Source organism: Phyllostomus discolor, chromosome 4, assembly GCF_004126475.2.
Source record: "Phyllostomus discolor isolate MPI-MPIP mPhyDis1 chromosome 4, mPhyDis1.pri.v3, whole genome shotgun sequence".
In the NCBI taxonomy this organism is placed as follows: Eukaryota; Metazoa; Chordata; class Mammalia; order Chiroptera; family Phyllostomidae; genus Phyllostomus; species Phyllostomus discolor.
Genome location: NC_040906.2, coordinates 116,226,913 through 116,491,744, shown reverse-complemented (window position 1 = coordinate 116,491,744; position 264,832 = coordinate 116,226,913). Strand labels below are relative to the sequence as shown.

The window sequence follows — 264,832 nt, the reverse complement described above, 5'->3', positions numbered from 1 at the left end:
AGGGCGAAGGAGAGCAGCACCTAAACCTCCCAGCCCCTGGGACTTAACCAGGTGGCTCTCAGGTCAGGCCCCTGGGACCAACCAGCTGCCCCCACCCCTTGCCCCTAGAAGAGGGGCACCATGCTGGAGGCTGGGCAGCCAGGCTCAGCCATCTAGGCACAGAGAGTATGGGCCAGACCTGGAGGGTTGTGGCTTGGATGATGCAGGGATAAGAAGGGAGGGTTGAATAGTGGAAAGATCACCTAAGACTGAATCCTGCCTGCTCCCCCACCCCACCTAGTTAAATTGGGGACAGAAGGGAGAGCAGTGGCCCAGCCCAGGGAATTTCTGCCAGACTTTGGAGTAAGAAGAGCTTGTTGACCCTCACAGCGAAGCTGCAAAACCCCCCACTCCCATGCAGGGTCACAGCTAGGATGAGGCAAAGGAGGTGGCCAGGGCACAGAATTTAAGAAGGTGTTTACTCTCAAGTGCACCTTCACTATCAGGGTCGGCCCTAATAGTGAGTGCCTCCTTAAATCCTGCACCCTGTCACCTCCCTCCCTTCATCTTAGTCCCAGCCCCCTGCCCTCTGTCTGGCCTGCCTATCATGAGGACCAAAGCCACAGGGGTACTTTCCGAAGAAGTGGGATAAATGAGCAGAGGGCTCACTTTTTCACACGGGACCCCTCAAAGGAGAGAAGTAGCCCCTAACTCTAGTAGTAGCTACTGTAGTAGCTAGAGGGAAGGGGAGTGAAGGATGAGGAGGGACACAGCTCTCACCTGCGCCCCTGCGTGTCTGTCTGCGCCAGTGTCCGTGTGTACACTTATGCATCCAAATGGTGGATCTGCCGACTTGTAATCTGTGTCCTTGGGCAGGTTAACCTACCTCTCTGAGTCTCAGTATCCTTGAAAACCTGTGACAATAAGACCTATACCACAGTGTTGTCATGAGGATTCAATAAGATAATATGTGGAGAGAGTGTAATATAAGCACCTGGCCTGCACACAGTAAAAGCTAAATAAATAGCGATTGCTATTTCCACTGTTAATGATACCATTGTGTGTGGCCCCAGCTCACCCTGAAGCCTTATTTCCCACTGCCTCCCTGCACATGCATCCCCCTCCAGCCTGAGAGGTCTTCTGACAGCCCCAAAAACACACATTGCTTATTTCTTTATCCTGGTCGAGGCCCCAACAGCCATGAAGGTGCAAACCCTTAAAACAAGACTTCCTGGACCACTTGGGCTTAGTAGTCTCCTCAAAGCTACAGCATTTGTCTCTACCTCTAATGCCAGCCTTGAGTTGCTCTTCAATGCATTTAACTTTGAGTGTGTGTGTGTGTGTGTGTGAGAGAGAGAGAGAGAGCGCACGCTCAAGAGAGCAGGGGGGGGGGGGGGGAGAGAGAGAGATCTCCGAGCACACTTACAAAGTACAGGCTGCGTTTTTCAGTGGCCTGCATCGCCCCCCACCCCAGCCTCAGGAGTAATGTAGTCCTCTTCGTGAAAAAATGATGACACTAATGGTAGATTCTGCCTTGGATGGCACCCCTACAGTGTCGCTAACATTATCGCATTAATCCCCACAGTAACCCTGTGACGTAGATTATAATTGTAAAACTACAGCTTGGAGACTGTAAGTAACTTGCCCAAGGTTATGCAGCAAATGAAAAACAGAGCTGGGATTTAAACTGGCTGGCTGGCTGGCTCCAGATCCTGCACTCTGGTTTGAGTAAAAGAATAAGCCAAAATCCAGAATTTCCTTTCTGTGCTCAAAGAAGGAAATGGCAATAAAGCAGGGTGATACCAAAACTCAAGTTAAATGCTTTCAGGGTTTCGAATCAGAGTCCATTAGAGGCTGAGTCCCATCACACCCTGTTCAGAGAGCGGCCAGAGCGCCTGTCCCTGCAGAAAGAGGCGCCTGGGTGAGTTTCCCTTACTCGAGTTTTAGAGTGACTTTTAGTGAATGAGGCTGAAAAAAGTACTCATCCCCGGGGCAAATCAGAAAAAGTACTTACCTTGATCGCTCAATCTCCAGAATGTTCTTGTTGATCCTAGCTCCATTTTAACTGTCTGTAGGAGAAACTTATTTTCTCTCCCTTTGTTGATCAACAGTTTAGCAACTTTTTGGTAATGAAATGGACAACTTTGGTCAGTCAGCAAATAGTACATGGAGTAACCACCAGAAAACCCCTCGCTGACTGATTTTCACATATACCACCAATAATCCTCAGCTGTTATAATGAAATCTGGCCATTGGGGATGTATTCCCTTCTGCCCTTCCTTTTGTCATTCTGTGGCTGAATTGACTTTGAATATCTACACTACGTTCCTCTCCCTGTGACTCAGTTTTCTTACCTGGAAAATGGGGATAATAGCACTACTGACTCCACAGGGCTATTGCAAGGACCTAATGAGGAGATGTGTGCAAAGCATGGTGTTGGCATGGAGTGAGTGCATAATAAATGTTTGTGGCTATTAGTGTTGACATTTCCAGCCAGGGAGAGGTGCCCAGGCGCCTGACCCCGTTGGCTGCAGGGAAGCTGCTCTTCCCGGCAGCCCTTCCCGCCTGCCTACTTGGAGGCGGGCGCCCTAGAATCTCCTGCGCACTCTTGCCCCTGCAGTCACACCTCACACTCCACCAAGACTTAGAATCATCGAACTTCATGGCTGAAAAGGTAGTGGGAGTTCATCCAGTTCAACTTTATTTGTTCTTATCGGGAAGACAAAAGCTTCTGCAACACGTATGGTTCGTCCCACATCATATGCTGTTTGCTTCTAAAGTCCCTGCAAAGTCTTATAATACAAAAACTGGGCCCTACACACCTAGACCAACAAAACCAAGTTTGCACAAAACACTTTTGCACTTTACTTCTTTTTGTGAATTGATATCAGACTGTGTCATGCACTAAACAAGGAAATCAATTTCATAATATGATGCCACACCTTATTTGGACCAAAAAAAAAAGTGTTGTCACTACCTGCTCAGTTCATTCACCTCTAGGTCACGTGTCTCGGCGTTAAACAACTTTTGGCTCTTTCCACATACTATTCAGTTCCCAAGGGTGAAGTCTTGACACCACTGAGGAAATTTTTTTCTTTAAAAAATCTTTTTTAATTACAGTTGCCATTCAGTATTATATTGTTTCATGTGTACAGCAGAGCAGTTAGATATTTATATAGTTTACAAAGTCCGGTACCTACCTGACACCATACTAGTTATTCCATTACTATTGACCATGTTCCCAGGCTGCACTTTAAATCCCCATGACTGTTCTGTAACTGCCAGTTTGTGCTTCTTAGCCCCTTCGCCTTTCTCACCCATCCCCCGCCCCACCCCATCTGCCAACCATCAGTTTGTCCTCTGTGTCTATGAGTTTGTTTCTGTTTTGTTTGTTTATTTTGTTTTTTAGATTCCACACATAAGTGAAATCATATGGTACTTGTCTTTCTGTGTCTGACTCATTTCATTTAGCACAGTACCCTCTAGGTTCATCCACACTGTCACTAACTGTGACATCTCATTCCATTGGATACATGTATCATATCTTCTTTCTCCAATTACCTATCCATGGACAATTAAGTTGCTTCTATATCTTGGCTACTATAAATAATGAACATAGGGAAGCATATATCTTTTCAAATTAGTGTTTTGGATTTCTTTGAATAAATACTCAGACATGGGATTGCTAGGTCATAAGATAGTTTATTTTTAATTGTTCAAGGAACCTCAATGCTGTTTTCCATAGTGGTTTCACCAATCTGCATTCCCACCAACAATGCACGAAGGTTCCCTTTTCTCCACGTCCTTGACAACACTTGTGTTTGTTGATTTATTGATGATAGCCATTGACAGGTGTGAGATGAAATCTCATTGTGGTTTTGATTTGTGATTCTCTGATGATTAGTGACATTGAGCATTTTTTCATATGTCTATTGGTCATCTGTATGCCTTGAGGAAAAACTTTAATGTAATAAAAGCTCTAAAGGCAGCTCATTTGTTGATTCACACTTTCTTATATTCCAAACCCTGTGCTGGGGAATGAAATACCACAGTAAACCAGATGGCCACAATTCCTGTCTCATGGAATGTACAAGTTAGCTCCTGAGCAGAACTTACATGATACAGGGAATTAATCATAATAAAAGCTTCTTATAATGGGTTAAGTGACTCCTGGGACAAAATGGCAGCCTGAACACCTACATCCACTTTTGCTCTTTCCTGAGACTCCTCTAAAGCAAAGTTAAAGGCTATCTAAGTTTTTCTCTCATTTTGATTTCTCAAGCTATACACCCACAGAGGCAGGACGAATGGGAGAGGAGATAACATCAACACACTATTGGGAGCTAGAAAGCAGGGGAAGAGCACGAAAGAACATGGAGCAGGAGATGGGGAAAGCCATAACCATCCAGTCCACACCCCCGAATCCCAGATAGGCTCAGGAAGCAGTGACACTAGTTACCTCTGCAAGTGGGGGTGAGGGAGACTGAGTAAATAAAGACTAGTAGAAAGTGGTCATAAAAAGCAGTCAAATCCTTGGATTCTTCCCCTACCCCACACTAGATGAAAGACTAGAGGCTTATTCCTTGGTGAGTGGAAAACAGGGTCTCTGACACGGGAACCCCAGGACACTGAAGGTAGGAGTATCTTATTAAAAATGTTAATGTGGAGGATGCTGAGACCTGGGTCCTCTCACCTACTGAAATCCCAGAATGCTGGTTTTTGTCTTACAGGCTTGAAACTGGAGGATGCATGTCTGTGGAATCTGACTGACCTGAAAGGAAGACCCAAAGATACTAACACCAGAGACTTCACAATGAAATACACCAACCAGACCGCCCTCCTGTGAGGCTCATAGATGACAAACCACACATGCTCACACACACACACACGCATACACACACACTCGGAGCTCCCCACCAGCTTTGCAGATCTCCACAGTTAATAATAAGCAACAACTAAGGATTATGAGGTATCTTAAGAAAGCTGCTAACACAAAAGACATGGACCAAAACAAAAGAAGAAGTGACTTGGAGGAAGCCAAGACTGTGTAGCAAGAAGAAAGCTTAAAAATAACAATACAAAAATACAATAACAATATCTCAGGATATTATTATATCCTGAGAATGATAAGGAAAAATATCATAAAAACAAATCACAAACAGAATAGTATTTTCTAAAAAGAGAACAAGAGAGAGGTTTTGAAAATCAAACATGTTCTAGCAGAAATTTTTAAAAAACCAATAGAAGCTTGGAAGATAAAGCTGAGGAGGTGTCCATAAAGTAGAACGAAGTTAACAAAAAGATGGAAAAACATGAATGACTATACCATAAAATTAGAAAATTAGTTTAGGCAATAATATTCAAATAATAGGAAAACATCCAAATAATAGGAGAAACAGAGAAACTAAAGGAAAGACATCATCAATGATATAATCTAAGAAAACTTCCCAGAACTGAAGAACTCATAGCCCAGTGTAATGGATAATCACTTTTTAAGTAACGTCTTTAAATTTCAATTTCCAGTTATTCATTACTAATACATAGAAATATAATTGATTTTTGTATATCTATCTTATACCTTGCAACCCTACTAAATCCATTTATTAGTTCTAGTATATTCCATCAGATTTTCTACATGGATGATCATGTAGTCATCAAATAATGACAATTTTACTTCTTCCTTTCCCATTTAATATCTTGTATTTATTTTTCTTGCCTCATTACACTGGTTAGAACCTCTAGTACAATGCTGAATAGAAACAGTAAGAATAGACATCATTGTCTTAGTCCTGATTTTAAAGGAAAAACATTCAATCTTTCGCCATCATATGCTTTATATAACGGTTCATTATCAGGTTGTGGAAGCTCCTTTCTATTCCTGGTTTGCTGAAATTCTTTTTTCTAAAATGGATATTGGATTTTGTCAAATGCTTTTTTGTTCATCTCTAAAGATGATTTTTCCTTTTAATTTGGTAATATGATGAACTACGTTCATCAATTTTTTAATGTTACCAGCTTTGCATTCCTAGGCTAAATCCCTCTTGATCATGCTGTATTATCATATAGATAGAAATGGAGATAGACATACAACTAAATTCAACTTATGAAAACTTCATTTAGGATTTTTGCATCAATGCTCATGAGAGATATTGGTCTATAGTTTTCTTGTAATATCCTGGTCTGGTTTTGGTATCAGGCCTCATAGAATGTGTTGAGAAGTATTCTCTCCCCTACAACTTTCTAGAAAAGTTTGTGTAGAAATGGTATTATTTCCTCCATAAATGTTTGGTAAATTTTATCAGTAAAGTTATCTAGGCCTGGAGTTTTCTTTGTGGAAACTCTTTTAACTACAAATCCAACTGTTTAAAAATAGATATAGGTCTACTCAGATTACCTATCTCTCCTTGAGTAATCTTCTGTAGTTTGCATCTTTAAAAAAATTGTTTACTTCATCTAAGTTATGAAAATTATTGCAGCAAAAAATGTTCATAATGTTCTCTTATTCTCCATTTAATATCTATATAATCTACAGTGAAGTCACCACCTTCGTTCTTGATATTGGTGATTTGTGTCCTCACTTTTCTTCCTGCTCAGTCTGGCTAGAGGTATATCAATTTTACTGATTTTGAAAAAACAGCTTTTGGTTTTATTGATCTCCTCTAATGTTTTTCTGTTTTCTATTTTATTAATTTCTATGACATTTATTAGTTCCTTTCTTCTGCTTACTTTGTGTTTAATTTGCTATGGTTAAAGGCTTTTAAATTCATTAAAATTTAGTCTATAAGACAAAAGTAATACAGGAACAATTTTTCATTTATTTTCTGCTCTAGAATAACCTTTCTACTTCAAAAGCTCTCAGTAGGTATGAAAACACATCCAATAATTCATTCATCAAATATTTATTGAGCACCTACTATGCATTAGGCACTATTATAGGCACTGGAAATAGAAGAGTGGATAAACAAAGTTAATGTCTTCACTTTGCTTACCTCTAGTTGCAGAACACAGGCAATAAATAAATAGACAGATACATATATAATATGTCAGGTGGTAATAAATGCTATGAAGAAAAACAAAGCAAAGTGGGGAGATAGAAACTGAGCAGGCTGGGCGGGACTATTCCTATTTTAGCTGGGGTCAGCAAAGGGGTCCCTCTAAACAGAGACCTGGAGGAAACAAGGAAGGAAGGCCATGCACATCTGGAGAAGGGTGCTCCAGACTGAGGGAGAAGCATACAGTGTTCATGAAGCTGGAACATGATTGTCATTTGGAGGAAAGGTAAGAATGTTTAAATGTCTGGGGAGAGAGGTTGCTAGGGGTCAGAACATGTAAAATATGATAGGCTGTTGTAGAAACTCCACATTTAATTGAATATGTGAACATGGTAGGGAGAATTCTAAGATGGCTTCCAAGAATCCCTGCCTCCCTCCTCCGCCTTTCCTTACACACTCTGTATACAGTCGTACCTCCTTATCCGTGATTTTGCTTTCCGTGGTTTCAGTCACCTGCAGTTCACTATGATCCAAAGATATTAAATGGAAAATTCCAGAAATAAAAAATTCATAAGTTTTAAAGTGCATGCTGTTCTGAGTAGTGTGATGAAATCTTGCACCATCCAGCTCCATCCCACCAGGGATGTGAATCATCCCTTTGTCCAGAGTGTCTATCCTGTATACACTACCCTCCCTTTAGTCATGTAGTAGCTGTCTCAGTTATCAGAGAGAGAGATCCATATTCACATAATTTATAGAGTTCAGTACTATCTGCAATTTCAGGCATCCTCTGGGGGTCTTAGAATGTATCCCCCTCAAATTAGGTGTGACTCTTATAGTCCCAGGAGTGTGAATATGACAGCTTTCACTGTGATTAGGTTATGTTACATGGCCCAGTTGGCTGTGGAAATGAGAGATTATCCCAATGGGCTTGGCCTAATCACATGCACCCTTTAAAAGTAGAGAGTTTTCTCAGCAACAAAAAACAACTAATTCAAAAGAATTGAAGAGATATTTCTTCAAAGAAGATACACAATGGCCAACAACCACATGAAAAGGTGCTCAACATCGCTAAGCATTAGGCAGATGCAAAGCATTAGGCAGACGCTAAGCATTAGGCAGATCAAACCATGATGAGATGCCACTTCACATCCATTAGAATGACTGCTACTAAAAACAACAACAGAAAATAGCAAGTGTTGACAAGAATGGAGAGAAATTGGAACCCTTGTGCACTCTTGTTGAATATGTAAAATGGTACAGTCACTTTACAGTATGTAGGTTCCTCAAAAACATAAATGAGAATTATCATATGATCCAACAATTTTACCTCTGGACATTTACCTGAAAGAATTGAAAGCAGGGTCTTGAAGAGACATTTGTACACCTGTATTTATAGGAGCATTATTCACAGCAGCTAAGACATGGAAGCAGCCCTGACCAGTGTGGCTCATTTGGCTGGAGCGTCGTTCCATAAACTGAAAGGTCACAGGTTCAATTCCCAGTCAGGGCACATGCCCAGGTTGTGGGGCATATGCCAATGTTCTCTGTTGGGGCACACACAGGAGGCAGCTGATCTCTCTCTCTCTCTCTCTCTCTCCTCCTCCTCCCCCTCCCCCACCACCACCCCTTCCTTTCTCTCTAGAATCTAAAATAAAAATAAAATAAAATAATATAAAACAAAACAAAACAAAATAAGGAAGCAACCCAAGTGTCCATTTCCAATGAATGGATAAGCAAACCGTGGTATAGTCATACAACGGAATATCATTCAGGTTTAAAATGGAAGGAAATTCTGCAATGTTACAATGTGGATGAACCTTGAGAATGTTACACTAAATGAAATAAACCAATACAAAAAGACAAATCCAGTCACTGCATGACTCCACGTATATAAAGTACTTAGAGTAGTCAAAATCATAGACGCAAAGTGTCATGGTGGGTGCCAGGGTCTGGGAGGGGGAGAGAATGGGAGTTAGTGTTTAATGGGTGCTGAGCTCCAGTTTTACAGGGTGAAAGAGTTCCGGAGGTGAATGGTTGTACAACGTTATGAGTGTATTTAATACAGCTGAACTGTACACTTAAAATGGTTAGGATGGTAAATTTTATGTTCTGTGCATTTTACCACAATAAAACAATACTAAAAACAGAAAAAGCAAAGGGTTTTCTTTGGCTGGTCAAAGACGGGGAAGTTGGAGGTTTGGAGCCTGAGGAGGAGTCGCTGTGCAGCTGCAGACTCCAACACGGAGGGCCCGTGGCCCGCAATGCAGGTAGCCTTCTGCGAGCAGCCCTGGCCCACGGCCAGCAAGGAAACAGAATCTCAGTGCTACGGTCACAAAGAGCTGAATTCTGCCAACAATAAGAATGAGCTTGGAAGTGGATTTTTCCTTCAGAGCCTCCAGATAAAAACCCGATCCAGCCAACACCTTGATCTCAGACTTCTGACAGTCTGAGCGGAGGAGCTGGCCGTGCCATGCCACACTTCTGACCCACAGAACTGTGGGCTAATAAAGACCTATTTTTTGAGGTGCTAAGTTCGTGGTAATTTACTATATAGCAATGGACAACTAATATACCCAGCATGATGAGAAGTCACAGACTTATATAGGCTCTTTTATGAGCTTTACTTTAATGTCACCCTGATTAGATAGTAAGCTGCTGGAAGGCATAAACCCACAGTTTGTGTGTCCTCATGCAAGACTATGGACACCCAGGAACTGCTCCTCAAACAGGTAAGATGTTTTGATCAGGGGCAAGCTGTCTAGGGAAACTTTCTAGCCTCTCGTACTGCCCACTTTGAAGGACTGCTGATGCTCACGTCCTTTAAGAAAAAGCTGCACTCCGCACAGGCGTGCCTCGCCTTCAGGCCTGCCCTCTTCTGGGAGGAATGGCTCCTCTTCAAATGCAACATGCGGATAGGATTCACCTTTCATCCAAACCGCTCCCCAGGCTTTTCCTTCCCCTGCCAATAACACCAGCTTGCCCAAGTAAGCAAGCTCTGAACCCTAGACACACACTCAACTCCTCCCTCTCTCATCCTCCCCATAGTCGGAGTCCTAAAAGATGGATTTTCCAAAATGCCTCCCCATAACATCCAGCCTTTCCGTTCCCACCACTATCAGGCTAGCTGAGGCCTCTGTAGCTCTGACCCGCATGACGGCAAGTGCTCACAAAAAGCTTCACCATCTCTCCCCTTCCCTGCCCCAGATCCTCTTTGGTCACCGCCACCTGGCTAATCCCCAAGACAGCAACTGGCACATGCAAACGCTTCCTCTAAACCTCAGAGGCTCTCCATTGGTCACTCAGGTGAGCTGGGTGCCCCAGACCAGTAGGTAAGCATCTTGAGAGCAAGGGCCATGTGTCGAACATCTTTGTGGCATTGTTGGTGTCCCATGTCTGTATGAAGCTATTAATGATAATGGTCATGACCATGAGAATTTGGAGGCCTCCTCTCCTTTTAGGTCAGAGAAGACCAGCCTGGGTTGTCATTCTCCCACGCTCCAAAGACTTAATGAGAAGCAGGGGAAAGCTGTGCAGCGTATCTGCTCTTCCCCATAAACCTACTGCCTCAACCCCTCCCCATACTGGGAATCCTGGTCAGCATGCCCCCACCCCAGTTACTGCTTTATCAATATCACCTGTCAGAACTTTTGTTCACGATAAAGGGGTTCCCTTCCCATGGGTATTTGCAATTTAATAAACAGACAGCCTTAAAGAAGCAAAAGTTCATGGAGGGGTTTCAAGTATCAACTGGTGGGTGGAGTGAGATGTTTGGACGGGGATATAAAGCTTTGCTCCCATATCCAAAAACGGGGGCCCCTGTGGCAGGACAGATGCTAATAAAAGAAAGGCATCAAACACACATACCCTCCCCCCACAGCTGGGGACAGAACGAGAATCCACAAAGTGGGCAAGGTTCAGAGTGGACTGCTGGAAGGAATCCCCAGTGAGGTGATGGAGAGGAAATTTGTTAGGTGTGAAATATGGAGATCTGGACAGAATAAAAGAAAAGCTTCTCCCCATTCTCCCCATCTGAAGCCCTTCTCCTGCACCCCTAAAGGTCAGGCTGATTTAGGGCAATCACCTAGTCTAGAAGCACAGAGGAATCTCCTATGGCCTTGGCCATTTTTATGCCCTCATCCCCAGCTCCAAAGAGAGTGGGCCCCTTTTGCATAAGTCCAGCCCACTCCCAGGAGTAGATGAGGAAGAAGGCATCTTCTGGATCCAGCAGCCTTTCCCTTTTCTGTCTGTCCTGTTCTCCCTACTGAAGCCCAGAGGAGGGAACCCCTTTGCAACCCTTTCTTCCTGTAATCGTAGCCCACAGCTTCCAGGGCCCAGAGAGGGGAAGCCCCCACATGTGTGTGCGTGCGCCCAAGTGTGTGCACCCACACAGGGGTGTAGGGGATGGGTGGGGGGGGGGTGGTAATGGAACAGGAGGAAGGGAGGAAGATTGCGCAGCTGGGTGGGGGGACTGGCCCTCTGGCATCCTGGGGGAGTCTTCCTCCTTAATTGCTTGAGTTCTACAGCTGTCATCGCTAATGAGAAATTAAAAAGCACTCTGACCCTTGCCCCCACCCCTGCCCCCCTGGCTCACAAGTGCTCCCTCAGCACGTTGCTCTTGGAGAAGCACCCAGCGGAGGATGCTGTGAACACACAGAGTGCCTGGGCTGACTGCTCCCAGCCCCTTAAAGGGGTAGGCAGGGGGCTGTAGCGGGGAGGGGAGGGGAGGGGAGAGGGGGCCCCAGCTTCTCTGCTCCTGCTCTGGTTTTCTGGACAGCCCTAATTATTTTATATATCCTGCTTCGTAGTCCCCACAGCTCTTCTGGGACTTGTCAGAACTCAGGCCAAGATGTAGAGTCTGGGAAACAGGGTCTCTGGAACTGTAGATTGAAGATAAACACTCAGCTGCCTTGTCCAGAGGGCAGTCATGTACAATCGCGAGGGACAAAGAAGGGACGGGTCAACCCCACAGCTAGAAGGACCTCCGTTGGCACAAGGAAGAACTGCCCAGCTGTGTTCTACACCGCACCCAGAGAGGCAGTCTCCTCTCTAGGATGAGGAGCCTCAGCTCAGCGCCGCCCACGGGAGTCTGTGTGACCCGGGCCCTGCCTGCCTCCTCTCCTCACCCCCACCCAGAGCTCAAGGCCTGACACTGACTTAATTGCTCTCAGACCCGGCTTCCCAGCACCTGCAGATTGGAGCCCATCAGCGAAACTCCTCTCCTCCCCTCCCTTCCCCTCTTCCCCCAAGGACCACTGAATTTTCACAAGCAAAATACTGTGTTCTAATGCTTTCCCTTCCCATTTGCCACATGCACCTCCCCCCACAGTTCTACACAGTACAGTTAAATGATAGCATCACGTACCCAGATTATGGATGGTTTCTCCCAAGGAAACCTGGCTCTTTCACTTTAAATAATGCCGCCTTGGAATCTTTGTTCACATACTCAAGAGAATATTATTCCTGAATACATTTGCTATTGTTCTTTCAAACTTGTTTAGATACTATGGAGATTAATGATAAGTGATTTCATTTCAAATCACAGCTCCTCAGCATCTGCAGGGGGATTGGTTCCAGGACCTCAGCCCACAGATGCTCAAGTCCCTTATGTGAAACAGTGTAGTGTCTGCCCGGGACCTGCATACAGCTCCCCCTCTCCTTTAAATCAGGCTACATTACTTATAACACTCAATACTCTGTAAAATGTTGTGTAAATAGCTGTTACACTATATTGTCTAGGGAACAGTGGCAAAAAAAGTCTGCACGTGTTCAGGACAGGCACAACCACCAGAGGCCTAATACGCAGTGCATGTCAACAGCAATGCAACTCTCGTTGAATGTTTTCCATCTGCAGGTGGGTGAATCCAGGGCGGGAACCCACAGGCCCAGAGGAGCAACTGTATTCCTAACTCCACCGTAGCTGCTGCCTTCACAGATTTTGTCAAATGACAGACACCTATCACAGAACAACCATCCTTTGGAACTCTGTGACGTTTTGAAAGTTTTTAATGTTAAAATAAGGTTTTCCAGCTCAACATGGATGGGTATCTGTGCAGGAAGACAACAAACCGTTGCCACGCATGACTGTTTCCCAAACCAGGTTAGTGTTATGTTCTGGCAAATCTTACATAAATCCATTTTCACGTAAGTCAGAATCATTTCACATCTGGAGATACACAAAGCAGGTGTCTGCCAGGCGGCAGTGCAAACGCGGAGAGAGGAGGGGAGCCGGTCCCGCGAGGGCGCCGCCCACTGCCCCGCCGGCCGAACACCTGCTTACACCCGTCAGGCAGCGCCCGCTCTCCAAGGCTGCGGGAAAACCTTGACTCACGCCGGGTTACGTAAGTCGGCCTGGCGGAAGTGTACACCTATAAAGAGGTGGAAGGTACAAGGAGAAATGTAAATAGCCAGGAGTAATGGGTGTGAGTTTAATTTGGGGCAACTGATACCGTGAGACCGATTTAAAAATAATTTAAGCATACTCAAAATCAAGCTTGGGCAGGATGCCTTCCATGAACCCAGGCCTGTGGAGGGGCTGTCAGATAATTAAGAGATGTTATGAGATGATCCCTACCTCAACGAAGCTCATAATCAAGCTGTGTGCAGGAGCTCTGGATTCCGCTAAAGCTGGCTTCCATCCGCCTCGCACTTGGCTAGGCCGGGGGTTCAGGCCACTGTTCACTTAATACCCCCCTCCCCCGCATTAGTCTCTAGCCAAGTTCTCTCCTCATACTGTCCCCCAGCTTGTCCCCACAGAGGAGTAATCCTCTTCATGTTTGGAACATTCTTTTGCATGTCACTGATATTCTTAGCTATGACAATGTCAAAAGCACCCACCACCCTCCTCCCTTGGCTTCCTTCATTGCCTCCCCAGTATCTTTGGGGGGCTCCAGTGTTCCTGACTTCTCTCTGTCCCCAGCCTCCTCCCCAAACACAGTGCAGGGGGGGCTCAGAATAGAGGGAGGGGAGGGAGGGATAGACAGGCCTCCACCATCTGTATCTTCTCAGCAATCAGTCCTCCCCCAACGCCTCTCAGGCTGGGGGGGGGGGGTGCGGAGGACGGGGGTGATTGCTGAGTCAGGATATTCCTCACATTCCCTCCCTTCTCCCCTGCTGGCCCAAATGCCACAAACCCTGCCTCTGAGTGACCAGCCTCAGCTAAGTGGTGGCTCTCCCCACCCTGACCCCAGCCCAAGACCAGCCCTCCTCCCTCACACCCTGAGAGGAGGCCGTACAGGAAGGAGGCCATGCAGCCCACTCTCCCGTGGGGCACTGCTGGGAGGAGGGTGGGGGGCCACAGTGCCTCCTGCCTCCCCTCCCTCCCCCGGGCTCCATCTCCCCCAACCACTCCCAGAATCTGCTGGCACTGATCAGGAAAGGAGGGCAAAGGAGGTAGGAAACCAGGAGCAGGCAGCCCCCCCCAAACACACAGAGCCAAATGGGTACCACACAGGGGCAGGGTCACCCCTTTGGTGCAGTGTTGTCAGGGAGCCCCCAGTGTGCAGAGGCAAGCCTAGAGAGAGGCCTCAAGAAAGATCTCCTCTCCCAGGAAGCCCCCAGGCTTGCCCTGTCCTCAGGAAGCACCTAGTCTGACGAGGGAGACCCAAAAAAACTGGTGAGCAAGGTAAGGAGGCTCTTCCCTCTCACAAATATATACTGGCATAAAAATAAACAAAGACTCAGAAGTTCAAGGGCAAAGCAATGTGACTGAGCCTGGAAGGGATAAGAAGCCCAATAATAATCAGCCGGTTAAACTGGTCTAACTAAACAGGAAAGGAAGGCTTCCTGGAAGAGGAGCGCTTGGGGAACAGAGAAACTTTCTGGAGGCTCAGGAGAGAAAAAAAGCTTTCCTAGGGCAGTGGGGCTGGGAATGAGGACTGGACAGGCAGCAGGAGTCCCAGGCTCTATTCCAGGGTTAATAGTGGCCGAGGTCCTGCCCCTCTCAGGTACAATGTGGAGTGTGGGGAGTTTGGCCATAGGACTCCTAGGGCACCTCCAGCAGGGTGTGTGACGGGCCCCCATGCTTGGCTTAATGCTCTGCTGTCAAACAAAGGACCTGCATGTTCATTTTGCGCTGGGCCCACAGAGCATATAGCAGCCTTGTCTCCCAGCTTGGAAAGGCTACCTTCTTCCCTGTGTCTTCTCTTCTGAACAAGCCCTAGTGGGAAGGAAAATAGGAGGGCGGCCTAAAGGGGCTTTGCTCCCGCTGCCCAGGTGCTCCCCTCTCCTAGAGGCTGTGGAGGCAAGAGATGGACCCTCCCTGAAGCTGTGGCCTGAGCCCTGGCTCCTGACGCATGTACGTCCCCAGCCTGACCCTTGGCAGCCAGCAGCAGCCCTCTCAGTCCACACATGGCCTCATCTCTTGGAGAGCCCAGCAGGATTGTTTCACAACTGTGTGCACTGTGCACTGGATGGGGCCTGTTCTTGGAAAGCTGGGGACGGGACAGCTCAGTCCTGGGTGTGGGAAGGGCCTGGGCCCCTGAGGTCTGCTGTGAACAATAAACAACCGAGGGCCTGCTCGGGGAGGTGGGGTGTGGGGACGCAGTTCAGCCAGTGCTCTGAGGGGAAACAAGGGTCTCCCAAAGAGCATCCACACAGCCTCCCTCACTCAAGGGGTAACCCCCCATTTGATGGGGCACAGGGACCTGTCCCCACCAGAGGGGAGTGGGATTCAAGGGTTTGAGGCATGAGGGGTGTGGTGTGGTGTGTCAGGGGAAGACTCTACAGCCCTTTAGGCTGAAAGGGGACTCTGAGGACAGGGCCACCCCAGCGCCTGTCCCAGTGCCTGGTTCCCATGAGCACACCATATGAGTTTAGGAGGTAAAAACTCAGGGGCAGTAGTATCCTAGAGATTCCCTTCCCTGGTGACTTATTCTTGCACAGCTGGCATCTGGCCACCTGACCTGGGACAAAGAGACCAGAGAGAAGCCCAGACCTAGTTTGCAGGGCACAGACTCTGCCTGGAGCGCACTAAGAAACAGAGCACAGGAGCTGGGGGCATGGGAGGGGTGGGGGCAGGCATCTCAGAGAAGGCGTCCTGGAGAAGGGGCTTGAAACCTCCTTGTAACAAAGGGGAAGGAGTGAAGGTTTGCACAGTGTGAGGCTGAGGGTGTCCTGGCAGAGAGAACAGCCTCTACAAAGGCCTAGGAGCATCTAGGAAATGAAGACCTCTTCCCCTGTTGTGGGTGAGATGGAGGATGAAGAGAAAGAAGGAGGAGCTGATACCTCTCCAGCTGGTCCAGGGGAAAAAGCCCCTGAAGGGAAGTCTGGGCCAATCCACCTTTGATGTACCAACTCAGGTAGCTGAAGCCTGGATGCTCCTGCCAGGGTAGGGGGTGGGGAATGCTGGAGGAGGGGACTCAGCATGGTGACGGCCAAGACTCAAGTGCTGGATACCTACCTGTCTTAGTGAATGAGTCGGTTGAATATTGATTGATCGTGTGATAGGGGTTATGAATGGGGGGTAGCGCTTTTATGAGAGTGGTACCCACAGTCTTGGGGCTCAGCCCCCTTCTGGGGGCTCTCTGGGGACCGTGGGGACCCCGCAGGTTTCACCCATGGAGCAGTGCCCCTCCGAGCTGCCTCCTCGGCTTTCCTGGCTCCTCCGCCTCCAGCCACTTGTGCTCTCAGAGACCTTGGCCTCCAGAACAATACAAAATTAATGAGAAGCACTTTTATGTGCACATTACACTCATGTACATATAATAGCAACGGCAATAATAGCTAACATTTAGTGATTGTTTACTATTTGCCAGTCGCTATGCTGATTACGTGGCATGTCTAATCTTGTAAACCTCAGAACACCCCTTCTAAGTAAACACTATTAGATGCAGGAAAAAAATGTGTCCAAGAGAAATGTTTTTAACTTTATCTTGGTTCCCTGACACACATTTTTCACATTTGAACCTCTCTGAAATCAGAGTGTGCCTTGTAATCACTAACAAGAAGGCACTGTGTCATAGTTTAATTAGCAGTGTTCTTTCTTCTCGGCGGTTCATAATTGAATTGTGTGTCTCGCTTTTGATGAAACAGTGTTGATCATATCCATGGTCTATATAACTGACCAGCTGCCCCCTTCAATCAACAGGGAATGTTATACAGCACCTGTTTCTCTGTTTTCAAGCCTGTTTTGAGGGGGTTGGAGGCTACATCTCGGCTGTCAGCCTAGGAGCTGCCTGAGGACAGGCTGTCTTCTGTTCCCAGTGCTCCCAGCAGCCTCCAGCCCAGCACCTTCACCTGGGGAGCCAGGTAGACCTAGAACGGGTGGACACAGAACACTCTGGGCCTCCCCACAAGCCCTTTTCAGGCAGCATAGGAAGAAGAGCCCTGGGAAGTTGCTGTCAGCGGCCCTGGGAGGAATGGAGGTAAAAGGGAAGGAGCGGGGTTGCTCCACACTCCACCAGGAAGCTCTGGGCCAGGGGAAGCAACGCAGGCCGCGCTAGGCCATCCGGACCAGGAGCCAACTGCAAACACTGGCGCCAGCCTCCTCCAACTCTCACTACGCTTACCTGCCAAAGTGTGCTCCCCCTGGCCTTTCCCTCTGCCCTCGTGCTGGCCCCAGGAGGGGAAGCCAGAAGCAGTGAGAGAGTGATCTGCGCCCAGTGAGAGCCAAGGAAACTGAGGCTGGAGGGCCCTGGGCCTGGCTCCTGGCCCCTCACGACTTTGCTCCGAAGAGGTGCTGAGCCGGATCCCCAGGCCTGCCCTTTAGGCACCCCTCAGCGGGGGATCTCCAGGGTGGCAAGGGGCAAGGGGAAGGGAGAAGTGTCTCTTGCCAGGGACTCTCCCACTTGGTCAGAACATTGCCACCACCTCCTCCTCTTTTCCCTCTTTTCCCAGGACTTCTCCCCTTAAAGGCCTGTCTTCTCCCTCTTCCACTTCCCAGAGTTCCATCCTGGGGTCCTAGTGGCCCCCAGATGCACACTGACCATTCAGTCAGGTGCCCAGGCCCAGCCTGTTTAGTGGGGGAAGGGCAGAGAAAATACCACTTGTCCCCTCCCACCAGACCTTGGGGTGGAGGCCTTTGAATCTACAGCAGGGGCTGGGTCTTTAATGAGGACCGGGGACTAACCGGTTAGAGAAGGGAGCGTTCATCCCAGCTTGGGGTGGGGGAGTGGAGCCCAGGATCTCATGCTGGGTTTCCCAAACCCACTGTCCCAGCCCCACCTCCCCTTTCCCCTGGCCCTGGGGGCCCACTGATTGACCCTGCTGGGGTGCAGGTGGGAGGCCAAAATAATGGCTGCCCCTGCTGTCCGTGGTCCACCAGGACTCTCAGCCAGGGCCTGCCACAGCCACACATGCTCAGAATCCCCACTCAAGCTGTGGGCCTTAGAGACAAAGCCCATCCCTCCCGTCCATCTTATACCACGTACGCCTGCAGGCAGGTTCCACAGGCATCCTCCCTGCTCGCTGTGCCCCCGTGTAGGCCTTGGATGCAGTCAATGGCTTCTGGCAAAAAGGGGTGGGAGGGTGAGGTGTGCAGGCACAGGGGCTGAACTGCTGCCTGAGGTGACATTGAGCTCAGCCCCACGTGCAAACGGAGGTGATGAAAGAGGAGCGTATCAGGTGTTTAGGACAGGGACTGAAGACTCAAGTCCCAATACTGAGGCTGGAACTGGGGAATTGGGGCTGGGATCCCTGGGATCTGAGGGGATAATGACCCTCCATTTCTCAGAGAGAAACTGGCCCCCAGAAGTAGAGAAAGGTCAAGGCCTACTTACCGGGGCTGGATCCCAGGGACAGAATCTTAAGCTCAAAGGTTCTCAGAGAAGAGATGAGCCTGGGAGATCCGTGCACACCACTCTTCATGTTACAGCCCGGGAGACTCATACCCAGAGAGGGGGTCCAACTAACCCAAAATAATGCAAAGAACTCTACAGGTATTAACTCACACAGTTCCTCTTATGAAGAAACTGAGGCCCAGGGAGGCCAGGTTACTTGCTGCAAGTCATAGTCAGGAGTCTGGCTCTAGCACTCGGAAACATCCGGTTCACAGTCTCTCTTAAGACGGCATCTTGGCTGTAAGGCCTGAGCCCTGAAGCTGAAGCTGACCATCTCTGGGGAGGCAGGAGGCAGGAACTGGGGGCTGACCCAGCAGTGGTGGCGGCCTCCCCCTGACTTAGGCACAGAGCTGGTCCCCCTGCTGGGGGACCATCCCAATCCCCAGCTGGAGGACCCAAGGCAGTTGGGGTGACTCGGTATCCCCATGTCCAGTCTGCTCACTGCTACCAGAGTGCCAGTCCCACCCCACCCTTTGAATAGAGGAGGACCACAGTGTGGACAGAGCTGGCCTCAGTGGTCAGCTGAGCCTGCGCTCTGCTGGGCCCTGGCTCCTCCGCCCCGTTCCAGCCCACTTCCAGTGATGCAAGGGGATACCAGGTAGCAGGAAGAAGGTGACTCTGTGAACTTAGGCGTGGTGCCAAGTGCTATAAAGGACGTGGCTTCTCACCAGAATACCTGCGGCACTCTGGCACAGTGCCTCTCGTTCAAAGACACTCAGCGACTGCTCCATGAATGACTGGGAAATACAGAGATCACTGAGGCTTGGACCTGCCCTCCAAGAGGTGACAGCCTGATGGGAGAGTCAGTTATGTACTACTAATTATAACATGAGGCAGACCAAGGACCGTAGGAACTCAATGGAGGGAGAAAATGGAGGAGGCGGCGTAACTTTGTAATAATAATAATAGGATGGCGACGACGATGCCTTGTATATTATTTGATGTATTTGGCATGCTTCCCGGTGATTTTTATGCGTTAATACATTTATGACGCATACTATCACCAGATATAGGTACTATCACTATACCCACTTTACAGATGAGGAAACTGAGGCTCACACTCACACAGAGTAATTTGCCCTAAGTTACACAGCTATAATAAATGAGAGCCACAATCTAAGCTTAATTATGACTGAAAGGGGTCGGTGGGCTTTTTACATTTGTACATATGATATTCATTCAATAATTATTTATTGGACTGCTGCTCCATGCCAGACAGTCAGATCAAATGACCATAGAACCAAGACCCACAGGTGACTCAGCAACATAATCTTAACATAAGGCAGGAAGTGATTTGGGTCATAAAAGATGCCCAGACAGAGGATGAGGGAATGCAAGTCAAGGGTGATGGAGGCTTCACGGGGTAGGTGGTCTATGAGCTGAACTTTGAAGCATGGGTGGAATTTGGAAGCCCTGGAGATGGCAGAGGGCATTCCAGGCAGAGGGAACAGCTCAAGCAAAGGCATAGAGGCAAGAATGGGAGGAGCCTATACAAGAAAGCACAAGAGGTGCAATCTGGCTAGGTGGGAAGTTTGCAGACTGGCACCCTGCGGACCACATCCGGTCCTCAGACGTGTTCTGTCTGGCCCACCTGCACTAGCCTGCACAGAGTCCTCGAAAAAGGTGTAATCCACCTCCAGGGCCATAGGGTAAACAGTGAGAATGGGGGTGGAGGAGCATGGGCTTTGGAGTCTAAAATTCCAGAAATGCAACAACCATTGAAAACCCTCGTACCACGCCTGCCCCCTCAGTCCAGTCCACTTCCCGCATCCCCCTTACCTGTCTGGCCCCTGTAAGCATCTGAGGTTGAGGACCTGGAAGAGAGCCCAGGGCACCAAAAGGAGCAGCTGGGTGCCAATCCATGGAGAGATGCCTTGAGGTCTGGACACAAAGGGCCTTGAACATCAGGCTAAAGAATATGGGCTTTATGTTGGCAATAGCTCTGTAATTACAGCCTTTCCATTGCCAGCAGTCAGGTGAGGAGGGCATGCCTATGCACACGCATGTGAGTGTACACACACGCACGTATACACACTCTGGGGCTGAGGACAGTCAACATCAGTGTCAACGGAACAGGGTGGCAGGGGTGGCGGTGCTCCAGAAAAAAATTGTACAAGCATCGTCCTGGCCTCCGTTTCTGGTTACACATTCCTGCTGCCCCCGTGGCCAGCCCCACATTTGCCCCAGCTGTGCCCACACAAGCCCTCCCTGAGCAAGCCTTTCTCTTCTTTATGTGAAAGGGGTCTAAGAGGTGCCGCCCCCCCCCAAGAGGCTCCCAACCCCCTGTGCAGAGCTAGCTGACCAGAGTGAGAAATCTGGACAGGATTTGGGACTGGAATTTCCCTCTGCATGGGCGGGGCCGGTCAGGTGAGCCAGGTTACAGGGCTGGGGGATGAGTGGAAAAATTTGGTCTGTCCCATCCCCTTCCCCCAGTGACTCAGGCCCCTGGTGGCGGTGAGCCTGGGGAGGGGACGAGACAGGAACCACAGAAAAATGTTCCCTTGTCTCTCTGGCTATGCCACGGCCCAGTTCTCCTCCCCCATTCCACACACACCCCGCCTTGCTGCTCACCACAGCCACTGTCTGTACCTGCAACGCCAGCACATCCCAGGGTGACCAGCCCCCCTCCAGGAAACCAGGGGAGACAGGCGTCCCGGATGAAGGCCGTGATGGGTGTGGGGGCAGGGTGGTCAGGTTTGGCAATAAAAATGCAGGACACCCACTGTCCCAAGCAATATTTGAAATATACTAAAAAAATTATTTGTTATGTATTCTCTCCTTCTTTGTGCAGAAGGGAGCCCCAGAGCCGAGGACTCTGAAATTCAAACTTATCTGGGAATCCTGAATTTTATCTGGCAATTCCAGGCACCCCCACCCCGCACCGCCACCACTCAGACCCACCCGTGGTCCAAGGCTTTCCCTGTCCCTGCCCCTCGCCTTGTGTCCCTGCTAGACCTCACTCTGCTCCCTTCGGCCTCAATGCAGGCCTCTCTCAGAACTTCCGTCTCCAGGCTCCTGGTTCTTTCTCCAAAAGAGAGAGTCCTGGGACCTCAGCCCCCTGCCAGACAGTCTGGGTCTGAGGACACCATACCCCACGGCTTTCAGCTTCTAGCTAGAAGGATGGCTGGAAGGAAGGCGTTCTGCCAGAATTTCCTCCTCCACCAGGATCTTTCCCTCTCTTCTCCCCTTTGTGAGGGACCCCACATCCCTCCCCAAACACCCTTTGCCAGTGACCTTGTAACACCCACCCCACACACACGCCACTGAAGTATTTAAGCCCAACCCAGGGGCTGTGTCCAGGGAACAGGAACCAGGCAGGGATTAGATGCCATCAGCCATCTCTGCCTACCCAGAGAGAGCACCTCTCCGGGCAGACACTGCTAGGCCCCAGGACCACAGTGGTGTGGTCCTCACACGCCCCTGCCTGCTGGGAGGCAGAGGCCATTCCCCTAGCAGTGAGGGAGGGCAGACAGAGAAGAGCAAAGGACCAGGCTGCCTCCAGGACTGGTCAGGGCAGGCCTCTTGCGGTTCTATGAGACAGACGGAGAAGCCAGCCGCTGTGTCTAGGCTGTGACTGTGGGGTCTCCTCCTTCCCCTCCTCTCCCTGGGATTTACATTGGGCCTCTGTCTGCCCTGGTATGGTCAGGACAGTTGGCTCTGACAGTAAGCCCCCCGAGGGCAGGACCACCTGCCGGCTCCTGTGTCAGATGCTCTCCAGAGATGGAGGTGTTTGACTCAGGACTGATTGACAATTATCTTTCTGGCATCAGGCGCCTCAGGTCTCGGGGTAAGGGGAGGGTAATGCTAAAGGCCCATCTTGTCCCAGAAACTTACCCTCTCCTTCCTGGACATTTCCACACCCACCTGCGGTACAGGGAGGGCCTGGCCGGGACCCATTGTCCACATGCAGAGGCCAAGTCCCAGTGACTCAACTAAAGTCACGCAGCCCATGGAGAGAGGGTGGGGCCGGAGAAGAGCCCAGGGTCCCAGAGCACACGCCAGGGCTCCTGCAGCCCGCCTTCCCCTGTCTACCCGCCCCTGAGACCTTGTCTGTGGATGCTGGCCCAAAGAGCAGACTTTGGCCCTCTCACTCCTCCAAGCAGAGGGAGAAGAGAAGCATTTCTCTGGCCTGAGGGACTCTTCTTCCCTCCAGCCCAGGTCCTGATCCTCAGAGGGGGCTGGGGCAGGGCAACACCATATCCGGACCCCTGGATGCCAGTTCTGAGTTTGGTTCAGGTGGCCCGCCCCCACGTACTCCGTTTGGGATCCTGACTGCTGACCCCCATGGGTCCTGCCCAGGTCGTTGGCTCCATATCCATGCACAGCTCCCCACACCTTGGGGTTGCCTTGAACAATCAGATGCTGGCCAAAGTCAGATACATCAGGCATCTGTCACTCTCCAGGCTGGAGTGTCCAGTGCACAATCGAAGCACTGGGCCGTGAACCCAGCACAACCGACCTGGCCGCTAGCCAAACCGGGCCCTACCCACCCAACAGCCTCTGTCTGCTCTCTTTGTTGACAGAGAAGTTATGTTGTTGGAAACAGAGGCCGAACCTGCTGGAAGGGCCCCCTTCTCTCACCCCACCTCCCAGGCACCTCCATCAGCAGCTCTGGGCACCTGAGCAGGGAGAAATAGGGTTGGACAGAGGAAAGCCCCTGAGCAGACCCACAGTGTCAGAGCTGGGAGGGGGTGGGGAGACCCCTGGGCATTCCCTCAACACACAGACAGGGAAACTGAGGCTGAGGGATATGGAAAAGAAAAGCAGGCATCCCGAACTCTGGCTCGTGTTGTTGCCTCAGTCACTGTGTCACCTTGGGTGAGTGCATTTCCCACTCTGTGCTCTGGGATCCCGCCCCCGCGCCCCCCCCCCTTGCTGTACCAAAGTTCTGGTTAAACCATCTTGCCTGAGGAGCTCAGGCCGACCACATTCAGCCTCCTGTGGACTCCTCTCCTGACTACTCCTCTGGCCCCTACCCCAGCCAGGTCCTGGGGACTTAGGGCAGATGGGCGAAGGAAGGGGAGGAGGTGGGTGTCACCCCAGGGAGGGGCAGCAGGGAAGGGAAACTGAGTGTGTCCCTGACTTGCCCCAGCCTGTCCCCTGCATCCGGGGAAGGGTGAGAGTGACTGTCAGTTGGGGGAGGGGGCAAGAGGGACAGGCTGGGGAGGGGCAGGGAACCCCCATCCGGACTTGTTGGGGCAGCCGGGTGCAGCTGTTTCCGGCTGATGAAAGGGCCGTGATTGATATGGCAGCAGTGACTGACACTAACCCCCCAATCTGAGCCCTTCCCACCCTCCCCAAGCTGGACAGGCCCACAGGCCCACTTTAAGGACAGGCAGAAACCAGGAAGAAGAGAAAAGTGGGGCTCCTACTGCCACTGGGAACAGTACCCCAAGGACACACAGGCGGAGGCTTGTCTAATCTTCCCTGCCGGAGCTCAGCAGGGAGGGAAGACAGGGCTGGGCCAGGACACAGGCTCATGAAGTTCAGGGAGGTGGACTCAGACGGGGCCCAGGAGGGCAGGGCTGGGGAAGAGGGCCAAGGGGCTTGCTTCCTCCTCTCCCCATCCCAGAGTGCATACACACACTTTTGAACATTCACATACATACACACAGAGATTGATTCTATCTATCCTCCGGGGCGGCAGGTAGGAGACCAGGGATTCCTATGGCACATTCATTCTACAAACTGTCTAGCCATCTGCCTTTGCCAGGCCCACAGAATAATACCTAACATCTGTGAGCATGTCCCGGGTGCCAGGCACCCTTCTAAGCCCTTGAAGCACATGACCTTGTTGACTCCTCACCACGGCCCTATGAGGTAGGTGCTATCATCACCCTCATTTTATAAATAAGGATATAGAGGCCCGGGTGGTCAAGGAACTTGCCGGTGGTCACACAGTGGTCAGAGGCAGGATGAAGATGTAAACTCAGTCTCCGGGGCTGGAGGTCCTAACCACGAGGACACACTGCCAGCGGGGGAAGTCATGGTAGGGTGGGGGAGACAGGGCCCACTGTGACCAACTTGTAAACAAATAAAGACCATATACGTGGGAACAGTCTCAGATGGAGATGTACAGGCACGATGAGCCCGCAGACGAAGGGCACTGTGTATGGGGGGCAGAGGGGCAAAGGGGGACCAGGAAAGGCTTCCAGGACAATAAACATTGGAATTGGAATTGAAGGGGGTTTTCTACTTTAATTATTTTCTAACATGTTCTATTATAGTAAAATGTACATAACATAAAATGTGCTGATTTAGCCCTGGCCAGATAGCTCCATTGGTTGGAGCGTCATCCCGACACACCGAGGTCCTGGGCTCCATCCCCGGCCAGGACACGGACGAGAGGCAGCCACTGAGTGAACACATAAACAAGGGCAACGGCAAATCGGCGTTTCTGTGTGTGTCTCTCTCACCCCCTCCTCTCCCTCTTTCTAAAAACAAATAAAATAAAATTTACCATTTTAATCATTTTAAGTGTACAGTACAGTGGCAGTTTTTAATTATTTTATTTTATTTTTTAAATTTAATCTTGACTATATTTTTCCCATTACCATTCAGTCCCCTTATACCCGCCTCCCCGCAGCAATCACCCCACTGCTGTCCATGCCCATGAGTCCTTTTTCCTGTTTGCTCAACCCCTCCGCCCCCTCCCCTTCCCTCTGCCACTAGCTGTCATCTGCTCTCCATCTATGAGTCGCTCTCTGTTCTGCTTGTTACATCAGTTTGTTGACACCCAATTAATCTTTTTTCTTTTGTGCATGGTGTCATACTAAAGAAATCATTGCTTAATCCAAGGTCTTGAAGATTTTCCCCTATATTTTCTTCTAAAAGTTTTAAAGTTTTAGCTCTTAAAGTTAGGTCACTGACCCATGTTTGAGGTGCGTTTTATTCACAGTGTGAGGTGAGGTAAGACACATCATCTGCACACAGAGGCCATTGTACCTGTCCCATTCCAACTTGATGTCTTCGATTTCTTTTTCTTGCCTAATTGCCCTAGCTAGAACTTCCATTACTGTGTTGAATAAAAGTGAAAAAAAGCAGGCATCCTGTCTTGTTTCTGAATGTAGGGGAAAAGCTTCTTTCACCATTGAATACAATGTTAGCTGTAGGCTTTTCAATTATGGCTTTGGTCATATTGAGAAAGTCCCCTTCTACTCCTAGTTAATTGAGTGTTTTTACCATACAATTTTTGTATTGTATCTTATCAAATTCTTTTCCCACATCAGTTGAGATGATCATGTGTCTTTCTTTCCTTCATTCTATAAGCATGGTGTATTACATTGAGTGATTTTCATATATTGAAACATCCTTTCATCCCAAGGATAAATCCCAGTCAGTTATGATGTATAATCCCTTTAATGTGCTGCTGAATTTGGCTTGCTAGAATTTTTTGTTGGGGATTTTTGCACCTGTGTGCATAAGGTCTATTGGCCCATAGTTTTCTTGTAATAGCTTTTGTTTGTTTGTTTTTTCTTTTTTTCAAGATTTTATTTATTTGTTTTTTAGAGACAGGGAAGGGAAGGAGAGAGAGGGAGAAACATCAATGTGTGGTTGCCTCTCATGTGCCCCCTACTGGGGACCTGGTTTGCAACCCAGGCATGTGCCCTGACTGGGAATCAAACCAGCGACCCTTTGGTTTGCAGGCCCGCACACAATCCACTGGACTACACTAGCCAGGGTCATATTTTTTGGTTTGGTATCAGGATAATGCTGGCCTCATAGAATGAGTTGGAAATGTTCTCTTCTCTTCAATGTTTAAAAAAAATTGAGGAAGATTAGTGCTAATTCTTTTTTAGATGTTTAGATGATTCACCAGTGAAGCCACCAGATCCAAGTCCTGAATTTTTCTCTGTTGGAAGGGCTGTGGTTATTAATTCAACCTTTTTAATCTTTATAGACCTATTCAGATTTTCTGTTTCTCTTCAAATCAGTTTTAGAAGTTTGCATGTTTCTAGGAATTTGTCCATTGCACCTAGGTGATCCAATTTGTGGTATATAATTATTCATAACATTCTGTTATAATTGTTCTTATTTCTGTAACACCCACTTTCATTTCTGATTTTAATAATTTAAATCTTTTTTCTTAGTCAATCTAAAGTTTTGTCAATTTTGTTGATCTTTACAAAGAATTGTTTATTTTCTGTACTGCTTTTCTATTCTCTTCATTTGTCTCTAATATTTATTAGTTCCTTTTTCTGTTAGCTTTGGGGTTCTTTTGTTCTCTTTTCCTAGTCCCTTAAGGTTACCCTTAGATTACTGACTTTTTAATATTAGCATTGACAACTAGAAATCTCCCTCTGAGCACTGCTTTCCCTGCATCCCATAGTTTTGGTCTGTTGTGTTTTCAATTTCATTTACCTCAGTGTGTTTTCTAGTTTTCCTTGAGATTTATTATCTGAGCCAATAGTTGTTTAAGAATGGTTGTTTGAGTCCACATATTTGTGAATATTGTAGTTTTCCTTCTGTTATTGACTTCTAGTTTCATCGCATTATGATCAGAAAAGATTTCAATATTTTAAAGTGTATTATGACTTGTTTTGTGGCTAACATATGGTCCATCCTAGAGAATGTTCCATTATGATCATAACATGCACTTGAGAAGAATGCGTATTCTGCTATTACTGGTTGGAGTTTTCTGTATATGTCTGTTAGGTAAAATTGATTCATTGTGCTGTTCAAGTCCCCTATTTCTTTATTCATTTCCTAATTGTTATGTCCATTATGGAAGTCTCCAACTATTGCTGTAGAATTGTCTATTTCTCCCTTCACTGTGTCAGTTTTTGCTTCATACATTGTGGGGCTGTTTTTCAGTGTGTATAGTTTTATAACTGTTATGCCTTCTTGCTGAATTAAATCATCCATGAATAGATAATGTCTTTCTTTGTTTCTTATAATGTTTTTCACTTACAGTATATTTTGAGGGACAATAACACAGCCCCCCACCCCCCAGGTCTCTGTTAGCTGCTGTCTGTATGGGATCCTCTTTCCATCCTTTCACTCTCAGTCCCTTTGGGCCTTTATAACTAAACTGAGCCTCTTTTTTTTAAGATTTTATTTATTTATTTATTTTTAGAGAGGGAAGGGAGGGAGAAAGAGAGAGAGAGAGAGAGAAATATCAATGTGCGGTTGCTGGGGGCCGTGGCCTGCAACCCAGGCATGTGCCCTGACTGGGAATTGAACCTGCGATGCTTTGGTTCGCAGCCCACACTCAATCCACTGAGCTACACCAGCCAGGCACTAAACTGAGCCTCTTGTCAACAGTGTTTACCAAGGTTTTAAATCCAATCTCTGCCTTTTAATGGAACAGTTTGATCCATTTACATTCACTGTGATTACTGATAGAGAATGATTTATTTCTGTTCCGGCTGGTGTGGCTCAATGGACTGAGCATGGGCCTGGGAACCAAAGGGTTGTTGGTTCAACTCCCAGTCAGGGGGCCCTTGAGAGGCAACCACACATTGATGTTCCTCTCCCTCTTTCTTCCTGTCTTCCCCTCTGTAAAAATAAATAAATAAAAATCTTTAAAGACAAAAGAATGATTTACTTCTGCATTTAGCTGTTTTCTGAATGTCTTAAATGATTTTGTTCCCAAATTCCTTCATCAATGCTCTTTTTTTGTATTGGGTTGATTTGTGGTAGTATACCATTTTGATACTCTAAGTTCGTCTTCTTTTGTATATTTTTTATTATTTTCTTCGTGGTTGCCTAGAGATTGCAGTTAACATCTTAAACCTGTAACAACCTAGTTTCAACAGCAGCTCAGCTTTAATACATGGGCACCGCTTTCTCACGTCTCCATCTCTCCCTCTTCGCATTGTTGTCAGACAGTATCTTTGAACAGGTCGTGTCGTTATTTATAGTTATTGTCTTAGGCATTTGTCTTTTAAATCAAATAATGGCCTTACAGGTAGAAAGGGTTTAAAGAGAGAGACGCCTGGTACGACGGGTCCTCAGGGGACGGGCGCTGAGCTGGGGGCGGGGAAGGAGAGAACCAGAGGAGCCTTCCAGGACAGTAAACATTTGCATTGGAATTGAATTTTGAAGAACAAAAAATTACTGTGTAAAACTGCTTATTCACAGGAAAATGTGTCCGCATGTTTTATTTAGGGCAAAAAGTAGGTTATCAAATTCCATGCATGATCTCACTCTTGTGAGTGTGTATATACATACACATGTTTAAAGATGCATATTTGTACATGCATAAAAACATTCGTGATTGTACTCACAGCTCTCTGACTGCAGTTATCCCCAATTGTTAGAACTGTGGGAAGAAGAGTCATCTCCTTTTTTTCTAGTGCATTCTATGTTGTTTGAATTATTTACAATGAGCATGCATCACTTTTATACCACAAAAAGCGACATCTTTTTTTTCTTCCGATGTGAATGAGTCGGCATTCACTGTGGGAACAAAGTGGGGAGGATGTGCCAGGCTGAGGGAACAACACAGGCCGAGGCAAAGCAGCATGGAAACCTTGCTCTGTTATAGGAACTGCCAGCCACATGGCGTGGCTGGAGGGCTGGGGCCATCGGGAGTGGCTGGAAAAGACCTCACAACCAAGGGTCTCTCATTTTGTTATTAAAAAAAAAAAGTTTAACATCAGCTCTTGGCATAAGGGGAGGAGAGTGACAGGTTTTGAATTTACATATTAAACAAATTAATTAATGGGCGTGGGGAAGAGCCCAGAGGCTGGGAGGAGGGTATTGCAACAGCCGAAGGAAGAGAAGATAGGGCTGGAGCTGAGTAAAGGCTCAGAGGGTAGAGAATAAAAATGGAAGTACGAGAAAAGTAGAGCCAAATCAGACAACAATTACCCATGAATGAGAAGTGGATGTGTCTGTCTCACCAGGATCTCCGGTGCTGTAGGCCAGCCTGGCACACACACGGTAGGAAGCCAGGTCTAGAGATGATTATGATCCTAATTAAGATGAGGGTGATTCATGAGGAGGAAAATCCCACTAAAAGAGCCCAGTAGTCCCTGTACGACTTTCAAAGTCTTCAGACTTCCTTCCGTCTCCTAGCACATCACATTGTCTGCTCCCTCTCCACAGGGGAATACACTGAGGCCCAGGGGGCGACACAACCAGAGTAAGACCCACGGAGCGTCATTCAGACCTAGGCGCACAGGCAGGCACCATCAGCAGCAGAGCACGGGCAACAACCATGCGTTTGCTTCAGTTGCGTGGTCTCGAACAATTCATGTACCCTCTCTGAGCCTCAGTTTCCTCTTCTGTGAAATGGGAAAAGTAGGATACCTACCTTCATGTGGCTGCTGAAAGGATTAAATTACTTAACACATGTGAAGGCCTCAGAGCCTGACACATAGTAAGTGCTTAGTAAATATATGGTCTTATTATCTTTTATAATTATTATCAGTATCTACACAGTACCCCAGAAAGAATGAATGGGGGGAAGCCAGGCTTCTGGCTTTTAACAGCCCCCTTTCTATTTCTCAGCCCCTGAATCCCGTGAAAAAGACCCAGAGGCTGGAATCTGCATCCTTAGTCAGATTCTCTATGGCTCTGGGGACTTTTGCAGCACCTGCCCTTTCTATTCATTTCTCTGTCTCATGGCACTAACTTATGGGTTCATTTATTCATTCAACAAATGTACCAAATCTGGATCTGGGCCTGTGCTGGGGCTGCAAAAAAATGTATGACTTGGGCCTGCCTTCAAGGAGCTCACCGTCTGGTTGACTCAGCTCGCTCGGTCCCTTACTCATGCACCCACTCACTTATCTGTTCATCACTTACTAGGAGCCTCCTCTGAGCTGTGTACACGCTCTCTGTTTATGTCTCCTCCTGCCTCTGGATGTGAGGCAATTATTCAAAGAGTCATTTCCCAGGGGTTGTTATGTTTGCCATCTTTTTCTCATGCTTTCCCCTCTGTGGACCCACTCTGTGCCCACACACAAAATCACACAGTAAAACCAACACAGATATCCAGGGAGAATAAATTCTTCACCTATATCTCCTGTGACCGAAAATCTCCCACGTTCCTGGAATCTTCCACTTACTTATTCACTCATTCAGCCATTCAGCAGACTGCTTACCGAGCACTGCACCTGGGCCAGGCCCTGCGCTAGGCAGCGTGGGGGTAACAGACATGGACGACCACGGAGCATTCCTCCAAGGAGTCTCCACCGAGGTGGTCAGTGGCTCACTCTCCCCATGAGTATGTACTGGGTGTCTACAGTGCACCAGGCACCAGTCAAGGCTTTGGGAATGTCTGGGTAAGCAAAGGAGGGATAAAAGGAGACAAAAAGAGACTTTGCTTTGGGCGATGGACGCACGATGCAGTGTGAACATGAAGTTTTGTTGAGTTGTACACATGAAACCTGTATGGTTTTGTGAACCAACGTCACCCCCAATAAATTTAATAATGAAAAAAGAAAAGAAAGACAAAGTCCTTGCCCTCATGGAGCTTGCTGTGTAGGCAGAGGCAGACGATGGGCAAGCAAACACATAAAGACAGACAACTAGTTAGGGTCACGGCTCTGAAGACAATAAAGTAGCTCGACATGACGGTAACGTCGGTCCGACGACACGAGCCGTTTGAATCTGAGCAGGGCACTTCCCTTCGGTTTCCTCACAAACGACCATTACACCTACCTCTGCTGTGAGGAAGAAATGAGTTAATATATGTGAAGCCTAGCACACAGTCAGTACCATATGTTATTTTTTAATTACTGGTAGATGCATAAAAAGGTCATCAAAATACTAGGCAGTGCAGGCTAAAGCGACACAGACGCAAGGAAACCTGGGAGCACCGGGGAGGAGCCCCGGGGGGACAAGCACAGCCCAGCCCGGGAAGGAGGTCAGCACACTGGGCACAGATGCCCCTCCTCCCCTCCCCTGGCCCTGAGCCCACGGGCTGCCCCCAGGGATGTTGCCTCCCTAGGCACTGCAGCAGGAGAGATGGGCAGAAGGGACACGCATGCCTCGCCTCTCTCCAGGACAAGCGGGGAGGGAAGGTTTGCAGGTGGCCCCTGAGACACTTACCAGGCACCGGGCAGGCAAGGCGGTGGCTGCTTTCACTGCCCATCTCCTTCCGGGGTCCCTGGCTCTCCAAAGGCCCCGTGCCCCATCTGGTGATAGAGGTGCTAGGAGTGAGGGTGCCCAGACACTCGACCTATGTGAGATGAAATGGAAGGGCAACTCCCAGTAAGGGGTTTCTTCCTAGGTCCTAGGGTCCCTTCCCACAGCCCTGTGGTGGCAGTATCTCTGTGCCCATCTCTCAGACGAGCACACAGAGGCTGAGGGAGGACACAGACCCTTCCCAGCCACACAGAGTGGCAGCGGGCGGTTAGAATGGGGCCTGGCTGCAGTGCGGCTGCTCTTTTCCCCTCCCCCCACCTTCTGCTTCTCCTCAACAGGGGGCAGGGGTTGTGCAGGAAAGACCATGGGGTTGGGGGACTCAGGAGGACTGAGGGAGCAAGAGACAGATGCTGCTGTGCAGAACGACCTGGACTGAGGTGAGGGCTCCAGGACTGCTGGGGGAGGGGCAGTGGGGGCAGGTTGTACAACTAGGAAGAGATGGAAGCACAGGGAGGAAGCCCCACCTGCCCCCCCACCCCAGTCACAACAGACATTCTGGCAAACAGGATGAGGATGGGGCAAGGTCTCCCTCTCTACTCCAACCCCCCAGCATCAGCCGGCCGGGCAGCGCCATTTCAAGCCCTGTGCCCACAAGGACCAGGATGTGGGCACCAGCGATGGACAAGCCCTGACGTGGACAGCTCTGCGACCCCCGTGCCCAGCCTCCATAGCCACAAGCCAAATACTCCTTGTGGTTTGGGCCCCAGCCAAGCGCCCACGCCCCAACTCACGGGACCGCAACTTCCCTGTTGCATCAGGTTACTGAGCGCGTGCACACACCCCAGAGCTTGTTACACAACTGTGGTGCGCGCACAGGGCACCCACACACCCCGGGTGGCCCAACAGTTCCACAGAAGAGACCACAGCCCTGCTCAAAGGGCATCGGCCCCTCTACAGCCTCTTGGCATCTGGAGGTGGGGAGCGGTGGGGAGGGTGCCTGGCCAGGAGCAAGAGTTCTGCAGGTTCTACCAGCGGCTCTTCGTGAAACCTCAATAAGTCATGTCCCTTCTCAGAGCCTGTTCCCCCACCTTTAGAGGAAGTCCTCCTTCGACCCTCGTGACCTGGATACCCACTTACCACCCTCTGAACACTACCAATATCCTCCTTTCCCCTAGGTGAACACAGAGGGTTGGATGCAATGACCTCCAACAGGGCTCTTTTCTGATGGGGCTTCTCCCAGTAGCAGTGTATGTGCCCTGAGGGGAGCCCCACGGTCACCTCCTCCTGCTCAGAAAGAGGGAGGACAGTAGCCAGAGCTTTTGGAGGTGAGTCTAAGAAGTGTTTAGAGAGGTAATTGTCTCTTTTGCAATTTTGGGTTTTTTTCCATTTCTGTACAAATGTGTTACATTATACTTTGCAACAAAAGGTAGAGGCAGGAGGATGGGCTTGATGCACTCACTTCCCCTGGAGCGTTCGCCTTCTGCCCCTAACATGCCTTAACCCAGTGTCACCCTGAGTGTGCCATGGTGAAAGGACTCAAACAAGAGTAGGAAACCTGAGCTAAGCAAAGCCTGACAGCTTTGCTTGTCCTCAGGACTTCTCTGAGCTTCCAGCGTGCTGATGCGGGCCATGACCGCCTGCAAGGAGGAATGAGACCAGGAAATGCATTTGATCTCTGCTCTTTATAGGGAAGCATCTCCAGAGACATTTCTAGGTACTGGGGGAGCTCAGAGCCCAACGAGGAGGAAAGCCAGGTGTACGCCCAGCCGTGAAGGGCCTCGTCAGAGGAGGGACGGCCCAGGCCGGGGAGGGCATGGAGGGCACCTGCCTGAGAAGGCTGCCTCCAACCGCATGAGTCAAACCCCAACCCTTCCGCCCAGAACTGGCCTGAGCTGTGACTCCCAGCGATGACAGTTACAAAGGCAGGTAGTAACGTGAGAGGGCCCTGGGGTGGCCCGGAGCCGCCCTGAGGTTACTTAGATCTGCAGTGACCCCTGCTGGTTCTGCCCAAAATCATCCTTCTCCTCATGCTCACCATCCTGGTCTACCTCGCCCCCCTCACCCTCCTTCTCCTCCCCAGTCCCCAACCTTCCAGTATCTTCCCCACTCACCTTGATCCAGCCTTATCAGAATGCACCCCAAGCACACCCCACCACCAGGTATCTGACCACCAGGTTTCCCCATCCCCGGGGATGGAATCTGGCTGGCCATTGACAGGGCCCATGAGTGAATTCTGGGGTCTGAACTGGAGCCACGTTGATGGCAGGAGGGAGGGGCTCCTGGACTGCCTGCTGCCCCATCAAGGACATGGAATGCCCCCAAGTTCACTAGAATAATAGCAAACATTCACTGAGCACTTACTGTCTTCTAGGAACACAGCTAAACCCTTTAAATCTCATAAGAATTCTAAAAGATTGGCACTATTCCTATATTAATCCAGTTTTCAGATAAGAAACTGAGACTCAGAAGTGAAAATGTCAGTAAATCCAAAGCTCGGCTTCAAATCCAGGTCTCCAGCTGCACAGCTCACCCGCTGATCCGCTCCGGTGCCTCACTACCCTTGCACCTGCCTACCACTGAGACCACCTGAGTGTTCAAGGGTAGTTTCGTCCGTCCAGTACCCCTACTCTGGGGAAGTGGGCCTCGGTGGACCTTGCCCCATGCCCTACAGGTATGGCCCTCTGAGCCAAACCTGACCAGTTGTAGCCTTTCCCCTGGCAAGCGGGGCTACAGATTTGGTGTTCACGCCCAGGGCCCATCCCCTCTTCTGACAGGTCTGTTTGAATTTCTTTGGGCCATACTCAGACCCTCAGTAAGAGGAGGGGTGGAGATGCCTCTGCACCCCACCTCCCATCTCCAGGGAGGAACATGTGATTCAGGCCTGGCCAGTCAAACACTGAAACGTGCTGTCTGTAGTGATTGGTTCGGGAAGGACAGATGACCCAAACCAGGCCAAGAGAGCCAGTCTCAGGTTTTACTGCAGCCACTGGGAAGGAGGCTTTCTGCTCTGGGCTTGCTAACTGGGCATGCGCCTGTCAGGAGCTGCCAAAGCTGCTGCCTGAGGGGACCATGGCTGAGAAGAAAGCCGACACAGGAGAGCAGAGACCAGTCCCAATGACAGTATTCATGCCGTGCCAAGCACAGGTCCGCCCCTGGACTTCTCAGTGGCCGTAGCCAATAAATTACTTTTTTGTTATTCTTGTCTTAGGCAAGTAGAATAGAGTTCCTTCCTTTGAAACAGAGATCTATTAAAGTCTGCCCCCCCCATTATTAATCATTGTTAACAGCTGTGTCTCCTCCTTGTCGTTTTATCCTATGCTTATTTAGGCATACTGGACATTTTTGAAGTAAAAATTGACACCACTGGCTACTCCTTCCTTAGAGATATACCCTTTCGCTGATTTTTGTGAAACCGCAGCCTCCTCGTTTTCCCCCGGCCCCTCTGCAGGCCTGTCCAGCTCGGGTTCCTTTGCTGGCTCCTCTTTGTTTGCAAGTAACAGAAACCACCTCTGACATTTAAAAGCATCATCATCATCATCATCATCATTATCATCATCATCATCATAATTTATTGGAAATATATTGAGGAAATACCTCAGGGAGTCAACTGGGAGGCTGAAGTACATTGCTTGAAATGGAACAGACATTACTTTGTTGGACTTCAGAGGACTCTTCCATGACAGTGCTGAGGCGCTCAGGCTGCCCAGTGTCTGAGCTCAGGCCACCTGGTCACCCCTGTGCTGTCCCATAGACATGAGAAGGCGGAGCCCACTGGAAGGGGTCTCTAGGGGTGCCTCCAAACTCCGGAGCAGGAGTGGATCATCTGAGTCATCACCCCACAAGGTGGCGGAGAGATGATGCCCTGGAGGGGACCAGAGACCAAGAGGCCACAAAATAAGGGTGGATGTCTCCCCAGGGTTCTCAGGTTTGTGCCCTAGGTGTTTTCTCTTCTTACTCTACCTGCTCCCTGGGCCTTCTCATTCCCTCCCATGATGACGCCGCGATTGCCACGAACATGCCTGTAATTCCCAGTGCAGACCTATCTCCTGAGCCCAGACTCCTGCATATCCATGTGCCTCTCTGCACCGACAGCTCACAGGCCCTTCAGTTCAATGGGTCCAAGAGTGACCTCGTTCTGATCACCAAACTCTCTCCTTCTTCTGGGTCCCTTAGCTCAGCAAATGCTACCACCAGCTGATCTCACCAGAAGCAAGGAATCATTAAGTCATTCTCATTGCCCTGTCTGCCCAAGGGCCTTCACCCATGCCAGCCCTCTCTCTGGTGCTCTCATGTCCACCACCCCATCTCTCACCCAGCTAATTCCTTATGGCATAGACTTCCATCCATCTCCTCCTCTTTAGTAATAAAACTGCTGGGCTGTAGCTGAGCCCATGGCTGCCCAGAATAAAGACAAACCACCCAAACTCCCTCGTATCTAAGTGTAAAACCAAGCTCTAGACATGGTATGTAAAGGAAGAGGCATGACCTCCTTTCTCCTCTTTTCTCCTTCCCACTGAGCGGACTGTAGGTGTAATGGCTGGAGCTGGAACGGCCATTTTGGACTATGAGATGGAAGCTGTGTATTTGAAAATGGTCCAGCAACATCACTAGATAGAAGGAGCCTGCATCCCTGACGGCTGTGGAAATGTCCTGCCAGCTCTGGATGAACTAGCCCTGGGCTTCATTTATGTGAGAGATAAAAATAAACTTTTATCTGGTTCACATGACCACCCCTGGGGCAGGGGGTGCATGTTGTCACTCACAGCTGAACCTACCCCTGATTACTGCTCTCATCCTGAGGCTCAGCTTAAATGTCGCTTCTTCAGGGAAGCCTTCCCCAATCACACAGACTCAGGTGGGTGAGACGCTATAAATTCTCATAGCATAGCATCCTGTGTTTCTCTCTAATGCTTTTCAAATTTGTATCAAAATAATATTTTCATGTAACAATCAGCTTATTGCCCTTCTCTATACTTAAACACAGTTTCCAAGTGGGCAGGAACTGAATCTGTCTTTTTACCACTGAACCTTCAGCAACTAATACAGTACTTGGACACAGGGTGGGGCAAAAGTAGGTCTGTAGTTGTGAGTATGTGAAACACAGAGTTTATTCTTGTATTATTATTTATTAATTAGGGTATTATTGTCCATATTCACTGTAAATGTCTTTTGCCCACCCCGTGTTGGTGAAATGAATGAATGGCCTCAATATTTTAAATGAGATGAGTATTCCCCATTCACAAGTCCTTGCAGTTGCTTTCTAAACAGGGGGACCAACCAGACCCACCTCCTCAGATTCGCCAGCTTCTCTAATGGAGTCTAAATCCCCTACATGGAAATTTGCCTTCCCCTCCTGGATAAATAGGCCTCCGGGATACCTTTTGGAGGGGAAGATAGGGCTTGGTGGAGTGTGGAGGGTAATCTGAGATGCTGCCCCCTGGGTGTTCAGAGGGCCAGAGGAGAGAGTGAGATGGGAGGGTAGTAAGAGCTAAGGGTCTGTCTCTAACCCTAGCACCCGCTTCAGGTGGGAACCACAGTCAGGGCAGGGCAGGGTCGGTGAGAACCAGCTGCCGGCAGACCCTCTTCTGTGGGTGAGCGAGCACCTTTGGCGGCTGTCTCTGATCTGTGACACTGCTGCTCCTCTTTACAGAGCAGAATCAAAGAGGTGGCTGCCCAGACACACAGGAGTCTTCCAGACTGTTGTCGTCCCCCCCCCCCCCCCCCCGCCCCCGCCCCAGCCAGTCCCAGAGCCAGACTGATCACCTGGAGGCCCAACAAACGGGAGGAGCTCCAAGCTGGCGTAGCTCCACTCCTGATGGGGCCTGAAAGGGCCTTCTGGGAGCAGCAGGCCCAGTGCAGTGCTTGCACAGGGCAGGTGAGGCCAGAGAGCAAGGGTTTGCCCACAACCGCACACGTGCCCAAGACCCCAAGGCTCCTGGCTCCCATTTCTGTGCTGCCTACCTGGCCGGGGGAGGGGACCAGGGTGGAAGCAGCAGTCTGCGGGTTTGGAGTGGGGACTCCCGACTTCAGAAGAGGAAATCCTATTCCCCCCACCCTGAAGTGAAGAAGAGCATGAGCTCTGGAGCCAGGTGGACTGCGCACAGATCCCAGGCCCACTTCTGATCAACGGGATAATGACCTCCAGCAAAATACAGATAATAGTAATTATACTAATCTTAGTGGTATTGGTGAGTTAAATTAGGTGACACATATAAAGTGCTTAGAAAGGGCCTGATACATAGTAAGCACCCAGTAAAAACCTGCTATCACTATTGTATCACTTATTGTGTCTATTGTGTCATCTATTGTGTCACTATTGTATCATATTATTCATCAAAAGGTCTCTGTGTCCTGCCAAAGTCTTTCCCAACCCAGCAAAAGGCTATCCCCTGAGGAGCAATCTGCAGTGGCAAGTGGGACGCAGCTCAGCCACACCCTCTTCCCTGGGTGGGGTGGGGGGAGCCTGGGTCCCACCCCACTGCTCTCAGTGACCCCACCCTCCAACCCCTATGTGGGACTCAGTGGCCCCTCAGCCTCTGCAGTCGCCAGCCTGTCTGCCCGGCTCTCACGCCTGATGCAGAGATAAACACATCCCACAATAGTATCGTTTCCCACTTCCCGAATCTCTCAAGTGTGATCTTAAAGAGTGGGATTAGTCTGGTACTTGGGCAGCTTAGGGGTTTGGAAGGATTGAGAGAGGCTGTTCCCAGAGCCATCCAGTCCTGTCCTTTAAGGCAGTGGAGGTGGCCAGGCTTTCAGGGAAGGGTGAGGGGAGCACCTGTGGCCTTAGCATCTGGAATATTCCGCCACTCTCTCCTCCACCACTGCTACTACCACCACCACCACCACACACACACACACACACACACATGGCCTAATGTGGAAGATAGGGCTGCCCAAGTGAGTGGAGAAATGGGACATCCCATCCTGACAGTCAGTTCTCTCCCTGCCACTAGCGCCTGCTGGTTCCTGAATCCCCTCAGGTAGCTGGACTGACTGGCCAAGTGTCTCTGGGAAAGGGAGAGTCAGCGCACGGCAGAGAGTGCCTACAGCACAAGGAGCCACTGGGCAGGCAGAGGGGACGGGAGTCCGGGGAAATGGAGTGTCAGGACCTGCTGACTTCATCATTTTTGGTAGGGTCAGCCTGTGGAGAGGGGCCCTCTTCCTCACCCAGCCAAGGCGGGCCCCCTGCTCTCCCCACTCCCCCTACTCCCAGTACAGCCACTCTCATGACCTCACTGCCATGGCCAAGCCAAGCAGGTGGCCAGGAGCCAGGGCCCCGCCAAAATCCACATTCCCCAGAAATTAGCACAAGCCAGGCAACCTCCACCCTCCCAAACCCACGCCTTCGAAGACAGACTGTCCTGCTAAGAGTTTACTTCAGCCAGGCAGGCTCAGCTCCCCTCTCAACAAGGGTGAACTTGGGGTTACCCTCTACTACTGATCACATCTGCTGGCCAGACATACCCCAGCTCTGCTCCTCTCCTGCTCAGTTCTGCTCAGCCATCCTGCCTCAGGAAATCTCCCGAGTCACCTTGCCCGCCTCTGACCTCTCCGTGTTTCACACAGTAATGATGATCGTGGTGGGGGTGGTGAAGGGGAAGCGGGGAAGGGGAAGCGGGGAAGTGACGGAGGTGGTTACGTGGTCACAGAAGTGCTGGTTGTGATATCAGTTCTAGCAGTTTCAGTGGAGGTGATGGTGGTGATAGTGATGGTGATTACAGTGGTGGAAGTGATGGGTGGTGACAAAGGGGCAGGCGCTGATGCAGAGGGGTGCTGGAGCTGGAGACGGTGACGACAATGGAGGTAGTGATGGTGGTAGTAGAGCGGCAGTGAGACAACTAGGTGCACCTTCCTTCCCTTGCTAAGGCTCAGGGACGCGAACAGACCCTCAGGCACGCGTGTTCCGGAGGACCACCAGGACAGAGGTGAGTACGTGATGTCCAGGGCGTCCAGGCACAGAAGGGCGCCGGAGCAACAGGCGATGACTCCTCGCCCAGCTCCCAGTGAGGTGTAACATGTTCCCCCACCCCAGGCCTCTGGAGACTTTCCCTCTGAGTCGAAGAACAGACCATCTGACCTAGAAACTGCTGAGGCTTCCCTTGGGCAAAGGTGGGAAGAGGCCAGGCTCAAAGACGGAAGATCCAATATTGGAATCCCAAACAGCTGGAACAAGGTTGGGTCTGAAGCCCACTGTGGAACAGGAATCATGATTCTTACTGGCAGGGTCATTGTACGGACTGAGATAAGTATCTTTGAAATTGCCTGGCACAGAGGAGCAACATGATAACTAACAGATCTTTTTCCAAGCCTTTCTTATCAAGCCCTGGCGTGCCCACCCACCCCTTTTGCCATACGCCTTCCTGTATTAGTTTTCTAGGGCTGCCGTAACAAACACAAACTGTATGGCTTAAAACAACAGAAATGTATTCTCTTGTAGTTCTGGAGGCCAGAAGTCTGAAATCAAGGTGTTGGCTGAGTCAAGTTCCCTCCAAAGCCCTGAGGGAGAATCCTTCCTAGTGTCTTCCAGCTTCCAGGGTCCCCAGCAGTTCTCTGGCCTGGAACTCCAATCTCTGCCTCCACCCTCACCACGTCTCCCTGGGTGTGTGTGTGTGTGTGTGTGTGTGTGTGTGTGTGTGTTGTTCTGTTTCTTATAAAGGCATTCTCACTGGATTTACAGCCTACCCTAATGCAGCATAATTTCATCTCAATCTTTACCTGAATTACATCTACAAAGACCCTTTTTTCAAATAAGATCACACTTCTGAGGTTTCTGGTGGATACAAACTGGTGGCGGGGGGGGGGGGGGGGCATTTAACCCGCTATACAACCCACAACCCCTGAGTGGGCCAAACCTGTTTCTCTAAGCCCACCACCACCTGGCACAGTCATGCAGGCCCTGTCTCTGGTCCCGGACACTCCAGGTCCAACTGTGTCCCTGTATCGTCCCGGACCCTCTGGCCCTGTGCCTGGGAGCCCTGGAGCTGTGCATGCACGCCTGTGTTCATATGTGCAGGCTCCCCTTTCACTTGGCGGTAAGAAAGGGGGATTCTAGGCTTGAACTGGAGCCCACAGGGGCCTCTCTGCTCGGAAACGCTTCTTCCTCTCCCCCTGGCAGCTGTTTGGCTTGGCAGGGGCCCAGCTGGCAGGCTCAGCAGCCAAGGAGCCCTGGGGGGCAGGGGGAGGGAATGGTGAGGGGCAGGCAGCTCCCTACTCAGGCCCAGGCCCTGGGATCTGAGCCAATGGCGGGCCTCCCTGCTGGCCAGCTCCAGCCCCCTCACTCTTGGTTCTCCTCCTCCCTGCAGTCCTGTCCTCTCCATTTCACAAAGGGGAATTCTGGAGACCCTCCACCACCCACCCCAGCCAAGGAGAAGACGTGCAGGAGGGGAGCAGCAATTGGCAAAGTAAGGAACACATAATGAGAGAGCAGTCAGTGCACTGAGGCTTTGCTCAGGGGGGCTCTGGGTGTTCTTTGAGGGCACCCTGGGACAGCCTGGACTCCTTCCCATCTGTGGATACCCGTTCCCTGCTCCTTCCACATTCCTGAAATCCCCTATCCTTAATGCCCCCTCTAGGGCACTTATCTTCTTCCGGGGCCCCTCTGAACCCCAAGCTGTTGTCCTTTTTTTTTGCTATCATCTCTTCACATGAGCAGGACTGAAAATTATTAGCCCACAGCTCCCAGCGAGTCTAGTGACTTTTTACCATTGATGGGAAGTAGTCAAGGAACACTCAGGGAGGGGCACCGTGCAATGAGCCTGGGTTTCAGGGGCTAATACACCTGGGTATGTGTCACGACCCTGCCACTTAACACATGTAACCCCAGACAGACGATTTAGCCTCTTTGAGCCTTGATTTCCTCTCATAAAAATGGGGGTACTCATAGCTAACTCCCAGGTTGCAAAGGTAAAATGGCACAGCTGCTGAAACATCGTAGGTGTTCTCTAAATGATAATAACTTACTACAGGCCAGGCACTGTGTGAAGTATTTTGCATAGATCATCTCACTTAGCCCTAATAATAACTACACGAAATAGAAACTGACTGATGGCGAAGGCTGCTGAGTGGTTGGCCTGGGGTCCCAGCGTGGGTAAGTGGCTGAGCTGGGACTCAGTTCCGAGTGGTGGGTCCAGACCACGCTTGCTCAGCCACCGCACTCTGAGCCTCCACCGCTGGCAGTGCGCCGTGCCAGAGAGCAGTACTGGTAATATTGCTAAGAGAGAACTGTGTTTTATGTTAATTTTAGAAGGGAAATATGTGCAGAACATGGTTCTTTCACCTATTTGGGTTTCATTTTGAGACTTTTTTTTTAACCCACTTATTTTACATGATGCGCTAACTTCAGAGAAGAGATGTGAGCGTGCGGCCAGCGCTAGAGCCCTGGTGTCAGTGTGGCTTGTGCTGACCATTGTGCCATAGTCGTTTTGGAGATAAAAAACAAGCACCAGGGCTTGTTCTTCCTGCCAGTCTTGACCCAGAGATGTCACCATTCCTAGTTATTTGTCACACATAATTGGTGTTGATTCAGAACTTTTCCTGAAATGGGGCAGAACTGCTTGATTGTCTCTTCCATGTAACCTAGGCATAGAAATATAAATAAAGGGATAGTTGCATGTTTCCAAAAAAGGCCAGAGAGAGCAGCTGGGCCACAGGGGTTTTCCCAGGAGCCCCTGCAGGTGCAGCTCGGAGGTCCCCCTCACCCTGCACACATGCATTCGCATGCAGTTTTTGAGCAAGGCTCTGCCCAGCTGCCTTGGCAATTCTGAAATCCTAGATGTAGGGGCCAACCCAGCCCTGCCTCCCAACTGTGGCAGGAGTCCACTGGAGCAGAGGCTCTCCCGTGCCCTGGCACATCTGGAAGCTGTTAGCCTCCATCCCTCTCCCACCTCCCCCCTCTCTGCTCCAGCTGTTCTCGGGTGGCTAATTCTGGGAAGTACCCCTCAGCTGTGCTTGCAGAGGATGGGGTGGGGGAGGGGTCCCCACCACCCTGTTGGTGGGGTGGGAGGGAACTGAGCAAGCTGCAGAGTTAATGTGAGTTACCCAGAAGAGCCGGTCTCCTCCTCCTCTGGCTCTGCAGAGAGCCCGTGGGGTTACTAGGGGTTGAGTAGTGAATAGAGAAGAGGAAGAGAGGAAGCTGGGGTGAGTGTGGACGGAGAACAAGGAGCAGAGATTGAGAGACTGTTTCTGCTGGAAGACATCATCAAAAGGTCATCTAGTACTGTCAATCTCCCTGTCGCCTGGGGGTCACAATGACCAGTGAGGTACTGGAGACAGAGCAGCCTTTACAGTTGAGCAGAGCTGGTCACAATCCTGGCTCCATCACTGCTGGACCATGTGACCTTGAGCAAGGTCTTACCCTCTCTGGGGCTGAGCAGCCTCATCTGTGCAATGGGAGGATGGCACCTCCCCAGCAGGAGGACCTTATGGTCTGGTTCATGCCCCAAAACATTCACTCCCTCCTCTTAAAGAGCTGCAGAAAGCTGCACAGGGCACCTTCCCCTCGCTCCTCTCCCTGCCCCACTTTCTGGGGTCTCACTCTCCAGTGCCTGTGCTCAGCACACCCACCCCATGCCTGGACCTGCTCTGAAAACCATGCCCTACGCGGATGGAACCCAAATCTCCCTTCTCTCTGCCCAGCTCTGCCGTCCTCACTTTCTAAACTTGCTGAAGACCGCCTGTTGAGGAAGACTGCCCAAATCTCCCTTCACCCCATAACGCCTGTGACCTAGAGGAGATCACTGAACATCTCCTAGACTCAGTTACCCTGGGGGTTAAATGTTTTATGCTGTGAAGATGGTTTCTTCTATGTTATTGAATGTCATCTTCCCATTAATTCTAGAAGATGAGGTTTCTTAGCCACTGTTCTACAGACGTGGAAGGAAGGGTTAACATTTATTAAAGACTCACTGCACACCAAGCCATGTGCTGGGCCCGAAAGAAACTCCAAGGAAATCCTGGATTCTCTACTTAGAAAACATGGCCTTTAGAAAGCCAAAAGCTGGTTAATATCTCCTACGGGTACTATTGCAAAGGGACCGTTTCCCCAGGCAACCAGACCTCTGGCCCCCATCATCCCAGCTGAGACACGCAGAGAACAGCTGCTCAGTCCCAAGCCCAGTAGCTGTTCTGTCACCTGTGGTTGGATGGCCCCTACACCCTTCCACAAGTCTTTCCTCTTCCCATTGCCCAACAAGCTCCAGCCCTCCTGGAACAATGAAATTGCATCCTCCAGGCTCCAGCTCCATTCTTAGCCTTTCCATCCCCCCACTCACTGGCCCCTAACCCATAACCCCCTTGATTCCTGGCCCCCAGGAGCCAGTCCAAGCTAGTTCCTTGTTACTTTTTTACTACCTTTCAAGTACTTCTTTTGTGCCAGACACTGTGCTAAGTGCTCTGTGTCTACTGTCTCATTTGACCTCCCACAGCACCTCCCCAAATGAATATTATTATAACAATCTTGCAAATGAGGAAGCCGAGCCTCAGAAACAGGGCCACCCTGTGCACTGCACCGTCGCCATCTAAGGGATCAGCACCCTCTGTTCCTGGCAGCAGCCCCGCTCGGTATTAGAGAGCAGGGTCAAGGCAAAGGATTACTGACCTGTACAGTCAATGACCCAAGGGTAAATGCCACCTGGGTGCCCACCAGATGTCTCAAACTCAACATGTCCAAAAGCAAACCTCTGATCTTCCCCTCTGCATGTACTTCACTCACAGCTTCCTCAGCACAGCTAAAAACAACTCCATCCTTCCGATGGCTCGGGCCAAACATCTTGGAGCCGCCATTGGCATCTCTCCCCTACATCTCACCTTCAGTCATCAGGAAGTCTTGTGGCTCTACCTTCAAAACACAGTCAGAACCCACCATTCCCAGTCACTCCCACTGCTTGCACCAAGCTGCCATCCTCCCTCTCCGGAATTACTTCAGTGGCCTCTTACAGGTCTCCTTCCTTCTGCCTTTGGAACCTACAGTCTACTCTCCACACAATAACCAGAGCTAGAGTCGACCCTTTTTGAGACAACTCCATCTGTCCTCTGCTCAACCCCCTCCAGCGTTAGTTCCCACTCAGAGTAAAAGCCGGGCCCTCACAATGGCCTCCAGGGCCCACACCACCTGACCTCAGCCCCTTCTCTGTCCTCCCTCCACTCTCCCTGTTCCGTTTGCTCCAGCCCCACTGGCCTCAAACACTCAAGACACATTCCTGACTCAGGGCCTTTGCTCCAGCTGTTTTCTTTGCCTTGAATGCTCTGCCCTCACAGCTCACTCCTTCACCTCCTTCATGTTATGATCCTAAATTACACCTCTCAATTAGGCCTATTCTGACCAAATTATATTTTTCTGTAACCACCCTTCCCTTGACATTCCCAATCTTCTCCCATTTTCTTACTCAGTTTCCAAAGCCCTTATCAGTCTCTAATACACCCTATAATTTACTTATTTTTATGTATTCGTCTTTATTGTCTCTCTCCCCCACTAGAATGCCAGCTCCACGTAGGCAGGCAAATCTATCAGTTCTGTTCACTGCTATGTCCCAAGTACCTAGAACTATGATTAGCACATAGTAGGTGCTTAGCAAATATTTCTTGAGTAAATGAAGTGACTGAGATGGTATAGATCCTTAAAATGCTTTGGTGACAGCATATGTTGGGGGATTCAGGTGAGCACCTTGGGGAGGTGCTGTGGGAGAGGTGCTGTAAATCCATTCTTTTGCTAAACATTTTTAGAGAGCTGTCACGTGTCAGGCCTTGCGCTGAGACTAAGAAAGTGATCAGGGCCTGACATGGTCCCTGCTCTGTAGGCTCTTTATCCAGAAAACAGCGCAAGTACCACCTCCGCCATCTTTAGCAGGGGGTGGGGCTGAGGGGTTATGCAAAAAATAATCACTATGTATGTAAACTACATGAGTCCCCTTGAACAGACCCAGCTTTACTCTGACCTTAAAACAGGGGTGTGGATTGAACGTACCTCATATCCACATCTCCTGGGACCCCCACTAGCACTACCACCATTTCATACCCCTAAACTCTTCCTTCCTTCTTACCTTCCTTCCTTCTTCCACTTCTCCCTCCCTCCCTTTTTCCCTCTCTTTCCTTTCTTCCAGAATACTTACTGAGAACCTGCTCCATTCATAACACAGCAAGGTGCAGGTTGTAGGGCACCAGTGTGGTTTCAGGGTCTCAGGAGATTTAAAACTGCACCCACAGCAATTTCGATAACAAGGTCGAGCTGTTCGGTAAGGAACAAGACAAGCCAAGACACAGCCTTCAAGAGCAGATAGTCTCAATCAAAGATACAGGGAGTTCTCAAGCCAAAAGTAGATCTGAGCAAAAAAAATGTGGGTGGGTGGTTGCAGTTTGGATATTTAAGGTAAAAAGAAGGAAGGAAAATGATGGCAGGTGGAAGCAACAGCTTGAACAAAGACTTAGAGAAGAGAATCAGCCTGCGTAAAGGGCATCATTCTGATTGGAACAGAAAGGCAATTTGAAGGCCGATGAGATTCAAGCAGCACCCAGCCCAAGCGATGAGTGAGAAGGTCAACAGGTCAATTGTGCAGCTGGGCTTACCACAGAGACAGCAGCAGCAGAGAAGTATCAGCTCTGAAGTCATGCAGATCTGGGTTCAAATCCCAACCAAGCCCCTTGGGCAAGTCACTTTCTTTCTGCCTTGGATTTCTTGCCTCTACAATAGAGATAATAATTCCCAGTTCAGACAGTATTTGTGAAAATTAAATAAGATGATGTATATGAAAACCTCTGGCACAGTGCCTTGTGGATGCTTTTTAAAAAAACATTTATTGAATCTGAGAAAATGAAGACAGTGGGTGTGAACTTCTCATTCAAGAGATTTAGTCACAGAGAGAGGGAAACACATTGCACAATGGCCAGAGTGCAGAGCAGGGTCAAGGGAGGCTTTTTTTTTTTAAGTTGAGGAAGACCTGTGGGTGTTAGAAAGCTGAGGAGGATGGGAGCTGCCAAAAGATGAGCCGGCTGATGATGAAAATGCCCTAAAACTGATTGTAGTGATGAAAGTTGCACAACTCTGAGAATAAGCTAAAACCATGGAATCGTCACTTTAAGTGGGTGAGTTGTATGATATGTGAATTATAGCTCAATAAAGCTGTTTTTTTAAAAAACCAGGCTGGATACAGCCCCAAACTCCTTTGGGAACCAGGAGGGAGGGACTTGGGTGAGGGCCAGACCTGAAGAACAGTGGAGGATACAGCATCCCTTCAAGACTGAATGGCAGGCTGGTGGAGTCACTCATCAGTACCATGTGCTTTACTGAGTGCCTACTAAGTGCCAGGTACTGTGTCAGGCACTGGGAGGCTGAGATGCCCTGGAGCTGCTCTCAGGGCCTGGAGGAGTCCACATGAGCAGAGCTACGGGAAGGCACACAAAGCATGGTAGGATCAGGAAGAACAAACAGAAGTAGAGATGGGACGGATGCCCTGCCCCATCTCACCATCTTCAATGGGTGAGGTTGATCTCTCAGCCTGGGATAGACTCCCAGGTGGGCACAGAACTGCAGCAGACAGATGCTTGGACTGTGACTGGGACAGCGGGGACCAGCAAGGTGGGGAGCTCCACAGCCTAACTGGGACAGTTGTTGAAAGTGCCCAATCCTGGAAGAAGTCAGGAAGAGTTCTGAAACCATCATTTCCCCCAAAGCACTTCCATGAAACCTCCACAAGGGGACCCCTGAAAGCATTTATGACCTTCCAGACACATCCCACACTCACAAGCAATGTCAGATGTTCAGCATGTGCCCAGGCACAAGGCTGTCCCATGACCACCACCTTGAACTAATCACCGTCTTTTTCTTCATCCCCCAAAAGCCACACCCACACCTGCTGGGTCCTCTCCCTATACTGCCCGCCCTTCTCTAAACCCACCGAGGCAAACTGAGGTGCTGTGTTGGAGGGAAGGTCCTAAAAGGGGTTCTAACCCCTGTGGCTCTGCCACCAACCTCCCCTCTGAGCTCTGTCTCCTCACTTGTGTGGTAGAACACGTGAAGCTTCAGAGCATGGTCTCCAGGCCAGACTCTTAGGTTTTGAGTCCCAGAGGCCACTTATGAGCTTTGTGACCTTGGGATTGTTATATGTCCTCTTTGTGTCTGTTTCTTTATCTTAAATGAGGTAGTGATAGTACCCACCTCAAAGGCTGTGTGAGGATTAAAGAGGCAAACTACTATAAAGCACTTGGAATGCTGCCTGCACCCGAGTAAGGGCTCAGTCGGTGTTAACTATTTGTATCATCCTGACGACGAGGGAGGAGTGCCCAGTGGTCTCTGAGGTCACTTTCTGCTCTGGCCTTGGAATTCTCCCTGTACTACCATGTTTGTCTGTATTTATTTCTTTTTCTTTTTTAACTTACTGATTTCAGAGAGAGAGGAAAGGAGAGACAGAGACAGAGAAACATCTATTTGTTGTTCAATTTATTTATGCATTCATTGGTTGATTCTTGTACATGCCCTGACCATGGATTTAACCTGCAACCTTGGTGTATCTAACCAAGGATGATGCTCTAACCAACTGTTACCCACCCAGGGCTGCATTTCTTTTCTCCCCCGCCTTCCTTCCTCCCACCCCTTTTCTTTTGGTGCACAGGATGGTGCCCAAAGGGCTGCATTTCTTACTATGTCACCATTATTTGAGTAACCCAGGCATTTCAAGTCTGGATGACTTCTTGACCTTGGGCCTCCTTGACTAGCTCTTTTGCACAACATCCATTGGGAAGACTTGAGCCCCATGCATGTGACATGGGCAGTACAGAGTCCTTCCCAGCATTTCCAAGGGCTGGGACAGGGGATTCTCCCATGTCTTTCCTCACGAAGACCTCTGCCATGTGGTGGTCTGCTCCCAAGCTTCACCAGCCCACATCTGTGTGGCAGACTTTCCTGGAGATTCGAGTGTGTATCAGGAAACTATAGCACAGAGCAGGAAGCAACTTCAACATCAAGGTGAAACAATGGGAGGCTGGGTAAATAAACCTTGGTACTCACACACAGTGAAAGCCTGTGCAGCTGTAAAAAAAAAATCATGCGAAATCTTTTGCTGCTCATGGAATGATCACTAAGTAAATACAAACCTAGGTGCAGGATACTATGAATGACATATTTGTGAAAGAAAAAGGGAGCTGGGGAAAGGGAAAATATGTTTCTATATACTTGCTGTATACAGACAGGACAACTCTGGGAAGCCACCTAAGAAACTGGTGGCAACCTTACTGGCTAGGGGCAAGGGTGAAGGGAAACTTTTAATTGCGTACATTTTCATACACTTAAAATTTCAAAGTATGCAAATATATTACCTAGTAACAAAAAAAGGGACACTTTCCTAAAAATCAAGATGAGATTTAATCAGGCCTAGAAATCTTTCGAGGGCCCTACCTGCACCCCCTCTGCCCGGCTGCCTCAGAAAGGCCAGTTTCCTCAACATCTTATATTATGCAAAACTCTGTCTCTTGACCTCATCTTCACCCATTCAGGCTGTGCCTTTCTCACCCAAAGGTTCCATCGCTGTGTTTTCCCCACAAGAGAACCACTTCCCCAAGATGAAACACACCACGTTCCTAGAAAGCAGAAAGGGTGGCAGCAGGTTCTGCACTACATGGCCCTTTTGCTTTTCTCACGTCTGTTTCCCATCTGAACTTCGAGTTCCTTGAGGACAGAAACCTGTCTCACTCCCTCTTTATCGCCAGCAGAGTAGGGGCTTGTGTGCATACCACATCAAGTCTCCAAGGCACCCTTAGCACACCAAGGACAGGAACCCCAATTTATTCACATCTGTCCCTCAATGTCTGGCACAGAATGGTTCCCACCAAGGACCCCCAGTAAACGTCTGTCAAACTGAATTGGTTTGGTGAGGTAAATGTGTGGCCACAGAAAAGCAGAGGATGGGTCTGATCTGGGGGAGAAAGGCAGTTGCTATGTAATAATAACAGCTTCCATTTACTGAGCATTTTACTAAGTGCCATGTCCTCCTCTAAGTGCTTTTCGCACATTAAAATCACTTCATCTTTACAGCAACCCTACCAACCCCACCCAGAACCCTAACAGAGATAAGGAAACTGAGGCACAGAGAAGGTTAAGGAGTTTGTCCAACATCACAGTCAAAAAATGATCTAAATCTAAGATCTGAATCCAGTCTGAACCCAGAATATATGTTCCCAACTATTTAAATTGTTTCACACAGCCACAGTAGACAGCATATGCTGACCAGTGAAAGGCTGGCCTGGCCACCACACAAATGAGCTGGAGGTGCCCAGCACAGCCAGAGTCTAGAGCTGAAAAGTGGGTGAAGACCTTATGGAGTCTCCCTCTCCAGAGATGTTTGAAGGGAAGGGCAGACCACTCCCAGTCTAGGCCAGACTGGAGGCAGGGGGCTGGACAAGATCACTTTCCAAGGCCTTCACTGTCTTCCGATTCTCTCCTGAGTTGAGATGCCTGAGGGCAGAAGCCCACGTTTGGGAGACCCTCGCTGGGTACAGCTTGAAGCAGCCACCAATGCCATAGATTAAGGCAGGGAGCAACACAGGTCCTGAAGAAAGACAGATTCTAGTCTGACCCCAAGTCCCTGCCTAGCAGTCAGAGGCCCCAATGAGGCTGCCAGGAAGCAGGCTGGGGGCAGGAGAAGGCTGGCCTTTCAACTCCCAAACCACCAACCCCAGCCCAGAGAGGCTCAACCCCCTTCCCCGCGGCCCATCCTCCCATGCGTGTGTACATAGAAGTCCCAGCCCAAGGAGACGTACCCTTCTCCCCCTTGGGGTACAACAACCCTCAGCTTTGATGTGTCCCAATGAGTGCACTCCCCAGGAAGTCCATCCACACATTCATTCTTCATTTCACATGTTTTCGTTGAGCTAGCTAGTCTGCAAGCCCCACGTGAGGCACCATGGATGCAGACCCACTTAGCAGTTACTCATCTAGCCATGGCCAGTGTGGCTCAGTTGGTTGGAGTGTCATCACATACACCAAAGGTTGCAGGTTCGATCCCTGGTCAGGTCACATATGGGAAGCAGCCAATCCAATGTTTCCCTTTGACATTGATATTTCGCTCACTCTCTCTCCCTCCTTCTCTCTCTAAAATCAATAAACATATTTTTAAAATTAAAAAAAGAGAGAGAAGTTACCCCTCTAGTGGAGAAAGTGGAACCCGAACTAGGAAGCACAGTAAAGGTTCTCGTCAGCTAGAAAGAAAGGGAACACGTGGAATATGCGAGCCCAGTGGATGCAGGAGTCCTCAAAGACTTCTGAAAGGAAGTAATGTTTAAGATGAACCTTAAAAGACGAGTAAAAGAGGTCAGGGACAGCAGGGGTGGGGAGAGCTTTCCAGGCAGCAGCTGAGCCCGTCTAATTTGTATGACAGCCAGGCCCGCGTCTCTCTGGACAATGGTGGGCCAGCTGGGGAGGGTAGGTCATCTAGGGTGACTGTCTTGTGGAGCCCAAGATTTGCGGCCACAGACAAGACTGAGAGGAGAGGGGAACATAAGGCTGGGAGCCACACAGGTCCCTATAGGGCCCTGGGCTTTCATTAGAAGAAAGAGAACCACGGAGGGGTAGTAAGCAAGGGACATGTCCTACTTTCTGGCTTAGAAAGACCATTCTGGCCGGGAAAGGAAGGATCCAAAGAGGGGAACCCTGGGCCTTGTCGGTCAGCCTCACGGTCTGTGAGCCCCTTCTGCCCTTCGTACCAACCAGGCCTCCATCTACATGTGTTTGAACCACGCTTCACCCACAGGTACGTTAAGGGAAAGGAAAGGAAGAGGGGCCCACGGTTGGCTGGTCTGGATACTGTCCTAGGCCCCAGCTGTGTATGATGCTGGCTCCAGCTGGTCACCACTGGAATCGGCTGTAACCCCCGCAGAGGCTTAGACATGAGCAAGAGAGAGTTTTTCATGGGAGAGGTGGGACTGGAAAAATAAGGTTAGAGATTTAAGATGACAACAAACACTTACTGAGTATTTAGCATATGCTAGGCACTGCCTCAAGGCTTTGTACGTATTAGTCCTATGAACTAGGTTCTATTACTGTCCCCATTTTACAAAACAAAGCAAGTGGCCCTGGCTGGCGTAGCTCAGTGGATTGAGCGGGGGCTGTGAACCAAAGTGTCGCAGGTTTGATTCCCAGCCAGGGTACATGCTTGGGTTGCAGGCCATAACCCCCAGCAACCGCACACTGATGTTTCTTTCTCTCTCTCTCTCTCTGTCTCCCTCTCTTCCCTCTCTAAAAGTGAATAAATTTTTAAAAATCGTAAAAAAAAAAAAACAAAGCAAGTAAAGCACAGAGAGATCCCACAGTGTCTACCATGGGAATTCAAACTCAGTCTGGCTCCTTTTGTTTATTCAATAAATACTTACTGAGCACGTACTTTATGCCAGGCACTGTCTAGGCACTTGGGACATCATGGTGAATAAATAATGGATCTCAATAGCACATGTTGTCAACAACTATGCTGTGCTACCTCCCAAGTTGGGACGCACAGAAGCAAAGGTCAGTCCTGTGCTTGGAGAGGATGCTCGGTGCCCCAAGACACTATTGGCCTAGTTGCCAAAGAAAAAGAACAGCTGAGAAACTGGTGGGCTCTGGGGCTCATGACCCCCTCTCAGATAGGCTACTGAATAGAGAGCCAAGGACTCGGTCGCTGAGGCACATCACCACTGAAAAGAGTACCCCTCCCAGAGTCTCTTTAGTCTGTACCCAATCTCTTAGAAGCCCCTGGGGAAGGAGAGGGGGTGAGAAGGGCAAAGGGCATTCTGCCAGGCAGACATTGCAGAGGAAACAGGTGAGACTCAGTTTCTCCCTCCCCCAATCTGCTCCTGACCCTGCAGCTCAGGGGCCTCTCTCAGTTCTAGGGACCACAGCAAGAATGCAGGGGGAAATGTCAGGACACTGGGGCAACTGGGCTGCTCTCCTGCCTGGGTGGTCAGCAGCTACTTCTGCAATAATGACTCAGCCGCAGGCTGCTAAAGCCAGAGCAAGGGAGAGAGCTTTGGTGTTGTAACCTTCCACCAGCTGCTCCATGCAGGCTGCCTGAAGGCCAGGCCAGTCTCAAGGGTGTGGACAGAGAAAGCTCATGTGTTGAAGGTATCTTTGGGGCTTTCTTGAATTCACAGACAAAGGGCAAGAAAGACACTGTCTGACTTGTCTTATTGCTGCAGGTGCTACAGAGGCCCTGCCCATGACCTTTTCCCAATAAGTCCTCTCTTCTCTCCCTTTCCGCAAGAGCCTTCTTGAAATGCTCTCTCCTTCAGGAAGCATTCCTGAACTCACAGAAGTTAATCCTTCTCTTTGTCTCTGACCCATGTGCCAAGGCAGAGACTGACTCAGGGCTTCTCCAGCAATTTCTTCAAACTGTCGTCTTAAGTCAGGGAGTGCAACCTTCTACCCATGTGTAGACCCAGGGCTCCTGACACAATGGTCAAATTCCTTTGACATCTGATCTTTTAGCTTCAAATATATGTGAGCTTTGCATTCTACTCCAGGATATAGCCATATCTTACCACATTTTTAACACATCTTAAGTTCCTTATAAGGTGAATCATAATTTTTCTCCTAAAATCTAAGAAGTTGATACTCCATGAAGATGCCCCATGTTTAAATTAACCTGTGACTTTGTAAACCACTTGGGCTTCAGCATGAACATCACGTATACCCCAACTGGAGGACTGATAAAGCAATACACTTCAGCTGGACGAACACAAGAGCTTCTTGCTAGTACAGAACCCCTAGGCCCTGTGGTCCTTAAGGGCAGCCAGGCAGGTGCGCATTTGGAGTCCCCTCTGCAGTTGCTTCTGTTAACAAGGTACTGTTTAAATACTATCTCGTTCTGTGGATGCCATGATGTGACTAGTTAGGAAGCAATTATTTAATACAGTGGTTCTCAAAATTGGCTGTAAATTAGAATCACCTGAAGGTCTCCTAAAGCGCTTCATGCTCAGGCCACAACCAACCCCCATTAAACCAGCATCTCTGCCCTGGCTGGTGTGGCTTAGTGGATTAGCACCTGACTGCAAAGCAAAGGGTTGCTAGTTCAATTCCCAGTCTGGGTACATGCCTAGGTTGTGGGCCAGGTCCCCAGTTAGGGGATGTAAGATCCAACTGCACATTGATGTTTCTCTGCCTTTCTTTCTCCCTTCCTTCTCCTCTCTCTAAAAATTAATAAATAAAGTCATTTTAAAAATAAAATAAACCAGCATCTCTGAGAACAAAATCAAGTCACTGGTAGTTTTTAAGGTTCCCCAAAGATTCCAATGTGAGCGGAGTTTGAGAACCAGTAATCTAGGCCAACCCCTTTATAATGCAGATGGGGATGCTGAGACCCCAGGAGGAAAAGCAATGGGCCAAGCCCTGGCTGGGTAGCTCAGTTGGTTAGAGTATCCTCCCAATACACCAAGGTTACAGGTTTGATCTCTGGTCATAGCACATACAAGAATCAACAAATGAATGCACAAACAAGTAGACAAACAAATCAATGTTTCTCTCCTCTCTTTCAGACCAATTTTGAAAAAAAGAAAAAAGAAAGAAAAGCAATGAGCCAAGGTCACAAGCATGGCAGTGGCTGAACCCAAGTCTTGCAGGGTTCAAGGCAGGCCTCCTGATATATCCCTGCACCCATTCTCCATGTTGCTATGGGAACTGAGCTAGCCGGCCAGCTGCTACTGCCAGGTGAACCTTGGAGTTCTTGACTCCAGGCTGGCTCAGAAGAGCTCCAAGACAGGCTGACAGAGCCCCTCACCCCAGTGTGCCTCAGTCAAGAAGCTCCTGAAACTGGACACCTTAGGGTAGAGCCTTCTGGAAATTCTCCAGGCCTACATAACACCCTGGAATAAACAGGAGTGAAGGGAGGGACTGGGGGACAGGTGGGGCTTGTGGCAGGAACACTAAGGGGAGATGTGCTGTAGTCACAGGCAAAAAAGCTGGGGGTGGGGATGGGTGATGACTTAGCCAACCCCATCCTATGGAGCCCTAGTGCTCACACTCCCTCCACTCCCCATCCTCCCCAGTGGTCATTTGACCACTGACCCCTCCCCTCCCACTCATTGCCCTCACCCCTGAGGGGGAGCTGACAGAATTGCCCTAGGCGGTCAACTGTCTTCCTTCTGGGATCCGGCTGGTCTTGATAGGTCCATCCAGGGGCCTCCGCTGCAGGGCCCTGTGTGCAGGCCATCCTGTCCATGGACCACACACACACTAAACAGAGCTTCTGCAGACAGAAGAGGAGGTATCACTGGGGTTCTGAGTCATTGGATGCAGGCTTCAGGGCAAGGACTGGGAGAAAGCGGGGGAGCCAGGGTTCATAGCAGTTTGTGGTCCTTTGGGGGTGTCACATGGGAAGAAAAAGAGGCTGACAGGGGAGTAGGTTTTTCTGTCCTCTTCCTCTCCTATCTTCTACTCCAGGGCTTCTCAATGTTTGCAGCATAAAAAGCACCTGGGGAGGTTTTTTAAATGCTGGTGCCTGGGCTCTGGCTCTTAGGGAGTTCAATTTAAGTGTTAGATTGAACTCTGAGGAGAGGCAAGGGCATTATTTGCCTTTAAAGCTCCTTGCTGGTGATTCTAACATGCAGCCAGGAGCAGAGTCCCTACCTGATGGGACCATGCAGACAGGAAGATGGATTCTGTCCCTGAGCAGAGGGTCAGGGGAACAGCCTGCCCTTCCTGGGACAGCAGGGCAGGTAAATTACCCTCAGACTCCTTTTTCAAGGTCATCATTAACACAATGCAGTAAAAAGGTCATGGTTAGATCATAAGCAGATGCTTGTCCTTGTTCTCCCCTTTCCTTGTCTTGGGCAAATTATTTGGCTCCTCAATTTCTTTCTCCATAAAATGGACAGAATAGTTGCCACTGGGGAGGTACCTGTGATAATTAAGTAATTCAGTCCACACAGTCCTGGGCATATAGTAAGCAATCAATAAAAGGTAGCCTTTTATTATAAAAAATGAAAGCCAACTTGCACACCCATGTTCACAGCAGCTTTATTGGTAATAGCTAAAACATGGAAGCAATCCCGTGACAAATGAATGAATAAGCAAAATGTGGTATATATACACAATAGAATATCTTTCAGCCTTAAAAAGGAAGAAAATTCTAATATACGCCACAACATGGATAAACCTTGAGGACATTGTGCTCAGTGAGATAAATACTGTATAATACCACTTACATGAGTGACTTGCCGTAATCATACCGTAGAGACAGAAAGTAGAACGGTGGTCGCCAGGACCCGGGAGGAGAAGGGATGGAGAGTTAGTGTTTAATGGGTACAGACTTCAGTTTTTCAATGTGAAAAGAGTTTTGGAGGTAGATGGTGGTGATGGTTGCACAATGTTATGAATGTATTTAATAGCAATGAACTACACATTTTTAAATGGTGAAGATGGTTAAGCTTATGCATATTTTACCACAATAAGAAAAAGGGGAGAAAGGTAAAATCAGAGCCAGAATTGGCGATACAACTGACCACAGACAGGCTCGAGCAAGGCTGTGCCCAGGGAAGGCCACTTGCCTGCAGTCCTCCCCGGTGAGACAGACACAGCAGGACATACGCAAGGAATGGACCCAGGACTGACACTGCTAATAAACAGGAAATAATAGATGGGTTTAAATATTTAAACAGTATACAGGCTTCAGGGTGTGGACATTACCAGTGAGGGCTGAGGGGGAGAGGGGAGGAGGGGGCAGGAGACATAAGGAGAATGTAAACCTTAGTAGAAAATGGGGGTCGAAGCCGCCTACGTGTTTCAAGCACACCCAGTAGAAGAGGGACAGCTGTGGGAGAGGGAAACCCCTGTCTAGGCCCCAGGGAGGGTGCCAGAGGCCTGTGCCATGTGTTCCTTCCTTCCACGGGAGATCCTTGTTTACCCTGCAGGCTGGAAGAGAATGTTATCAAATTATGACTCGTTATTCTAAATTACTGTCTCCAGTGGGGAAGGCAGGCAGGCAGGGAGCCTGGAAAGGGGAAACAAGTCATTTTCCAGGACATTGTTTGTTTGTTCATTCTCCAGCTCCCTCTGTCCCCAAGCCCTTTCCCTCCCTTTCTGCCTTCCCTGTTCTGGCCTCTCCCTCCCTCCTTCCTGGGCTCTGCTCCCTCCCCTCACAAGCTCCCAGGGCAGATTCCAGTGTTGGGGGAGCAGAGCAGGCGTTTCTTAGTCTCAGCAGGTCCTCAAGGAATACCCTGTCACCCAAGACTACCTGACCCCCAAAAAGAATTTTTCCAGCCCCTCTGGCCTCCCCACCAAAGAAAGCAAATACTACAATCCCTCTATTTCTAGCTGCCAGGTTGCTTGATTGACTAGGACTCTCTGATTTGCTACATCATTTTGGGCACGTCACTTGTCCTCTCTGGAACTGAGAGGTCATTCCAGAGAGAAACACCCCTCTGCCTGCCCTCTACTGCCTCCCAGGACAAGTGTGAGAACAAGGGGCGATTCCACCAGTCAGAGATCCTCAGATGTGGAAGCCTGGAGGCCAGAGGCAGATGACATGCACAGGCCTTCGGGAACAGAGCAGCCGAGCTGTGGAACAGACCAGTAGTATCCTGGGCCTCCACCGAGATCTCAAGGCCAACCTGCCCTGGAAGCCATGAGCGGGATGTCCAGCGAAGGGCCATCCCATCCATTCCCCTGCCTCCACTCCAACCTCATGCTGTTTCTCGGAGAGGACGGTGGCAGTGTTATGCATCCCTCTGAAAGGTCAGATGGGCTAGAAGGGGAAAGGAAAGGAAGCATTCTCCTTCTGCCTCTGCTCCAGTGCCTTCCAATGACCCAAAGGAATGAGCAGAGAAGCTGGCTCCACTTCCTCCCTGGGTTCTCACATTCCAAGGCTGGCAGCTTGTGGAGATAAATACAACTGAAAAGTTCTCAGGGGTCGGAAGGAAACTGTGAGCAAAGGGGAAGGTGCCATTTTTGCAAACATCGAGTTATGACAGAACACTCTCTCTCTCCCTCCCTGTCTCCCTCTCACATACACAGACACATACAAGCTGTGTACAAAGTATATACAGGTCATGAGTACCCATGTCAGATAAAATCTAGGTTACATTCTTTTATTATTAATATCCTTACCTTTAATAAATCCACCCAGAAATAGATGCAAGTTTTACAGAAATTGCCACAAGTTAGGAAGGACAGTCCTGAGGGAGCGTTGTGACTGCCCTTTCCTGACCTCTGCAGTCTTCTCACCACCCCTAACCTCCGACCCCCAGCCTACCCGCCTCTGCCTAGAGACAGTTTTCCTGAAGTGTCTGCAATGGCTTCACTTGCAGAAGTGAACCAGCAGGCCCAGAACGAAGGAAAAGAGGAGGAAGCTTAGCCTCCCTGGCTCCCAGCCTTTCCCTTCCGCCCATCCTTGCCCCAAGGATGAAGGTACAAAGGAAGTAGTTTAGCTCTAGAGTGACGGAACCATACAGTTAGAGACGAGTTCAGAGAGTCCCAGCCCAAACTTTCACTCTTCAGATGAGGTCACTGGAGTCCAGAGCAGTCCAGGCCATGCCCAGGTCATACAGCGAGCATAGACAGACTTCACAAGGAGACCCAGGTCTCCTGATCCTACTCATCAGCAGTGACTCCCCAGGCTTTCTTCAGCTGTCTCCTTCTTCCCTCTTCCATTACCACTGTCTTAGGCATTTCACGCTGCTCTGACAAAACAGCAGACAAAAACAACAGACATTAATTTCTCACAGTTCTGGAGGCTGAGGAGTCCAAGACCAAGGAGCCAACAAATTTGGTTCTTGCCGAGGAACCACTTCCTGGTTTACAGATGGCCCTATTTTTACTGTGTCCTTACAAGGGAGAGAGGGAGTTCTGGTGTCTCTTCCTCTTCTCATCAGGGCACTGATCTCATCCTTGGGGCTCTACCCTCAGGATTCACCTAAGCCTAATCACCTCCCAAAGGCCCCGCCTCCTAATACCATCACACTGGGGGTTAAGCTCCAACAGATGAATTGCAAAATTATAGGGGCAGGAGGCACAAACATTCAGCCCCTGACAACTACTCTGTAGCTTTTGAACCCCACCTGGCCTCTCCAGGACTCTAAGGAAAACCATCCCAAGGCAGCCCCCTTCTCACCTGGATGTCATCCCTGACCTGGGACCCAAGTGATCTCCTGGCCCTCTGATAACACCCGCAGCAATCCAGGTAGAGCTGGGAGTTTAAGGGAGCAGCCAAGGGTCACCTCTGGATTCATATCAGGCCTCTTGGCAGAGCTCCTTCCATATCCAACTGCCAGATCACAGCCCACCCTCAGCGCATCACGCTGGGTGACTCCCCAGATATCATTTTCTATAAGAAGAGAAACTGAGACTCAGCATGGAGAATGTGCTGGCCCAGGCTGAGCCAGCTGGTCAGTGGCAACTCTAGAACCCCCACATCTTCCACTCTGTGCTGGACACCATGACGCACTGTTCAGACCCCATTTCAGGCGCAAAGAACTTCTTTTTCCAGCTGCTGAGAGTACTGCAGGCAGAAAGCCCTGCACTGCCAACCCCTGTGAAGACTGTCTGGCCAAACAGGGGGTGAACCCACATCCAATGGCTGATTGTGATGGGAATATAAAAACCCGGCCCTCTTGTCCGCACTTGAGACAACCCTGAAGAATCACCCCAACTTTAGAACTCTCTGTAGGAGGTGGGAACATTCCACTGAGACCCCAGTGCAGATTGACCCCTCCCTCCGCCTGGTCCTCCTTTCTTCCCTTCCCTTCCCCTTAGCAGACGTTGATCCTAAGATCACTCCCTAAAACACTCGCTGCATGCTCACCTCTGTTTCAGAGTCTACTTCTCAGGAAACCTAACTACTTATTCAGAGGTGAGGGTGTTTCCCATTGCTCTGAGAGACCTTGCACCTTACTTAGGAAAATAGTCTTACCCAAGGAAAACAAAAAATAAAAAGCTCCATGGGGAACACGAAAGAGGAAAAGGACGTAACTCCTGATCTTGGCAGAAGTTGGAAGAAAAAGCATATCTACTAGCTGACAATCACAATAATAAATGAAGGCTCCACAAGAGTAAGATGGCAATTGTCATGGATGCTTATAAAGACCTGCTTTGGGGTCAGTCTGCCAGGGAGTGAATTACTGAGTTTGAGTGCTTTGGCACCAGATGTCCACATGAAGGTAAGTGTGAGGTCGGTTGACAACAAGCCCATCAGACCTGAGGTGACACATTGTCTCTCTCTCGTGGCCACATTAACAGATGTATGTTGTTGGAATGGGGGTGCCAAGAGCCAATTATATACTAATACTGGTCACACAACATCTGGGACACTAGGCCTAGCTTAGAGTGTCACATTACTGACCAACCTCAGCCACACACCGGGGCAGGAACTTATAAGAGAAAAATAGGCCCTGGCCAGTGTGGCTCAGTTGGTGGGAGTATTGTCCTGCAAACCAAATGCTGGTGGGTTTGATTCCCAGCCAGGGCACATATCCAGGTTGCAGGTTCAATCCCTAGTCAAGGTGCTTGTGAGAAGGCAATCAATCAATGTTTCTCTCTTATATCAATGTCTCTCTCTCTCTCTCTCCCTTCCTCACTCTCTAAAGGCAATTAAAAAAATAATGTCCTCGGGTGAGGATAAAAAATATATATTTTTGAAGAAAGAAAAATAGAAGTCAAGGATGACTGGACCAAAACAGACTTGTGAGCAATGTTGTCTTCCAATAATTTAAGTGGCATAGTGTTGATAAGGGTTAGAGGGCAGAGCAAGGACGAGCAGATGTAGGTCATAGAGGGGCAGATTTGGGCTATTCAGAAATGAAGCCAGTCACCTTGCATAGCAGTGTGTTCCCCATCTTTGGGGCAATGCCCCTCAAAGCATATTATGAATTATAGCACAGGCTGCTAAGGGTCTAACATCCATTCTTGCCTTCACCTTAGTGTGTAATAAATAGCACCTCTGATTTTAGCTGTGCATATGGCTGCCCAGAATTAAGACATTTCCCACAAGCCCTTACAGCTAGCTATAGCTATATAACTAAGCCCTGGCAATACAAGAAACATAAGCTAAAGTGTGTACGACTTCCAGAAGGCATCTTCAACAGATGGCAGGTTAGGCCATTCTTCCTTTCCTTCTCCTTCCTGCTCCCTAGGCTATCTCAGCAGAGTGGCTAGAGCTCACGCAGTCATCGAGGACTAAGAGGTGGCAGAGCACCATGCCAGAAGGAGCCTGGGTCTCTGACTGCTTCTAGAGTCCTTTGCCTTCTTATTTATGCCACTGCTTTTGGTGGTTTTCTGTCATGCATAGCTGACCCGACTCCTAACACTGGGGTGACCATTTATTAGTTTTTCTGTCTAGCACTTTCCCTTTTTCTTAAAACAGTACTTCCTTTCTTTGGGGAAACTCCTTCTGCCTTTCCTGTAGCTTCTCCATATAGCTTCCCTGCGGCCTGCCAATCTTAGTATCTCCATCCCTGTCTAAAAGCTAGGAACTGTTGTTAGCCTCATGGGGCGACAGCACCGAGTGAATAAAGCCAAATGCAGAGGGAAACAGAAAAGTGATGAAGAGAAGGAGCCTGGTGTTGTCTGAGAGTCTGGCTCCAGCTGCCCCAAGACCCACAGAGCCCTGCCCATCCTGGGTGGAACTAAGAGCTCGCAAACATCCTTCTACAAATTGGATGACCATCCCTTACCACTCAGAGAGTCCTGGCAAATGCAGAATAGCATGTAATCCTACTCTACATAGCCAGAGGCAGGAGCAGAGTAGCACCAGAGTAGCAGGAAAGAAAGAGAGAATATGCAGAAAGGTCAGATGGAGGAAGACCCGACAAAGGTGAAGTGGGCCAGGCCCTGAAAGAAGGGAGGGCTCCGGTCAGGGAAGGAGGGAGGGACCCCCTGAAGAGGAACACGGCGGGGGGGTACAGGAGGGAAGGAAAATAAACACGGGGTAGGTTTTGAGAGTCTGTGTGGGAAAAGAAGGGAGAAAAGGTGGGAAAGTAGGGGATGCCACATCATGGAAGGCCCCACTGCCAGGCTGTGGAGTTAGGACTTTAGTCCTCCTGGTCTGCAGCAGCTCTGACTTCAGCCTTCCAGGAGTTTCTTTAAAATAAAAAATTCAGAGGCCAGCTGTGGGGGACAGGGCTGGGGGAAGAGAGATGCCATGAGTAGGAAAGTGACTGGGTGTTTAGGAACATTAGACAGAGACAGTAGCTTATAGATGGTGAAACTGAAGGCGATGGGAAAGGTGCGGTATTGGAAGATGGTGGGAATTGAAATGGTAAGGAAGAGGAGGAAATCGTGAGGTTACTTTGAAATCTGTGAAATTTATGAAAACTTTGAAAATTAGATGGAGGGGCAGCCAACGGTGACACTGGGAATGACAGAGATGGACAATATTGATGATATTCATGAGGTAGGTAGTGGCCTTACTTAGACACGGTGCACATTTAAGCTCCTTCAGAAGAATCAAACAGAAACTTCTATAGACAGTCAGAGGCTGTAGCTCAGAGAAGCATTGCCATGAAGTTTGCACTTAAAAGCTTCAAGATGAGAGCTGAGGAGTAAAAGTGGGTGAGATCTCTTAAGGGAGAGCAGAGTGGGGAGGGAGAAGTTAAAGACTGAATTCTCATCATTCTGGGTACAAGGATGGGAGTGTTTGGAGAATCAGAATTCTAGAACCAAAAGAACTCCTTACAGATGGAGAAACTGAGGTCCAGAAAGCATTTGCGACTTCAGGTTGCCAGCTGGGTAGAGCAGAGCTGGTTTCCGGTCTGCAGGTCTTTCCTTTCCCTTCGTATGTGTCCCCACATGCATACTGGGGACAGCATCTGCCTAAGGTGCCATTTTGTACCCCTTAGCAAAAATGTGCCAATAGTTCCAAAGCACTGCAAAAGGTTAAAAGCTTCTCCTTATGCAAGAGTTGGAATTGGGGCACCAGGAGAAAAAAACCTGATGAGTTTCTCAGCCTGACAGGGACATGAAGGCCCTTTTAGAGAGGGCATCCAGCCCTCTGCTGAAGTACTTGGCCGCAGCCAGGGCTTGGTGAGTTTGGGAGGAAACTGAGTTGAGCATTTCTTACTGGCTCCAACCGCTGCTGAAGCTGGGGCAAGGCTAGTGCCAGCCAAGCGCTGGGGGTCCCGACCAGGGTGCACTCACTTGGAGAGGATGCCGGCCTGGCTGGGGAGTGCGCACAAAGGGCACAGCAGGCTTTCTCTGCCTCAGCAACTCTGTTTGGGGCCTCTATCCTCTGGCCTCAGTTTCCTGCAAGGTTTTGGGGTTCTGAAGACCCCTAAAGCAGCCTCTTACCAATATCACTTCTTTTTTTGTACTTTCCCAACCTTATCCATATTGATCCAGTATAGAAATAAATAATTTCTGCTTTACAATTAACCTATTTTATGGTATGTTTAGATTTTATGTACTTCTTCTGTGTGTGTCTTATTTTACTATTTAAAAAAAATTTTTTTAAACAGTGCGGGGGTGGGGGTGGTTGGAGGGAAAGCAAATCAATCCCAAGGTCATCATCCAGTTTACAAAATGTTTCTTTGTCAGACAAGAGCTTTCACCCCTGAGAGTTTCTGCCCCCCACCCCAACCCAGGCACCGGCATGTAATCATCTGTTTATAAAAGGCACATAGTACCAGCTCAATTGATACTTGTGGGTGAAATGGATCAATGAACAAATGAGGGTATATGATGAATAACTTGGACAGATAAGAGCCCTAGGGAGGAAAAGAAGCAGCCCTGAAAAATCGATGGAAAACACTAAATTAACAAGGACTCTAGACATACCACCGTTGTTTCCAGGTCTACTGCAACGTACAGGGCCAGGGGTTCTCAGTCCAAGTTCTCCTGACCCACCCCCATTCATACCTATTTGGAGGCAGCAGTCCAAACAAGCAGGAACCACCCTTCTCTAAAGGTCATGGGAACCCAAGGAGATCAGCCAGGCAAGCCCAAAACAAGCAGTCCTGGTCGTCCCTGCGACACCACATTCTCCCCGAAATGAGGTACTGTCTCTGCCTCATCTGCACAAAGCCGGTTGGGGAAGAGGGGCAGAGGCTGCAAATGAAACCAGACCCTTCTTGGGAGGCTCACAGCCTCAGCTCCTGGCCCAGTCAGGGCAGTCCTCATGTTGTTATGGTTGCTTCGGCCAGCTGGGAATCAGCAGGGAGTTTGTAAGGAAACCACATTAATTAGGAGAAAGCAAACCTGACAGTCACTCACTCACTCAGCCAGTCCTTTCTCCTGGTTTCTCTTGCAGCTCCCTCCCATCATGAATCTCTACCAGATCAGCTCTCTCCACCTTCCTGAGCCTATTCATTGCCTCTGCTCGTTCATGGTGAACATCTGTGTGGCTCTTGGCTCTGATCCAATCTTCCTGGGCGAGGTGGGAGGAAAGCTGGAAGAGCACATTCATCCACAGCTGGGACCAAATCTTCCTCAGCTCCGAAGCCATAGACAGGCTGACCTGCCCATGGCCTCCTAACTTTTTTTTTTTAATCTTCAACCAAGGACTTGTCTGAATCCACAACCGAGGCATGTGCCCTAACCATGAATTAAACCCGTGACCTTTCAGTTTACAGGACAACACTCCAACCAACTGAGCCACACTGGCCAGGGCACCTTCTAACTCTTGCCTTTGCTCTGGCCTGAGCAGGCTGTCCTGTTGGTCAAAAGCAGGTCCCCAGACCAGATCATTTCTGCTGGGAGTTTAAGATTTTCTTGGCAAAATGAACATTTCTGGGTTTGTCTCTTATGAATGTTATACTAAACATCTTCATTTGGACGGTTTACTTGGGACTTGAGTTATTTCCTGATGCAAGAATAGGGGCCAAGACAAGGAGTAGAGGAAAGAAAGATTTTCTCGGGAAATGTGTGGAAGCAAGGGGGCTGGGCCCCTCTTGGGAGTGGATAGAATTTTTTTGTCAGGGTCAGAAGTGGTTCATCAGCCTCCCCTTCCGCATACATGTGCACACTGTGTCACTGCTGCTCTTCACGTTCCAGGGTCTCTATTGGAACTGGAAATAGCTCTTCCCATGCAAGAGAGTGACTGCCAACAGCCCCAGAAACTCTGGCTCTGGAAAAGGCCCTTCTAATGGGTGGCAGCTACCATTTACAGCCCCCAGAAAAGAGCCCTCGCTCCCTTTTGTTTCACAGAAGTTATATTAAATAAAAGAAAAAATCCACAATATACCCAACTGGGGAGGGGGGTATATAAGACTCATTGATGAAATAGAAGATGCTCTTTTTAGAATACAGAGATAGGTTTTAGAAAATACATTCACATTAAAAGCTATCTAAATGCCTAGCAATTGGGAATTGGTTGACTAACTTATGGAACTTCCAGACAATGAAATAGTATATAGCCATTAAAAATGGTGCTAAAGGGCCAATGCAACCCCATAGAAATCCCAGAAACAGATTGACACCAGATAAAATACAATAAATGGAAATATAATATTGTTAATAAATGGTGCTGTGTCAGTCAGATATCTCTAAGGGAAAAAAAAATCAATCTTAATTCCAATTTCAGGCCACATAATAAAACAATTCCAGATGAGTTTAAATCTAATACGAAAGGTGAAACAATAAACTTTTAAGAGTAAAATATAGAAGAACATCTTCATGACCTTGAGGGGAGAAAAATTTAAATAAGAAACCAAAAATGCCAACCATAGAGGAAAGAAACCCTATAAACTGCCCTGTATTAAAGCTTAAAATATTGCTTATCAAAAATATACTATAGACAAATGAAAAGGCTACCCACAAAGAGGAAGACAACATCTTTAGCACATACACTCAAAAAAGGACAAGTATCCAGAATATATAAAGAACTTCTACAAACCAAAAACAAAACGACAGGCAACCCAATATAAAATGGGCCAAACTTGAACATTTTACAAAAGAAGATATCTAAATGTCTCATAAAGTGATTCATCTCCATCAGCCATCAGAGAAATATAACTTAAATACACATGAGAGCCTACATACTCACCAGTTTGGCCAAGATGAAAAGTGCAAAAAAATCATAATACGAAAAACAACAAAATATTGATAAGCTTGGAGAGCAACTGGAACTCTCATACACAGATGGTACCAGAGTAAACTGGTACAATTACTATGGAAAAGAGTTTGGCAGTACCTACTAAATCTGAGTATTTACATGACCCAACAGTTCCATTCCTAGATATATTCCTAAGAGAAGTTTGTTCCTGTGCTCACCAAAATCATATAGAAGAGTGTTCATCATACCAGTATTTATAAATCCCAACTGGAAAGTGTCCAAATCCTATCAACAACAGAAAGTATAAAGAAGTTGTAGTAAAATCACAGTGGAATATTATATGGCAATCAGAATGAATGAATAATAACTCTATATAACAACATGGGTGAATCTCATAAACATGATGATGAGCAGCTGAAAGCAGACACAAAGGAGTACACACTATATAAGCTTCTATTGATATAAAGTTCAAATGCAGAAAAAATAATTTATGGTGCTAAAAGTCAGATAATGATTTTTAGTATCTGAAAGGGGACACTAGCGAGTTTTCCGGAATGCTAGTAATGTTCTATTTGTTGGTGAGGGCAGTGTTTCCCTCTGTGAAAATTCATGAAACTGTATACCAATAATTTGTGTACTTTCTTATATAGGTTATTCTTTAATTTAAACTAAAATTTAAGGCTAGTCTTCTGAAAAAAATCTAGTCTCACAGAATTGTTTTTTCATGTAGGAGCAAATAATAAATGGATTCAGAAAAATAAAATATGTATTACAAAATAAAGAATATGCATAGTATTACTTCACTTGGAAAACATAAACAGTGCTTATCTCTGAATTATGGATGGTATTTTTTTTACTTTATTTCATTTTTCTACAATGATGTGTTACTTGTCACTGTAAAAAGTACAAGCTTTTTTTTTTTCAAAAATAAAGATTTTATTTACTTCTTTTTAGACAAAGGGGAAGGGTGGGAGAAAAAGAGGAAAACATCAATGTGTGGTTGCTTCTCGCACGCCCCCTACTGGGGACCTGTCCCGCAACCCAGGCATGTGCCCTGACTAGGAATCAAACCAGCGACCCTTTGGTTCACAGGCAGACCAGTGCTCAATCCACTGAGCCACACCAGCCAGGGCCCAGTTGTTTTTCTTAAATAAAATTTGATTATGATAAGTTAGCAAAAACAATGAGAGGGCTTGCACTCCAATACTTTAGTTCACTGTGTGCACAACAAGCTTTGGGTCCAGCTGTTACTACCCTGATCCCTTGGATTGCCAGAAGTTGGAGACTTGTAAAGAAACAGGGAATGTATAAGCAAGAAGAACTCAAGACCATTTGTACAGAAGGAAAGTGGAAGTACCTGGAAAGCCAAAGCTTTCCTGATTCTGGCCAGTATAACCAGACCTATATCCAACCAAAACTCTGTCCCACCTAACCATGTGTTAGTCTCACCCATCTAGATTGATCTTCCTTTCAATTTCCCCTTTCCCAGGATCTGTCCTTACTAAATGCAGTGTTTTAAGGTACTCCAGTGCCACATTTCTCCTGCTCAATTGTCCATGGTAATGCACTCAAGCTCCCCATGCAGCAGCTGCTCTGCATCCTCCTGGTCCACCAGGGTGGCAGTCAACTGAGAGATAGGCTCCTTCTCCACTCTGATCAAAGAGCATGCGGTGCCATTTAATGAGCCTCATTTTCCCTGCTGTGAACCAGAGTAGGATAACTAGAAAATCCCCCTACAGGTTTATTGTGGAAGCTGGGAAAGAATCTCCTAACCAAGTGGAAGAATTGAGCAGTGAATGGCTTTTCTGTCTTATGCAGCTCCAGGGGAACATCCTATTATGTTCTGCAAATCCAAAATAGGGAAAATTGAGCACTTGTGTTTTGTTTTGATACTATATACTTCCTTAGTAGGCAAGTACATCAAACTTGTGAGACAGTACAAAGGCCCTATCAATTAGCTTATGTTTATCGTGCACTTACATTTACCTCATTTAACTTTCACAACAACCCTATAAAATAGGTTCTACATTTATTTAACAAGTATATATTGCACTCATTACATGTTAGGCTCTGTGCTATGTGTTGGAGATACGAGAGTCAACAAAAACCAATGTCCTTGCCTTCATGGAGCACACAGTCTGGTGAGAAACATATATTATACAAGCAAATGTAAAACTGTATTTGTGGCAAGTACAAAGATGGAGAACTATCTAGTGCTGAAAAACAGTAACGGGGGTTTTTAAGGAAGACCCCGTTGCGGAAGTGAAGATTGAGCCGAGCTCTGAGAAATAAGTAGGACGTTAGCAGGTAGGCAAAGAGCAAACGGAGGAAATAGCGATGCAAAAGCCCTGGCCAAAGATAAGTGCTAAGTAAATAAAAATGAAAGACGGGGTGGGAGCAGATATTAATTCTATTCTAGGTTTGCCTGATGCTCCAGACCTAGAATTCCCAACCATTTCAACCTCTCCTGTACAAGCCTAGCTTTAGCCGCAAGAAGCTGCAAGCCTACATCTAACTTGCAGAGAAGGAAAAGCTTTAAAGACTTAGGGTAGTGCGTGTGATTTTACCGAGAAAAACTGCCAGGAAACGAAAGCACCCTACGGACCTCAGCGACTGGCAAACGGGAGCTAGGAGACCTCCCCCTAGATCCTCGGAATGAAGCACAGCCTTGACACTAAGGCCACTTGGTTTAGACCAAAGCTGGAGAGGTGTGGGAAAAGTTAGCGACGAGGTGTCAGAGATAGCGAAAAGCCCACAACCCCCACAGTTCTCGTCCACTATTGCAGCTGCGCGTGCGCCGTTCCGGAAGCGGAAGTGCCGAAGAGGTCATAGGCCTTCATCATGGCGGCCCTCGGGGTGTTGGTGTCCGGTTGTAAGCGGCTGTTCCGAGGGTTCCTGGCAGGGCCGCCTGCGACCCACTGGGCTCGGCCTCCAGATCGCGGGTACAGGGAAGGTGAGTCTTGGGTTCTGGCGACCTCCCGAAGCTACAGAAAAGCGAAGGGGGTTGCTTCCTCTAGTCCCCGTGCCCCTTCCCTCCCTTTTCTTCGCGCGGTTCTGAAACGTCTAAAATGAGCTCCCGAAGTGCTCGAAAGCTCCTTCCGAACCCTAATATTATTATCATGATTTCTCACTTCTCTGACTGTCCTTTTGGGCAGGGCAGGCGGGGAGGACGGAGAGAAAGATTTGCTTAGTTAGCGAGGGCAGAAGAGAAACCTGTCCGAGGGTTCAGAAAAGTTTTCGGCAAGGATCCGCATGTTAATTCTCCCTCCGTATCCTCCGGAAGCCCATCTCATTTATTAAAGAATCCCTGGATCATAAGGGAAGGACATCTGGAGGCCCTCCCCAGCGTCTCCTTTTCCAGTTTCTCATCTGGCAGTGTTGTTATGTGATGGCGACTTTCTCCACCTGGGTCGCCAGTCTCCCCGAGAGGTAGAAGCTAAGGTGGAAAGGCCATTGAACAGCTGAAACAGAAGCAAATGCTGGATGGCATTTTTGCTTTAAATTAATCTTAAGTCTGTAAAGACAGCCTCATTCTAGCATTGAACCGAGAGCCTGTTAGTAAAAAGGCCAAGTGCTGAACTTCAGGCTGTCAAGGGATTCTGGAGAAAGAAAATACAGCCCTTTTCCTGAGAAGTTAGGTTCTGATGAGATGATGTGTGTACATAGGCTGCAATAAAGTACAGGGAGATTCAGTTACAGGAAACAGCAAACCCAACTGGAAGTTTTCATAAGGAGGATGGGATCTGATGGAGAGTGAAAGGGGTCTTTCAGGACACAGCCTTCCTTTGTGTCCTGTTGGAAGCAGGAGAGGATGAGTGATGTACAGAAGTGATGTGGGGGGTTATTTTAAGATTCTGACTCAGTATTGACCAGTGTATTCTTTAACCAAAGCTGAGATATATCCAGAGGAAAAGAGTGATCATTGTTTTCAGAGAGAGAAGAAAAGTCCAAAAAGAAGAGCCTGCCCTGGCTGGCGTAGCTCAGTGGATTGAGCGCGGGCTGGGAACCAAAGTGTCACAGGTTCGATTCCCAGTCAGGCCACATACCTGGGTTGCAGGTCACAGCCTGCAGCAACTGCACATTGATGTTTCTCTCTCTCGCTTTCTCCCTCCCTTCCCTCTCTAAAAATAAATAAATAAAATCTTTTTTAAAAAGGCAGATCCATTAAAAAAAAAAAAAAGAAGAGCCTACCAAAGAAGCCATTGGATATGTTTCAGAAGAGGTCTCTTTTTTTCAGGTTTCAAATAGAAATTTCAGTAGAATGGGAAATCAAAGAGATAGTTCATGAAGAAATGGAAATAGCAGGTATTGCAAAGAATTTAGCTATGAAGGGAAGATGGAACATTTGCTAGAAAGAACAACAAAATCCAGATGCTGCCTGGTTAATATTAGGTAAACTAATCCATTAATAAAGACACCAAAGAGAGCATATTGTTAATAAAAAGGGATTAGAAAAGGTGTTTCATCAATTCCCATGCTACAAAATTAACATATGCCCATAACATTTTTGAGGGTCTCCACCAAATGTCAAACACTGATAACCGCAATTTACATATCCTTTATAAAATTTGAAGTTGAAAACAGTGCTTTGCTATGTTCCCAGAGGACAGGAAAGAGGAGTAGTTTTGTTTTGTTCTTTTACGAAGGAACATTTTTAGGTTTGAATTTTTTTTCTATTGGGTTTGTGAAATAATGGACTGTTTAATCAGATGGGTCTTTGAAATCCTCCTCTCTATAAATTGTTGGGTTGGTTGCTCTTCTTTGCTTCTTACTGTCAGGCCTAAAAGCTAAATAATTAAATTGATATAATCTTAAACAAAGGAGAACCAGCTGTCTCCAAAGCCTTTAAATGAAAAACTTTCCTTGATATTCCACCCCTTATGTGTAAAATAGTTCACATATACCTACTTTTGACTGGTCCCAACGGGTATATTTGACACCCAAATAGTAGAGTACATACAGCATTTAAAGTTACCGGGAGAACGCTGGATGTTTTGCTGAAAATATCCAAACATTCTGCTTTTTAAAGTATCAAATAGTACTTAATTTTTGTCAGAGTTCATGAGCACTTGGCATCAGCACTCCTGCCTGTAAAGACTCAGTGTAAGCCCATGCTGGCAGCTCAGCTGGAGCACTGTCTGATATGCCAAGGTTGCAGGTTTGATCTCTGGTCAGGGCACATACAAGAATCAGCCAATGAATGCATAAATAAGTGGAACAACAAATCGATGTTTCTGTCTCTCTCTTCCGCCACCTCCTCTCTCGAAAATCTTTTTTTTTTTTTTTCTTTAAGACCCTTATTCTAAAGCAGTGGTTCTCAGCTGGGGGCTGTTTTGTTCTCCAGGGCACATATGGCAATGACTAGAGACATTTTTGGTTGTCACAACTGATACAGCAGGTACTTCTGGCATCTTGTGGGTGGAGTCCAGGGATGCTGCTACAATCTTACAGTGCTCTGGACAGCCCCACACAACAAAGAACCGCCTGGACTAAACTGGGAGTCACCACTGCTGTTGAGAGAGCCTGGTCTGAAGTTTAACAGTAGCAACACACAAAGCCAAAAGTATACTCTTATGAAAGAAGCAACAGTGAAGGAAGACAGAAATGGAAATTGTGGTTTATTAAGTGCCTGCTTCAAGCACTGTGCTGTGTTTTCCACATATATTTAATCAGTCTTTTCAACAATCCTTAAAGATGGATGTTACTGACATTTGTGCAAATGAGGAACTCAGGTACAGAGGGCTTTAGTAGCTGCCCTACATCACACAGCTAGTGAGTGGTGGAGTTGGAAGCAGAGCCAGCGCTCTTCCCTCACCACCAGTCATGTCACCTTGGTACTCCATGGCAGGGCATCCCTGTGGTTCCCTCCCCTCCCTGAAAGCCCCCATCGGTTAACCTGCTGAAGACCATTCGTATTTTTATGGTTGGCACTGCCAGACTTAGCAAAAATTGTGTTAGATGTCATTCCTGCCTTATCATCAGAGCTCTTATGAAAGAAATGTATTTAAAACAAGAAAAATAAACACACATAATCATATGAATTTATGGGGATGATCTATTAGGTCAGAATGTGTTGAAATGAGTCAAGGCTGAAGGGAATTTTCTTTATCTTTTCCAGTTAGCTGTAGCATTTCAGACAAGGATGTGCAGCCCAGCCCTATAGCTAAAAGCTTTGAGAGAGAAGTGAGCGAGTTGGGGGCTTTAAAGAATAGAGAGTAACCTGCTAGTGGAAAGAGGCTTTTGTGCAGCAGTGAGACTCCTCATTCTGAAGCACAGTGCAGAGGGACATTCCCTCAGGGCTCCAAGGGTAAAGACATAGGGAGGTGATGAGAGAATCAGAAAACTTCAGTGGTAGAATTAAAGATGAACAAAAGGGCCCTGGCTTGTATGACTCAGTGGATTGAGCACCGGCCTGTGAGCTGAAAGGTTGTAGGTTCAACTCTTGGTCAGGACACATGCCTGGGTTGTGGGCCACGTCCCAGTTGGGGGTGTGTACGAGGCAACCCATCAGTGTTTCTCTCCCTCTCTCCCTCCCTTTCCCTCTCTCTAAAAATAAATAAATAAAATCTTAAGAAAGAAACAAGATGAACAGAAGGGAAGTGGTACTTGAGCAAGGAAGGAATTTGAGAAAGGTAGTTAATGACCAGAAGTGCAGGCACACATCCCAAACATGCACTTTACTCCGTGACCCTGTGTAAGCCTGTCTGTGCCTCCTCTTAGCCATCCTGCCATTCAGTTGCTCCATTCCTTCATACTCTGCTTGGGACTTGGTTTCCATGGATATTTTCCAAGAAGGACCTTGGTCTCTGGGCACTTCGTGCCCTCCACTCCTCATCATTCATCTTTCCTCACTTCCTCCTTTACGAAACAGTTGGGTCTTTATGCTGCTGCAGTTCACTGTGTCTGTGTTTATGTGGCCATCAGCGTCTCTCTGTGTTCACTGCAGTCTCACCGCAATGCTGTTTGCTCTAGACTGTTATAATTCAGTTATCTTGGACTCCGTCCTAGGCGAGTATTTACTGAAGCACTCAAAGGACCTCTTTACGAGGCCTGGACTTTATTATGGTGAAGTTCCCATACTTGGTTAGTTCCCTTTCCCCCCCTAGGCAAAGGCTCTGTCTTCCTATCCTGTTATAACTCTCCACAATAGGTGGAGCTGAGCTGTACACTCCACGCGTGCTTAGCAAAGGTGTTACTTTCTATGAAACAGATTATTTGATTTGTATGAGGAGTGGCCATCTTTGAAGGTTTTGGTCCTTAATTGTAGTTTAGAAAATTGCTTTTTTTTCTTTCCTGAGTTTACTCGATAATAGCCATTTCTTAGAATACAAGGGTCATTTCATCTTTTTTTAAAACAAGTTTTTTTTTTTATTGTTCAAGTACAGTCATCTCCATTTTCACCCCACCACACCCCCCTGCCCGCCCTCCACCATTAAACCTACCCCCTTTGGCATTGTCCATGGGTCCTTTATACATGTTCCTTGATGGCCCTTCCCCTTTTAGCCCCTATTATCTTTCTCCCCCCTCCTCTCTGGTTACTGTCAGTTTGTTCTTTATTTCAGTGTTTAAACGAGTTTTCTGTTAGTGCTCAAATCTCTTAGTCCAGTTCTCCTTCGCCACCCCCACTTCTCTTAAACAGAGTAGAGACCAGGGACAAAATGGATCTGAGGTTTTGTTTGGTTTTGACGTGTTTTTGTATGCGCACTGAAAATCAATACGATTTTGATTCCTATCTCCTGTTTTGAGAGGCTTAAAATCTATCAGAGCCTCTTCGGGCTCCAGCCAAGCCTTCTGCCCCAGCACTGAGACACCGCCCTGATAAATCTCAATCTCATGTGAGTTCTCAGGTCATTTCTTCTGGTTTGACAAATTGTCTCTATTAGATAAGCCTGTGCCTAATGTTTTACCCACTGGCTTATAGTAATATGATTCACTGGCTCGGAGTGGCTGTGTGGGGAGCTTGTGAACAGTGGAGCCTGCCATGGTCTTTGATCTCTTTTCCAGGGGCCAGTGGGATGACTTCAGGGTTTGATTCTTTGCCGGGAGTGATGTGTGTTTTGTTAGACTTGTTTACCTCATGGTTGGGGCCCGAGTGCCTCCTGGAGAAGGGAACCACATGTTTGTTCGCTTTGTATCTCGGGGCATTGTTGTAGTGCTGACTCGAGTGGAACCGGAATGTCTCTCTGGTTCTTAAAATCTCTTTTCCCACCTATTGTTGCTCAGATTTGGTCACCCTCGCTCCAACTTGGTTTTTGCAAATTTGCAGTTTCTGGGGTGCCTAAAAGCCCTATTGTGCCCTCCTGGAGCAGTACCCTCCCTCCTATGCATCCCCACGTTTCTAAGTTGACACATTGCAGTGACAGTCCCTCTGCCACTGTGCTGGCCTCCAGACTGAGCACCAGGTGGAGTCTCACTTCTCATTTAGGCTGGTCTCTGTTCTGAACAAGTAGATCCGTGTGTGGGGTGACACATTTTCTTTTACAGGGAGAAACCTAATTTGTCTTTGAGTTGATTGGTAACTACAGTGTTTGGGAGAGAGCCTCAGGACCTTTCTGGTCACTGTTACAACTTTGTGTGCAGAGTAGGACTCTGAGGGGCTCTCAGGTTGGGTATGTAGATGGAATGAGTCTTCGTGAACAGCCTCACTCAGAAAACAAAAGGGCAACAATCGCAGGCAGTCTGTCCAGTCAGGTGTTGGGCAGGGAGCGCAGTGATCGCAGAGGCTGCCGAGGGGCTCTGGTTGGGTTAGAATTGCCTCAGTTTTTTTCCTTAGATACACTCTTTCTCTGTCTATTGTTTTTTGGTTTTATTTTTGTTTTTGTTTTTTACTGCAAAAGTAGTATGCATTTATTTTAGAAACTTTAGAAAATGCCAATAGGTATAAAGAAGAAGCTAAAATTACCTACCGCCCCCACTGAGAAAAAAACAGTATTACCATTTGGGTACATAGCTTCAGGGCTCTGAGTCTCCTAAACCTGTTTATTGTATGTATGTTTATGGACATGTTTCTAGGGAGAGGTGCATAACTTTTACTGGATTGTCAAAGTTAAGAACCTTAGGCTCTTTCTAATCTGTATTCTTGCCTTGGCTGGAGTTGAGTAAAATTGATTGTGTAGCCAAGGTGCTGTTAAAATACGATTTTAGTATGTGGGGAGACAGCAGCTATGTGGGCCCAAGTTTTCTCTTACAGTAATTAGTAGTCAGAAGGGGGCCATGACAAGATTTCTGCTCCCTAAATGCTAGCTAGCATCCACTGAGCATCTGCTGTGTGCCAGTTCCTGTGCTAACAGCTATGGCTTCTCCCTTTCTAAAGAAACTGGGAGAACAAGCAAGACTCTCCAATAACTTTCTGTTTGATTATATTTGCCAAATATGGGCTTTTAGCTTGGTTCTTCCTTCAAATATTGTTGAAGTCATTCTGCATCCTAGTCAAGTAGGATAGGAAATATGTACAGCTTGACAGGTGTGAGTGACTTACTGTCTTTCCCTCAGGTTCTCTTTTGACTGCCAGACCTAAATGGGCAAAGAGCTGAGGGAGTCCCTCTCGTTCTGGAATTGCAGTACTCTTGAACTTCTGCCTGGACCCAGTTTCTGCAGGCCCCTTCTTCCAGCCCCTTTTTATCACACCTCTCCAGTGTGGATGACAAATTGCAACCCTGCAGGGAGGGATGGAGAAGAGGATTTAATGTGCACAGTTGTCCTCACCCAGCTTTAATACAAAGCTTTCAGGATGAATTTTAGGAGTGAACTTGTCTCACTGCTTATCTACCAGGGCCACTGGAGTCATTTTATGTCATTCAGTACTGTATTGCAAACTGTTCAAGGTCAGAAACTGTGTTTATCTGATTCTCTTAGTAAAAGGACGCATGCAGTGGGTACTTTTGAAGGCCTTTTACATGCTTCTGTCCCCACTCCCCACTCTTAGGTCATTACTGCTAGCCATAGGAGGGCAGATCTTGCCAATTTCCTTAGATAGAACCAAGAGGAATCTTGGTTTGGAAAAGCAAAAACAGTGTGGAAACCCTTGATCCCAGAGAGATGATATTACTTGGGCATCTGGGCTTGCCCTCATCCAGCCTCAGGGGCATAGGGCATTTGGAGGTGACCCTGCACGCTCTCTCTCTCTAGGTGGGGCCTGTGAGAGAGTGCAGACTGAAGGCTCTGTTTCTCCACATGCATAGAATTTGAGCTATTATTCGAAACTCCCTGTTCCTTATTAAATGGCTGACCTAATTTCTCCCCTTTATCTTTGCAGTGGTGGAGATCCAAGAAGGGAAGACAACTATAGTAAGTATCAAGTTGGCCACTTACAACCTCTTTACCACTTGGAGCTGCCTGGCTGCACCTCTGCGGGAGGGAGAGGGGAAGGGAGGCCCAAACTGGACTCCTGGCTCCAGGATCTGCTCCTTCTGTGACTATAAATCTCCCTGTCTATTTTTCAAGCTGTGTGCTATAGTGTGCTTAATCAGGAACAGTCACTTGTACTTGGATTGAAGCATCTGCTCTTTGATTAAAGTGGCCTTTTGTATGCCAAGATCTCAGAGGTCTTTGCTAATATGTTCTTTGGAGGGTAATAAATTAGTTTTCCAAAGGGGAAACTAAGGCAGTGGCAGGACTAAAGAGCCAACATGAGTTGATCCCAAGCCAACGTCCTAGATCTCAGCTTCTTTCCTCTCTGCTCAGAATGACTTAGCTATATTCCTTAAGTGATGCAATTAAAAGGTGACACTCTCTGGACCCTGGACTCACTAGCGAGCACCCTGATTTGTCTACTGGTGAGAAAGCTGGAATGACTGTATCCACCCATTCCCCCTTTCCCTCCTGGGACCCATCTCACCTCCCTTTCTTCAAGAGTCATGGGGCCTGGATTATCCTATAATCCCTAAAAGACAATGTTTTCACAGGGCTTTCCATGCCTCCAAGAAATCCAAAGCCACTCCAGAAGCCTGTATAACTTCCATGTCAACCAGGGATTTAACTGTTCTGGCCGCCAGCCACACTTGGTCCTCTTAGACAGTCTTATTCCCAGGACAAGGCCTTTGGGTTCCCTCTGGGTCTTCCCCAGAATAGTCGCTCAGCTTTTGCACTGCTTTACCTCAACATATTCTTTTGAAGGGGGCCCTCGTCCCCTTAGGGCACCTTTGTTTATTCCCTTATTCAAAGCTGAAACAAGCCTTCACCCCGTGAACTCGGGGCTGGTGGAGAGAAAACACATCTGGCTTTTGAGTGTGAAGACTATTTTTCGTTTGGGGCATGAATTTGCTTTTTGTAGAATGAACTGTGGAGACATGGTGGCATTGTAAGCATTTACAAGCCTTGGGGGCGGGAGCCACCCATGCCTGGAGAGGTGCTGCCTCGGCTGACTGGGTGTTGCTCACTCTGGAGTCTCACTTTCTTCATCTATAAAGTAACATCATGATGCCCCCTCACTAGGTTGTGGGGGTTAAATGAGATGGTGAGCTATGATTAGCACAAAACCAAGCACGTCATGGAGAGTCGGCAAATGTTAGTTCTCTCCCCACAGTCCTCCATAATCCCCATCTGAGCCCACCACACACCTGCACACTTCCCCTAACACACTCTCTGTTTCTGGAGTAGTTATGGTGGCCTTGGCAGACAGGTGGGTAGCAGTGCCCTGCACAGGCAAGCACTGCCTCTAGCCTCTTTCCTATTTGCCAGTTCTGCCCCTGGAGACAGTGTTGCTTCTCTCCCAAAGCCTTTGAGCCCTGTCCCAGCCTTGCTCTTATAATCCATGGCTTCAGTCAGGAAGGCTTTCTAAACTCCCCCTCTTGCAATTGGAGCTGACTCTCAGATCATTGGTCTCTTGCACTTAGTAATTCCAAGGCTGTGTCACAGGATACGACAGCCACAGCCGAGGTCATTTTGCACGTGATCTCAGCACAGTTGGAGAGGTGGCATCCTAAAAAATAAAAGCAAGGAAGAAGACAGGAATGTATCCTCCTATCTTTGTTTCTTAAGAAGAGAGAGAGCACCCTGGCTGGTGTGGCTCAGTGGATTGAACACTGGCCTGTGAACCGAAAGGTCTCAGTTCAGTTCCTTGTCCAGGCACATGCCTAGGTTGTGGGCCAGGTCCCCCCATTTGGGGCGTATGAGAGGCAACTGATGGATGTTTCTCTCCCTTTCTTTCCCCCTCCCTTCCCCTCTCTCTAAAAATAAATAAAATCTTTGAAAATAATAAAAAGTAAAAAGGGAGAGAGAGAAGCGGGTATATGCTCATGTAGGCAGAGAGCAGGCTTCTTAACCATGGCACTGTTGGCACCCTGGGCTGCTAATTCTTCATGGTGTGTCCTGTGCATTGTAGGATGGTTAGCTTCCCTGCTAGATGCCATTAGCACCCCGTCTCCCAGTTGTGACAGTCTGAAATGTCTCAGACATTATCCACTTTCCCCTGGGGGGCAAAGTCATGGCAGGCTAAGAACCACTGGCATAGACTTGCTCTGTAAGATAAAGGTGGAATCTGCCATTTCCTCTGAGAAGGCTGTGTGCAGGGGGAAGGAGACTTCCCTTGGACTCGACATCCCTGTGCAGTTTGAAACTTTTTACCATGTGCATTTATTACATTTTCCCAAAGGTGGTTTTTGTGGTTGAGGAAGGAAAGGTAGCTTCAGCTGATACAGCAAACCCCTCCCTCTCACCACCAGCATTAAGTTCAGTTTCCATTACTTTTGAAGGCTACCAAATCACCTTTCTATGGACACCCCAGGGCCCATTATATAGCAACTGCAGAACCACCACTATAGTCTCAGCAGAGAAACCTGTTACCTAGCAGAGATGAGGTCCCACCACCATTCCCACCATTTTGGGGGTGGCTTGAGAATTAGAAACTCTGTGTGGCCCTTTCCCTCACACACACTCTTTCTCTGCCTCCTAGATTGAAGGCCGTATCACAGAGACTCCCCAGGAAAGCCCACATCCTCCTAACCCCACTGGCCAGTGCCCCATCTGCAGGTGGAACCTGAAGCACAGGTATGGTTATGAGGTAAGTGTGCATGTCCCAGAGGCCATGTTCTCTGGTTAACTTCAGCGGCATCACTCCCCTTCATCCCCTTCCCTCATAGCCACCGCTGCCTCTCATGGAGCCACCACAGACAAGCATTTGTCCAGTGGCTCTCAACCTTGGCTGCCCGTTAGAATTATAGGGAAGCTTTAAAAAACACTCAGGCCCCGCCCCCAGACATTGATTCTGTTGGTCTGGGTTAAAGCCTGGCCATCATTATTTTTTAAAGCTCTCCAGGTGATTCTCATGTGCAGCCAGGGTTAAGGGTCACTTAATTCACAGCCTGGTTGTGTGTCATTCAGCCCATCAGGGCCCTGTGCCCCAGTCTCACAGAGTGGTGTTCCCAAGGGGATGGAATCAGGATCTGAGTTTGGCTTTCTCCCTCTTGTAATGAGCGGCTATTTGGAGAGGCCTTACTGTGACCTGGGGACATGTTATTGTCTCCACGTTGGAGCTACAGAAACCCCTGTTTGCTCTAGCTTTTCTAGCTCTTCATCTGTTTTCACGGAAGGGTGATGATGGTGAATAACAGTAGGTACCTGCATTGAGTGCATACTCTGTGTCAGGCACTATTGTAAGCATTTACCTGTTTTCGTTCACTTAGTTTTCACAATCTCCCTATGAAGTGGGTACTTTCTATCCTTGTTTTGCAGGTAAAGAAATTTAAGTCATGGAGAAGTTAGTGAACTTGCCTCACATCACCCAGCTAGAAAGTATCAGAGCTGGGATTCAGACTCTAGGGAGACAAAACCCACGCCGAGACTACGATCCCAACTATTGCTCTGCGTCCTCTGTAGAAGTGGGGAGGGCCTGGGGAAAGCACACAGCCCTGGAGAAATCCATACTCGTCCCTCAGAGTTCTATTGGTAACATTAAGCACCCTATTTTTAGGTTTCAGGTGATTCAGGCTCTGGGCCAACTTGACCTGCAGGTTGTCCCTGTGCCCCTTGGTGGAATGGGGTGACTAAGGGCAGAGATCCTGGTCAGGTGGTAAGAGCAGGAGAGGCCACATGCCCATGGGATCTGAACAGAGTGACCCAACTAATCTCCCAGGCTGGGAGCCTTGGCTTTAGGCCACCCCAAGTGGGGAGAGGGGGTGTTCTTTTACTCTACCCTGGGCCTTTCTGCTGATGGCCGCCTAGAGTAATAGGAAGCTTGCAGACCACACACTGCTTCTTCTTACAAGGAAGTTAGTGGGGCTGAGGCCATACTTGGAATCTCAGCTGAAGATGGGGAGGTGAACCTGCCCGACCACCACGGGGCACTCTTTCTACCAGCCGTTTCCAGGAAATAGACTTGCTTCTGTTTATCCAGCAGAAGAAATCCAATCCCCTCCAAGGTAAAGGCTAAAGTTGTTTTCCTTTTACCCCTTTTCACTCAGGGCATCGTTAGCCTGAGCTGCACAAAGCTGTCAGCTTGCTTGGCAGCCTGCAGTGGGGGAGGCTGGGGCTGTGAGCCCAGTTTATTAGCCTTGGATAATCCAATCCAAGTTCTTTTCATCAGATTCTGAAGATTATAGGGGTGGGAATTGGGGGTCTGGGTCCCTCGGGGGTCTCCAGTGATTAAAACAAATCTGCGGTTGTACAGCGAGGCGCCTGCCAGGGCAGTGAGTCAGTTTGTGGACATGACTGCTAAGACTGGCGTGCCGGGCCCCTCTGGGGGGGTGGGGGGTGGGAGATGGTGGCTTTTATCCAATCCCCTCAACTGTCCTGTGAGAGCTAGCGGGGATAGTTTCTTGTCTTGATTCTGGCTCTGTTCACCCTTGTTTCCTTGGCTCTTCCAAGGCAATCTGATGGTCCAAAGGAAGCCTTAGAAGCCATTCACATCTGGTCACAGGGGGCTCAGAAGATGTGGGATTTAACTTCACAGCCTCGGTCCTTTCCTCAGCTCGTACCCTGCTTAGCACTTCAGAGGGAATGGCAGAAGGTGGAGGGACTGTGTGCATGTATTGTGGCCTGTGGCACATAGGCTTTGGGGGCGGAGATGCTATTAGATTTTTCTCTCTTGTGTGGAAATATATGACATACCCTCTACCTCACCCTGGGAGATTGACTTTTGTCACCAGGAAAGATACTGCAGGTGCATGAAAGATTGTTAACATTTCTCAAAGAGTTTGTATTCTCTAACCTAGTCTATCAAAAGATTATCTCAGGAAGGAGCTAAAAGCTCTTAGGATTGGTAATTTTTTTCAGAAAATCTCATAAGTTGGGATTTATCTTTTGTTAGGTAGTAGACCAGTGTGCAAAGTTCTGTGGAGGGAATGGTCTTAGGTCAGTTCCCGAGGGAGACCTCAACCTCTTAAGAGTGCCAGGGTCCACCACCTCCCCTGTAGGTCATGTGGCTGGGCTCCCCAGTATCACACGCTCATCTGGCTGACCCTCATCTCCTGTTTTCCATTTCCACTAGGATGTTCTGCTGCTCAGTCAGTTCATCCGGCCTCACGGAGGCATGCTGCCCCGAAGGATCACAGGCCTGTGCCAGGAAGAGCACCGCAAAATTGAGGAGTGTGTGAAGATGGCCCACCGAGCAGGTAGAAGTTCCCCTCGGGGCTAAGAGGGGCAGAGGGCCGTAGGCATCATTCCCCCACCAGCTGCCCCATGCTGCAGCCCCTCCTGGAAGAGAAATGGACATCCAGAGCCTTCATTTTACTCCCTCAATGCCAGCATTCCACCTCCTTGGGCTTTGTCTTTGTGGTCCCCAAAAGCTGCAGAGGGAGCTGCAGAGACCATCTCCTTACATGTTTCTTCTGCATTCAGGTCTGTTGCCAAATCACAGGCCTCCGCTTCCTGAAGGATTTGTTCCAAAAAGAAAACTCCAACTCAACCGGTAAGCAGACCTGGGTGTCAGTACCCCGTGCACTCTGCAGGCCCTCGGTTCGCACTGTACTCTGCCAGGGAAGCCATTGGAGCTCATCCCACAGCCCAGGAAAGCCATGTGCCCTTTGGCTGTCCATTCGGTCCCATCCCCGTCAGTCCCACTGGTGCTGCAGTTGATGGCGTGCACGCCTCTGTCACCCTCCCCTGCTGGCCTCAGCCTCTTTTCCCCTCCCTCCCCAGTAGGGCATTTAGCACAGGGGCGAGGAGGGTGAGGAGGTCTGCTGGTTGGGCATCAGAACATGCTGATCCCATTTATGACGTCATACTAGGTTGCTATGGGAATGTCAGAACACTTCAGACTTTCAGTATCCCAGCACTAGGGTTATTAAAGGGCAAAGTGAGGCTTAAAAATGGGGGGTTGCTGTCTGGGGGCAGAACCCCTATATGTAGCTGTGCACGTCGTACACTGTAAAACTTCCAGGCAGTATCCATGTAGACTGGGTTGTGAATGGTGTTCCCTCGAGCTGGGCACTTAACCTGCAGAGCTGCACATGGTGACCCGGAAGGTCCTGAGGTTTTAGAGAAGAGGAAGGCCCCTGGATCCTGGAATCAATCAATCTGCCTTTCAGGCTAGGCAGGGTGGCACCCTCTGGTGGAGGAGCAGACCTGTCTAACTAACACTCAGTCACCCTATTGTATGTTCCTTTCCCTCCCCCACCTCTGACATTGCCACACTCACATACTCCCAGATGTATAATACGCCCTTGTCGAGAGTAGAGCCAGGTCTGTAAAAATGATTTTGGTGTTTATTCTTGTCCTCCCCTATCAGTGGCCCCTCCCTCTTTCAGCCAGTCCAGCCGCCACTGCACTGGAACTGCTGCCTCTGTGGAACCAAAGATGGTCGAAGCAAAGCAACACTCACGCCACCCCCTAGCAAACCTCCTAGTCTGATCCCCAGCAGAACCCAGGCATGAGGTTAGGAGTCCTGGCAGATACCAGCCACAGATTGCTGGGCTGGGGGCATAGGACCAGAGCTGGGTCTTAATTGATGCCTCGCCAGCACCCTGGCCCCACGCCCATCTCCACCTGCCCTTCCCACACTGCTAGCTGGGTCATCTTCCAGCAGCCCTGGGGGATCAGGACCTAGTAACATCTTCCTGTCTTTCCCAAATGTGCTATAGACCATTTTGGGGTTGAGCCTTCCCCCACCCCCACCCCCCCGACTTGTGAAGAGACCGCAGCAGGCCTAAGGACACAATCCACTCTGCCCTCAGGCCTTTGAAGTGAAGCCAGGCTCCCTCCCATATATCCGGTGTCCTTTAACGTGACACAGGATTGATGATGTGTTGGGGGCTCTTGGGTTGCAAAAGGACACTCTGGGGGGCTGGGTAGAGGGGCAGTCCTGGCTATGAGGGAGGTTGATTCCCTCGTAAGGGATATTATGATTCTATCCAGAGGCCCTTGAGCTTTGGGCCCCAAGGGAGCTACACTTCCTCTTTTCCTGCCCCTTCAGGAGAGGTAGGAAGGAACCTTGGTTCTTCCCAGAGCTGGAGTCTTCCCAAAATGCTGGCTGGAGGCCACCCAGGCACCCCTCCCCCACCAGTTGGCTGCTCCATGGGGCACAGGCATCAGGCCCAGAGCTCACTGAAGCCCAGCTTCCTCGGGTCTCTCCAGGGCAGGGGAGGGAAGAACAGTTTTTGGGCAGCAGTTCTGGACAACCTGATCAGCCTGGGGATCTTCTGGGGTCCTGGAATTCCGGTGAGCACTCCTCTTGGAGAACCAGCTCCCACACCCCATCTCTTTCCCCACCCCTCCGAAGACTGGGAGATGCCAGCCCAGGGGCCTGCCAGGCGTTCCTTCCCTTACCCTTCACTCCTCTACTGTCGCAGCACTCTAGCCATAGGAAAGCAGTCCCTGGGACTAGCCCACTCCTCAGAAGTCTCCCTGTTGGGGGCATGGACATTGACAGGAGACTCAGAGAAGCCCACCTCACACTTGGAGTGCAGGCCCGTACCTCCCCCAGCTTTTCCCTCCTCTCGGAGCTGTTTCCTTCATGCAGGACAAGACCAAGGTCCAGGGGGGCTCAACTGAAATGTATAAATTAGCGATCATTTTTCACTATTATCTAAAAATTTTCATCCAAGGGTAATTTTTTTTTAATTAGAAATTTCTTATTTGATGGTTTTTAGATGTGGCTGTGTTGAACCACAATCTACAGTGGAGGCACAGGAGGATCCTGGCCTTTGGCATAGCTGAGCTTTCAGGATGAAGGGTGGGCCTCTCTGGACAGAATCCCATTCTGAATGGAGTAAACCCCAATCCTAGCCGGCATGAGCCACTTTTCCGGGAACTATCAGCGCCCTGGCCATCCCCAAAGGAGGCCAAAGGACTGTGGGCTGCAGCCATTTTTCCCTACTCCCTCCTCCATACCCCCCAGGGGCCCTCGCTCTTGGCTCCCATCATGGGTTGAGTGAGGGGCAGGGGTCCTCCAGCCAGTTATGGCTGCCCAGGGGAGCTCCCTGAAGGCTGGGGTGGCCAAATGAGCCAAATGGGCGAGAGGGAAGGATTCCTCCAGGCTCTTACATCAGCCTCTTCCTCCACCTCCTCCCCCAGAAAATACAAACATTGACAACTCCTAAAGATCAAGGGAACTCACGTGGCCCTGGTCTGCCTGACCCTGGCCACACACGCTTGCGGCAAGAACCCAGCCCATCTGTTTACAGCACACACAGCGGTTGCTCCCAGGAAAAGCCCCTGCTCCTCAAGGAAGACAAACTAGAGAAAGGGTTTGGTTGGGCATCACAGCTTTGGCCTGAGGAAGCAGCGCCCACCCTCCCAGCTCCAGTTCAGGCTCCCAGCCCTCAGCCACACTTCCTGGTCCTTCTCCACAGGTACCTGACCCGCTGGTCCCCCGGCTCTGTCAAGCCCATCTACAATAAAGGCCACCGCTGGAATAAGGTGCGCATGGCCGTGGGATCACCCCTCCTGAAAGACAATGTCTGCTACTCAAGAAGGCCTTTGGTGTTATATCATTGACGGAACAGGGCTTCCTGAGAACCTAGCCAGATGTCCCCTTGCTCTGTCACCGGTTCCTACCAGGGCGGCCTGACTCCTCCAGTGTGAATGGCACAAGTGGCAGCGACACCACCTTCGGTACCTTCAGCTGGGGGCACGCAGTTCACTTGGGTTCCTTGGCACCTGAGGGGGTCTCACGACTGGTTGGGGCCTTACTCTGTGCTGGGAGACAGGAGTTCTCCTCAAAGGAATGTCATAAACCAGGCTCATGTCTCACCCACTGGCTGTGTGCTCACTGCTTGGGAAGTGCGGGGGGGGGGGGGGGGGGTTGGGCCCATTTCCAGCCAGTTACTGAGCATTGAGCCACTAAACTGGAGGGAGTTCGTGGGCCAAACTGGTTCCCATCCTCCATTTAGTCTTGGGCTTAAGGGCTGCAAGGAGGTGAGACAGGGCTCCTGGCCGTCACCTCCCACAGCCATTTCTACCCTCCATTCTTTGTTACCACATTCTGATCCTCTGCCACTTGCTTTGGCGCTGTGATGTCCTCAGAGTCTGGACACCAGATGGAGGTGGAGATGACGGGAAGTGGCAGGACAGAACAAACAGACCAGATTCACTGAAATGTGTGAAAATAATGTTTATGCTCTACACAGAAAGTTCCTGGGGCTGGCCCCACCTACAGCATGAAGGGCAAGTCTATGTTCTTCTCACCAGTGCCCACGTAGATATAGCCACAGTTCTTGGTGCCAGGGGTGTGGTAGAAGGTGAGGCCTGGCCAGAGCAGACTGCGCAGCACCACCAGGGCATTGCCCCTCTCCATCTGGATGCTCCAGGACCCTGGGGAGCAGGTGAGGCCTGAGCACTGTGGAGCCACAGCTCTGCCCCATGTGCAGAGGCCCCAGCTCCTTGGGCAGCCAGGCCCAGGTGCTCAGGTTCCACTGGGAAAAAGGAAGAGTTTAATTACCCCAGCGCTTTACTCCTCCTGATTGCCTTTTAGCCATTTCACTGTTCATTAAAACCACTTCCAGAGGGAGGGCAAAGGAAATGAAAAGAGGTGAAACTCAAACGAGTGCGTTTTGTTCCTGTCAGCAAGTCTAGTTAAAGGTTGAGTGGGGGAGGAAGCCGAGTCCGCAGGAGTTGGGGCCAGGCTTGGGGAGACTCCGGGCTCCCTCTCACCCTCTACTAGGCATAATCACTAGTGACTTCAGTCCTAGGGCAGTGTGCCCCCACTTGCTGTTTTACTCTCTTCCCCAGCCCCAGAATCCTCTGTTCCTGAGATAGATTAGACTTGACCAGGGGCTCACAGAAGTGGTCGTTCCAGGCCTCCCAGCTCAATAGCCCTTTCTGGCCACTGGTGGTGTGGGAGCCATCCTTGGCAGGAGGAGACCCAGGCTACAACTAATGAGCCATTGTCTGTCCTGAGTCCTGCCCTGGTTTTTGCTCCCCAGACAGGAGCAGCCCTGCCCAGGGCTGAGTTGTGCAGCCATTAGGACTTGGCGGGAAGGACCTGATCCATATCCAGGACTGAGGGAGGGAGCCGATGTGTGGGAGGAAGGAGCCTGGGAAAATCGCCTCTCTGGATGCAGATCTGGAGCTTCTATTCCCCTGCGCACCAAGGCCCCTCCCGGGTCCAGCCACAGTTCTGTTCCAGGCCCTTCCAGAAAGGCAAATGCTTTGAAGGTTTTGGTGTTGGACCAGCCAGTGATGCACTGCGAGCTGTGCTGAGGCCTTCATCGGCTGCCAGCTCAGCCTGGCTGCTTGGCTCCCGCCACCCCAGCTTCCCACAGGCCTCCTCCAACCGTGGCCCACCCTGCTCACTCCACAACCAGCAGCCTCACAGCTCAGTCTCCACCCAGCAGGGGCCACCCTGCCTCCCAGAGACCTGGCCACCAGGAACCCCTGACCCGGACAGCAGCTCATCCCTGCTGAGGGTACTGTCACCTGCCCAAAATCAAAGAGCTTTCTGGTGCATGTAGGTCGGCTGGCCCTGCCTGCTCAGAAAGAGGCTGGCTCGGAGCCACCACAGCACTGTGTGGTGGCCTGCACCAAGTGTCACCGCCCGTGTATGAGATGATGAAGTGTAAGCTACAGTGTCAGTGTGATTCTGCTCCCCTAGGACCACACACTGCTGGCCAGAAAGCATCAAGAAGAGTGTCCCTGGGTTACCAGAGCTCTGACAGTTACTGCCTAGGAGGGTGGGGGTTGCTGTCCTAGTCAAAGAAGAGTATTCCCCCTGGCTCCTACAGTTTTCTCTGGACACCTGAAGTCCTCCTTCTGCCCTCAGACACCTAAGGCCCTAGCCTGTTGCTTTCCTTATTCCAAAAAACACCCAGGGATAATGGGAGGGGGTATGCAGAACAAAGTATTCATAGTATGCTGCGTTCAGCCTTTGGCCAGAAGCACAGACCCCAGGAAGGTACTAGTCGCATCCCCCAACACCACCGCATCATCTGGGGCAGCCCCCCCTGCCCTGGGAGCTGACTGTCACACAGCCCCCTTGAACTGAGAAAGGTCAGGCTTTCCCTCCTCTGCCCACCATGGAGGGCAGCTCGCAACCTGCCTAGGCTAAATGCTTTCCTGGAGTCCCCCAACCTAGACCACTCATCAGTTCACTGTTAGCATCTTGGCACACCCTGGGCAAGGGCTGGGCCCTGACCTTCCCTCACACCAGCCTGCCCTCTTAGAGGTTGGCCACCTCTCTCCTGTAGCAGGGGAGGGGGCCCAGGCTTATCAGCAAAGGCTCTCCCCCACTCCCACCACCAGAGAGCAAAGAGAAACTGATAGGGATGCTAGAGAAGTACACTGACCCCACGGGGCAGGAGGGCAGCAGTGCCAAGCAGGCAGAAGGGTGCTGGCCGCGTGTGGAAGCGGCATGTGAGGGGCCAGCCAGCCAACAACACTGCCTCCCTCCCGCCCTCGCATTCCTGTCACACTCCTGTCCTCTCCTTATTCCTGGCTCAGCTGGTTGCCCAGGAAACACACAGACTCTCAACGTGCCAGGAGTCACGTAGTGTCTACCTGGGAAGCCAGGCATTTGCTGTCACCTTCACCCACTTTTCTTATTGCAACTGCTAGAAAGGCTGGACCCATCCAGCTCCTTCTGCCTGTGCCTGTAGGGTTCCAGGAGAAGCAGCCCCTTGTGGCCCTGGTCTTTCAGTTCACAGCCCAGCCCCTCCTTAAACCTCCCCTCCTGCCCCTGGCACCCACTCTTCTGCAAGCTCAGTTTTTTGAGGCAGTTGTGTGGAACAAACTGGTAACCGGGAACAGGGCCTACTGCAATCAGGAAGTCCTGGGTGTCCAGAGCCCCGGGGTCTCACCCACCTTGCCAGTGTGGAAATGTCAGTCTAAACTATGCTTCTCCTAATTACATTCTTCTGCCCTCCAGGAATAAAGGCAGCAAAGCCCTGAGATTCGGTTTGAGAGGACAGTGGGCGAGGCTGGGGATCAGGGCTGTCCAGGGGCAGCCAGTGGCTTAAATCCTCTCAGACCAGCACTACACAACTTGTTATACACAAAATGGCATGGGTTCCTTAGAATGGCCGCTCCCACCACACCAGGGCCACAAGGTATGGTCAAGTCCCATAGTGGTTGAGGGGTATGACGGTAGAGTGCCCTGTCTGATTGCTAAGGCCAGCCACCCCCCCACCCACCAAGTCCAAAAGGCCAAGCACCTGTCAGCCAGGCTTCCAAGGGACTGGGTTGGGAGAGCCACCTGCATACACCCCCAAGAGAAGGCTGGTCGAGGGTACCATGTCCCCCCACCCCCTGCCACTCTCCAATGCTCCTGTCCCCTGGTCTCTCCTATCCCATCATATCCCCTAACCCTTCCCCAACCACCACCACCACTTTTTAAAGGCTGCTTTCCAAGCACACAGGTCCCTCACTGCCCTCTGCTGCCTGAACTGGGCATTGCTGCTGAGAGCTCTTGGTGCTGGAGCCCCAGCAGCCCAGGACCTGGCTTGTCCCCACAGTTCCTTAGTGGAGCAAGTGGGGGAGCCCTGCCCTCCATCCTTTCTGCTCTGCTTTCCTCGATGCTCTGCCTGCCCCAGGACACAATGACTTCATTGGTGAAGCAACTTCTATTTTACATTTCCACTTTTGATCTTCCCAAACCTCTGTGAGGCAAGGACGATGCCTGTCTTACTCACAGAGATGTCCCCAGTGCTTGGCACACAATAGCTGTTCCGTGGTTAAGGAGGATGAAATGGCAGAATACTATCCAGAAGTCTGGCCTCCTGACCTGGTGCTCCATCCTTCTCTCCTGGCTGCAGCCCAAGCTCAGAGAACTTTTAGCTGTTTCCTGGCATGCACCAAAAGGATGGTTCTGCCCCCAGACTACTCACCCACAAAATTCTACAGACCCCAGGGCACGGCAGGATGGCTCAGGAGGGCGTCAGTGGCCTCAGGCTAGCCCAGGCACAGGCTGCTGATCTGACCTACCTCTCTGGGCCCAGAGCAAAAATCCCAGGGACAGGGCCAACCTATACCATACCTGCTCAGGGGTGACATGAAGTCCCCCTGAACAACTGCCTCAGACCTGGAAAGTAAATGATAGTTTTAGCAGAAAATTCCATCCCACCAAATTCCACCTGCTAAAATGGTGAAGCAACCCACCAGCTGGTGCTGGTGTCCCAGGGAACTAACTCTTCCTTGGGATTTTGGCCCCCTTAGCAGCCCAGCCCATTCTGGCTGCTCTCCCCCTGGAAGGGCAGTCTCCCAGTCACTCCTGCTCTTTAACTGGCAGATAAGGAAGGGAGTCTGGGAGCTAAATCAGTGCCTGCTCTCCCTGACCACACCTCCATCCCTGCGCCATGGCCCCCACCAAGCCATCACAAGAAAAAACTGGGTCTGACTTCAGGAGGCTTTCTGGTGGCAGCTCTGGGATGAAGGGAGCTGAAGGCCCAGAAGCTGTGAGGTTTCCCAAGGTCAGGCCAAGATCATCCTTTCACCGCCAGATCCTCCCTTCCCCGGGCCCCAGACACACGCAGGAGATGCCAGGAGCCCTTAACTCCCAAGCCTCCAGCACCAAGGACAAAGCCACAGGCTGGAGTGGACTGAAATGTCAGACTACCAGTTGGTCCTTCAGCCCTGAGGCCCACCATTAGGCAGAATGTCCAGGGCCTCAGGCCACTGCTACTCACCCACCTCCCAGATCCTGCACCTCCCAGGGGCCTGATACTATAAATTCACTTGCTGAATGGACATATCAGGGTGGCCTCAGCATCCTTTAGAAAGACCCCCCCAATGCTCCATATCTTATGCCCCCTGCTGCAGGGGGAGACAGCTGCCTCCTGCATTCCCTTTACCCCAGGTGGCAAGGCACACAGGATTAATGGGATTCTCATAGGAAGACTTTGCTAGACCTCCGCAGCTCATCTAGCTGGTTTTAGTCTTGGCTACAAAGGCCCTAGCACCCTCCTTGTCCCTCCCACCACACAGAGGATGAGGCTCCAAGAGTGGGAGGCGCTCTTGTGTTAGGCCCCCTAATCATCCAACAGTGTAGAAAAAGAGCCTCATCCACTACCCCGGGAGCTACAGGTGAGAGGGCTAAGAAGTCAACATCAGGCAGGGTTTTCCAGCTTCACCTTAAATCAGGAGGTGGGGCTGCTGGCCCCAGATTAAAGGTATTAAGAGTACTTTTCTCCCCCTACCCCTAAGCCCCTGACACTGGGTCCCACCATCACAACATTCCTGGCTCCTTTATCAGCCCCCAAGGATGCGTGGCTGGGAACACAAGAGCTGGAGGAGGTAACTGGAGTCTGGAAAGTGTATCTCCTGGGTGAGAAATGCCCCAACCCCTATAAACCTTTATTTCCCCCCACAGGTCCAGAAGCCCATCTCCATGCTCAGGGAGGCTTGCCTCAAGCGCCCCCATGTGGCCAAGACCAGAATAGCCACCCCTTGCTGGCAGCCCTTAGCCGCTTGGGACCCGCTGCCTGGCCCCTGGCGCGCTGCACTAGTCATAAAATGGAATCCAGACCCCTGACTAGCCCCTTCTCCATCCCCCCATGTACCACTACCTTATTATCACAGACCTGTTCACAAGCCACCAGAAGCTCCTGCTGCCTTGATCTAAGCAGGCCTTCTACCCTGGCTCTCTAGGCCTTCCTAGGCCTGCCCAACCCACCTCTAGGGCCTTTTGCCATGCAAAATATATCAATAATAATTACTAATTTTTATATGCATTCTTACTGTGTGTTAGGCACTGTGTATATGTGTTAACTCTTAATTGTCCTACTGACCCATTGAGGTAGAAAATATCATTATTCCCGTTTAGAAATGAGGGAAATTGAGGCACAAGACAGTTGAGGGACTTGCCCAAGTCACACAGCTAGCAAGGGACAGATTCAGAATTCCAACCCAGGCTGTGCAACATCAGAGGTAATTTCAGAGCCCTGAGACCCAGGTGGCCAACAACTTCACCTTAACCATGACTGCCATCCCACCTCCATCCTGAGTTCCACTGCAACTGGGAGGTTTCATTTGCTCCTCAGAAGTGCATCCTCTAGTGGTCCCACCATTCCCACTGTCCACTTAAAAAGAACCACCATCTATTTGACATAGAGCTCTGGAGTCAAATGCTCTAACACTTAATGTGCCCTTGGGTTTAACTCTGAGTCTGTTTCATCTATAAAATGGGGATAATAACAGCATCTACCTCTTAGGTTGGCTATGAATATTAAAATGAGATAAGCTATGGAAAAGGCTGAGTGAAGTGCCTAGCACAAAATAAGCAGTGCCACCGTTTTGTGAGTTCTTACGAGTATCATTTATTATTATCACTGCCGTCATTAACAACAGATCCCTCCAGTTCTCAGAAGCGCCAAATGTGAGGAGTGAAAGAGACAGGGGAATTGAGTCAGTATCTTGGGTCGGCCCCACATTGCCCAGAGCCTGGCACCTGTCCTGGGGTGCAGCAACTAAGCAAGAGCATCTTCCCAGAATATATCCCCTACTGGTGAAGCTCAGGGGAAGGAAAAATGTGGTCTCTGTGACCCCCACCACCCAAGGGTATGTGCCTGGGCCAGATGGGTCCTGAAGCATAGGAAGGCCTCTGAAGCTGTTTTAAGATTTAGTAGTCCCCCACACATAGCAGCAAGCAAATATACAGAAGTCATATCCTTAGCAGGTGCTTTGCTATTCAGTCAGTCAGTCAGCACCCACTTACTGAGCACCAGCTATGTGCCAAGCACTGGATCTAACCCCAGACTAAGAGATGGATGTATGCCTCTATTCAAGATGAATATGAAAATCAAAAGAGACACTGAGAGACTTCCTGTCTCCAAAAGCACATGGAAGACAATCCTTCCTTTTGTCTGTAAACATTTACTGACTGTTTACTGTGAGCTGAAACTTGTATTGGACCCTGGGGGAGCCCCACCCTCAAGGACTCACACCAAACCACCATCTCCCACCCAGGCCCTTGGTTCCATTTGCAGAGGAAAATGGTAGGTGCATGGCCCACTGCTTTGGCCTGGGGACAGATCCAATGTCCTCTAAGTAATAGGCTATTACCTTTGGGGATGTCATTCTCCAAAGAGTCCATGAAGTCCAGGGAGGGGTCTAGGTCAGCCTTCTCAAGCAAGGTCTTATTCTTCAGCTCAACAGGCTCCCTGAAGTGGAAGTAGGAACTAAGCTTCTTGGCTTCAGACATGGACAGTCCTAAAAAAAAGGCAGTGGGTAGGAAGGGAGCTTTTTCCTATTTTTACTTCCTCTATGCATGGGGACCACATGGAAGGGCTTGCAAATGACTAAGTCTACTGACAGAGAACTGAAGGGAGAAAAGGGAATAGTGTTCCTTCAGCCCAAATTTGGCCTAGATCCTGCAGTGAAGAAAGACCAAGGAGGAGGAAGGTGGGAAAAGGCAGGAAGGCCAGACCCACACAAAGCCCTGAGACCCAAGTGGCCAACTGCTCTCCCACCCTCAGGCAGAAAAGTCAGGGTCCAGGGACTGGGTAACCCATGCCGGGTCATTGGACACATCCTCCCAGCTGATGTGGTTACTGTTACTTCTTTGCTGAGGAAGTAGGCAGGTTCGCCCAGACACCCAGATGTGTGTCTGACTATATTCGGGAGGAGATACCCTCCCGCCCATGAGAGAGGCCCCAGAGAACGCACCTTCAAAGGTCCGATTGACATGGACGGGTCCAAAAGGGGTCTTAAAGAGGGCGCCTCGAGGGATAACAGCCACAGCCTTGTCAATCTGGTCAATGATGGACACCAAGCGGGTCTCTTCCTTGATCCGCACCTGAGGAGCCAGAAGACAAGCCTTCCTGCCAGGGTGCTGTGCCCACTCCCCTCTGGTGCAGGGGCCCTCTGCATAACCACCTGGCCTGGGCTACCTGAGTGTGGATGCCAGGTCTGTGGAAAATCACACTGGCCAGCCCTCCCTTTCTTCCTATTAAAATTTTCTTTCTTTTTTTAAATTGGTAGTACATACTGGTGGTACAATATTTAAAACTACAAAAAAAAAAAAAGAAAAAAAAGTGGTCTCTCTCACTCTATCCCTTGCCCCTCAATTGCCCTCACTGGGGGTGACCACAGTTAATGTTTTTTATGTACCCTTCCAGAAACATACCATTCTATCATCAGGTTTAAATATTGCTTATTTTGCCTTTTGAAAATATAAAAGCAATCATGCTCACTGTAAACTATTTGGGTAATCAGAAATATCTTATAACATACCTAAGAGAATTATAACCATTCATAATCCCACCTCCTAAAGATTATCACTGATAACATTTTAGTATACTTCCTTCTATCCTTTTTTTAATGCGTATATTTAAAGCACAATTAGAGTCATAGTTTATATAGTTTTTTAAAAGATTTTATTTACTCATTTTTAGAGAAGGGAAGGGAAGGAGAAACAGAGGGAGAGAAACATCAGTGTGCTAGAGATGCATCTATCAGCTGCCTCTTGCACACCCCCAACTGCGGACCTGGCCTGCAACCCAGAATGTGGCCTGACTGGGAATCAAACTGGAGACCCTTTGGTTCGCAGGCTGGCACTTAATCCACTGGAGCCACACCAGCAGGGCATATAATTTCATATTCTACTCTTTGACTTAACATTACTTCCTGAGCATCACCCCATAACATTTTTGTGCAGATGAAATGTGGTTACAGTCAATATGAAGGGCAACCCTCAGCAAAAGGACTTCACAGATACAGTCATCCCTCACTGTATCACGGTTCACCTATTGAGGCTCAAAGCTGCAATGAGTGAACCTTGATGTAGTGAGGGACGACTGTATTTGGGGAAAAAGTAGCACGCGACAAGGGAACACATGTCACCAGGGACCCCCAGAATCACTCAGCCACCTATTTCCTATGGGCTATCAGCTGGAATTATTTACAAAGGGGGAGATGGAAACTAATATATAATAAGTGTCTGGGCCAAGGGTTTTAAATATGTTACCTTATTTACTCTGCACAAGCCCGAGGAGTAAATGCAATTACCCCAATTTACTGAAAGTAAAACTGAAGGGAAGTTAGGGTTGTCTGGTGGGAAGGCATGAGAGTTGAGGCATCACAGACTTCGACTGAGACTTTTGGGTTCAAAACTTAGGCTCCTTTTTGACATAGTTTTCCATTCTAGGAATTGATCATTCAGATAGACTGCACACACTGGAAATGATGTATGTACAAGGTCACTCATTGTGGCACTGTTTGTCAGAGCTAAACCTTGGAAACCTCCATTTCCTTGGAAGAGACACACAGGTTCTCTTCCTCAAAAGAAGGAATTCTCAATTCCTTCTGATTCCTCAAAAGAAACTTCCCAGGCAAGAAGGAGCTGGAAAGAGGTATTCAACGTCATGAAAACCAAGGACCTACAACCAGGATTACTCTTCTTGCAAAGCTCTCTTTTAGAAAGGAAGGGCAGATAAAGTGCTTCCCAGATAAGGTCAAGTTCAAGGAGTTCATCATCACCAAGCCCTTGTTATATGAAATGTTAAAGGGACTTAACTAAGAAAAAGAAGGTCAAAAATATGAACAGTAAAATGACAACAAACTCACAAATATCAACAACTCAATCTAAAAAATAAAAACAAAACAAACTAAGCAAACAACCAGAACAGGAACAGATCATAGACAACGACATCTTTTGGAGGGTTATCAGCTGGGAGAGGGAGAGGAGAGAATGGGAGAGATGGTGCAGGGATCAAGTAGCATAATTTGTAGGAACAAAATAGACAGGTAATGTTGAGAATACTGTAGGAAATGGACCCTGGCCAGTGTGGCTCAGTGGATTGAGTGCCAGCCTGCGAACCACAGGGCCGCTGGTTCAATCCCTGGCTGGAGCATATGTCTGAGTTGCAGGCCAGATCCCCAGTAGGAGGTGTGCAAGAGACAACCACACACTGATGTTTCCCTCTCTTCTTCCCTCCCTTCCCCTCTCTAAAAATAAATAAATAAAATCTAAAAAACAAAACAAAACAAAACAAAAAAAACAGAAAAAAGGAAATGAAGAAGCCGAAGAACTTACACACACAACCCATGGACATGATAAGGGGGGGTGACTGCTGGAGGGAAGGGGTGTACCGGGAGGAAGAGGGCAAAGAGAAAAACAATTGGGACAACCATAATAGCATAATCAAAAAAACATACTTAAAAAACAACAAACAACAACAAAAAGACTGGTTAAATTATGGTGCATTCACACAACGGTGAAAATGGGGAGGCTCTTTAAGGCACTGATGTAGAAAGATCTCTCACATGTTAGGTAAAAAAACTCAGGGTGCAGAACTGTGTGTATAACACATTGCCATTGCTTTTTGTTTTGCTCTTGTGATAAAAAGAGAGTATATAAAAGGTAAGGTGTTTGCTTGGGTTTGTATTTGCATAACGTCTCTGGAAACAGAGCTTCTATTACTTAAATGTGAATTCCAAATCCCTTGGGAATGTGCTCAAATGTAGATCCTGGCGCCGTTCCTCCCTCCCACTCTCCACCCCTGCCTGCCGTTATTCTGCATTTCTAACTCCCAGGGCAGACGGATGCCTCTGATCCAGGCTGCTCTTTGAGGAGCAAGATTTGGACACACACTCAAAATGGTTACATTAGTCCCCCAGGAATAGGACCTGGATGACTAGAAGACAGAGATGGGAGGGACACTTTATATACTCTTTTTTGTACCTTTGAATTTTGAACCATGTGGATGTGTTATCTAGGAAAACAAAATTGATACAAAAATATAAGAACCTGTACCCATGCCCTTACCCCAGAGCTCAGCCCAGACCCCCCTTCCCTGGCCCTGCCCCCAAGCCAGGCTTCACAAGCACTGCCCATCCACTCCCCACCCTGTTGCTCAGCTGTGTTGTTATGTTGTTGCCATACTGTCTGTTGGGCTCGGTTTTGGATAGCCCAGGCCCTCTTCCTCCAGACCCCCCTCCTCATATTCACTCACCACTATTTCTTCTTCAAAGACTTTATCACCATCGTTCACCTTCTGCAGGTCGACGTGTTCATACTCATGTGAGGGGTCCCCCATGAAGCGGCCCTTCACCACGGACGTCTGCTCCACCATCTCCTCTGTGGCAGGGGGCAAGAGGCTCCACTCCATGCAGTTCAGGCTGTCAACAACATCCATATGCCTCTGGTTTCCAACTCCCACTCTCACGCGGGCTTCCTGCCACCACCCCTCTCCCAAGGCACGAAACCCAAGAAACACTGCTCTAAGTGCTTAATGGTGCACCCACCCCCAAATGTGATGCAAATTCCATTTTATTTTTTAAAAGATCATACAAAGTTGAACAATGATTAAAATAAAATAAAATTTAAATTTTAAAAAAAAGATCATAAAAAGTTCATGCATGCCAAAATTCCAAGAGCCTTCCTTAATACCTGTAAGATTCCAGAGGAGTTCTGGAAGCTGAATTTTCCTATTGCTGGTGCCTCTGCTTTGGTGGGCCCCTAATTTTTGCTCTTGGTCTGCCTACTGAGCCCACAGTAAGGGCATCATCCCCCATTTCTCAGGAAAACTGGGCCCAGGCTCCAGGACCTCTCCTCCTTTGAGGTCTTCGGGAGCCTGAGCCAGCCCAGGCCCTTCTTTCTCACTTTCCACCAGGCACAGACATACTCCCACTCCTCTCTGATTCACTCAGGACCTGCGTCCCCAGCCTGCTCTCTTGCTCTCTGCTCATCTTTCCTCCCTTCACTCTTGACTGCCTCATTCTCAACACAAAAACTTCTCAGCTTTCTAAAGCAGCAGCCCTCAAATCCATGCCCCTCTAGAAAATGCCCCTTTCCTGACCCTCCCCTCTCTGCCTCAACTCTGAACAACAATCTGAGAAGAATTTGCTGTGTGGGAACCCTCTCTCACTTTCACTCTCTGCCCAGTGCACCATGGGTTTTGCCCACACCACCCCAAGAAACTGCTTAGGAGAAGATCATCCATGGGATGAACTAAAAGACAACAGATGCATTTCCATTCCTACTTCTTTTAGTATTTCCTTCTCCCTCCTCCAGTGCCTTTAGTATTTCCAGGGATCTAGTCTCACCCCTCTTTTCTCTCCGTAGTTTCACTCAACTGACTCCCAGAGCCCCAGCTACTAGCTGGTATCCAGAATCTAACCCAACCATCTCTCACAATCTCCACTTCTTCCTCCCTGGGCCAAGCCACCATTTACTCTTGTCTGGAGACTGCAATAGCCTCCACCTGGTCTCACCACTTCCACACTCACTCCCCCTTCCATCTAGTCCCCACCCAACTGCTACAACCTAAGCCAGATCATGCTTCTGTGTAGAGCCAACCTTGCATTCTTTCTTTTTCTTCCTTTCTTTCCTTTTCTTTTTCTTTTCTTCCTTTTTTTTTGAGAGTATGTTTATTAAAACTGGGAACGGTGAAACTGGGAAGGATGGGCTAAGGATAGAAGAAGCAACAGGAGAGAGCCTAGGCAGGGCTGCTTTGGCTCCCTGGGAAGACAGTAAAAAAGGGGCCTTGAGACAGGCTCAGGGTGTCAGCCCAGAACGAACTACTGCCACCTGCTGCTCCCCTGGTTGCAAGTCTCATAGGAATCCTTGGAGATTAGGAGAGAAAAGTAAAGATGCTTGCCTGTAAGGCAAGAAAGGTGCAGGCCTGCTTTCTACAGGGAGTGCTGCAGAACCTTTCAATGACTTCCCATAGAGCCAAGTCCTTACAATGTCCCACAAGGCAATGCATGATTGTCTCCAGCCCCATGCCCCTCTGACCTCACGTCCTACAATGCCCTGGTCCTTCACTCTTCTCTAGCTGCACTAGCCTGTTATGAGGTTCCACAAACACACTAAGCACATACCTGCTTCAGGGACTTTGTGTGGTTAGATTAAGTGAAGTTTCCAACTTCCTGCGCCTAATGGACTGCTTTGTAAAGTGTTGAGCTCCCAATATCGCTGGGGGTAGTCAAGAAGCAGCTGCATGGTCCTCTACGGTAGTGTCCAGGTAATCTTCCCCAGCTCTAAATCTCCTCTCTCCCATTCGGCTTTCCTGGGCTACTTCCTAGAGCGCCTCCTTCTCTAAGTCAACATCTCCACGGTGGATGCTCTGGACACGCTTCCAAATAGCACCACCACATGAGGCTTCTGACCTTTCTCCAAACTGAACTCTTCGAAAAGCCAGACACGCCCGCACCAGGCTAGCATCTGACTTCTACTCCAGGTCTCCATTTTCCCGGAACTTTTACCTTGCTCCGCCTCCCTCCTTGGCTCAGACTCTCGTAAACCCACTAGTCTCTAACTCTCTTGCAGCCCTTTGCATCAAGAATTAGAAGTGTTCTCCCGGAGCCCCGCCCTCTCCGACCTCACCCAGCCACTTCCCTGCCCACTTAAGCTGCATTTAGTTCTCAGGTCTTCGGCCTCGCTCCTCCGACTTTTCCTCATTACTTCCCCCTCAAATCCTGTCTCCACCGGCTTCCTGGACCCCGTAAGCCTAGCCCCTCTCGGTTCCTGTCACTGCCCACCCTCCCCAAGCCTCCCAGTGGCCCCTCCCTTCAGTATCGCCCTGCAGCCTCGGCCGCCCCGGCGCCTCCTCCACCTGTACAGTGTCTTGCGCGGTGCAAGTTGGTCCTCAATCAGGCCCTGCGCGATGTAGTAATCGGTGACGAGGCCAAGGATGCGGCCCCAGAAGAGCACCCGACTGTAGCGATAGTCGCGCTTAACCAGCAAGAGGGAAGTGAGCAGCGAGGCCCGACGGTCCGGGCTGAGGCCCTGCCCACTGCCCGACGCCAGCTCCAGGGACAGCAGGAGGCTCTCGGCGTCCATCTTGCCCGCCGCTCAGCTCAACGCTCCCCGGGTTGCTAAGTGAAGCCGTCTCCATGGAGACCCAAAGCTCCGCCGTTTGCTCAGGCAGGAAGCAGCACACCCACCTGTGACCCTGCTTTTCCTGGGCCACAAAACAGCCCTGATTTCCTCGGAGCTCTTACTAAAAGCTTGGACATACACTAGCTTCCTCTCTCTTTCTTCTTTTTTTCCCCCTTCCCTCTTTCTTTCCCGAGCTGGTGACAGGATGTGTTCAGTTGTCACGGCATCAGCATGGTTTCCCGTAAAAAAGATAGGGTAGTCTACAGTGTGAGGTTGGAAGTGCCAACCCAGACCAATTCTGGAGATATCTTTGCCTTTCCTGAGTCCTTCCACATACTCTACATTGAGTCCTTACTGTATATACAATCGGGGCTTGGAAAGACACCACCACAGTGACAATAGCTGTCTTAATTCACCTCAGTCATGTCCCTTCTTGGCCTCAGAATTACCTGTGAAGAAAACAATTTAAGATACTCTTGAGGCTAAGTCTAGGCATCTAAATCAATCCCCACCAAATACAGGTCTTATGTAATGGTTCATCCATTCCATTCTCTTCGATCTTCAGATGACTCTTTACCTCTTCCATAGTACTATCCCACCTGAAAGGCAAATGGAGACCACAGCAATGGGGCAGGGCATAGGTTTGCCTTGGAAAAAAGGGGTGTGAAGAGGGATACAAAAAGGGTGACATTTACAGACTATACTTTCCCCTCAACTGCCACCTATTTACCTACCTGGGTCCCACAACTGTAGCTTTTAGGCCCAAGTGGTAGCAACATATGAAAGGGCAGAGCCCCACTGGAACTGGGGCTCTTCACTCCATGGGCTAAAGACTGGCTACTTCACATCCGTCTCTGGAGTCCCCAGTCTGGATGTTTGGCAAGGCCAAACATAGACAGGTGCCTTAGCAAGCTTGTTGTCAAGGAAGGAGGTAGGATTTATTATTAGCATTAACTGATCTTTTAATTTTGGATTCCTTTGGAAAGGGCTCATGAAATCAAAATTACTTGGGCCCCAATGCAAAACCAATAGAGAAATAAGTGTCTAAATTACCCAGGTAATTACTTTGTTTTGGTTGTCTAAATATAGTTTTTTTAATTGTTTAAAAGATTTTACTTATTTATTTTTGAGAGGGAAAGGGAGGGGGAAAAAGAAGGGAAACATCAATGTGTGGTTGCCTCTCACGCAACCCCCACTGGGGACCTGGCCTGCAACCCAGGCATGTGCCCTGACTGGGAATCGAACTGGCAACCCTTTGCTTCACAGTCTGGTGCTCAATCCATTGAACCACACTTGCCAGGGCTAAATATTGTTTTTGAAGGCTTTTAAAAATCAGTATTTGAGGGAGCTGACATGTTTTAATGTGTCTTCCATCTCAAAACAATTTATAACTCCCTATTCCAAACACTCCCTCCCTTTAGTCAGACCCCTCACTCAGCATGACCCTTCCCAAGTGGGAGATACGGCCCTATTCCTCTTCTGCAAGGTAGTATCACCAAGCAGAGAAACAGCCAAAATTCTAGCTGGTGGAATATGCTTCAAGTGATCACAGCACAGAAAAGAACTCAAACCTTTTGTTCTCATTGATTCTGTATTTATAATACCTATTAATGTCAGGTCCATGTGGGGAAACACAATATGAAGCCAGAGAGGAGGGTCCTGCAGCTTTCCAAGACAACCCCCTTTGGCAAGGCAAATCCTATTATTTCACAGTAAAACCACACAGGACGCACAGCAGTGTAAAGCACCAGCCTCTAGTGCTAGGTAGACTGGGTCTGAATCCAGTTTTCCCACTCTCAGGCAAGTGACTCCCCAGTCAAAATGGGGACGACACAAACTTTGCAAGGTTGTTAGATTAGATGAAGTGCATGTGAAGTGCTAAAAAGAGAGCATAGCCATGGCTGGTGTGGCTTAGTGGATTGAGCTCCAGCCTACACACCAAAGGGTCACTGGTTTGATTGCCAGTCTAGGGCACATGCTTGGGTTGTGAGCCAGGTCCCCAGTGTGGGGCGCATGAGACGCAACCATCCATTGATGTTTGTGAAAGAAGAGAACATCAGGCTAGGAATTAGCTGATGAAGAGTCCCAGCTGACATCAAACCGGTGTAGAACCTTCGCCAAGTCACACTTAACTTCCCAGACTAGCCTAGGGCAGATAAAGAGAAAAGGCCACTAGTAAAAAGTAAAAAATAAAGAGACCAAGGAGAAAGACAAAATACTCTAGCCTCAAGAAGCCAAGAGCTTCAGGAAAATTTAATATGAATTCATTCATTTTATATTTAAGTTCATGAGTCATACCCACATTATGTTCCTGGTAAAAATTCTGAAAAGCCACAGAAAAAGGGACACCTCCATAATTGTGTCTATGGGCCCACATTTGTTTTCCAACCCCAGACAGAAAAGTCTGTCCCAGCACCCTCTGGGAAATCAACCTTTGATTCAAAGAGATGTTGTTCAGTGATGATTATTACAGTCCCAGTCACACCATCAGCCCACCAGGAAGTCCGTGGAAGGGAAGCAGGAAGCCAGGACAGAACCTTCCTCTCATCAGGAAGCAACTCTACTTCCAAGCAAGAGATGGGTGACTTGGTGCCACAGAAGGGAAGATAACTTAGCCATTGTGTTCATGATTAAGAAGAATCCCCATTCACTCGTGAAAGCCTTTCAATGTCACTGGCGCCTGGAACCAAACGTAATCTTCCCAGGCTGTTACTGGGATGGAAGGTCTGCCACAGGAGAGGGTCACAGTCAGTTTGTGGCCCCGTATGGGCACTCTGTAGTTTAGCCTGGGTCGAAACCAATCTTCGCCACAGTCTCGGTGCCCCTGTGCCATGACAATGGTCCCCATGAGTGGAGGAGCCTGCAGCTCACTGAAGGCATCAGCCATAAAAATGGCTCGGAAGATACGGCGCAAACAAGCTGCTGTGCTCAGGCTCTGGTCCATGCTGTTGGGGGCCAAGCGGGACAAGTCAAGCTCATAGAATTCCTTTGGATTTAGAACACTGCCCCCAAGGAGGATCAGCACTCGTGGCACTAGCGTCCGGGCAAAGAGACCCTCTAGGTGGCTGAGGACACTCTCCAGTTCTGCTAGGGTTTGTTGGCATTTCCTGCTGTTTGTCTCAGCGGTGGTCCACGGTTTCTTCTTCACCAAGTCCTCTACCTATGAAGACAGTGTATGGTGAGGAAGAAAGCAAGGGAAGGGAAAGTTAATGACCTTTGAAGAACCCTGTTGCTTGGGATATAGTAGACTATGGGACTGGATTTCCAGCTCAATGAACTGCTACAGCCAAGACACTGGGTTTTATCAGAGGGCAATATATCAAAAAGGAAAATACATTCTTTGTACAAAACCAAACCGTCCCACTCTTAGAACAGCAAAGATAGTGTTTTGAAGTAGGAGGGCATCCAGAAATAAGTAACTAAAGCAGTCAAGGAGATTTGATGGCATAGTACGTGGCAAATTTTTGCTGTTCTAGGAGTGATAACAGGAACAAGGATTATTTGGTTTAATAAAGGTGATTCTGGAGTTGGTCTTCCAATTAAACATGGCAGATTGAACACATGCTTATTTGTGCTTCCATCTGAATGAAATACTACTAAATGAAAGGAAAAAGAAGGGAAAAGAGAATGGAAAGAGGAGGGGTGAAGGGAGGGAGTGAGAAAGGGAAGGAGGATGCCCAAGGGCAAAGAGACCTAGAAAACAGACAACAGTAGCCAAAGGCAACAACAAATTTTTGGAAGACAGAAAGCAGATGGAAGAGTTCAAATGCTGACAGAGGAGACTCCCATGAGAAGCAAACTGATTCACACAGCAAAACCCCAGACACAGGAATTGCTGACGTAGGCACTGCAAAAGGCAAGAGTGAATGTGTGGGGATTGAGTGAAAACATGAGGACCCTTGGGTCACCTGCCAATCTCTTCCATCTAGAGAGAGAGAAGACTTTCAATTACTGGTGTTTTGGGAGTCCTCCAAAGAGACCAATAGGTTCTCACCCAATATCCTTGGTCTATCAGCCATGCACACAGAGCTTTCTATGGCTTATTCTTAAATATTTACCAGACCGACACTAAAAGCCTCTCACATGAAAGTCAGAGTCCAAAACAAATAAGAAAAAGACTCTGGAAGAAACTCAGGCACTGCAAGAAACAGAGAAGCCCTGGTTGGTTTGGCTTGGTGGGTTGAGTGCTGACCTGCAAACCAAAAAGTCGCCACCAGGGGGATTCCTGGTCAGGGCACATGCCTGGGTTGTGGGCCAGGTCCCCAGTTGGGGGCCTGCCAGAGGCAACCAATCCCATGTTTCTCTCCCTCTTTCTCCCTCCCTTCCCTTCTCTCTAAGAAAAAAGAAGGGGAAAAAAAGAAAATAAAAGAAACAGAGGAAAACCCTAAATATACAATAATTAATATCCACAGGCAAGAGAAGTTCATATAGAATTGAAACAACAGGATGCTACATGCAAAAATTAAGAGCCCTTAAGACTATGACTGCCAAAAAAGAAAAAAAAAAGTCATAGAAGTGTTGGAATATAAAGTCAAAGAAGTTCCTCAGAAAGCAGAACATAAAAACAAAGAGATAAAAATTTGGAGAGAGAAGACATTAAAATTAAAAGGTCAATTCATGAAGTCCAAACACAACACAATAGGAGTTTCAGAAAAACGAAACAAGAGATAAGGTGGTGAGGGTTAGACTGCCAAAGAAAGATCAGGGTGTGGAGAAAGTGGCTGAAGTGGTGGGATGAAACATACTCCTTGGGGCTGCTTTGGCTGAGGAAACCCCGGAAATTCCTTAGACTTCCTTTTCCCCTGACGATAGCCACAAAGTCTCACCACCAACGTCTCCCAAAGCCTGTGCCTACCTGGGAAGGAGGTTTGCAGTAGAAGTGCTTAAGCTGTTCATAGGGCAGGGGGAGTTGCTGGCGTTGGTACATGACATGCTTTAGGAGTTCACAAGTAAATCGACAGCAGCCTTCCTGGCTAACGGGCCCGGGAAACACCACTGGCACCAGGCAGTCTCGGGGGCAAAATGACTCCGAAGGGTTGGGAGGTTCTTGGGCAGAGGTAGTCTCAAGTAGTTCTATCTGGGGGGCGTGGGTTTCCTCCGACTCCTCATACCACTCCAAATCTGGTGGGCGCACAGAGGGACGAGAGAGAAAAATGAAAAACTCAGAGGCCAAAACAGTCTTCTCATTCCCTGTCAGCCACCCTACCCCGGACATGCACACATTCCCTCCACAAACTTCTGTGTGGGCGGAGGCAGGGAGATTCCTGACCCCAGTCGCCTAAAGTGACTTTAGTGTTGGCGGATGGTGAGAAAGAGGGGACAGGGGTCGGGGTTGGGGGGCAGAATTTCTGAGGCAGGGGACTGATGCTACTCTCAGAAAGTGGAGGCCCTGATCAGAGTTGAAAGCACAGGCGAGCGGGCTATAGAACACCGCGGAAATGAAGGCAGAGTCGGGGCGAACCACTGTGATCCAGGGCCGTGAGGCGACAGTCACTCTGGCCGAGCCAGGGCCGGGAGGGACGCCGAGAAATGAGGACAAAGGAAAATTGGCCAGAGAAAGGGCCAGGTTATAAATGATGGTAGGGAATGGCGGTAGGGAATAAACCGGTCGCCCAAGTATCCCGAGACCCGGACCCCAGGCCTTACCAGAGACGGCGGCCGGGAACACTACTTCCGGCTCCGGGGCTGCCATTACGACCTCCTCCCTCTTCTCCCTGCGGTTTGAATAGGCGCTCCGCGGAGCATCATGGGAAGTCTGCACGGTAGGGCCGGAAGGGGACGTGGTGCCTCCCTGGTCAGGTGCAGGCTGGGCTGGAGCGGGATTTGAGCCTTGCGCTCACTTCCTAACCCGCTAGCGCCCGTACGGAAAGCTTCCACCACAAGGACAGCGGCACATTCTCAGCCACTGAGCGCTGCCTTCCAAAGGACACCCGCCCTCACCGGTACTCTCTCTCCAGTGTTCACTATTCATTGGACACCTACATGGTCCCAGCCCCTGTCCTAGGTGCTGGACACTGTGACAAATAAGCCCGAGGCAGACGCTGTCCTCAAGGGGATCACTGCCTATAGATACAATACGACACGATGAATTAATTATACAGTGGGTTACACGTATAATTGTTCTTCTGTGAACGTGAAGAACACTGGTGCCTACCCTAGACAGGGTGGGAGGAAGGCGTAGTCCAGAGGAAATGTACCCAAGACACTGACCTGTAGGATGGGTAAAGGTAAAGAGGGGGACCTAGTGGTCCTGGAGAACGTTAGAGACAAGCACATGCTCTATTCAAGGAATGAAAAGAATTCAGGTTATAAAGAGTTAAGGCTGCCCTAGCTGGTGTGGCTTAGTGGATGGAGCACCAGCCTGCAAACCAAAGGGTCACCAGTTCAATTCCCAGTCAGGGCACATGCCTGGGTTGCAGGCCAGGTCCCCAGTTGGAGGTGCACAAGAGACAGCCACACACTGATGTTTTTCTTCCTCTCTTTCTCCTTCCCTTCCTAAGGATAAATAAATAAAATCCTAAAAAAAAAAAAAAAAAGAGCCCTGGCTGGCATAGCTCAGTGGATGGAGCGCGGGCTGGGAACCAAAGTGTCCCAGGTTCGATTCCCAGCCAGGGTACATTCCTGGGTTGCAGGCCATAACCCCCAGCAACCGCACATTGATGTTTCTCTCTCTCTCTCTATCTCCCTCCCTTCCCTCTCTAAAAATAAATAAATAAAATCTTTAGAAAATTTAAAAAAAAAAGAGTTAAGGCTGTGGTGGACAAACAGGAGCCAGGTCATGACAAAGCTTTATAAGCCATGTTAAAGAGTTTTAACTTGATCCTGTGAGGGATGGAGAAGCTGCTTTGAAAGGTTTAAGTAGGAGAGTAGCATGATTAAATTTACATTTTATAAATTTAATCTCTACACTGGCTGCAGTGCAGAGATTAGACTACAAGTAGGATATAAGAGAGGAGGCAGGAATACCTGTTAGATCTAGCAACTTCAATTACCCAACTGCATGGTGAAAGAGGCCTGAACTAGAGTAGTCACAGTGGGGTAGAGAGAACTGGGTGAACCCTACGGATATTTAGGAGGTCCAAGGAGCATTACTTGGTGATTGATCCCAGGAGGAAAAGGAGAGCTAGAGACAGGCTTCCAAGAAGACAAGCAGGATTTTCACTCCAGCATCTCTGTGGTCAGTTGTGCTATTCGATGAAGATTTATTGAGATGTGGGTAAGGAGAAGAGGCAAGTTCAGTTTTTGATAGGTCGAGTTTGCCATTTAATTGGGCAAATATTTAGGAACATCGTCAGGAATAGAGATAAGTATTTGAGCATCATCAGCATGAGATTTAATTAGATCACCCAGAGAGTGTATAGAATAAGGATGAGCTAGGATCCCAAAGACACTAACATTTAGGGGATGAACAGAGAAGGAAGAAGCTCTGAATGACACTGAGGAGTTGCCAGAGAAGTATCAAGGAAAATAGATAAGCCCTGGCTGGTGTGACTCAGTGGACTGAGTCCTGGCCTGCAAACCAAAGGGTCACTGGTTTGATTCAGGGCACATGCCTGGGGGTTGCAGGCCAGGTCCCCAGTAGGGGGCACATGAGAGGCAACCACACATTGATGTTTCTTTCCCTCTCTTTCTCTTTCCCTTTCCCTCTAAAAATAAACAAATAAAATATTTTTAAAAAATAGATAAGTAGCAAGTCATAGAGACCAGGAAAAGGGTGTGTTTCAGGAAGCAGGAACTAGAGATCAAAACCTACTATAAAAGTACAATGATTAAAATACTGTGGTATTTACTCAGGAATAAACAAATCCTAAAACAGAAGAGAGCCCAGAAGCAGATCCATGTACAGGTAAATCTTAGTATATGATAAGGATGACTTTTCAAAGCAAATAACTTGAGACAACTCCCTATCCAATTAGAAGGGGAAAAAATCAAATTAGTTCCCACCACACATCCACATAAAGATAAAGATAAATATACATACAAAGATAAAGATTTATCTATATAAAGATAAATTCCAAATAAATTAAAATCTTATGTAAAAGTACTTACTATACACACATAAATAACTAGCTATATACCAGAAAAATGTCTGTGTGTGTATACACACACACACACACACACACACACAGCTATGGTATATACAAATATATATCTGACAGTCAACCACTTCATAAGCAGCTCCTCCAGGAAACTAAACCACCTGCCATCTCCCAGGACTCTGATCTCCTCCTGGACAGACATCCTTGTTTAGCCTACTTCTCTGCCAGGCTTCGCTCCTGTTTGTGGTAAACCAAATTGTTCAAGAATGAAGTATTGAAATGAGTTATTCCCTCCCATCTCTCAAAAGTTCTCCACTTAGCCCTGGCTGGTGTGGCTCAGCCTATTAAGTGCCTATGAACCAAAGGGTCACCAGTTCAATTCCCAATCAGGGCACTGGCCTGGGTTATGGGCCAGATCCCCAGTGAGAGGCTCGCATGAGAGGCAATCACACATTGATGTTTCTCTCCTCTCTTCCTTCCCCTCTCTCTAAAAGTAAATGAAATCTTTTTAGAAAGTTTATTTTTTAAAAAAAGTTCTCCTTATCCTGGCTGATGTAGCTCAGTGGATTGTGCGCGGGCTGCGAATCAAACCATCGCAGGTTTGATTCCCAGTCAGGGCACATGCCTGGGTTGCAGGCCACAGCCCCCAGCAACCGCACATTGATGTTTCTCTCTCTCTTTCTCCCTCCCTTCCCTCTCAAGAAAAAATAAAATCTAAAAAAAAATTTTTTTAAAGAAATTCAAGAAAAATTTTTTTAAAAAGTTCTCCTCTTAGGAGACAACAGGATTGGGATGAATAAAGTGAAACTGTGTCGGGGGTAGTTGAAAGAGCCAGGAAGATGAGAGAACAAGTTTTATCAGGAAAGTGCAGCAGGCCCTGCTTATCACAAGAACCCAGAGCTGCTGGTAGTGAGAGAGTTGGGATGGTCTTAGCTCTCTCTTCCAATCCCCACCCTTCTTGAGACCAATCATTGAGTGCTTTGGTCTCGGCCTCTAACTAGCAGTTTTCGTGGTGGGGTTGTGCCCCTTCCTGGCTAGGGTTGGCCTCTGCAGCATTACCTTCCTTTAGCTGAAGAGGGTTGAGAAGAGAGAAGTCAGATGTGCTTTCAATCACTGAAGACCACATAATTGGCTGGGCCTGCTAGGTCTTGTGCAGATTTTGATCCTTCTGTCCCCATGGTTTTAGTTTTGGGAAGTGGTGCCATGTGGACAGCAACTCTATGATTAGTAAACTGCTACTTTCCTTGTCGTCCTAGGGGGGAAGCTATGGACTCTACCAGATCTGAATCCCTAAAAGGTTCACCAGAGGTAAGCCACTGTTATCGCTTTTAATTTTCCAAGGAAAACTGAGGTCTGGAGGGATAGGCTGCTTTATCTCTTGGCTGTGTGTGAGCATCTCGCTGTTTGTGAAGAGAGGGGAGGTGGACATACAATGAGTAGTGAGTCATGAGATCGCCATGGGCTGGGAATTGAACCCTGGCGTCCTGACTCCCTACCCGGCAACACTAAACTGCTTCTCCACTCTGCCTTTCTAGTGTCTTGTACACTGGTTTATGTCGCTAAATGTGTTTACTCTTTGCTGACTGCCAGAGCCCTAAAGAGCAAGACGGATGGCTTGGCAAGAAAGTCAAAAGTCAGCAATCCTCTGGGGCCCTTGGCCAAGTTTCTATTCCCCGACACTTCCACGACCTCCTAGTGGTTGACGTAACCTAAGCCCCAGCCCCGCCCCAAATAGTGGCAAGGCCCCTCCTATAGCCCTTGCTGTTTTAAAATCAAACTCGGTTCTCCCCGATTGGTTCTGCTTCAAAACAAAAAGGAGGGGAAGTGCTCGCTGCGGGCATCCCTGTAGCCCTCAGCGAGCAAAGCTGGTTTATGGGTTCGGGCCTCGTGTCGGGGCTACCGCGGTATCTTGGGCTGCTAAAACCAACCCCCGGAGGGTGTCAGCAGGTAATAAAGCAGTGACTGCTGTGTAAAGGTGACAAAATCATAGTAACAATAACAGCCATAATTAGGCTTACCATCATCCGCCTCCGCCCTGGCATTCGCCCTGACTCACCCCCACGGCATGCGGACCATCGGGGAAGAAACTGAGGCAAGGGAGGAGCCCGCAGGCAGGAGGGACCAGTCGCCCTGAATTTGCACCTCTCCACGTCCAAAACCTGTTGTCTGGGATTGGGCTAAGGGGCCCCACCCAAGAGCGCCCTTAAAGCTTGACTCGGAAGTAAGCTCCCCGGTGACCTCCCACCCCAAAGCCTTAGAAAAGGACCCGTTCAGAGCGCAGAAGTTGGGAACCAGACTACAGGTCCCTTAGACCTTTGCGCATAAAGGCGCGCTCCTCTTCTGCGCCCCAAAGCCACCCGCGCCCCGGTGCGCCGCGATGGTTCCTGTGAGTTGTAGGGCGGCGGCGACCTCTCTTGACAGAGATCTGAGCTTTGAGGACTCTATATCCCGTGGTGCACTGCGACTGTTTCTGACGCGCCCGGAGCCGGAGAAGGGTGGGGGCGTGGTCTGAGCGGAGCCCCACCCCGCTCTACACTAGCTGGCCGGACGCGGTGGTGGCAGTAGGGGCGGCGGCGGCGGCAGTGACGGGGGGGAGGGGTTGGGCGGGGGGCTGGCGGCAGCAGCGGATGGACTCGCGGGTATCGGAGCTGTTCGGCGGCTGCTGCCGGCCCGGAGGGGGCCCGGCCATGGGCGGAACCCTCAAGGCTAGGGGGGCCGGGGGCAGCAGCGGCTGCGGGGGCCCAAAGGGGAAGAAGAAGAACGGAAGAAACAGAGGGAGCAAAGCCAACAACCCCCCGTATCTGCCTCCCGAGGTGAGCACCTGAGATGTGGCGGGTAGAGAGAAAACCACTCTTTCCCGTCCCGGGACTCCAGAAAGGCGGGACCAAGAGAATTGATACCCCCTTCCGGTCCCAGGACCCCCAGGAAGGAGGGATAGAGAGACTGGCCCTCTCCTTAAGGGTCAGGACCCCAGGAAAGAAGAGTGGGGAGGAGGATCCTCCCATTCTGATAACAAAACGCCGGTAGGAAAAATGGGAAAAGGAGATCCCACTCCCACCCCCTTGGGAAGAACAGTGGAATGCCCAGGCTCTATCCCTGAGTTGCAGGAAGGGAAGGTAGACTATATTCTGGGATGAGGAAGCAGAGTTTTTCTAAACTTGTTCCATGGGGAGGAGGGGAGTACCCAGGAAAAGAGCAGTACGTTCTTTACCTATCCCTGAGTACACATACACACAACACACACATCCAGAGAACAGTCAGATAGTCAGGAAGTGGGGACAGCCTCCATATACCTACTTCACTATTCCCTAAGGCAGAGAATAACTGCTACTTTGCCCATCTTAGGAAAGGTGGACCCAGAGGAAGAGCCTAAACCAGTGGTATCAAACTTTAGTATAAGTCAGAATCCCTGGATTGCTGCCCCACCCCTAGAATTTCTGATACAGTAGGTCAGAGGTCGGCCTGATATTCTGCATTTATCACAAGTAAACCGAAGGGTGATGCTAATGCTGCTGGTCCTAGGACCAGCACTTTGAATTTTCCTTGTACCACTTTTCTGAAGTCATCTCCATCAAAATGAGGTACAGATTATTAGTGAAGACCTGTTAGAGCTTGTAGTCAGAGGGCCTTCAAGGGGTGAAATGATGACAGGAAGGGAAAAAGGAAAATGGCCAGGGAGGAGGAATCCAGAAACACAGGAGAGGCAGAACAAGCAAATCTCATATCTTTTTGCATCTGAGAGGGGAAGGCTCAGGCAAAGAATACTTCTGTTTTGGGTCATCTAAAATAGGGAAGAAGTAGGAGAGCCCTGGCTGGAATAGCTCAGTGGATTGAGCGCAGGCTGTGAACCAAAGGGCTGCCAGTTTGATTCCCAGTCAGGGCGCATGTCTGGGTTGCGGGCCAGTTCCCCAGTGGGAGGCACATGAGAGGCAACCACACATTGATACTTCTCTCCCTTTCTTTCTCCGTCCCTTCCCCTCTTTAGAAATAAATAAATAAAGTCGTAAAAAAATCTATTTAAAATAGGGAAGAAGTACAGGAGATTGTGGGGTGGACTCAGGATTTCACCTCAACTGAGAGGCAAGGGTTAGGGGATAGGCGATAAAAGCCACAGTGAGTCTGTCCCCTTAATTATATTTTCTGAGTTACTTCTCTTTACCTCAGTCCCAACTTTGAAGCTCTGCCCCTGTATCATCTGGGCTCCTCTCTCACTGGGTTTGCAGTGACCATTGCTGAGTTAACCCTTTGGCCCTGGTCCAGAACCTCTTGCATCCTCCTACTCTTGGTTACATCAGCTGAGAGGGGTGGGCAGGAAGGAAGTGGTGTCTCCCAGAGCAGTGGCAAAGAATGGCCTCGGCAGCCCAGACAGAGGAGACATAGATTTCTGGGGATGGCAGTTTAAGGGCCTGAGGAGACGGAAGGGGTGGTCTCGAATCTAGGAAGAGCATACTGCCAGTGATCAAAGAAAGGAGGGACTCAAGGTCCCACTCCTGGTTTAGATGGGTGACTGTGTTCTTAGAGGCCTTTCCTTGAGAGAGGTCACATTGGGGCTTAGTAGAGGGCTTGTGTGCCGTTGACCTTTGGCAGGCACATGCCTAGGCAGGTGCCACTGAGCCTTCCTGCTTTCTCAAGTGAGCTGCTGCCTGGGCCCCAGCAGGAAATGGGGAAGTAGGGGGAAGTAGGAAATGGGGAATGAGGACTGTGTTTGGTAACTGCTACCTGTTTCTTTTTAGGCTGAAGATGGAAACATCGAATATAAAGTGAGTCTCAGGGTGGGGAGGAGCAGGTTGTCCTTGTTGGCAGATGACAATTTCTCTGAGATCTTTTCAACTTCGTGATCTATAGTAATGTAGGGACGTGGTTCAGGGTAAGGGCTTTGTTAGAGGGTGTCAGGTATGAAGAGGTTTAAGTGGGAAGGGAAGGTCCTGGTCCTTGCAGCAGGACAGGTGGTGAGATACGGGTTCAGGAGGAGCATCTCTGACTTCACCTTCTCCTGATGCCTCACCTGCCCTAAGCTGAAGCTGGTGAATCCATCCCAGTACCGCTTTGAGCACCTGGTGACACAGATGAAGTGGCGACTACAGGAGGGCCGTGGTGAGGCAGTCTACCAGATTGGGGTGGAGGACAATGGGCTGCTGGTGGGGCTGGCTGAGGAGGAGATGCGGGCTTCCCTCAAGACCTTGCACCGGATGGCAGAGAAGTATGCTTCCTTTCCCCCTCAGTTCTCTTCTCCCTAACTCTGGGGAGGACCCTCATGTACCCAGTCACCTAGGGCCTAGGGGCCAAGAAGGGACTTTCCTTCTGCTGCCTTCTCAAGACAGTGGGCAGGGCTAGTCATCTGGGCTTCTCCACATTTGGACCTAGGTTTTTTGGCTCCTTGACTTAAGATTTGTTTGTATGTTTGTTTGTTTAGAGGGAGCTGTGGATGTGGGATAGATTACAGCATGGTAGGGGAGGAAGAAGGTGTTGGGAGCTCTTTGGGACATGCGGGAAAGCCACCGATCCAGAGCCAGGGTGGAAGGTTGGAGGTGGAGGAGTACAGGTGAGATGCAGAAGCTATGGCCTTGTTGTGATAGAGTTGGAGCAGACATCACTGTTCTCCGGGAGCGAGAAGTGGATTATGATAGCGACGTGCCCCGGAAGATCACTGAGGTGCTGGTACGAAAGGTCCCTGACAACCAACAGGTGAGCACATACCCTTCCCTGCCTTTCACACCCGTGCTCCCTGAGAGAGAGGGCCCTGTGGTGGCAGCTCCCTCCTGGCCTGTGAGACAGGGGGTACCCAGTTTACCATTTGGTCCCCAGGGAGCAGCACTGCCCTTGACCCAACCTTCAGTGGAGGGAGATAAGAGATAGGAGCCCTTACCTCTGACAATTCATCCACAGTTTCTCGACCTTCGTGTGGCTGTCCTGGGAAATGTGGACTCGGGGAAGTCAACTCTGCTTGGAGTGCTGACCCAAGGAGAGCTGGACAATGGGCGGGGCCGGGCTCGGCTCAACCTTTTCCGCCACCTGCACGAGATTCAGTCTGGCCGAACCTCCAGCATCAGCTTCGAGATCCTGGGCTTTAACAGCAAGGGAGAGGTGCATGCAATCAGCGGGACCCAGTGGGGGCAGACTGTGAGGATGGGATGGCAGTCGTGAGGGACAGTCCAAGGGCAGAGTGTAGAGACTTTTTGGAGAGTGGATGAAGGCCCTGAGGGCAGTGAACAAGCTCTGTCCTCCTTAGAAAACAAATGGGAAATCAATGGAATTAAATCAGAAATGGGACTCAGGGTTAAGAGCCAGGGTCACCCAGGGACTGGTTCAGGTCCTGGCAACTCTTGAAGGGTTGGGGAGGCTGGCAGGGGACACTGAGAGCCCTGGGCTCTGGGCCAGGTGGTGAATTACAGTGACTCACGGACGGCAGAAGAGATCTGTGAGAGCAGCTCCAAGATGATCACCTTCATCGACCTGGCTGGCCACCACAAGTACCTACACACCACCATCTTTGGCCTCACCTCTTACTGCCCTGACTGCGCCCTGCTCCTCGTCAGTGCTAACACGGGGATTGGTACGAAGCATGGGGGCAGGGGTGGGGCTGGAGGCGGGTTCTGACTCTCTTCTGTGCTGGACCTCCTCAAATCTGGGAGCCAGATGAACTCTCCTCTTTTCCCTCTTCTCCCTCCCACGGTCCCTCCTGATGCCTGCCTTCCTTCTCTGAGGCAGCTGGCACAACAAGGGAGCATCTGGGGCTAGCCCTGGCCCTGAAAGTGCCCTTCTTCATCGTGGTCAGCAAGGTGGACCTGTGTGCCAAGACCACAGTGGAGAGGACAGTACGCCAGCTAGAGCGAGTCCTCAAGCAGCCTGGCTGCCACAAAGTACCCATGTTGGTCACCTCCGAGGATGATGCCGTCACTGCTGCCCAGCAGTTTGCCCAGTCACCCAAGTAAGCCTTTCTCACTACAGAACCCTGGTCCACAGGGAACGCTGCCATAGGGCCCCTGAGCATGGTGTTCCACCTCAGGACCAAACCAGTTCTGGCTCAGTTCTGTGGTTTTGCAGGTTGGGATTGTAGAAGGGAATCTTTTCTAAAAGGGTTGGCCCCTCCCCCAAGCCAGCTTGGAATTTGGGTGATGCATGGGACCCTGAAGATGAAATGCTATGTGAGGAATTTGCCAACTCCCTTGGACTCTGGGATGGGTCCTCGGCTGGCTCACAAAGAGAGAAGTCCCACAGCTCTTGCAAAGATCATCAGGAGAGGGGCCCCTAGCCACCTTGAGAAAAGCTCACCTTTCCATGTATGGGGCTGTAGCCTCTGCTTCCTGTTAGAACTTGCCTCATCCGTCTATTCCATGTCTCCCTCTACAGTGTCACCCCTATCTTCACTCTGTCCAGTGTGTCTGGAGAGAGTCTGGACCTGCTCAAAGTCTTTCTGAATATCCTGCCACCGCTCACCAACAGCAAAGAGCAAGAGGAACTCATGCAGCAGCTGACCGAGTTTCAGGTGATTGTCCATCCAGACAGGCAGTGAGCTGGGGAGCTAGGAAGGACTAATTCTGGCCGAGGCCGAGTCTGCTTAGAGAGTTTGGACCTGCCAGCATGACTTGCCAGGCCATTGATAGAATTTTCTTTGGCTTCAGGTGGATGAAATCTATACAGTACCAGAAGTGGGGACAGTTGTTGGAGGGACACTTTCCAGGTGAACTCCCTTGCTTGCTACCCACCCCACTCAGCCCTCACATACCCATACACTGGAAGACATGGCCCAGAGCAGACTCTGGAGTTGAACAGAGCCCAGCTGACAGATGTGCTTGTCTGCAGACTAGGCTTTCACCATCAGAAGAGCTGGAGAAAGCTAGTCTGTTGGCTCATGAGGGAAGAAACAGTATTGTTGCTTTACTGGGAACCTCCAGGCCCCTGATGGAGAAGTGTGGGTCCCGGGCCCCAGGAAGATAACTAGAGTATATTCAGCTGACTTCACCTTCAAGTAGGGAGATGAGAAGTTCCTTAAGACTCTTTCCAAAGCAGAGGCTCAAGGGAATGTCACTCTTTCAGGGATCAGGTATTCAGTATCAAACCAGCAGGTACTCTTGGCCAGCGTCGCTGCCCTTCCTGATATTACTCTTCAGAGTCTGAACTCTGAACTGGGGCAAAGCAGGCGTCTCCCCTATCTCCAAGTCAGAATTTAGGGTCTCGCTCCCCCTCCTGAGGGACTCACCTTAGAAGGGAAGGAACGCTCTGGGTGACCCTAGCAGAGAAGTAAGTAAGGGAGCCCAGGCTGACGCTGTGCCATCCGCCCCCTGGGCTGCAGTGGGATTTGCCGCGAGGGCGACCAGCTGGTGGTGGGCCCCACAGACGATGGCTGCTTCCTGGAGCTGAGAGTATGCAGCATCCAGCGCAACCGCTCTGCCTGCCGTGTGCTGCGAGCTGGGCAGGCTGCTACGCTGGCCCTCGGGGACTTTGACCGTGCGCTCCTTCGCAAGGTGAGGTGGAGGGAGGATTGCAGAGGAACACAAAGAGAAGCACCCGGCTAAGGGGAACTCAAAGGAAACATGGCCTCTATCCCAAGAAACTGCTTTCACAGGCTGTCCATGTTTGAAAAGGCTTAGTGTGCCTATAAAGGACAGATCACTAAATATGAATCACCGGGGTACAAGCCCAGTGTCCAGGACCCTAGAAATACAAATCGTTAGAAGGATTAGAGGACCTGGGAGGTGGGTAAGGAGGGGTTCCCTCTAAGAGAAGAGTTTTGAATGTTGTCATCTGAGTTCCTGTGGCTGAAGTCCTAGAGGAAGAGGAACCTGAGGAGCTCTAAGGGTGAGAGAGACTAACGCAAGGACTGGGGCTGTGCTTCCCCAGGGCATGGTGATGGTGAGCCCCGAGATGAATCCCACCATCTGCTCAGTGTTCGAGGCAGAAATAGTCCTACTGTTCCATGCCACCACATTCCGGCGAGGCTTCCAGGTGACAGTACATGTGGGCAATGTCCGTCAAACGGCAGTGGTGGAAAAGATCCACGCCAAGGTGAGAGGGACCCAGCCATGCCTGTTTTTCCAGGGAAAAGTCAAAATTCTGCCTCCAGAAAGGCCTTCCCCCAGACTCATAGAGAAGTCCCAGATCCTACAAAAGGGACAGAGACCCACTTAGGGTGGGTAGAAGCCCGATAGGCCCCCAGGGGTGGAGAGCCAAGGCTGGTAGAGAATGGGGCGGGAGGCTCTGTCCAGGGCCAGTGACTGCATATCTGCTGCAGGACAAGCTGCGGACAGGGGAGAAGGCAGTGGTACGTTTCCGCTTCCTGAAACACCCAGAGTACCTGAAGGTGGGCGCCAAGCTGCTGTTCCGGGAGGGTGTCACCAAGGGCATCGGCCATGTCACTGACGTGCAAGCCATTGCAGCAGGAGAAGCCCAGGCCAACGGCTTCTGAACTCCTCCAGGCAGGCACAGCTCCACTGCTGTCCCTACAATATACAAGGTGACTGGCCATGCTGCCCCCTGTTGGCGGCTCTGTGTGTTAATAGGCTAGGGAGAGAGGGGTGCTCCCTGCCACCGTTCTGGAGAGGTGCCAAGCTTGGTGTGGCCAGGGAGGGGCAACCCTGAGGGAGACGACAGGAGAATTCAGGGCAGTGCTCAGCAGCCGTGTGTCCACCTGGTTGGCTCATCAACCCTGGAAACCCCATGGTCTGTCTACTAGAGGGAGCTGACCGTTGTCACGTTGGCCCCACTGTCAGAACTGGGCATGATTCACCGCTGTGGTCCCTGCATTTCAAGAATTGTCACAACAACTAAGGGTGGTCCTCAAAAGCATTTCTTTTCTATACCTCTTCTGAAGACCATGTAAGTTGCCATCTCTACCTGACTATGGACAGAAGACATCTGCTCCTGGCCATCTGGTGGCCCAGGGTCTGAAGAAAAGGCACAGGGACAGTGAATGGCAATGTTCCCATTCTGTACTGAGACGTGCCGCCTATTCCTCTGCTTTATGTCCCTTCCCTTCCTCACTCAAGGGCCATTTCCCCAGCTTCTCCTCTCATAAGCGCACAGGTGCTATTTGTTGTGCTGGCCCAGGCCTGGGGCTGCCGAGCTAAGGCTTGGCGTACTTACCGAAGGTCGGCCGCATGTCAGTTTTGTCCCCTCCTCTGCAGTGATCTGTTGGTTTTAATGCTGATCAAACAGTATGTTTTACCTCCCCAGACTGACCCACAGCCCCCATTCCTGCCACCCTTGCCCTGCTTCCCGCTCCTACACGAGTCCCCTCTTGTTTTAGCAATTTGCAGTGACTATCCCTTCCCTCTGTTGCTGGGAACCGGGAGAAAAGGGAGGGATGCTGCCATGTTTCCTGCTCTTCAGGACATGGACTCCTTCCTTTCCCTTTGTTAGTGTCCTGGGTTCCCATGGACTCAGGGATTTATCGATTGAGATTTCTCTGCGCATATATATATATATATGTACATACACATATATATTTAAATATACATATATATTGTACAGAATAAAAATGTTTTATTGAACACACTGTGCTTATGCTTCAGAGATAGGTTCGGCTTCCACAGCTAGATTCCTGTCCAGGACTAGAGATAAGTGAAACGCTAACACCGCTAAGCCCTGAGTGAGGAGAGAACACATCTAATATCTCATTTGCTGTTCCTTTCCTCTCTCCCACGTGATCAGTGTTCCAGTACTGTGATCAAGCATTCAGGCCTATTTTGCATAGTTCTCTGAGTGAACAAAACAGAAAGCAAAACTGCCACCTTTTTAGCTGAGATAGGTAGCCACCCCATACTTGAGGAATTGACCACTTGCTAATGGTTGCAGTGGTTAGGAGGCCCACCACTGTGTCAGAGATTTGGAGATTAGTATGCCAGCTACTTAATGAGGAATAGAATTTAGACACATGGTAATTCAGGCTTTTTCTAGCAACGCAAAATAGCCTGAAGTGACGTTGATGTACTAAACTGGGTTCTTGGAGTTATGAACGCCACCTAGCCAACCCTTAGTCCCTTCTTCCTGTGTCTGTTCAGAGTACCTGATTATCATCATTTATGAGTAGAGAAATAGGGCCCGATGTTAAAGTCAACTACAAAAAGCAGGGACTGCATTTTGAGTACTGAATTTTTCAAAAGAAATTTAATGACAAATGTGGCCCAAGGTCCCCCAACATTCTGCCTCCAGGGTATTAAAGTGATAGTTTTCCCTACCTCAAGCTCAGCTGCTTTTAAAAATATCACTGGTTTAACTTGCTGCTAAGAAGCCTATGGTTGAAGAGCTTCCTCCTGTGGGTTTATTTCCTTCTGTACAATTGCTGAGCAATGAGGAAAGGTTATATTTAGCAAAAACTATATGTTTTTTTTGTTTGTTTTGGGTAGGCAGCAAAATTATACTCAGAGACTGATTTCTGTCTTTGCCAGCAATTTATTTAGCACAGGTTCACTGTAGGAATTATAATTTCATAAGCCAGTGAGTAGAATACAGTATCTTTTTTTTAGGTTTTATTTATTTTTAGAGAAAGGGGTAGGGAGGGAGAAAGAGGGAGAGAAACATCAATGTGTGACAGAAACATCGACAGGTTGCCTCACACACCCCCAGCTGGAGACCTGGCCTGAAGCTCAGGCTTGTGCGCTGGCTGGGAATTGAACTGGCAACCTTTTGATTCATAGGCCAGCATTCAATCCACTGAGCCACACCAGCCAGGGCACAATATCTCTCTTAATAAGCCAAGTAAAGTAACATACACCAAACAAATAACAGAATAATCACACTATTGTTCCAATCAAGGGGAGGCGAAGGAGTCAAGTCCAAACCTAATACAAAGTGTACCTTTTTATACCAGGAGGCACTCCAGAAAGTTGGCAACAGAGCCACCAAAGAGTTATCTCCAGCTGCTAGCACAAAAGTAAAAGTTCCCTGTTGCTAGAGCACATTGCTAGGCAGCCAGGACAGGAGTGTTAGCAGGAGGACCAAGGGGCCACGAATAGCATCATTTATGAGGTTCTGCGGGGGGTTAACACCACTGCCCACAAGTAGGAGCAAATGTCTCAAAGGTCTTCAGAGAGTTTGTAGGTTAGTGAAGAGGCACCTCATCCAAACCAAAACTCTCAAATAATCCTCATAAACTCAATATTTATAGTCAAAATACCCTCTTCCCATTGTGGCTTCTCCACAAGCTCCTATCAATAAGCTCCCAGCAGGACCCCAGTTGGGCTTCTGGCTGCTGTCAATGACAACAGATGTGGGATGATGACATCCTGGCATAATTCATTCTTATACACCACTGAATTAAAACTTTTTAATTCACTTTCAAATTCACTTTTGTAAGTGAATTTGAAATATGAAATCTGCACACAATCACCCATCAAAGAACAAAAATGCATTTTTTATTTTAAAAATTTTCTAAAAACTCTTCCTGGGTTAAGAAGGGAAATTTTGGAAAATCCTATCAGTACTTAATGACACATCTCTAGGGACTCCAGTGAGCCACTTCAGGTCAAGGGACCATTTAGGAGGATAAAAGGGTATAGAAGACAGCCCCCTGTCTACCAGTAGCATGTATATTTTTTATTTTGCTAGTTCCAGTAACCATCTACAATTTTTCATTATATATGTTTCATCCAATGAATATTAAGCATGTATTATGTGCAAGGCACTGTGAAGAATTCTTGCCTCCAAGAAACTACAGACCTAGTAGGGAAAGGACCATGTATAGAGTAAATATTGTCTTTTATTAGACATTTAAATATTTTTGGAGGAAGAAATTTCCTGTTAGACCTGGTGGTTTTCAATTGTTTCCCTCCTCTGAACTAAAAACAGACCCCCAAGTTTATAAATAAGCTTAAAAAGCAGTTGGTTTTTATAGATGTATCTGAGGGGAAATATGTGCACCCTTGTCCCTACTTCTGCACTACTTCACTACCATGTAATTTGGTTCATCTTCAGTTTTATTCAAGGTCCTCCATATCAGAAAAGAAAAAAAAAAGGCTAACTTTCCACATATAAGAGCAGAGATGAAAAATACAGCACTATAAATGCAGATAAGTGCAAAAAACTACAGCAATTTAAAACCCTAAGCTATGGTCACTAAACAGGGAAAACCTAAATGGTCACTTAAACAGGGAAGAGGTGAGCACACCACTGACCCCAAAGGCCCAAGTACTTACCCTTTAAATTTGTAGTCTAGGGTTTAACAAAATGCTCTCTACAAACCTGGCCAGCTGTTAGTATTTTCTAGATCAGTATTTCTGAAACTTGAAGATACACCCTGAGGAATCTTGTTAATATACAGATTCTGATTCAGCTGGGGCGGAGGTGAAGCTGAGACAATTTTAACAAGTTCCCTGGTGCTGCTGCTGCTGCTGCTCAGCATCACACGAGCAGCAGGGTTCTGGAGGTAATCTAGTTCTGGTCATGACTACCCGGTCTAAGCAGGGTTCCTGCAGTGGTCCAGTAACAATCTTGTACATAGAACAAGATGCAAGAGGCAGAAGGGCCAATGGCTAAAACTGGCTGTCCACACAGTTTGCTTGTATGAAGTTCAGTATCTACTGAGTAGCCCATCACAGAGGAAGGGAGAACAAAAACTTTTTTACTCAGTTCCTTCTGTGCTATAGTACTTTAAGAAATTATTCTTAATCTTCAGTAATCTGTAAGGCATTATCTCAATTCTGTTCATCTCAAAGATGAGGAAGAGTGAGGAAAGTGACTAGCTCCAGGCCATATACTACAATACAGGAGGCAGTGTCAGGTCTAGAACCAGATCTCCAAGGCTCCAAGGCCCACACATTTTTGACTACATGACACTGCCTTCCTAAACACTTCATGATTAAAAACGCAAGGCAGTTGTATCTCTGGGAGACAAATTTTTACATTTCTATTTGCAGTGAAATTAGAATCCATGCCCATGAAGAGATAAGAGCCTACACTCAGCATTTAACTGAATTATTTTTCTTATAAAATTTTTATAGTTATGAATTTCCTTAAAAAGTAAACATATTTCCATTTCCCAGGTTATAGATAAAATATTAAAACATTGCAGCAAGCCTGAGGACAGCACTTAGGGTGTTAATGGCTTAAAAAATGATTCCAAGGTCTGCATGCCCTCAGGCCTGGGGCGTTTATTACTAGAGGCCAGAGGGCTCTTGGGATTTCTTTTCCCTTGAGGAGAACTGGCAGGAACAACCTGGGGGTGTGAGGGGTGGGGCTGCAAAAAGGATTTCTGCAGCTCCAGTGCAAAATGATAGTCCTTATGTTCTGGCATCTCCCATACAGGTACCAGAGAGCCACACTTCTCACAGGGCACTTGGTCCTCAGTAGCCAGCAGGCTTGGGGTGGTAGCTGCCTTCTGAGCCTCCTCTGGAGCAGACTGGGAGGTTAAAGAGGCAAGCCTGCTCTGGCTGTTTTGGGCCAAATCCATCTCTGCAGGAGTTGCTTTAAAGGATTGGAGCTTCAAAACCCCTTCACAGACGGGGGCAGAATCTGGATACTTTGTTGGAAAATATTTTGATAACTTTTTAGGGCTAGACTGCAAATTCTGTGGAGGAATGACAACCGAAGGAACATTAAGCTGTTTCTGCTTCAGAAGCAAACTTTTCTGCTTAAACAAGGGCCCAATTCCTGTAGTACGGCTGGTTTGGAAAGGTAAGGAGAGCTTCAGTGGTGAATTGCTCTTGAGGGCCTGGGAAGTGGCAGTAAGGGATGAAAGTGAAGCATCTTTGACTTTCTGCTTTTCTGCAGCTTTTTGGAAAAATGATTCCAGAGAAGTGGCTGCTTTCTTAGTGGCTGTCACCGATGGGCCACTTCCCTGGGTCTTAGTTTCTGGACTGGCAACTGGCACCTTTGGCAGAGAACCCGAGTCATTACTCAAGAAGACGGTGATGTCTGTGCAAGACGAAGGGGCAGTGGCAGAGAATTTGGTAGCACAGAGGAAAACCATTGTGAGGGGAGGGGACCTGTATGGAAAGTACAAGAACAAGATTAGCACCAGGTCACAGATTTGAATGATAAAAAATAACTGGGATTCTGGTTCTGCCACATCAGGAAATCATTACCGCATTGACTCGCAAACTTTAGGGTGTATCAGATTAATAGAGGTTCAGTAAATCTGAGATGGGCAGAGAATGTGCCATTCCACCAAGTTCCTAGGTGATGTTGATGTTGCTGATTTAGGACCGCTCCTTGACAATCGCCGACTTGGTGAACCAAGTTGCACGAACGAGTGTGAGTGGGATTCCCTAGCAGCTAGGTATCATCATTTTCGTAAGATACTGCTTCAGAGCTGCTATAATTCAGGGTTAGGGCAAAAAATTTTACTCTGGGCAACAAAAAAGCTTTTAGAATATTTAGACTAGACAGACTCCTGAAAATAGCCTCTCACCCATTCTGCTATTTTTAAGAGGGCACCACCTAACCCTAAAGCCATGAAGTTCCTCATTATGTCTAATTACTCAAGTAAATTTTCACATGAGTTGAATTTCAGAAGATGCAATGTGCTTTTACATACAGATTAATCCCTCGAAGATGTAAAGAGTAAATGCTATTTTTAAATTATTACAACAGTATCTCACTGTCCTCCAGCTTCATGCTTGGGGACAATCTCACAATCAGGTAATTCTGATGCTTCCTTATCAATAGGTTTCAAGCTCTTGGTTAATAATATTATAGTCTGTCAGTTTTTTAAGGTTTCATATGAACACAGTATCACCATTATCATTTTATTCAGTAAAAATTCAATTTTTGAAAGCAAATATACCAGAGAGTAAAAGTTAATTATTCTAAAAGCAAAGACTATATAACAGTCTTTGTATATAAAATAGTGTTGGCCCATATATTTAGATAATCAATAACTTAGATAAAGTAAACATTTCTTATAATCTTCAATATAGGTCTATAAATAACCAATTTATTTGCCTCACATAATTATATTTCCATTGTGAATTTGGAATACTTTTTTTTATGTAACAGGCTATGTTAAATAGTTAAAGGATTCCAACATTGAAAATAATATCTGGACAATAAATGAACACATTCCAATCATGTATTTGGTTATTTTTCATGACCAACTGAAGTTTACTATAATATGACATTTGGTATTATACTAGTGGAGCTTGTAACTGAGTTGGGGTGTTAGAGACTACCAATGAATATGGGTCAGTTTCATTATCAAGGAAGACAGAAAAATGAAGAAGTTGAGAAAGAAGTTCCCAAGTGTGCTATATTCTTGAAACTTGAATTCTGTACTCCCGAGTGCAAGTGGCCATTCCCCAGACTATTGCAAACTGATACATGTAAGGATAGTATTTTTTCTTTTTTTTAATTTTAAAAAAAATTATTAATTTGAGAGAGAAAGGGAGAGAAATATCAATTTGTTGTTCCACTTATTTATATATTCATTGGTTGTTTCCTGTATGTGCCCTGACTGGGGAACGAACCCACAACCTTGGTATATCAGGACAACACTCTAACCAACTGAGCCACCTGGCCAGGGCAGGATGGTACTGGTTCACTTTGAATCTCAAACCTACCCCTGAGAACTGGACTGCACTAAACATAGTCAAAGAAGTTGCAGCCAGTCTGCCTTTTTTCTCTTGTTTCTACTGTGCCCTCTCCTTTGTGCATGGCCCTTCCCCTCTGTAATAGGTCCTGCTGGCCAGAGTCACAAAGAACCTATCCCAGCTGGAAAGCTTATATAGAGCAATTTTAGAGCAAGACAGGATATAAGTCTCTTCTGAAAAGATGAGCTAGAAAGAAACTCACCATTCGGTTTGTGTTCCTGAAGTATTACAGTTCCTGATGGCAGCAAACGCGTCATGACTCATCTTGTGAGCATCATAGCGGGTAAGGGCACAGCAGCGGCGCAGAGTGCTGAGACGTTTGTCTCCTTGTACACGAATGCTCACGGCCAGCTGTGTGGCTACCCTGTCATTCTGTGGGTATAAAAGGATAGAAAACAGAACTAAAGTTACCATGAGCATCTGGATTCTATATACTCAATTGCATGAGAGTGTAATGAGGTGCTGAGCTAGAGATCCCCAAATCCCCCACTAGCCTGGCTTGGGGGAAGGGGAATCAGAGCAGGGCCATTGAGAGTTACTTTTCGTATCTAAATAACTTGGCCAGTGTGTCAGTAATGCTAACAGCCAGGGAGACCAGGCAGGAAGTAGGTTACCAGAGGTGATTCTCACATCACAGGGGCAAGACTGCCCAGACTAACAGTGGAAGTAGAGAAAGGCAGAAGAAACCAGAGGAGTAGTAGGTGTAACCTTTTGTGGGAGGAGTCGGAAATGGGGTTATGGAGGTAGATCAGAGCCAAGATTTATACCCAAATGCGGGGCAGCCATGGTATCTTAACCATGCAGCTTGGGAGCAGAGAAGGCTTTCTTGGCCACGTGGTTTGAAAAGATGCAGAAGGACCCCCACTGGCCCACAATGAGGAGGGGCTATACTGTTTTGAATTAAGAGCAGGAGCCTAGCCAAGCTTGGATGACTGGAAATAACCGGAATACAGACAGGAATCTGCCCAGCTAAGCTACAGACTTCTATTTTCCTGAGTCAATCAGGTACCCCTGACTGACCTGGTTTGGCAAGAGGAGGCAGGACTGAGTGATTATGGGTGTTTTTTTTGTTTCTAAAGGGAGTGGGATTTAATAGTAGAATTCTGCCATTTTCTAAACCTGTATAACTTTTGAATAAATAGTTCCTTTCCTTTTCATAAGACCCTGGCATTGGGAGTCACAGTTTTATCAGCAGTGGGCAACGGAACCCAGAGGAATAGAACATAGAGTGGTTCTGTTTCAAGAGGACATTAAAAGAACTAGGGTGACAGAATGATTTGGAAATAGTCAAGTTTAATTTAAAAATTTTTTAAATTGTGCTATTTTTAGTAGAAGAAATTGGAGATTAATTTAGATGATACATTATTAGAATATCTAGGAAATTTTCATAGGTGATGGGAAGAGGACAGAATAAATGAAAATGGACTCTTTTGAATGCTTTTTTATAATGTCTATGCAGGAAGATTATAACAAATACCTACAGTCCTATATTCTATTTTGTGACTTAAAGAAGAGCTCATATAAGTAATTGTCTGGAAGGAAGTTCCAAGCTAGGATATCAAGACTGAGCAGTGGATCTATTCTTTAAGCTGCCCTGATGCTCTTATGTTTAATAACAGTGGAAGGTTTCACTGGCATCACCTGTTTACAGCCTATCACTAGAAGATACAGTGTAGTAAGCCTGCCTCTAGAAGCCAGATCATCAGTTCACCTTTCAGTGAATCAAAGTATCTGAATACTTTTTAATTTTTTCAAGAGTTTATTTATTTGTTTTTAGAGAGAGGGGAACGGAAGGAGAGAGAGGGAGAGAAATATCAATGTGTGGTTACCTCTCATGCACCCCCCGGCTGGGGGCCTGGCCTGCAACCCAGGCATATGCCCTGACGGGGAATTGAACCGTGACCCCCTTGGTTTGCAGGCTCATGCTCAATCCACTGAGCTACACCAGCCAGGGCATCTGCATACTCTTGATGCAAAGCAAACTAAGAAACAAAGATTGAGAGGTGGCAGAGAAGAAGATTAAAAATTCTATTATTGGGATCCCCTCAAAATCAAAAGATATTAGTGAGAAGAAATACCCCTAGGCAAATACAGCCAAACCAGTAGTTGGGGAGTAAAAATACAATTTGTATTTTCGTACATTTTGCAAATACCTACGGATTTGCATATCTTAAGAGAATACAAATTGGCAATTACAAAGGAGTCCTTGTTGACTAAAACCATTCAAGCATAAGTGAATGCCTACTACATAATCAGGCCCTATCTAGAGATACAGGATAGAACAAAATAAAGTCCAGGCCCTAAGGGATCTTATCTTGTAGTAGGAGCTACAGTTAATAAACAAGTAGACATGTAATAGAAATGACTACAAAGTGCTACGGAAAAAAGCAGAGTAAGGCAGAATGCTGGAGGCCTCTACCTTCCCCAGCTACCCTCTTATATTTGAGCCCAGAGCTGAGTAAATAAGAATATAAGAGCAAAGATTCTCCAGGCTGAAGAAACAGCAAGTACACAAGTGTTAAGGTGAGAGTTTGGTTGGTGTGTCAAGTAAAAGGGAAAGAGACCAGTGGAGTGGAAGCTAAAGAGGATTAAGGGAAAGAGGACAGGAAATGAGATCAGAGAAGAAGCCAGAGACCAAATCATACTGGTCATTATAGAATAAAAGAAATCCACACATTAGTTAAGTGTGAAGGAAAGCCAGTAGAATATTTTGAAGTAAAATGACATGATATTCTATGTCTAGAATTATTTTTGGCATAAAGTTCTTTTAAGCTTAAAAGACATGAACTTTCTTAGGCATCCCTACTGCGTTGCACTTGATAACAGCAAGGGAAGTCTCAGAGGCTTATAGAGATGAAAACAGGGCGACACCTACTGGTCGCCCTCAAATAGGCCCACAACACAACTGGGATCATACCCCTCTTTATGTTATTTACCAAAGAACAAATAATCACCACAAATTCAGTGAAAAGAGAGCACATACAGGTAGGTTTGGATGATACCTGCCAGTATACAGTTGATGTGTAGGACTCCTAGACGTTCCAAAAAGGAAGGACACATCAAACGATATCATCAAGAAAACGAAGAAAAAAAAACCCCACAGAATGGGAGAAAAAAATTGCAAATTATGTATCTGACAAGTGATTTGTACCCAGAATATATAAAGAACCCTTAAAACACAATAAAGAGACAACCCATTTCAAAACTGAGTAAAGGATCTCCATAGACATTTCTCCCTAAAGGATAAGAAAGAATGTGGACAATAAACACCTGAAAACCACAAACTTCATCACCCCCACTAATAGGGCTAAAATTTTTAAAAAGGTAATAACAAAAGTATAAAGAAATTAGAACCCTCTCACATTGCTGGGAATGTAAAATAATGCAGCAACAGCCCCAAAATGCTAAACAGAAAGTGACCATGTGACCCAGTAATTCCACTCCTAGGGATATAGGAGCAAGAGAAATGAAAACCATATGTCTACACAAAAATCTGTAAATGAACATTCATAGCAACATTATAATAGCTGAAAAGTGGAAACAACTCAAATACCCATTCACTGATGAATGGGTAAACAAAATGTAGAAATATTTATATAATAGAATATTACTCAGTTATATAAAGGAATAAAGTACTCATATATGCTACAATGTGGGTAAACCTAAAAATATTATGTTGACTTAAAGATGTCAAGCCACCATAAAAGGCTACATACTGTATTATTCCATTTATATGAACTGTCCAGAACACTTCTATAGAGACAGAACGGAGACTTAGTAATTGCCTAGAGATGGGGGAGTAACTGCTATAGGTACAGGATTTCTTTTTGGATGATGAAAATGTTCTTAAATTGTGGAATAGTTGAACAACTGGAAAATACTAAAACTACTGAACTGTATACTGTAAATGTGAATTTTTTTAAACAAGTGAATTTTATGGTATGTAAAAAATATACACACACACACACACACACACACATCAGTAAACCCTGGCTGGTGTGGCTCAGTGGATTGAGTGCTAACCTGCAAACCAAAGGGTCATCGGTTCTATTCCCAGTCAGGGCACATGCCTGGGTTGCAGGCCAGGTCCCCAGCAATGGGGCGCACACGAGGCAACCACACATTGATGTTTCTCTCCCTCTCTCTTGAATAAGTAAATAAAAAATCTTTAAAAAATATACATCAGTAAAAAAGAGGTCGTTTTTGAAGAGTGGATAAAGAAATGAATTTTCAGATGTCAAGTCTCTCACTTAATACTCTGTCTCTAAAACTATCAGTACTTCTTTGTCACACAGACTATGTTTTACTTGCATAGGTTTTTAAAAATTAATTTTTAGAGAGAGGGGAAGGAGGGAGAAAGAGGAGAGCTGTATGAGAGAAACATTGACTGGTTGCCTCTTGCATACCCCCAAGTGGGGACCTGGCCCACCACCCAGGCATGTGCCCTGACCAGGAATTCACAGGCTGATGCTCAATCCACTGAGCCAAACCAGCCAGGGTCACATGCACTAGGTTTAAGTCCAGTAGTTTATAGTCTAATCCCTCCCTAAATGTCCTGCTTAATGGCTCTTTACTCATAAAGATCCACTGTATATTCAGGGCTGCAGGAGTAGTTAGATAAAAAAAGTATACAAAAAGGTAGAGATAAATGGTAATGAAGGAATAGTCTATGTTCAGAGAAGCAGGCTTTTGAAGATCATGTTGAGTTTTATGGCAGAAGATAAAAGATTCCTTAATATTTTTTAGTTGATTTTTTTTGTATCTTTTTTTTTCTACTCTATAAGGTAAGACATTTAAACTGGTATTTAAATCCCAAATCTCACCCTTGGAATAAAAAAATCTTACATCATTTCGGTCCTTCGTTAGTCTTTCCTCTAATTCCTGGGCTAATTGCAAAAGCCACCATTGTACCTAAAAAAAAAAGTATTGAGACTTTAACCTTTCACTTAAAAATCACAGGTTTATTTTAGAACTAAACAGTGGATTTGTTAAGCTCTCTCCCAAATGGAAGTGTGCAATAAAGTTTTCCCCAAAACCAAAGGATCAACAGATCATAGAAGTTTTCAGTACTCTGACCTGCCCTAGCTCAAAATTTTCATTTTGTTTCCCTGCTGGCATGCCATCAGGTTAATTTCAGGCATGTTCCAGCTCTGAGGAAGACAAAAAATGACACAAACTTGAGGCACAATATCCTAGACCTTCCAAGTTTTCAATTACCAAAAAATGAGCAATTCCATTTCAAATTCTATCATTTCCATTTTATTTCTTTTTAGGTAGAAAAAAGGAAAAATAAATCCAATTAAAACTAGTCAATTTTCAACACACAAAAAGGAACTTCTATCCTCTTCATACTTTACAGCATAAAAATTCAATCTAACATTAATTCCATCTAATTAAACCTTCTGCAGTTACCAAAACCTACCCACTAAACCCCCTTAGAAGAGGCAATGTTCTGTCAAGAGTGCCTGCCTACCTGTTCCCGGGTAGCCAGAGCTGTTTTTCCTGGGAAGCTCTTGCCGCAGCCAATGGTTTTGGGAATTTGCCTGGGTCTAACTGGATCATGTTCAATTCCACGGCACATGGCATATAGCCAAGATCTAATAAAACCAGCAAAACTCTTTAAGGTGAAAGCTAATAATTAATCTTGTTTAAACAAAATACGTGTATATTACCCTTTCATCCCCTTCATGAAAAAGTTTGTCCAAAATTAAATATACCTCACTTCTGACAGAACCCCTGTCCTTCCCAATGTAATATATTGATTACCAAGGAGAGGAAAGCTGGTTACACTTTCTAAAGCCAAGTCATTATTTGTATTTTTTAAAGGTGCCAAGCAAGCCACTGATTAATATCCCCAAGTTTTTTGGTGCTAAGCCTAAATACAGGATTTTAAGGAAATATCAGCATACATAGATGATGTACTTATATATGAGATCTATCCAGAAGGTATCCAACCATGTACTATGAAAAATAGAAACACTTATTGAAGAAGATACAAAATACAAGAAACACTGTACATTTGACAATGACGCCTCAGTTCCCTTCAAAAGAGGCACCTTAGGACCTCACACAGTTCTCCTAATTGCCATCAGCTGCCCTGTCATATTTTCCTGAATCTCATCAATGGTCTGAAATCCCTTCCCTTTCAAAGGTGAGTTTTGGGAAAAGCCAGATATCGCAGGGTGCCAAGTCTGGGCATTAGGGGGACTGAGTCACCTGGGTGATCTGATGTTTCTCCAAAAACCACTGCATAAGACCTGATGCATGAGCAGGAGCATTGTTGTGATAAAGCTGCGCATCGCCAATTACCCAGAGTTGCAGCCTTCTGAATCACCTGAACACTTTTCGAGAAGGAATGTTCAAGCTTAACACAAAATATGTTGCAGATTCGTTGCTCTACTTGCTCAGTCATTTTGAATGCAATGGCCACACAGTATACATGCTCACTCAACAGCACCTACCGCCCCCACGGAATAGTACAGCAAAGTTGTCCTTGTTCACACATGTGCATTCCAGTCCACTCTCCTTGGCCGCCATGTTACATCAATGTCACATAAACCATTCTTGTTATATTAACAATGGCTGGTCTTTTTCCAGACAGACCTCATATACCCAAGCTTCAAAGTAACAGTTCCTTGGCCCTGGCCAGTAGCTCAGTTGGTTAGAGCATCATCCCAGTAAGCCAAGGTTGTGGGTTGTGAGGGCATGTACAAGAATCAACCAATGAATGCATAAATAAGGGGAACAGCAAATCAGTGTTTCCCTCTGTCTGTCTGTCTCTCTCTCTAGAAAACCAATAGAAAAAGAAGTAACAGTGCCAATCAACCTATTAAAATACATGAAAAAGCTACTCTAGACTGACAGGCCATAGTTATCTAATATTTGGGGGGTTTTTAAATTTTATTTATTTATATTCAGAGGGAAAGAGAAAGAGGGAGAGAGACATCAATGTTTAAGAGAAACATCTCTATTGGTTGCCTCTCTCATGCCCCCAACTGGGGACCTGACCCACAACCCAGGCATGTGCCGTGACCGGGAATTGAACCAGGGACCTTTCAGTTTGCAGGCCAGCACTCAATCCACTGAGCCATACCAGCCAGGGTAGTTATCTAATAATATTTTAAAGCAAAAGGAGCAATAAAATTACCTTGAATAAATGCTAACCTAAAAATAGGCCTAGATTTTACTAAATGTTTTAGTCTATATTGGAATTTAGTATTTCTATAAAGGTTATGATTGAAAAGTATTAGGAATCACTTACCCATTCTTCTCCCCAAAATGACTCTGGAGCTGGGATTCAGTGAACTGGGTCAGTTCACCCATGTACTCTACCCCCAGGATTTCAATGACAGAAGCTCCCAGCTTTCCTCCGAGATTACGGCTAACAAAAAAGACAAGGAATTTAGTTCATATCCCAAATATCTAGTTTGCAGCATGTATAAGATATTTTACTTGTGTAAGTGGATCTCCAGAAGGTTCAAGGAAAATGAGAGCACATGTTGGTCCTGTAGACTATTAATATTGTACTGTAAGACAAACGGGTTCTGGGAATTCAGATATTCTGCGGGTTAGGACCTGGGAAGGAGATTAACAATAGCAAAAAACAAAAAGTTGAAGTCATTAATTATCATTAAGCCAACTGTATACAGAACTTTTAATTGTACAAAATCTGTTCCACTTAGGGATTAAAATTCCAACCCTCCAACACATCTCTTCTATAGCTAAAACCTTTTACATTTAAGAATGAAGAATCTTCAGCCTGGCCTTCGAGGCTTCCTATAATCTGACTTCAACCAATCTTTTCAGTACTACTTCCATCACTTCCCTTCCTCAGTATGATCCAGCTAAACTAGTTTATGTCCCAGTTCACCGAAATACCTCATACTTTTTCTCTTTTTGTGTCCAAAACACTGTCCAAATTGCTATTGTTCTTCTATCTCATCTGACTCCAAATTTGCCAAATCTCAAAACAAATCCCATGCCTCTTTCATAAATCCTCCTCAGATTACTCTTCTCTTCTGTGAACTTTGGTAACTACCTGTACAATTCATTTAGCAATTACATACAGTCTTGTGATACCACTTTTACTGTTGCTTTGAACTGTTGTGTCTTGTCCCCTCAGCGGTATTATGAACCCTTGACAAGGACACACAGCAACTGGTAGGCACAACTACTTATTCATTTTATTTAGCTTCTTTCATGCCTTGTTTGGGAGCAACTCAGTAGTCCTGAGCATCTTTATATGATATTAGAAGAGGTAAAACTCCTATTTATATTATTAACTTGAATAAAAAGTCCAGAGGGAAGTTAAACATACACCTAAAAATCATTTGAAAAAATTCAGTACTAAGTTTTCCACAGATAATGTAGAATTGAAGTTTCATTAAGAAAAATTCTGGCCCTGGCTGGCGTAGCTCAGTGGATTGAGCGCAGGCTGCAAACCAGGCATCGCAGGTTCGATTCCCAGTCAGGGCACATGCCTAGGTTGCAGGCCATGGCCCCCAGCAACCACACATTGATGTTTCTCTCTCCCTCTCTCCCTCTCTCTCTCCCTTCCCTCTCTAAAAATAAATAAATAAAATTTTTAAAAAATTTAAAAAAAGAAAAATTCTACAAAATATACTTTAAAAAACAAAAGGAAAATACTGTATGATTCTACCTACATGAGGTAGCTGTGAAGTCAAATTCATAAAAACAGAAAGTGGAGTGATGGCTGTGTGCCACGGGGGGAAGAGGTTACCCGGGAGTTCGAGTTGAACGGGTGTGCGGTCTCCTGTGGGAAGATGAAGAGACTTCTGTGGATGGACAGTGCTGATGTCTGCACAGCCATGTGAATGTACCTAATGTGACTAAACAGTGCGGCTACAAGTGGTTAAAATGATAAATTGTACGTTACATGTGTTTTCCACAATAAAAATGTAAATGGCAAAAGAAAAGAAAAATTCTTTGTTTTTCAAAATTTCCTGTGTTCTCTCCCTCCCACCTTCCTGGTACCAATTTTGCCTGGCTCCAATCCTTCATAAGGAACAAAAGAAAGGACAACCAGAGAGTGCCTTCATACGTGTCTCAGTGAAAGTTAAGAGGCTTCCCAAATACTCACACTTTGTTAATAGGCACGTTGCTGAAGAGCTGTGGGACCGACCTGTGTGAGACCAGCGTCTGGCTGTTGGGCTTATTTAGTCCACAAGCCAGTTTTGCCAGGACCTGGAGTACAGAAAGTGTAAAAACTTCATTGCTGTCAACACCCGCACGGAGAATCGATGAATATTAACACACACACACACACACACACACACACACACACAGCTTAAGGGCTATAACTAGCGGTGTCCACATTAACAACAAAAACAGAAATTCAAAACATCTCTGAACCTTGGTTTCCTACAACATCCTCACTGGAAAACATGACCCACAATCACAATTGTCTTCATTGTTCTTTCTACATCTGCTCCTGGTTTTCCTTTAGTCATTCTTCCGCCTGCATGTAATCCTAAGGTTCTCCCACTTCAAGAGGGTAAAAGGCAGAGAAGCTGCAGAAGAAACTTATGCATTTCTTAACATATCCATATGAAAAAGCTGAGACAAACTTGCTTTACCCATTTATCTATATTTCTTGATTACTGGTTAGTCCATTTTGAGTCCTGGATTTAATATACATTACCATAATTTAGTATCTCTGAGTGAGACTGGGCTCCAAAGCACCCTCCAATAGCAAATATACTATAAACAAGACTTCAAAATGAAAAAAATTTAAATCCTTGAAAATTCTTTTCAAGGAATAAGATATTTCAGTGGTAGCATTTCACAAATTAAAATTGGTGGGGAAAATATAAAATCATTCTTAAATTCATTGGAGAGATTCTCTGGAACTGGGCAACATTTAGTCTGGTTTAAGTTATTACATTAGGACTTTTCTTTTCCTTCCCTCTACCCAACCAGGAAAGAAAAAACAAAAACCACCCAAACTCTGCTGAGTAGTTTGGTACTTTGCTCTTATTGGAGGGAGGGGGAAAAGGCAGTACCCAGTAATCAGTCTCTGCCCAATTATTGAGACCAGTCAGGGGGATGAAGATTACAGACCCTCACTGTACTTTTCTTAAAAAAGATTTTATTTATTTATTTTTAGAGAGATGAAGGGAGGGAGAAAGAAAGGGAGAGAAACATCAATGTATGGTTGCCTCTCATGTACCCCATACTGGGGACCTGGCCCACAACCCAGGCATGTGCCCTGACTGGGATTTGAACCAGAGACCCTTTGGCTCACATGTTGGCACTCAATCCACTGAGCCACACCACTACACTTTAATTAGAAAACCATTTATTCTGCCCCTGGATTGACAATTGTCTGTATTCCATAAATCAAAATAGTGTTCAAATCAGTAACATTTTACTATTGCGTTTGTCTTACTGCTTTCATTAGGAAAGGGGGAATAGTCAAATTATAAAACACCTAGGCCACTCCACATAAGAAATGAGATAATACTAGCCTTGGCTGGTGTGGTTCAGTGGCTTGAGTGCCAGCCCACAAGTCAAAGGGATGCTGGTTCGATTCCCAGTCAAGGCATATGCCTGGGTTTCAGGCCAGATCCCTATAGGGGGCACATGATAGGGGGCACATGAGAGACAACCACACATTGATGTTTTTCTCCCTCTTTTCCCCTCCCTAAAAAAATAAATAAATAAAATATTTTTAAAAGAAATGAGATAATACTAGAATATTCAGCAAATGAAAACAAATAGATTCATATTTAAAATTCAAAGACTAACCTCCTCCTTCCTAGACAGTTCAGTCATTAAGGAAATGCTTTGGATGCAACTATATAAATAAGCATTTTCTGCAAATTTTTCAGCCTGCTTCTTAGGAAAGTATATGTTCAATGTCGATTCCCATGTGAAAAAATTACTTAGGCTTCTACTTCTTCCTCGACATGAATTTTAAATAGAAACCCACCGCAAAGTATATAGATAATGATTTAAATGCCCCACTTAAATGTATCCTTGCTGTATTTAACTATAGGTATCTATGTTTCTCTTCAAAAACTACCATTGGCCTTTACCTTATTGTGTGAAATTCCAGCTGAACACTGAAGACCAGTCTGCCTCTCGATGGCTGCTCTCATTTCTTCCACAATCACTGCTCCCACGGTGAGCTGCAGGTCTGGAGAGGTGGTGTTCTCAGTCTCAAGAGAATCAAGCCATTGCAATAAGCCTTGTTTTCGCATTTCCTCTGAAAAAGTTAAGAGGTACATTTAGACATTTTTTTTAAAGATTTGTATTTATTTAGTTTTAGAGAGAGGGGAAGGGCAAGAGAGAGGGAGAGAAACATCGATGTGTGAAAGAAACATCAGTCGTCTGTCTCTCACACACCCCCAACCGGGGACCTGGCCTGTAACCCAGGCCTGTGCCCTGACTGGGAATTGAACTGGCAACCTTTGGGTTCACAGGCTAGTACTCAGCCCACTGAACCACACCAGCCAGGGCACATTTAGACATTTTTTAAATCAGATTTTTTTTTTGTTATCTAATTCAGGAATGCTTAGATTTCAGGTACTTTAGACACACAGGTTTTTACAGAAATGGCAGCTATTTTAGAAGACTACTTAGTACTTACAAGAGAGATCAATTTCTCCTTCATACTGATTCCATCAGCCTTAGCCTCAGCATAGGCTGAACCTTATAGTTTTAATATGTCATAAATATATTATCTTTCATAAGCAATGATTTAAAAGTTTGTTTTCTCTCTCCAGTTCTCTTGAACTTTCTTCCTCCAATTTCTCCTTGCACATTCCCCCAAATTAGAATACATTCAGAATTAACTCACACTTCAGTGTAAACTTAAGTCAGCATGTTGTACATATTTTTAAAGGCAGGTTCCAATTGAGTAGCTTAAAATCCCATCAGAAGCACTAGAAGATTTATTCTCCTGACAAGCTGTTTAAATTCGATATAGCTTTGCAAAATATAACCAGAGACATTGAAATTAAGATCAATCTGACAGTAACCAGAGGGGAGGTGGGAGGGGACAATGGGAGGGGAAGGGTCTTCAGGAACAAGTATAAAGGACACATGGACAAAACCAAGGGGGAGGGTGGAAGCAAGGGAGGGAGGTGGGGATGGCTGGAGTAGGATGGGGGGGGGGGCGTGAGGGGGATAAATGCAGACAACTGTACTTGAACAACAATAAAATAATTTTTAAAAATTAAATTTATTTTAAAGAATAATGAAAAATAATAAAATTAGGTATAACTTTGGACTCAGGGCCTTGAAAATTGCTTACTATCTAATTCAGAACTAGTCACAATTTTGAAAAAAGCTTTAACATAATTATATACATAATTATATAGTGAAGATAGATACACAGGGAATCTAGACATGCTGATTTAAAGAGGCAGTAATGAGGTATGAACAAGGCAAAAAATATATACTCAAAGTATCTTGGAAAGGTAGAATAAAGGTTTACACATAGAGAACAAGAGAAAGATGAGCACCTAGAAGGAAATATTTTCCAACTATTGATGACTGCTGCTTCTCTCCTTTGCTAGCTTGTCTTCCTCTTCTAACACCCTAACTGTGGATACTGAACAGCCTTCAGCTCTTCTTGGTGTATGTGCTTTTTCTCTTGGTGAACAGGTTCTGGCTTATGTTTCAATTTCCTTATGCTGAATATATGCAAATCTTAATCTCAATTTCAAACATGAATCCCTTATCTCTACCTCCCTACAAAAAAAAGTCTTCTTGAATTTTTCATTATACTTTCAAACTAAACATAACCAAAATCAATCTTTATTGTCTCTTTCTCCTCAAAGGTTCTTTCCTGAAACAACTCCCTATTTCTATTAAAGGTTTAAAATCCAAATATTATCTTCTTTTTTTTCTTTCATTCCTCCTTATTTAGTTATTTGGGTGACAAAGCCCCCTTCAAAATATTTCACATATCCATCTTGACCCACAGTATTTTATTCAGGTTTTTTTCATTCTTGCTTAGATCACCCTGAATGCATTCTACACAGTGCCCACAAATTAAATATCCTCAAGTACCACTGTTATAAATCTTAACTGCTTGCTCAAAATTGCCATTGGCTTTCTCACACTTAGAAAATAAAGTACCGACTCCATAAATTGGAATTGAAGACCACCTATCCTTTTCAATTTATCTTCCACTAATCCCAAATTTGTTATATCCTTTCAATTTCCTGAACATATCATGTTTCTATCTCAAAGCATCGTGTATTTTACCTCCCTTCTCTTACTTGTTTAACACTGTTCTTCTCCCCTTTGCTTAAATAAATCTTATCTGTACTTTAGGGCTTATCTCAGTCTTAACTATCATGAGGTCCTCTCAAACTATTCTAACTAACTTTGGGGCATCCCAAAAAAGTCCTTTAGGCCTGGCTGGTGTGGTTCAGTGGATTGAACACTGGCCTGCAAACCAAAGGGTTGCCGGTTCAATCCCCAGTCAGGGCACATATGAGAAGCAACCAGGGACTGCATAAATAAGTAGAACAACAGAGTTGATGTTTTCCTCTCTCTCTTTCCCTCTTCTGCTCTCTAAAATCAGTAAAAATTTAAAAAAGTATTTTAAAAAATATGTTGGCAAATTTGGGGAGATGAACTCTAATAAACATGTAGTCTTTTGATCTATGAGCATAGTATGCCTCTCCATTGATGTCTTTCATTTCTGTGATTGTCTTTCATTTCTCAGTAATGTTTTGTAATTTTCACTGAACTAGCTTTTCACACGTTGTTAAAATTATCTCTAATTTCTGACTTTAATGCTATTGCAAATGATATTGCTTTTTAAATTCTATTTCCCATTTTTAAATTTTAGTATATAGAAATAAAACTGATTTTTATATTGACTTTCTGCCCTGTAATCTTGCTGATCTTATTCTAGTTTTGTTTGTTTGTTTGTTTGTTTTTACGGGGTGGGGGTGCAGTGTGGGAGGGAAGTAGAGCTTTTAGGATTTTTTACAAATTTGGTCATATCACCAGCAAAGAAAGTTTACTTTTTCCTTCACACCTGAATATCTCTCATTTCCTTTTCTGTTCTGATTGGGTCATCTTTCTTGTACTTCCAGTACAATATTGAATAAGAACAGGCATAAAAGTGAGTGTTGATGACTTGTGTCAAAACTTCAGGGTTAAACTGATAGACCTCTGGCTAGACCCCACAACTCCAGGCCCATAACTGCAAAAAAGAAGTCCCTGTACTGATAACAGGTGTGCCCTCCCCTCTGCTACAAGCTGATAAGTGCCTTCCAAGCTCCATCAGGTTGTTGGCAGAATTTATCGTCTTGCAGCTTGTAGGACAGGGGTCCCTGTTTCCTTGCTGGCTGTCAGCAAAGGGCAGGATTCAGAGCCTAGGCATGGTGCCTTCTCCAAAGGCCCTTTCACGACATGGCAGCTGGCTTCTCTCAAAGTCAGCAAGGACTCTACATTTCACAGCTGATTTATAATTTTTTATACCAATACATGTCATACATATTCAGAAGATATCCAATATGTGCTTCGAAAGAAATGAATTAAGAACAAAAAAAGAGAAAAGAACAAATGAGTTCTTTAGCTAACACAAACTAGTTATATATTGGTTCCCAAGGGAAATTTTTTACTGTGGCAATTTTTGAGTATTATTTTTAAGTAATCCTACTACTTAAACTTTCCACACACACACAACTATTTTGGAAACAGAAAATATAAAGTTGCAAATATAGCATGGTTGAGTAGGACTGCTAGCTTTGAACTCATTAAGAGGCAGGACAGTGCCCTGGCCAGATGACTCAGTTGGTTAGAACATCACCTGATACCCCAGGGTTGGGGGTTTGATCCCTGGTCAGGGCACATTCAGGAGATAGCCTAACCCTTTCTCTCTCTCTCCAAAAAGAAAAAAAAAAAAAGGGAGGATGGTGAAGGTTATATGCATGTAGATTACCTAATTTCTGTTATCAGTTTTTTGTTGTTGCAACATCAGATGAAGACTCAGGAATATGATATGCAATTTCATAAACCATTTAGTAGACATTGCAATATTCTGAACACTATAAATAATAAGGTGATATCACTGCATTTGTAAGCTTCATATTTAAACTGGACACACTAAAGCAACAGATACCTAAGACACAGAAATATGACTTCTTTATCAACACTGGCATTTAAAATAAAAATGTATATGGATAAGAAAGATCAATAGATTTGAGGAGGAAGAGGGTATGGTCATTTGAGCTAATACTGGATCACCAACAAACATTATGTTCCATAATCTTCAGCCAGAGAGTTGTTCAATAATGAGTTTCAGCCAAATACTACTGTAATGTGTAATAACAGTTCTCATTCTGAGGTATATGGGTTTCAGGGGATTTGTGAATCTCTTGAAAATTGCACGCAAAATTGTCTTATGTGTAGATTTGTATTTTTATTTTTTGTATTTTTCTGAGATAAGACAGATTTTCTAAAGGATATGTAGCCCTAAAAAAAAAAAACTTTAAAGAACCAATAATTTAAAGCATTATAAAAGAAATTCCAAGTGTCTATTTTTAAAAAATAAGCTACACAGTAAAATGTGACACACAAAGCTAAGACCAAAGAAAACCTTCTTTATTATGATCAATAATCTCTGACTCTGATCCAGAATAAAGAAATCATGACATTTCATCACCAACTGGTTATATATGATACCTTTGCCTCTTTCAAGTGGCACATTTTTATTGTCCATTGCATTTTCCCTACAGAACTAAAGGATCTGCAGATTCCAGCTTGATAAACTCTCCTGTATCAGGACCAGAGAATAAAATAATTTCTAAATGATCATTTCCACAAGCTTCCCTAGACAGTTCTACTACCCTTCAACACGACCTGTTAAAGGCATATTATACAGTAAGGAATCTTCAATATTTTAATACTTTACATCTTTTTAAAAGACAGAAAACCCATGGGAAATTCATCACTGTACTAGAGAAATCTGTATTGTTTCTATAAGTAATAACAGATTGTCCTATTTTTCCCCCCCAGGAAGTTAACTTGCCATAGATTTGTATCCAGTTTCCTTTTGGCAAATATCCATATTTTAAAGGTTTTTCTTTTTCTTTTCTTTCCTTGCCTTTTTTTTTTTTTTTTTACGGAAAGCTGTTATGAATAAGAACAATGTTACAAAATAATAGTTCTAAAAGTACATGTTACAAATGAAGGGAGAATAGATACACTGTTTTGAATATAGCCATGATCAAAAGCCCTAGAACATGTCTAGGAACAAAGGAACAAAGTATAGATACCCTGTTGAAAAGCTTCTAGATGCAGAAAGAATTCTTTGGGAAATCCAGTTGAATTCCATGTTCATAATATTTGATTAAAAAACATAAGACTCAGATTCTCTTAGATCTTATATCTAGAACCATTATAATCTAATATTACCACAAAAGCAAATTTTTTATTGCCCTAATTTTATTCTAGTCTAAGAAAATATTTTTAACCATCAAGTACATTTTATTTTTAAAGCACTTTCATGCACATTATATCACAACTTTTTGCTAAGTAGACAAATAAAGATAACTCATTAAAAAAATCACTTATCATTCCCCTGTACATCAATAATCAAGTAGAAAATTTTAAAAAATATCACTATAGGCCCGGGCTGGTGTAGCTCAGTGAATTGAGGGCGGCCTGGGAACCAAAGATCACCAGTTCGATTCCCGGTCAGGGCACATGCCTGGGTTGTGGGCCAGGTCCCCACTGGGGCCCATGTGAGAGGCAACCACACATTGATGTTTCTCTCCCTCTTTCTCTCTCCCTTTCCCTCTCTATAAAATAAATAAATAAAATCTTAAAAATATATATTAAAAAATCAAGAAGTATATTTAAAAAATCACCATAGCAATAAAAAAATAAAGCATCTATGAACTAGCATGACAAATGAATGTACAAGATCTTTATAGAAAAGTTAAAGCTTTAATAAAGCCATTATAGTTGGATATTAATTTAATAATAGAAGGAATCTTGATCCCACCTCATACCCTACAGACATTTACACAATAAATTGTAAAACTAATTGTGAAAAGCAAAACAATAAAGCTTCTAGAATAAGACAGGGAATTTCTTCATGACCTTGAAATAGGGAAAGATTTCTTAAACAGGACATAAAGAAATGTCATCCATACGGGAAAAGAAAAAGAAATTGGACCAAATTAAAATTAAAAACTTCTGTTCATCAAAAGCCACTATTAAGAGAATGGGGCGGGGGGGGAAGCCACAGACTGGAGATATTTACCACATGTATATTTGATAAAGGAGTCACATCTACAACAAAAAAGTCCTATACGAGGAAACAAGGCAATCCAACAAAAAATGAGTGAAAGACTTAAACATACATTCCATGAAAGGAGATAGTCTAAATGGTCAATAAACTTACAAAAAAGTGCTCAATTTCATTGACATGCAAACTAAAACCACAATGTGATATCATTATATACCTATCAAAATGGCTGTTTTTTGATCTGGGTCATGCTTATTCAAATTGGTTTACTTAGTGAAAATCAAAGTGTACCCTTACAATTTGTGTGTTTTATGTATATCAATTAAAACTTCAGATAAGAAAGAAAAGGGAAAACATACTAGATTCCAGATCTCAGAAGAAGCTGATATACTACAACAGGTAAATCAAATTTTTTTATTTAAAAAATTCATTGAAAGTGCCCTGGCGGGATAGCTTTGTTGGTTAGAGCACCGTCCCAATATGCCAAGGTTGCAGGTTCAATCCCTGGTCAGGATACATATAAGAATCAACCCATGAATATATAAATAAGTGAAACAATATACTGATGTTTCTCTCCCTCTCAAAAATCAATAAATAAAAAATTTTTAATCCCTGGCTGGCGTAGCTCAGTGGATTGAGCACGGACTGCAAACCAAAGCATCGCAGGTTCGATTCCCAGTCAGGGCACATGCCTGGGTTGCAGGCCACGGCCCCCAGCAACCACACATTGATGTTTCTCTCTCTTTCTCTTTCTCCCTCCCTTCCCTCTCTAAAAATAGATGAATAAAATCTTTAAAAAAAAAAGAAAAGAAAAAAAAGAATCTCCTTTTAAAAAAATAAGATAATAAATGCCACCTCTCATATTAAAAAAAAAGCACATACACAAAGTAACATAATCGGTATATAATTATAAAGACATATACACATTTAAGATATATGAAATGTACTGGTGGTGCCAAAGGGTGTGTGAGGTCGGGAGGGAGTGGGAGGAATCAGCAGAGAGGGAAAAAGAAGTAAAATAAAATGAGAGAGGCTTCGCACAACTCCCAGTACTTGAGGTCTACCTTAAAACAGCAACAACAACAACAAAAAAACACCTCACCATTCTTATGATAAAGAAAGCAAGTTAAAATAATATAAATTAACCTGCAAATGATGGAAGTGCTCAGACTTCTGTTGATAACTCTAACCTGCCTTAATCATATCTAAAGAGAAACTTGATTTCATACAGATCTCAAGCTTCTAAAAATCCATATACCTGGAAAGATAAGAGAATTTGTATATCCCTCCATATGAGTCCTTGTAATTCATTCAGGTTGCAGTTTAAGTTTCCTTTCAATCAGTCCAAGAATATCAGTGTGACCAAGCAAAGCAGGCTCCAAAGGCAGGAAGCAGAAGCAAATGATGGTATGGAAGTACCTTTCTGAACAGTCCCTTCTGCTGTTGTAGGGTCTTGGGGCAACCCCTCAATGTAGGTGGTTGGCAACAAATCTGCAGAGATAGGCTGACCTTGCAGCTTTTGTAGTCTCTCTTGTACAGCACTGGTTAGGTCTACAAAAGCTTCATCAATGCTGGCACGTTCAATCCCAGCAAAATGAGACATTACCTCCATCACTTCCACACTGGCTTCCCGGTACCTAAGAAGTATAAGGATTGTACACGTAGGCAATAAATGGAGGCAACATGGAGACTGTGGGCCACATCCCTCCCTCATAATAGAATAATAATATACATAATCAGTGTAAGACCTCCTTAAAGAAAGGAATGGCTTGTCAGAGAATAGATAGTAACCCAACTAAAAGGATTGATAAGCAGGGAGATAGTCAATAACAGAGGCAAGGAAAAAGAACCATACAGGCAAACATTTGCATGGCAACTCTAGCACACTAAAGGTAGAAAGCATTGAGACCATGAACATGTCTATGTGACAAGGATCACTCTAAAGAGGAAAGAAAACCTGGCTGGTGGATTGAGTGCTGGCCCGCATTGATGTTTCTCTTCCTCTCTTTCTCCCTCCCTTCCCCTCTCTAACAAAATAAAGAAAATCTTTAAAAAAGAGAGAAAAGAAATGCTTCTAATTAGTTTAACTAGAAACATTTTACTCTGATCACCCATTCCTTTTTTTAATTTTCATATACATACCACATAGTATTCTGCTTCTACTGCTGTCTTCAAACAAGAGGTAACAAAAAATGAGGTAACTTATAGGGAACACTGCACTGATTAGTGAACCCAAGTATCTTCTTCTCCTCAGGACAGTATTTTTCATTATAAATTAACCAGGTGACATGTGGATTTTATACTCAGTGGTGAGTTTGATTAACATGTGAGCTGGTCCTCGCTACACACAAACACACACAATGAATCAAGACCAATCACTTCTTCATGAATTTGCGTGTCATCCTTGCACAGGAGTCATGCTAACCTTCTCTGTATTGTTTCAATTTTAGTATATGTGCTGCCAAAGCAAGTACCAATAACTTCTGAATATACTAACATTCAAATGATAAAGTCGAAGATAAGCTCCTAGAATGCGGTAGTGTGCCTGGACAGGCACATAGCCTCCGCTGGGGGCTACCAGTCTCACCGTAAACCGTCTATTCAGACCATACCAAGCAGCTCTTCTGGCTGCATATAGCTAGTTTTCTGTGGTAATATGTGGATATTTTTTTTGCTTTGCACTTATTAGAGAATTTAAGTAAGTTCTTTACTCCTGTTGAATCTATTTTATTTACCATAAAAATGGAAATATGTGCACCCCTTCACTAAGATATCTATCAAAACTAGTAAAATTTGTTCTAAAATATTCTCAAATGACAGAGTTAGAAAAGGAATTAGAAAAAGATGGCTTCTTTCCTTTTTTAGTCATTTTTTGGGATGGAGAGTCAGACCTCAAAAATAAAAACAGAGAGAGCTCAAGTGTGCACAAGAGCACAAGAGCTCAACACACTCACCCACATACAGGGCAAGGAAAGGGCACTCTGCTGTAGTGGTTGTTTCTCCTTCACAGCCTCTTGAGCAAATTGCTCCAACGTATTCTTAAAAATACTTAATAATCTTAGTGTATATATACTTTTAAAAATTGTATTTTTATTTTTAATAACCTGGTATCTCAAGCTAATTATTAAAATAATCTTAAAGATTTTATTTTTAGAAAGAGGGGAAGGAAGAGAGAGGGAGAGAAACATTAATCAGTTGCCTCTCACGCGCCCCAAACTGGGGACCTGGCCTGCAGCCGAGGCATGTGCCCAGGCTGGGAATCGAAACAGGGCCCTTTCAGTTCACAGGCCAATCCAGTGAGCCACACCAGCCAGCACTAAACTAATAATTTTAAATCATCAGGTCTTAATAATGCTCTTGTCTACAAACTTACTCCTAAATTTTCTGAAACTGCTTTTGTTCAAAAAGTTTAAAATTGGTGGCATGTGACTTTTCAAAATCACACAATTATATTTCTGCAAAGTTACATGGTCTCTACCAGCATAAAATTCTATTCAATGCAATGTAGCATATGTTTGTTAGCTGAATGAATTCTAATCTAGGCTTAAGATATTAAGCTCCAGTCAAATCTGTCTTCTTTCCTGGCAATAACTTCAATGTGTGGCTGGCTATGACACTCTACCTTTAGACTTCCAATTCATAGGTGAATTCAGGAATATCTCAAGTCCCAAATCAAAGCATGATCTACACACACCATATCACATGGTATAGTGTACTGTGAGAATGTGGATAGTGGAATATGAAAAAAACTGAATCCTCAGTCTTCTTTTTCTTGCTGTGGAAAATTATTTAACCTAAGCTTGTTTCCTCATCTGTGAGTATGTGGTGGGGAAGGAGTATACTACTGGAACATACCATATAACATGAAATTTAAGAGATATTGCTTATGGAGAGCTTGACACAGTGCCTGACATATGACATATACTCAATACAAACTGTTGGGATTATTAAAATGGTTTGGGCTTGTAACTGCCTGTAACTTGGCTATGGCTATAGATGTCTCCCATTTTAAGACTAACCTAAAATTTGGGAAAAGACAGGTCAGTTCAAAATCAGAGATGGTACTCTCCTTTAAGATTGTTCGATTCTGGCAAATAATTCTAGATATCGCATTAGAATGTCAGTTTGACTCAGCCTTTTCTGGAAAAACTCAATTTCACAGTTAATTTAATTACTTCAAATACTGCAGATCTGGCTTGAGAACATAGAAATTGATATTGAGTTGTAATTATAACAACCATTTTTTAAAATTTATTTTTAATTCTTGTTTATTCTATTAGTTTTCCCAATTTTCCCTCTTTGCCCTCCTCTGTCCAGCCCTCCCCTGCTCGAAAAGTCCATCCTCACACTGTTCTCCATGTCCATGCGTTGTTCGTACATGTTCTTTGACTAATCCGTTCCCCTTCTTTCCACCAGTCCCCCTTGCCCCGCTTCCCCTTCCTCCGGCATCTGTCAGTCTGTTCCCTGTTTCCGTGTCTCTGGTTCTGTTTTGCTTGTTAGTTTATTTTGTTCATTAGGTTCAACCAATTTTAAAGTAAAAAAGTGAGAAGGTGTCAAGAACAGTAATTGTTGCAGATTATAATGACTCTGAACTATTCCTGAAATACAATATCAGAATCCATTTTCACATGACATAGAAAAGTTGGCTGACCTCCCTGACAAGTGTGGCTCAGTTGGCTGGGTGTCATCCTGCAAAGCAAAAAGTCACCAGTTTAATTCCCAGTCAGGGCACATGCCTAGGTTTCAGGTTCGGTCCCAGCAGAGGCATGGGTGAGAGGCAACTGATCAATGTTTTTCTCTCATATCAATGTTTCTCTCTCTTTCTCCCTCCCTTCCCCTCTCTAAAAATAAAGAAATAAATTTTAAAAAGTTGGCTGATCAAGGGTAACTTTTTCAGACATTATTTACACAAAATTTGAAACATCAGTTCCTAGACTCATGGCATATTATTTCCAACCCTTCCGTTCCCCTTAAACAATCTGTTCTTCTTACTTCGTGAGGTTAGATTTCCCACGGGACTCACGAACTTGTGTCAGTAGAAGATCTGGGCATAACTTCTTCGCGTCATCTGCCCACATGTATCTAGTGACCCCAAATGCACGAGCTTCATAACTCACTGCAATTATTCTAAGATTGGAAAGAAAAGGGACAGAAAAACACTACATGAGCAAAAGTAACTAGAATTTAACATGTACAGGCTATACACATAAACAGCAGAAACTTTTTGGCCATAGATGCCACTATTTGATCTCAAACACAGCAGTGCATTACTCTCAAAAATAGAACCTAGCATAGTGCCATGCATTCTTATAAATTAAAACAGTAGTTGACAGTTTCAACAATAAAATTGATACCTACCCACCACCCTTCCATGATTTGTACTGTACGACTGCACAAGGTTTATTCTTCAAATGAGGATTTTGCCGCTGCTCTACTTGAACAAAAAAACAGTCCATGTCCACTAGAGCTACTACCCGGTCCTGTCCATTAGCCATGTTTCTGTAAGATAGTATTTTATAGACAGTTAAAAAGGATACCTAATCCAAATTGCCAAGGAAAACTGTATTTCCCTCCTTCCAGTGTTGAGTTAGCATGAGCATGAGAGCCTGGAAACTAACAAGAATAAAACAGGCATTTTCATTTACTACTTGAAGGAGAATAATAAATTGGTACAATTTTAGGAAGGTAGTAAGTATTAAAAGCTTTAAAAATATCCATCTCCCAAAAGAATTGAACACTTCACAAAAGATATACAAATAGTCAGTTGGGCCCTGGCTGGTGTGGCTCAGTGCATTGAGTGCCAGTCTGAGAACCAAAGGGTCAGTGGTTAGTTTCCCAGTCAGAGCACATGCCTAGGTTGTGGGCCAGGTCCCCAGTTGGGGGCACACCAGAGGCAGTTGCCAAACATCGATGTTTCTCTCCCTCTCTTTCTCCAACCCTTTCTCTGAAAATAAATAAATAAAATCTTTAAAAAAATAGTCAACAGGTACATGAAAATGAAAATATTGTTAGTCTTAGGGAAATGCAAATTAAAGCCACAATTCACATCAACAGAGGGATTAAGCCAACAGTTGATCTAGTTCATATATAAATCTCAAGTATAAATTCAGGGAAAAGAGAAACAGAAAATGATATATAACATCACAGCATTCATGTGAATTTCTTTTTTTTCCCCTTTTATTTAAAAAAAAAAAAAAAAACCCAGTAGGGATTGAGTCAGTGGAAGACACTGCTGAAGCCCCAAGCAGTTCCTCTTTTTTTTTCAAGTTTTTATTTATTTATTTTTAGAGAGGAAAAGGGTGGGAGAAAGAGGAGAGTAACATCAATGTGTGATTCCCTCTCTCACACCCTCAACTGGGGACCTGGCCCACCACCCAGGCATGTGCCCTGACTGGGAATCAAACTGGCAATCCCTCTGTTCACAGGCCAGCACTCAATCCACTGAGCCACATCAGCCAGGGCATCATGTGAATTTCTTTAACTTTCTATTTTAAAATAATGTTAGACTTAAAAAAATATTGCAAAAATAGTAGGGTTCTCCTACACCTAGTTCCCCCTAATGTTAATATTTTACATAGCATAATTATCAAAGCTAAAAAATGAACATTGGTATGATATTTAACTACTTGAATTTCACCAGTTATTCCAGTAATACCTTTTTTCTGTTCCAGGATCCAATCTAGGATCTGATCTTAGTCATCATGTCTGCTTAATCTTCTCTAGTCTGAGACACCTCCTAAATCTTCCCTTGTTTTTCATCACCTTGACACTTTTGAAGAAAACTAGTCAGTTACTTTGAGAATATATTTCTCAGTTTAGGTTGGTCTGATATTTTCTCTTGATTAGATGGAGGTTATGCATTTTTGCCAAGAATATTACATAAGTTATGTGCTCTTCTCAGTGTATCATTTTGGGAGGTACATAATATCAATATGTCTTATTACTGATGATATTAACCATGATCATTTAGTTGAGAAAGTATACGCCATGTTTCTCATAGTAAAGTTACTATTTTTCCTTTTGTAACTAATCTTAAGGGAGATAATTTGAGGCTGCAAATATCCTGTTTCTCCTCAAATTTTCAACCACTAAGCACCCATCAGTGAATCTTGCCTGGGACAATTATTTTGCTGTGTTCTAATGGTGATTTTCTACTCATTCATGTAAAAGAAAACAATGCTACATACTATTTCAGCATAGACATGTATAAAGGTATGGACAATAGATTGGAAGAATAAACCTTATATACTTGATAGTGGATACAGACTAATATTATCATTTAACAGTGTTAGAAAATTAGAAGAAGGAATGTAAACTAAAGAAGTGGCTCCCAAACTTTGCTGCATACTGGAATCACCTAGGAATATTTAAATAACATTGATATTGGCTTTTAGGGTTAACCACCAGACATCCTAATTTAATTGGTATGGATATGAGCTGAGCACTGTGATTTTTACAAGCTTTCCAGGCCCTTTTAATATGTAGCAGAGATTGAGAAACACTGACCTAAAGTATATAAGATACTTATGAAAACACCAGTAATTCATGATTTAAATATGAGGAACACAGGTTATACAGTTGAGTAAGCACTCAACTGTATTCTTTTAAAAAAGTGTCAAAAATTAACATTCACCTTGAAAAAAGTGGCATGCAACTACAAAGTGGATGACTAGTGGAAAGAAAACAATGAGTTTTTAAAAATCAGAGAGTCAAGGCATTAATTCCTTATAAATTCTACTCACTGACAACAGGCAGAATGAAATACATTGACTGAAGTGCCTTTTGCATAGCACTGGAACAGATGCCAGAGTAAAAATAGTAAATGCGTTTCACACACACAAAAACAACAGATACTCACCATAGCAGATACAAGTACCAGAAGTGGAGTATGAATAGGGAGCAGTGATTTAAGTCCAGCAAACGTATTAGTATATAAATGCAAAAACCGATACGCACACTTGAACAGATAATGAAGCTGTTCAAGTTTTCAGTTTACATATTTTACTGGTGAAAGGAAGAGTTTTTTGAAAGATGGGAAGTGAAACACACTCTCTGCCAAAGCCCCATTTTCGGGATAAGGGTTTTATACTACTGTGAAGCATATATAGCAAGCACTTCAAAAGATCACACCGCTCAAACTTTCAATAACTAGCAATTATTCGTCTTTAAATATCTCAATTTATCCCAATCTGCACAAAACAAGTTTGGTGCCAATCAGGTGATAACACATCCAAGGAAAGTAAGTACAAGAGGGAGGTTAAGAGCTATAGAGAAAAATATTATTTTTTCCACCCGAAAAATTCTCTTAGAGGAGAATACCAGGGCCATATATCTCTGTGAGCGTGTATTTCCATTTCATATAATTTTGGCCCAATGTTGTCACCAGTCACTGCTATATCATAAAACCAATAGCTAAAGCAACCGCAAAGTTTGAAAACAGTGATACCAAAAATTTTCGAATTCTCTTACCAATGTCGCAGACCCCTGGTAAAACTGGCAAACTGCGGACGATTCAAATGCTAGGCTCGGTGTCCACTGGAAGATGAGTGGGTCTTGGAATAACTGTCCCCTTTCCGGCAGCAAGCCAGTTAGTATCGAGAGATTTATTCCCCGTAAGGATGAAAACCAGACCAAGAGTCGCAGAGAATCCTTGCCCGGGCAGCGCCCCACAGGTTCAGCCGAAGCCTGGGCGCTCAATAGCTAAGCTACTTGACAGATATCATTCTGCGCGCTCGCCGCGAAGGGCGTTGACGCGCCTGCGCACGGCGGCCCTTCCGTCCCAAGCTTCGCCCACCCAGGGGCAACCGTCACAAGTGGGCCGCCACTTCCGCCGGCGCGTGCGTAGTGGAGGATCGGGCGCGTGTGCCCCGCCGGTTCTTTCCCGGCTAGATCTTCTGCCGCACACGGCTCCTCCTCCTGCCCTCCACCCCCTACCTCGCCGCGGCCCGGTACTAGCGTGTTATCACGGCGAGGGAGCCGTTTGTACCTTGTGCTCCCGGGACGGCCGTAGTGCGCTCTCCCGGCGCGTGGCAGTAGCCATGGCAATGGATCAAGTGAACGCGCTGTGCGAGCAGCTGGTGAAGGCGGTGACGGTCATGATGGACCCCAGCTCCACCCAGCGCTATCGGCTGGAAGCCCTGAAGGTAGCTGGGGTCTGGTGCGTGGGGCCTGCCCTAGACCCTCCCTCAGCCCAGCCGTCCCGGTGCCGTCCACAAGCCTGGTAGTTTCCAGCCCACGCGGCCCTTGGACTTCCCTCCTCAACCCCGAGGGGCCTTCTTTCACCGCCCTCCGCGCCTTTTCCCACTGCCAGTCTTCTCTGCTGGTGGCGCCTGCCCCTTTTCCCGGGATGTCCCGGTCCGTAACTGCTTTTGGCGGTCTCATCTCACCACCACTTCGCATTGCCCTCTCCTCCCCTTTCCCCCACTTCTCTTCACTCTGTTCGCACTACGACGCCCCCCTCCACAGCTGGCTGCACTTAACTTTATTCCCCAGAGCCGTGCATCCCCGCATCCCCTCATCCCCTCGCCTCCTCGCCTTTCCGTGGCGCACGTGTCCGTCCCGTACTCAGCACCATCTACGTTCTCTACGGTCTCCCCTGCGCTAGGTGTCTCCCTGCTAACCCGTTCTCCTGACCGGCCCTAAATGAGTGCCAGACCCCGTAGTGTCCTTTTACTTACATCTTTACATCCCTCCCTGACCTCTATGTGTCTTGGGTATTTCTGGGCTCATTCTCACACGCCGTCCCCCTGTATTTTTTATTGTGTGATATTCTTAGGCTAGTTTGCGCAAAGACGAACTTCGAACCACTTGCTTTGCATTTTAACGAGGGCACTTTGATTTCCTGAAAGTAGTTTTCTTGAGTCCCGGATGCTCTGTTCCTGGGACTGCTGACTCTTGTGCTGCAATTTGGGGATGCTAATATGAATGGGGATGCTAATGCAATATGAGCATATTTCTGCATCAAACAATGTTTGTGCGCTGTGAGAAATGAAATGACCATTAGGAAAAGAATACTTGTGCACAGTTTAAGTGATGTACAGTGAGCATCACTTGGAAAAAATTTAAAATGTGTAGATGTATGCCACAGAATTTGGAATCAAATGGTTGGGTTATACTTGTTTTTTTACTATAAAATATTAAAAATAGACACAAAAGTAGAGAGACTACAGTGATTTTGTGTATACCCATCGCATCAACTCAGGTGTTACCAAGATTTTACATTTGCTTTATCCTTCTCCTTCACCAAAAGTTTTTAAAACAAATCCTAGAAATTGTCGTTTCATTCCTATATACTTCAGGGGTGTATCTCTAACATTTTTTAGTCTTTTATGTCAGATATTTTTTCAACATTAGTTGGGATAGTGCATGGGAAATCTAAAACTATGAAAGTGAAAGGAATGTTTATGGGTTCCTTACTCATAATATTGATCTGTATTTTGCAGTTTAAAAATATGGCTCAGGTTGGAGTTAAGATGAAGGTTTTTTTAGTTTCTACCCTCTTGGCTACTAAGGAAAATGTTAACTTTTCTTCTTTTAGTTTTGTGAGGAGTTTAAAGAAAAGTGCCCTGTCTGTGTCCCCTGTGGCTTGAGGTTGGCTGAGAAAACACAGATTGCTATCGTCAGACATTTCGGCCTTCAGATTCTGGAACATGTTGTCAAGTAAGGAGCTTTTGGATGTTAACCACTGAAGTCTTGAGGGTGCAAATCTTTAGTTCTTATTTAACTCATAGAGCTACGCTTTAGGTGAGTAGAAAAGAGCAATCCCCAAGAAGAAAGGACTGATCCCCAAGAGGTTACCACAGCCTCACTGGAGCTCTCATTCAGGACCTGACCTTTCTCTTCTTCAGTTTATTTGTCCATGTGGAACTGCATAGTACATACTAAGCATTCTACAAATGTTAGCTGATCGTCATTCAACCAGCATTTATTGAGTTCCGACTATATGCCATAGATCTCTAAGTCTTTTTAGAATAATGCAATGCATAGGGAAACAAATCTCTGATTAGGCATTTTTGCCTTTAATTTTTTTTTTCTGAAGTTTGAGTATGGGCCTCCTCTGAATGGCAACTCCAAAGCAGAATCATATGAAAATAACTGAAAACCCTTTCTAACTTTAGTTTCCTATCCCCAATGTCTGTCAAAAGAATCAGTCTGTTTTTAAGTATTAGCCAGTTTTTCTGGAATTGTGATATTACTTTGTAAACCATCACAGAAATGGAGTTAGCAATATCAAGATTGTATTTTCTGAAAAACAGTTACATTGTTGCAATTGTTTCAGGTGTATACATTTGCTTTTGGTCTGTCAGGAAAATCAAGGGGAAAGCTGATCTGTGTGTAAATCCTGTATGGGCTCCAATTAATGGCTTACTGCCTTAATAAAAACTATTTCCCCAGACTTTCTCTGTTAGCGTTTTGGTTAAGTGTGGACAGTTTTGTCTGTTCTTTGAGGCATATGAAATCAAAAGTTTAATTTCTTTGTGAAATTGCCAACATAATCTAACACCAGACTTAAAGTCTTGTCAAGAGAAGACTTCTAATGTGGTCTGTTGACTTTATACATTTTGGTGGCCAGGTTTCGGTGGAACAGCATGTCTCGATTGGAGAAGGTCTATCTGAAGAACAGTGTCATGGAGCTGATTGAAAATGTAAGGAATTGTTGGTTGGACGACTTGTGTTTCCAATGTAGTTTAGACAGAGTGACTTCAGTGTAGTGTTTGTGTAAAAATTCAGTGGTTCTATATATTACAGCCTACTTTGTATGATATTAAATGTTATGTTCAAGGTAAGAAGAACCACCATCACAAGAAATTGTAATTCATCACAAACACACTGTATGACAGTAACAGTAAAAAGTAAGAATGAATTTGTTTCAGGAGTTAGAATATGACTTTAAACATGTTTAAAATCCATAGCCTTTTTTTCTTTTCTTTTTTTTCTTAAAGATTTTATTTATTTATCTTTAGAGAAAGAGAGGGAGGGAGAAAGAAAGGGAGAGTAACATCCGTGTATGAGGGTTGCCTCCTGCACACCCCCTACTAGGGACCTGGCTGTAACCCAGGCATGTGCCCTGACTGGGAATCAAACTGGCCACCCTTTGGTTTGCAGGCTGGCACTCAGTCCACTAAGCCACACCAGTCAGGGCCTTTTTTTCCTTTTAAAGGGAATTTAAAAGTGGAATTCCCACCGCTGTTCATCCCCAAAGTCTGGTGCCTTTGATAGAAAAAAAAATTTCCTTCAAAATTACTAATTAACTCAGGCTCTGTAATTTGCTCGTTCTGGGAAAACGATAAAACTCATAATAGTCTTTCTGTATCTTCTCATACTAGAACTATTGGTGAAATATTTAGGTGCTCCTCCTAACTCTCCCATTTTAGCAGCCCCTCAACATATTCCTTATTTCTGTTTTCTTCCACCCTTGCCCTCTAACAAAATGAAACCATCCATATGAGAGTCTCCTCAGTTTCTAAAGGACAACAGTGATGTCTTCCATGCTCTGTGTGACAGCCATTTTATTAGCCAGTAAAACCCTCACTTAAGTTTTAAGTGGGAGGAATAATTAGCAAGAATGCAGGACAAATGACTCAGACATGGAGAACAGGTTTGTTTACTCTGTTTACTTTAAATTCAGGCTGGCTGATGAGTTTTTATACTTTTATAGTCCTGTTTTCCCCTTGAATTCACTCTTCTAGACCTCTTAATATCTTTTTCTTCTTCAGGGAACACTGAATATCTTGGAAGAGGAGAACCACATTAAAGATGTTCTGTCTCGAATTGTAGTAGAAATGATCAAGCGGGAGTGGCCACAGCACTGGCCTGACATGCTCATAGAATTGGACACTCTTTCCAAACAAGGGGTATGAAATACAGTAGTGTCAATTAAGTTTTTGTTGTTTTGGTGTGTGTGTGTTGTTTTTTTTTGTTTTTGGCTCTTCAGGGGTTTCTTTGTTTTGTCAACAGAAAAGAGCTTTTAGGCATACCTATATGGAAAAGATGTTGGAGTTTAACGAGTTTATTTCTCTTGATACAGGAAACACAGACAGAATTAGTGATGTTCATCCTTTTGCGACTGGCAGAGGATGTAGTGACCTTTCATACACTGCCCTTTCAAAGAAGAAGGGACATCCAGCAAACATTAACCCAGAACATGGAAAGGATCTTCAGTTTTCTACTTAACACACTTCAAGAAAATGTAAACAAGTACCGGCAAGTGGTAAGGGATACCCCACCTCCCCAAAGTTGTGTTTTTTAGTGAGTCGTCTTTTGTTTGTTTAAAGTTAAAATGAGCAAGGAACTAAGGTGTCTAGTTCAGCAAAAGAAAAGGCCATTTTATGAGCAAATAAGAAACAGGTGACAGGGAAAACAAGGACTGATTTCCTTTTTTTTTTTTAAGAACTGATTTTCTACTAGAAAAAATAATTCCTTTTACAGCAAGAAAATTCTTTAAGTGGTATAAAGATGAAGGATAATTCTTTTTTTTTTTTAAGATTTTATTTATTTATTTTTAGAGAGGGAAGGGAGGGAGATAGAGAGAGAGAAACATCAATGTGCAGTTGCTGGGGGTCATGGCCTGCAACCCAGGCATGTACCCTGACTGGGAATTGAACCTGCGACACTTTGGTTCGCAGCCCGCGCTCAATCCACTGAGCTACGCCAGCCAGGGTAGATAATTCTTAATATTTGAAAGTTCAGATATCAGGGTATCAGATTTCAGTTCAGGGTAGTGTCGCTATTAAAATTTGAGGTCCCATTAATTCTGTCCCTCTTTCAGTGTAAACTGTGCCAAGTTTTATTATTTTGTGACTACATAATTCTTGGTATTTTGTTCTTCCTGATGAGGTAGAGTTACTCTTAATTTTCATTTTTCCCTTCTGCAGAAAAGGGCAAGCCATATATTCTCTTTCCAACCATTGTCATTTTGGCAGAGAGCCTTCAGAAGAAGGCAGTGTGAAAGTTAACCTAGCACAGAAAGTTAATCTAGTCCTCACCAGGGGGTGATTTAGCACCCCAGATTTTCACAAGTAGGGATTGCTACTAGCATCTGGTGGGTAGAGGCCAGGGATGCTGCTAAACATTGTATATACACAGTCCCCACATAAAGAGTTATCCAGCCCAAAACGTCAAAAGTGGTGAGTTGAAAACCCTGCTCTAGAATTCTCATGTGTGCTTATTTCATAAAATAGGACTAATTAAAATTCGTTATGTTTGTGCCCCCCGGCAGCTTCGTTAGGTCTGTTCTCAGGGAAGCACTAGATACTGACACTAATAGGAGAAGGTACTATGAGCTATTTTGGTGTGGAGGAGCTCACAGTGAGTACGTAATATATATAGACACCATATAAAGGGCGGGACAGAATAGGTTTAAAGTTGTGAGTATGTAGAACAGTTTATTCTTGTATTATTTATTAATAATTGTATTTTTTCATTCTGAAATGTAAAGTGCTTTTTTGTTTTGATTTTTAGAGAGGGATAGAGGGAGGGAAGAAGAAAGAGAAACATTGATTTGTTGTTTCGCTTATTCATGCACTCATTGGTTGCTTCTTGTATGTGCCCTGACCCACAACCTTGGCCTGTCAGGACAGCATTCTAACCAACTGAGCTGCCTGGCCAGGGCATAAAGCCCTTTTTAATTAAAGTATAGTTGACATACAATATTATATTAGTTTCAGGTGTATTAGCACAGTGGCATTTCACATTTATACACCTTACAAAGTGATCACCACAAAAAGTACACTATCTGTCATCATACAAAGTTACTGTGATATTACTATGTTCCCTCTTTTGTACTTTACATCTTTGTGACTTATTTATAACTGTAAGTTTGTACCTTTTTAATCCCCTTCACCATTTTATTCATACCTGACCACCCAACCCTCTGGCAGGTATCAGTTTTTCTGTATCTATGAATCTGTTTGTTTGTTCATTTGTTTAGTTTTTTAGATTCCACACATAAGTGAAATGATAACAGTATTTGTCTTTCTTTGACTTATTTCACTAGCATAATACCCTGAAGGTCACAGGTGGCAAACATAAAGCCCAAGGGCCAAATCCGGCCCTCAACCTTGTTTTATCCAGTCCACCACCTTGTTTCAACCTGGCTGCAGCGCTGAGCTCTCGCTTAACTGTTAAGGAGTGGTTACATTTATACAGTTCTAACGGTACATTTGGCCCTTTGAAGGCAACTGCGAGGCTGATGTGGCCCCGCTGGTGAAAATGAGTTTGAGACCTCTGCTCTAGTTCTATCCATGTTGTTGCAAATGGCAAGATTTCTTCTTTTTTTCCATAGCTGAGTAATATTCCTCTGTGTGTGTGTGTGCGCACACGAGAGAGAGAGAGAAACAGAGAGAGACATAAATGTGCGGTTGCTGGGGGTTATGGCCTGCAACCCAGGCATGTGCCCTGACTGGGAATCAAACCGCTGACCCCTTGGTTCACAGTCCCGCACTCAATCCACTGAGCTACACCAGCGGGGGCCCTATGTATTTTCAATGAATCATTGAGTCAACGTACATTTAAAGTAATTATTGATAGGTATGTACTTATTGCCATTTTAATCATTTTAATACTAGATTTATAAGTGGCTGGTCTACTATCTACTATATGTTTGCCTTTATTAGTGAGGGTTTTTTTTTAATACTTTATTTATTTAGAGAGAGGGGAAAGGAGGGAGAAAGGGAGAGAAACATCGATGTGTGAGAGAAACATCGATGTGTAAGGTGTTCCCTGGATGGACTAGTGTGGCTTCCTGTTGTGGCTGGGCTACAACTTCCATGACACACTGGCAGATGAGGCTGGTTCCTGGCCCACCAGCTAAGAGGCCTGACCACACTGTTGCAGACTCACTGGTGTGCATGTCAAGCCTTTGGTGTGGCTGGCTACAAGGCCCAACCATGCTGTTGCAGAGACACTGCTAGGTGCTGGTGCCAGCTGAGGCTTCCCACTGGGGGTGGTAGGGCAGGAGCCACTTTGGAGGGATGCTAACCTTAATGAGTCCTCAGGGAAATAAATGCCAGTGTGGGGTGAACAGTGTTAGCAAGGCTAACAGAGTGTCAGAAATGGTGCCTGCCAGTGTCAGATCATCTAGATTAAAGCAGGGGGTCGAGGGGAATGGCGCCTGCCAGCACCTCTGACTGAGGAGAAAGTTCCAAAGGATCCCTGTCTCTCCAGCACATACCCTAAAATTAGTCAATTTATCACATTCACATATGACTTGGGTGCTTTTCAAACTGCTACCTCTGTGCCAGGACTCAAAAAGACCACAACCCAGGTTTCCTATGGCCCTTTGGTTCTCCCATATACAAGCCCCACTGGGGCTCATCTTCCTGGTGCAGGTTTCCTACGCCAGGACTCGGACCCCTTGCTCTTCCAGGATGTTTTCTACAGTTGTGATATTCTTCCCACTTGTGAGTCACCACCTGGGGAGTGGGGGGTAGGGTAGGTCCTGACTAGACTTAGTTTCTACTCCTTCTACCTGTTTTAGTGTGGTGTTTTCTTTATGTATGTAGTTGTGGAAAGTCTGTTCTGCTAGTCTTCAGGTCATTCTGAGAGATAGGTGTGCTATTTGTAGTTGCAGTTTTAGTGTCAGTGAGAGGCTCTAGTAGGAGGATCTTCCTACTCTGCCAACTTGAACTTGAAGCCAAGAGCCTTGCTCTTGAATGCCCGTGTAGCTTGTCTGTGAAGTGTTCCTTGTGGTTGGTGCAGTGCCACCACAACAAATGTGTCTCTGGATGGGATTGCCAAGTCTATTAGTTATTGTATTATTTTCCATATGAGCAACTGTATACCTACTTTTGTCACACCCTGTACTTGTTTACACTCTCTATGTTATTTAATACTCAAAACCCTAAGAGTCAGAAAACATTGTTTCCATTTTGCAGATGAGGAAAACCAAGGCTTGGGGTAATTATTCAAGACCCCCTATAAATGGTTTGGTTAGAATTCAAGCCCCATTCTTCTAACTAGAATGGACTTTTTTGCCCAAAATACCTCCCTGAGATTTTTCAAAAGAAAACAAGGAAATACTTACATTTAAAAACCTACATGGGCACGCTCTCCCTCCTGGGAGCATGCCCACACCTTTCTTCCCTCTCAGGCGTGCATCTCCTAAACTCTAATGGCCCAATGAGACTTGCTACAAGGGGAGCAGTGGGCAGCAGCAGTTCATCCCGGGCTGACCCCCTGAGCCTGCCTCCAAGGCCCCCTTTTCTCTGACTTCTCAGGGAGCCAAGCAGCCCACCTAGGGCTCTCTCTTGTAACTTCTCTTATCCTAAGCCTTTCCTTGTTTCACTGTCCCCAGGTTTAATAAATGTACTCTCAGATCACCTGGACTTGTGTTGTGAAATCACGAAATCAAGAACCCACACACTATACAGTCTGCACCAGGCAGACCTGCTCTGGGCCTGGTTCCCGTCTGTTAACCATTAGATGGATATCCCACAGGCCTGGAGCAAGCAGAGAATGTTAGTCTGGAGTTCCCAGTGTCTGGATCTCCAGTCCTCCTCAGGGAGTGAGAGGATCTCTCTCCCTCTCTGAACTTCTTTAATATGAACCAGTTAGACTGACGTGGCTGTGTGTTGTTTAATGAAAGAAGAGAAAGTTTCAGCACTTTCACAATCCTTGCCCACAGCTAAGCCTGATTGGATTGGTGGCGTGGATCACATTAGATTGATTATTTCATTCATTCAAGAAGAAAAACAATTGTTTAAAATAAAATAAGTAAACTCAAATTTTCTTTCTTTAAAAAAAGCAAAACAAAAACCAAACCTATGTGATGAGGGTGAAGGAGGTATTCTTTTATTTTTCCCTGGGAGATTTAATACCTAGGAGATAGAGAACAAATTATGAATACTTAGTTGTTGTAGAAGTCTAGCCAATGTGCCAGAACAGGGCTGATGATAGGTGACAGTCTAAAAAAAGTTAAAAACACCTACTGGTGTGTTTTTCTGTAGCCTCTGTTTTAGTTTCCTTCATCTGTTAAACTGGGCTCCCACTTGTGCGCAGGACCAGAGCACACCAAGAACCATCTCTTTTACCTTGAACTTCTCAGTTTGCTTGTAGTTGCTTTTCTTTTTCTATCCTTTCACCTTACCAATTGAAGAGTAAGTTGAATGGCAAACAATAATGGGATGAGTAGACTCATTTTTCCTGTCCCATCATCTGGCTCCTGTACTGGCCCCAGGGGTGTGGAGGACCCAAACAGGAATGAAGAATTTGCAGGAATGGAGAATAGAGACTGGACTTGGCTCTTGTCATTTGGATCCCTTTTCCCCCTTGGGCAGCATTAGTAGATGCTGATGAGGAAGATGATGATCTACTCATCTCTGCGCCATTTACACATCTATGGGTATCACTATTAATAATAAAGCCTTAATAATTGTTCTTTATGAAAAAAATTTTTTTTCTCACTCGAGGACATGATTGATTTTAGAGAGAGGGGAAAGGAGGGAGAAAGACAGGGAGAGACAGTGATCGGTTGCATCTTGTTCACGCCTTGACTGGGGACCAAACCACAACCCAGGCATGTTCCCTGACCAGGAATTGAACTGGCAACCTTTCAGTTTGTAGAATGATGCCCAACACGATGAGCCACACAGGCCAGGGCAAAAAACATAGTTTTAATAGTTGAGAAAAGGAATTGTAAAACACGTCCTTTATGATCTTAATGATGGTAAGTTTTTAGGTACTTCAGAAGTTGTTATTCCTGCTTGTATTATTTTTCTGTTAATGGTCTTCAGGAGTTACTCTTAATTTTAATTTCAAAAATTTCTCAGAAAAATATTAATTTTATACAATAGTAAATTGTGAGTATTATGTAGTGTTTTTACAGAATTTGGAATATAAGGATAAAAATTAGTCATAATTGTACATTTACTAAACATACTGTTTTGATCTGTTTAGCATCTAGTATTTTTGTGTACATGTTTTTGCTATATGTGCATTCATTTGTGGTGATAAATTGAACTGATTTAATCTTGTTTGTTTTTTCCATTAACATTACAGCATTTCAATGTATCTTTGCCAGTTATAATTTGTCTTTATTTTAATTTGGAAAACGTGCTAATACTTTGTTTTAAACTGTATTTCTTTCATCACTAGCAATGTTGAGCCTTATTTATTATTCATCTTTTAATTGCATTTCTTTGTAAATCATGTACTTTGAAACTGTCTTTGCAGATCTGAATGTTCTAACAAATTTATGTAAGCTCTTTAAATATTAACTTCTTGTCATATTGCTAAAATCAAAATAACCTGTTCTTACTAGAGCGAATATCAGTTATGTGTCCTTGGCAAAGGTATATTCTTTCCAAGATTGAAGGTTGAGTCTATGTTGGAGAATCTGTTTGAGAGCCTTGATATGGGGATGGAAAGTTATTACATAGCCTTTTACTCATTAAAAACATTGGATCCTTATACTTCTTTTCTTTCAGAATACAGATAATGCTCAGGACCCAAAGGTAAGAGCTCTTTGTGGAGTTGGAAGGAGACTTTTTTGAGGCTTGCAGATGTATCCATCTAGTGGAGGGTGACCTTAGCCTTGGTTTATTTGATCACTGAGCTAAGGTGGAAGGGAGTTAAAATTAACAATATCTGAGATTTCTTGAAGGAAATTTGATGGACTCATATCAACATGGTCTTATTGATTTCTTGAGAATGCCAATGTTTGAGAAATGAATGTGTTCATGAGGAAAAAAATACTTTTGAATTTCTTATTAGTGACTGTTACAATAGTACGTTTTAAAAAATCATTTTCTTTTTAGAATTAGGAAATAGAAGGAACTCAGGTGTAACCACTGTTTCCTTGTCTATTAGAACTTTTTCAAAAAGTTATTTCTCTTTTATTCAGGCTCAAGCACACTGTCGTGTCGGAGTGGCAGCCCTGAACACTCTAGCAGGCTACATTGACTGGGTGTCCATGAGTCACATCACTGCTGAAAACTGTAAACTCCTGGAGGTGCTGTGCCTGCTTCTGAATGAACAGGAACTTCAGCTGGGAGCCGCTGAATGTCTTCTTATTGCAGTCAGCAGAAAAGTAAGTTACCACTTCAAACTGACTTGGATCCTTGAAGTCTGTGAGGGTTGTGTGCGTTTAATTGTATGTTGTGACAGAAAAACACTTAAAGGTTTGGTTTGTTTTTTTTTTACTTGACGCCGATTACCTACCTGCCTTCAACTGCTTTGGACAACAGTTTGCCAATATTCTAGGCATTTATTGGCAAAATATGCAGAGGTTGGTCAGGCTAGTTGGTTCTTGAAACAGCTGTGAAGCTTGGCACTTCACACTTAAGAGATAAAGGTAGTATTAAACTTTAAAACTCGATGTTTGTGTCAGAGAATCATAGATGGCTACTAACAAACGGGACCATGACTCTTCTCCCCACAGCAATGCTGTCTTCAGATGCCACTTACTTTGCTTTGGTATCTGCTTTCATATCACATTTAAAAATATAAATTTTATCCAAATTAAGATTTAAACATTGTCTAAAAGATTTTATTTACTTATTTTTTAGACAGGGGAAGGGAGGGAGAAAGAGAGGGAGAGAAACATTGATATCGACTGGTTGCCTCTCACTATATTTGATTATATAGGTAAGAAGATGTTGGTAGTTGGAAGCTTTTAATAATATAGTTTTTGTGCTACCTGTGTTTCCCCAAAATTGGGTCTAGGGCAAGTTGGAAGACCGGAAGCCCTTAATGGTCTTATTTGGAGATGTTGCCATGCATTATATACTCTCTGCTGCACAGTGAGTATCTACTTTTGTATATTTTTTCTAATTCCTTGTTATATCATGCTCAGATATATCTGAAGTTCCTATCTGAGTTGACAGTGTTTCTAATAAGAATCAGGCAGTCTTAAAGGGACTTGAACCTTTTTGAAGACCTTATACTGGAAATCAGTTGTGTCCACTGAGTCAGCACCTATTCACATTCACAGTTTTCCCGATTTTCTCCAGACAGCTCGTCTCCATGATTTTCTTTGTCTGCTTCTGATGATCCCCAAGCCTCCTAGTGACCTTGGTGACTGACTATGCCTTAGACTGCTTAGATCTGGACGTGAGTCTGTCCCAGGGCCTGGCTTGATTATATAACTTGAGGCATGCCTCCATGATCTCCTTATCAAAATAGTTGATGCCTGAAGTGTTGAGGCTCTTGCAAACAGCAGGAACAATGTGGTCAATGAGAAATGTGTCCATAAAACCTATAAACATATTCAAGGTTCTAAAATAATGGCTTCTGCTTGTTTTCTTCCCATTGCTCTGGTAAATATTAAAGCATTTCCTTATACTGTGTTTTTTACCAGGGAGTCATGTAGAACCATGTCTTACAAATAGTGGAAGCTGTTGAGACACCCTCATTTCAATACTTGTCACTGATTCTTGGTCCCAAGGACAAGTGAAAATATGTGAGACACATATGTATTACTTAAAATCCCTTGCTGTTTATTCTAATACAGCTTTTATGATGGCTTTCCTGTGGAGACTTAAGCTTTGTTTTTAAGGGGTCCTGTTAATTAAATGAGTGATAGGTCCTTTGAGTAGCCACTGCAGTTACTGTCTCCAAGACCCATTAGTTACATAGAGACCACGACAATTCATGCTGGGGTGTCCTATCTCCATTTGTGTGACTGATACTAATCAGCAAAGCTATGATTCAAACCCAAGCAATCAGACACCAAAGCCTGTATTGGAAATCATAACGCCATACTGCCCTTCAGTATAGTTAGAGCCTAGGTCTTAGCTGGCTCAAGGCCCCAGCTCTTTTTTTTTTTTTTTTTTAAGATTTTATTTATTTATTTTTAGAGAGAGGGGAAGGTAGGGAGAAAGAGAGGAAGAGAAACATCAGTGTGTGGTTGCCTCTTGCACACCCCTTACTGGGGACCTGGCCTGCAACCTAGGCATGTGTCCTGACTGGAAATCGAACTGGAGACCCTTTGGTTCTCAGGCCGGCTCTCAATCCACTAAGACATATCAGCCAGGGCAAGGCCCCAGTTTTTTACATTATACTGTAGTACCTCCAGAACACAGCTGATATGGCTGCTGTCCACAGTAGGGTTTTGTTTGTTTGTTTGTTTGTTTGTTGAATTTCATTTAAGGGAGAGAGAAAAACATTGATTTTTGTATGTGCCCTTACCAGGGATTGAACCTGCAACCTTGGTGTATGGGGATGATGCTCTAACCAACTGATAGAGCATAACTTATCAAGTTATGCCATTAAATAAGTTATAATTGTTTTTTTAATTTAAAGAATTATAAAGGATTGCAATCAAAACTAAATGAGAATAAGGCACAAAGTTATGCTTTTATTAGTTTTTTTAAGGCTTTCTTTTTTAAAGCAATTTAAGGTCCACAGTGAAGTTCAGGGGAAGGTACAGCAATTTCCCATATACCCCCTAACTCAACACATGCATAGCCTCCCCCCTTATCAACATTACTGTCCAGGGTGGTACCTTTGTTAGAACTGATGAACCTACATTGACACATAAAATCATCCAAATTCCATAGTTTACCTTAGGGTTTACTCTTGGTGTTTTATGTTCTATAGATTATTAGCACTGAATGATATCCCATTGTCTAGATGTACCAGGTTCTATTTATCCATTCACCTATCAAAGGACACTTGGTTGCTTCCAAGTTTTGTGGATTATGAATAAAACGGCTATAAACATCCAAGTTTAACATGCTATAAGCATGCAGGCTTTTGTGTGAACACAGATTTTCAGCTCCTTTGGGTAAAACCTAGGAGGGGTGATTGCTGGATTAAACTGTCTTCCAGAGTGGGTGTACCTTCTCAATAACAATGATTTTCTATTGCTCCACATTCTTGACAGCATTTGGTGTTTTCATTGTTGGATTTTGACCATTCTAATAGTTGTGCAGTGTTTTGTTGTTTTAATTTGCATTTCTCTGATGACCTGTGAAGCATCTTTTATTCCTTTTTTAAAAACTATGTTTTATTGATTGTGCTACTACAATTGTCCCAGTTTTCCCCCCTTTGCCACTCTTCACCCAGCGCCCCCACTGCTTTAGGCAGTCCCCACACCATTGTTCATGCCCGTGGGTTATGCTTGTAAGCTCTTTGGCTGCTCCATTCCTGAACTACTCCATTTCCTATACTGTACTTAACATCCTCATGGCTATTCTGTAACTATTTGTACTTCGTAATCCCCTTGCCTCTTCACTCATTCCTCTACACTCATTACCTATCTGGCAACCATCAAAACACTCTCAGGATCCATGTGTCTGGATTCTGCCTCTGTTCTTCTTGTTTGCTTAGTTTGTTTTTTATTTATTTTTTATTTATTTATTTATTTTTTAGAGAGGGAAGGGAGGGAGATAGAGAGAGAGAGAGAGAAACATCAATGTGCGGTTGCTGGGGGTTATGGCCTGCAACCCAGGAATGTACCCTGGCTGGGAATCGAACCTGGGACACTTTGGTTCCCAGCCCGTGCTCAATCCACTGAGCTACGCCAGCCAGGGCCTTAGTTTGTTTTTTAGATTCAGTCATTGATAGATATGTATTTATTGCCATTTTATTGTTATCGCTCTGATCATCTTCTTTATCTTAAATGAGTCCCTTTAACATTTCATATAATTATGGTTTGGTGATGATGAACTCCTTTGTCTGGGAAGCTCTTTACCTGCCCTTCCATTCTAAATGATAGTTTTGCTGGATAACGCAACCTTGGCTGTAGGTCCCTGCTTTTCATGACTTTAAATATTTCTTGCCAATCCTTTCTAACCTGCAAAGTTTCTTTTGAGAAATCAGCTGACCGTCTTATGGGAACTCCCCTCCTTGTAACTAACTGCTTTTTTCTTGCTGCTTTTAAGATTCTTTCTTTATCTTTAACTTTTGGCATATTAGTTATGATGTGCCTTGAAGTGGGCCTTTTTACATCCATCTTGTGGGACTCGGTGTGCTTCCTGGACTTGCATGTCTGTTTCCTTCACCAAATTAAGGAAGTTTTCTTGCATTATTTTTTCAAACAGATTTGCAATTTCTTGCTCTTTCTCTTCTCCTTCTGGCATCTCTGTGATGCAAATGTTGGACCTCTGGAAGTTGTCCTAGAGGCTGTTTATGCTATCCTCGTTTTTTGTTTGTTTTTTGATTCCTTTTTCTTCTTGTTCTGATTGGTTGGTTTTTTATTTCCTAACATTCCCAATCATTGATTTGACTTGGCTTCATTCACTCTACTATTTATTGTTTCCCTGTAAATTTGTTTCTTATTTCAATTAGTGTGTCCTTTGTTTCTGACTGGATCTTTTTTATGCTGTTGAGGTCCTTGCTAAGTTCCTTGAGCATCCTCATAACCAGTGTTTTGAACTCTGCATCTGATAGATTGCTTATCTCCATTTTATTTAGTTCTTTTTCTGGAGTTTTGATCTGTTTTTCATATGAGCCGTATTTCTTTGTCTCCCTGTGATTGTTTCTATTTAGAGCTGCTTCGATTCCATGTCTTATTAGTGTGGCCTAATGTAAGTGTCCTGTAGGGTACAGTGGCACAGCCTCTCCTCTCATCCAGTCTGGGTACTTGAGGTGTGTCCTTCATGCTGTTGGCAGGTCAATGGGAGGGATTTACCTTCCAGTCAGCTGCAAGGACTGGCTATGACCACAGACCACCAACCTCTGCCCTGTGTGGAGGATCACCTGTGCATAGTAGCATGGTGGTGCTCTGATGTGGTCTATGGCTGTCCAGTGGGTGGTCAGGCCCTGGAGTTTCCTGGGTGGTGCAGGCCAAGGTCCACCCCAGCCTGTGTTTTGCTGGGGCTACCCTGCCTAAACTATAAAGCAATCTGAGATGGCTACTACTTGTGCTGGGCTTGGAGATTCCCAGTTGAAGCCAAGCTGTGCATCTAGCAGCCAACTGCTGCTAGTACCATGCCTGGGGCCAATTAGCTAGCTATATAGAGCTGAGGGCGCACTGACACCAGCTTTACTTGTTTGAGAGGATTTAGGAAGTTGTGAAGCCTGAGCCAAGACCAGCCACTCATATGGAAAAGCAACTGTTGACAGTAGTAAGTTTGGTGTGATAGTTCCTTGGGATATCCAAGGTGGGGTAAATAGTGTTAGCCAGTTTAATAAAGTCTCAGACATAGCAGCCTGCCAGCTCTATGCCTCTGTGGGGCGGAGGGTTCAGAAAAGGTATAATGGCCTCTGCCTGCCTTTCTGTCTGGGGGAAAGCTGTTCCCCAGCTCTTGCCTTGATGCCAGACACTTCAGTTCCTTCCCATATGCCACTAGTGCTTTTCAAGCTGCTAGCTTGTTGCTAGAGCTCAGAAGGAGTGAGTCTGAGTATGTGAGTCTGTGTGTGGGTTCTTTAAGAAGAACTGCTTGGAGCTCCAGCAGTTTCTTCCACTGACCAATCCCTGCTGGTTTTTGCAGCCAGAAGTTATGAGGACTTAACTTCCTGGCACTGGAACCCTGGGCTGTGGCCTGGTGTGGGGCTGGGACTTGTCGCTTCCCAGACATACCTCCCGAATTTTTATCCAGCACATGTGGATGTGGGACCAGCTTATTCAGCCTCTCTACCCCTCCTACCAGTCTGGATGCAAGTGGTCTCTTTAATTCTGTAGTTGTCAGGCTTCCATTCAACTCAATTTCTGACAGTTCTGAGTGACGGTTGTTCTATAATTTAGTTGTCATTTTGATGTGGTTGTGTGAGGAGGTGAGCCGTGTTTACCTATGCTGCCATCTTGACTGGAAGTCTGTAGAGCATCTTTTCATATGTGTAGTTGCTATCTGTGTATTTGAGGAGATATCTTTAGCCCATTTTTTAGTTGGGTTATTTTCTCACTATAGAGTTTTAAGAGTTTATTGTATATTTTGGATAAATAGCTCTTTATCAGATGTGTCTTTTACAAATATTTTCTTTCAGTCTGTATCTTCTCTTTTCATTCTCTTGATTATAGTCCTTTTAATTTTGTTGTGATATAAGAAAATGTTACACATGCTCCCCTAGGGATCTCTCCTAAGTTCTCCCTAGTTATCAACCAATACCTAGGGAGCAACCAAAGCTACTTTGGGCAGCTTTTTAAAATATATAAGTATATACATTATTGTCTGGAGTCATGCTCAGAGTTCGTGTTACTACTCTAGAATACCCAAGGACCGTATAATGCCCCAAATTAGTGTGTCTTAAGGGATGAGACTGCATTGAATACTATTCTTCATCCATCTTTCAGTTTTGGAGGGACTTTTTTTGGTAGTTTTGTTTTTAACTTTAATAACAAATTTGAATGTTTAGCACAGACCACATACATTTCCAATTGTTGGGAATCCCTTTGGTTCTCTTGATGTGCAACTAATCACACTATTTTTTCATCTTACAGGACTGCTGATGGAGGAGGCTTGGTAGAAAAACACTATGTTTTCCTGAAGAGACTCTGTCAGGTGCTGTGTGCTCTGGGCAATCAGCTCTGCGCATTGCTGGTGAGTACTTAATTTCTGGAGCGTTTCAGGACTGTTTGAGGGGAGCGTTTAGAAAGTTTTATTTGTATTAGGGCTGATACATGCCATTGATGTTAGCTTCATGGAGCATTGCCCTGCAGATTATTTCATGTGGTTCTACAGATTAAATTCTTTTAACAGAGTTTAAATGATATAAATTTCTTTTAACAGGTCAGTTATTAATGTCAGTAGCAAACATCCATATATGTTACGCCATAAAGTCAATGTTGGTATTCTTGTGATGTTTTGTAAAACATCAGTCTGCTGAGTGTACCATTTCTGAAAGTCCTATTAGATTATGAAACATTATGAATTTGAATAAAGAACCTCTTCCATAAATCTAAAGGATCTATTATTGGATCATAAAAGAAAACTTAATTCTGATTTACCTATAAATACCTATCTTTAAGGAAATATTTAATACTCAGTCTTACAAATTGAAAGATAGGATACTGATACAGATATTTATATTTGATATTATGTCTTTTTTATGGTGGCTTGAATAGTTAGAAGATAGAGTTTCAGACATAAGATATAACGTTGAGTGGTTATTTAATGGGTCACAGAGATGTGAATAGACCAGATATAAAGAAATACGGATTTCTTCTCTCTGTGATTTCTGAAATGAATACTGTTTTTTATTTTACTATTTGACAACAGAATGGGTTTTAATTATGATAATTAAGGAGGTAAAGTGGCTTTCCCATTTTTAAGCCCTGAAGTAAGGTCTTCCTCAGACCACAGGAAGTACGTAGTCATTTCAAAACTAAAATTTTTGTATGTTTAAGGTATCTGTATTTGTTATTCCACTCTTCCCACTTCCCTCCCCTAATCAGTATCATTAATGTAATGGACTTTTTGTCCAACAGGGTGTGGATTCTAATGTAGAAACACCAGCAAACTTCGGGAAATACCTGGAATCTTTTCTTGCTTTCACAACGCATCCAAGTCAGGTAAATTTTATGCAGGTAACTTTTCAAAAATTTTAGTTAGGTAAGCCAAAACCAAGCACTATGGCCTGAAGTAATTAGCAGCTCATATATAAAATGCAACTCTTAAGGCCCTAGAAAATAGCCAGAGTATCATTTCATTACTAGTATTGCTGAATGGTCTTCCTGAACCAGGATTGCGTCATCAGGGTCATTAGCTTTTCCCCTTCAGTAATATCCTTTTGATAATGCTCAGTCAGATGTGAGGTATGTCCCAGGTGATTTGCTACTAAAGATATTTTAAATATAAATTAACTTCAACCAATTCAAGATTCTTCTTGTAATATCACCCTGAGATTCCTATAACCTTTCTTGCATAAAAGAGAAAGTAGTAGATTCCATCTGACACTCCAGGAATTTTACCTGACCCACAGTCTGTCTCATTAACATGTGGTACATAATGAGCAGTTGGTCATTACTGATGTATACAGTATGGGCCGTTCAAAGCATTATAGTGGTTTATTTCCATGAAAAAATATAGTTGATAATTGCTGGGCTAAGTAACAATCCTGGTTATATAAAATTCAAATCCGTAAACAGATTTTTTTTTTAAAGATTTTATTCATTTATTTCCAGAGAGGGAGAAAGAGAGAGAGAAACATCCCCCAACCCAGGCATGTGCCCTGACTGGGAATTGAACCTGCGATGCTTTGCTTTGCAGCCCGCACTCAATCCACTGAGCTACGCCAGCCAGGGCCGTAAACAGATTTTTTAAAAAGATTATTTATTTATTTTTAGAGGGAGAGAAACTCAATGTGCAAGAGAAATATCATTCAATTGCCTATCATATACCCCACAACTGGGTACCTGGCCCACAACCCAGGCATGTGCCCTTTCCAGAAATCAAACTGACCACCTTTCAGTTTGCAGGACAACACCCAACCCTCAGCAATCAGCAGATTTTACTTTTCTTTTTCCCCCCTAGTTTCTACGTTCTTCAACTCAGATGACTTGGGGAGCCCTTTTCCGGCATGAGATCCTATCCCGTGACCCTTTGCTATTAGCAATAATACCAAAATATCTTCGCGCTTCTATGACAAACTTGGTCAAGGTATGCACTGAGAATCTAAACATGTGAAATGTAGATGAATACACATAATAAGACTTAGATTGACATCATTGCCAACTTTATCTTGGTCACTAATATCTTTGAGAATAAGAGAATATCTTTGAGTATATTCTCTTATTCTTCAAGAAGAAAGCAGTCCTGATTATTATATCTATTCTTTCTATCTTGGAGCACTTATATACCACCTATTGGACTAGATGCTAGGTAAAAGGAGTGATAGGGCAAGAGCATGACCATGACCATATAATGGGATAATTGCTTTTCAGAGGTTAAAAGTGGAAAGGAGGACGGAGTGATGAAGATTCCAAGAGGAATTAATATCTGGTTGTTTCTGAAGGTCAAGTGAGAGGAAGGTGAATGAAAAGGGAGGGGGAGAGGAAGCAAATTCTCACTGCCTCAGTAGAGAGTTGCTTATATTCCCTGAGATCTGCTAAGTGCTCTTGCAGCTGACTGATGCTTAATCTTGGTTTGTAAAATCAGAGAATGGGACCCATTCAAGGGTCCCCTTATTTCCTTAAGGAATTTGCTTCACACATAGCACTTGTGTCCTACTTGTCTGCCATGGTTGTCTTCTTTTTGAATGAAACATAAAAAGTTCCGTGCTTATTCTCAGGGTTCAACATTTAAGGAAACAAATAGTTCTCAGTTCTTTTTTTACTGATTTCATGCTGTATTAGCACTTTGTCTTAGGACATTTTTGTACTCAAACCTTTAACAAATTCCAGCATTTATTTATTTATTTATTTATTTATTTAAGATTTATTTATTTATTTATTTTTAGGGAGGGAGAGAGAGAGAGAGAGAGGGAGAGAGAGATATCAATGTGCAGTTGCTGGGGGTTATGGCCTGCAACCCAGGAATGTACCCTGGCTGGGAATCGAACCTGGGACACTTTGGTTCCCAGCCCGCGCTCAATCCACTGAGCTACGCCAGCCAGGAAATTCCAGCATTTAAATGCTCCCTGAGGAATCTGGAAAAGTGTCAAATAAAAGTGGTCTCTTTTCTACCACTCTTAGGCCTATTGGAACTAGTAGCAAATTGTGGACTTGGGATAGAACAGAAGCATTTATTTATTTATTTATTTATTTATTTAATAAACATTTATTTCTCACAGTTCTGGAGGCTGCAAGTCAAAGGTCAAGGGGCTGACAGACTCAGGTCTGATGAGAACCCACTTCCTGGTTCATAGTGGCCATCTCATTGTGTCCTCACGTGGCTGAAGGACCAGAGCAGTTATTTGTCATAAAATATCTCATGTAAACCCTAACTCTTCTTAGTGCTTGAGTTCCTGCAGTTCAAGACTCTTGGTAGGTCACTTTTCATCCCTTTCCCCAACTATCTTTCTCTTTCCAGATGGGCTTTCCTTCTAAAACAGATAGCCCTAGCTGTGAATATTCTCGATTTGATTTTGACAGTGATGAGGACTTCAATGCTTTCTTCAACTGTAAGTGACCCGGAATTTCTCCCAGCAGTCTCAGAATGTGTCTAGTGAATCATGGTGCATACCCCTGGGGTTCTATATTCAAGAGGCCCAAATTCGGACAGCAGTCTATGTAAGCTCTAGTTTCACATTGCAGAGGGTGCTGAGATTGCACTTATTTCAAAAGCCTAGCATATTCTCTCCCCACCCTGCGTGCACGCGCTCTCTCTCTCTCTCTCTTGCTCTCTCTCTCTCTCACACACACACACACACACAGACTGCCTTTGGACATTAATTTTTAGAAGATAGTAATTGTATGTAAGTCTTGAATTTTTTTCAATACTCAAGATTAAATGCCGTCTTATCATGTGGGTATTCTAAGAAAGAAAAGAAAAGCTCCTGTAACCTCATTCTAATTATGTTCTGGGTTTCTGTAGCCTGGTTTCCCTTTTTTTTTATGTCAGCTTTATTGAGATTTAATTCATTTACCATACAGTTTATCCATTTGTAGTATACAATTCAGTGTTTTTCAGTATTTTCATAGTTGTACAACCATCACCACAATTTTAGGACATTTTTATGACCCTGAGAAAGGCTGCACCCTTTAACAGTCAGCTCCCAGTCCCCTCTTCCTTCCCAGCCTTGGGCAATCACTAATTCACTTTCTATTTCCATATTCTGAACATTTCATATAAGTGAAATTATACAATGTATTATTTTTGTAACTACTTTCTTTTACTTAGCATAATGTTTTTAATATTCATCTATGATGAAGCGTGTATCAGTACTTCATTTCTTTTTATTACCAATGTTTCATTGTATGGATATATATATTTTATTCATCCATTCATAAATTGATGCATATTTGAGTTGTTTCTACTTTTTGGCTATATAGAATAATGCTGCTATGCCACTGGAATACAAGTTTTTTAGTATACATGTGTTTTTATTTCTCTTGGGTGTATGCCTAGGAAGGGAATTACTGGATCATATGTTAATTTCATGTTTAATGATTTCAGAAACTGCCAGACTGCTGTTTTCCACAGCAGTCATACCATTTTTATATCTGTACAACCCTGTACTTTTAATTCCAACAGAAATGGGAGACCATTTTTAGTTTGCCACTTATAGGATCTAGTTTATAGGGCAATTTCCAGAGATCATTTTTTAAAATGTCTGGATTTGTTAACAAAACTTTACTGAATACTGTTACATTCAAAGAGTGCGTCTGCAAAACAGTTTCTTTAAAAATTTTCCCCTGGGATAGATAAATGAATGAACATTAACTAAGTACCTATTATATACCAGTTACCAGAGTTGTCTTGCTCTTGGCAGCTTCCCGGGCCCAACAGGGAGAGGTAATGAGGTTAGCATGTCGTTTGGATCCCAAGACTAGCTTCCAGATGGCTGGGGAATGGCTAAAATATCAGCTGTCAACTTCTGTTGATACTGGATCAATAAACCGTAAGTTTTTTTTCTTAATGTCTGAACATTAGTGAAATATTGTATCAAAACTGTACATAGAAAGTAAATCTCCTAAACCATACTTCAGAACAGTATGCTAATAGTATTCAAAAATATATTCGCTCACTGACCAGTCCCAGTGTTTTCATTTGCACACAGAGAAAGCAAGTAACACCAAATTTTTTATCTGTTTAAATTAGAGTAAATCTATGTTCAGTTTTGCTTTCATTTTTCCTTTTTAACATAATCAATTAATTGTTTATTGTTAATTTTATTACTTCACTTCAGGTACTCTCTTAGATTGCATATCTGTACTTAACTTTTTAAAGCTTTCGACCAAGCTTTGTGTAGCACCATTCCTAAACTCAGAAGGAATGTCTTGTTAGGCATAACAGGAGCAGAACAAGGGCTTCCCACTCAGCTGCCTCAAAGCCTTTGGAAAAATGCCACTTTATGTAAAATCAAAATTACCCTCCTCTACCCAAATGCATAAACAAGGTAAATTCTCTGTTCTCCATATCTTCTGTCTGTCCTTAATGCATGCTATGAATGACAGCGATTTACACAGCTGGAGAGAGTTGTAAATCACTGCTTTAAAAAAGGCCCATATTAATGGTCAGCTACTGAGTACATTAGTTACTTGACAATCAAGGGATTTAGCATTCAGTTTTACATATTCACCATTGACTCTGAAGGTTCTTGGTGTCTAGTAATGTGAATGTTTGCAGAGGCTCCATATTTGCACTTAGATGAAGCTAGTAAATGGAAACACTAATGGAAGCAAGAAAAGTAATTTGTCATTCTTTTTGCCTGTGCCTTGCTGTTTGAGTGATGTGGCTTGATGATACTTGTGATCTTGGAGGGTGTCACAGTTCTCTAGACACAGCCTTTGCAATTGTCCTGAGGATGTGAAGCTATTGGATGTGAAGCAGCATTTTGTATCTTATGTCAGTTTTTTGTTGGAAGGATTATTTATGGTCTCAAATATCTTTTTTAAAACATATTTTACTGATAATGCTATTACAGTTGTCCCATTTCCCCCTCTTCACTCCCCTCCACCCTGCACACCTTCTACCACCCATGTTCCCCCCCTTTAGTTCATGTCCAAGTGTCACACTTATAAGTTCTTTAGCTTCTACATTTCCCATACTATTCTTACCCTCCCTCTATCTATTTTCTACCTACCATCTATGCTACTTATTCTCTGTACCTTTCCCCCCCTCCTCCTCCCACTCCCCTGTTGATAACCCTTCATGTGATCTCCATTTCTGTTGTTCTGTTCCTGTTCTAGTTGATTGCTTAGTTTGTTTTTGTTTTTGTTTTAGGTGTGGTTCTTCATAATTGTGAATGTGCTGTCATCTTACTATACATGTTTTTTATCTTCTTTTTCTTAGATAAGTCCCTTTAACATTTCATATAATAAGGGTTTGGTGATGATGAACTCCTTGAACTTGACCTTTTCTGAGAAGCACTTTATCTGCCCTTCCATTCTAAATGAAAGCTTTGCTGGATAGAGCAATCTTGGATGTAGGTCCTTGCCTTTTATGACTTGGAATACTTCTTTCCAGCCCCTTCTTGCCTGTAAGGTCTCTTTTGAGAAATCAGCTAACAGTCTGATGAGAACTCCTTTGTAGGTAACTGTCTCCTTATTTCTTGCTGCTTTTAGGATTCTCTCCTTCATTTTTATCTTGGTTAATGTAATTATGATGTGCCTTGGTGTGTTCCTCCTCAGGTCCAACTTCTTTGGGACTCTCTGAGCTTCCTGGACTTCCAGAGTCTATTTCCTTTGCCAGATTGGGGAAGTTCTCCTTTATAATTTGTTCAAATAACTTTTCCACTTGTTGCCCTTCCTCTTCTTCTTCTGGTACCCCTATAATTCAGATGTTGGAATGTTTAAAGATGTCCTGGAGGTTCCTAAGCCTCTCCTCATTTTTTTGAATTCTTATTTCTTCATTCTTTTCTATTTGGTTGTTTCTTTCTTCCTTCTGGTCCACACCATTGATTTGAGTCCCAGTTTCCTTCCCATCACTGTTGGTTCCCTGTACCTTTTCCTTTATTTCACTTTATGTAGCCTTCGTTTTTTCATCTAATTTTTGAACAGATTCAACCAACTCTGTGAGCATCCTGACCACCAGTGCTTTGACCTGTGTATCTGATAGGCTGGCTATCTCTTCGTCGCTTAGTTGTATTTTTCTGATGCTTTGATCTGTTCTTTCGTTTGGGCCATTTTTTTTTTAGCTTGACAGCGCCTGTTATGTAGTGAGGGGTGGAGTCTTAGGTGTTTACCAGGGTGTGGCAACCCAGTTGCTGTGTTGTGATGCTGTATTTGGGGAACAAGAGCGCTTGCTGTGTTCTCTGCTGGATTTCAGTCACACCCCCCGCTTTCCACAAGCAAATTGGGCCTTTCTGGTGCCAATTCCCTTGTGGGTGGGTTTGTGTACATTCTGGGACCCTGTGGGTCTCTCCCATGAACTCCCCTGTGAGGCTGGGAGTTTCTCCCAGCCCCTCAACCCCCACAGGTGTTTTCAGTTTGTGTTTTGAAGCTTTATTTCCCCATGCTGGGACCTTTAACTCCTTGGTTGTCAAACTTCCATACAGTTCAATTTTCTGTCAGTACTGGTTGTTGTTTGGGTTTTTTTTTCTTCTAAATTTTTGTTGGCCTTATTTTGGTTGTGCAAGGAGGCACAGTGTGTCTACCTACACCTCCATATTAGCCAGAAGTCCCAAAGACACTCAAATATCTTAATTATTCAGATTCTCATGGACAGATTATAAAGAAGGAAAGGAGAACTTAATATTTATCAATTGCCTCTAATTGGCCAAGCACTGTTTTTGATGCTTACTTGTATATTCTTACTCAGTACTCAAAATGGTTTTATAGATAAGGCTTACAGAGCTGAATTCAGACAGCTCATTGTAAGAGGTGGAAGCAGAATAGAGACTCCTTTTCCATTTTGTTCTTTTCCCAAGCCGAGGGGTTAGATTATTTTAGTACCTTTAACTGTGAAATTACCAAGTAGTCTCTAAGGCCCCATTGTCTTTCTGTGTCTTTGTGATCCTACCTACAGTGTTGATGTGTGTGAGAATGTTTTATATCCCTGTTTTCTTACAGCTGGAACTGGGGAAGGTGGCCTCTGCTCCATCTTCTCACCTTCATTTGTGCAGTGGGAAGCCATGACCTTTTTTTTGGAAAGTGTAATCAACCAGATGTTTCGAACACTAGATAAAGAAGTAAGTAACTCTTTCCAATGCTGATTGTGTAATGATTTTGATCTTTTGAAAACTAATAGAGAGATAGGAAATCTGTGGATGTGCATCTTACAGAAGAAGAAAATGGGATTCAGAAAGGTTAAATAGCATACTCAAATTCCATGGCTTGTAAGTATCAGAGCTAACTCAGGCCTGTCTGACTCTCAGCCCTACAATGTTTAGTATTCATCTTAAGGGGCTGATATTCATCATATGAAGGGGCAGTATTTATCAGATGAGCTGATAGTACACTGAACCACAGGTAGAATAACTATTCCAAACCTCAAATTGGAGAATCTTGAGATACTTGCCATTAAGCCTCTTTTTCAGTGTATGGCAGATAGACCAGAATATTCATTTTGGATGATTAGTGGCTTTCTTCTCTGAATAACTAAATAAATAGTTCTGGTTTTTCTATACTTCATGTCACCTGTCACCCCCTTATAACATTACCTTAGGTAAAGCTATAATGAATTAGATAATAGTACATACTGTATGTATTAATTATGTTAATTAAATTAAAATGACTATTGTTCATTTGGTGTTAATTACATTTTAATGTATTCTGGGTTAGTTGTAGAAAGAAACTAAGTCTCTTGAAGAAGAGGGGGATATTGTTTCTTTTTTTCTTACAAGTGCATACTAACAAATTAAATTTCAAGGTTATTAACTTCATCTGTTTTTATATTCATTTCAGTTTGAAATGATGACATTCTGAGTTTTTTCCAAAATGTAGGTGGGAAATCCTACTTGGATCCTGTATTTTTACTATGTTAGTCATGTTTTAAGTTTAGATGGGACTTATATTACTAAGTATGGCAGATGAAGAAAGCCCTTTATTAAATCAATGGTAATGGCCCTGCTGTTTCCTTGCCTGGCATTTTAAATTAGACATCTTGAAGTTGGTCCAGATATGTGGGTATAATCCTGCTTGAAGGCAGGAGAAAGAAATGGTCAGGGTTTGTCAAGCACTTGTTTTTAAGTTGATGAAAGGACTGGTAGTCCCGGGGCAGGGGAGAGGGGAGTACCTGGTTGGTTGTATGTTGGATTTTACAGTATGTCCTTGAATATGATGGTATTTGGTCAAATACCAGTTGGTTAAAAAATACAAAAAAAAATGTTTGGAATGTATATATCAGAAAGATGTGGGCTACATAGCAATTATAAATTTGGTAAGATTCATAACCACTGGTAGGGAGAAAAACAAATAGCAATAAATTCTTTTTTCTTCAGGAGAATCCTAGATGGTAGTATTTAGGCATGTCAATGACTTCAAGTAAACCTGACTCTATGACCTTTTTTTCCCCCATGAAAAGCAAATGCGTCAGAATGAGCGTTCCTAATCCAGAGAGATGAATGTTTGAAAATACTATTAAATTATTCACCTGCTTGTTTAATGAAGCTGTAACAATTGTATGTCTCAGGAGTGTGCAAGTGACAGATCTCAGCTTGGTGCACTCCCACATGTTGCCATCAATTTCTGACTTGGCAGAGTATTACCTACATCTAATGGTTTTACAGACTGCCTAGCTTCTGCCCTCAATCCCCACTCTCACCCTTGGTCAGTCAGAGCAGATCAACTTTTATTATGTGAGCTTCTTTGGCTAAAAAGGTTGAAAAACTACTCATCTTGTCCATAGTGGCATTAGCTGAGCTTGTATTTCCAGTAGAGTGGATCCAAGAACATTGGGTAGAACCCTACTGGAGTAGCTTTAGCAGTGAATTAATGTAGGGAAGAGCTTTGGAGGAGAGAAATCTCATTTTGAAGAAGATGAAGATTGATTTGCCTTAGATAGTAAAATGTAAAGCTACAGTATTTTAATGCAGTGTGGGACTGGCATTAGTTCAGTGGAGTAAAGTAGCCCCGAAACAACCCGGAGCATATACAAGGAATGAGAAGGATTGGATCATTTAATAAATAACATTAGGGAAAGTCAACTGTTTAGGGAAGGTTTCCTAAAAATTGAAAAACAATGAAAGTAATCACAAAAAAATTAATGGCTTTAACTGCATATGTTTAACTTATAAAATAAGCTTTTAAAAGTCAAACCTGAAACAGTATTTGCAATAAGTATGGATGGGGTTGATATTCTTCCTCTAAAAGGCTTATCTCTTGCCCTAGCCAGTATGGTTCAGTTGGTTGGATTGGCATCCTGTGGATGAAAATGTTGTGCGTTTGATTGCTGGTCAGGGCACATACCCAGGTTGCAGGTTTGGTCCCCAGCTGGGGCACATAAGAGAAGGCAATCAATCATGTCTCTCTCTCTACCTCTCTCCCTTCCCCTCTCTCTAAAAAGCTATGAAAAAGTTGTCCTCAACTAAGAATTTTTTTTAAATAGCCTATCTCTTAATCATCACTTACAGAGCACAGTTAATATCACAACTTTGAAGGAGAATTTGGCAATATTTAGTTGACACATAACCCTACAACCTAGCAACTCTACTCCTAAGTCTGGACTCAGGAGAAATCCCACATGTGTACTGAGTGACCAATATAGAGGCCTTGTGTGTTAAGCCAAGAAAAATACTTAATATCCACCAGTATATGATATAGAATAGATTGTAATATATTTATCATAGACCAGTGAAAATTAACTAGACTTATACAATGAATAGGGATAATTCTGATAAACATATGTTGACCTAAAACAGCAAGCTACAAAAGTGAATATATAATACTGTAATTAGGACTATGTACATTTGGGGTAAAAATATACAGAAATCTGAATAGAAGGAATTTGAAATTATGAACAACCAAATTCAGGGTGGTGGCTGAAAATGAGATTATGTGTACAAAACAACAACCATCAGTAACATTGTACTTCTCAAAGTTGTATGGAGGGTCATTAAAGTATTATTTATACTATTTTAAATGCCTGGAATATTTCACAGTAAGAGGTTTATATAAATTGATAAAAACATTGGAATCCAGTGGAGAAATAGAGAAAAGATGTGTTCAGATAATATATAGAATAGAAACTAAAATAGTTGATAAATGTGAAAAAAACCTCATTTATAATGGAAGAAATGCAAATTTAAGTAAGCTCTTTTTTTTTTTTTTACTTTTAAATAAGTACAAATTTTAGGGAATAAACTCAGTGCTGCCGAGAACATGATAAGAAAGGCACGTTAGCCCTGGCTGGCGTAGCTCAGTGGATGGAGCACGGGCTGGGAACCAAAGTGTCCCAGGTTCGATTCCCAGCCAGGGTACATGCCTGGGTTGCAGGCCATAACCCCCAGCAACCGCACATTGATGTTTCTCTCTCTCTCTCTCTCCGCCCCTCCCTCTCTCTCTCTCTCTCTCTCTCCCTCCCTCTCTCTCTCTCTCTCTCTCTCTCTCTCTCTCTCCCCCACTTCCCTCTCTAAAAATAAATAAATAAAATCTTTAAAAAAAAAACTAGTAAATTGAAGAAAAAAAAAAAAAAGAAAAAAAAGAAAGGCACGTTAATGGATTAAGAATCAGTTGGTGCCCTGACCAGGTAGTTCAGTTGGTTAGAGTGTTATCCCAATATGCCTAGGTTGTGGGTTCCATCCCCAGTCAGAGCACATAAAAGAATCAACCAATGAATGCATAAATAAGTGGAACAACAAATCGATGTTTCTGTCTATCTGTCTATCTCTGTCTGTATTTCTGTATCTCTACCTGTCTCTGTAAAATCAATCAATAATTTTTTTAAAAAAGAGTCAATTGATAAAACCTGTAAAGAAGAAAAGCAGCTTGAGTTAAATATATGTATACCTTTTGACCCAGTGATTCTAACCAATCCTGAAAATCTCTTATTCGAATGAAATCACTGAAAATGTAGCCAAATTTATTTTTGCAAAGATGTGTGTTAGCATTATATACTAATGAAAAAGAACTAAAAATAATCTCAATTTCTGGTAGAAGGAGATATAGTATCTTTAGCATATATGAAAAATTTTCATAACATGGAGTAATGCTTCGAATTTAAGAGTTAAAAAGCAGTACGTAAGACCATACATATGTGGCAACTATGTTATACATTTGCAAACTGTAGTCCAAAGGAAAAGTTATCAGCCATGTCAACTGCCTTTTCGTCTCTGTATTACAGGAAATCCCTGTTAATGATGGACTAGAGCTATTGCAGATGGTCCTGAACTTTGACACTAAAGACCCTCTCATTCTGTCTTGTGTTCTCACTGATGTCTCAGCACTCTTTCCGTTTGTCACCTACAGACCAGAGTTCCTGCCCCAGGTCTTTTCTAAGGTAAATTTCAACTGCTTTGTAAACAATTTGGCATTTCTAAACTAATACATGTAATTGCTTTTGGAAGTGTGAGATAAGCTGATAGTCATTTATTCATTTATCAGATATTTACTCATACTTATTGTGGATCAAGCACCACAATATTATTTTTTAAAAAAGCATTATCCTTTAGGAGCACTCTGGGAAGAAAGTCATGTAACCAAGTGTACCAGTGTGGCATTGCAATTAATAGACATGTACACTGAGCAATGGAAAAGAAGCAGGGGTGTCCAATCCACGGTTCATGGGCTACATGCAGCCCAACAAAAAGTCGTAAATTTACTTAAAACCTTTTTTTTTTGCTCATCAGTTTTCATTAGTGTCTATATATTTCATGTGTGACCCAAGACAACTCTTCTTCCATTGTGGCCCAGAGATGCCAAAAGGTTGGACACCCCTGAGAGGGTATCAGAGCATGCTGTCAGTCTGAGAGGGGATTGTGAGAGGGGTTAGAAGTTTCCAGTGTAGGTGACTAGGTGAGTAGTAGAGTGCCACCTGAGGGCAAATAGCAGATCATTAGGTAGTGTAGGAGTATGGAAGAAAAGGGAGTGAGTTTTGTTTTAGAATACTGTGTTTGAAGTATATATACAATATTTGCGGAGATACCTCGCAATACATTGGCTATTTGAGGTTAAAGGTCTAGACTTTAGAAAACTTATAAGTTTTTATTACAAGATAAACTTAAGGCAGCATCATCATGGAAGTGTCAAGAACAGAGGTGAAGCCCTAGGGAAGAGGATCAGTAGAATTAGGTGGCTCAAGCAGGGAACCCTGGAGATCACTACCATTGAGGGGAAGGGAGCAAAGAATAAGAAGCCCCAAAGGAACCCTGGCTGGTGTGGTTCATTCCATTGAGCGCTGGCCTGCAAACCAAAAGGTTGCCAGTTCAATTCCCAGTCAGAGCACATGCCTGGATTGTGGGCCAGGTCCCCAGTGGGGGGTGTGTGAGAGGCAACTGATAGATGTATCTCTCACACATTGATGTTCTCCCTCTCTTCCTCTTTCCCTTCCCCTGCTCCAAAAAAAAGTAAATAAAATCTTAAAAAGAAACTCCAAAGTAGGAAAAAAGCCAGAGAAGTAGAGAAAATGTTGTATGACAAAGACCAGTATAACTTCAAAAATGTGGACTCTTTTGTTGCAACTGAAATTTTCTTAACTGGAGAATGTTTATTAGGTTTCTCTTTTAGACCTTTTTTAGAGTGTTAGTCCGCAGCAGTCATATTGCATTGGGTTAAAGAGTAAATGGGAAGTTATGCAGTGGAGTTAGGGAAGATAGATCACTTAACTTTTAATAAAAAGTAGAGAAGGAAGAGGCATTACTACAGCTGAATGTTTGCATGATGACAAGGGTTGTTCTGGGGTTCTGTGGCCTTTTATCTTTGTAAAATGTTTGATGGTGAAATTGTAAATTTCAAGCCCTCCTACTTAACCAAGAAAACAAACACCCAAAACTGTGTAATACTAATTGAAAGCCTTTTGTAGCCATATTGTAACACTTTGGGGATTTTTAGTTGGAAACTTTATAACTACTGTTTTAAAAAAACTTTAGGGAGTTGTTACTGATGAGTGACCTTTTTCTCCTTCCCCTTAGCTATTTTCATCTGTCACTTTTGAAACTGTTGAAGAAAGTAAGGTAAGACCATTAATTCAACCAACCAATTCTTGAGAGCAAAAGTATAAATACCCAACACTTAGTTTAGATTTTTTTTTTTGTAGAAAGGGTAAGTGAAGGCAAGAGATGGTCATATGATAAAGTATTTTGTACTAGAGATACCCTAGGGTAAACAGTAAATATGGATTCATGGTGGCTATAAATGTCATGTCTTTATACTCATATTTTACATAGTTGTAACATGTGACTGTGAATTTGCTCTGGAGGAGGTATTTACATAGTAATAGGCAACATCTGTAAGTTGTATTAAAAGTGGCTCCACATTTGTTGAATATTTCTTCCTAGGCCCCCAGAACCCGGGCAGTGAGGAACGTGAGAAGACATGCTTGTTCCTCCATCATCAAGATATGTCGAGACTACCCCCATCTTGCACTGGTAAGCCACTGGATTTGGCCAAGTAGTCACTGAGACCTGTCAAGTTTGGTGTGTTTTGTTTTCTTTTTTTTTTTGTAAATTCATTTTTATTTTTACCTCACGTAAATGGAAAACTGGGAACTATGTCATTGCTTAAGATAAGCATTCTTCAATTGGTGTCTTCTACTTAGTAGAGAGTTAAAAATGCAAAATATTTCCTCAAAATAAATAGTTGTCTTCCATATAGATGCAACCAAATTTTTCCCATCGGTGTACACCTCTTTACTGTACTATGTAATGTTCTTAACTACTACTGGCAAATGATGTGCCTAATCTTGAGAGAAGCCAGATGTGAACCCCAATATTTTTTGAATGGTTTTTAGAATAAATTTAGCACTACTCCAAATTACAAATTCACCATAAATTTCTCTTCTGAACACATAGCAGTGTTGTGTGAGAGTATGTGTATGTATGTGTGTATAAAACAAACTGACCTTTGTGAGCATACTGTAAAAGTTGATGTAGAAAAAAGATAAATTGTTTTCCCACTATGGGAAATTGCAGTTACCGAAATACTCAAGACAGCCACCTTCTGCCTAAATTGCCTTATTTGCCCAAACTAAAGAACCCTGAAGCTAAACCACTAAGGACAGTCTTATAGACCTGACCTTTTTGGGAATGAATGCCTTGGTTTTCCTTTCAGCTTCCTCGAGTGACTCATCTCTCCCTGAAAATTAGTATATTTTTTCCTTTGTGATCTGCAGCCTAATTTTGACATGCTTTATAACCATGTGAAACAACTCCTCTCCAATGAGCTACTCCTGACACAAATGGAGAAGTGTACCCTCATGGAAGCCCTGGTTCTTATTAGCAACCAATTCAAGAACTATGAGCGTCAGAAGATGTTCCTAGAGGAGCTGATGGCACCAGTGGCCAGCATCTGGCTTTCTGAAGACATGCACAGGTAGGGGAGATCCTTTGCTGCTTACTGGCACTGCACTGAAGCATCCATTCTATTTCAAGAGCTGTGCTGGTCATGGGAATGTAAAGTGCAACATAGGGAATTTATAGTCAGTAGTAGTATGCCAGGCAGGTACTAGACTTATCAGGGGGGTCACTTCATAATTTATGTAAATGTCTAACCACTATGCTGTATACCTGAAACTAATATAAAATAATATTGAAAGTCAACTATAATTAACCAAAAAAAAAAGAGTATGCAATGCCCAGGAGGGAAGTGTAAGGATATTGAGATATGGCACAATCAGTGATGTATGAAAGCAGCCTCTATTCTAATTGCTGAAAATACCCTCTTTTGCTGAACACAGGTATAGAGAGGGAGAATAAAAAAATGGATTGTGGCCCTGGCTGGTATAGCTCAGTGGATTGAGCATGGGCTGTGACCTAAAGGGTCGCTGGTTCAATTCCTAGTCAGGGCACATGACTGGGTTGCAGACTGGGTCCCAAATGGGGCCCACATGAGAGTCAGCCACACATTGATGTTTCTCTCCCTCTCTTTCTCCCTCCTTTCCCCTCTCTCTAAAAATAAATAAATAAAATCTTGGGGAAAAAATGGATTGTATGGTTTGGGAGGCCACAGTGAAATGTGCTGTCTGTGTTGTAGCACCAGTACATACAGAGAAATAAGAATAGCCAGTAATGGCCCATACGAATTAGGAGCCACACAGACACTCATCTGTGCCCACATAGCATTCTCAAGCTTGTATTCTTTTTCTTTTTTTTTTAAATAAGAAAAAGGTTATTTAGAAAGTTACAGAGGTAGTAGAAGTGAGCCAGCTGGGCTGCTTAGGTCAAGGAAACAAATTACAGAGACAAAGGCGGGCCCTTGGCACTTAGGAGAGAGAAAGACAAAGGTAATGCACCTGGTGGGAAGGGAAAGGCACGGGCATGCTCCTGAGAAAGCACACCCCACTGGGGAAAGAGGAGGGGAAGGCGTGGCATGCTCTCAAAAGGGAGAGTGCCATCAAAGCTTGTATTTTGTTTTCTGACTGATTTTAGAGAGACAGAGGAAAGGAAGTAGGGAGGGAGTGGGGGAGAGAAAGGAGAGAGGGAGGGAAGAAGAAACATAGGGTTTTTTTGTTCCACTTATTTATGCATTTATTGGTTGGTTCTTGTATGTGCCCCAACTGGGGATTAAACCCCTATTGGATAACACTCTAACCAACTGAACCAGGCTTGTATTCTTTTTCTTTTCTTTCTTTTTTTTTTTAAGATTCTATTTGTTTATTTCTAGAGAGAGGGTAAGGGAGGGAAAAAGAGAAGGAGAGAAACATCAATGTACAGGAGATAGATACATGATCAGTTGCCTCTCACACGCCCCCAAATGGGGACCTGCCTGCAACTTGGGCATGTGCCCTGACTGGGAATTGAATCAGCAACATTTTGGTTCACAGGCCAGCACTTAGTCCATTGAGCCACACCAGCCAGGATCCAAGCTTGTATTCTTAAAAGTGTCACTAGTAACTTCTTTTTTTTAAATTTTGAGACAGAAGGGAAAGGAAGGAGAAAGAGAGGGAGAGGAACATCAGTGTGTGGTTGCCTCTCACATGCCCCCTACTGGGGGCCTGGCCCGCAATCCAGGCATGTGCCCTGACTGGGAATCAAACCAGCCGCCCTTTGGTTCGCAGGCTGGCGCTCAATCCACTGAGCCACACCAGCCAGGGCAAAAGTGTCACTAATAACATTTAGATGTGAGAAGAGAAGTTTAAACTGTCAAATGAAAGCTGACAATATGATTAACCTGCTGTCACTATAACAACTGTTCTTTGGGACCAAATAAGCATAGCTTTTGTGGAAGAAACTGTCCTTGCTTAAAATCATGGTATAGCTTGTCTTTCCCCCTAACCTTCAGAGTGCTGTCAGATGTTGATGCATTTCTTGCCTATGTGGGTGCAGATCGGAAAAGCTGTGACCCTGCCCTGGAGGATTCCTGTGGCTTAAACCGTGCACGAGTAAGTAAGCATTTTCTGGGAATGGGAAATGGAACTTGCCACGGGTAGGAGTAGGGGTGTGGTCATTTACATTTTTTTCTATATGGGTCAGAAATCTGGGCTCTTCACTTTCCTAAGCTTCTCCTTTCTTTTCTTCTTTAGTCTTGAATTCTTGAGTTAGTTCCCACAGCAGAGCAGATGGTCTTTTCTATGAAGTCATTATTTTGGCTTTAAGGATCTCTAAATAGCTCTGAAGACTGAAGGTGTAATGAGGAAGTAGGTCAGAACTTGGTCAGCAGGGTGAGTCCTCCCTGCCATTGCTCTCTGGCATGTAAAGTCCTAAATGATGACCTAACTTGCAAACCTGAGATTTTTCAGTTTTTGCTATTTAAATAAGCATTGTTCTTGTCTCCATTATGACAAAAACAACATTAATTAACCTGGCAAGTAACAGGTTGGTTAAGAATACCATGAGTGGGGGTTAGGCAAAAGCTGTCAAGGCTTAAGCTGGAAGATGCAGGGTCAACTCAAAAACAAGATAAAGTGCTATCTGTCTAAATACCTTGTTTTGAAGCATATCCAAGCCACCTTCTAGTTGGGTCCTGTGAGAGGGTCACTGTAGCCTCTGGAAGGACATCCTCATGACAGAGAACTTTCTAGAGCCTACCACTGCATTTGAAGATGGCAGTGAAAGGACTTGACCTTAACAGAAGGGACAGGGTTGGGGGCAGGAGCCTCTTCCTTCTCTCTGGTCTTTGTATCCCTTTTGTCATAACCCTGCATATATCTAATAGCACTTTTGTCTTTTCTTCCCCTTTTATGTTTACCTTTCATTTTGTTTTTCTGTAGATGAGCTTTTGTGTGTATAGCATCATGGGTGTTGTGAAACGAACTTGCTGGCCCACCGACCTCGAAGAGGCCAAAGCTGGAGGGTTTGTGGTGGGTTATACACCCACTGGAAATCCAGTCTTCCGTAACCCCTGTACAGAACAGATTCTGAAACTTCTTGACAATTTACTTGCCCTTATAAGGTGAGTCAGAATAATGGTTTTTCTCTTTCTTTTTACCTTAAGAATCTCAAAAGTTGAAAATCTGTTTATATTTCCTCAAATCATGGTGGTGGTAAATGAGGCATTAGGTGTTGTTTACTTCATGGGGGGAAGGCCTCTTTTTAAAAATAACATTAGCTCTCGCTTGCATTAAATCTTGCATTTCAAGTGAGCACGTGGGTGCTAATCACAAAATGGTTTGCCTCAATTTGAATCTCTTCTGTGTTTTTCTCCTACTTTTTTATACCTTATTCTTACTTTTTACTTGCTAAGTTGTATTTAGTCTAAATTGTTGCCGCTAAAGGAATTGTTCATTGGGAAGGACAGTTGTTTTCTGTAGTGATGCTTCTCTGGATGGTATTCAAATGGCCTAATCTGAATGTGTCCATAATTACTCTTGATGTCAGATGGACCAAATAGCTAGTGGCTGATCATGCCAGAGAAAGGCCTGATACAGCATGGTCCACCTCCCTTTCTTTAGGTGTTTACTTCTCAAAGCTGAGTCCTCAGACCAGCAGTGTCAGCTTGTTTGAAATGCAGAATTGGGGTCCCCCCTGACATATTAAGTTGAATCTGCATTAGAACAAAATCCCAAAGTAGTTCTTCTATACATTAAAGGTTCAGAATCACTGTTATAAATCACATGAACTAGTGTATTCAAATTGAAATATGCCAAGTCTATGCTTGTTAGTTACTTGATGTATGTTTGATGATTCAGAGATGCTCTCTGCAGAGAAAGATAGGTTTTGGACAGAATTCAGTTTTTACTGGGCGAAGCAAAATTTGATTGCTTTCTATATCTCATTACTACTGAGTTACAGGTTAGAGCTGTGTTACAGTGCTTTTGGCCTCCTGTGCAGGGTGTAAGAGCAGAGTCTCAACTGAGCAAAACAAATTACTCCTGTCTCAGGAACGCTCTGCTGGCAACAGATACCTTAGATCATAAACTTAAGAATTAAAGGTTTAAAGGGCTTGTTGACGAATTTTTAAGAGTGGAGTATCTGAAAGAGTTGTCATGGTGGATGTATCTGGAATTAGGCAATATTTTGTGTGCTGATTTCAAAAAGAGAGAGATTTCAGTAAAGAAGTATGTCCTACATGTTGAGAGGGCAGTAAAGTATTTAGTCAGGGAAAGGTTTGTTTCCATATCTGTGGTTTTTAAACCAAAAGGTTCTTCATTAGCTTCGAGAGATGTGAATGTATTTAAGTCAGTTGGCAACAGACTCAACAACCCAGCCTTTTTAGAACTGTGGCCAGAGTACATGTGGTGAGAACCCAGACCTGGAAATGGGGTTCATTCCTGGTTGGGCGAGGAGGCCACAAGAACAGCATGACTGTCCTCTTTATGTTTTCCTAAGAGTTCAATGCTTTTGGGAAATCCCAAAGTCAGCCAAAAGGTATTTTGAAAAATGTTTACTGTAGTTATGGAGCAGTTAGATTCCTTGAGTAGTTAGAGTTTTGTAGCAAATTTTATCTTGAAGTGTAATATAAGGACACAAATATATATAATTAAAGCATACAAATTAAGAGTTTGTGTTAGATGGATTTTCATGAAATGGATACACCTATGTAATCAGCACCCAGATTAAGAAACAGCCTTATCCAACAACTCTTTTCAAATCAGTACCTGCCCCTCAAGGGTAACCACTATTCTAACATTTAACATTTTGCCTGGTTGTTTTACCTTTGGTGAATGGCGTCAGAAGCATGCACTCCTTCCTGTCAGGCTTCTCTTGCTCAATATTTGTGAGAGTCATCCATGTTATTGCACATAGTCATGGTTTGTTATTCTCATTGCTTGAGTGGTATTCTGTTGTGTGAATATACTGTAAATTATTTATTTATTTAGTGTTGATGGACTTTGGGTAGTTTCTAGTGTTTTGTTACTACAAACAGTGCTGCTAACATTCTTGTAAATATCTTTTGGCTATGCAAATGCTTACTTAATATTTCATTTCTGTTGAGTAGAAATAGAATCCTACAGGTAAGAGTAGAATCCGTGGTTTATAAGGTATGCATGTTTCCAGTTGTCATCAATAGAAGCAATTAAGTTACAATGTACATTTCCATCAATTGTATACTGGAGCTGTGAGCTTTAACTCCCTGTCAAATAGTCTGATAAGCAAAGAAGGTTTTAGAGCTATGCTATCAAGCATGGTAGCCACTATTGCAGTTGGCTGTTAAGCACTTGAAATGTGGCTAGTTTGAATTGAGAGAAGCTGTAAGTATAAAATACTTATAAAAACACACCAGATTTTGAAAACTTCCTACAAAAAAAAGTGAAATATCTCAAAAATTTTTAGTGTTGATAACATGTTGAAATGATTTTTTTTGATGCATTGGATTAAATAAAATATGATTAACCTGTTTCTTTTCACTTTTTAAGTTTTGTTGGCTAGAAAATTTTAGTGGCTTACATTGTATTTCTGTTGGACAGTGTTATTTCTAGTGAGCTGGATAGAAGACAAATATGGGGAACAGAACTCTGATTCTTGAAAAGTACATTGTCATCAGTTTATAATAACAGCTTTTCCGCTAACTTAAGTTTGTTACATTGTTTCTATATGTTCTACTGAAATCTTTATGTGTGCAAAATCTTATTTAGCATAGGGATTGTACTCTTAGCTGGTGATACTAAGAATACAGGGGTTGGCAAAAATAGGTTACAATACTGAGTACATGAAACAGATTCCTGTACTGTTATTTATTAATCATTGTATTATTCATTTGTATCACAACTGTTAACCTGTTTTTGCCAACTCCTGTATGTGAGATAGGTACTGATAGTCCAAAACTTAAAACTTTTATTACCTACCATTTTTTGCCATGTATAATGCATACCTTTTTGCCCCAACTTTTAAGGGAAAAATAGGGATGCACATTATATATGGGTAGTACTAATTCTGTATCTATAAAAATGTTTTTAATTCTTTTATTTATGCTTTAAAAGTGTAACTCTAGACCTGGATGGTGTAGCTCAGTGGATTGAGCACAGGCCTGCAAACCAAAAGGTCACCAGTTCGATTCCCAGTCAGGGCACATGCCTCCGTTGTGGGCCAAGTCTCCAGTAGGGGGCACAGGAGAGGCAACCACACATTGATGTTTCTCTCCCTTTTTTCTCCTTCCCTTCCCCTTTCTCTAAAAATAAAGAAATAAAATCTTTAAAAAATATACTAATGCCTACACCCCACCCTCAGAGATTTTGATGTAATTGGCCAGAGGTGGGGCCCAGGCATATGTATTTTTTTAAAAGTGTAACTCTAGAAAGCAATAAGGATATCCTTATAGAAAATAGTACCCTTGAATACAGTAATCGGTTTTGGTTCTACATATAAATAAATAAATTGAATTAAAAAGTTTAAAGATTTTTTCCCCTGAAAGTTTGGACCAAAAACATGGGTGCACATTATATATGGCAACATACGGTAATTCTCTTTTTCTTTGCCAAGCAATAACTAGTCTCTCTTAATGTGGAAGCACAGAGCTCCAACTTGCAAGTGTGTCAGGAAAGGTGACATTTCAGGAGCCTGAATATAACTAGGGGTTGTAGGTGTTTATGAACAGTTGACCTGGAGTCAGATATCAGAGCAGGATGTACTCTGAGTCCTCCTCTGCTTGTGAGGTAGAGGCGCAGTCACTGTGGTACCACCTCCTTGGGGAGGAGGGGAGAACATAAGGGCTACAAGATTCTGTTGTAGCTCTAGGGACATTTGACATATGATGCATTAACCCTTCTGCTTTATAAATGATCTCTTTGAGTCATAGTCACACTTAATAGAAGAGTAAGAAACTGCTCATCTGCTCTCTGTCAAACACAGTTTCTTCTGGAAACTGATTTTATCAGAGATCATTTCATAGTACCAGACATCTTCCAAAAAAACCTTAATTCAGAAACTAAAAAGATGACACATTGCAGTTTTTAAAAGTAAATGGCACCTGATACCTATCCATGGGCTCTACACAGCAGGAGATAAAGGCTAAGGAAGAGTTTTAGACAGCCTCAGAGAATACAAGCAGACTGACAGTAACAGCATGTTAAAAGGATTATACACCATGACCAAGTAGGATTTATCTTGGGGATGTAAGAATGGTTCAGCATACAAAAATAAATAAGTTGTACTATACCATATTAATAGAACAAAGGGGGGGAAATGTTCGATCATCTTAATCGACACAGAAAAAGCATTTGACAAAATCTAACATTTTCTCGTGATAGAAAAACACTCTGCTAACATGGACTAGAATGGAGCTTTATCAACACAAAAAATGATTTTTATAAAAAATCCACAGCTTATATGATACTCCATGGTGAAAGATGGAAAGCTCTCCCCCTCCCAGCAAGGAACAAGCAAGGAAAGGGCAAGTGAGCACTTTCACCACTGCTGTGCAACGCTGTGTACCAGGAATCCCACATAGAGCAGTTGGGCAGAAAAAGAAATAAAGGCATTCAAACTAGAAAAGGAGTAAGACTGTCTCTATTCACAAATGACACAGAAAATCCCAACTGAAAAATATCTGTATAAGTAGACCTGCGCAGTTCAAACCTGTGTTGCTCAAGGGTCAGCTGTACATTGAATTTCACAAAGTAGCAGGATACAAAATCAACACACAAAAATTATTCCATTTCTATACTTTAACAATTAAACAGTCTAAAAAAGGAAATTGCAAAAACAGTTGCATTTACAGTAGCATCAAAGAGAATAAAATATTTAGGAATTAGCATCCAAATATTTGGATTAGCATCCAAATATAGCATTTGTTGCATGAAAAACTCATACATTGAAAACTATAAAATATTGCTGAAAGAAATTAAATAAGACATATAAATGGAAACACACCCCATGTTCATGGATTAGAAGACAATATTATTAAAACGTTGATAATACCGAGCATAATCTACACATTCATTGTCCCTTATCAAAATCCCAAAAATGGTTTCTCAAAGAAATAAAAAAACTCATCCTGAAATTTATGTGGAATTTCAAGGGACCATAAATACCTAAAACAATCTTTTTAAAAAAATATATTTTTAACTTCTGGCCAAGATGGAAGCATAGGTAGACACACTGTGTCTCCTCACACAATGAAAAGAAGGACAACAACAAATTTAAAAACAAAAAACAACCAGAACTGACAGAAAATTGAGCTGTGTGGAAGTCCAACAACCAAGGAGTTCAAGAAGACACATCCATCCAGATCGGTAGGAGGGGCGGAGATGGGCAGCTGGGCAGAGAGGAGTCGTGGCAAAGCAGTGGCTGGAGGATAGGACGAGGCAGCAGATTGCAGACTGGGTGGTCCCACATTCACTTGCAGATAAACTGGGAGGAACAACTGGGGAGTGAGACCACACAATCCAGGGCACCAGGGTGAGGAGATAAAGCCTTACATCTCTGACTGAAAACATCTGCGGGGGTTGAGAGGCCGAGAGAAACTCCCAGCCTCACAGGAGAGTTCATGGGAGAGACCCACAGGGTCCTAGAATTTACACAAACCCACATGGGAATCAGTACCAGAGGGCCCAATTTGATTGTGGGAAGCAGGGGAAGTCACTGAAATCTGGCAGAGAGCAGAGCAAGCAGCACTGTTCCCTCTTGGACCCCTCCCCCACATACACTGCCATGATGCAGTGACATGGGTTGCTTCACCCTGGTGAACACCTAAGGCTCCTCCCCTTACTACATAACAGGAGCACGGAGACCAAAAAAAAAAAAAAAAAAATACCCCAAATGAAAGAACAGATCCAAGTATCAGAAAAAATACAACTAAGTGACAAAGAGATAGCCAACTTATGAGATGCACAGTTCAAAACACTGGTAATCAGGATGCTCACAGAATTGGTTGAATATGATCTCAAATTAGATGAAAAAATGAAGGCTACGTGAAGTGAAATAAAGGAAAATGTACAGGGAACCAACAGTGATGGGAAGGAAACTGGGACTCAAATCAATGGTGTGGACCAGAAGGAAGAAAAAAAACATTCAACCAGAACAGAATGAAGAAATAAGAATTCAAAAAAAATGAGGAGAGGCTTAGGAACCTCCAGGACATCTTGAAACATTCCACCGACCAACCGAATCATGGGGGTACCAGAAGAAGAAGAGGAAGAGCAAGAAATTGAAAACTTATTTGAACAAATAATGAAGGAGAACTTCCTCAATCTGGCAAAGGAAACAGACTTCCAGGAAGTTCATAGATTCTCAAAGAAGTTGGGCCCAAGGAGGAACACACCAAGGCACATCATAATTAAAATACCCAAGATGAAAGATAAGGAGAATCTTAAAAGCAACAAGAGAAAAGAAGACAGTTACCTACAAAAAAGTTCCCATCAGACTGTCAGCTGATTTCTCAAAAGAAACCTTGCAGGCAAGAAGGGACTGGAAAGAAGTATTCCAAGTCATGAAAGGCAAGGACCTACATCCAAGAATACTTTATCCAACAGAGCTTTCATTTAGGCTGGAAGGGCAGATAAAGTGCTTCCCAGATAAGGTCAAGTTCAAGGAGTTCATCATCACCATGCCCTTACTATATGAAATGTTAAAGGGACTTATCTAAGAAAAAGAAGATAAAAACTATGAACAGTAAAATGACAGCAAGCTCACAGTTATTAACAACTATATCTAAAACAAAAACAAAAACTAAGCAAACAACTAGAACAGGAACAGAACCACAGAAATGGAGATCACATGAAGGGTTATCAACAGGAGAGTGTGGGGGGAGAAGGTGCAGAGAATAAGTAACATAAATGGTAGGCAGAAGATAGATGGGGGAGGGTAAGAATAGTATAGGAAATGTAGAAGCCAAAGAACTTAAAAGTATGACCCATGGACATGGACTAAAGGGAGGGAATGTGGCTGGGAAGGGGTGTGCAAGGTGGAGGGGAATAGAGGGGGGGAAATGGGACAATTGTAATAGCATAATCAATAAAATATATTAAAAATAAATTTAAAAACATGTAAAATATATATATGTATTATCGATTGTGCTATTATAGTTGTCCCAGTTTTTTCCCCTTTCCCCTCTTCCACCCTGCACCTCCTTCCCTTAGTTCCTGTCCATGGGTTGTGCATGTAAGTTCTTTAGCTTCTCCATTTCCTATACTATACTTTTTTTTTTTAAGATTTTATTTATTTGTTTTCAGAGAGAGGGGAAGGGAGGAAGAGAGAGGGAGAGAAACATCTATGTGCAAGAGAAACATCAATTTGGTTGCCTGTTGCACACCCCCAGCCAGGGACCTGGCCCACAACCCAGGTGTGTGCCCTGACTAGGAATCAAGCAAGCAACCTCTCAGTTCACAGATTGGCACTCAGTCCACTGAGCTGCCCCAGCCAGGATTCCTTTACTGTTCTTAGCATCCCCGTCTGTTCTGTACCTACCAATTATGCTTCCCTGGGGTATTTTTTGTAGATGTTATGTATTTATTTTTAGAGAGAGGAGAATGGAGAGAGAAAGAGAGGGAGAGAAACATCAACATGCAAGAGAAACATCAGTTGGCTGCCTCTTGCGTGCCCCCTACTGGGGACCTGGCCTGCACCCCAGGCATGTGCCCTGACTGGAAAATGAACGGTGACCTTTCAGTTTGCAGGCTGGCACTCAACACGCTGAGCCACACCAGGCAGGACCAATTATACGTCTTAATCCCTGCATCTTTTTTTCCCCAATCTATGATTCTGTTCCTGTTCTGGTTGTTTGCTTAGTTTGTGTTTTTAGATTCAGTTGATAGTTGTGAATTTGTTGTCATTTTAATGTTCATAGTTTTGGTCTTCTTTTTTTTTTTAATTGAAATTATTTTATTGTTGTTCAATTACAGTTGTCTGTATTTTCTCCCCCCCTCCCCACCTCCTCCAAACCCATCTCCCTCCCTTGTGTCCACCCTGCCCCTTGGTTTTGTCCACGTGTCCTTCATAGTAGTTCCTGAAAACCCTTCTCCCCACTGTGCCCTCCCCCCTCCCCTCTGGCTGTTGTTAGATTGTTCTTAATTTCAATGATTCTGGTTATATTTTGTTTGCTTTTTTCTTTTGTTGATTATGTTCCAGTTAAAGGTGAGATCATATGGTATTTGTCCCTCACCACCTGGCTTATTTCACTTAGCATAATGCTTTCCAGTCCATCCATGCTGCCACAAAGGGTATAAGCTCCTTCTTTCTCTCTGCTACATAGAATTCCATTGTGTAAATATACTTTAACATTCAAATAATAAGAGCTTGGTGATAATGAACTCCTTTAGCTTTACTTTGGGAAGCATTTTATCTGCCCGTCCATTCTAATTGATAGCTTTGCTGGATAGAGTAATCTAGATTGCTTTTCATTACTTTGAATACTTCTTTCCAGTTCTTTCTTTTGAGAAATTGGCTGATAGTCTTATGGGAACTCCTTTGTAGGTAACTCTGTACTTTTCTCTTATTGCTTTTAAAATTCTCTCTTTATCTTTAACCTTTGACATTTTAATTATGATGTGTCTTGGTGTGGTCTTCTTTGGGTCCAATTTGTTTGGGATTCTCTATGTTTCCTGGACTTGTATGTCTATTTCCTTTGCCAGATTAGGGAAGTTCTCTTCCATTATTTTTTCAAATAAGTTTTCAATTTCTTGCTCTTCCTCTTCACCTCCTGGCATCCCTTTGATTTGGATGTTGGTACATTTGGAGATGTCCCAGATGGTCTTTATAGTCTTCTCAGAGGGTTTTTGTTTTTGTTTTAATTCTTTTTTCCTTATGGCTGTTCTGGTTGAATGCTTATTTCTTCTTTGCATTCCAAGTCATTGATTGGAATCCCAGCTTCTTCCCCGCCACTGATGGTTCCCTGTAGATTTTTATTTATTTCATTTAGTGTAACCTTCATTTCTTTCTTTATGTCGTTGCCGTACTCAGTGAGTCCTTTGAGCATCCTGATCACCAGTGTTTTGAACTCTGCATCTGATAGGATGGTTATCTCCGTTTGGTTTTGTTCTGTTCTTTTATTTGGGCCGTATTTCTTTGTCTCCTTAATTTGGCAGTCTCCCTATGTTTGTTCTGTGTGTTAGGTAGAGCTGCTTTGATTCCCTGTGTTAGTACTGTGGCCTGTTGTAGAAAAGGTGCCAATAAATTGTGTGGGGTGGAGCCTTAGGTGTAATCACTAAGGTGAGGCAACTTGCTTCACCACTTTGTAGCTCTGTGTGGGGGAAGGGATCAGAGAGGGGACATGCCGATGACTGGCACCCTTCCAGCTATTGTCCTTGTGGTGAATCCTAGAGTGGATGGGTTTGTGTACATTCTAAGTCTATGTGGGACATTTGGTCTGAGTCTCCTGAAAATCCAGCAATTTCTTCTGCCACCCCAACCCACACTGGTTTTTACAGCCAGAAATTATGGAGATTTATCTCCCTGGTACTGGAAACCTGGGCTTTGTGGTCTGGCCTGGGGCTGGGATCACTTGCTCCCAAGGTATCCCTCCCAATTTTTATCCACGATACATGAATGTGGGATGGTTCATTCCATTGCTGCTGCCACCTCTCCATGCTACTACACCCCTCCTACCCTTCTGAATGAATATGTTTTCTTTAAATCCTTGGTTGTTGGACTTCCATACAGCTTGATTTTTTGACAGTTCTGGGTGTCATTTGTTTTGAAATCTAGTTGTAATTCTTTATTACAACTAGTTGTTTGTGTGAGGAAGCAAAGCGTGTCTGCCTAAACTTCCATCTTGACCAGAAGTCCCCCCAAACAATCTTGAGAAACAGAACTGAACAACTCACACTTTCTGATTTCAAAACCTACCACAAAGCTACCATTATCAAAACAGTGTGGTATTGGCATAAAGAGAGACAGACATACAGACCAATGGAGTAGAGTAGAGAGCCCAAAAATAAACCCTCATGTATATGGTCAAATGATTTTTGACAAAAATGTCAAGGCTATTCAATGGTGGAAAGAACAGCCTTTTCAATAAATGGTGCTAGGAAAACTGGATTTCCACATGCAAATGAATGAAGTTGGTCTTTTACCTAACACTACATGCAAATATTAACTCAGTGGATTGAGGACCTAATGTAAGACCTAAAACAATGAAACTCTTAGAAGAAATCATAGAACAAAATCTTCACAGTGGATTTGGCAATAATATCTTGGCTGTGTCACCAAAGGTACTGGTAACATAAAGAAATTAAAAAATTGGATTTCATGAGAACATTTTAAATTTTGTGCATTAGAAGACATTATTACACAAAATAAAAAGGCAACCCACAGAATGGGAGAAATTTTTGAAAATCATGTCTGATATGAAAGAGATTAATGTTCAGAATATGTTTTCTATATATTCCAATGTAACAACAAAACAGTTTAAAAATGGACAAAGGACTTGAACAGAAATACCAATAAGCAAATGCAAAGAAGCTGAAAATCACCAATCGTTAGGGAAATGCAAATTAAAACTACAATGGATTATCATTTCATACCCATTAAAATTGCTACTGTCAAAAAATCAGAAAATAGGTGTTGGGGAAGATGGGGGAAAATTGGAACATTTGTGTACTATTGGTGGGAATGTAAATTGTACAGCCACTGTGGAAAATGGTTTCTAAAATGTTTGGTGATTCCTCAGAAAATTAAAAACAATTACCATATTATTCAGCAATTCCAATTCTAGGTGTATATTCAAAAGAATTGAAAGTAGGATGTCCGTGCCCTGCCTGGTGTGGCTCAGTGGCTTGAGCACTGGACTGCAAACTAAAAGGTCACAGGTTTGACTCCCAGTCAGGGCACATGTTTGAGCTGGAAGCCAGGTCCCTAGTTGGATGTTTCTCTCCCTCTCTTTCTCCCTCCCTTCCTGTCTCTCTAAAAAAAAATAAATAAAAGTTAAATTAAAAAAGAAAGGAAGGTTTGAAGAGTTTATTTGAGCAAAGATGTTTGAGCCAGTCCTGGAAGCAAAATCTCAAAGGATTGAGACATAATACTCCAAGGAGTAGGAGTTTTGCAGTCCATTTTGCACATTAGAACCAAAGACATAGGGAAAGTTACATGAAGTCCATTGGTAGCAGATTAAGGAGGGAGAAAGTAAAGCAAGGCAAATCTCTAGGATTAGATGCAAAATAAAGTGGAGAGATACATAATTCTTATAGACTGGTGGGTGCAGGATAATCAACACTTAACATACATAGTTTGCAGAGGTGTGCGGATAAAAGATCATAATGAAGAATGGTGGGGTTGTCCCAACATACTGTTTATCTTTGGAGGTTTGGAGAAGAGATCATTTTGGTGCTTTAAGTATGTTATGGATAAAAATTATCGACAGGACTTGCTCAAGGTAGAGATGAATTTATCATACAGGCTTTAAGACATGACTTCCCATTAAAATCTGTTCAAGTCAGAAATTTTATATGATGAAAACATCCTGTGTGGTTATTTTCAGTTATTGATCTTGTTAGGCTTGCTAAGTAGCCCTATTTTTGTTCACATACTGTATGATTCCACATATATGAGGTAGTTAGCATAGTCAAAATCATAAAAACGGAAAGTGTAATGGTGGTTGCCAGAGGCTTGGGGAAGGAAGAATGGGGAGTTTTTGCTTAATATGGATAAAGTTTGTTTTACAAGGTGAAAATAATTATGGGAATGGGTAATGGTGATGATTGCACAACAGTTTGGGTATTGAATACCATTTAAACTGGACACTTAAAATGGTAAATTTTGTGTGATATGTGTTTTAGCACAATTAAAAAAGGAAAAAAGCCCTGGCTGGTATAGCTCAGTAGATTGAGTACGGGCCTGCAAACCAAAGGGTTGCCAGTTTGATTCCCAGTCAGGGCACGTGCCTAGGTTGCAAGCCAGATCCTCAGTTGGGGGCACGTGAGGGGCAAGCACACACTGATGTTTCTCTCCCTGTCTTTCTCCTTCCCTTCCCCTCTCTCTCTCTCTAAAAAAAAAAAAAAAAAAAAGGAAAAAAGTATAGCCTGTAAGTATAGTTGCAGATGTCAGTGTAAGCAAGTACGCCACCGACCAGGAAAACATATTTGCAACCATGAGTTGCAGAGGACCAGTGTCCAGTGATTCCATGTGTTTATATCCACCATAAACTCACATGTGTACACAAGGAGACCTCTGCATAAAAGCTCATTGCTGGGCTGTTTGTGTAAGCAAGAGAGTGGAAGCAATCTTACTAACTTACTAGGGAGATGGGGAAATAAACTGGAGTTAACTTACAAAGTGGCATTCTAAAAGACATTTTAAATGAGTGTGCTAATAAGAATACATGGTTAGGTTTTCAAAATTAATGCTGAGGGGTTTTTTGTTCCTTTTTTTAAAGCATAATCTAAAAAGATCTGGTCAGTGCACATCTTAAATATATAACTTTGCTGGTGTTTGTTATATTTGTAATTTTCTGTATTTTGAGATGTTTTATAATTAACTTTTTTTTTAAATATTTATTTATTTATTTTTAGAGACAGGAAGGGAGGGAGAAAGAGAGAGAGAGAGAAACATCAGTGTGTGGTTGCTTCTCATGTGGCCCCCACTGGGGACCTGGCCCGCAACCCAGGCATGTGCCCCGACTGGGAATCGAACCTGCGATGCTTTGGTTCGCAGCCCGCACTCAACCCACTGAGCTACACCAGCCAGGGCTATAATTAACTTTTAAAATGAAAATAGGTAATGATGTTATCTGGCTATAGATTGTTCAGTGTGCCATTGTTGTGGGCAAGAGGGACTACTGCGGATGGCAGGTAGGTCAGGCCCACCACAGTCGTTCCTCCTCAGTCATACAAAGCCTGTAACTGCTCAGGTAAGTCCTTTTGCTGGAGAACAGATGCACATGTGGGAATTGTGGATGTTCCTCCAGGAGGCTGAAACAACTGTCAGAGCAACTTAGATAGAGTCTGTGTTCTTGGAATGGAGACAGAATATCTGAAAAATTGGAGCATATTACCACTTGCACTCTGTTCCTGCCTGTGACTCCACAATGCCTCTGGCATTGCATCCTGTGTCGCTGGCAACAGAAAATAGTGTGCCAAAGCATGGTCTCAAATTTCAGAGAATTTTGCTTTCTAGCATCAGGCTGTGATGTTGTCCAGCTATCTCAGGATTTGATTCTCGTCTTGATTGCCTTTAGGTTGGTATACTATACAACTGTACTTAATAGCTTTGAGTCTGTTCTCTTTTCCAGGGCAATATTTAAATGTTTATACCGTCCTTTTTTCCCCCTGCCAGGAGTAGTGTTGAGAGGGAGATTTGTCTATGTGGAAGTGTAGTATCACAATTACAAGGTGAAACCCATTCTTGCCTTCTGCAACAGATTAGGAAAAGTTCACATAGCATCCTTTTTTTCTTTTAGAACTCACAATACTTTATATGCACCAGAAATGCTAGCCAAAATGGTAGAGCCTTTCACAAAGGCTCTGGATATGCTTGAAGTGGAAAAATCTGCTATTTTAGGTAAGAAATCTAGCCTTTTTTTTCCCTTGAAGCTCACCTTACCTCTAATGGGCTCCTCAAGCAGCCTCAGTGTGCCTTGTGTCTCCTCTTTGTCACCTGGCACTACCTTGACCACCTGTCTGTTCAGACATGTATGTATGGAGTTCCCACAGCCTCTCTAGGAGCAAATGCATTCACTTCATCATGGTAGCACACGGAGAAGGTCTTGAGAGACAGTTTCTCCCCGCTGCCACCCTTACCCCACATTAACTCTTCCAGGTAGTGCTGTTTGTTAGAGCTTCTAGGCTATAAAGAAACCTTGGTGTTTTTGACCTGAAGGATATTAGCATAATTTCCTGCCTTTTATGTATGGGGCTAAAAATGTATTAAAACAGTTAAGCTTAAATAGCTTTTAGCAGTAATATATATTTATCAACAATTTTAAATAAATACTTTCTAAGCCCTGTTTCCTGGATTAGAATGTTACTTTAACTCATTTTTCCCATTAGCAAATAACCATGCAATCATAATTGTGGCATGTTCTGTGAATGAAACTGTTAGACTGTGTCTTGGGGAGGAGTCAGAAGATCGTCCCCCCAGTGGAGACTTGAAGGATGAGCAGGAGCTAACCAGGTTTGGGGCAAGAGGAGATGCTGAGCATTCTGGCCAGACAGGTTTGGCAGGTACAGGATGCTGAGGCATGCAGGAAAGAGCTCAGTGTGACCAGGGCATAGAGAGGAGGGACTCATGTGGCTGGAACAAAGGGGCAAGGCAGTGACAGTTATAACTTAGAGCTAGCGACATCCGGATTTGTCTGAACTCTGTGCCCATCTCTGACGCTTCATGCTGGCTCTGAAACTTCACCACTCCTCCCACCATATCCCTCGTTCACACTCATAACCTCTGTCTGGGCCTGGCTGTGGTGAAGCAACCCTGTAAGCATGTTGAAAGGAAGGGTGGTAGTTTGCCTTTCCAGAGCTTAGGTTTGTCTTGGCCTACATAGTTCTGGGCCATTTCCTTTGGCACCACTACACTTAAGGTCCATGTTGCAGAAACCAGGAAAAATAAAACTTACAAAAAATGTCTTGCCATTATAAAAAGTAGCTGTTGCTTCACACAAACCCACATTCAGTTATCATTTAAATTAAACCATGAACTCCTGCTATAGAAATAATACAGCCAGCCCAAACGTACTAGGATGGACAAACAGTGTCTTCTGGCAGCTTCCAACCATGAAAAAGACTTGGAATATAAAATTATCTGTGATTAAAAGTATAGATCTTTTAAGGCAGTTATACTGAGATAAGTTAGTTTCACTTTGATCTGTTACACATCTTGGGCTTTGCATAAAATATTGCTTGAAAAAGGGGTTGTACAACTTGAAAAGGGAGGCCCCACTTTTTTTATGGAGAGATCATTTTGAGTTCTCATTGTGTGTTTTGATACAAGTCCCATCTGGAGAAACCCAAGCAAAAGTTGGAGTACCCAGGTCTAATCTGAAGTCCTGAGTACTTACGTAGCTTTTACCTTTTCCTACCAAGACAGTGTAGCTCTTGGCACCTCCAGCTCGTGGAAGACTTGGCCAGCTGCTTGGCATTTGTAACAGTCCTCATACCCCACCCCCAAACCACATCTGTCTGCAGTAGGGTGTTGGTAAGTTGAGACTCTTAGAAGCAGAGCAGCAGGTACCTGACGTTTCTTTCTCTATAGGATTACCTCAGCCTCTCCTGGAACTGAATGACTCTCCTGTTTACAAAACAGTCCTGGAAAGAATGCAGCGTTTCTTCTCCACCCTCTATGAAAACTGGTAATGAACCAATGCAGCCTCTCCACATTATCTTCCTAGGCATGTGTTGTATAGAATGGCCATTGATTGGACTTTTGGTGTAGAAAAATAGTAGGTAAGATGAGGCAAGAATTTGACAGGGAACTAATCATTCTAGCTCCAAATAAAAATGAAGCTTTCTTATATTTGCTTTTTTATCATTGTCATATGTGCCTCAGTCCTATCCATGACTTGATATTTTATGCCCAGCCTGGCTGTTCTGGTGCATAAGATGATGAGGCCAAAGGAGAAGGTATAGTGGTGGGGATGCATTTTTCCCATACCCCTCAAAGCCTACTTTTTTTTATGGGACAGTGGGAAGTGGCTGGCCGGATTTTGTCTTCAAGTCCTGGTTGTGGGGTGGGGCAGTAAGAGGCCTTCCTGTGCACTGCCACACCCAGGCCACTGGCCTCACTAACCCAGAGCCTGATCAGACAAACTAATGAGATTCTCCATTGTAAGTCTACCAAGTAATAAAGGCTGCTGCTGATCTTGGGTACCAAAATATACCAACAGCTGACCTTCAAACAATGCTGAATCTGCTATCAAGAAGCTTCCCTAAGAGTGGGAAGCAAATGGGTGTTTCACTTTTGATAAAAGATTTAAGTCCATATATTTGAAGTATACTGATTAGCTAAAGTTCTCTTAAGACGTAAATACAGTTGCTTTTCTAATTTATTGTAGACTAGAAGTCTCTGTGTCACCACGGCACAGAGATTTCCTGGGGCAGTCAGAGCTGGCAGTAATAGATGTTGGATTTGTCATTGCCCATGATTTCCCTTACAGTTTCCATATCCTGGGGAAGGCAGGCCCTTCCATGCAGCAGGACTTTTACACCGTGGAGCACCTGGCTACCCAGCTTCTCAGCTCAGCCTTTGTCAATTTGAACAATATTCCTGACTATCGACTCAGACCCATGCTTCATATCCTTTCAAAAGTCCCTGGATAACCCAGAAGATCAAATACAGGAACAGTTCATAGGCACCAGAGGAGGCAGAGATGAGCTGCATGGAAGAGGCGGAATCATATATCTAAAGTGTATAATAACCACATTAAAAGGACAAGAAGAATGAAGTAAATAGCAGAAAAAACAGGAAGGCAGTTCAGGGGACTTTGAAAGCTCTTAGGAGCAACTCTTTACCATCCCAGTTTCAGCTCACTTGTATATTTTGTCAGGTGCTTCCCCCTTGAAATTGTACTCTCATACTTCATTGTCATTTGGATCCTTTTAAAAAATATGTATGTTTCTTTCTTGAGTTATAAGGGTGTCTTTTCTATTTTCCTCCCTACTTTCAGACAACCTACTGCCCATAACATGCAGCCTGGTAGAAAGGACAGTGAAACTAAAAATATAATGGAAATGAGTATCCATGCAGCTTAGGATATTCAGAAAAGAACTTAAAAATTAACACAGGATGTTCTTGGCATCTTGCAAATCCTTTGTGGGTTGACTCTGTCCAAAGACTCAAACCTGTTGCCTGACAGATAAAGGTGTGCTTTAGAATGAGAGGGGTGTGTGCACTCACACGCTAAAGTTTCTTAACCTGCTGTGGCATGAGTCTTTGTGAAGCCTCTGGTGCTCTTCTGTCCCCCAGAGCACTATGAAGCCCTTGTGTCTCCCATCCTCGGACCTCTTTTCACCTACCTCCACATGGTAAGAGATTGGTCAGGAACGGGTAACAAAGTGGACTTTTAGGATGCCTGGCCTCTCATGAGTCTTGCAAGTGAGGAGCTCCTGAAAGTGTTGCTTCCTAGCCCTGCCAGGATGGCTGCATAGCCGTCTGCCTTTGCTGCAGTGGGTTGAGAGTCCCTCAAGAATTAAACTGCTTTAATTGTCCACGAAGCACCTGCAGAATCAGCTTTTGCTCGTAACCTCCTGTTATCTGAGGAAAGGTGAGAAGTAGGGCTTCCCCTGCTTTTGTTTTACTGACTCTGGAATTAAGCAGAGTGACAGGATGGGTGGAGAACAGATGTGTCCAGAGTAACCCAGGAATTCTAAAATTGTTCATCCTTTCCAAGCAAATAAGTGACCTGCTGTCCTCATTATGGGTATAGGGAGGGTACAGAAACTGCCTGGGTTTTGAGCCTTGTGGGCCTTCCAAGGCTGTCATTGATACCCACAGTCATCCTTGGCTACTTCTAATCATGAAGTAGATATTATCTGTTCCATTCTTCTTCCCAGTACTAGCACTTACTTCCTTTTTGTTTCCCCCAGAGGCTTTCCCAAAAATGGCAGGTCATCAACCAGAGGAGCCTGCTGTGGTAAGGAGCATCTCTTCTCCTTGGTGGATGAGCTGGAGCCATGTTTGGGGTGGGAGAACATCAGGAGCAGGGAGGGTGTTCCTGCTGTCCCAGGGCTAGATCAGCGGTGGGTTGTCATTCTCAGCCTAAGATGAACATTAGGTAGAGTCAAATCAGACTCAGACTTCACAGGGGGTGTCTTCAGCTACCTTAGGAGAATGCCGAGACATCTTACCCACTTAGGATTTTGACTCAGTGCCCTTTGCCAACTGGATATTATCACAAGTCATAATGTCCCTCAGTGGATCCTTGCTGCCCATTCCCAACATTTGCGTGGAATGTAATGTACACCAGAAGGAAGCCAGGAGAAGGAACTGGGCACACAAGGTCTGGTTAGGGTCCCTGCTTTCTTTGTCCTTCCCCTTTTTCACTCCGGTGGAACTTGGCCCCCTGGTGTTCTACAGTGGAGAAGATGAGACTGCAGATGAAAACCCAGAGTCTCAAGAGATGCTAGAGGAACAGCTGGTGAGGATGTTAACCCGAGAAGTCATGGACCTAATCAGTAAGTGACATGTGGGAACCAGGGCTCGTAGAGAAGAACTTCTCTGGAGAAAGAACTGGTCAGCCATCCAACCCCAGTAAGGCGTGTTTGCAGCAATGCTGACAGATTGATGAAAAAAATAACCAGGTAGAAACTAGGTGGTCTTTAAATCAACCTATGGTCATTTTATAAATGGCAAACTGAATTGCATTTGTTCATACTAAGGCTAAAATATATAAGGAAATGGTCTAAACTAGCAGAAGGAATTTGGATTAATGGTAGAAATAACTTCCTTGTTTTGTCAAAACAGGCAAAAAATTTAATTCTTGGACATGAAGGTGGTTAATTTTCTCTTTTATTTTTTGGTCATTTCATTTGTTTGAGATGCAAAGTAGACCAAAGACTTATCAGATATCTTCTCCTGGCCACTTAGCCTCAGAGAATTCTGAAATTTCCCTCCAGTTAATTGAATTTGAGGAGGGACCAAAATGCAGTCTTGTCAAATGCCTCCATTTTTATTGGTGAAGCTGATGTTGTTCCTGGACAATACCCCACCTTCCTCCCTCCTCACCTGCCCGTGGACAGTTTGGGATCTCTTGGCCTGAGGCAGCTGTTGTCTGATGGTAGTAAACCTAGTAACCCTGCTTTCTTGCTTTAGCGGTGTGCTGTGTTTCAAAGAAAGGTGCTGATCATAATTCTGCTCCCCCTGCAGATGGAGATGGTGAGTCTGTTGCGTGACTCTGGGAGGTCTGCCCTTACTTAGGCTCCTAAATTTTGTCCTTTCTGTAGCTAGGTCGCTTCCTGTAGAAACTGTTTCCCTAGCAGTCTGATATGGATGGAATTTGTACATTTAGCTTTCATCTCTGCCGGCCCTTTTGCTCTATTCCTTCATTATACTCCCACCTCAGAGCCTTTGCACTGGCTGTTTTGTCTAGAATGATTTTTCTTCTCAGCCATATGCATTGCCTGTTCCCTTGCTTTATTTGGGTCTCTGCCCAAGTATCACCTCTGATAGATCTTCAATGAACAACTTAGCAAAAATAGCAAACCCAGCCCCTCTATATTCTCTTCTGCTCTATTTTTCTTCAGGGCACTTATCACTACCTGACATTGTATTTTCGTTGTTGTTTAATGACTTTTTTATGATGTTACAATTTATTCATGTATTTATTTATTACTTGTCTCCCTTACTGGAATGTCAACTACCCCAATAACTAAATTAGTGTCCACTACAGTGAGTCCTCAAATATTTGTTCAACAACGAAAGGTCCTATTTGCAGCTTTTTAAGTGACTGTCCGGAAAAACTCATTTCCCACTGTTCCCAAATGTACAGCTACATACCTCTCTAGATCTACCATGGGCATTGGCTTCCACACCCTTTCTGTACTCAACCAGCAGTCGGCCCAGCATGCTCAACTCTACTCTGTGGGCTTCTCTCAGGATAGGGTATGTTTCACTGTTCTAAGACGATGGAGTTTAACGTTCTGCTCTCTGCTTACAGATGAAGAGATGATGGCCACAGAGGTAACCCCCTCAGCCGTGGCAGAGCTTACAGACCTGGGCAAATGCCTAATGAAGCACGAGGTGGGTGGAGGACACAGGTGATGTTTTTCTCCTTTCCCAGCTATGGAGCCAGCTTCCACTCTTCTCACTCTGCGATGCCTTCAGAAAAGTTTTGGGGGCAATACTCTACATGAGTTAAGTTCCTGATTTCTAAAGCCCCAGAAAGCAGTGGGTAAACTCAAGGCCATGGTGTCCTCCCTGCTGATATGGGCAAAGGCTCTCAGAAAAACTCAGTGGCTCACTGGTACCACTTTCTCATATTTGGCCTCTTCCAGGCCCGAGCTTTGTCTCCTTCCTACACATAGGTTTCCTCTTCTATATTGATGGTTTTTTCGTCTTTTAACTGCCTGATTTCATAGCGAGGAAGTAAACTCACTTTTCTTTCATCATTTTCCTGCTTACCTAGTATTGAAACTACAGCTCCTGATGCCTGAAAATATACTGAGAGAAAGTTGGGCATACTTTCCCGTGGTAACCCTTGGTCCTTTTCCGTTAGGATGTCTGTACGGCGCTGTTAATTACAGCCTTCAATTCCCTGGCCTGGAAGGATACTTTGTCCTGCCAGAGGACGACCACACAGCTCTGCTGGCCCCTCCTCAAACAAGTATGGTTATTTGCCTCTCCTTGAAAAGTTTGGGTCATAAGGATTGGCTGAATCATTTGGAAGAACTGGGGTACTGGGGTCTTCAGAGTCCGCTTTGGCCCTGAACACAGCTGTCTCCCCAGGTGTTGTCAGGAACACTGCTCTCAGATGCTGTGACGTGGCTTTTCAGCAGCGTGCTGAAGGGCTTACAGACACACGGGCAGCACGACGGCTGCATGGCTTCCCTGGTGCACCTGGCTTTCCAGATCTATGAGGCACTGGTGAGTGGGGGAGGACGGCCATGGCTTCACCCCTCACAGCTGCTTCCACTCAGTGAGGCCTTATCCTAAATGTAGGCAGCTGCCAAGTTGCCGGTGCTGCCTGAGGAGTGGGTGTGGCACAGAATGGGGAAAGTGGCAGGGCCCAAACCTACCCCATTGAGTGGGTTTGTCCTCACTTCTCAGCGTCCCAGGTACCTGGAGATAAGAGCTGTTATGGAGCAGATCCCTGAAATACAGAAAGACTCTCTGGACCAGTTTGACTGCAAGCTTTTGAACCCCTCTCTGCAAAAAGTTGCTGATAAGCGCCGGAAGGACCAATTCAAACGCCTCATTGCTGGTTGCATTGGGGTAGGTCATACACCTTCCTTTGTGCTCCTGACACCTTGTGGTCTTCTCAGACCATGGGTTCAGGCAAACCAGAGACCAGCTGTAGTGACTGGCCATTATGGTGAAATGATCTTCAAAACAACCCACTACTCAGTGTCCAGAATTAGTTCTTTCTCATTTGTTTTCCACAGAAACCCTTGGGAGAGCAGTTCCGAAAAGAAGTTCACATTAAGAATCTTCCCTCACTTTTCAAAAAATCAAAGCCAGTATTGGAGACGGAGGTGCTGGACAATGAGGAAGGTGGCCTGGCCACCATCTTTGAACCCTGAATCAAGCTTTTGGGCATCCTTTCTTGGCCTTTATTGTCATCTCTTCTTCTTCGTAGCTACTCTCTAGGCCCCTCTTCACTGCCACCCCACTCACAACCATTGTTGGCCTGGAGAAAGCCAGGTCTGGAGCTGGAGAGTGGGCCCCTGTGCAGGGCCAGAAGTAATCATACTGAAGTATCAGGAAAGGGAGTCAGGGCTTACACCACGCTGTCTAGACCTCCCAGGTTCTCCCATTCTACTTGGAGCTTTGGCTTTTCCAAGCTAGAGCAGAGCAGCCCTTCTCCCAAAGCCCTGCTGCCCCCGTGCAGCCACACACCTGTGCAGAGTGGTAACTAGGGGTGCTGTACCCAGCATTGCAACTAGCCAGCCTTGTGGCAAGGGCTCAGCCCTGAAGTACTTGTGCCCAAGTTTCTCCTGGACCGTTGCAAGTCCCACTGAGCCCCCATGCTGCTGGGCTGACGAGGAGCCTTTCCCATCCACCAGGGGCATGCCTGCGTCAGGTGTTGAGTGCTGAACTGAATTTGGCCAGTTCTGTTTTAAGCAAGAATCTGGTCAGGTGATGGGGTCCACGGTACAGGCTTCTGCCAAGCTCTGGATACAGTATTAAGTGTAGTACCTTCAGGGACCGGGGCTGAGTCAGCATCTGTAGTGCTAACATCCCCCTAAGAACCCACACGTGCCCTTCCACGGATGACCTCTCAATGTTGTTTCCCCAGCCCCAGGGTCCACTCAGGCACAAGAGCCACAGTACCCTACCTAGTGTCAAGTGATGCCATTGGCATTTAAGGATAATCCAGACCAACTAGGCTACATCTGTGACAAGCAGCTAGCAAAGCCACTGGTCTCTCCAAGGACTAGCTGAGTCCAGGTGCCTTCAAAAATCTCATGGTTTTCAGGTCCCTGGTCATTTCTACCATGGGCCATTTCCAAAAGAAAATATGCCTTCCTATTGTGAGTCTCCAGCCCACTCTAGAGATCACTGGATGGTCCTATAAGCATAGGAGAATGGATGCAGGACCCTAGCCTTGAGGTCATTGCTCGCCATACACAAGCTTAATCCATACAGAAACCATATGGTGCGTGTGTCCATGTGTTCTGCACAAAGGCCTGTCGTCGATCCAACCCACTGAGGAGGGTTTCAGTGAGGACTGAGTGGAACAGCATAGACAGAAGCTACAGCTTTTAACTCATGTTGGTCCCCAGGCAGGGAGGCTTAGGAAGGGCTGAAGCTGGGGAAATAGAACTTTGTGTCCAGTATAGCTGTTTCTGTGGCACAGACGTCCCACACCCTCTTCCTGAGTGGTGCTCTGGGCTTATCAACTGTGAAGGCCATCTCAGCATGGTTCCCTCCACACGTTAGCTGCCTACTCCTCTCTGTAGTTGGGGCTGTGGAGGGCATAGTTGTATTTATTGTGTTGTACTATTTTTAACATCTTGTGACTTCATGCTAGAAGTTTTCTATTGTTTATAGAAACTTTTTGTAGAAACATAACTCTAAAGCACATCTGCATGTCAGTAAAAATCTCAATTTCATACAGAAAGAGCCCCATCTGTCTTTTTCAAACTAGTGACATACTTCAGCGTCACTGTTCCTCACAAGTGGATGGGAAGGACTGACTTGAGGGACCTGCTCTGTTCAAGCACGCTGAAACAGTACACCAGCTGGAAAAAGATGTCTGCTCTCAACACACAGACCAGGCAGCCCGTATCATGCTCCAGAGTTGTCTTTGGTGATCCCCTGGATCCGACCCTGGGTACAGTCCAAAGGGATTGCTGTTCATAAAGTTCTGGATAACAATGGAACTTGACTACTAGGGACCACTCTTTTTTTTATCAGCAACTTCCACCAGTATCCCAGAGACAGCTTAACTGGTGCCCAGTATTTTTGTAGTTTGTCTGAGGCCACCTCTTGGCATTTTGCACAAAGCTTCAGAGGGACTTGGCCCGGACCTGCGATGACATTTGTGCCCACTGTTCCTATCTGTCAGTGCCAAACCTATTTTGACATAAGGCCCAGTATTTGTAGACCAAAACTGAAGAAGTAGTCTCAGACAAAACCATTTGTGTTTCAGTGTGAATTTATTTACATGAAGGCCTTATAAAGGCATAGTCACATTTTGTGGCACATTTAACAAAATGCATCAACTGAAATAAAGCTACCTAGTCATACTGGGCTCTATGTAGCAGTCCAATGGCAACAGGTCAGAACCCAGAACCTTCAGCTTGCATCAGGAATATCCAGGCCAGTCAAGTCTAGTGCAAGCCTCAGTCCATCTGAACTGCATCTAGTTCATCCAAGAACCGCCGGCATTTTCCCATCAGTACCTTGATGGCTTCGCTCACCAGCACATCTGGTGGCAGTACTCCCGTTGACTCAACAGAGACTGTGAAGCAAAGAGACATTTTAGTCCACACAGGGCTTACAAAAGCTCCTGTGTAGGTTATTGCTAGATTTCACATCTGGACTCTGCAAGAAAGCTATAGCACCAAAGAACTAACCCCCGCAAGCTGCATACTCACAGATATAATGGTCCCGAACCCGAGCAAGCCGTACCACCTTCTTCAGCTTCTCATTCCGGAAGACTTCCCTGCTGAAGGTATCTAGCCGGGGATTGGCAACTCTGGCCACCTTTTTACCTAATGAAAACAAACTACGTTATAAACATGAGTTGAGCTTTCTCTCTGCCACTTTCAAAAAATACATACTTTAGGTCCTGACCCAAACAGCATCCCAAATACCATACCTTGGACTTCATGCACCTCGATAACACCAGGTGAAAAGCACCGGCTCAGCTCCTCAGCTGCCTCCCCTTCAACGGGCTCCAACAAGGAGATGTCTGGCAGGAGCCTGTAACTGGCTGTTGCCACAGGTGAAAACTTGGCATGATCTTTGCCTAGAGGGAAATCAAAGCCTGTGGGGAAACCCTTCTTGACATTCCCAAAGGCCCAATGACTTTCTGCCTGCTGTGACATTTCAGTGGGTTCCTTAGTCATACTTCACCCAACTATATTCAAACTACCTTACTCCCCCCAGCAGCCCACAGGATCCTCACCAATGCCCTTGACACAGTGCATGAGTAAGTCAATCTCCTGGCCAGGCCGCAGCTGAGCAATGAGGATGTCATCGTGCACCGGTCGAATGGTGCCCTCGGGGAAGAGGTCAGCTTGGTTCCCCAGGGGAACCCATGTCATGTGTCTGGTGTACACTGGAAGAAAAAGCACATCAGAAAACCTCAGTCCCTAAAACACACCCACCAACAGGTGGGCTCTCTTACACTACCAATACTTACCTTTGTGGTTCACATAGAGTTCATTGGGGTCAGAGGAATCTTTAGCAGCATGGGGGTTTCGAGTGCACCTGACTTGGAGCCGAAACTGCAGAGTATCGATTTCTGTGCCTTCTTCATCTCCTGCACAAAGACAGAAACTCTTAGACTAGTGCACACCTAAATGCCAGGCACCAACTATACTGAGTGCATTACACTTCTGATTTAATCCTCTTAAATTGAATTAGGGCAAGAACAAGTGTTCCCCCAGGTAGGAACACTAATGTATGAAAAGAGGAGTAACTTGCCAAGGTCATACAGTAAAGTCAATCCAGGATTTGAAAATAGGCAGTCTGATTCCAGAATCAACTGCAGAAGAGAGCTGCTCTCCTTTTCCCAAAATTTCACTTTCTCAAACCCTCACCTTGGATCCGGTATTCAAAAAGACGAGGATCAGCATGAATGGGAATGAGCCCCAAGCGATGAGCAAGGATCTCGTCCTGGACAATGGATGTGTTGTTGTACACCAGGACCTTTTCCACAGCCATGGTGGGCACCTGCCCAACAAAACAATCACTCACCTACCGAGACCCCACAGATTTCCCATCTACCCCCCACCTGCTGACACAGATAGGGAGACTGCTTCCTAGAAGAATGTTTGTGTTTGACTAAAAGTTTACGAGCGAGCAGGAGAAATGCTCAGCAAAATTTCAGGGAAAATAAACCTCGAGACAATTCTACAAGTGAGGTAATGGCAAGGTATCCCCATGCAACTCCACCCCTGCCACCACGCCCACCCATACCTCAGCTAACAGGATACGTCGAAAAGCATTGGCAATGGCTGCATCGATTCCCACCATGTCAAACTCTAAAGTGTTTTCATCCATGTGTATCACATCCACATGGAAGTTCTAAAAAGACAAGAAAAACACAGAATGAAGCTTCCTCTCTGTATAGTAAATACCCCCTGCCCTGGGTATTACCCTTAAAATATTAATATTCTCTCACCCAACAATCTCCCTTTGCTTAGATGTTCATTTCTCCCCCAATCCTTTATTAGTTTTGTTTTGTTTTTGCAACCCCCCCCCCCCCAATCTGGTCAAATCTCTTTTAATGGTGAGGACTTCTTGCATATTTTTAAATTAAATTTACTGGGGTGACAATGGTTAATAAGATTATATAGATTTCAAGTGTACTTTCTATATGTGATCTGTATATTGCATTGTGTGCCCAGCACCCAAAGTCAAATTGTCTTCCATCACCATCCATTTGATCCCCTTTCACATCCCCTCACCCCCCTCTTTCCTCTGGTAACCACCATACCATTGTCTGAGTTTTTGTTCATCTGTTGCTTTCAGTTTTCTATCCCGCATGAATGAAATCATATGGTCAACTTTTTCTGACTTGTTTTGCTTAGCATGATATTCTCAAGATCAATCCACATGGTCATGAATAGCAGTATTTCATCTTTTCTTATGGCTACATGGTATTCCGCTGTATGTACCACATCAACTTTATTCAATCACCTAGCAAAAGACACTGCTGTTGTTTCCATGTCTCTCTGCATTATGGCTTCTAGCCAGATTATCCAGAGGCTATTCCACCAGAGAACATGTTTCCATACTGCTTAGTCCAGCTAACACTACTCAATCCTTACCTTGCTAGACTATTCTGCTGTAGAACATTTGGCATTGTTGATAGGATCCCTCATTTTCAAACTCTAGTACCTTGATTTCTGAGCACCAATCTTTTGGTTTTCTTCCTTCTCTGATGAATCTTTCTAAACTCACTATCTTCTACCTACTCCACAAATATTACTATTTCCCAAGTTTTCCCTCCAGAGTGACCTCAATCACACTCAGTGGTTTTAGCAACTATCTGCAACAACTCCTAAAATTACTACTACTGATCTCAATTCAAACGTATATGCCACTAGCCCGACAGACTTCTCCATATGCAGGACACTGAATGTATCATCATTTTCCAAACCAATTTCTCAATAAATGACGCCATTATGCCTTGGTTTCCAAGCTAGGTCGTTTTACAGTACCCAGTCACAACCCCTATCAAAGCAATCACCAAACTTACGTTGTATTCCCCTTTTGCTTCATCACCTACAGTCCCTAAAATATACTTCAGTCCTGCCTACCATTCATATTCTGGCAATAACGAAGTGTTTGGACATTTCCACAGCACAGATCGCACAAGCCTTTGTAATTTGGCTTCTGTTCTTAGTCCCTTCTCACCCTTCGCTGTTCTCAACTTCTGTTCATCGTTCTAGGCTCAATTCGGATGTTTTCTCTTTCAGAAACTCTTCCATACGTTTGCCCTCCTTCCCATTCTAGATTAAGTGCCTCTGCGAGATGGGATAACTCCCACCGCAGGCCCTCCCGCGTCATCCTTACTGCTAGCAACTGTCTTTACTACATTATACCACAATCGTTCGTTTACGTGCGCTCTTTTCCAACCAAACTGAACATCTGTTCGCAGAACAGGGTGGAAACCGCTCCCCGAAGACAGCTTCTGAAGCACAGGCTGCTCAAATCACACGGTCCGATCCTCGTAACCCTCTCCAGACACCTCCAGCTCCACCCACCTTCTCGAAGCGGTCCTGGTCCCAAGCATCATCATAGCCCGAATAGTTACCGGGAAAGTCGGTGGTATGAACCTAAAGCAAAGAGAAACGAGGATGTCTGCGAAGGGTCGCCGAGGCCAAGCCCATCCCTACCCCGAACTTAACTCATCCCTGTCCCTCTCTCACTTTTCCCGACCTCAAGGCCGCAAAGCTTACATTGCGAACCCCGAACTCGCCTAGAACCACGCGGCTCCGCATTTCTTCCACCGCCTGAGTCGCCGCCATCTTCCACCCTTCCACGTGACTAACGTAGCAACTGGCGCATGCGCTCTGCCTCCTTTGTCTCCGTGGCAACGCGTTACCCTGAAAGGCTAAATATCGCGAGATTCTGCCCTATCTACATCCACGTCCCCAGCTTCCGGAAGTTTGTTTTCTCCAAACATCCGGGTTTCTGTTTTTTGCGTTCCGGCTAATCCCACCTCTCTCTCGCCCCTGTACCTCTTCTATAAGGCACACATCTTTCCCACTCCTCCGCGTGCGGGAGTAGCGCGACCTTCAGCGACGGGAGCCCTCGAGGGACATGGCATCTACGGCCGCGCCGGCCAGCGGCTCTCGAAACGGGGCTGGCCCGGAATGGGGAGGGTTCGAAGAAAACATCCAGGTAATGGCCTCAAGGCTCCGGCAGCCCCAGCCATGGGGCTGGCAGTCGCCCTGAGGCGTCGTACGGACTTTCCTCCGGGGCCTGGAAGTTGCTCCATTTGCAGCACTTCACTTCTGCCTTAGTTCTTCGTGCACACGAAAGTCAGTGGGAACAGAGTTGACCTGAAAGGGCCAGACTTGCACTCGAGCCAGAAGGCCTGTGGTCTGTGGGCCCACTAGCTCTTTTTGCGGGACAGTTTAGGATGTCTGTCGGCGTTAGGCATGGCGGGGACTGAGAGGGTGTTTGCACTGACTAAAACCACATTGTGTGCACAGTCTCGTTTGAGGGTTGGGAAAGACAAAGGAAATAAACAATTTTATAGCCCTTTGGAGTTTTGAGAGGGAAGGTAGGAGACAGACATGTGTGGGAGACAGGGAGTAGGTTTCCTAGGCTAGAAAAGAGAGACAACCAACCAAGGTTCTGAGAATGAATGAGGGGAAGGAGTGGCATGATCTATGGTGATCCAACGCCATATCCCTAGCAGTGGAAGAATAAAGCCCCAAGCTCAGGGATGAACAGAGAAGGGCTTGCAGACTGGAGCAGAAAGGTCCTGAACACTAAAACTTACTGTTTTCACAGGGTGGGGGCTCAGCTGTGATTGACATGGAGAACATGGATGATACTTCAGGCTCTAGCTTCGAGGATATGGGTGAGCTGCATCAGCGTCTGCGCGAGGAAGAAGTAGATGCTGATGCAGCTGCTGCTGAAGATGAGGATGGAGAATTCCTGGGTATGAAGGGCTTTAAGGGACAGCTGAGCCGGCAGGTGGCTGATCAGGTAAGCAAAACTGGATGCCTGGCAGGTATAAAAGTATACCTGGGAGGTCCCAGGTTCTGGAGGTGATGTTGGTGAAGCCTTGGTTGTCCGGTTAGAACCATGTAGAAATCCAACAGAAAATAAGCAACAGAGCAGCCCTGGCTGGTGTGGCTCAGTGGATTGAGTGCCAGCCTGCGAACCAAAGGATTGCCAGTTCTATTCCCAGTCAGGGCACAGGCCTGGGTTGCAGGCTGGGTCCCCAGTGGAGGGCATGCGAGAAATGACCACACATTGATGTTTCTCTTTCTCCCTTCCTACCCCTCTTTCTAGAAATAAAATCTTAGAAAAATAAGTAAGCAACAGATCTTGGAGCTACTGGAGTTTCACAATACCTACCCATCCCATCCTTGTCTTCCTTATTTCAGATGTGGCAGGCAGGGAAGAGACAAGCTTCTAGGGCCTTCAGCTTGTATGCCAACATCGACATCCTGAGACCCTACTTTGATGTGGAGCCCGCCCAGGTGCGAAGCAGGTGAGGACCCTTCTGACAGAAGCTGCCCTCCTCACACCTAGTCCTTCATCCAAACTGCAGCCAGAGGCCAAGCCCTTAGACGCCCCTCTTCTTGACATCACCAGCCCTCATCATTGTGTCTGTACTCCAGCTGCACCATTCCTCTTACCAGTCTGAGAGCAGGACATGGTGATAACACATCATCTTCTTTTCCACGTAGTAAACCACTTACCTTTCCTGGAAACCTAGCTCAGATGTCATTTCCTTTGTTCCCCATTCCTCAACCCCATCCCCAGCTTGTCCTTTCTGGGTGCTCCCACAGAACTCTTGTAACAGATAACACTTCAGCCATGCTGTGCTCTCTTTTTCTTGATTCTGTCTCCCTAGAGATCTCTTCAAAAGTAGGCTCTGTGATTTGTTTACACTTTTATTCCCAGCACCAGAACCGTCTCTGAACCAGAATATCAGTACATACTTGTTGAATGAGCTTTCAAGAACCGGAGTTAATCTTGGTTTGGTTCTTTGTTTATCCTTTAATTTAACCAATGCTTACCAAATACCCAGCATACTTCACAAGTATTATTAAGCTTTTGCTCTGTACTAGGCACTCTGCTAGTTGTGTCTGAGTTAATGGTGAAGACAGACGGGAGCCTTGCCCTCAAGTGCAGTTACAGTACAGCACTCATTTGCTATAAAGGGACAGGGGGCAGGGCGGGGTGGGGGGGGGACACCTGACCCAGAGTAGGCTGGAGGGTGGGACAGGGTGGGTTTCCCAGAGAGTAAAATCGAGCCAAATTCCAAGGTATTATTAGGAGCTGGCCACTTAAGAAGAGAATGGGGACTTGCACTTTTATTTTTCCTCCCTGGAATTTTCATACCACTTCAAATATATTTCAAGAAAATCCTCAGCAGTGCCTGGAGGAATGGTAAGCAGGAAGAGGCAGGAGGCACACTGGTTCCCTCAGGTATTGCCTTTCCTTTGAAACCTTTTCCCAGGACTTCACCATCACAGTTCAGCATTCTGGGCATTCTCTGCTGAGGTTTGCCTTTTATAGGGGAGCAGGTCAAGTAGGTAAATTGTCAAGCCCTTTCCCAAGACCCACCTGGGCTCCCCGAGTTTCCCATATTATGGCTGCATCAGTCAGCACAGCACCAGAGGGTTTTCCTTCCTGGAAATATTTTTAGGGGCAAGGAAGTGATTTTCTCCTTCCTTGTATGTCTTTACTATCTTCTTCTCCCTTTACCATCTAGCATGTTCTCTAGAGTTAGATGAATAAGATTCAGGCCCTCCAGAACCTCGTAAGTGCTGCCTCTGCTCTCATCTCTCCTCTCCTCTCTCAGGCTCCTGGAGTCCATGATCCCTGTCAAGATGGTCAACTTCCCCCAGGTGAATGGAGGGTAGCATGACTGGAAGAGCAGGGGGGAAGCACTAGAGAAGAGGGCGGGGTCACCAGGCAAAGCCTGGGAAGGAATAAACGGAAGAGCCATTGTCCCCTCCAGCCTGAATGACTTGCTGTCTTGACAGAAAATCGCAGGTGAGCTCTATGGGCCTCTCATGCTGGTCTTCACGTTGGTTGCCATCCTCCTCCACGGGATGAAGACATCTGACACCATTATCGTAAGCCAGACAGAGGACTTTGGGGGGTGGCTGAACTGAGCAGAAAGCTGCCCGAGGAGGAGCTGGGGGAATGAGTGAGAAGCAGTCCAGAGGACAGCCATGGGCAAGGCTGGGGTCAGAGGCCTCCTAGGACTAAGTAGAGCCTTCCCCACACAGCGGGAAGGCACCCTGATGGGCACAGCCATTGGCACCTGCTTTGGCTACTGGCTGGGAGTCTCATCCTTCATTTACTTCCTCGCCTACCTGTGCAACGCCCAGATCACCATGCTCCAGATGCTGGCACTGCTGGTAAGAAGTCCGGTGTGGTGGTGGGGAAGGGTGATCTTACAGCAGTAGCCAGGCCTTGGTCTGCATCTGTCCTGGGGCTCCAGGGCCTGGAATGGGGTAAGCTGGCCAGTGGACCATTTTTTTTCTCAGGGTCCCCATGAGGGTCTAAAGGCCAGCCCAACCTGAGAGAAATTTTCGTCACCATCCTCCTCCTTCCTAGGGCTATGGCCTCTTTGGGCACTGCATTGTCCTGTTCATCACCTACAACATCCACCTCCATGCCCTCTTCTACCTCTTCTGGCTGCTGGTGGGGGGGCTGTCCACCCTGCGCATGGTAAGCTGGGCAGATTTCCAGGAGCTGGCTGTCCTCCTGGGGAGTTGGGGAAAGCAGCCCAGAGCTCAGGCGGAAGTTCACAAAGGGCTCAGAGGAAGCATGTGGTGATGGGGGGGGGGGGGGCGGGGTAAGAGCCCGAAGATGGTTCTGCTCTGGGGAGGAGTATCTTCACACTGCTCACTTTGGAGCCATGCCCTCGGAGCTGTATTCCTGTGGCCCTAGGTGGCTGTGTTGGTGTCACGGACTGTGGGCCCCACACAGCGGCTGCTCCTCTGTGGCACCCTAGCCACCCTGCACATGCTCTTCCTGCTCTATCTGCATTTTGCCTACCACAAGGTGGTGGAGGGTAAGTGACAGGAGGCCTGGTGCGGGGAGCGGGGAGAACAGCTGCTGGGGCAAGGGCCAGCCAGCTCATGCTCACTTCCATCTTTCTTTCAGGGATCCTGGACACACTGGAGGGCCCCAACATCCCACCCATGCAGAGGGTCCCCAGAGACCTCCCTGCTGCACTCCCTGCTGCTAGGCTTCCAGCCACCTTGCTCAACGCCACAGCCAGGGCTGTCGTGGTCACCCTGCAGTCACACTGACCCCACCTAAAACCCCTGGCCAGCCCCCTTTAACCCAGCTGCAGAGTGAAGGAAGACTAAAGGACAGAACTGATGACATATGTCTCTGTGTTGGGGTCTGCAGCTGCCACCGAACTGTAGCCACTGAAGCACCTCCTTTGACACCCGTCGGGGCTTCTGAAGGGCACAGGGCCGGCACCCCTGGCCAGGACTGCAGGGCTCTGCAGCCAGTGCACAAAGTGGGTCAGTGCCTCTGAGGCCCTCCTACCACCTACCCCTTCCTTCCTCTTTATCTCTCCCACATTGTCTTGCTAAATAATAGACTTGGTAATTAAAATATTGGCATCTGGAACTGCAGCTGCCCTTCCAGTGGTCCTCCCTGCCATTGTACTTCCTGTACACCTTCCCGTTCCTCTGTCAGCGGTCCTAGCGTGATACGTTCCTTTATTTATACCCTCAGGATGCAAGATGGGACAGGCAGGGTAAAGGTGGGACAGCCCAGGCTACACTGAAGGCAGTGACTGAATATGGAACCTGTCCCTGAATGCAAGGGACATCTGACTCAGAGCAGCAAGGGGACCGTAAGTTTGGTGGAGCAGAGTACCCAGCTTGAGTCTGGGCTCAGCTGTACTCTTGAGACACCAGTGAAGCAGTGACAATTGGACAAAAACTTCCAGACTCTACCTCACGTCTGTCCAAGACCCTTACAGACCTGGGCCCATGTGCAGGGGTGAGTTTCCCACAGGAGCTCACACTGGAAGCCAGACCAGGCTTTGCCTGGGTTGTGGTGGGGCTAAGGAACAAAGCTCTCTTCAGTTCTGCCCTTCCTCTTGAAAAGTGCCGGTTACCCTTAAAAACCCGCCACCACCCATTTAATCTGCTCTCTGCTAGTTCACAGGGAATGGAATTTTTGACCTCTCTTCACTACTCGCACATTACTCATTAAAAAGAAAAATTACCCTAGTAAATCTAGGTCAGCATCTTTCCTTCCTAATAAAGGGACTAAGAATGATGTGACCTTCATTTGCGGGCTCTGTGAGGCCCCTACACTATCACCCTTGGACAAACCTCCAACATTACTGCCTACACCATACAGTGTGTCCTTCCGGAAAGCTCCAGCCCACTCCATGGCCTCACCACTACTCCAGGTCACTGGGCCTGGCACCCTGCTTATTTTTGCTACCCCAGTCTCACTGGTACTAACAGCCTCTTGCACCTGGCGAAGGGGCGGTTCCAGCACCTTGAAACTACCTGCTCCAGAAAGCTTTCGTGGTTCCCCTGTGCTTAGTAGCTGAGGCCATCTCTACCCGGCCAGGATGCCGGGGCCCACCACTGCGAGGCCGCCATCTTGGCAAGGGACACTCCAGAAGTCCTTGTGGGCTGGAACCTCACGTACAGTGACTCCCCTCGCACGGGTGGGGTGAAGCCGGGATTAAAGGACCCTAGGTACTTTTAAACACAGGAGGGCGTGCCTAGGATCCAAGCGCAGGCAAGAGGGTCTGGTCGTTAGGAATGGGGAACAACCAGAAAATGGGCAAGAGAACCCGGTCACCCGAGACACCTCCATGTCTCGAGCCTCCATTCCCTTCCCACCCCTGCCGATCTCAGGTCTCAACCCTGATACCTACTTTCTGCCTGTTCTGTACCTCACACTCGGGAAAAGGGCATCCTCACCTCTCCTGAACCACCCAGTGCGCACAAGCTTGGTGGGCTCTTTCGGCTTGGCAAGGGAAGGGGCGGAGCAAGCTCCGGTGACGCGGCCGTTACCATGGGAACTTGCCGCCCGCTCCGGCTCAGGAACCAAAGATCCTGTGGCCGCCTGTCGCCCGCTGCCCGCCTGCCGGCTGCCCCTCTTGCCTGCTTTAGGCTCTCCTTGCGGGCGAGGTAAGAGAAGCCAGGCTAGAGGAAGGCAGGGAGCAGATGCGGCCTCCGAGCTGGGACCAGTCTCACGCGTCTTAAGCCAAGGCCCCTTCACCGCTACCGCTGCCGCAATCGCGAGGGACGAGTACAAGCGCGGAGCAGCTCCCGGCCGATCAGGGATCCCTTGTCCCGGCCGCCGGCCCAGACACAGACGGCACGGTCTGCCCCAGCATCAGCACTGCGCGGTCTCAACTTCCCCGGCGACCTCAGCGCCTGCCCCATCCCAGCCGGCTCCGTCTGGGCCCCAGCGCTCTTCGTGGCCGCCACCGCCACCTCTACCGCCGTCTGCGCCTCTGCTGCGCCTCTGCCGCCGCCTTTGCCCCCGTTCCGGCCGCGACCCCAGCCCAGGCCCGATCTGAGCCCCAAACCCGCCCACTACCCTGCCAGCCTCGCCCGCGGCCCGGGCCCCGGCCCCGGAGGCCCAGCCGTAGGTAGGAATGCTGCCCAGCTCCATCCAGATTTCAGGGGAGCCGCTGTCAGGCGCCGAGGTGCGGGACATCTGCCGCGGCCTGCGCGACAACGCCGTGCGCCTACTCTCCCTACGCGGCTGCCGCCTCTGCGACCGCGACTTCGGCCGCATCTGCCGGGCCCTGGCCGGGGCCACGTCCCTGGCGCAGCTCAACCTTAACCTGGGCGTCGTGTCCAGCCCCAGTCGCATCAAGCAGCTGGCGGAGGCGCTGCGGACCAACCGCTCCATCCAGTCCCTCTTGTGAGTGCACTCCCTCGTAAGGGGGTCCCGGACACTGCGCCCCTTCTTGCACTCCCTGCCGCCTCCTTTTCCTCCACACACCTTCCTGTACCTCTTTCCACCAGCCTCCCTCTCCCCCGACCCTTACACACACCCCTCCTTCCTCTGCCCATGACTCCACATATCTCTTCTCTCCGGACTTGGCACATGCAGCCCCACCCCACAGAAGATGGGATACTCACCTCTTCCTGGTGGGGTACGTGTACCTCCCACCTAATCACCCGCATTGACTTCTGGGGGCAGCTACTCAGTTCACAAGAAGGAACACTGCCCTGGGGACTAGATCCCTGTCCCTATGTCCTGCCTACTGAGGAATCCTAATCCATACCCCCACTCCTTCTCTGTGCTCTGTCCTGGGTTCCAGTCCCTGCACCATAAAAGAAAGCGAATTCCCCTTCTACCTGTATTCTTTTAGAATCTAGAATTTTCTTTCTCTCTCTCCAAGGCCTTTCCTCAGTGCTGTGACTGAGTGCCCTCACCACCTCTAGGGCTCACCCCTGTCCCCTCCAGATAGGGCTGATGACTGTGGTAACCGCTGCTCTCTGGTCTCACCCACCAGCCTGCATGGGAGCCCCCTGACAGATGCTGGGCTGGCCTTGCTGAACCCAGCCCTGGCCCTCCACCCTGCCCTTGTGGCTCTGGACCTGGGGGACTGCATGCTGGGTGATGAAGCCATCAACCTCATCTGTGGCCTCCTCCCCCCAGATGGGGCCAAGTCTGGTGAGCAGGGCCCTCCTAAGGGCATGGGCTGGCGTAGCCTTGATGAAAAGCTAAATAAATGGAGAAGGCAGGGTCTGTGGCCCAGAGCTGAGGGCTCTGACAGTGTGGGTGAGAATGTTTTTAAATCCCCTCAGGAAGGAGAAGGATTAGGGGCAGAGCAGGATGGAGAATCTGGAATCCAGGTCTGGTGGGCAGGGAAGGCAGGGTCTCTGAGGGTACTGGAGGTCTGTGGTGGGGGTGGGGTGCTCCCAGGCACTAGGGACACCCTAGAGACCAATGGCAGGGTAGGGGTTTAAAGAGGGCCTGACCTTCTCCATCCTGGCTTCTCCTTATGACGTTGCCCAGGTTTGAAGGAGCTAACGCTGAGTGCCAACCCTGGCATCACCCCTAAGGGCTGGAGTCGCCTGGCCATTGCTGTGGCCCACAGCTCACAGGTCCGCGTCCTCAATTTGGACTACAACCCCCTGGGTGAGGCTCAAGAAAATCCCTTAGATTCTCACTACCCCATCCCCATTCAAGAACCTGGGACCATCAGCTGCCACGGTAACCCCCACACTAAGGAAGGGAAGATAGAGGGAGGTCTGGGAGGTAATAGAGGAGCCCCCTGTGTAGATGACCAGGTGATGACCAACAGGTAGGTCGAAGAATCCATCACCACCTGTGGGCCAGGCTTGCTGTATGCATTCACTCACAAATCACAATGTTCCCCTCCTGGCCATCTACCAGTTGTCGCGTTTCCTGGCCTGGGGGTGGGATCTAAGGTTGATAGGGCAATGGGGAGGCTGTCCGTGTAGACGGATTAGCAGGCCCGTGCATGAACTCAGGTGAGTATGTGTGTGCGTGCTGTCTCCCCAGGTGACCACGTGGCCGGGATGCTGGCTGTAGCTGTGGCTTCCAGTCGAACCTTAGAGGTTCTAGATTTGGAGAGCACAGGGCTCACCAACCAGTCAGCTCAGGTGAGACTTCTTCACATTTGGGGAAGGCCATGAGTTGCGATGGAAGTTAGTCAGGGTGTCTGTGGACATGCTCAAGGGGTGGCAGGTTGGAGTCGGGGAAGCCACGTTAACTGTGTTTGTCCTTTTCTGTACTCTCTTCCACCCCAGACCCTGCTGGACATGGTAGAAAATTATCCCACAGCCTTGCGGAGCCTGGTGTTGGCTGAGAACAGCATTAGCCCAGAGCTGCAGCAACAGATCTGTGACCTCCTTTCTGAGGGGGAGGAGGAGGAGGAGGTGGCAGGAGGGCCTGGTGACACCCAGAAACAAGAGAGGGGGCGGGAGCCTGCTGCCCACCAGAGGGGAAGCAGCTCCTGGATGTGCCCTACTGGTAAGAGCCCTGAGGGTTCATTGGAACCAGATCTGAAGAGACTCGGGACCTGGGAGAATGGGTGTGGGAAACCTAGGCCACCTTTTTTCTACTTATGGTCCCCAACAGAGGAACAAATGGTAGTCTAAACACCCCTCTATCCTTCCACAGATCCCAGCTCTCAGATGGTGCTAATGACATCAGGACTAGGGGACAGCCTATTAGCTGAGACTGAGATGTGACTCTCCACTTGGGCTTCTGCATATCATTACATTTTCCCCAGGATCAGGCCCTGGGGCTTGGGAGGGAGGGGTTGCCTGGGGCTCTGGCAGCTCATGGCAGTGGGGTGGGAGGCTCTGGAAGCTGTGAATTGCCTTGAACCCAATGGTTCTGGACTTGTTGGCAGCTCTGGCTGCAGCCCGCTGGCTCGGAAGAGATTTTATCAACTCTACAACCTGTGTGGCTGTGGTCACTGGGGGGCTGGCGGTAGGGGAGGAATTGGAACTACCATTAGACACCACTAGGGGGCAGTGCCACCCCACAGCCAGAGCATTCTCTGATAGCCCCCAAAGGCCTCAGAATGGTCTGGCGCAGGCCTGGGACTTCTAAGAACCTAGGGTTCTGAGGTGATACCTTACACAAGCCCTATAAAGATATAATGAAGGTAAAGAGCTTACCTCCAGGGCTCAGCTGGACCAAACCCTACCTCAGGGGAGACTCGAAGTCCAGTCAAGGTTATTTAAGGTGCAGCCCCTCCCAACTGCCTGAAGCTCTGGGCCCAGGGAAGGCCCAGGCAGGGTTGGGGCAAGGCAGAATCACTAGCAAAGAGTAGGACGTCACAGGAACTGGGAATACTCAAGAATGGAGAAAAGAATGGTCATTAACAGACAAATTAGTCCATACCAGTAAAATAGTTTTATTTAATTTTAAAATAGTCATCAATGTGAAAATTTCCCAAGGCTGGGAGTAACAGTCTAGAGCCAAGGTTGGGAGGGGGGCCAGGCCTCACCTGGAGCCCAGCCTGAGGCCCCGAGTCCCACCCCATACTTGCTTCCAGAGGAAGAGACAGCTGAAGAGAGCCCTGAGTCAGCCCTCTCCCTCTCCCTGGAGGGCCTGCTGGGCCAGGCCCCCTGAAGGCAACAGCTTGTGCAGAGGGTTTGGGGAGGGGGGAAACAGAAAACAGAAAGGTTAATTGAAAACAGAAATTAGAGGTTACTAATCCCAAAGACACCCCCTCCCCTCCCCACAAAACCCCCAATGGCTATGGAAGGATGATGGAGGACAAACACCAATGTGATGAACCCTCAGCTCCCCAGAAGCCCAACTGGGGCTGGACTGATTTGAAGAAAGGTCTTGAGCCCAGCTGCATGTTACCTTTGGAGAATAAATATCTTAAGGGGGAAAACCCATGAGGCAAGTTGGTGGCAGTCAGTCAATGCAGCTGGAAGGCCTGGTGTGACCCACCGCCTGACCCAACCGCACCAGGAACAGAGCTGTGTAGGCCTAGAGGGAGGGAAGTTCAAGGGCCTGGGCTGGGTAGGGGACCTCGAGCCACAAGGGTACAGGCCCCCCGCAGTCCCAGTGCAGCAGTGGCAGGAAGGCAGGCAGGAGCGCTAGTTGAGCAGGTTGCCCTGCTCCTGGGCCTGGGTCAGGCTGTCCTTACGGTGCAGGTGGTGTACCCCCATCCTCTTGGGGCTGCGCTGGGGGCGACTGGAGCCGGGGAGTGCCCAGCTCCTGCCCTCAGTGTGGGAAGTACCAGGCCCTTTGTCTGTGCTGCTATCACTGGGCAGCAGGCTCTGTTGTTCTTCCTCGGGGCTGACAGGCAGGTTCAGCTCTTCCTCTTCTTCCTCCCTGGGCAGGCCAGAGTCAGGTTCTGTTGGCAGCAGAAGCCCACTCTCACAGGATGGGGAGGAAGGTACCTGAACCTCCTCGTCTCTGTCCGTGGAGTTAAGAGCAAAATGGTGCTGCAGCTCCGGCAGTTCATCATGTCCAAAGGCTGTGCGCTGGGCCGCAGTGGCCGGTGGCGGAATGCGGTCCACAAATGCTCGCTGCCAACTGGCCAGTAGGTCCTCTTCAGAGCTGGCAGAGCTGACAGGAGCACTGAGTGTCAGGGGGGCCGGGCCGGGCCGGTGATGCGGGGAGGCCTGGGCAGAGGCAGGGCTGCTGGGCGCTGGGCTGGGTCGGGCTCGCTCACTCCCCTCCTCCACCAGGCTCAGGGAAATGGCCTGGCGGGTGGCATAAGTGCAGTTGGGCAGGGGGCTGTTGCGGGGGATTCGCACTTTATCCTCAGAGAACTCGATGACCTTTCGGCCAGGATACAGAGGGTGTGGTGGAGACGGGGTGGGGTAGGGGCTCAGCTTCTCCCAGGCTGGCAGAGGCAGGTCATCCTCTGGGGAGCCCCCAGCAGCACTCAGAGAGTGGCACTCCCCATTGGGTTGGGGGGTGGGACTGCCAGGGGCTGGGAGGCTGGCTGGGTCACCTGGGGCACCCCCACTCATGTCTACGTGCACAAAGACATCCTCAGCCAAGGGGTGCCCGGCATTGCCCGACTGGGCCGAATTGAGCAGTAAAGACTCTGGCTTCTCCAACACCCGGGCAATGACCGAGGTGGGTACCACAGCCCCTGATGCCAGGCAGGGGGCAGGGCCTGGGCTGGTGGCCTCTTGCTCACTATGCAGATGTTTCCGAACCATGTCCTGTAGCTCGCAGGGCAGCTGGGGTAAAGAGCAGAAAGGAAGAGACATGCGTGATCCCAACCTAAGACAGGCTGACTCAGGGCGGAAGTCATGGTACCACGCACAAGTGTAAGACTGCTGTGTGTTCAGCGCTTCGCTACACTGAGCCTGCAGCAGGCTGGGGTACAGCCTCACTTCACAGACAGACTGAGGTTCAGAAAAGGCAAAGTAACTTGAGGTTTTGATTAGCACCGCCAAGATCTGCACCTGGAACTGGTGTTAAGGCCCACATGTGCTGAAACTTCTATGTCCCCTATCTTAGCAGTAGCTTCTGCCCAAACCAGACATCGGTTTAAGGATCTGTAGTGACTGGAAACCTTGAGAGTGACTGGAAACCTTAACCACCCTTAAGCCTAAGGGTCTTGGGTCTAGAGTTTGCCCCTTGGGGTGGGGGGATCTCTCAATGTTCTTAGGCTGATAGCTCTGGCCACTCCCTCCTTCCTGCAGGGAACCCTAGAGTCTCTCTCTCCCTGTATCTGTTCCAGAAATACCAACAGGGCCAGCCCCAGCCCTAGTGCTAGGCCCTTGACAGCATACAGGACACAACCAGTGACAGAGCTGACTGGCTTGAGAGGAGACAGGGAGGCTATGGGGATGGAGAGAGATGCAGAAACCAGAGTCAGAGGAGTCCCAAAAAGACTAGACTGGCATTGTTGGGGTGGGCACTGTACTCACATCAGCAAACTTGTGGTTACGGAAGTGGGATTTGTTGCACTTGAGGAGCTGCACAGCCAGGTTGCAGTCCAACCGGTACCGTTCCTGCAGACACAGACGTGGTTCAGAGCCCAGCCCTGCCTGAGGGAGCAGGGCCGGGCTGGGCCAGAGCAGACCCCAGGCGAGGAAGGCCCTAGAGGTGCACATACATTGAGCTCCTCCAGCTTATTGATGGTGTTCTTGGCATCCAGCAGCTTGTTGGTCAGCTCTACAATCTCCCAGTCCAGTGTCTTCCTGTCCATCTCAGCCTTCTTGATCTGAGACACAAGACTCGTGGTGAACCAAGCCGAGGCCCTAGCCAGCCCTTCCACCCCCTCCCAGTCCAGAGACACAGGAAGCCACAGGTGCCATGGCAGCCAAGGCGGACGGAACAGACACAGACGACGAACAGACAGAAGGAGACGGAACACCTGTCCTGTTCTCCGGGCTGTGAGGTGGGGGCTCTCTGAGCATGACCTGCTGCCACCTGGGCCCGGCAGTACATGAGCTGCCCATCCCTCGAGGGAGCCTACACACCAGGCAAGGCAGCTGGTACCTGAGAGAAGGTAACTGCAAACCCAGGCGCTAAAGCCTATGTAGGTAGCTGTTTCCAGGATCAGGCTAGGAAGAGGGAGGAGGATCAGGCTAGGAAGAGGGAGGAGGGCGTAGGCTGCGGGGCAGCTGGGGGAGCCTGTGAGATTATCTAGTTGAGCTGAGAGGGAGCTGCAGGCTGAAAAGCAGCCTTCTGATCTTCAGCTCAGGCCGGATCTACAGCCCTCTTCCCCAGAATGGCCTGGGCTTGCAGCCACTGCCGCCAAGCAGCTGTGAGTGTTCAGTGGTGACATCAATCACTACCTCTGCCTGAGCCAAGAGCAGGCTCCCAGCTGTCCCCCAGGAAGGAGGCACCGACTACTGAATGGGCCTCACATAAGGAAGAGGAAAGGAGTGGGCAGAGAGAAATGACCAGGGCCCCAGCAGTCCCAGATCTCAGCAGAGGAGGAGGCCAGGTCAAGGGAGAAAACACACAAACTCAGACGCAACTGCGAAAATCCAGCTGTGGCTAAGAGAGGCCTGAGAGGAGAGTGCGGCAGCAACGATGGCAGCATGAGGGGGAGACGAGGAGAGAAGAGAAACAGTGTGAGCATTAAGACAGTACCAACTTGCACAGCACACTGTGGTCCCCTCCCCACCACTGCCAACATCCCCTCCCCAAGCCCCAGGGCAGAATGGCATTCCCTTGGCAAGTCCGAGCCCCCCGCTATGCTGTGAGCACAGTGCCAGCCGAACCGCCCCCCCGGACAGATTACCAGCGTGTGCAGCTTGTCCTCCAGCTCCTGGTTGGTCCTCTGGGAAGCGGTGTAGCTGTTCTGCAGCCTGCAGAGGAATACAAGGCAGACCTCTGGGTCTTGATCCTGTCCCCAGACCCTGCTCAGCTTCTCTTTTGTAAGGGATCTTGGGCAAGTCATTCTCCTCCCCAAACTTCAGCTTTCTCACCAAAATCAGATGATCTCTGGGGCCTCTTCCGGCTAACCCCAATGAACGGGAGATGCACGCATGCGTGTCCTAGCCCCTCGTGCCCATACCTACGGAACTTGTCCTTAAATTTGTCCAGCTCCTCACGGCTCTGGCCCAGCTCCAGCTCCAGGCAGTCCTGCCCGATTTCCAGCTCGCGCTCCAGGGCCTCAGTGCGCCTGGTGGCCAAGGCCAGGCGCCTGCGAAGCTCCTCATTCTCCTGTTGCAAGAGCCTGGCAGGGTGAGGAGGGGTCAAGAGCAGAGGGGCATCAGTGATAGGAGGGCCATCCCTGGAGCCCCAGGCTGGTCAGAAAGGAAGGAATAGGAATGACAGGAAGACAGGCACTGGGAGCAGATTCAGTCAGAGTCTGGGGCCACAAATTCCACAGGCCTGTTGGACCTAAGAACACAGCCTGGCTTGGGGGGTCAGGGAGGCAAGAGGGGACAGTAGATGGTAGTGCAACCCCCCACTTGTTGGAGAAGAATGAGAGGACAGAATTCCCAGTCTGTCTCTAGTTACAGCCAAGTCAGCTGCCCACCGAGCCCGCAGCAGCTCATTTCCCCACTACACGACCAGGCTGCTCCATTATTAATCTCTTGGACATTGAGCCCAGCACCGCCCTCCTCTCCAGAGGCCTCACGTGGCTGACAGAAAGGGTTCCAGGGAGGCGGCTGGCACAGGAGGGCCAGGAGCTGGGGAAGGGATCACTGCCAAGAGCAGGCCCTCAGAGCCATCCCCTCCTCAATTCCAGTTTCTCTTGGAGCCTGTGGAACAAACCTCTTTTTCCAAAAGGAATATCCACAGGAAGCCTCCTCCCAGAGTCCCTAAAATACCACCCGCAACCCAACATTTACCTCTACCTAATCCAAGGAAAAGTCCAACTATCCCAACAGCCTTGCCTGGAGCTAAGAGGGGCAGAGTTGAGGCAGGGCAGGCTCTTGGGCAGCAGATACTCACTTCATCCTCTCTGCGTCAGTCAGGGATTCCTGGGCACAAAAGAACAGAAGCCTGAGGCTCAGCTCTAGACCTGGCCTCCTGCCTGCCCACCCTCCAGGAAGCCCCGGAAAGGGCCATTTCTGAAGCCCAAAGACTCTCACTGCAGAACAGGGCTGAGTGAGTGCCCCCTAGAGATGGAGGCAATCCAGTAATGCCCAGACAGGCCTAGATCACTCTCTCTCATGCCAACCAGAAGATTCAAGAACCCCTTCCAGCCCTCACCCTTACACACATCAGCTCCAATCCCTCTCTTAGGCCTAGAGTCAGTTGCAGGTAAGTCTTGGTACCCATGCTACCTCTCCCAGGGATAAGAAGAGTCTCTCAGCCGTTCACAGGATGCTATGAGCCTCACAGGCATGGCAAAGACCTTCCAGAGAAGAAACCGGGCTGAGCTGTAGCAGGGTTCTGGGCTCTGACAACCAGGCCAAAGTGGGGCCTTACAGAGGCTCAGGAGGAACACAGGCACAGGTAAAGAACTGCTGGGCCAATCCTGATAGAGAAGCGAAGAGTCTCGTCTTGCTTTTGACCTCCTGCCCCATCCTCCTGAACCCCTTCGTTGATCATGGCCCAAGAGTCAGGGCTCGGCCAGACGCAGAGCAGAAAACGCATGTGCTGGCAAGAGGGAAATGTTAATGGGCCCGCTTCCCCGCTTCAGATGGAACTGACTGCTCCAAACGCCAGTCAGGGCCCAAAAATGAGGTGGGCATCCCAGATCACGGACTCTGGAGCCACTGACACCTAGATTTGATCCTTTTCTATCACACACTGGTTATATTAACTGCACTGAGCCTTAGGGTCCTCATCTCCAAAACCAGGGAAGGCCCCTTGGGTGGTACCTAGGCATGATACCTGGCCTTTTTATTTACTGTTCTCTGAGCTGAAGTGGGTAAACCCTGGCCCCTGTGCCCTGAATCCGACCAGAGCAGCCGTGGCTCGCCTGATGCTCAGCACGTGCTGACCGTCTCTCGGGTTCTGAGTGCGCTCCACACACTGCAACAGGGTGGGGACCAGGAGCAGGAAGGATAAACCACCGCAGCATCTCTCCCCTCCTGTCAGTAGGCCCAGCGAGGGAGGGTGACCGATGCATTAATGAACGCTGCCCAACCAACACAAAGCTGGAGGAAGGCCGGACTTCTGGGGACAGTGAGGAACAGCTGGTCTGGTGGAATAAGCCAGAGCACCGCCTCCCAACAGCTCCCAGAGGGGCTGTGGGCTGAACGGCTCGCTCCACCAGGGGAGGACCAGAGTCCCGGGCTCCAGCAGGTTAGGGCCCCTCGGTCTGGCGGGTTGTTCCTTGCAGGAAGAACCATACTGCATGTGTGGGGTCATCTCTGCTAAGCTACCAAGAAGACTCTGGGGCCACAGACAGGTGGATGTGTGCCCACGGTGGCCCCTGTGAGCCTACACAGCCCCACCATACTCTCACCCCAATGCTGGGGGCCAGAAGCTACTCATGTGGGAGAAGTCGGCTGGACACCCAGCCTCAGGAGCCTGCCTCTGCCAGCCAGGGTCAAGGTATCGGCCTTGCTGACCTCCTGCTCCAGCTGGGATCCAGGAACTTCCAGGCGTAGCTCCCGATGTTCGGGTGGTGCCTTACGGTAGGGTTTCTTAGCAGGGGCTGCACTGGTCATTCTGGGAGGTGAGGGCTCCGTGACCTGCTTGAGGGGAAGCGAGGATGGAGGAACCTCAGAAACAAAGGCAAGAGGCCTCTGACTAAAGGAAAAGGATGGTAAAAGGGGGATATGTAGGGGCCGCCAGGCAGGCAGACAGGCTCGGGCATGCTAGGGTCACAAGAAGGGTGGATTCTGGTGTGCCGGCGCCTACGGAGTTGCGAGAGCCCTGCGGGGGTCCAACAGGAAGAGCCAGTGGGACAGGCGGGACGCAGGGCCTGCGCACCAGGAAGAGTGCGCCACGTGGAAGAGGGCAAGAGTCTGAGACAGCCCACCTCTACTTTGTGGGCTCAGGAAAAAGTCTCGAAGGGGAAACTGCTCTCGATGAATCAGCTTCCTCAACTCCAAATTGGGGTGAAAATAGCACCAGTTTCATAGGGTATTGTGCGATCATATAAAGCAGTCAGAACAGTGCCTAGCACTTAGGAAATGGTCGATGTTAGCTTACAAAAATAACTAACCAGAAAGCAAGGGCTTGAGGACATTCAACCAGCCTAGGCTCCTCAGTGGGGGTCTCTGAGCTCGAGAGAGCCTTAAAGGCTAAGCCCCACTAGCCTCCACCACTCTTCTTTCACCAGCCCCCAGCAGAGAGGAGCCACCTGCCTGCCCCAGCTCCTGCCAGGCTCCCCAGGAGAGCCACGGGGGGCGGGGCGGCATAGGCCTCACAGAACGTACCGTCTGTCTGTCGGCAGCTCGCTCTGTTCCGCCGTCCGGGAGTTAGCCCTTGGCTCTCCACATCCCACGGCCCCTCCACTTCCTCCTCTAGCCAACAGCTTCTGAAACTGGAGAAGGCAAGAAAGTGGAAACCAGGTGTCAGCCGCCTGTCTGTCAGTGCCACAGGCCACCCTGCCCAGTGTGGGACCTGGAAGGCCCCCCAGGGAGAGCCAGGCAGGAAAGCCACGGACAGGGGGCTGGGAGAGGACTGGACGCACTGGGTTCCCGCCGTCTCCATGAGCACTGCCGTGTGTGGCCGTGTGCATTTCTGGTCTCAGTGTATCCACAGGCCCGATCCAGAAGTAGGTCAGGTCTGTCCTGTCCCCACCCTGCCCCACATCTGTTCTGTGCACCTCCCAGGCCTCTCAGAGTCTAGGAACAACAAAGAGGTTTAGAGAACATGGGTGGCGGAAGAGAATACCAGGAAAAAGCCTAGCAGAGCTGTAAGATGCTGCTGGAAAGAAAGCTCCTTCCAGAAGGAGCCCATAGATTACCTCTGTGCACAGCGGTGGTGAACGAACTCAGATGAGAGGGCTGGGTGGCGGGCCGGAGGAAAACCTAGTAGGCAGCAGTTTAGAGCAATGATGGTGCTCACACAGGGCAACAACGATCCCCCTCGCCCTCCTCAGACAGTTGGCAGGTGCCCGAAGACATGTCTGGTTGTCACAACAGGAGCGGGTGCTCCTGGCATCTAGTGGGTGGAGGCCAGGGCTGCTGCCAACCAGCCTGTAACACACAGGGCAGCCCCGACGACAGACACAGCGGCACACAGTATGATGGAGCCGAAGCTGAGACAGCCTGGCATAGAAAGCTCACGTCTGAGGAGCTGGGACACCTGGGTTCCAGGCTCAGTGATGCTTCTGACACACCACCATGTGGCCTTTGCTCCCTAGATACGCCTATTTGTCATCTGTACAGGGTGGCTGCACTAAGTGCCCTGTGTGGTCCCCTCCAGGTTCTTGGGGTTCCGAGCTCTGTCCCCACCTGCAATAAGCTGGGCAACAGCAGGGGGCAGCAGCCACCACAGGGACCAATGGAGACAGTAACCTCAGGTAGCCTTCTGGGCAGAAACAATCTTCCTGCTGCCATCCACCTCAACAGAGCTGGGGGCTGAGGGAAGCCTTACAGGTTAAAGCGTGTGTTCCTGCTGTTGGGACATGCCCTGGCCACGACTCCTGTCACATTCCAGCAGGGCCCGAGGCAGGAAGAATGGTGAGGGGTAGCGAGGGCGGGGAGGCAGGAGTGGCCTCCCTCCTCTGTCTGAACAGTCTGGTCTCTGACTGGGGGTTCTCGGGGACTGGGGTGTGACAGCAGGCACGAGCCGCCAACCTCCACCCCTCTGACAGTGAGGCAGAACGTGTCCCCACAGGGCACAAGCAGCATGCTGTGTTGGGCTGACTCCCTGTGCAGGAATCCGGGCGGGCCTGAAGGGACAGTACATTCCTGGGGTGTGGGAGCAAACAAGTCACCCCACAGGTTCCCCACGGCTACTCCTCCAGATGGCCCCAGGGTGAGCATTCCTACAGTCTGGGGGACAGGCCCAGAAAGCCCCAACCAGCCCGGGTACTTGGGCTCTGACACTCAGGGGGTGGGAGAGGGGGTGTGTATATAAGTTGGAAAAGGGGCAGAGCCAGAGACAAAGGAGTAAGCGTTACAGGTGGCCAGAGACTCTACAACCCCAGGGGAGACTCCCATGCTGGCTGCAGCCTGCTCCCCCTCTCTATAGAGAATCCAGGCCCCCACTCCCCATCTCCTCCCTTTGGCTGAGTGGCCCCCTTCTCCCTGCAGGCCCCTTTGTGTACCCCCCTCTATTCTCAGCTGCTGCTTTTCTTCCCTACCCTATTCCTGCCGATGCCCACACTGTCCTCCAGGCACCAGAACATGTTTTGTTTATGAGCAGTGGGTGGACCAGGAGGACACTGACTGCTCAGGTATCTGGTAATTCTACCCGTGAGGACAGTGGCTTCACCTAATGCCCGCAGCTCTCACTCTAATTGCCACACATCCTACAGCTCATCCTGCCTCCCCTGACCTCCAGCCCCCACCCCACAGGCCCACAGCACACATTCCCAGGGGGTCCACAGTAAGGCAGTCTGGCTTGCTGAGGGGCAAACAGTGTGGATGTGGGTAGCAGCAAGAGGGAGGAAATGCAGACGCAAACTCTGAGATGAGGAATGGTGGGGCGATGAGGGGGGCGGTTCTCACACCCAGCCAAAGCTTTCCCTTTTCACTCGTCAGTCATGGGGAGGGGAACCAATCCCAACTGGGGAAGCAGAGGCAATGCCCACCAGGGAGAGAGTCCACAGGGAGCCTGCCATGTCCCCAACACAAGTCCACAGGAGTCTGTGCCACTCCCTGCCCTATGTCCATAAATACCAGTGCATGTCGGGCCCTTGCTCCAGCTCCTGGGATCTGCTAAGTGCCCCAGATCAGCCCACAGGCACCCACATTCCCAAACTGAACAGGAATAGCATGAGCCTGGCAAACTGCTGTCCTTGACCAGAAGCACTACCGGGAAGGGCAGACCTGGGTGTGAGAACAATGCTAGGCAGAGACAAAACAGGCAGCACCTGGACCCCAGGCCTACAAGCTGGAAAAAGATGAAAGGTCAGCTAAAAGGCAGCAGAGCAGACCCTCCTGGAAGCCCAGCTACCATGTTCAGCCTCCATTGGCCACACATTCTCCACCCAGAGGTTCCCAGGTGGCCTTGTGGTGTTCCAGCCCAAGGAGTCATCCAGCCTTGTGTGGAGAAAAGACCTCCAGGGAAAGCAGCTGGATGTTCACAATGGGCCCTGGACCCTGAGGAACAAGTAAGCTGCCCCTGGGGTGCCTCAGCCTCTTGGTGCCCACCTTCAGGGCACGTTTAAGAAACTGGTCCTCTGAAGGTCTAGAAATTGACAGGGAAGGATCCCACTCCTCACGTACCCAAGCTTCAAGGAACTGGGGGCAGACGACTGGGGGTGTGGGGCTACCAGATCACGTGCTGGGTCCGCACTACAAGTGCAGCTGTGCTCTGAGAGAGGGGCCGAGGCCCAGGGTACAACCCCTGGCTGACCCAATCTGGCCTGAGGTTCCTTGGCCTGGACCTGCAGGCACTGTGGAGGGACACACCCAGAGCAGCTGTGACCCCTCCCCGTCTCAGGGAGGTGAGGTGACAAGGAAAAGCAGCTCTCCTAACCCCTCATTGCCCCCCACCAACCCCGCCTTCTCCTTCTTCTTCTGCATAGTACTCATTCTTCACTCACTCAAAATCAGTTTGGAGAAGAGGCTCAACCCCATATCTGCTGGAGTGGGGTGATTAGCTTCCTAATTGCCATGTTGCAATCTGCCAGTTGGTGCAGGCTGCCTGTTGCCACCTGCCCTGTATTAAATACCTTCTCCCTGATTACAGCCCATGGGGCATGATTAGCTGCCTCCAGAGAACAAAGTCTGCTTTCATTAGAAATGGGACTCGCACGCATAGTGGACCTGCACTATAAACCTGAACAGCTGAGCAGAGAGCATAGACAGAGACAGATATAAGGAGAAATGTGCGCCAGAAGTTGGCTGAGCAGTACCCTTGAATCAGAGGACAAAACATTTGCCAAGCATACCTGCTCCTTTCTGTGGATATGAAGCATGTGTGCGTGACCAGGGGCTTCCACTGTGGTCGGGAATCACTGTTACCAGAGATGGAGTAGCACAAGGAGAAAACTTTTCAGAATCCTCATCCTCTTCAAACCACTACTTTCCTTCTACTCCCAGCAAACCCACAGCAACAGCAAAAACATTCAAGCTCAAGAGCCAAGGACACCCTCTCAGTTCCTTCTGTCATCTTTTCTGTGGGTTTGCCCAAGGCGCAGGGCAAAGTTAAAGGTGCAGGAGAGGAAGGGCAGTCCAAGCATCCCTCTGAGGGTTCAGAGGCCACCTCCTCAACACTGGCCCAGCAGAGGGAAACTGGACTAAATCCAAAATGGGTGTGGTTTTTTGGCTTTTTAAACTTCTGCCTTCCCCCATGGGATATCTCCTCTAGCTTCCAAGTTCTGCTCTACCACTTCATTCCACTGCCCTGCCCTAGAAAGTCTGAATGCCACCCTGCTCACCACACCACCCCTGCTCTCTTCAGGAAAGCACAGCACCAACAGTTTACCTGGGCTCAGGCCATTTCCCATCCTAATGATGTGCCTTTCTGCTCACAGCTGTCACTAATTCAGGCAAGTGGGGCACTTGAGGGGTCAATGAACCCAATCTTCTCAATCATGAAGGGCCAATACATTACCACCAAAATCATTAAAGCGCTTCATAATGCACTCAAGAAAACTCAGAGTCAGCAATCACTACTGCTTTTGAAGTGACAGGAAAACCAGCCCGTCTTCAGAATACCCCAGCTGTGCTATATGCTGCCTTAATTCTCTTGAAACCCAGCAAGATATAAACAATAAAAATAAATACAGGCCCTTTCTTAAGCCCCTAAGCAACTGTTAAAAAAAATGAATGTCTGATCACACTGGGACCAGTGCCTCTTCCGTGGGAATTGCCCTCAGCTGAAAGCTACTGTCCTCAGCGGTATGTAGTCTCTGAACTCTGCAAGCATGGAGGAAGCTGCACCTCAAGCCCTTGAAATCCAGGCTCTACCTCCAACCAAGGTGCAAACACACAAACTACCGCCCTGCAAGGCCTGGCCCTGTAACCAGGTGACTCAGCAGGGGCCCCTCTCCACCTGACTGTCAGTGAACAGCAGAACAGTCCTCCAGCACAGTGAGTGGACCCTACCAGAGCTGTTGGGGCTCAGCCTTCCCACACAACCCCCGGGTGTCCCTCCCGCTTGCAGCCAGCCCCCAGTTTCCGGCATGCAGCTGTTCCTGAGATACATGAGCAAAGCCCTCAGCAATCCTGGGCGCGTGGCAGGCAAGCAGCCAGCTGCTCACAGGGTGGGGTCTGGGCAGGCTCTGCTCTGGGCTCATGACTAGGCTGGAAGATGCCAGTCTGTGCCCAGACCAGCCCTGCTGCCCCTCCAACAGCCAAGCCTGCCACCCCTCTGGGCAAGTACAACCTCACCCGCTTGGGACAAGCTGCTTGTGGCCCTGACCTGGCCTTTTGCCTGCTCCAAGCAGAACAGATTGACAGGTTTTCAAAAGCCAATAGGGGTGGGTATTTTTCTGCCACAGAGTAATCCTGAGGACTCAGAACTAGCGCTGGTGACCTGGAGTGCTCACCTGGCTCCCCACCTGAGCAAATACCTCAAATCTATCACCTGACTTCATCCAAGCAAACACTAGATGGGACTAAAGGGGCTAAAGACTACTGATGATGGTCCTAGCAAACCAAACCTCCCCTCATAAAGGGAGGGCCAACCCCCCGCCCCCACCAAGATCATAACCAGCACTTGACAGTAGTCCCAATGCCCGCTCCTAAGCTGGATAGCTGGAAAAGCAAAGTGAGAGGCGGCCCTGAACTCCGGCTCCCCTCCGGTCTCCTTCAGGTTTTCTGGTCAGGGCCAAGCCACAAACCCCTCCAGCTTGCTCACTCCATACTCTGAGCCCCTCAATGTCTGACTAGCATCTACCAGCTCCCATATTTACACATTCCCACACCGTGCAAGGAGACAGCCCCAGTGCCTTGTCCCTCCCAGCCCAACGACACAGAACCACTGTGACGGCCTGCAGGTTTCAAGCTTCCCTACCCAGACCACCCCGTACTGCGCAGCTCCCAGAGACTGGAGACGCAGACAGTCTGTCTAAAGAGTTACCTGTGCAGAACACTGGGGAGCTCCAAGCAACTGGCCTTCCTGTTATTTCTAGAGCCCCTTTCTCCTCTCCAACCCTAGAGGGAGACAGGAGTTCGGTGGGAGCGTCTCCATGGCAAGCCGTTCGCCAGCCTCCCAATCTGAGGCCAGAGCCTCTCCTAGGCCCACTGTGGAATCCAAAGCAGGTCCCGTTTCCTTGAGCTAAGGTGCCCCTCCCAGCTCTTCTCGGCTAAAGTCCACTGAAGCTCCAGCCATGGAAGACAGTGGGGGACCAAACTCCGCCCACACAGCTTCCCAGAGTAATAGTCACCAATGGGAGCCACATCTCAGATGGGTACCCGGCTCTGGACTCAATTTCAGTTTAAGTAGCTCCATACTTCTATCCAGGGAAATTCTCACAACCAGGTTGAGGTTTTCCTCAACCTCCCCAACCCCAAAAAAACCTTGCAGCTAATTCTAAATGATTAACCTGGAGTGAGAATAATGGGGACACCATTCAATCTTCCCCTTTTGAAAATGAGAAGAAACTGTTCAGTCTCAAGAAAATTCCCACCTGTCTCTGGGGCATGAAACAGCACACTAACTGAGGGATATTTTCTAACTCCATGGTGATAAAGTCATATTAAACAGAAACTACCCAATTCTGCTTTAAGAAAGAATGGGAACGGCCCTGGGTGGTGTGGTTCAGTGGACTGAGTACTGGCCTGTGAACCAAAGGGTCACAGGTTTGATTCCTGGTCAGGGCACATGCCTGGGTTGTGGGCCAGGTCCCAAGTATGGGGCACGTGAGAGGTCTCTCCCTTTTTCTCCCTCCCTTCCCCTCTAAAAATAAATACATAAAAATCTAGAAAAAAGAAAGAATGGGAAAGCATGGTACTGACTGAGGGGAGGCCAAGTCCAGCAGCAGGCTGGCAGATGCACAGGTGGCCCTCCTCTCCTGGCCACGAAGGGGGTACATCCCCACCCAGAAAAAGGAGACTGGGAAGATGGAGGGAACCCAGTTGTAAGGACCACAGAGCAGAGGAGATGGCATGAGGTAATCCAGGGGAAGGAGGCAGCCAGGCTGTGGGGAAGGAGCGAGGACAGGGGCACTGCTGGTGGTATTCCTAGGGCAGGTTAGCTGGCCCAGGTCAGACTCACAGGGTTAGTGTCTTCTCCCCAACCAGCCAGCTCTCCTGGTTAGCATGGTTAGTGACAGACTCATGGCAGACACCCTCCAGGCACTCCATATAAACAGACAGCTGGCTCTGTGAGCAGCCCAACTCCCAACTCCGGAGCTGCAAAGAGAGAACAGAAGGAACGCCAGGCTGCAGATGACCAGGGCACACACTGCACTCTCCTGACAGGGAAAGTTCCTCCAGACTTAGCGCTAGACCCTCAGGGGCTTCCTCCCACCCAGAAACCATGCCAGGCAGAGGGGTACCACTCCCCTGCCACCCAGGGAGTCTGGCTCACTGGTCAAGGCTCTTTGGCTGGTCAGCTGTTGCAAAAAGGTCACTGCTTGTAGGGGGACGGGGGCTGCTCCTATCTCATCCATTCCCCCAACACTGATGCAAGGCTACACCAGAGCCCTGAAAGCTCTGTTAGAGCTTTTTTCTTAAGAACAAAGCCACCCACAGCTGCAGCTGCTACCCACCCCATGCCTGTGCTAGCAGAGTCTACCCCACCACCTCCCACTGGCTCTGAGGAAAGGGGCCGGGAGAGAACTTGCGTAGGGATCAGACACTGCAACAAGAGCTGCATGGAAAGCACAGTACAATGGGGCTGTGTGTGAGGCGGCCCAGCTCTGGGCCACTCAAGGGAAGGGCGGCACACTGCCACCTTTCAGTTTTGGAAAGGGCCGGGGGATAGCTCTTCCCAGGGAGCTGGTCCCAGAGGATCCTACAGAGCAAGAATAAAGGCTGTGCTACAGCCAGGCTCCCCACACTCCAACAGGGACTAGTCCACTCTCTCAGAATGAGCAATGGCCTGAAAGGCAAGCATTCTCCTTATAGCAAGCCCAGAACCACCCAAAGGGAAGTCAGAGGCCCTGGCCCACAGATCTCAGGGCCAATGTAGCAATGACAGTAGAGCCCCAGAGGCCCCACAAGAAGCGACCCCTAGGGTAGCAGGATAGGAAAACTTCAGCAAATGTATCCACAAATATTGCCTGTGCTTAAAAGAGAAAGATGTGTTGTCAAGGGAAAAAAAAAAAAACAGGAAGGGATTCCCCCTTCTGTCTGGGTAGCACTGCAGATGCTGAGATGACTTGGGGTGGAAAGGGGAGAATAGTGACCACCCTGGCTCCTCTCCCAAGCCCAGGTTAATGATTAACACAGGCATGAAAAGCCTCCAGTAGGCTTCCAACTGCCTACTCACTGGGTTCCCCCTATTGCTGTGACAACTGCCCCAGAGCTCCAAAGGCCAAGGCCCAACCACGAAGGGTGAGATAACCATCTAGAGGACAAAGAACGCTTGCTGTGGGCTCTGACCTGTTTCCTGGACTGACAGGAAAGCATGGCCATGGACAGGCCACCTTCAGAATCCTCACCCACAAAATACTACTAAGAATAGAATAACAATAATCAGCACCAGCTGGGTTGGTCTGGTTTGCTTTCAAAAGGTAGATTAGCAAGTGACCTGGCTAATCCAAGGTTTCAGAAACCAGGGACTCTCTCTGCAATGAAACAGAAATTCAAAAATCAGGTAATTTTACTCTCTTCCCAGCCAAAAAAGACAGTGCACTGAGGGGAGAAACAAGGATAAGATAAAGTGTTGATGCCCACATGATGCTTATATCCATTCTGAATCCCACTTAAAGGTGCTCCTGTGCACAATTTCAGCTCAGAATGAAAAACAGTCCCTCAGAGATAACCAGAGGGCCGCTGCGTCCAGAACCTGCAGTAAAGGCTCTCCATCCCTCCCAACGAGCTAGCCAGTACCAAAGGGAAGCCCCAAGCTGGGAGGAGGGCTACGATCAGGCTCCTCAAAGGTTCCAACAGGTACTACTCAACCCTAAGTGACTTATTAGGTGAACAGAACAAACTGAAGAACAGTATGTATTATTATTGAGTTTTGTTTATAGTAATACCTTATTAGGACTGTCTGGAAGGATACAAAATGATTAGAAGGATATGTGATAAATGGTTAACAGTTGTTAGAACTAGTTCCTTATCTTTGGGGAATGGGCTTACAAAGGGGCAATGGGGAGAGTTTTCTTACTTATCTTGTATATTTTTCTGTATGGTTGGTAATTTATACAAGGACACACGTTTATGACAAAAACATACAACTCCTAGACAAACAGACAAAAGTCCTCCGTCTGCACTGTGCTTTCCCATTCCAGAACAGCTTTCCCTCCCACTGTGTCCTTTGATCCTTGCAGCCTTATGAGGCCCACAGAACAGGTGGAGCTCCCCCATTCTGAAGTGACAGAGAGGGTAAGAGGCTTGCCTAAGACTGCAGACTGGGGCAGAGCCCTCTGTTTACAACTCCAGTGCAAAGCATGGAAAGCAGTCATCTCTAGGTTCTGTCCTTTATGGATTCCAAATGTCACCGAGAGCAGGCAGTTGACACTTTTGAGATAGTAACTAACAAAGAAGAGGCCCCACTCTTCTACTCATGGCCAGTCCAGGACACTCAGTCCCTTTGAAGCCTAAAAATACACACCACAATCCAGCCCAGGTGGCTCACCCAATCTGCTTAACACACAACATAGCTTATCATTCCCGCCGAGATGTGCTCAGTGAAGATGTGCCACATCACTTTTAGCTATTTGTTTCAGCCTTCTGACTGTCCAGGCATCACAAGGTTGTAGCAGGACCCGGATGTGAGCTTGGAGCACACCGAGGTAGGAGTAGAGATAGGACCAGAAACACAAGAAGGATATAGGGGCACTAAAAGAAGCTTAATGAATAACAAAAAGGACGCCAGCAGCCAAAGACTTCTAGGTGCTAATTCAGCAAGAAAATATACCAGCGGCCCTGGCCGGTGTAGCTCAGTTGGATGGAACGTCATCCTCATTCCTTAAACTGAAAGGTCACGAGTTTGATTTCAGGTCGGGGCAGAGGCTGCAGGTTCAGTCCTGTCAGGGAACAGAGGAGCGAGGACCAATGGATGTCTCTCTCTCACAGCAATGTCTCTCTCCCCCTCCCCTCCCCTCTCTCTAAAATCAGTAAGTGTGTCCTCAGGTGAGGATTAAAAAAAAGAAAATATACTGGTGTGTTTCACCTCCTCTTTTAACCTGTCCTGCTGGCTGAGGGACGACCGCTGAAATAAAAAGGCTGAAAAGGGAGACAGCTGAAGCCAAGCACCTGGAGGACCATATAACCACATTAACTCAACCCTGAAAAACAGTTAGCAATGCTATTGTTAATACTATCATCTTTTGTTAACGCAGGACTTTTCTTCGTAAGCAGTTCAAAAGGTCATGCCAGATAAGCCCTATTTGCTTTAGTCTCCCTGAGGAAGGACTGAGTGGGGCCGCAGGGCACCTGGACCTTGGGCACCTACTGCTGCACTTAGCCGTACACAGTGCTCTCCCATGTGTACTGCACATGAACATTTTTGGCCCAAACTTTCAGGAAAATAATCTTTTGTTTAATTAATTCAATTATTTATATTTAGATACTTGTTTTTGTATTATAAAGGAATTTTAGCATTTATTTTTTTAACGTATTATGGTACAAGAAATGTTATGTAACAAGTAATAAAACACAAGAACAGACACAAGGCATTTTGGGTACTACCCATGTACAATGCACATTCTTATTTTTCCCTCAAAAATTTGGGCACAAAAGTGCACATTATGTGCATCAAATTATGGTATGTAGGGCCTAAATGCCTTCAGTAAAAGACCCTGGCCCTGAGAAGCTTCAGAGATAGAAGACCTTGCCCCTAGTGGGGGAGGGGCAGGTTAAGAACCACTTGCATTAGAGTGTGGTGAGGGCTTTGAGGGCTCAGAGGAGAGGTGCCTGGCTGCGGCAGGGGTTCAAGGACCAGACAAGAAGCCTACCCTCCTGAGAAGCCTTTTTTTTTTTAATTACAAAATCATAAGCATGTAATTCTGTAACATAACAATATCACACTCAAGTACATCATATGACATTTTAGGTGAAACATTCAAATTAAAACTACAACTTATTACACCCATATTATTACCCTACAAACCCCACTCAAGTAGGCGTTACTTCTGCTGGACACTGTATATTTCTTACTGTATCATAGTATCACAGTAGAGTAAGTTCCAAGCAATATGATGATAAGTTTTGAAGAAAGCTGATGAATTAAAGAATTTTTCTTCTAAAAGACTGAAGACCACAGGAATATTTGAATACAATTCCTTAAGATAAGATTTCTTAAAAGTAAAAAAGAAAAAGCATTTATCTTCTTTTTTTTTAATATTTTATTTATTTATTTTTAGAGAGGGAAAGGAGGGAGATGTGAGAGAGAGAGAGAGAGAGAGACATCAATGTGCGGTTGCTGGGGGTTCTGGCCTGCAACCCAGGAATGTACCCTGGCTGGGAATCGAACCTGGGACACTTTGGTTCCCAGCCCATGCTCAATCCACTGAGCTACGCCAGCCAGGGCACATTTATCTTCTGAACTAAACATAGTACTTGAGCTAATGTTTGTTATGCAGTATTTGCAGTACTTATTATTTCATCAACATTTTAATTCATTTGTAATGAAGTTTGATATTTACTATTCACACAAGATAAAACAAGGGCAGAAGTCTGATCTGAAGAGAACACTGAAAGCATCTGCACACCGCGACCCCTCTGGGTCCATGCCCTCGAAGAAGCTTCGGAGGGCGGCCTGCTCTACCTGCCTGGGACCTGCAGGATGAGGAGCAGGGAGCCCCCCTCAGAGCAGGCTTGTTTCTCAGCCTTATAAAGACTTTAACAGAAAGTAAAAGAAGCTAGCGACAAACTACTACCCTCTATCCCCTCTTCCAACTTCTTCCTCACTTGCTCTTTCTTCTTCCTTATTTTTTGCTTCTTATCCATCACTCTTCACTCTGCTTTTTTCTTTTCTCTTATCACCTTTCCACCCATTTTCATTTTCTTCTCTTCCTCTGTCCTTCACAATTCTCCTTTTCCAGTTTTTTCCTTCTTAGTCTCTGCTTCTTCCTACCCAAACTTCCTCCTTTTTCCCATTTTACTTTCATATCTCCCTCATTTGATTTTAAACTCACCCTGGAGTACCACTTGGCATTATACAATTAAGAAGTCTAGACTTCTGGAAACAACTTCCCTTGGTGTCTGCTGAGAACTGGTGCCCTAAGAAATAACCCCACCAACCACATGAAAAATAAAAAGGCAGAGAGGAGAGCAACTCTCTCAGCTACCAGTCTGATTTCTGGGGAGTATCTGAGTTAAGCCAGTTCTGTGGCACAAGAAGACCATCAAAACCTCAATGCCAAGGGTAGGTAACTCAGCTGGTTACAGCATTGTCCTGATACGCCAAGGTTGAAGGTTCGATCCCCTATCGAGTGCATACAAGAATCAACCAATGAATGCATAAATAAGTGGAACAATAATAACAAAAAAGCCCTAAGAAAACTGGGCCCCCCAAAATCTGGCTTCCTCAAAGCCTAGCTGTGTTCTACCTGCTTTAGCCAACACTTTTCAGTTCATAAAACACCAGGAGAAAAAAAACATGGATCCTCAAACACGCCATCCAGTCATCCACAGCCGTAACTACATCTCAAATCCACCACCTACCTACCCCCACCTGTACTCACCAAAGTCACCAAGAATCCTGAATGCATGTCATGACCCATCAAAGGAATCATTACAACACAAGAATGTGGGAAACATCAACGATCTTACTTTGCACAGGCTACCCACAGACAGTGTCCCCAACCTCACCTTTTTTATTGCTTCATCACAAGAAAGGAGACTCTCAATTTTACTCCCACCTTGAAAATGCTCCTGGCTACCTGGCAGAAAGCAAAAGGCTTATTCTAGCTTGAATAAAACAAAGCCTTTTCTTATACACTGAGTTTTTCAAAATGGAATTCATTCATTTAACAAATATTTACTGAGTATCTTTCACATGCCAGGCACCATGCAATATGCTGTAAACTTACTTTCTCTAATGCTCAACATTCCTGCAAAAAACAAATCATATCATACTTTATAAGGTATGAGACCAAGGGTCATACTGGTTAAACACTTTCTTAAGTCCCATAACTGGTAAGGGGCGAGTCTGGATTTAAATCAGGTCTGCCTAGCTCCAAAATCAGACTCTAATACACTGCTTACCCTACTCCCAACTCTGCACACACCCCCACACTCCCAGTCTTCCCTACCTACCCACCCCCACCCTGGGACCAGGGAGGGTCCGTCCTCTAGAAGGGGATGGCCCAGTGAAAGAGATGGACAAGTCAACAGAGAACTCACCATACAACTGTACAAGGTAAGTGCCAGGACAGAGGCTCAAACACAGTGCTGAAGGGGCCAAGAGGAGGAAAGGAAAGCAGGGAAGTCTTCTCATAAGAGATGACAGAGGACCTGGGTCTTAGGAATGGGCAGAGCTTCAGAGACATGGTAAGCATCATGCAGCGAGTACAGTGCACAAGCAAAGAAGAATAAAGTACATGGACAGCCACAACAGGTTCAGGAGCAGCAGGAAATTTAGAAGCAATGAAGAACAGGACAGATGAAGCGGAGCAGCAGCAACTCAGGTGACAGGGTTGGGTTTGGGCCGGAGCATAAATAACTGTTTTTGCATGCCTGGCCCAAGAGTATGGCCTTTCTCCTGAAAAAGTGGAACCCATGACACTTCTAAGGGAAGAGACATCTCTTATTTTTTTAATAGAAAAATAACTTCAGCAAAGATGGAATGGAGTGGGGCAAGACTGCCCATCACACTTCATTCGTTCTACATGCACCACAGCATTATAAAGCACCTATTATGTGCCCTGTACTATCCTAAATAGGAAAACACAATAATGAATAAAATAGTCTCTTTTCTCAGGGCACTTATAGTCTTGTAAGAGTCAGACAAGTAAATAGACAATTACAATACAGGATAAGGGTTAAAATAGAAGCACAGAAAAAAGGCAGTTAAGGGGGGGTGGGGTCCCAAAGGAAGTGACATTTAAACTGAGATGTGAAGGACAAAAAGGAAAGTAAGGGAAGAAGGGGAATGCATTCCAGACAGCTGGACCAGCACCTGCAGATGCCCAAAGCTAGTTATGAGCTGAGTTCAGAGCACTGTTCAGAGGCTGAATCCAGGTGAGAAAGGAAGGCCTAGTTTACTCAAGGGTCCCTGGCACCCAAATTGTGGTAGAAAGGATGCAAAGGGATTAGATTCAAAGCTAATACATAACAAGGGGTATTGTGAAGAGAAACTGATTTAGACAACTAAAAGAAAACAGTAAAGGGGGAGAATCAGCCCGAAATCCATCTGACTTGACCCTGCAGTTTAATCATTTGCTAAAATGTGACCTGAATCGACAAAGTCTGAGGACTTCTACCAAAACAGAAAGATGCACTCTAAAGAGGTAACGTGTCTCAGCACGCTGCCTGCAGCACAAGATAAAGCATACCCTCCAGCGATGTGTGGCTCCCAAGTTAATGGAGGGGGGCAGCAGAGACCCACAAAATCACGTGCGCCACGACCAACAGAAAAGTTCCTCACGAAGCTGGGTAGCAATTCTCAGGGAAAGCCCTAATTCCTGAAGCCCCAATCCCCTGAAATCTGGTTAGACACCAGGCGTGTGCCTACTCTGACGGCAGGGTGGAGAGTCTTTTACTAAAGAAAAAGATGGGCCCTGAGGGTGAGTTAAAAGACAGGACGTGACTCAGAAAGAGGGAAGAATGAGTCTTAAATACTCTCCACCCCCCTCAAAAAAAAGAAAAAAAGAAGAGGGCAGAGGAAAGCCAGTCTATCAGACTGGGGCACACCTGTGCCCCCACGTGGCACAAAGGCCTCCTGCCTGACTACAGGAAAAAAGACGAGCGCTGAGCCACCGTCTTCCTCGGCAACGCAAGCCTCAGGAGAGGCACGTTCATTTTCCATTTTCTTTTTAAGATGGGAGGAAGGAACTATTTAAAATGCCATGTATTTTTTTCCTGTATAGTTTGCTACTATTTTTAAAAGAAAGATGCATCCAGACTGTCCATGAATTTAACACGATGGCTGCTTCAGCTGCTCATGTAAGCAAAGTCAGAAATGAGCGTTACATTACCGTGTACATTAATACACACACACACTCCATTAAGCCATGCTTAGAGCAGTTCCTAATGTTAGTCTGCTCACCCAACCCAGAGCCCAGGTTTTCCAAAGGCCAAGTCAAATCATGAAGAGAGTCCAAATGTGGCTAACATGGCACAGAGGTCTCTATCACCACAGTCCCAGCATGGTTATTATTTCTAAGAGGAAGGAGACAGCTGTGATGAAGAGATCAGTTTCTAAAACAGTTTTTAGAAAGATTTTATTTCTTTATTTTTAGAGAGAGTGGAAGGGAGAAAGAAAGAGAGGCAGAGAAACATCGATGTGTGTGAGAAACACTGATGATTGATGGGTTGCCTCTCAGGTCGCAACCCAGGCATGTGCCCTGACTGGGAATCGCATAGGCGACCTTTCGGATTGCAGGCTGGCACACAATCCACTGAGCTACACCAGCCAGGGCTAAAACTTTTTTTAATAATCAAAAAATTTTACTACAGTATGGGTATACATCTAACCATCATTTCCAAAGAGATACAAACAGCCACTAGGCATATTTAATAGTTAACTTTATACTAGATCCCAAAAAAGGCAGTCAATTGCCAAGCCAGAGTGCCTGGTATCAAATCCCAGATCTGCCACTTACTAGCGTGAAGACCTTGAGCAAATTCCTTAACCATTTACACCTCTATTTACTCATCTGTAAAATGGGGATAATAGCAGTATCTAGTTCATAGGGTTGTTATAAAAATTAGTTAATACATTTAAAGCACTCACAAAAGTGCCAGGCACATAAAATGTGCTCAGTAAGCACTATTATTATTATAATCACTCAAATGCAAAGAAGATAATTCTACAGCTTCAAAGCTTCAGCAGGAAATCATTGGCATTTTAACATTACTTTAAATAGAATGAAAAGCTGTACTTCCCATCTCTAACATTAGGATAGCAGCCCAAACAAGTTCAGGTCTTCCACAGAGAGACTACAAATTTCGATCATGAAGCAGAAATTAGTGCTGAGATCTAACATAAAAACAACAAATACACATTGAGGGTCAGGTACTGTTCTAAATGCATTAATGTATTAACTTATTTAACCCTCATAACAACCCTATGAGATAGATACTCTTACCAAACCCATTTGGTTGATGAAAAAGCTGAGCCACAGAGCACTATGTAATTTCTAAAGGTCACAGAGCTACCAATGGCAAAGCCAGGACGTGAACCAGGCACTCTGGCTCCGAAGTCAGTGTTCTTAACCTGTACATGCACTCACCATACTGTCCTAGCTGATGACAATTTCCAAGAGGGCATCCACAAAGTGTCCTCAGATAGAAAAGGTTCCTAACCTTCTAATGGATCACAACTAAATAGTGTCAGTACTTCAGGTACCTGAAGGTATTGAAGCTGGCCTAGTAACAGAGATTTGCATTGGCCTGTCTGGAGTCAGACATTTTGGGGGTGGAGGTGGGGAGTAGGAGCAGGGAGCAGATGGTTAGTGAGGTGCCCTAAACCAAACCTGACTTCCCTGTCCAGTCACAGAGCAGACGTCGTTCCTGAAACAGGCTTCGGTAAGAAGCCTATTTCCACCTCTGGCTTGGGTATAAGAACAGGGCATCAGAGAAAGTGAGAACCATATTCACTGCATTCTGTGGCTCCAGACCCCTTTCTTTTTCTCCAACCCAAAGTCCCCTATCTCTAAAGCCATGCTTGGTTTGGCTAATAACCTGAGTTTTTAAAAAATGTGGTCTGATGAGAATACGAAAGAGAAACAAGCTACCAGAAGAGAAAAGGGCAAGTTCTACAGTCCTTTGCTTCCATCACTATATTGGTCCACACTGTAAAGCAGTTCGCAGATAGCGGGGGTTTCAAGGGTTATGTAATAAACATTCCTAGAGCTTTACACCAGTCAGTCTGACTTCTTATCATAAATCAACATGGATTTTTTTTAAAGATTTTATTTATTTTATTTTTAAGATTTTTAAGATTTTATTTATTTTATTTTTAGAGAGGGAAGGGAGGGAGAAAGAGAGAGAGAAACATCAATGTGCAGTTGCTGGGGGTCATGGCCTGCAACCCAGGCATGTACCCTGACTGGGAATTGAACCTGCGATTCTTTGGTTCGCAGCCCACACTCGATCCACTGAGCTACGCCAGCCAGGGCCATAAATAGACGTGGATTTTGTCTTCCTAATCCCAAACTGCCTTTCTTCCTGCTCTGATCTGACCTATCACCAAATCCACATCCCCAAGAACACTAATAAGCCCTTCTTACCAAAAGAAAAGATCAAAATAAGTAGAAATGCTACAAGAGTGAATTCAGGAGTTGGTGACAGTAGGCACTTAAATGGTCAGTGAACACCATCAGAAATTTGTTTTCTCCTGCCTCCCCACCATTTGTCACCCACAAATCTCCACTTCAGGCAGGATGCCAAACTGCAACTGTGATTGGAAGACTGAAGAAGATACAGTGAACATGTAGGAAACTGCTTGTGACAGGGAAGTGTTAAAAAATTTTCAGCCTGATCCCTAGGCCCTTGCCCATGTTCGCTTGCATGGTTGAAGGTATACAAGGCTCAATTCTACAACCAACTCTCAAAAATCACCGTGCAATCTAAGCAGAACACTAATTTAAGGACCACAGGCAAAGAGCAACCTCTATAAAAGAGCGCCCTCCTCAGATTAAATGATTCTCAGCATCGTTCAGAGCCCATGAATCCTGCTTCAGGGGTGCATGACAGCCTGTCACCAGAGGCCACCTTACCTGCTCTGGGGTTGGGCTTGGGCTTGGGCAAGTTGCTACCTTTTTTTCCAGGCAGGCACTGTGATTCTTCCAGTCCCTGGGGCCCCAGGGTCTTCAGCTGAAATTGGGGCAGATGCTTCTATAAGAACTGTGGAAAGGCTCATTTAAGTGTGGAAGAGGTTCATTTGACTGGCTTTAGTTCCTTCCTTACCAAACCTACCCATCATACCCCAGGTTTCTCTTTCCGCTTCCCCACTATGGTCGTCCACGGGAAAGACCCCATTACTCTCCCACCTGCCTGGTACAGACGGACCCCGGCCACAAGCTCCAGGCTTCTTTAATCTCAGTTAAAAAAAAAAAAAAATCCCCTCCAATTCGTGACTCGGCTTCTCCAGAGCCTGCACATCTACTTCTGGTACCCCGCCCTGGACCCCTCCCCCAAGGCTGCCATTAGATCCTAGGGCCCCTCCCTTCGTACCCACTCTCCCTCTTTTTCTTTCTGCCCCGAACCTTCCCCCATTCCACTTCCTTTTCTCAACTCCGGAACTAGACCCTCCTCCGCTCCTACTCCATGCTAGTGTTCCCACGATTTCCTCCCCAAACCCCAGCCTCCCCGCCGACTACTCCCATCCCACAACAAACTTTCTTCCGCTGCCCGTTGCCTTCAAACCGCCATCTTGTCGCGGGGCAGGCCGGGTAGTGGCCACCGCACGGGAATCCCCACGCACTAGGTGCCGTGCGTCACCGGGGACGTGGTAATGGGGCGTGGCCTCATGCTGGGCGCCGCGTGATGGGGAAAGATGGGTATATCCTAGGAGCGAGAGTTGGAGGCCTGGCCGCTGGAGCGGGAAGGAAGTGTAGGAGTAAGGCGATAGCGGGAAGGGTGGGGAAAGATTCTGGTACTCAAAAAAAAAAAAAAAAAAGAATAGAGGAAAACAGCATAAAAGTATGGTGGGAAAGTCTTAGCACTAGTTCCCCATCATCCAAAGAAGAAAAGTAGCTTCTCAGATTGTCACGCAGAGATCCGCAGGATCCAGCCTCTTTCACGTTCACCAGCCTAATTTTCCACTTCTTCCGGGGACTACAGGCTCCCAATTGTCCAGTGTATTCATTTAGGTCTTAAAATGCCCAAGCCCTCTTCTCCTTCAGCCCTCAGCTCAAACTGTCACCTCCTCCAGAAATCCTTCTCCAATCCTCCTGCATTTGGTGCTCCTTTTGCACTTGCACATAACTTCATTGTAGCTAACTTGTGCTGTACATGCCGTATCCCTTACTAAGCTGACGCTCCCACAAGGCAGACTGATTGCATCTTCATATTCCCCATTTCCCAGCAGGTGCCTGGCACACAGCAATTGCTTAACGAATAAATAGCATGGCATCCTCTAATGCACTAGGCATAATTCTGCCTCTGAGCTTTTAGCTTTGTTCTTCCCTGTGCCTAGAATGTTATTCCTCCAGATATTCACTCCCATGCATGACTCTGCTCATATAGAGCCTTCCCTGGCCACTCTATCTAAAGCAGCATCCTCAGCCACTCTTTCTTACCTTGCCTTAATTTTTTTGTTTCATAGCACTTATTGTTATCTGACATATTAAATATGTCTTTGTTTTTTTACCATCTTCCACTATAATGCAAACCCCATAGGTCTGGGACTTTTTCTCACTCATCACTGCAGCCCCAGTGTCTAAAACAATTCCTAGCATAGTAGGTGTTCGAGAAATGTTTATTGAATTAGTAAATATCATGGATATTATTGATAGTGGGATTTTGGAATATAGAAGTAGGGAGGAGAGGTTAAAAATACTATAAAATAGGCCGGGTAGCTCAGTTGGTTAGAGTGGTGTCTGGATACACCAAGGTTGTGGCCTTGTTCTCTGGTCAGGGCACATGCAAGAGTCAATGAATGAATGAATAAGTGGACCAAAAAACTGATGTCTTTGTCTCTGTCTCTGTCTGTCTCTCTCAAAAATCAGGAAGAAAAAAAAACCACACAAACAAAGAAAGAAATACTACAGAATAAAATGTATTATAGGCCCTCAAGATGAGACTTGGCCCTATCAGTAATGGTAGCAAAGAGAGAACCCAGGCTCAGAAAAGAAAGGGGTGGAATGAGAGCCAGATGGACTCGGGAGGTGGGTCCTCAGGGAGCAGAGTCCTCCTGAGAAAGCCACAGTTTAGGTAGAGGAAATGGCATGGGCTGGAGGCCAAGGAGTTTACTCAGATCTAAAGACAGCATCCACCCCGAGCCCAGGCCTCTCTTGCCCAGATGGTTCCGGAGGTGCCTCAGCATCTGTTCCTCTGTAAATTATCCAGTGCTCCCTCCTGCCTGTCCTCTCTGGTGACAGCCGGAACAATTGTCCAGGAATTCCATCTGTTCCCCTGTCCTTCCTCCTTCCACTGCTCATGAACATTTCAGAGCGGAGAGGTGTCCCATTTCCCTGGGCCAAGGGAATAGGAGATGGGTCTGTCCCTTGATAGAGCTGGCCTCAAGAACTCATTCCACCAACACACACAAAACCTTTGCAGAGACTCCCAGGTCCCCAGAGAGACAGGTCAGTCATCTTTATTGCACATCCTATCCATGCTTTCAATCTCATATGACTTTTTATTATTGTTAATTCAATAAAATTTCACTAAACAAAGCAATCATACTGGTTCTTGCAGAGCTTAAAATAAGGGTTCCTAATCATTATACATATCTGTATGGTTCCCCTTAATTTGCCAGTACAATACTTTTAAAATGTGACATTCATTGTGATAAAAGACCACAAATTCAGCCTTGACTGGTGTGGCCGAGTGGGTTGGGCATTATCCTGAAGACCCAAAGGTCGCTGGCCCTGATTCCTGGTCAGGGGGCACACGCCTGTGTTGTGGACCAGGACCTCTGTTGGGGATGGGAGCCTGCAAGAGGCAAAGGATGTATGTTTCTCTTCCTCTCTTTTTCCTTCCCTTTCTCTCTCTCTAAAGCAATAAATAAATAAATAAGCAAGTAAAATCTTTTAAAAATTAAAAAGAAAAGACCACAAACTCAGATTTTTTGAAATAAGACTTTTACTGCTTACTAAAAGGAGTCTGCCTGAAAGAAGAAGTGTGGAAGCTGGGTTCCTTTTAGGACAGACCCCTAGACCTCTTCTTTACCTTTCCCGAGTTCGTTCTGTGATCCACAGAGGGAAGGAAGCCCGTGAACTGTCAGGTAAACATACTTATGGTATATAAATTTGAAAAGTGATTCAAGTGCATATTTTGTAAAGAGGGAAAGTATCAGTAAATATAAACATGCCTTTGAAAAGAAAAGAAGTCACGGTCCTTCAGAATTTTGAACTTTTAGGATATGTGAGATAAAGAGCTTTTTACTTGGAAGAGACTAGTTTACCTCATCACTCCCTCTGTGGATGCATGTGTACCTGTATATTCCTTAGACCACAATTACATAATTAGTTACCGTCACTGCAAGAGAACTGGAAGGTGGTGAAGATTAAAGACCTCTTCTAGGTTTTCAGGGTTTTTATGAAGTAACTGCAATTTGCAAAATAGGCTCACTGCATTTTGCTAGCAGTTTTCATATGCTTGTGCCTTGTGTCCACAGGGCTGCAGCGGCTGCAGCACCCCCCATACACAGGCATGGTCAAGTGCCTCCCAGTGCACAATCCATCCAGATTGAAGATAGTTCTTTCTCCTGATTTTATTTATGTAGACCTAATCTCCCAGCTGGAATGGAGGCGTTAGCATGGAGTCCAGGGCCTTGAAATAGAAGCGGGTCCTGGACAAAGATAGAACTTTGAGCTCCAGGTGTTGGAGAAAACTGCTAACGACTTGAAACCATCCTAGACTCAACCCCATAGTCCTCTGAACTGTTCATCATGACAGCGAGAAGGGCCGTGGAGCCATATGCAACTTTTATGGTTGCAATTGACATTGTCTACTAATAGTTTGAAACCAGGAGGCTGCCTATATTCTTACTTGTGACTCTGATTGGACATGCTGAACCCTAGTTACATGGTTGTTTTGACAATGATTTCAAAACTTCAAGAGGCAATAACTTAGTCTGCTTCCGTAGATTTAAGTTATACACATCTCCTGATTCTTCTGTCTATTAATAGAAGTAGACAGCTGCCACCCTGGGGAATAAACTTATATTACGTGTAAATGTCTTTTTCCTAACTTGGTATGTTGAATTTGATGGGAGCCCAAGAAATGCAATTTTATTTTATTTTTTTATTTTTATCCTCACCAGAGGACATTTTTTATTGCTTTTTAGAGAGAGAGGAAGGGAGAGAGAGAGAAACGTCAGTGTGAGAGAGAAGGATCAATTGCACATGCCTGGACTGGGGATTGTAGGCACCCTGACTGGGGCTTGAACCTACAACCTAGGTATGTGCCCTGACCAGGAATTGAACCTTTGACCTTTTGGTTACAGGACAATACTCCAACCAACCTGAGCCACACCAGCCAGGGCAAGAAATTCAATTTTTAAAAGATTTTATTTATTTATTTTTAGAAAGGAAAGGGAGGGAGAAAGAGAGAGAAAAACATCAATGTGCGGTTGCTGGGGGTCATGGCCTGCAACCCAGGCATGTACCCTGACTGGGAATCGAACCTGCAACACCTTGGTTTGCAGCCCACACTCAATCCACTGAGCTATGCCAGCCAGGGCTGAAATGCAATTTTAAAGACCTTGAAAGTTGGTGGGATCGTTCATTCTTCAATATTCTTGAAACCACAGCCCTTAAAAGATAATGAAGGCAGGAACTCAGACACGTGTTTGTATACCCATATGTGCAATAATGCTATTCATAGCAGCCTTATCACAGCAGCTAAAAAGGGGAAGCCGCCCAAGCTTCCATTGACAGATGAACGGGTAAACAGAATGTGGTACCCACACACAATGGAATATTTTTTAGCCATAAAAAGGGGGGAAATTCTGACACATGCTACATGGATGAACCTTGAGGACGTTATGCTGAGTTCAATAAGCCAATTACAAAAGGAAACATACTATATGATTCCATTTATACAAGATACCTGGTGTAGTCAAATTCACAGAAACACAAAATGGAAGGGTGGTTGCCAGGTGCTGGGGGAAGCAAAGACAGGGAGTTGTGTTCAACAGGGACAGGGTTTCAGTTTAGGAGACGGAAGAAGTTCTGGAGCTGGACAGTGGCGATGGCCATCCACCAGCGTGAATGTTGGCCGTCCATGTTAACACCACTGAACTGTGCACTTACAATGATTACAATGGTAAATGTTACCCACAATAAAAAATATTTCCCGAAAAAAATGTTTAAAATATACATTCCATACATCTTTACATGATTCCAAGCCTTGTTTTCCGGGTTCTGGTAGGGTCCTGTCTCTCCCAGCTCTAAGGCAGAGACCCCTGAGGACAGGGCCTGTCTCCCCTCTCAGAGTTTGGGCACCCTGAGTTGAAAACCTGTGCCTCCCCTCTCAGACTTTAATTCTTATCCTGGGGAAGCTTGGAAAATACTGAAGGAGCAATTCATCTCCCGCATCCAGACCACGCTGGGACTCATGTGTCAGGTGCTGTTTCACTCTGACCCAGTAGAGACTAGGTAGGTCTGTGGTCCCAAGTCTCTTTGCTGAATCAGGAGGGCTTCCCCCCATCCCAGATGATTACCTGAAATTTGGCCTTGAATGTAATAGACCAAGTAATTATTTATACATAAAAGGTTAAGGGAGGAGGTTCAACTTCCAGAAGCTTCAAGTAAACCTCCAGGGATGGCTCCTTTAGCCGCCACTGGAGAGGCTGGAGCGTGGCCTGCCTGCGCTGTGGATGCTTTCCCCACCTCCTCATGGGTGCTGGTGGTGCTGGGGGGGGGGGGGCGGGCAGGGGCTTCACAAGCTTGTGAAACCTTGGTACAGCTTGTGTTTACACTCATAATTTTGGAGGGGGTGAGCCCCTCGTCCTTCCAGGCCTGTACACATGTGTCCGCACACCCTCAGGGTCCCAGACAGACACATTCCCTCTCCCGACATTTTGGACACTAGCTACATGACTGCACACTGGCCCCATTAGTGGGTGAAGTGTCCCCCTCTGCCACTTCCCAACTATCCCCCAAACCCACAGTTGGTATCTACCCTCGCCCAGCTTCCTCCCTTTCCTTAAGCAGGCATCTCCAGGTACCCCAAGCATGACGCCCAGAGACTGGGACTTGGCACAACAACCCCTGGGGCACACAAAAAGCCCTGCCAGCACACAAGCACACAGAGTCAGACACAGCCAAAAGGTGGGGCACAATGGCTGGTTTGGATTTCAGCCCTGGAGCAGCTGGCTCCAACTCCTGCCTCGTGGTAGGGGTGGGGGAGGAGGACAGGAAACAAGCGCAGCAGGAGGACATTTGTTTCAGGACCCAAAGATCCCTGTGCTGGCAGAAAGCCCCGGGAAGGATGAACTACTTGGACTTGCCTGACTCCCTACCTGCTCTAACTCAGCTCCCACCCGGGACCCCCACTTTTTGGGCTGGCAAGAGCTGGCTTGGAGAGATGGTGGCAGGACAAAACAAGCAGGTAGATGATTGCCCCTTACCTGATGAGGACAAAGGCCAGGCCTATATATGTCCCTTGGTCTTCATGAGGTCCAGAGACTGTAGGCACCTCTGGTCCCGAGCTTACTTGCAGTGTGTGAACGGTGAGTGGGTGTACCTGCCTTACCAAACTATAAGCTCCCAAGGCCCTTTTCTTGAGTCTCAACAATGAGTGAATGAGTGAATGATAACTCATTCACTCATTCAGCTAATGCTGTTGAGTGTCTGGGATCCCTTCCCTGCTCCTGGCCACAGTGCTTACTATGGTGCTAGGCTCTGACAGGGAGTGGGTGGGTCAATGAATGCGTAAATGAAAGAGAGTCACCCTGGCTGGTGTGCCTCAGTGGATTGAGCTCTGGCCTGGGAACCAAAGGGTCACTGGTTCAATTCCCAGTCAGGACACATGCCTAGGTTGCAGGCCAGGTCCCCAGTGGGGGGTGTGTGAGAGCAACCAGTTAATGTATCTCTCACACGTTTCTCTCCCTCTTTCTCATTCCCTTCCTTTCTCTCTAAAAATAAGTAAATAAAATCTTTTAAAAAATAAAAATAAAATAAAATCTTTTTTAAAAAAATATTTTTAAAATATTTTATTTATTCATTTTTAGAGAGGAGAAAGGAGGGAGAAAGAGTGGGAGAGAAACACCAATGTGTGGTTGCCTCTCAAGCACCCCTTACTGGGGACCTGGCTGGCAACCCAGGCACGCGCCCTGACTGGGAATCAAACTGGCAATCCTTTGGTTCACAGACTGGCATTCAATACACTGAGCCATACCAGCCAGGGCTAAATAAAATCCTTAATGAAAATAAACAAACGAGAGTCTCTTCTTCTCCCCATTCTATTGTCTCTGTGACCTCCCTCAGTGTTGGTAATACACATAACTTTTTGTTTGGAAAAGGGGCTAGGGAAAGAAGAAGGGAACCTGAGAACCCAACTGCTTAGGTGAGGGGTAGGGATGAACCCCTGTGGCTGTGGGCCCTGGAAGAAGGATTTATATGGCAGATACTCAGAAAAGAAATGCTCAGGGAAGTAGAAAATCCTGAGGGCTGTGAGACTAGGGTGTTCCAGAGCAGTAGTTACTATTTGGGATCAAAGCTAGAAATGAGCCTCATATGTCTAGTGGTCCTCCCCCAAAAAGAGGAAACTATGAAGGCAGGCTTACGAGGACCCTAACGTCACCAGGCTTCCAGCCCAATCTGTTCCCAAATCCTCAAACAAAAGCAGAGTTGGTTAGCAACAGCCAAGGCCCTTTCACCCCATAAAGCACACCAGTCTGTTTAGCCAAAGACAGGACAGTGATTCAAAGTGGGGTCTCTGAAGCAGACTGCCTGAGTTCAGATCCTGGCTCTGTCACTCAACCAGCTGCAGGAACGTGGACAAATGATAAAGTTTCCTGCACCTTGCTTTCTCCATCTATAAAATTGGCTAAACACAGTACCTACTTCACAGAGCTGCTACGAGGCTCAAACGAGTCTATGCACGTCAAGGGCCAGAACAGTGCCTGGTGCGTAGGTATTGTCTGTTTACCAGCAAGGACCCTGGGGCTCAGAAAAGCTGGATATGTCCTGAGAGTCACCTAGCTATGCTTGATGGAGCCCGAGGAAGAAGAGTGGTCCCAGGCTGATGAGCCAGGAAATGAGATGACAGCGATGGTGGGGCAGAATTTTTAACCTCAAGACCCCCTGCAGATGGTACGTGAGAGAAAGGGGTGGTCCTGGATCTGAGTGATCATGTAGAAAATGCTTGTCATGAGTCCAGTGAGATGAGAAAGGAGTTGACAAGGGCTGAGGCAGTGAGATAGAACTCAGACAAAATGTGGTGAGCAGTGGGAACAAGGAAATGGGGGCAAAAGAGGAGGCAAGGATGGGCTAAAAGTGTTAGGCATCAGTTACCCAGGGGATAGCAAGGCCTCTGCCAGAGACAGGTGGTTGGGACAGGGGTGTTCTTGGAAATCCAAACAATGGGACAAGCCCTCTTTCCTGGGTACTCTTTAAATGGGGAAGGTGGGTGTTAGAAACTGTTTTGCAGAGACAGAAACCTGGACTACATGACATATTTTATTTTATTTTATTTCTACCACAAGAAGTATCTTTTGTAGCGTTTATCATAACTTTACAGTTTGAATTTATAGTGTATAATAATGTTGGCCAACGTCAAAAGAAAACAGGCCCAGGAACAATGATTGATAATAAATAAGGACACAAAATATTATTATCTCTGATGATGAAACCAAGGCTTGGAGAGTCAAAGATAACATAGCTGATAGGGGGCATCAGCTGTGACATTCACGCTGCCAAAATCCATCAGTGCTCAGCTAATCTAGATTATAGCCTCATTCCTCAGAAGCGCCTGCCGGGAGGGAGAATGGCCGCTTGAAGCTGGAGGTGGCGATCAATTACAAGTTGGTCTGATGCCAAATCAGGCTTAAAACCGCTTCACTGTCCCACTCCTCTTCAGTAAAAGTCTTTCCTTTTTTGAATTCTCCAACATTACACCTGATTCTATTCCTTTCTCGTGTGTTTCATAAAACTGAGGTTTGTAACCTATCCATTTATTCATCTTATTTTGACTACTTGTGAGTATGATGCCTTTTACATCAAGGGGCTTCCACCCCTAGTAGTAGATGGGTTCTGAGAGATATTTAAAAAGAAACAGTTGCTAAGAGACAAGTCCCAGCACAGTGCCAAAGAGCCCAGTTCAACTTCCCATCATTGCTCCTGTCACTGATCCCCCTCCTACTCCAGAGCAGGAAACTGACTTTAACCTGACTCGGTCCCTAACCAGGGACCCTCCCCTTAAAGCCTCAGCAGTCAGTCACCCCAGCCCCCACTCTCCCCGCTCCTGTACACAGAACTGCACTTTTTTTTTTTTCACACAGTATCTCATTCCACCCTCACAGTGACCCTGCTAGAGAATAAGGCTGGCATTATTCTGTCTACTTTACAAATGAGGAAACTGAGGCCCAAAAAGGGTAGGAGACTTTCTCAGGTGCTCACCTCCTTTCTTCAACAGATCCACAGACATCCCTTGGTCCCCAGAGGTAATAGTTGTTTTTTTTTTCCTGTAGGAGCAATACAACTGGATATTAAATAGGCAGTGGAAATGGACAGTGGGAGGTGTGGCAATGTTATGGAGAAGCACCAAATGTCAGTGCTGAAGCTATCCTTAGAGATCACTGAGTTAAGGCCTACTTTTTACAAGGGAAAAAAGCTCAGAAACATGGGACTTGCCCACCGAATACCACTGACATTTCATCACTTCCTTTGTTCCAGTTTTCTACCAGTGCACATAAGAAATCACCTCAAAATTCCTGGCTTAACACAACAATCATTTCATCACTCTTAGATTCCTAAGGGATTTAGGAAGAGTTCAGCTGGGCTGTTCTGACCTCTTTACTTGCTGGAGATGAAATGGCAGGAGCGGGAGTAGCTGTGGGCTGTCCCGACTTCTTCCGCTTCTTGGAATCAATCTCAAGTGTTCTCTATGTGACCTCTCCACTGGGGCTAGTTGGGCTTTTTCATAGCATGGTTAAGGTCAAGTGAGATCTTAAGGTCAGGGCAGTCAGACTGCATGGTAACTCAGATTCCAAAGGTAACTTCAGAGTCCCAAGAGAATCAGGTGAAACCTGGATCATCGTTTGTGACCTAATCTCAGAAGTCACACAGCATCACGTCCACCACAGAATCAGGACTACCTTGAGTCAAAGGAAGGAATTATAGATCCTATCTCTCAATGGGAGGAATGTCAAAGACACGTGATAAGAAGACGCCCTGGGATGGAAATCTTGTGGCAGCCGTCTTTGGAAAGTGCAGTCAGCCATATTGTTGCTCAGTTTCCTAGATCGAGTGTATGGCACAGGAGAGAGACAGGCCTGGCTCTGACCCCTGGCTTCCCCACTCACTGGCTCTGTGACCTAACCCCTTGTATCCTCTCCTTTCATTATTTCACCCGTAAAACTGGAAGAGTAATAATACCTGGCTTACAGAGTTGTGGTGAGGGTTGAGTGGGAGGGCCTGGCCCATAAGAAAAATGGTTGTTCTTCTTCCAAATTATGATAAAGAAGTGAATATGCCATTAAACTAATCCCTCACCCTGCCCATGAAGCAGACCTAAAACTCAAAAAAGACAGAGAAACTAAGACAAATAAGCATACATATTCACTGCCAAACAGTACAAGATGGGATATGATAAACAAGCACTGGGTTATAGCAATAAACAAAACAAAGTCCTTGCCTGCATGGACCTTACAATCCACTGGAGAGAGCCAGTCAATATATAAGTATGCTAATGAATATTACGTCAGGTGGAGAAAAGTGCTGTGGAGAAAAATAAAATAGGCTCAGAGAAATATGCCTGGGGGGTTATTATATAGTATAATTGGGGCGGGCCTCTTCACTAAAATGAAATCTGAACAAAGAACTGGATGAAATGAGGGAGCGAGCTATGAAAATATCTGGGTAAGAGCATTCCTGGCAGAGGGAATAGCTTGTGCAAAGGTCCTGAGGCAGGGAACATGCTTGATGTGTTCAAGGATGAACATAGGCTAGTTTAGCTAGAGCAGAATGAGGCAGGGAGAGTCCAGGAGATAAGGTCAAATGAGATTCGCTGGAAGGTTTTGAGCAGAGATGTGATATAATCTGACTTCTATCTTTTAAGTAACCTTTTCACTTTTGAATAATTTTAGATTTACAGGAAAGTTGCAAAGATAGTGAGGAGAGTTCCCATATACCATGCACCCAGTTTCCCCCACGGTTAACACTTTCCATTACTGTGGTACATTTGTCAGAAACAAAAAGCCGGCATTGGTACCCGAGTGTAAACTAAACTCCAGACTTTACGCAGACTTCACCAGTTTTCCACGAATGATCTTTTTCTGTTTCAGGATTCAGTTGGGAACACCGCATACGTTTAGCTGGCTTCCATTTCATCGGGATCACTCTGGCTGCTCTGTAGTAGAAGACCCATTAAGAAGCTGCTGCAGTAATAGCCCAGGCAAGAGACAGTGGGGCTTGGGCCAGGGTGTTAGAATTCAGATTGTGAAAAGTATCAAATTCTGGATGAACTTGAAGGCAGAGCCAACAGGATTTCTAGGACATGAGATATGAGAGGAAGAGGAGAGTTAAGTGTGATGCCAAGGATTTGGGCCCAAAACGCTTAGGCATTTACTGAGAGGGGTAAGACTGACTGAGGGAAAGAAACTATTTGGGAGTGGAAATCAGGAGTTTGCATTTAGACATGTGAAGTCTGAGTTGCCTATTGGACAATCCAAGCGGAGGTGTCGAGTAGGCAGTGGGATACATGAGTATGGATTTCAAAAATAAATCATGGCTGGAACTATAAACTTGGGAGTCCTCAGCTCATAATTACTATTTAAAGCCATTAGGTTGGGTGAGATCATGAAAGGAGTGAGTGAAGGTAGAAAAGAGGTCTTAGTATTGAGCCCTGGACTATGGAAGAAATTGGGAGCAAAGGAGAGTAAGGGTGGAGAGTCATTCGAGTAGGTGGAAAGCTACTGAGTGATCCCAGAAGCCCAGTGAACAACTGTGAAATGCAGCTTGCAGAGCCATTCAGATGAGGACTGAGAAGGAAGCGTTGGGTTTGACAACGGTGAGGGCATTGGTGACCTGGACAGGTGATCTTGACTACAATGGTGGGGTAAGAGTGATTTCAAGAGAAAACAAGAAGAGCCCTGGCCAGGTGGGTCAGCTGGTTGAAGCATTGTCCCACATACCAAAAGGTTGTGGGTTTGATACCTGGTCAGGGCACACACCCAGGTTGTGGGTTCAATCTCCACTTGGGGTGTGTACAGGAGGCAACCCATTAATGTTTCTCTCTCTCTCTCTCTTTCTCTCTCTCTCTCTCTCTCAAAAATCAATAAACATATCTTCCAGTGAGGTGGGTAAGAATTAAAAAAAATAAATAGAGAAAATGAAAAGAGAGAAAATGAAGACAGTAGGTCTAGGCAAATTTTTAATTTTTTTTTTTTACTTATTTATTTTTAGAGTGAGGGGGAGGTGGGGGAGAAAGAGAGGGAGACAGAAACATCTATGTGTGTCCCCAACTGGTACCCTGACTAGGAATCGAACCAGCGGCACAGTGGTTCACAGGCCGGCACACAATCCACTGGGCCACACCAGCCAGAGCTAGACAAATATTTCTGAAGAGTTTTTAGTAAAGGGAGCAGAAACATGTAGCTAGAAGAGAATATGGGACTGGGGGGGCTTATTTTAAGATGGGAAAGAGGATGATGAAAATGATCTCACAGAGACAAGCAAACTGATGATGCAGATAACCTGGGAGAACTGGTGGAGCCCTGTACTTGCATGGGTGAGAAGGGACAGAAACTAGTGCCCAGGTGGAGGTGTTTACCTAAATAAGAACAGGAGGGAAGACAGAGTGTATGGAGACGGACGCAGGTCGGGGGTGGAAGCGTGGGGAAATTCTCTCCAGATTGCTTCTATTTTCTCCATGAAGTTGAAAGCAAGACCATCAGCAGAATGAGGAGAAAGGAGGAGAGAGGAGAAAGTAAAAATAGCTGTCCAGAGGGTGGGAGAGTGCATAGAACTGAGGAGATGCAGGCCTCACAACACAAATTGATGGTCAACACAAGGGATGTTTGAAGGTATGAATTTGAGGCCAGGCCCCACCGTTGTTCATGTCCAGCCACGTTCAGCTGCTGAGGTGCAGGCTAGAGAGAGCACAGCAGTGGGGTTTTACCAGATGAACAGAATGGCAGAGAGGGCCCAGGGTGTTGGTATAAGCAATAGACTAATTGTAATGACAGACCCTAGAATTAAAGCTGGGTAAGGAGGAAAGGTAGATGAGATGGGGGCAGGAGACACTGAAAGGAAGATAAGATCAATGGATGAGAGACCGGGCCAACCTATGCACAGGAAACACTGTACAAAATTTCCACAACTGTTTCAGGGACCCACAAAAATGCTTTAATTTTTACGTACTTTAAAATCAGAAGAAAAATGAACATAATGAAAATGAATATATAGCAGGTCCTTGAATAACATTTCACTTAATACCATTCTGCTATAATGTTGATGATGGAAGGAAGGAAGGGAGGGAGGGAGGGAGGGAAGGAAGGAAGGGGAGAAACCACACTGGCTGGATGGCTCAGTTGGTTGGAGTGTCCTCCAATACACCAAAAGTTTGCGGATTCAATTCCCAGTCATGGCACATACCTGGATTGTAGGTTTGATGCCCGGTTGGGGTGTGTATGGCAAGCAACTGATCGATGTTTCTCTCTCCCGCTCTTTCTCTCCCTTACTTTCTCTCTAAAACCAATAAGCATAACCTCAGGAGGGTTAAAAAAAAGAAAGAAAAAAGAATAGAAAAGAAATGGATTCCGGAGGCAGAGATATTTTCTGTGCGGAGCTTGCATGTGCTCCGCATGTCCTCGGGACTCTGGGTTCCGCCCACATTCCCCAGACATGTAGGTGGGGTGAACTGGGCATCTACATTGCCCCAGTCTGAGTGAGCATGGGTGTGTGTGAGTGCATCCTGCGACGTAACAGTATCCTGTCTGGGGCAGGTTCCCACCTTACCCCCTAAGCTGCTGGGACTGGCCCTGGCCACCCATGACCCTGAACAGGAATGAACAGATTGGAAAATAATTATCTTATTTGATTTCATTAATTTTTCTTCAACATATTTATAGTTCAAATTTATTTCAATATTTAATATTAGAAGTGTTTTTGGTTTTTATTTAGAAATTTGGTGATGTTTTTATGACCAGAAATATATCATAGGAATCTAATTCTTTTTTATGTCAGTTAGACCATGGTAAAATTGATTTCAATGTATGTCATTTCACTTAAAGACAGTTTCCAAGAACCTGTTGACGATGTTAAGTGAGGACTTACAGTATGATAATGAATCTCACTTGGATTATATTTCTCTTTATACCAATGCAGTCATAAAGTATACTTTTAAAGATTTTATTTATTTATGTTCAGAGATGGGAGAAGGGAAGGAGAGAAACATCAATGTGAGGAAGAAACCCCTTTTGGAGGCACCCCACTGGGGACTGAACCCACGACCTCGGCAAGTGCTCTGACTCGGAATCACACTGGCGACCTTTCACTTTGTGGTGCCCAACTGACTGAGCCACACCAGTCAGGGCATAAAGTATAATTTTTAACATTCTTTTGTGGAGGAAGGGGGCCATGAAGGTGAAGCGCCTAGGGCACACCCAAGTTGTCCCATGGCCCAGTGATCCCAGTGGATCCAAATCCAGTAACTGTTAAATGCATTTATAATGGCAAAAAATACACACAGCCTTAAGTATCCAGAATTGTTTGGACTGAAAAGATACAAGTTGGTAACAGGGAAGTGTGATACTTAAAACTAAGATTATGGAGGGCATGAAGCACTGGTAGTAACAAGTTTGGCTGGGGCAATTCTTCTCATTGGTGGAGAAGAAGAAACTAAAGACATGGCAAGCTGGTTTTATCAGTGATCTACTGCCATGTTAACAAACTACCCCAAAACCCAGCAGCTTAAACAATTGCCTTTTATCTGCCCACTCATCATTTGCAAATATGGGCGGGGCTCTGCAGAGGAGCTCAATTGATCTGGCCCAGGCACACACACTTAGAGGGCCACAGTCATCTGGAAGCTTGACTGGGGCTGAGTAACATGACCTCAGGAGTCTGTGGCCAGCAGCCAGGGTACCTCAGTTCTCCTCCATGGGTCTTCTCATCTTCCCGTGGGCTACGTTGGGCTTCTTTATGATTTTGGCAGTATTCTGAGAGGACAAAGGGGCAGGCTGCAGGCCCAGACTCTGGGGACTCGGGCAGTATCAATTCTGCCACATGCTTTTAGTCAAAGTGAATCATAAGGCCAGCCCAGATTCAAGGAGCTGAGGGACAAACTCTACTTCTTGCTGGGAGGAGCAGCAAAATCATTGCAAAAGGTCATATGGGACAGGAGGAAGCAGAGTGGCCATCTCTGCGAACAAACTATCACATTTATTAGAAGAAGTGTCTATGTGGTACTGAATCATCAAGAATCACCAAGAATTTGCCCTGGCCAGGTAGCTTGGTTGGTTAGAGCATCGTGCTGATACGCTAAGGTTGCAGGTTCAGTCCCTCATCAGGCCACATACAAGAATACCAGTGAATGCATAAATAAGTGGAACGACAAATCAGCGTTTCTCTCTCGCTCTCTCCTTCTCTCTCTCTCTCTCTCTCTCTCCCTATCCCCTTCCTCTCTCTCTCTCTCAAATCAGCTTTTTAAAAAGGTATTAAAAAAGAATCTCCAAGAATTTGACAGAAGTGGGAAGAAAGACAATGACAATAATCTGGGTGCTAAAATCTTTAAACCATGATGGAGTAGTACTAAGGAGCACAGTCTGATGCCATCAGCTTTCAAAGCTTCAAATATCTTTAGTGTTTCATCAGTGAATGTCAATGAACTTCATTAATGAGAAGGAATTGTTTCTTTTTCACAAGTTCTTTGACTGTGTCACTCACCAATTCAGACTCTGCCTTAAGGAGGGAACCTAAACTGTGGAAAAAACTATATGCATGAAAACAGGTGGCACTGCTATTTAACCGGAAGCTGTGTCCCCAGTGCCTAGGATGATGTCCAGCACAAGGTAGTAGCACGCAGGTGCTTGGAAATATTTGTTGAATTAATTTATAATGGCCAAAAGGTAAACACAGTTTTGTGAGGGTCCAGTTGTAAGTATCCCACAACGAGGGCTAGGTTAGATGGATGGTGATCTATTTAATGAGCTATTAGGCAGTCATAAAAATATGCTTGTGAAAACTATCATTACATTATGTGGAGTAAAAAAAGGCAGGGCACAACATTTCAGGTGTATTTTAAAAAGCAAGACACAACATTTCTGGTACTGTGTAAAAACGTCTGGGAAAGGAGAGGGGTGAAAAAAAACAACAAACAAACCATAGTGGCTTTATCATGCTAGTAAGATCATGGGTGACTTTTTTCTTTTCATTTTATTCTGAAAGTTCTTTAGTGTTATTGAATTTATTTCATAATAATAAAAAAGTTATACACATTCATTGTTGGAAAGGGAGAAATGTAGAAAAGCACCAGTATGAAAAAAATAACCTGTAATTCCACTGTAGAACAAAATCACCTCTCTGAGTTTTCTCTCCCTGCCCACAGTCAACATATCCTTAGCTTAGATTTTTTTTTTTTGCATCCTCAGGCTTCAAAAAGCTGACTTTTGATGGTCACAGAATCTATTTGAATTACATTAATTAGATATTATAGGTTATTTGGCATTTTTCACTTAAAAAACTAATTTAAACAAAATAAATGGTTAGAGCCATGGCATTACTGAAATTCAAGCTCTTTAGAAGAGAGGCGACCAGAGTTTCCGGGAACCTGGCTAGAGAGATGGGGTGGGTGTGGCTTTTATGTCCAATGGAGGCTGCAAG

General features: G+C 46.1%; 10 protein-coding genes and 1 non-coding gene across 40 annotated transcripts; 5 read left to right on the top strand and 6 right to left on the bottom strand.

Moving 5' to 3' along the window:
* The first annotated feature begins 68,511 nt into the window (after positions 1-68,511).
* Positions 68,512-84,847, top strand: MRPS18A (mitochondrial ribosomal protein S18A). 3 transcript variants are annotated; one of them, XM_036024151.1, is made up of 6 exons: positions 68,512-68,671; positions 75,974-76,005; positions 78,611-78,718; positions 81,143-81,266; positions 81,493-81,562; positions 83,442-83,660. In XM_036024151.1, the coding sequence occupies exons 1-6, from the start codon at positions 68,560-68,562 to the stop codon at positions 83,641-83,643; spliced, it is 648 nt and encodes a 215-aa protein (XP_035880044.1). In that variant the 5' UTR covers positions 68,512-68,559; the 3' UTR covers positions 83,644-83,660. The 3 variants fall into 3 exon arrangements, with proteins under 3 accessions (XP_035880044.1, XP_028366678.1, XP_035880045.1); XM_028510877.2 differs by lacking the exon at positions 83,442-83,660 and adding an exon at positions 84,444-84,847 and having other exon boundaries at positions 68,513-68,671; XM_036024152.1 differs by lacking the exon at positions 83,442-83,660 and adding an exon at positions 84,166-84,401 and having other exon boundaries at positions 68,513-68,671.
* A 342-nt stretch (positions 84,848-85,189) lies between these two features.
* Positions 85,190-98,820, bottom strand: RSPH9 (radial spoke head component 9). The gene is made up of 5 exons (XM_028510887.2): positions 98,577-98,820; positions 95,973-96,138; positions 92,686-92,815; positions 92,083-92,229; positions 85,190-85,404 (listed from the first exon to the last, which is right to left on the bottom strand). Exons 1-5 carry the CDS (start codon positions 98,801-98,803, stop codon positions 85,244-85,246), a joined length of 831 nt encoding a protein of 276 aa, XP_028366688.1. The 5' UTR covers positions 98,804-98,820; the 3' UTR covers positions 85,190-85,243.
* A 2,248-nt stretch (positions 98,821-101,068) lies between these two features.
* LOC114495437 (MAD2L1 binding protein) lies at positions 101,069-109,253 on the bottom strand. 3 transcript variants are annotated; one of them, XM_036024149.1, is made up of 4 exons: positions 108,938-109,253; positions 104,489-104,905; positions 103,698-103,963; positions 101,069-102,002 (listed from the first exon to the last, which is right to left on the bottom strand). In XM_036024149.1, exons 2-4 carry the CDS (start codon positions 104,532-104,534, stop codon positions 101,490-101,492), a joined length of 825 nt encoding a protein of 274 aa, XP_035880042.1. In that variant the 5' UTR covers positions 104,535-104,905; positions 108,938-109,253; the 3' UTR covers positions 101,069-101,489. The 3 variants fall into 3 exon arrangements, with proteins under 3 accessions (XP_035880042.1, XP_035880043.1, XP_028366516.1); XM_036024150.1 differs by having other exon boundaries at positions 104,489-104,901; XM_028510715.2 differs by lacking the exon at positions 108,938-109,253 and adding an exon at positions 105,053-105,169 and having other exon boundaries at positions 104,489-104,901.
* On the top strand, positions 107,986-117,588 carry GTPBP2 (GTP binding protein 2). 3 transcript variants are annotated; one of them, XM_036024128.1, is made up of 12 exons: positions 107,986-108,189; positions 111,615-111,641; positions 111,897-112,081; positions 112,458-112,566; positions 112,768-112,965; positions 113,260-113,434; positions 113,590-113,809; positions 114,232-114,367; positions 114,504-114,562; positions 115,175-115,346; positions 115,723-115,887; positions 116,114-117,588. In XM_036024128.1, the coding sequence occupies exons 1-12, from the start codon at positions 108,148-108,150 to the stop codon at positions 116,285-116,287; spliced, it is 1,662 nt and encodes a 553-aa protein (XP_035880021.1). In that variant the 5' UTR covers positions 107,986-108,147; the 3' UTR covers positions 116,288-117,588. The 3 variants fall into 3 exon arrangements, with proteins under 3 accessions (XP_035880021.1, XP_035880020.1, XP_028364851.1); XM_036024127.1 differs by lacking the exon at positions 107,986-108,189 and adding an exon at positions 109,479-109,694 and having other exon boundaries at positions 114,259-114,367; XM_028509050.2 differs by lacking the exon at positions 107,986-108,189 and adding an exon at positions 109,481-109,694.
* Positions 117,589-119,710: 2,122 nt separating this feature from the next.
* Positions 119,711-149,377, bottom strand: POLH (DNA polymerase eta). The gene is made up of 11 exons (XM_028510401.2): positions 149,116-149,377; positions 146,005-146,145; positions 145,639-145,773; positions 142,066-142,283; positions 134,462-134,631; positions 132,505-132,608; positions 130,666-130,785; positions 128,878-129,001; positions 128,250-128,315; positions 123,607-123,776; positions 119,711-121,802 (listed from the first exon to the last, which is right to left on the bottom strand). Exons 2-11 carry the CDS (start codon positions 146,139-146,141, stop codon positions 120,908-120,910), a joined length of 2,139 nt encoding a protein of 712 aa, XP_028366202.1. The 5' UTR covers positions 146,142-146,145; positions 149,116-149,377; the 3' UTR covers positions 119,711-120,907.
* LOC114495768 lies at positions 143,014-143,120 on the bottom strand. Its single transcript, XR_003684445.1, has one exon. It is a non-coding gene; the product is annotated as a U6 spliceosomal RNA (small nuclear RNA).
* Positions 149,378-149,474: 97 nt separating the features above from the next.
* On the top strand, positions 149,475-208,177 carry XPO5 (exportin 5). 2 transcript variants are annotated; one of them, XM_036024125.1, is made up of 32 exons: positions 149,475-149,789; positions 151,184-151,305; positions 152,219-152,291; positions 153,363-153,500; positions 153,674-153,856; positions 160,071-160,097; positions 160,487-160,672; positions 161,308-161,384; positions 166,967-167,066; positions 167,954-168,037; positions 168,999-169,124; positions 170,496-170,586; positions 171,898-172,026; positions 175,139-175,257; positions 179,349-179,504; positions 181,135-181,176; positions 181,501-181,590; positions 182,334-182,533; positions 184,442-184,541; positions 185,370-185,551; positions 198,866-198,966; positions 200,656-200,752; positions 201,557-201,693; positions 202,327-202,424; positions 202,986-203,032; positions 203,476-203,573; positions 204,211-204,273; positions 205,055-205,137; positions 205,613-205,720; positions 205,843-205,980; positions 206,164-206,328; positions 206,499-208,177. In XM_036024125.1, the coding sequence occupies exons 1-32, from the start codon at positions 149,685-149,687 to the stop codon at positions 206,634-206,636; spliced, it is 3,603 nt and encodes a 1,200-aa protein (XP_035880018.1). In that variant the 5' UTR covers positions 149,475-149,684; the 3' UTR covers positions 206,637-208,177. The 2 variants fall into 2 exon arrangements, with proteins under 2 accessions (XP_035880018.1, XP_035880019.1); XM_036024126.1 differs by lacking the exon at positions 160,071-160,097 and having other exon boundaries at positions 149,491-149,789.
* A 519-nt stretch (positions 208,178-208,696) lies between these two features.
* POLR1C (RNA polymerase I and III subunit C) lies at positions 208,697-212,804 on the bottom strand. The gene is made up of 9 exons (XM_028509238.2): positions 212,694-212,804; positions 212,499-212,570; positions 210,706-210,813; positions 210,327-210,459; positions 209,927-210,046; positions 209,690-209,842; positions 209,381-209,530; positions 209,157-209,273; positions 208,697-209,020 (listed from the first exon to the last, which is right to left on the bottom strand). Exons 1-9 carry the CDS (start codon positions 212,760-212,762, stop codon positions 208,902-208,904), a joined length of 1,041 nt encoding a protein of 346 aa, XP_028365039.1. The 5' UTR covers positions 212,763-212,804; the 3' UTR covers positions 208,697-208,901.
* A 95-nt stretch (positions 212,805-212,899) lies between these two features.
* YIPF3 (Yip1 domain family member 3) lies at positions 212,900-217,586 on the top strand. Its single transcript, XM_028510419.2, has 9 exons — positions 212,900-213,138; positions 213,757-213,954; positions 214,359-214,465; positions 215,786-215,831; positions 215,970-216,062; positions 216,219-216,350; positions 216,550-216,663; positions 216,886-217,009; positions 217,102-217,586. The coding sequence occupies exons 1-9, from the start codon at positions 213,058-213,060 to the stop codon at positions 217,248-217,250; spliced, it is 1,044 nt and encodes a 347-aa protein (XP_028366220.1). The 5' UTR covers positions 212,900-213,057; the 3' UTR covers positions 217,251-217,586.
* Positions 217,587-218,663: 1,077 nt separating this feature from the next.
* On the top strand, positions 218,664-223,323 carry LRRC73 (leucine rich repeat containing 73). 2 transcript variants are annotated; one of them, XM_028510429.2, is made up of 6 exons: positions 218,697-219,858; positions 220,457-220,617; positions 220,963-221,085; positions 221,473-221,573; positions 221,721-221,943; positions 222,094-223,323. In XM_028510429.2, the coding sequence occupies exons 1-6, from the start codon at positions 219,587-219,589 to the stop codon at positions 222,162-222,164; spliced, it is 951 nt and encodes a 316-aa protein (XP_028366230.1). In that variant the 5' UTR covers positions 218,697-219,586; the 3' UTR covers positions 222,165-223,323. The 2 variants fall into 2 exon arrangements, with proteins under 2 accessions (XP_035880041.1, XP_028366230.1); XM_036024148.1 differs by lacking the exon at positions 220,963-221,085 and having other exon boundaries at positions 218,664-219,858.
* On the bottom strand, positions 222,819-248,608 carry TJAP1 (tight junction associated protein 1). 22 transcript variants are annotated; one of them, XM_036024135.1, is made up of 14 exons: positions 248,513-248,592; positions 247,892-248,029; positions 237,109-237,245; positions 236,850-236,946; positions 235,972-236,045; positions 230,205-230,311; positions 229,392-229,517; positions 227,821-227,849; positions 226,934-227,095; positions 226,658-226,724; positions 226,392-226,421; positions 225,521-225,628; positions 225,333-225,416; positions 222,819-224,636 (listed from the first exon to the last, which is right to left on the bottom strand). In XM_036024135.1, the coding sequence occupies exons 7-14, from the start codon at positions 229,488-229,490 to the stop codon at positions 223,536-223,538; spliced, it is 1,680 nt and encodes a 559-aa protein (XP_035880028.1). In that variant the 5' UTR covers positions 229,491-229,517; positions 230,205-230,311; positions 235,972-236,045; positions 236,850-236,946; positions 237,109-237,245; positions 247,892-248,029; positions 248,513-248,592; the 3' UTR covers positions 222,819-223,535. The 22 variants fall into 22 exon arrangements, with proteins under 22 accessions (XP_035880028.1, XP_028366146.1, XP_035880027.1 ...); XM_028510345.1 differs by lacking the exon at positions 236,850-236,946 and having other exon boundaries at positions 229,392-229,514; positions 247,892-248,018; positions 248,513-248,608; XM_036024134.1 differs by lacking the exon at positions 236,850-236,946.
* Positions 248,609-264,832: the final 16,224 nt, after the last annotated feature.

Bases quoted from the DNA above. Each gene is read 5' to 3' on its own strand.
- LOC114495437 (XM_036024149.1), bottom strand. From the start codon at position 104,534: ATGGCAGCCCCGGAGCCGGAAGTAGTGTTCCCGGCCGCCGTCTCTG. The intron at 103,964-104,488 runs GTAAGGCCTGGG...TGCGCCCACCAG, and splicing joins GTTCCCGGCCGCCGTCTCTG to ATTTGGAGTGGTATGAGGAG. The intron at 102,003-103,697 runs GTAGGCACAGGC...CTGTCTTCATAG, and splicing joins ACTGCAAACCTCCTTCCCAG to GTAGAGGACTTGGTGAAGAA.
- POLH (XM_028510401.2), bottom strand. From the start codon at position 146,141: ATGGCTAATGGACAGGACCGGGTAGTAGCTCTAGTGGACATGGACTGT. The intron at 134,632-142,065 runs GTACTTCCATAC...TAACTTTTTCAG, and splicing joins AGAAGGGACTGTTCAGAAAG to AGGAAATGCGAAAACAAGGC. The intron at 121,803-123,606 runs GTGAGTTTCTTT...CTTTCCATACAG, and splicing joins TCAGGAACACAAACCGAATG to GTCCCCTCCCCTCACAATGG.
- MRPS18A (XM_036024151.1), top strand. From the start codon at position 68,560: ATGGCGGCCCTCGGGGTGTTGGTGTCCGGTTGTAAGCGGCTGTTCCGA. The intron at 76,006-78,610 runs GTAAGTATCAAG...TCTGCCTCCTAG, and splicing joins AAGAAGGGAAGACAACTATA to ATTGAAGGCCGTATCACAGA. The intron at 81,267-81,492 runs GTAGAAGTTCCC...TTCTGCATTCAG, and splicing joins GAAGATGGCCCACCGAGCAG to GTCTGTTGCCAAATCACAGG.
- GTPBP2 (XM_028509050.2), top strand. From the start codon at position 109,509: ATGGACTCGCGGGTATCGGAGCTGTTCGGCGGCTGCTGCCGGCCCGGA. The intron at 112,966-113,259 runs GTGCATGCAATC...GCTCTGGGCCAG, and splicing joins GCTTTAACAGCAAGGGAGAG to GTGGTGAATTACAGTGACTC. The intron at 113,810-114,231 runs GTAAGCCTTTCT...CTCCCTCTACAG, and splicing joins CAGTTTGCCCAGTCACCCAA to TGTCACCCCTATCTTCACTC.
- LRRC73 (XM_028510429.2), top strand. From the start codon at position 219,587: ATGCTGCCCAGCTCCATCCAGATTTCAGGGGAGCCGCTGTCAGGCGCC. The intron at 219,859-220,456 runs GTGAGTGCACTC...CTCACCCACCAG, and splicing joins CGCTCCATCCAGTCCCTCTT to CCTGCATGGGAGCCCCCTGA. The intron at 221,944-222,093 runs GTAAGAGCCCTG...ATCCTTCCACAG, and splicing joins CTCCTGGATGTGCCCTACTG to ATCCCAGCTCTCAGATGGTG.
- YIPF3 (XM_028510419.2), top strand. From the start codon at position 213,058: ATGGCATCTACGGCCGCGCCGGCCAGCGGCTCTCGAAACGGGGCTGGC. The intron at 213,955-214,358 runs GTAAGCAAAACT...TCCTTATTTCAG, and splicing joins GCCGGCAGGTGGCTGATCAG to ATGTGGCAGGCAGGGAAGAG. The intron at 216,063-216,218 runs GTAAGCCAGACA...TTCCCCACACAG, and splicing joins AGACATCTGACACCATTATC to CGGGAAGGCACCCTGATGGG.
- TJAP1 (XM_028510345.1), bottom strand. From the start codon at position 229,490: ATGACCAGTGCAGCCCCTGCTAAGAAACCCTACCGTAAGGCACCACCC. The intron at 227,096-227,820 runs GTGAGTATCTGC...TCACCCTGCCAG, and splicing joins ACTGACGCAGAGAGGATGAA to GCTCTTGCAACAGGAGAATG. The intron at 225,417-225,520 runs GTATGTGCACCT...CTGTGTCTGCAG, and splicing joins ATAAGCTGGAGGAGCTCAAT to GAACGGTACCGGTTGGACTG.
- POLR1C (XM_028509238.2), bottom strand. From the start codon at position 212,762: ATGGCGGCGACTCAGGCGGTGGAAGAAATGCGGAGCCGCGTGGTTCTA. The intron at 210,047-210,326 runs GTGAGGGTTTGA...GTCTTTGTGCAG, and splicing joins TTTTGAATACCGGATCCAAG to GAGATGAAGAAGGCACAGAA. The intron at 209,843-209,926 runs GTAAGTATTGGT...TTTTTCTTCCAG, and splicing joins ACTCTATGTGAACCACAAAG to TGTACACCAGACACATGACA.
- RSPH9 (XM_028510887.2), bottom strand. From the start codon at position 98,803: ATGGACGCCGAGAGCCTCCTGCTGTCCCTGGAGCTGGCGTCGGGCAGT. The intron at 92,816-95,972 runs GTGAGTGAATAT...CTGGCTCCTCAG, and splicing joins TCTTTGAAGAAGAAATAGTG to GTGCGGATCAAGGAAGAGAC. The intron at 92,230-92,685 runs GTGCGTTCTCTG...CCTTTTTTTTAG, and splicing joins TGTCAATCGGACCTTTGAAG to GACTGTCCATGTCTGAAGCC.
- XPO5 (XM_036024125.1), top strand. From the start codon at position 149,685: ATGGCAATGGATCAAGTGAACGCGCTGTGCGAGCAGCTGGTGAAGGCG. The intron at 198,967-200,655 runs GTAAGAAATCTA...CTTTCTCTATAG, and splicing joins GGAAAAATCTGCTATTTTAG to GATTACCTCAGCCTCTCCTG. The intron at 201,694-202,326 runs ATATCCTTTCAA...CTGCTGTGGCAT, and splicing joins TCGACTCAGACCCATGCTTC to GAGTCTTTGTGAAGCCTCTG.